Consider the following 254,519-nt stretch of genomic DNA (forward strand, 5'->3'; position numbering starts at 1 on the left):
GCCAATAGAAAAAGGACAAAGCACAAACTCACTCCAAATAAACCACCGAACACACATCAGAGTGAAATTATTTCTGGTGCGTTGCTAACTGGGCCTTGCTACAAACAACTGACACAAAGGCTCTCATTGCCAGCCTCCAGCTCCAGCCCCGCCAGCTAAACATTGCCTGATGTGTGATAGTTGAGGAGCTTTGCTGTTGGTTAAATAAATACAGGGTGGGCTTTTCAAACACATTCCATATTGGCCTAACTCCGAGCCCCTTGAAGTCAATGGGGCTTTTGAATGTCCCACCCTGAGTCCAAGATATTGCAAAAATGCCAGTGGGTACAATGGTGCAGGACAAACAGAGATGTGCTTGTATTAGCCAGGTGGCAGTGGAAATTAAGACATGCCCAACGGAACAGCAAATGACCCATTTAAGAGTTCTCTAGGTGAGGTAACTTCTTAGGGCGAATTCCAGAGTATCAAATGTAGATTAAATTTTAGTCAGCTTCCACTCTTTCAAAAGTGGCCCCTGCTTTAGAGCAGTGTTGAGTGTGTATGGTCTGGACTAACGCTAAGATTTATAATACTACTACTTTCTCCCAACTCTGTCTACTTAGACTACCAGCTCTCTGCCAGGACTGGCTCTTAGGACATGTATGTACAGCACCTATCTCAGTTGGGCTCTCTGGGTGCTACTTGATACAAATCACAAAATATAATTGAGGTGAGGGTGAGCTGTTCATGAAACCAGAGAAACCAACAAGGCATTAAAAAAATGCACCAAATCCTCAGCTAGCATTAATTGGTGCTGCTCCATTGAAGTCAACGCCCCTTCACACCAGCTGAGGATCTGCCCCTGTGTGTGTAACTTATTTCAAACAATCAATGAAATGTTTGGAAAAGTAATATTTTAGCTTTCCAAATAAATAAAATGTCCATGCCTTTCCACACAAAGCAAGACTCTAGTTCCTTTCAACAATGCAATTCCTTTATTGCCTAACTAATCCCTTCCTCAAAAAAGCCCAGGGAACTTAATTACAGCATTGTTTCACAATGAAATTTACAGAACATTCCATCAATTGACTTGGGTAATGAGGTGCACATGTTAACAATGACAATTACTTTTGTTTTTGGTCAATATCTTGATATCTTGTCCCGTTAAGTCATTTTTAATATTGACCTTTGCAGAAGTCAATATCTGTATGATGCAACTAGAAAAGCCATATAGGTCAGCATTCAAATGTATGGGCAGAGGATTATGGGGAATTCACATTAGGCCAGCCTGCACTATACAAAGCCCTTTGAAGAGCTGAAGAATTGAGGTATTCTAAAGCCCTTTCTCAAGACAGTAGTTGGCTTCAAGACTGGGCCTAAAATTTACTTGGAAAATATCATTGCTGATCCTGCAGATTCTAAACTCTTTTTTTTTTTTTTACAACTTAAACTTATTATTTTAGGGAGAGGTAGGGTGAGGAGCACACACAGTATTCAACCCAAAGGGATTGCATGGGGATCCAGCAGCCCTGAAGAGAGGAAACTACATTAAACAAAGCAAATCAGGGACATTGCATATTGGCCAATAGGTATGAGGAGTTGTAGTGCTTTCCCCATGAAGATGCTGATGTAATTGTCTTAAAGGAACAAAAGTACTCCGCACCCCCCACCATTTATTTCAGTGAAGGGTTTCCTCCAAAGCCCACTTATAGGCACAGTATGGGAACTAAAAACAAATATTTCTTTGGGACTGAGGGTGGAGGTCCCATGGCAGAGGAGTGGGAGACACCATCACTCTTGTACAATTCTAGCGTCACACGGTTCTTTTGAATTAAAGCATTCAACGTCTTTTTTTTTCTTTTTCTTTTAAAAATGGCAAACTTCCCTGCAATTTTTCCCCATTGTTTTCTTCCTTTACACCCAACACTGAGATTTGGGAGGTCACTCCTGATAAACTTGATACAATAATCTATTTGAACAAATTCTTTCAGGGGAAAGAAGCCACAGCCTTGATCTAACTTTCAAGTAGTCCTTAACATTTTATTTCTATAGCCATAAATAAATACCTCCATAGAAACAAGAAACTATGCGTATGTCTACGTGGCAGCTGGGAGCATGCCTTCCTGCCTGGGGAGATAAACATGCTAGCTCAAGCAGAGCTAGTGTGCTAAAAATAGCAGTAAGGATGTTACCTGAGCAGCAGCCGCCTCTATTAGTTGCCCAAGCACAAGTCCATCCAAGTTCTTGGGTCTGTACTCAGGTGGGTAACCCATGCCGCTGTCCATGCTGCAAAGTCCACACTGCTATTTGTAAGGTGCTAGCTCCACGTACTCTAAGGGCAGGTCTTCACTACGGGGGGGGGTCGATTTAAGATACACAAATTCAGCTACGCGAATAGCATAGCTGAATTCGACGTATCCGAGCCGACTTACCCCGCTGTGAGGACGGCGGCAAAATCGACCTCTGCGGCTCCCTGTCGACGGCGCTTACTCCCACCTCCGCTGGTGCAGTAAGAGCGTCGATTCGGGGATCGATTGTCGCGTCCCGACGAGACGCGATAATTCGATCCCCGAGAGATCGATTTCTACCCGCCGATTCAGGCGGGTAGTGTAGACCTAGCTTAGCATGTGTTGTTGATATGGTCAGGAAAGAGGGGTGAGCAGGGAGACAATAACAAACAACAGGAAGGAAATTCTCCTCGTGATCTAGTTTTCAGCAAAGAGCAGACTGTGACGGAGCAGGGAGTGGGGCGGATTTGACCTGGGAATGTTGCAGGGGAGTTACATTGGGGATGGGGGACTTCCCTTGAAGGAAGATCCCTGAGCTGTAACCTGAGCCAGGAGGGGGGTGGGAGAAGTGACACCTTCTGGCTGGAAGACTGGACAAAGAAGAGGGGGAGCTGGGGGGAGGGGGGAGAGAGCTGCTGGAGGAGTTTTTAGTTTCAGTTTTTGGGCTGGGTGGTGGAACGCAGGGAACCCCAAGGCTGGAGTCTAAGCTCCCTGCCCCCCAGAAGGACTTGACTGAGGGGTCCTGGCTGTACCTACAAGCCCTGTTTTAGACTGTGTTCCTACTGTCCAATAAACCTTTCGTTTTACTGGCTGGCTGAGAGTCACGGTGAATCCCAGGAAGAGGGGTGCAGGGCCCTGACGTCCCTCCACTCCGTGACACAGACCACATAATTTTTGTTTTGCATATTTCTTGTTAGCTGAAATTATTTTCTGTGGTGGGTTCCTGTCTCAGCAGGTAAGGGAGACTGTAAAAAATGGAGGATGGAACAAACAACATTTAGTACTTTAGGTTTTCAAATTGTCCTTAATGTTATGCTGGGGTTGGGTGAAAACCTTTTTGAAACTGGTGGGTTTCACTGCCACCCTTCACCTGGGGTAAATATAAAAAGCAATTAAGCTCCTTTATGGAACAGATACTTGAAGCAATAGGAGTCCCTGCTCAAACCTCAGACCCCGTACATGAATCTGAGCTCTGTGAGCAGAGGGATTTCACTGGGGGAGATATGCAAATGTAGGGCTGGGTATTGTTGGATAGCGTGTGTGTGAGAGAGGAGCAGAAAACACCACAGAAGCACACAGAGGAGGCAGCAAGAAAGCACCAGAGAAACAACTGGAGCATAATCCTGAATAAAGCTGAGAGAGCTTTGGGCTAAGGGCTGGCTGGAAAGGGGCATGGGACTGTGAGCAAAGAAACTGTCTCCTACTGTGTGCAGGGAAACAGGACTTTTGGTACATTCTTTATAAACAAACAGGATGGCATCAAAGAAATACCTGACTCAGGTCGTCCACTTTTCCCCCTAAAGGAAACAAGGAAATGCACAAGATCACAAATCACTTGAGTTAAAAGGATGACAAAATTAAACAAATCACAATACGTCTGGTAGGCAAGCAAGCATCACCATCATTTTACAGATGGGGAAACTGTGGCACAGAGGCCTTGTCTACACTGGGGGGGGGGAATCGATCTAAGTTACGCAACTTCAGCTACGTGAATAACATAGCTGAAGTCGATGTACTTAGATCGACTTACCGTAGTGTCTTCATTGCGGTAAGTTGACTGCTGCCGCTCTCCTGTCGACTCTGCCTGCTGGCCGAGTTGGAGTACAGGAGTCGACGGGAGAGCACACGGGGCTCAATTTATCGCGTCTAGACTAGACGCGATAAATTGATCCCCACTGGATCGATCGCTGCCCACCAATCCGGCGGGTAGCGTAGACATACCCCAAGAGACTAAGACCCACATTTTCAGAAGCTGACGCTGATTCTGGATGGATCCATTGAGCCTGATTTTAAGAAGAGGCAAGTCCCCACAACTCCAGATGAAGTCACAGGGAGCTGCAGGTGCTTAACAAAAGTCAGGGTATGGATTTCTCAAGTACAGCACCGAATATCAGTAGCTGCTTTTGCCTACGTGCTTTGCCCAAGGACATAGGAAGTCAAAGACAGAGTCAGGTGCAGAGGTCAGGTATTTTAGCTCCCAATCTTATGTTCGGTCCTCTAGACCATGATGCCTCGCAGGTGGCAATTCATTGACAGTATCAGCCCTCTCACTCCAGCCCTATCAGCTAAGCCATAAAGTATCTATTGCAGTCCCACAATTTAAAACAAAACATTTTGAAATAACATTGTCATGGGCTCTGTTGTGATTATAATGGTTTAAATCCAGATCTCTGACCATCTAATGACCTCTGGCATAGGTGCAGCTGCGATCATTTCACTGACGGTGCTGAACTCTGGTCAGTGCAGAGTGACACACATTTAGGACCGAATCCCACTCGCCTTCTTCGCGTGAGTCGCCGTGTTGACTTTGGTGAGATGCCTGGTGTGAGCCACGAGAGCAGGAGTGAGGCATGGTGAACTTAAATCACTGCATGGTTTTATTGGGGGGAGCGAGGACTCAATCTTTCAGACAAGATCTGTGTGCCATTTGAGTCCCTTTAAAGACACATTAGGGTCACTGATCTTCCTTCCATGGCTGGCCAAGCTATTTAGCAGTAAGCTGCTAAGGAGCTCATGCTTATGCTGAAGAATTGTCTTCCTCGCTTCAATACTTTACTTTGCCTCTCACTTCAGAAGCTCAAAAATGTGTCCCCATCAGCTGAAAGATGGATGTGTTTTGATAAACCATGGATCTGGAGCCTGGTTGGTAGTACTTGCCTCCCCCTCCTCTATCCCACAGTGCACCAGTGGCCTTGTAATGTCTCTCAGAACCCCAGCTTCTGGGAGCTGGGCCAGGAAATGTAGGGTAAGTACTCAGAGGGCATTGTCACTGAAGTCTAGGGTGACCAGACAGCAAGTATGAAAAATCGGGACGGGGGTGGGGGTAATAGGCGCCTATATAACACTAAGCCCCAAATATCGAGACTGTCCCTAAAAAATCGGGACATCTGGTCACCCTACGAAGTCCTTTATACATCCAGGAGAGCAAATGCAGAGCAAACCTGCAAGAGCACAGAACACGACTCAGCTTTGTCAGAGTGGATGCTATTAACTGTTTGTGCTCAGCTGGGTGCAATACCAGTGGCTCAGGTGGGGATGGTTTGGTTCTCTCGCATAGGCACAAGTGCTGCATCCTCAGTTAACTGCTTGCTACAGCTGTAATAAGTGATACTCACAGCATTATGGAAGCCTGCCAACCTGCTTCATTGCTGTATTCTTTCTCATAGCCAGAGCCAGAGCCAGCAGCCTGGCAAAGAGCAATGCAGTTAATTTCACACAGCTCCCAGCTCTCAGGCTGGGAAGATCTGCTGTATTTAAACTCCAACATTTTACTCTGTGCTCTTTGGCTCCCTGATACTGCGCCTGCCCCAACTTTTCTGTATCTGGAGGCACAAAATGGATAAGTGACTTTCACAAGGTCACACAGCCAGGGACCAGCAGAGGTGGGAAGAGAACTCTGCTCTTAGCTCCAGAAATATTGCTCTGCCCTTTCTGCTTTGAGGAAAGAAAGGACACATTTAAAGCCAAACAGGCTGTGTTTGGGAGGGTCCAATCTGAGCTATTTGTAACCTCTCTTTGGCCTTTTCTACAACCGGAAACTGAGTCAGCACTGGTGTGGCTGCACGATTGTTACCAATGGGGTAAGCCCTCGTGCGGGCCTTTTTATCCTGTCATTTACACCTGAGTAGGATTGTTTGACATTGACTGCCCCGCTCCTTTGTCAGGTTGTTAGGTCCGATATCAACACCTGCACAGTCTGTGCTACAGCTGGAACATCTGGACCAGAGCTGAAACAGGCTTCTACATTTTCCCACTCTGGTCAAGGCCAAAAGGAGGGAACAGACTGAGTGGCAATGTTTTCAGCCCGCCAACCCCAGCCAGTTGGCTTTAAAATCTTCTTTAAAATGCTTACAAATTCTCATCCCTCTCTGCTACACATTCTGCAGCTGTTCCGTCCAGCCAGTGGGAGGTGTGTGAAAAGCAGTGTGTGTTGACTCTGCCTATCTGCACTGCACTGCTCCCTAGCATCCCTGCCATGCTGGGGAGCAGGAAACAAAGGGGCATTTAGGAATTTAGTACTCCCTGGCTGGAATATTACAAGTTAAACACTAAGAACAACACACTAATCCCAACACTGCCAAACCATTTGCTGGGTTGTTTGGAACAGTAAAATAGTGTCCAGTTGTGAGACATTGGTGCCACTTCTGTGGCTGTAAATAAACGGGACTACAATTTAATGACATGGACCAGAATGTCCCAAGTGCAAGCAGGCTAAGGAAACCATGCCTCGCCTTTGGTATAATTTTTCTTGTTTTCACAGATCTAGAATGCCAGGTGTAAGACGATTCCCTCTCCACACAAAGCTGGAGATACATAATACACAAACATTCAGAGCTGGAATCACCATGTCTTGGTTCACGATGACACCATCTGCTAACAATCATCATCATTTCCTTCACAGTTTGGTTTGACTAGTTCCAATTGCTTTTCCTTTTGACCCAGCTGCTCTTCTAGCCCTCCTTTCTGCATTAACTGGGGGTTCTCCTGCTGAATCAGGGGAATCAAATACTTCCATATAAGGGCCCAATCCAATGGGGGTTGAGGATGGTTCAGACCTCACAGAATTGGGCCCTAAATCCTTAGATTGACTGTAATGCTTGCCTCTGTAACTGATCGACTGAATGGGCTGAGTGATTGGGGGCATGGGTCCAACCTTCATTGCTTTTCCTTTGTTTGGATACCTGCTGATTTAAAAAAAAGCTGGGGTGGGGCATTTGAGCCAACACTGGATGTAGGGGGAATATTGGGGGGGGTAAAGCATGGCTAGGGAGTTATAGGGTATCACAGCATTTTTACTTTTTAAATCTGCACCCCGTTCATATAGACTCACAGATATTGCTGTAACTTTGTATTAATGAAAATTCAATGTAAGCATCCTCCTCATAAACCTGCCCCCCCCATCATTCCAATTAATCACCTAGTAAAAAAAAGAGGCTGAGTTGTAACTGACCAGTTAAGTCATTCCTGTTAAATGTATTTAAATGAAAATATGAAATACTAAAGCAAGAATTATCCAGTCATACTCAGGTTTCCACAGCAGTGGCAGCCTCTCTCCTATTCAGTACAAACCAGTTGCTTGCATTAAATGAAGCTCTTTTCAATCTGGTTTCAAATGAATTCTAAAGTTGCAATCACTGATCATACCTACCTGCCAATCTTTCAGAAGGATATTAAGACTGACATCCTCAGGAAAGCAGAGGTCTGGAATGCCAGCCACACCACTTTTACCTGTCAGAAGAACATGAGACAGAGCCTGAGGTCTTTGTTAGCTTTTCATGATTTCAAGGTAATTGGTTATTTGAAAAAGAGATTTCTTGTACTGAAATACAAAAGGAGAGGGGAGGTCAGGAAGTTATATATCGAGTTAGTACCATTAAAACCATCGACAATCATATGCATGCCTTTGTCTCTTTTCTCCTGTTAAAGCCCAGGCTGTGCAACACCTAAACTAATCAATTTGCCAAGCAGATGATATGCTTGGCTGAAACATAAAAGGTGAAACCTTTGGTGAGGAAATGACCAGAAAATTAATGCTTGTATTATAACAGTACCTTGAGGCTTCCACTGAGATCAGGACTTGTTGGGCTAGCTGCTGTGCAGATATCTAGTAAAAAGATAATCCCTAGGCCAAAGCACTTACAACTGAAATAGGCAAAGGGAGAGAGAAAGGAAGTATATTTACCTCCACTTTACACATGGGAGCACAGAGAGCTGAAATGACTTGTCTAAGGCTATACAGGTAGTCTGTGGCACACTTTCTCTCCAAAAGCTGTTGTTCAGTCTTATTCTTTTCCTAAATACTGCTGATCTGGTGACTATCCTAACTGAAAGGATGTAGCACTATATAGATGTTCATTATCAGGCTAAAAAAAACATCAGATGTGATCATTTTCCTTAGCTGTGTTACAACCACCTGGATTATTTACATTGAAATACTTTGGGGGGAGGTTGAAAGAAAAAAAACCTCCCCACACAGTAAGTTTTCATTCTGTGTCTAGCTTTTTCACTTCACAGCTTGCACAGTGAAACTAGACCATGGGTGTGGCTACACAGCAACTAGACACCTGCGGCTGGCCCATGCTCGCCGACTCAGGCTTGCAGGGCTCGGGCTGTGGGGCTATTTCATAGACTTCCAGGCTCAGCTGGAGCCTGAGCTCTAGGACCCTGTGGGATCGGAGGGTCCCAGAGCTCAGGCTCCAGCCCGAGTTGGCTGGCACAGACCAGCTGCAGGTTTTTCTTTGTAGGAAGAAGCCTGGGTGGCTTCTCTTTTTCATTTCTAGTCAGCTGTAGTTTTGCACCTTCTGATTCTACTGCAAGACCTGTAGACCAGGATTTGGCTGTGTCTGGGTTTCCAGCACTGCAGGGAATGTTTAAAATTTTAAAAGTCATTGACACTTAAGAAATCGTTTCTATTCATATAACAGTTGGTAACATTTTTCTTTAAACAAAACTGACATTTGCAGCCTAAAGCCAAGGCTTGAAAAAGTAACCAAGGAGTTGGGTGCCTCAAACCAAACTTGCAAGGGCCTGACTTTCAGAGGGCACAGAACCTGCCCACTAAAAATTAGGCCCTGGTCTATGGAAGACAGACACCTTCTTTCCAAGACCTACAGTGGATAATGCTTAAGTAGAACTAGGAAGGAGTCTTAGCTCTGCAAAGTAGCCCTTGATTAATCTCTACTTTAATCCCTAGGTTTTCTAATTTTAGACATCAAATGGGATTAAAGTGCTGTAATGGATCCCAAAGTTACTCTTCCTATGTTACACCTTGGGGCAGGCAGACTGGATTACTACATGCTACATGGTTAGGCAGTTGGTGTGCCCTGACTGCTGCTTATCACACTAATCATAATTGTCGCCCAGTTACCTTGAGCTCCCTGTTTGTTATATCTAGCTGTTGTCTCTCATTTTATACTTAGATTGTAAACTGTTTGAGGCAAATACCACCTTATATGTGTATTCAGCGCCTAGCACAATAGGGCCCTGATCTGATTGGGGCATCTACGGTCTATCCTAATACAAACAAATAATAATACACTCCCCTCTCTTTCCCACTGTGCTGTGTATAATTGATTAACACAATGTCTTCTTCCACATGTCAAGATGCTGTACATTATAGCAGAGGCTGGTTGCTTGTCATGGCTAAAAATGGGAAAAATCATTGCTTTGTCATGTCAAAAATGTAAATGAATCACTTTTGCTCACCACCACCTCAACTATGTTAATTTTTTAAATGTAAAAATATATTAAACACGACATTCGTTCAAATAGAAAAAATCCACAATGCACAAAATAAGAATCAGATTCTAACAGCAATGATATTCTGACCTGTTTAAATAAAGCTGGTTATCTAATACCTAATGAAATATATGGTTTTGTAGATCTATTCGTTGGTAAAATGTAGGAAGGCAACATTTGTGTCATTTACATTCAGTTCACATTTGAGAGTGTCTTCGCAACCAAAACAACTAGACACTCGCTTTTAAAACAAAACTGGAATCTGAAGGAGTTCTGCAGAGGAGCATTGAGCATCTGTGACTTTTTATAAAAATTGTGGAAGCCATGGCAGCAAGACTAGTGACCAGCCTTAATTATGGCCAGTATTGGATCAGGATCGCTTCGCTCACCCCTGAAATGCTGCCAGCTCGGTGCAATATTATCATTTCCCCGCCCCCATCTGATATTAAAATTAGTTTGTGTCATTTTGCACAGTTAAAACTGAGCTGGGCTCCTTCCACTCTGAGCTAAAAGCATGTTAGAACCTGGGATGATTTAGTTGGGGATTGGTCCTGCTTTGAGCAGGGGGTTGGACTAGATGACCTCCTGAGGTCCCTTCCAACCCTGATAGTCTATGATTCTATGATTCATACCAAAACCTCAGCTGTGGATCTGACCTTCATATTTACATTCAGTCCAGCTGAGGAGAGCAAGAGGGGGAAGATGGCTGGAAGGCTACAGATACACTTGGAGCTGGGGTGGCAATTCCCAGCTCACGCAGAGGTACTCGCGCTAGGTCTCATGGGGCTAGTGTGCTAGAAATAGCAGAGTGGCTGAAGTAGCATGGGCAGCGGCGACACGGGTCAGCCACCCCAAGTATACAACCACAGGTCCAGGCGGGTTTGTACTCGAGGCGGTTAGCCCATGTCGGCACTTGCTGTGGCCTTTGCTACTATGGCTATGCACTATTTTTAGTGCGCTAGCTCAGTGAGAGCAAGTACAAGTATATCTATGCGAGCTAGGAATCACACCCCCAGCTTGTTGTGTAGATTTAGCCTAGCCAGCTTTCTACCCCCTCACTCCTGGGCTGGGCAGGGACCAGAACAACTGCTGCTCAAAATTACATTGGCTGCAACAGTCCCATAGGAACCACTGTGCCAGCTAAAGATATGGCAGATTGCCATGTGCTTCACTGCTCCTCTGGTATATTCTTGTCTCACCTCCCCTATGAGCTCCCTCCATCAGCTCTATGCCACCCAAATCTTCACTCTGGGGCAATCCGTAGCTGACCCTTTAGGGCAGCTTTTTGGCTGTTCTGTGCTGCCTCAGTAGCACAAAGCAGCTTGAGCCAGAGCCAGGAATCTGTCCTCACATCTTAATAATAAGGGTGCAAACAAAACCCTGGAGTTCAACATTCCTCAAATTGGGATGAGGCTTGGAGGGGCCATGGGGGGGGGGGGGGGCTTTCAAACCCCGGATCTGATTTTGAACTTTCTGGCATTGCCAATTCTTATGATTTTATTGTAAGTCTTGCAATAGTTGGCATTTGTCTTAAAATTTCAGGTCCTGGCACTATGCAATTATGAGAGACCCCCAGCTTTCATTACAAAAAGTTTCTAGACCTCATTATTGTAGAGAAAAGTTTGAAAATGTGAGGTAAGTCATCCTAAAGGCCCAGAAATCAGGAGAAAAAGAACCCAAAATACATATTTAGATCTCATGATATTTGAGCCAATCTCATGATCTTTGCTTGTCATTGGCAATACGGACTTTCCCCAGTGTTTGTATTCTGTCTTCAGATTTGGTCCATTATCCAATTTGAGTCCAGGTCTTTACAATACTCACTTCAGAAAATAAAGATAGAAGAGCACAATGTTTCAGTGAGACTGTTGTTTGAAAAAAGCATGGTTAGTACTTTTTTAAGTGACAAGACTGACAAGACTGTACTTGTGCCTTACATCTGTTATTTTCCTACAGAAAAGGGACAGCACAGGCTATGTGTCAGTGCAAGTTTCCCCATCCTATTCTTCCAATGGACTTAAACCCGCCTTTGGGGCACAAGAGTATTCAGCCACCATGTTTATTTATATCTCAACTCCTCTTCTAAGACTGAGGGCAACTATGGTGGACATTGGGAAGATTCTGTAATGTAGACGATACTCCTGTGACACTGGCAGACCAGGTGCCAACTCATGCCGAAGCCCCATGTCAATTCATTTGTGTAGTAGTATAGATCAAAGTAATTGTTAAATGGATAAGAGAGACTTTGGTGTTTAAACTTCATGAAAATTAATGGGATGTTCCTTACATTGTTTTCACTTACCTGTATCCTGTTAAAATGTAACAGCAAACATTTATATTGTAAATACCCCTGTAACTAAATAACCCACCAAACAGAAAGAAGCCTTGTGGAATGCAAATTAAGAACTCAAACAGAAAAGTGCTAATTTCAAAGCAAGTGGTCATTGTGATGATCGGAGGTCAAAGACTCTAAATGCATTCCTCACTCTCTGTCCTCAAAGGAAAAGCCCACGTGGGTAGTGACACTGTCAGCTTGTTTTCTGTGAGAAGAATCTGTAAGAATGGATTCAAGGAAAGATGCTTCATCTCTGGACTGTTTGGATTCTAACAGGGCAGAATAACTGAATGATAAGACAGAGCTCCCCAGAGTTATTCTAGATAGCCCTGAGAGACTTTTGGGAAACTGGCAGTTTATTACATCACTGCTACCATTTGGAATTATAGACTTTGACTCACCCATACATATTTTTTACTTGCTTTAACCTCTCAATAACTCTCACTTCCTTTTCTTAGCTAATAAACCTTTAGTTAGTTTACTATAGAATTGGCTACCAGTGTTGTCTTTGGTGTGAGATCCAGAGGCCAGTTGATCTGGGGTAAGTGCCTGGTCTCTTGCGACTGGGAGCAACCTGATGTGGTGTGATTTTTGGTTTCAGTCTTTTTATCACAAAGTCCAGTTTGTCTGGGTGGCAAGATAGACTGGAGAGTCTAAGGGGACTGTCTATGGCTCCATGGTAAGACTGGTACAGTGATCTGGGACTTAACATTTGTCACTGGCTTGGTGAAATCTAATTATAGAGCCCACCACAAGCTTGGGGTGTCTGCCTGGTTTTTTGACAGTCTGCCCTGAGGTAGGCACTCACGGTCATGAGCCATTCCAGTGTGACAACTCCACTGGGAACAGGACTGAGATCATCAAACAGGATTGAAACAGACATCATTAGATAATGACATTTGATCACTAGTACTGATCTGGGCTGGATTTAAATCAGTGATCTACAGGTAAGAGGTTCCATTATCTCATTTTCCTCAGCATTCAGTACCATCAAGTTACCATTATTCTGTTCATCAAGAAATCATCTCTGTACGAAATAAGCGTTACGGGCAAGGCAAGTTTGACTGTTTTCTTTTCTTAGTCACTACATTCAAAGAAACACACTGTGCCAAGGCAAAGAGCTATCGAGATCAAAGGGAAAATAAAATTAACAAACAGTGGCAGTTGGTAACGCAAGCACCTAAATTTCCTGTCTGTGCCTTGACAAAGGCACAGATTGAGTCATGTTTCCTGACATATTAATAAAAGGGTTTAGCATGAAGGACAGAGGGGCCTAGAGGTGTTTGCTCTTACACAGAAAGAAAACACATCAGCACCTTGGATTCTATAGAATTCTCTAGCCCCCGCCCCCTTCCTCGTTGCTTATTTAAGAGCTTTATTTTTTAAATGAAAGAAAGTTTACATAGTGAGGCAGCCAGTAAAAAGGCAGCGTGCCAGCTCCCTGCTTGTTAGCAGCGCTATAAAGGTACTAGTTTGAAATGATCGTCCACTTCCTTCTAATATTCCTAGCTTGATTGCTAGCAAATAGGCCATTTTAATAAAGGCTCATGCCACATGGCCCTATTGACAGGGAGCAAGGGAAAGAAGAACACAGTAAACAAGTTAGCTCTATCTCCCAGATAAATTAGCTAGATAAAATGTGCATTTACCTTATGCTAGACAGGAAAACAGCATTTACCTACCGTTAATTTAGGACATCACCCTATTGTTAAAAGCCATGGCCTGACTATGGTCTTAACTAGCTGGAAAGATTAAACTAGCAAAATACTCCAAAGGACTGATTACAAGTTGCCCATTTCCTAATATACATTTCTGTCGTGTTTTCTGTCAGTTCTTGAAGCTAGATCAGGGGTTCTCAAACTTCATTGCATCGTGACCCCCTTCTGACAACAAAAATTACTACACGACCCCAGGAGGGGCCTGCTCGAGTCCCGCTGCCCGGACTGTAGTATCTGAGAACCACCTCAGAGTCATGAATAGATTTTATACTCACAACACCCCTGCAGAGTAGGGAAGTATTTTCCTCATCTGCAAAAGTTGGATCTGAGGCACAGGGAAGAGTGTGTGATTTATTCAAGGTCACACAGTGAGTCTGTGACAAGCAGGAAGTGAACCCAGGTCTCCTGAGTCCAGCCCAGTGCCCTCTCAGCTAGATCAGCTGTCCTACATAAGTACATAAGAACGGCCATACACAGCCAGACCAATGGTCCATCTAGCCCAGTATCCTGTCTTCCCACAGTGGCCAATGCCAGGTGCCCCAGAGGGAATGAACAGAACAGGTAATCATCAAGTGATCCATTCCCTGTCATCCACAGCTTCGGGCAAACAGAGGCTAGGGACACCATCCGCCCATCCTGGCTAGTAACCATTAATGGACCGATCCTTCATGAACTTTATCTAGTTCTTTTTTGAACCCTGTTATAGTCTTGGTAAGATCCCTCTGCCACATCTCAGGTGATCCTTTGTTCCTATAGGGAAAGTTTCAGAGCTGTGTACTGAGCGCACTTTCTGTTGCGAAGCAAAAAACACTGATCTGAATGCAACCGTGAGTCTCATTCTTTTTGTGAAGGACTCATCATAGTTAGTTCCAGATAAGACCTATGATTAAGTCCACCCACATTCAATGACAACTATACTGCCTATGGCAAGCCAACATATCAAGTATTACACAGACGTGACACTAGCTCAGACAGGAGAGACCCAGGGACATATACCCCTTAACCTCACAGTCCCTAGGCTCAGACCGGGAAACCAAACTAAACAATACCGGGGTTATTTTTAAATGACATGGCATTTGTTGCCTGAGTATAAACAAGAGTTGCTATAACCTCTATTTCATGATTTTGTTTTTATGAAGTAGACTTTCAAAACAAAGGTTTGTGTGATGGAGAAGAGCTAAACTTGGATTTAAAATACGAGGGTCTGATGTTCAAAAGAGCTCAGCAAGCAACATCATCTCCCGTTTAAGCACTTAAATAGATGACCAGATTTCCAGAATTGTTCAGAACCCAACACCTGCAAGATCTGGCTTCTACTAAGGGCAACCCTCACAAAGGACAAGGAAGTAGTATGCAGAGTAAGGTATATTCAAAAGTATATCCTCAGCTTGAGGACTGGGAATTTACACATGCAACTCTTCACATCATGAAATCAGAGCACAACCTGTATTGTGGAGGCATTTGGCATACAGTGCATTAGCCAATCAGGTCCAACATAGAGAGGTAGACTACAATACTTGTAGATGTTTACATTTATATTTTCTCATGGCTTTGTCTGAAAGATTTCAGAACAAAATTATTTAGAAATATAAACTAATATTTTTGCACTGCTACTGACCTAGAATAATTATCAATGAAATACCAAATACACAAGATTGCTATATTTCTTGGCTCATCTAGAATGACACCACATGATAAAAATTGGAATTGTGCCCTTATGCTACAAGTGTTTAGGTTAAAGACAAATTACTATGAAGTCTTTTAAGTTAAAGCAAGATGGCTCTGTTGGATAGAATCAGTGTAGGAATATTGGCCCACATTAGCCCTGGGTAAACTATGGTTTTAAACGGAGTTGGTAGTAGCATGAGCAATAGGCCCAACGCATATGACCAAAAAAATGAGATCATAAGAAAGAAGAGAAGTTGTGTTAAACTTGTAGTGACCTTCAAAGTACCAGTGTTATCTTGTTTAAGGTTTGGGCAGAAGTAATAGAAATAAAAGATGATTAATTATCAGGTACAGTAAATAATTGGCTATATAAATTTGTTCAATGTATTGTAAAAAACTGCTTCATCTGGCCTTTGCTAAGTTCCAATAATTGTTCGTTAAAGGGTATAAAAAGTAAACTCTTAAAGGATTCATTGTTAATACCTGCCTGACCAAGTTGGAGCCAACCAATATGGGTTTAAGCACCCCTGGGTTTAGCCCTTTCATAATATTTTGAATCAAATTCTTATAAATGTTTTGTTCCTGTTTGGATGTAGTAAATTGCATATTGTTTAGGCTTTTTTTAGACACGTTTAAAGCAATTGCAGAAATACCATTCAGCCCTTAGATTTAATAAAGGAATTTATGGTTAAATTTGTGTTGTGGTTGTCTCCTGTATTAATAATAATAATTCCAACAGAGGGAATGTATTACATCGTGGCATTTTACTTATATTTCCAGAATGCACTGAGAGATCAATGCATGCCCTGATTCTTGGACTGCTGAATCATTCATGTGATAATCAAGTTAGAGACTGAAAAAATATTTTTGGAAAATATACTACCACTGTGATCTGGTTTTAACCTTTGTAGAACAATTCTGAAGTGACAAAACACAGAGTTCATTTCAGCATCAGATCTGATTACTAAAACCACATGGATCATTCAAGTATAAGGTCTTAGACATAACATACTGGAAAGATGCTAAGTTAATGAAGCAACATTGTTATTACTTGTGTTGAGCCAATTACTGATCTATGAAAATGATCCATTATTAATTAAAAGGGCAAATACTTACTCAGGGAAAATGGCACCAACATACTTCAGTTGTAAGATCTCTGGGGCAGGGACTGTCTTTAAATTGTATCTGTGTATAATGCCTAGTACAATCCATGACTGGGGCTTCTAGGCATTAGTCAATTCAAATAAATAGTGTGATCATTTAAGGAAACAGGACTTCATAAACTATGCTCCTTTAATAAACCCACAATGCTATTTCATTGTTCATCAGCTGCAGCAATAAAATAAAATAATTAAGCTCACACTTTGTTGCCATTGAATGAAAATTCACATCCATCTTTGGGTATGTCTTCAGAGCAGAGTTGACCTGGGCTCTTACCTGGATATGAGCCAAACCCCCTGCTTCCTCCAATTGAATACACACACACAAACCTTTTACCTGAGTTTATATGTGCTTTGAACTCAGGCTTGCTTACCCAGATGGGGGTATAGGTTAGAGCCCAGCTTTCATTTTAAGCCAAGCTCTAACCTACCCTCTTCGCAGTGTGGACACAGGCTGTAAACCCAGGCTACTGAAGAGGTTCTGATAGTCCTCCAATGTCTTCCCACAATTCCTTCGAAGCCCTATTTTCCTGCCCTTCCACCTACTCCTTTCCTCTGCATAGGAAATCACCTACAAGTTTATATACACCTGGTCAGCCTTTAAATTCCACATGGCCTGCTTCATTTCTTCATAGCATGCAAAGAGGGGAGTAGGCAGATGTCAATTCAGCACACAGAGAGAATAAAAAACACCCTGAAGATCCCAGACTGCAATGGCAAGCCTGGTAGCTCGCTATCAACCTGCCCCTACTCTGATGAGTTTGGCCAGGTTCTCAGCACTGCCCCAAGCGCAGAACCCACTGCTGGGCTGCACAGGCTTTGGAGAGTGAAACGAGTTATTACTTGACCAGGGGAAAAAGGGCTGGAGAAGTCTGAACAGACTCCAAGGGCAGAGGAAGAGGAAGAGCGTGAACAGAGTCCTCTGGGGGACATTCCCAGGACTTGTTTGGGAGGAGCCCAGGGAACTGGGATTGGAGGAAGCTGTGTCACACCAGGCTGGTAAGATGCCAGTGCCATCTGTTATTGTTAAGAGGGATGGGTTTGCTGGTTTATGACCAATCTAATTATTGTTAGGGGATATGTTATATGCAGTGAGGTGGGTTTTGTTTCAGTTGAGAGCAAAAGCAATGCCATTTCCCTACTCCCCCTTCTTTCCCTCCCCAGACATGTGAGATCACAGATGGATTCCGAGCAGGGGGAAAAATGTAAACATGCAACTACTACTTTCATCAGATTTACAGACAAAAAGCTCTATATAAGAGCTAGGTATTATTGTTATATACCATAGTGAGGATCCCATCCTCCTCAGATTTTAATTCCTACTGTACAACTGGAGGCTGTATAAAGACCAGAGCACTTCAAAAGTTTCTCGGTTCTGCTGGTCCACTGCCTGTTTGCTGTGGGTGGAATCGCAAAGGGGGGGGGGGGGGCTTCAAAGGCAAATCTATTGCAAGCAAGTTTCTGCATCCCAGTTCAGCAGCCTCTTCACATTCATCTGAATTTTAGTGATGTTTGGGAACTTTTCATAGAAGAAAAACTCAAGGTGGTCTGTGAGACTCCTGGGCAGGGCAAACTTTCCACAACCTCTCTCCACCCTATACTAGACATCTCCAGTCATTAATTTTCTGATCAGCCACCATAGGAAAAAATATCTCCTTGGCATAGATAGAGGGCCTTCTATCAGAGACCTTGAAAAGTTGTGCCCTCTTCCAATCTGGAATCTCCAGCAAATTTACATCTTCCAATGCCACTACTGTCTGAAAGTGTCAGGACCATCACGGGTAAAATCGTCCGTGGTCTGTGCCATCCTCCCTCCAGGACACAAACATTGCTTGAATTTTTTGAAAATAAAATAAATATGAAAATATTTGCCATTGTCTTGGTGGGCTGAGGACCTGGGATGCAGCTGCTTCTGAGCAGGAAAATGTAGGGAGATGGAATAAAGGCACACCAAGGAGACAGATGTATTGACTCGTGGCCTTGATGTGATACACCACATTAAAAGGGAGGAACTTCTCTTCCTGCCCCTTACCCCCCCAGACAAACATATAAGAGCTTTCTTTGCCTTTGCAGAGCCTTCCACCTCAGCTGAAGTAAGGCACATTCCCAGACCCCTTGGGCAAGAACCCTGAATGAGCAGGGGGAAAGAAGGAAGGCTCAGGGATGACCTGCCCCAGGACATGTACGGAGACTTTGCCTACAGGTCAGCATAGGAGAGGGAGCAGCAAGTGGTGACAGAGTACGTCAAGAATTACAGGGCGATGAGGGAGCAGGACTGTCAACAGCAGAGGGAACTGTTTGAGCAGCTACTTAGCATGGTGGCCAACAGGCAGCAGATACAAACAACAGCGCCTGCCCCTGTGCAGGCTTCCCTGGTACATCAATCTCCCCTGGACTCATCTCCCTGCTACCACATTTTGCAGCCACAGGAGAATTCTGGCTGTGCAATGAGCCAACTGCTGCACGGGGTGGTGGAAGTGTGTATGGGGAGATGTACCCTGTTCAATCAATGCCAGCACATCCACCAGGGAAGGATAAGAGGTACATTGGCAATGTGCAATTCATTTTTCTATGACATTGCGCCAATGGGCTTTATTGTCTGCTCCATTTACAGCTCAATATAGATTTTGACTGCACATTGCACTTTGCATAATGCAGTGGCAGCTGGGCTGCTTGTGTTGTTTTTAATAAAATATTTGGCTGCACAATCAATCAATGTGTGTGTGTTTGGGAAACAATAAAGCAACAGGAAGTTCAAACCAAAGCTTTTAATAAAGTGAGATTAACACTAGATAAACTGATATGTATAATTGATAGGCATAGTACAGCTGAATCCTATAACACCACATTAGCGCATTTTCACAGGCACTTTCCCTTGTAATACACACAGATGTGGGCACGCAAGGCATCCCATTCTTCCCTCACTGTCCCAGACCTGGCCCCAGTCATCAGAGGTGTGCTTTCCAGTTGCTAATACTGGGTCTGTAAACTGACACTGTATTTGACCCACTCTTGGTGAAAATTCTCCACCCTGTTCTCATATATGGTGTGCAATGCTGAGCATGCCACAGTAACATGAATGGCATTATGTACATGGCATCCAAATGAGTTTGTAGGCAATACCCTCTCACCTTCAGTCCACCAAATGCACATTCTACCATCACCTTCCAACTGCTCTAGGTATAATTAAACATCTGAGATTTCTGAGACAGGGCAGTATAGGGTATGCTGGGGGTCCTCTAAAATAACAGGGAGTCCAGACACCCCATTGATATCTATATTGGGAGGAATTAAAGTCGCTCACTGTCCAAATATGCAAATGACAGATCTCCAGCATATCTTGGCATCATGTACCCTGTTGGTGCATCCCACACTGGTATTCATGAGCCTTCCTCCATGGTTGACCAAGGCCTGCATAATGAATGAGGAGTATCCTTTCTATTTGACATATTCACGTGCACCTTGTGGAGGGCCGGCAAGGGATAGTGTGTTCCATCAATGACACCATTGCAGTTTGGGAATCTCATTCTCTCAAAGGCAGCAATTATTCCGGTGACATAAGCAGTCTTCACCACCTGTGGGGTAAACCAGAGCAGTAAGCGCTTCATAAACTCCACCACTGCAGCACCAACGGTTAACTTGCCAACACCAAACTGGTTAGCTACTGATCCGTAGCAGGCTGGGGTAGCTAGCTCCCAGATGACTGTAGCTACATGCTTGTGGACTGGTATGGCCACCCTCGTTCACATGTCCTGGTGCTGAAGGGACAGGCAAGCTCCTCACACAGCTTCATGAAGGTGTCCTTCATGACATGTGGACATTCTGGAGCCACTGCTGCCATCCCAAATGTGCATAACTATGTAGTCCCACTCTGTGCTTGTGGTCCTGTTCCAGAACCACTGGTCAGCAAAAGGGGATTCCACAGCTATTAACATGCATCAGCTGTCTCCATTCCACCATGTCTGCAGGCAGCCTGCTATATCTCCTCAGCAAAGCATGCCACTGCCTCTTCAGAGTGATAAGCCAACGCTGAAATGTCCGTTGTCACAGCTTCAGGGTAACTGCACCTGTATTCCCCCCGTGGTCCCTTGAGGGCACCCTCTTAAGGATTCTGGCTCCCAGACATCACCTCTTTTGCATGGAGACCTGTGTGTCTCCTGCTCCTGACTGGGGTTTTAAGGCTGCACAGCTCCCTGCCTTACAGTGAGATATCCCTAGCAAGCCAGTCTGCCTAAAAGCCAGTGCCTGCACTTTGCTTTCTCCCTCTGAGGGCTATAAACAGTGTATTGCCAGCAGTTACAAGCTATCACAGAGCACTCGCTAAGCAAGGACATTTATTCTTAAGATAAAAGCATTACAGAGAAAACATATAAAAACCAATACAAGTCCCTATAAGCATGCTAAAAGTTTACCAGAGGTCACCTATTTGTATTATGGGGCCTTTGTAGGCTACAGTCTTTCCCAATCCTTCCACAAGGCTGGTGCCCCCTTTGAACAGAAGGTCCAGTCTACTTGCTGGATCAGAAAGGACCCTAGTCAGTTTAAACCCAGCCTTTTTATGCCAGCAACCCTTTCTTTGTGGTACCTCTCTGGAGCTGTTAACAACTTGAGTGATTTACCTTAATCACCCCCCCCCCCCCCCCCACACACACACACACTGTTCTTAGTTTCTGAAGATGCTAAAGCAGGGGCGGGCAAACTTTTTGGCCTGAGGGCCACATCCGGTTTCCAAAATTGTATGGAGGGCCAGTTAGGGGAGGCTATGCCTGGCCCCGCCCCCTATCTGAACCCTCCTGCTTCTTGCCCCCTGACAGCCCCCCGGGACTCCTGCCCCATCCAAACCCCCCTGCTCCCTGCCCCCTTACCGCGCTGCCTGGAGTACCAGTGGCTGGCGGCGCTACAGCCATGCCGCCCAGAGCACCAGGACAGGCAGCCGTGCGCCCAGCGGAGCCAGCCACGCCACCGCGCAGCACAGAGCACCAGGTCAGGCCCCGGCTCTGCAACTGCGCTGCCCGGCAAGACCTTGCAGCCCCACCGCCCAGAGCATTGCGCTGGCGGCGCAGCGAGCTGAAGCTGTGGGGGAGGGGGAACAGCAGGGGAGGGGCCGGGGGCTAGCTTCCCGGGGCAGGAGCTCAGGGGCCAGGCAGGAGGGGCCCGCGGGCCGTAGTTTGCCCACCTCTGTGCTAAAGCAACCCTCTCCTCCTGGAGTGGCATACAATCCCTGGGCCACAGTGATGCATAAACCATGCATAACCTTAATGCAGAATATTCCCCTAAAGATACCGCATGTGATTGCAATTTCTTTCACATCCTCCACTGCATCTCATGCTCTGCCTTCTCCTGCTGTTCCCAAAATGCTGGGATTGATCCATGCCTTGCGACAGACTGGAACACAGGTCGCAGAAGGTCATATTTAAATAGCTACATCAATGGCCTGATTTTCAAAAGTGCCAACTACCTCGTCAATAGTCAATAGGAGTTGCAGGTGCTCAAGAGTTTTGAAAATCAGACCTCTTATTTGAATATCTATATATGGATTGAAGAGTTTAACATCAGGTATCCATTTTGGAAAATCTTCCTCTACGTATCTTTCACTTACTGATAGATACAAACAGGCAATTTGGGGTGTGTCTTGGCTTTTTTGTTTAGTGTGTAATTTATCTTTAAACATCACTGTGTGATCAAGTGGGGAAATACTAATTCCTGTTGTTTGTTTCATCTCCTGTTTCAGTGGGGAGGAGAGGAAGAAAGACTGCTGATTCCCAGCAGCAATGGTAAATCGCAGAGGCTATCTGGTGCAATTCCACACTGCTTGCCAGGGTATGATACAATAATGATGGTATACTCCCTGGGGGGATATCCCGAGACACCTGTTAGTTTTGCCAGAAAAGCTGGCATTTCCTGTCTCTCTTCCAGCAGACTATGTTTTCTAATTACAAATTATACACTAATTGGGAATCATTATACTCGGTAACCACAGAAGACAGGAACACAAATGCTCACAACAAGCTTCTTCATTTTCTAAATAGGGCACTTTAGGATTTAATTATCCCTTTGAAGTGGCACATAAATAGTAATCTATAGGGTAGAGTTATCCAAGTTGCACAGAAATCTAATTTTAAGGTGATATTTTCTTTTTCTTGATGGAATATTGAATAATAGGTCACATTCTGATATCAGCTATATTCATAAAGCAGGAGAAATTGTTAATTTCACTGGAGTTACTCTGGATTTAACCCTTGGCATAACAGACACCGAATTGGCTCAATTTTCCTTCCCACCTCCCTCCATTTTGATGCTTTTTTTTCAGTCCCTGTGTCCCACTGGAGATCTGTACTAAATGCCTGTTTGGGTGGCAAGAGCAGGATGGAAGTCTTACTAGCTCCCCGGCTGCAAAACTCAAACCAAAATCCAGCCAAAAATCTGTCAGTTTGGGGGGTCAGCTGAACCCATTTAGGGGACATAATGGAATCCAGAATGCTATTAATACCATGCACCACTTTGTCTTGAATGAACTTGGCTCTAAACAAAGAGTTTACTAGATCAATTTGATTTTAAGCCACCAAGTAGCATTTTCAGCAAATTATGTGAGAATTTACCTTCTGTTGAATAAGAATTAAATTTTAAGACAGAAATAAAATTGTAGGTGATAACGTTTGAGATTTATACACGAAGCAATTGTTTCTACGTCCTTTTCCTTGATTAAAGAAACTTAAATCACAACATAAAAGATCCTGCCTTTTCTATTATCAGACTTCTAATTAAAAGCTCCCCTATTCACACATGAGATTTTCCCATTCAGAATTTGAACCACTTGAGCAGCAGTCTGTTAACGATTACAAACATGACAAACTTTTTTTCCTCACAGTTTTGTCCAACCATCAACTGACTTATAAATATGCCCATGATTAGAACTGGTCAAAATTTGTGTAAAAAAAAAAAAAAAATAGGGGTTGGTCAAAAATAATTTTCTTCATTTAAATGTTCATTTTCAACAAAAATATTTGTTTTTGTCGAAGCAATTCAAAAACCGATTTTAAAAATGTTTTTTAAAACAAAAACTTGAATTTTTTCCAAGAACATTTTTTCCTGACCAGCTCTAATGACATTATCAGCTATCATTTGTGTGACCCCAGCCTTATAAGGTTTTCCTTCATTGCATTACTAATAAGACACTGTTCAAGCCAGTCTTCTCCTCCTTTAATAACAATAGCTGGTACTTCCACAGTCCTTTTCATCCACAGATCTTATATCGCTTTCCAAAAGTGACCCTGTGCAAACTTTTGAAAATGTAACCCCGAAAGAGCACATCTACTTTCCTTTCGTGCATTGTACCGAACCCCGAAGTCACACCTGTGCAGCCTTAGCCATCCTCCTCAAACTGTTCCATTTGTGTCTTGGATCTATCCTTTGGGACGTCATTCCCTATCTCCATCTGAAGGCTGAAAGACTGATTGTAGAAAGCAGCCATGACCACCAACAGCTCAACTGCTTATTCCAGGACCACTTATTCTCTGAGCCCTAAACATTTGAATTCAAGTGATATTTACAGAAGTTGATACATTTTCATATGGTCAATAAATTTTTTTGCCCCAGTACGTCATATCATGTTTCTTTGAGAGAGATGTAATGACTGCAATTAACAATTGCAACAGATTCTGACTGCTGATTAAAAAAAACAGTATGTGTCTGTTTTTTTCTTTAATTCCTCCTTTCTGCTGCTATTGTTAAAAATACCCTCAGATATCTTTATACTATCTCTCCACCAACATTTTTGTCACATTTTTTAACTTGATATACATGAACAGACCACAAAAAGTGCTCTTTAGCCAGAGATACAAGGACACTGAGTCATGTGTCCTTAGGTATCTAAAAGGGCGTCATAAGGAGGAGGGAGAAAACTTGTTCACCTTAGTCTCTAAGGATAGAACAAGAAGCAATGGGCTTAAACTGCAGCAAGGGAGGTCTAGGTTGGACATTAGGAAAAAGTTCCTGTCAGGGTGGTTAAACACTGGAATAAATTGCCTAGGGAGGTTGTGGAATCTCCATCTCTGGAGATATTTAAGAGTAGGTTAGATAAATGTCTATCAGGGATGGTCTAGACAGTATTTGGTCCTGCCATGAGGGCAGGGGACTGGACTCGATGACCTCTCGAGGTCCCTTCCAGTCCTAGAATCTATGAATGTGGCACCAGTGGTAATTTACAGGCAGACAAAGCATTTCAAATGCCAGTTCTCTGTATTTGCAGAGTCCTTTTTAAAAAAAATTACCCTTGAATTTTTGTCTCTCAAGCCTTTTATCTGACTTGTTTAAGGCACGTTTCAGACTAGGTAGCAGCTGATCCTTTAGGAGGGAACACGGGAAGCAAACAAACCTGATACCAATGGTAAAGCAACAGCTGCTGCAGCCACCCAGATAAGCAATGAATATACTAATTATTTTGTAAATCTGGATTTTCCCCACTGATTAGTTGATATTTGAAGAGTTATTCAAAGAAACCACTTCCTTTGTACTCAGTGTCTTAATGCACATATAGCTGGTCTCATGTATTACAGTGACATACTGCAAATCAAGATGTTAGCAAATCAAGGCTGCAAGGGAGGAGACATTGTTAGAACACTAGGGCCCATGACTAGCACAGGATGCCATATCAGGTAGAAAAATTAATATTCACACAAAGCCTGTATTCACATAGGCCTAAATTCAGTTCTCAGCACACAGCCCAAATAACTGGGCTATGCTTTAAGCACAATTCAGTCCGGGAGGAAGGGATCCTTCCCTCTCTACGTTACAGACCTCAGGGTAGAAGGGGACTCCACTGTTACTGCTGCTCACACACTCTGCAGGGTAATGACTGGTGAATCCATTTAGTCATGAATTCACCGGCCTGTCCCTAGCCCCAAACTCACGCTCTGTGCTGCAAGGCTTGGAGACTTAGATCCTCGTAACTCCACTCCCACATTAGCTCCTCTGCAGTCAGAGCCCTTCATGCCCACAAGCTGAGGCGGCAAGCTTTTGTCACACATCATCTCTTTACGTAGGCCACAATTTTCAAACTTTTGGTGCCTGAAATTAGGCTCTTAAATCCATATTGGCCTAAGTGTCCTGATTTTCAGAGGTGCTGAGCACTTACAACTCCTCTTCACATCCCACAGAAGTTGTGATTGCTCAGCAGGCCACTTATTTAGGTGCCCAAATATGGATTTAGGAACCTAGCTTTCCCGTGCACTGGCACAATGCTGTAGGGGAACAAAAGAAACACAACGAGGAAGTCTATAAAACTTTTTGGGGTCCACTTTGACAGTGACCCTTAATTTTTCATTTGTATATGCAACCAGCTTTGGAATGGACAGCTGCTTTCCAAAGATTTCCATATTCTTTAATATACACTCCAAAGATGGTTTAAAGTGACTGTAAATGGTTTTATGTAGAATATAATGTAAACTTAACATGAAAAGAAAAAAAAAAGACATATTAGAAGAGGAAATAGAGCATTTGGTTTCCTAATACCAAGCACACTTGGTAGTCTTAATTCTGCACAATGAATAATCCCTTGTCTCTAGAACATTTCCCACCCACTGCCTACATGCTTCCAGGCTTTTGCACAGAATGATAAGATTAATTTGCAACTTTTTATTTTTAAATCAAGTCTGATCCTCCCTGGATTGTCCTCTTGTGCTGGCTGCTGCCCCCTTTCTCACCAGCAGGAGAGATGTATTTGAAAGGAAGAATTATTAGGAAGATAAAGATAGCAACTGAAGCTGAAAGGAGGGATATTGTTACGTATCACTGGAAAAAGTCAGTTCAGCAACAAAAAGACCAGTTGCTATTTTGACCAGATACATGCGACTATGTCTATATATTGTAGGGGAGGATTAAAGCATATGGCCCTGAGTCTGCATCAGGATCCACTACCATGGATCCCTGTTCCCATGTGGAATCACACTGAAGTCAAAGAGACTACGCATGGGTCATTGATAGTTAGGGTGACCATATTTCACTATGCTGAATATGGGACACTTGGTAAAATTACTCATATTAAGGGAGTTCAACAGCAATCAATCAGAACTTTTTTTTTTTTTTTTTTTTAAACTATGCAGTACAAACATTCAAATTAACATCAAGCTGACTGAGCCCACGTTAAAAAGATATACTGTGTAATTGGATTCTTTTTATTTACCTTATCTTTAAGGGTTTAGGGTTCACACAGGGAGAGGTGACACACACACCCCTACTCCCGCCCCCACACAGAGGGAGAGGTGAGACGCTCCTGTACAACTCTCTCACATGGGGGTGGGGGGCGACTGACAGACCCCACCCTCCCAGCGTTCTTCACACTCCATGCCTGGCGGGGCCCCTGGGATAGACCTGCCTCTCCCCGTACCTGGCACCGCGTCTTCCCGAGGCAACACCTGGGCAGGGGGCACACAAGGTCACATACTTTCCCTCCCCAGATTTCTGCCAGGGTTCACACCAGAACGTGGTCAGCAGCAGCCTTTTAGCACTGTGTGGGAGGGAAAGGACGGGAGCCGCTTTCAGCCACAGGTAAGGAGGTGGGGGGTGGGGGAGGAGGTATGACCTGGCCTGTGTCTTTGCAGAGCTCATCTCTTACTTCCCCCTTGCCTGTGACTGGAAGCAGCTTGTCCCTTTCAGCCCACGGTGTCGAAAGGCAGCTAACACCTCCAGGCTGCTGCTGGCCACCGACATAACCCAGCTGCCTCCTGTCCCCCCCGTCATCGGCCACCTGACTCCCCCACTCACCGCTGCTGGTCGGATGGCTGGCCAGCAGCCAGACCTGCCAGTACTGGGGGGGGGGGGGAAGGGGGGCAGGAAGAGAGACAGAAAATACGGGACAATTTGCCTGTTTTTAAGAAAAAGTCAGGACACCTTCAGGAGGGCTTAAATATGGGACTGTCCCTATCTGGTCACCCTAGTGATAGTGGATTCTAATGCAGGGTTAGGGTCTAGGAGCCTGATCAGATGACCTCTGCAGACAATTGGAGTCTTTCTATCCAGTTCAATGAATGTTAGATCGGGCGCAGATCATGTAACGTTTCTGGCATAAGAATTTGAGATTTGCTGAATAATGTAAGGGGTTAAAAAAGTATGCTAGAGTATAAGGATATAAATACTGCTGTGGTGATCTTTCTAAACAACATAGAATAAAAGAATATACAAATGCCCCAGCACAAATCATAGGAATAAAAGGAGAGAATGGCAGGGGGAGACGGGGGGGGGGGAGGGGGAGAGGAGGACGGGGTCCCTGGCTGGTGTAATCCATCATCTTCAATGAACCTATGACAATTTCCACCTGCTGAGGATCTGTTCCTTAGACTTAATACACAGGGGGCAGACAAATGGGGTTCTTGAAATAGATGTTGAGATTTTGCAGTTTGTAACAGAGAATCTTACCCGCTAACAGCTAGAGGCCTGGGGCCAGCCAACCCTGGTTACTCAGGAAGCACACCTAAGCAGTGATTCCACTATAAAGAGCAGGAAGAAGCTGCAGAGTCTGGGGGAGATGCTCAGGGAGAGACAACCAAAGGTAAACTGGAGGAAGAGACTTCAGCAGAGGCCTGGCAAGTCAGGGAATGGCTGCCGGGAGCAAGCAGACTCCAGCAGGGAACCCCAAGGCATTGGGGTGGGGTGAGGGAAATTGAAAAAGACTACAGCGGCTACTAGGAGCAAATGAGCTCCAGGCAGGGAGGTTTAGGGAGACCCCTGGAGGGAAGACTGAGAGCATGGAATGATGGGGATTTCAGTACTTTATTACAATAATGAAATCGTTTCCAAATAAAGTCCAACCCTAAGGTGGGGTGTTGCTGAACTAGAGAAAACCTTGCATATGGAGTCCTTAAGAGGCCCTGAAAAAGGGAAACAAGCAGACTGCTGCAGAGCAACCTCTGGCCACCAGAAGGCGCATGGGGAGGGGGGGTGGCTGGCTCATTACACAGATTTACAAATTTTACAGAAAAAAAAACCACTTGCAAAATCATGTTATGTATTTAAACACCCCTTAGCTGATCTCCTTTCATCCCAATAGGCTGTTTCCAGGAGTTCGTGGTAGCTGTAATAACACCATTGAGATGGTGCCAGCCAGGACTTATCACGTTTAGTCTGTGTTCATTCCATTTGAACAATCACCAGAGTAGGCGTATCTGACAAATTTCCTTAATTGTTTTTTCATTACTCAGTCTTGAGTAATAAATGAAGGATTAATAAATGGAGGATGCCACAATCTAATGCAAGAACAAATTACAGTGGGTTTGATTTTGGGGTTATTGTTTTTATCATCATTACCTGATGCGGTTGCTTGGTGATAAATCTCCTAAGTGATTATGTATGGGGGAGTTTCTGAAATCATGTCTGGCTATACATTTGTAAAAAAAATATTGTTTTAATTTGGTTAACAACTGCCTAGAATTTCAGATAGAAACTACATAAATTTAAGATTTGCTAAGACACCTTATGTGTAATGAGAGAGAGAGATGTACAGAATAAAAAGCAACGGCATAGCTAATTATACAAAGTGCAAAAGCAAATGGCATTTTTCAAGCAGCTGAATACATCTTTTCTGTCTGAATTAATTATGAATTAAGAGTAAAAGTTCTCCTGTGCACAATTAAAAATTCCACATTTCAGCATATCAGGGAAGATACATTTCTGTTGTGCTAAATGGACAAAGCTAAGACGAATGCATAATATTTTATTTTTAGAAGGTATTTACAAAGAGATATTGCACCAGTTGTCAGTTCTGCAGTATTTTAACAGATTAAAGAAAAAACTAACCTATATTAACAAAATTAAAAATGAATACAAAAGAAAAACAGGAAGAATAAAGTTTATTTAATTTGCTAAGTACAATTAGTTTCCCTGATTATAGCCCATGTCCAGTATTATCTAGAGTATGTACCATATACAGCTGTAATCTTAGAAATCCTTGTATCTCTATACAGGTGTGAATCTTATATTGTACAGGAACCATCAGAAAATGTATGTAAAATGTAAAGGCTATGCTTAGCTTAACAACTGCCTTTGCCCTGGAAAATGCTGCTGTTTTAAGTAAATTGAAGAAGCTATGTAGTAATATTTGTCCAATAATTTAAGTTTTAAAAAGTAGCGATAAAACAGGCATGATGGTTGTCCTTCTTCCATAGATAATGCCAGGAATGTGATTTCCCCCATATTTCAGTACTAATCATTTTAAATACACTCAGTCCAAAATATAGTGAGCACTAGCATAAAGTATGTCTCAGTCTATTTGCCAGTTGGACCATCATGGTGCATTTCTGGGGTGTAGGTAAGCAGAACAATCATGACCCAGAGGTGAAGCAATGCCTGGCAAAAGAAAAGCAGGAGTTAGCACACAACGCTGACTACCATCCATCATTTACAACAGCTGTAATTCTGAATGTAAACAGAAGCAGCTAATTTTGTAGACCTGCTTTGGCTAAATGCCTTTCATGAAACATTTGTTTAAGGGTTCCTTCCATTTTATTCCATTGCACCTCGCAAAGGAAATCTATTCTGATTTGCACAGTGAAGCATTGTGCCAGATTCCAATGCAAAAAGCATTTTATAGCAAATTATGAAAAACTTACTAAAAAATTACAGTTAGCATGTCTGAGTGTCCTGCTAGGCATTGACCATCTCTGATAAAAAAAAGAATTACATTACAGATAGCCCCATATAGGGCTAATTCACAATAATGATTGAGATCCAGCTTAGAAAGTGGTTTCAGAACCATATTAATTAGTAAAATTCTCAACTGTTTCAGTATGAAGCTTTTTGTTCACCTATTAAACAGTACAATGGCAGTGTTACATTAGAAGGGAAGAGAGAAGGGGGAATTAAAGTGGCCAAATACCATCTATCACTCAAAAAATGGGAGAGGTGGTGGTACAGAAAAGTGTGGTTACCTTTAATTTTGTCAAGTGTGTGTATTTGGCTGCTTTGTCTCCCTGGAGAGTGGCAACCCTATTCACCCAGTGATTTATTTTAAAAGCAACATTACGCTTTCTCAAGCAAGGCATTTTCACTCCATATGAAATATGGAGTTAGAGTACTGAAATCTGAAATCTTTAAAGCAATAACACACTGCAGCTGGGCTTACTTACATAACTACTGATCACATCAACTGACAGAGACATCAACCCTCTAGTGGCACTGGGAGAAATTCCACTGACAATCATGCAAGATGTGAAGAACAAACTTCCCTTCTATAGCCCAAGATTAGATAAAAATCATGCTCACTACTTTTATAGCTACAGTATTTGAAAAGAATGATTAATCAATCACTGGGCTGAGGTAAAACGTTATTAAAACATCACTTTCCCAAGTTATTTTAATGGAAGCCAGTCAGTCATAGAAATGTGCCATACTTTCAATATGAAACTACAAAATTACAACCAGTATTAGTTACACAGAAATGTAAAAATTTTAAAGCCACTACGAATTCAAGGCATGACTGTACATATATTGTCAAGCTATAGGACTCAAGAACCCATGTTCCATAAGCAGTCTTTATAGTCTACTATAAAATACAACAAATAGTCAAAACTAATTAGATACCCTTTTTCTTTTATACACTATTGAATGCCTTTCAGATGAAGGCAGATACTATATAAAACTGACTATAAAAAATTCTGCACAACAATGTACTCACCATATAAATGATTACAAATACCCTTGCTATGGGATACCGTCTTAAAAAGATTCCCAGTCGAATGCTGTGAAAGTATAATACACATGTTAGAACAGAAAAATATTCCTGTTCCTTTACCCTGACCCCCACAAAATTGTAAACATCAACTGGTATTATACATATAGTTTTCCACATTTCTGCCTTTTGAATTTTACTACTTATTCACAACAGCTATTGGATTGAGAGAAAATAGTCTTTAGTCACAACACAAAATTGTACATACTTTTCTGACCATAAAAAAGCCAGTCCCCTTGTTGCTATAAGTATATCACATTAGGCCTGGTCAGAAACAAAGGCTAGGGCTTTCAAAGAATCCTAAAGTAGTTAGACACCCAACTCCCATTGACTTACAATGAGATCTAGTTGACTAACTCATTTAAGTTCTTTTGAAAATCTTAGTGAAAGAGGTCTGTGTCATTCTTACACTTAGTTATACGTGAGAAACAGACTGGCCTGTATAATTCTAGTACTAATGCAACATGAAGTATACCGTATCAGTACTTTGCATCATGGCCTCGTAATCTGCTTTAATAAAATAAAAATACGCTAGTAGGAAAGTGACAAATACTAATACAGAAATAATGTTTCAATCACAGTGTCACATACAACAGGCCACTCATCAAGGAAGCACTGGTATTTATAATCTTAATATTAAAATCACTCTAGAGGTGCAAAGCATATCCAATTTAGGCATCCTGATTTTCAAGGGTTTGAAACTATTACTCCCAACTGAAATTTGACTTAAGCTTAAGCTCCAGAGAAGACCCTTTTTTTGGAAAGGCTAAGATAAGAAAGATAAGATAGCTCCTGAGACAAGAGACCAGAATGAGTTGGTTGGTGGTTCCAAAGCATTTCTGACTCATTCTAGGCACATATTTTGAGGACACTTGGTTCATAGCATGGATTTATTCTTTGATACTTTAAAAAAAGATTTTAAAAAGGATTCGAGAAAGGAAACACACTGAAAAACTAGCTAATAATTTATAACAACTACTTTTTATGCCCTTATTGCTGATCCATGACACACTGTAATATGTTACAGTAAAACTAACACACTGGGCACATTTCATGATCAGGCAGAATGTTCCTGGTCTAAGTAACTTAGAAACATAACAGTGATAAAGCTCTGATGCAGAGGATTTCTCTGCCAAAGACTCAGAAGGAGAAAAGAAGAGGAGAATTAATAGTGGCTGTGATGTTGGAAGACCAGGTGCCAGCTCTAGCCAAGGCTGTAGGCATCAGCTGAGCACTGACAAATTCATAGCTGGAAGCTCACATTAGTATGGTTCAAGATGGGTGTTAGACTTGTAAGAATGTGATTAGTCTCTATAAAATACTTGTAAGTTTCTGCATGCATCAATCTCACTTGTAATGTCTGCACCTCATATTTCAAAGTAAAATATAAGTTTGCTTTATAAATCTAAAAGGGCCTGCTCTGAATTTGTAAATCTAGGCAGGAAGAGTGGTCCCCCCACCCATCAAGAAGGACTATAAAAACTAAATGGCAATTGTAGAAACAAACAAACAAACAAACAAACAAACAAACAAACAAACAAACAAACAAACAAACAAACAAACAAACAAACAAACAAACAAACAAACAAACAAACAAACAAACAAACAAACACTTTGTTGCTTGCCCCATCCACCCATGAAGAAATTACGTGCAGGAGCACTCATCCCCTTTGGTTTGAACTCTAGGGGAAGGGCATATAAAGATTATCACAAGAAGAAACAGTTATCTCTTTGCTGTTTGGACTCTCACAAGGGCTGGAGCAAAGAAACAAAAACAGAGATCCCCAGGGTCAACCTGGGCTAGCCCTAAAAGACATTCAGTAGATGGATTACATCATCTATCATCTTTTGGAACCACAGACTAACTCATTTCTTTTCTTAGTTAATAAATCTTTAGTTAGTATACGATAAGACTGGCAACCAGCATTGTCTTTGGTATGATATCTAAGGTAAGTGACTGGTCTCTTGAGATTGGGAGCAACCTGAATATATTGTGATCTTTGGTATATGGCAACCAACCATCACTATGTCCAGCTTGCCTGTGTGGCAAGATACACTGGAATGCCCCAGGGGACGGTCTCTCTATGGTAAGACTGCTATAGTGATTCAGGAGTTCACACTTGATACTTGGTTGGGGAAACCTAATCATAGAACATACCACCAGTTTGGGATGTCTGCCCTGCTTTCTGACAGTTTGCCCTGCAGTTGCACTCAGTTGTGAACTACAGACAGCATGACAATGGTAAAAGTTAATTTTTATATATGCAAGATAACTGCAATGTCCAATAAAACCCAATGGGTTCTTGTACCATGTACCCAACTGTTAACATAATTTGTGGTGGCACAAGAATATTCTCATCACAAGATATCATGATGGGAATAAAGTGAATGGGAATTAACCATGTCAATATTTAATATGAATTTGTACCATACTAAAATGTATGGGTGTGTTTTTATACAATTAAAAACAATTCAAAATAAAAGGTGTACTGAGGAGGAAGACTGTATAAGGAACTAGCCCAAGAAGAGAAACATTCCTTTATGATTTATGTACTCTTACCTAAACTGGTCTATACTACTGGCAGCTTTGCGAACTCTTCCATACATTCCTGCCACGTTAGCATCTACATCACTAAAAAGGACAGGAACACTTCGCATGCGAGTACCTATTTAAAAAACAAACAAACAAAAACATATCTAAGTAGGCTAAAGATGCCTTCCCAGGTAACGTATTTGTCTATATAGTGTCTACATAGAGTTTAATCATTAATTTTGCCTTTTTGAAATGTTCAAGATTTTCAGCGCACAAGGGAAAACAAATCAGATTAATCACTGTATATTTAAAGGCCACGACTGTTTTGAGAGGAATTGTTGGATAAGATTTTGTAAAAAATGCATCTGAGAAAGATTATTATATTTCTGTATCTACTAAATAAGCATTTTAGTATTCAGTTCAGATGTTTTATACTCCAAAATAATTTCTTTGCTTCATTATAATTTCTTAAATATATACTGCATTGATTTTCTTATTTGCTGTACTTTTATCACAAAGTAACACTTGTCATACAATAGCTGTATCTGACAGCATTTCTGATATAAATTCCTATTTTTCAGGGTTTTATAATATGAAAAAAGCTGACCCAGGTTAAAATTTTCATAGACTTTCAGACCAGGATACATCTAAGTGTGACTGAACAAAATTGGCTTATTTTAATTTAGCTTTATAAGAGCAGAAAAACTGAATGTATTATTTCAGATTTTATTGTTCTCCTGACAAAGGGAGTTTAAAAGAAAGACATTTCACAGGCAAATAACTGGGCAGGCATTTTACATCAAAGTTCAAGGAATGGGTGTATTTTGTTTTTAAAGTTAACACAATTACTTTTTTCATAGAGCTGAATCAAAGTAAGGTATCAAAGCAAAATCCAATAGCAGCTGAAGTTTCTCAGACATCTGAGATATGATACTACTCAAAGCAACCAAGCTAATCTCCGTGAAGAAGACACATTTGTAGGCTACTTTCTCACAGATTTCCAAGGAAAACAGAATGAGGGCAAACTGAGTTTAACCAAATGGAAGACAGTGCATTCAAGCTGTCTCAGCGACATCCACTTAAGTTAGATCATCTCATAATGGAACAGCTATTCTAACCCCCACCTTCCAAAAAACCATAACCACCCTCCCCCCCCCAAAAAAACCCCACCCAAACAAAAAACCCCACCCAAACAAAAAACCCAACCCAAACAACTAGATCCCTTCCATAAAAAAAATTATTACAGGACACATATGCAAGTAATATTTAAACCCACAAAAACAAAGTAATTCATAGGTGAAATTGCACTGCTGGTTGCACTGGCAGATGTCATGGTACACTGATTTTAAAATAACATACTTGTTATAATATTAATCACAATGGGGACAATTAAGAATGAAGTTTTGCTTTATTAAATTCACTTAAAATTGCCTACACATGGAACAGCAGTCTTTATTTGGCTATTTTCGACTGTACTAGTTATAATTGGAAAGATCAACTCAAACTCCTTATTTACTACATTGTTCTTAAACACAGAGATGTTTAAGGAAATTAATGGGGAATATAAGAGTCCTTAGTTAAGCTGAGCACACACACATTTTTAAATATGATCCTTCCATGTTTACCTTCACCACTGTCAATTCCTGCCATATTAATCGTAGGTCCATTAGTACTACTGCCTTGGATAGTCTTAAGCTGTTGCTCAAGGCGTTCCAGTTGATAGACGAGGGAGTTTTTCTCTGTGCTGAGACTCTCCAACATGGTCTGCTTCTGAATCAGAGTCTCTGTCAGCTGATGAAGCCGATTTTCCAGCTCTGACTGACTACTGCTGCTCAAAGCCTTGTTTGTGAGCTGAAAAAGAAAAGTCAGTGCAAAATCTAAGCCAGAAGATGATACATTATAAAAATTAAAACTAGATTTTGAAATAGTTCAACTCCTAAGTCCTATGAGAGAGAGGCTGATGCAAGAAGTGGGATGCCTCAGGATTTTAATGATGCAACAGCTATTACTACTATCATCATTAACAAATGTAAAGGAGAGAAATGTGATTGTAGAAGCATTATGCCTTGATAATTGCTGTCACTAGGAAGCTCCTGGCAAGTATGTATGAATATAGTGCTACCCCCATGTGAACATTGCCATACAATAGTGAATTTGCACCTAACAACAAATCCTAGCCCGAAAGAACTTGTAGTCTACTGGCTTGTGTAGGAATGCATTACTGATCGGCCCATGGCCATTAAACCGGCAAGTTTCACAGAACAGAGGGAAGTGAGGGAACTTGATGCCAGTTAATTGGGAGGCTGTTACATGCCTAAGGAGCAGCATTAAACGCGGCATGAAACTGGACATAAGTGAAGGAAAATTAGAGAGAGGTGAGGCACATGGGCACTGGATAAGAACAGCAGAGGGAGAAGGACGAAACTAAGGGCTTGTCTATCCATATAGCATTGCAGCGGCATAGCTGCACCGACGCAGCGCTTAGTGAAGATGCTCCTACGCCGATGGGAGAGCTTATCCCATTGGCAGAGTTAATCCACCTCCCCAAGAGGCGGTAGCTATGTCAACGGGAGAAGTCCTCCTGTCCACATAGCGCTGTCTACACCAGGAATTCAGTGAGTATTTTCCACGCCCCTGAGCAACAGTGATACTAACATAAGCCTGTAGTGTAGACCAAGCCTAAGGCAATATGGTCCATAGGGTCCAATTTGCAGAGATTTTTTTAAAGTAAGTAAGAGACACTTGAAGTGGATCTTTCTTAAGTGATTCTGTTTTATAGTTTCTATCCAGGTTCTAACTGGATTCAGTGCACAATTCAAAGCATGTCTTGAATCTCATGCATGAGACAACTGCCATGTTGATGGTGGTGCAGACAACACTTTGACCTCTACCTGGCCTGTACTGACTTAAACACTCAAGACTCATCCTGTAAACTGTGCATAATTATGGAAACTTAGCTAAGTTTGGTTGTTCAGGAAAAAAATCAGCCAGCCTATGTGCCAAATTCATAGTTGTATGCTCGGGAGAGTACTTGCTGATGGCTTAATCCTCTCAGTGTGAACTACAGTGTTGAAAAAGAATGTATGTCTTTTCTCTCTCTTCTCCTTGAAGATGAAATATGTGGCCTCCAAAAAGGTGAGCATCAGATTTCTCACATCAGGCAAGCTCTACCAGACAGGCTTGATTTCAACAAAGTCTTGGCAGACAAATGTGATCTGACAGTTTACACTCAAGAGGCTCTCCAAGTTATGTTTGATAGAGTTGCAGTGAAAAACAATGGACTTATGTTCACCTTACAAAGACAAGGTTACATGCCAGTTATCACCAGGGACACAGAAAATTAAAACCATCAGCATCAGTATACTGAAGTCATTTAATTCCTTGAGAGAACATTTTGTCTATTAAATATTGACCAGCATCAAGAAACTGTGCATCCTTTGGAATACTAAAGCCAAGTATAGCACCTATGTAGAATCAAAATAGGTGTTAAATTGAAGATCTTACTCCTGCTTCAGTATGCAAAGGCCTGAATATACTGACATTGACCCAATCATCTAACTTGCTGTAAGTTGAATCTTAGCCACCTGTGGTTGTCATACATTTTAAGTGGTAGTACAGAATCTACAGTGAGATACCAGAGTGATCATGGACTATTGGCATTCAGGCAATGCAAATACAAATCAGCTGCACTGGGAAGGGCATGGTACACATGGACAATACATACATTCTGAAGTAAATTTTGTATAGTGAAGTAGTACCAGGAAAGCAAGCCCCATTGGGTTCAAAGAAAAATATATCAAGACAATTTTCAAGTCCTTTGACATCCAATATGTACAGCGAGTAGTGTTTAACACTAGACTGTCATTTTTTCCTGTAATAGTCTACATTGCATTGTGCGGCCTTGTATATAATTTGCATGAAATGAAACAAATGTTACATTAACAGGATCCAGCTCAGAAATTCATACTACCCATACAATCACCAATACCTTTCTTTGTCGTTTCATAGGAGAGAATGTATGGATTCAGTACCTGGTTCTCTAGTTATCATGTGCACATACAGGGCCTTATCAGACAATACAGCCCTTTGTTTTTGAAGACCGGCATTTTAAAATTGTTGGTTTCAGAGTAGCAGCCGTGTTAGTCTGTATCCGCAAAAATAACAGGAGTACTTGTGGCACCTTAGAGACTAACAAATTTATAATTTGTTAGTCTCTAAGGTGCCACAAGTACTCCTGTTATTTTAAAATTGTGTTCGCTTTTGATATTTACTGCGAAGTTAATTTTCAGTGTAGAGTAGATTTTCTTAAAACCTAATATACTCTGTTTCATTATTGGAATCTGAATTATTGATTATTAAAAGGATGAACGCAAGCACCAAAGTTTATCAAATGGAATCTAACGGTTTCATTTTAACAGCTTTACAACCAGATGAAAAACAGAGTTTTACTCAACCAAAAGCGTAAGCTAAAACAAAGAAGGTAGTTTAGTGTTTTTAATGACTTAACAGCATTAAATATTCTTAAATGCAAATAAGTTACCTGATTTCTGAGTTTTTGAATTTCTTCCTCTCTGTCTTTTATTCTGCTTTGCAAGGTATTCTTTGTCCGATACAATTCTTCCTCATTGTAATGGAGTTCCTATCAAATTAATTGCAATCAGTTACAAAACAAAGTATTAGTAGACAGCCTTTGGAAAGTATTTTGGGTGACATTTTAGCCACTATTTGAGGCTTTACACTAAAGCAGAGGGTTGTACTTTGCCCTGAAAAAACGTACCGTCTAATGAGACAACATAGCGAAGGAAGGGATTTAGCCAAGAGCAACTGATTGAGTGGTGAAGATTACCATAGATCTTGTTAGTACCATGATTTTTGAACAGCGCTTTTAAATTCCCATTTGAAGATTTAACATGTTTACTGGGATGTTTTTAAAATCTGTCTTACTTTAGTCATTTACTGTTAGAGCAGCACATAACCATACTCTCCCTTCAAATCACTGAGTACACAAAGCAGAAGAAAAAAATCCTTATCTTACTGATCCTCCACCAGTCTTCAATATCAAAAGCCTAAACAGCAAATACTTTAAAGAAACAAACAATCTCCGTATATAAAATGCCACAGTTATATATGATACTACAACTATCTTAGTGTGGCACTCTGTGCTCCAAAGCAGTACCCCGGCACCCCCATATTTACCATGGTGATATAATTATATGTTTTGTATAAAGTGTAACTTGTGAGATATCATTTTAAAAGGCTTGATCTGTTGAACTTTAATATCCTGTTGGATTGTATGGGCTATCATTGTACTTGGAGTTATGAAGTTTTGCTACTCGCGTGTTACAGAAATATGTTGTGAGGTTGGGAACACCCACGACCAGCCTTTCAGGTGCAACAATGGAGGAGCCAGATGCGCTAATAGCCCATTAAAGGGAATACACACAAGGACTGCCCCAGGAACCTATACAATGGAGACTTCTCAGTGACAGCATGTAGACAATGGAGATTCCTTGACACATGTCACAACCATAGATGTTTCCAGCAAGCTGGAATAAACTATAAAGGAGGGGAAGTGACATCATCACTTGGCCTCTCTCCCCCCAGAATTCAACACCTGGAAACACGTCTGGAGAACGAAGACTGAATTGGGGAGGTGGTTCCAGACTGGAAAAAAGAATCCTGTGTATTCAGGAATGAAAACATCAGGGTGAGACACTGCTTGGGTCAAATCCTGTCTAGTTTATAAAACTCAGATTGTGATTTTACTTTTATTTCTTGGGTAACCAACTTTGATATGTACACTTATTACTTATAAACACTTAAAATCTAGCTGTAGTTAATAAATCTGTCTCATGTTTTACCTAGAACAGTGTGTTTTGGTTGAAGTGCTTGGGAAATCTGCTCAGGAACAAAAGCTGGTGCATGTCCTCTCCACACTGAGGGAGGGGTGGACTGGGTTATAAACTTACAATGGTCAGGCTTCTGACCAGGGCAAGATGGTACAGCCCTGGGGTCGTAGTCTGGGGAGCTGGGAGAACTGGCTGGAGCCTTTCTATTGTTAATTCATGAGTGGCTAGGAGAAGCATTCATGTAACACTGCTGGGTGAGTCCCTGCCTGTGGATGTCTGTGTAAGTGCAGTATCTTGAGAGGTTTGCAGCTTGTCACAACATCAAGTGTGAGAGGGAGCCCCGGTTGGTAAGCCAGAGGGCTCAGCCGTACCCCACTTCCAGGTTACAACCTGGGGAACCCATCACACTTAGTACCAGATTTACCTATAATTTGGGTATTATAATAACTCATTATGTCCCTAAAACGGAAATTTCAGTTTGTTAAATGAATATAAAAGAAAATTACTGTAATTTTCACTCCACCTCTGTCTTTCTTGATATAGCACTGCCTTAGAATATATCCCACACTCGTAAGGACAGAGGTAACAGGATATACTCTACCATCTGCTTTGGTATAATAAACATTATTTAGCCATCCATCTAGAGCAGACTTGAACTTTTGAATTTTAATTAGTTCAAGCTAGCATCTAATTAAAATGTAACTTCTAAAAGGACAGATAATCCTACAAAATAAATTGTTCCTAGCACTATGGTACATTCTCCAGCCTTCATTATTTTCTCTCTTAACAGTGGCAACTTATTTACAACAATAAATATTTCTATCAAGATATAAGACACTGGTCTGTGTTCAACTGAATGATGAGCCTAATAGTACTAGTCATTAACAACATGCCCTATTATGCCATAATTTAAAGCAGAGAACCCCTCACAGAAATCACTGTGGAGTTTTGCTTGAAGTCTAATGGCATAATATGGCCCAATGCTCTCAGAACCCTTTATTAGCAGCATACACTAAGCAGTCTGGGAGTAACAATATTTGGACAATGGATTTCAAAAATGTCTGCATAAGTAGGCACATTTTCAAACTACTACAGGCTAATGTAATCAAGACTTCCTTAAGTCCTTTGCATGAATTAGGCAAAAAAAGTCGTACCCCATTTTTAAGTGTTTTAATGTTGATATTTAAATAATGTTTAAACCATCTCACTGGAAATGCAAAATATGAAAGGAGCAAACAGATGTTACACTTACTTTCTTACACAGAATACACCATTTACCTATGCAGTAAATACGCTGTCATTTCGACTATATTCCTATGTCTAAAACTTAAGCTATTTTATCTTTTGTTGTTATAAACATTTACAACAGCTATATGTGTGGCACTCCTGGATAATACAGGGTGTTTTTGCACACAAATCTGTTGGATCTCCCTAAAACAAACCACAAAAGATTGAAAAGACAGCTTCAAAATTGTGCCTGGTGTTCTTGTACTTGATGCTTTTGATAACTACACCTGCTTTATTCTTTTCTGAAAAATAAAATCTTAGAGAAAAATAAGTTTGTAATTCAAACTTTTACCAAAACTAGGATCTGGGATTGTCAGGCTTTTTGTTTTATAAATCTTCCTTCACAATTCCAAGAAATACAATGAATGCACATAAGTTGTAGATTCTGAAGGCAAGTCCTGTAATTTCTATGTTACTTGTTTAAAACACATCAATATGCACATCTTACAGAAAAGTGCAGAATGCATATTCTGACTATGCAGAACAAAAAGTCAAAACATACAAATACTGGGAGACTGTCATAACTTTTAGTAAAATGTTTATCATTTTAACAATTTTACCATCTACATTCATAATATTTACTCCTTCTGAAAAGACTGATGTGAAGAGTCAAGACTAGCCTCCATCATATCTCCTATCAATGTACTTCAACTTGACAGCAAGATAAGTCTAAAGGACTACTTGAACAGGAAACTATGCTTGAGTAATAATCTGGAATCATTGCTAGTTTATTACCAAAAATATTTATTCAACAGTGCTAAACAACATAATCTTAGTTCATGTTTACAAAAACAGCTGGAAAAAAGGAGGTAGCTGATTAGCAGGGATCCTAGTTTCCCATGATTTAAAAAAAATAAAATAAAATTCTCCGATAAAAAATCCTATAAAAATCCACATTTTTCTGTGACTGAAATGAAACACCCTAGCCTAGATAGATAGATTGAACACAATGTTTTATTGATATACAGTAGAACCCGGTTTACCTGAGTCTCCATTATCCGGCTCTCCATATTAACCAAACCACCAGCCGCCCGGGAGCTGACCACCAAAGTCCCATCGCTGTCAGTCCCAGGTGGCTGGTGGTTTGGTTAACATGGAGAGCCGAATAATGGAGACTTGGATATATGGGGTTCTCCTGTATATGTTTTTATTTTTTCACAAAATGTAAAAAACTAGAGATTCTCTGTAAAAACGCAAATTCTGTGTTTTTCCAAGGCAAACGGCTCTATGGGATCCCTGCTGATTAGACACTGAAGGCTTTAAGATAATACATGTATTCAGGACAATGGAATAAACTGAGCAGCATTGCTCCATCAGACTCATTTTAAAGAAAACACAATATGGAACTAGCCAGGCAAGACCCTGGCAAAACTACCAGTGAAGTCAGAGGAAGGCAACAGGAATGTCATAACTTCTCAGAGAGCTGACAGCCCCCAAGCTTTCACTGTTGCAATGGGCAACATCTTGATATACCTTGACATTCTGTGATGACTTACTACTTACAGAACATATTTATATGCAAGTAGGAAAGTATTTAAATATTAGGAAAAATAAATAGAAAAAAGTTCATTTGTTCATGTATTCCATTATACCACTAGATGTCAGTCTTCCACCAGTATACCCAAATTATCTTAAATTTTAAACTATATATCATTTAAACTACATATACATACGTTATATTTTATAAATCTTACAAAACCAAAATACTTGTGTTGAAAAACAATTAAGGCTGTTATGTAATTACATTGTTACTTATTACATCATTTACAAAATTCAAGCATTTAAAAGCTGAGAAATGAACAGTTGCAGACATCATAATTTATACTGCTCAGATTATGAGAACTGTAACAATCTTAAAGTATTAAATGTGAATGAAGTACATTATTTTATCTTGCTTCCAATATGTAAACATGTTCTTTTAAATAATATTGTTAAATGGGAAATATCAATTTATTTATGTATTTCATAACACTAATTTTTAGTAAAACTATGTATATATAGACTTGCATCTCAGGCTGATGAATGTGTGTATTATAGAAGTGCTCAGGTTTTGTTCACTTTGCAAACGGGTTGTAATCTATTTCAATTTTGAGTTTACTAATGCAAAATATTGTGTTGGAGCTAAGCTTATTGTGTTACGATGAAATATATATTGCTTTATATTTTATAAGAATAATGTGTTGTTTAATTATATGGGCAATATTTATTATTTTCTTCATAATTCTTTTCCTTTGCATTAGGCACCTGTAAATGATGCAATATGCATGCTTACCTAGGTTCCCTGTAAGCTTCGTGGCCGTGCAACAGGCTATTTAGGGCCCCGCAGGTGCCCAAGCCTGGCCCCGCCCCAGCTGCCGCGGCTGGGGAGAGGAGCCCCTCCCCTGGCCCAGCCCTGACAGAGCTGCTGCGGCTAGGGAGAGGAGCCTTTCCCCTGGCCCAGCCCCACCAGACGTGCCGTGGCCAGGGGAAAGGCATCTCTTCCCCACCCCACCCCAATCCCACGTGCTGCTGCGGGGAGAGCGAGTTGTGGAGAGAGCAAGTTGCAGGAACTCCTCACCCCCGCCATAGCCCCGGGGCAGCTGCATCCCAAACCCCTCATCCCCGTCACCACCCCAGAGCCCACACCCCCAGCCAGAGCGCTCACACCCCAACCCTAGGCCCCCTCCCGCACCCCAATCCCCTCATCCCTGGCCCTACCCCAGAGCCTGCACCCCCCAGCCAGAGCCCTCACTGCCCCCGCACGCCAACCCTCTGCTCCAGCCCTGAGCCCCCTCCCACACTCGGAATTCCTAGGCCCTACCCTGCCACATGAATTTTGTTATGAGCACCAATATGGAGGTAATGTGTCACACATCATCTCCATATTGACGCACATAACAAAATTCATTCCACACATGGGTGGGAAAAATTAGAGGGAAACACTGATGCTTACACCTAAATTTGCCAAAATGAATGCTCAACACAACCTACCATCACTCTGAACAATGGCAAAAAAAATTACTGTAATGTCACAGCAGAGATTATACTCCTGGTCTCTCTGTTTCACAGCCAATGTCTAATGTACACAGCGCCTCTCTAACAACCCACTGAAGTTCTCCGCACAGTAGTTATCTCATCAGAAAAATGTCACTAACAATGCTTTGCACTTAGCTTGTGCTTTCTCATCTGCAGAACCCAAAGCACTTTACAAAAAGGGGTAAATGTTATTAGCCTCATTTTACATTTCGCCTTAAATATAGACATTTGAGAAGACTGCATATAAAGCCCAATTCGGTTTCCAACTTCCTGTGTAAACTTGGGTAAGCCACAAACTGTCTAGTCCATTCACACCTGCTGCAAACAGACCCTTCAAATTCCTTCTAGGTCCGGGGGCGGGAGGGTGAGCGAAAAAAAGGGGGAAAAATACCCTTTGATAGGGTATAAAAGGAATAGTTTTATCAGATCCTGTGGTTTCATTTCACTTTTGAACGGTAGGCCAGATCAGTTCAGAGTTTGATGATGCAAATATTTGTCATCACCATGATTTTATTTTTTTGGCTGCTGGCTTCAAAGAAAATCATGTATTGATCTTTCAAATACAAATTTTACTATTCCTTCCCTTAAAAACTGCCTCTTGCACAAGTCATTGTCAAAATCTATCTAACTTTCAAGTCTGCTATGTAGAGTAGTTTCATTAGAGATATGGAGGGATCCAAAGAAACATTAGGTGTTTTGCAAACATTTTAAAGGAACACTCTGGACTTATTTTCAAGAGTACTTACTCAGATTAATCCATTTTTCAGAAAACATTCTAATTGTCAATGAGACTTAACTCAGACTACAAAAGCATGAGGATCTCTCTTCTGTTTGGAGTTAAAGTGAGATAGAAATCAATCTTGTAATGGGACTGTAGTTGCAACCTTAACTATAGGTTTCAGAGTAGCAGCCGTGTTAGTCTGTATCCGCAAAAAGAACAGGAGTACTTATGGCACCTTAGAGACTAACAAATTTATTTGAGCATAAGCTTTCGTGGGCTACAGCTCAATGAGCTTATGCTCAAATAAATTTGTTAGTCCCTAAGGAACCTTAACTATGAAGAGGCAGCCCCCTTTCCGTTATAAAGAATGTTCTTGCAGAACTAGAACTGGAATCCTGTCTCTCTAGCTCTAAAACCACCAATCTCTTATAACTAGAGCTGAAGAAAGAGCTCTGAGAGCAGCCAACTATAGAAATATCCTTATATCCTTTCTAAATTGCAGCCAGCCAATAGAGGGCAACATGCTCACACACACAGGCCCTAATCCTGTAATCAGTTACTCCAATCAGACCCCTGTATAGTTGTGATGGGGTGTACCAGACCCCTGACACTCCTGCTGGAGGCCTCATGGGCCTACCACACCCCGCCCCAGAAAAGGAGCAGTAGAGGGAGTCCTTCAGGCTGCCTAGAGTAGCTGTGGGGAAGCAAACAGAGTCCGGCAGGCTCATATAAAAAGGAGCTGCTGGACAGAGCAGATCAGTCACTGGCTGGAGCCAGAGATGCAAGGATGGTGCTCCTGGCTACAGGACCTGCAGAGCTGGATACAGCGGCTGCTGGCAGGGACTAGGGGAGCAAGGAAGATGCTCCTGGCTGACTGCAGGGACTCAAGCAAGACTTCAGCCCTGAACTAAGGGTGAAGGTAAAGGTGAAAGGGCTGCGGGGAAGTGGCCTAGGGAACAGTAGCTGCACAGTTAAAAGGGACACAGCAGGGTTCCTTGGTTTTTGTAGGGTTCCTGGGTTGGGACCCGGAGTAGTGGGCCAAAGCACTTGTCAGGGGTCCCTCCCCACTCTGAACTCTAGGGTACAGACATGGGGACCCACATTGAAGACCCCATAAGCTTATTTCTACCAGCTTAGGTTAAAAACTCCCCAAGGCACAAATTCTCCCTTTTACTTTGGATTATGTAAACGCTCCCACCACCAAGTGATTAGACAAAACTTAGGGAAAGGACCACTTGGAGTTCCTACTCCCTCCTAATATCCCCCCAAGCCCTACACCCCTTTTCCTGGGGAGGCTTGAGAATAAACAAGATGAGCACAGACCAACCTTGGGTTTTTTTAGGACATTAAAAAAAACCATATTCTTAAAAAAATAGAACTTTATTAGAAAGAAAAAAGGTAAAAGAAGCACCTCTGTAAAATTAGAATGGAAGATAATCTCACAGGGCAATCAGATTCAAAACACAGAGGATTTCCCTCTGGGCAAAACTTTCAAGTTACAAAAAGAAAACCAGGAATACACCTCCCTCTCAGCACAGAGAAAAATCACAAGCCAAAATAAAAGTAAGCTAACGCATTCTCTTGCTAGTACTTACTAATTCTAATGGAGTTGGATTGCTTGCTTTCTTGATCTGTCTCCGGCAAGCACACAGAACAGACAGACAAAAGTCGTCCCCCCCCATATTTGAAAGTATCTTGTCCCCTTATTGGTCCTTTGGGTCAGGTACCAGCCAGGTACTTGAGCTTCTTAACCCTTTACAGGTAAGAGGACTTTGTGCCTCTGGCCAGGAGGGACTTTATAGTACTGTATACAGAAAGGTGGTTACCCTTCCCTTTATATTTATGACAGCCCTGAAGAAGGGGAGTTTACACAGGCCCAGGGAGCAGACTGAAGACTCTGAAGAGGGTCAGCATTTGTGGCCTTTGATAAACCCTCAGAAAGGGACAGAACAGAGAGCGACTCAGCTGGAGTCAGTTGGGGTTCCCCAGGAGACAAAAAGTCTCTAAAGAGCACTGCTCCATCCCAGAGCAGGGACCGTTTGAAAAGGACAATTTGAAAGCTAGCCTAGACAGGAGCTAAGCACTAAGCCCAGAGAGAGAGCTAAAGATACTAATACTGTGATAGGCCCTGTTGGACTTGTACCCTAAAAGGAGTTTGTTTTGTTGTACACCTACGGACTGTGTGTGACATGGCCGGAGGGCTGAGTCATAGAAAACCTGCTTGAGAAGTTAAATGCCCAACAGGGGTTGCCGTAAATGGCACCGCTAGAGACAGAATGCAGGCAGATGCACACCCGATGGGAGGCACTCATGTGAGGTGAGTGGCCCCATCACAATGGTTCCATTAACTTGAGCTGAACTCCCTGAAGGCAGAACAATATATTTGTGCAGATCAGATTGCAGGAAGCACAATGCCCAATTCTGTACCCACTGAAATCAGTGGCAAATAATTCCTACTGAAATCACTGGGCCTAAAACTAGTAACACCACAAATCATCAATGCTGTTTAATTACAAACTAATTTCTTCAAATACAGCTGATACATGACAAATGACTGACAAATTCTCTTCAAACTTTACAGAAGCATTCTCCTTTGAGCCTTCATAGTAACTCTGGCAACTCTAAGCCAAAATGCTTTTCAAAGCCATGGTTGTATAGGGCCTAGAATAACATTTCTCAGCTCTCTGTAATTCTTTACCTGCTTTTGCCGTTCCAGTTCAGCCTCCACTTCTTGTTTGGCCATTTTGTGGGTTGTTATCTGTTCTTGGAGGTCTTGAAGTTGTTCTTTTGCTGACTCAGCTTCACTTACCTGCTGAGCCTCCATATCCTAAAAATAATATAAATGTTATTGTTCCAGTAACATCAAGCCACACAGCTATCACTGTAGTAATAGCAAAAACTACTCCCGCGGAGTGGAACTTAAAATGGCTTTAGCCACTTTTTCCCCCCTCTCATTGCTTTCAAGAAAAAAGAGCCTCGGTATAAATGACCAAATAGTAATAAAAAATGTTTTAAAGTGTGTATGTAAATATGCGCGTCTTTTTTTTTTTTTAATATTTAGGTACCTCCAACCGACAACCTCCTTTCTCATCCTGTCTACAGGTTGAAGCCTCACCAGGTAAACTTGTACATCGTTGCAGGGAGCAGGGCTAACCACAGACAACGCGTTCCTGCTAACACTGTGTGTGTGCGGGGGGGGCACTTCGGAACAACTCAAGTCACGCACCCCCCAACCTCCCCCCAGCAGCACTCCCCCTTCTGGAAAGCAGCCCCCCTGCTCTCCCAGGAAAGCAGCAACCACTCCATGCAGCTCCCAGCTGTTCCTCTGCCTCTCCCGGAAGAGTTAAAGCAGTGGTGACTCAGAGCAGCTCCCAGCTGTTCTTCCACTCCTGCCTATGCCTCTCCCTGACCAGCACAGCCCCCCGGCTCAGCTGCTCCGCAGGGAGAGGGGCCCAGCCAGCTGTACCATGTGAACAAGTAATCGGGGGGGGGGGGGGAGGCATGTGACCCTGCATGCCCGCCCCTGCGTTGCCTCTGAGGCCAACTAAGGGAACAGTGGTTGCCCAGAGACTACAACTACTGTGAAGATCAACAGTCCTAAGGAAGCTTAGAAGAACAAAAAGGCACACCCTTCACTTGCCAAAGAAATATCTATGACAGTTTTTTGGGCAGAAATACCATCTTTCAATGGGGGCGAGGACAGACAGTAATAGGGGCAACACCTATGTCCTCTCTCCCCTCATGCCCTCAGACACCTTATTACCTCTACCCTAGGAACTGGAGTGGTCAAGGAGAATGGAGAGAAACTGGAGTATCAATGACAAAGCATTTGTCTCACCCCCAAGAGATTTTTAAAAAAAAATACTAATAAATAAATGTTAAAAGCAGCATAATAGTTGTTCCAACCGTAACAAGGTGTCTTGAATACCATTATAGTGGTATTAATAGAAGCAACACGAAGGCCACTGTAATCCCACATACTTACGTGGTTAACTACAAGGACTGCATATAAAGATATCTACCTGTAGCTCTGTTCTCAGCTGCTGTATCTGCCCCATTAATTTCTGTATTTCCTCCTTCTGTGTTTCTTTCTCATGTCTCAGTTCTTCTAATTCCATGGTGCTTGCAGTAAGGCTATCCAGCCCTTCAATGCCAGAGCCTTCTTTTAGGCTGTTTATCAACTTTTCTTTAGACTGAAAGATTAAAAATGCTTTTGTATTAATAAAGATGCTATTAAATTCTACCCTTAAATACATATGCTCCACTCCCCCGAGTATATAAGATCCATGCTTGAATCTCTCAGCAAGACTTGGCTCTAAAATTTCAGGCATGAAACTAAAATTAAAAACTACATCTAACATTTTTGTAATATATATATTACACACACACACACACACCCCTAGGTACTGAACCTGCAATTTGATCCATGTGAGTGAACCCTTACACCTGCATGGAATCCACAGACTGTAGCATTGCTCCGCATCAGCGCAGTGGTCCACCCACAGACTTTATAATATGAGGGGGCAAGGAGTCCAGGAGACCTGGCTGTATTTTAAAGAAGCCTTATTGAGGGCGCAGGAACAAACCATCATGATGGTGCAGAAAGAATAGCAAGTATGGCAGATGACCACCTTGGCTTAACAGAGAAATCTTCGGTGAGCTTAAACACAAAAAGGAAGCTTACAAGAAGTGGCAACTTGAACAGATGACTAGGGAGGAGTATAAAAATATTGCTTGAACATGCAGGGGTGTAATCAGGAAGGCCAACGCACAATTGGATCTGCAGCTAGCAAGGGATGTGAAAGGTAACAAGAAAGGTTTCTACAGGTATGTTAGCAACAAGAAAGTGGTCAGGGAAACTGTGGGACCCTTACTGAATGGAGGAGGCAACCTAGTGACAGATGATGTGGAAAAAGCTGAAGTACTCAATGCTTTTTTTGCCTCTGTCTTTACAGACAAGGTCAGCTCCCAGACTGCTGCACTGGGCAGTACTGTATGGGGAGGAGGTGAGCAGCCCTCAATGGTGAAAGAACAGGGTAACGACTATTTAGAAAAGCTGGACATGCACAAATACATGGGGCCAGATGCAATGCATCCGAGGGTGCTGAGGGAGTCGGCTGATGTGATTGCAGAGCCATTGGTCGTTATCTTTGAAAACTCGTGGCAATCGGGGGAGGTCCCAGACGATTTGGAAAAAAAAAAAAAGACAAATGTAGTGCCCATCTTTTAAAAAGGGAAGAAGGAGAAGCCGGGGAGCTAGAGACTGGTCAGCCTCACCTCAGTCCCCGGAAAAATCATGGAGCAGGTCCTCAAGGAATCCATTTTGAAGCACTTGAAGGAGAGTAAGGTGATCAGGAACCGTCAACATGGACTCATCCAGGGCAAGTCATGCCTGACCAACCTGATTGCTTTCTATGATGAGATAACTGGCTCTGTAGATATGGGGAAGATATGGGGAAAGTGGTGGATGTGATATATCTTGACTTTAGCAAAGCCTTTGATATGGTCTCCCACAGTATTCTTGCCAGCAAGTTAAAAAAGTATGGATTGGATGAATGGACTATAAGGTGGATAGAAAGCTGGTTAGATCATCGGGCTCAATGGGTAGTGATCAATGGCTCGATGTCTAGTTGGCAACCGGTATCAAGCAGAGTGCCCCAGGGGTTGGTCCTGGGTCCGGTTTTGTTCAACATCTTCATTAATGATCTGGATGATCGGATGGATTGCACTCTCAGCAAGTTCGCAGATGACACTAAGCTGTGGGGAGAGGTAAATACGCTGGAGAGTAGGAATAGGGTCCAGAGTGACCTAGACAAATTGGAGAACTGGGCCAAAAGAAATCTGATGAGGTTCAACAAGGACAAGTGCAGAGTCCTGCACTTAGGACGGAAGAATCCCATGCACTGCTTCAAGCTGGGGACCGACTGTCTAAGTGGCAGTTCTGAAGAAAAGGACCTGGGGATTACAGTGGACGAGAAGCTGGCTATGAGTCAACAGTGTGCCCTTGGTGCCAAGAAGGCTAACGGCATATTGGGCTGCATTAGTAGGAGCACTGCCAGCAGATCGAGGGAAGTGATTATTCCCCTCTATTCGGCACTGGTGAGGCCACATCTGGAGTACTGCGTCCAGTTTTGGGCCCCCCACTACAGAAAGGATGTGGACAAATTGGAGACAGTCCAGCAGAGGGCAACGAAAATGATTAGGGGGCTGGGGCACATGTTTTACAAAGAGAAGCTGAGGGAACTGGGCTTATTTAGGTCTCGTCTGCACTGTGGGGGAGGGGTGTCCATGTAAGATACGCAACTTCAGCTATGGAATTGCGTAGCTGAAGTCAACGTATCTTATTTCGACTTACCTCCCGTCCTCACGGCACGGGATCGACGGCCGCGGCTCCCCCGTCGACTCCACTACCGCCACTCGCCCTGGTGGAGTTCCGGAGTCGACGGGAGCGCGTTCGGGAATCGATATATCGCGTCTAGATGAGACGCGATATATCGATCCCCGATAGATCGATCGCTACCCGCCGATCCGGCGGGTAGTCTGGACGTACCCTTAGTCTGCAGAAGAGAAGAGTGAGGGGGGATTTGATAGCAGCCCTCAACTACCTGAAGGGGGGGTTCCAAAGAGGATGGAGCTAGGCTGTCCTCAGTGGTACCAGATGACAGAACAAGGAGCAGTGGTCTCAAGTTGCAGTGGGGGAGGTCTAGGTTGGATATTAGGAAAAACTATTTCACTAGGAGGGTGGTGAAGCACTGGAATGGGTTACCGAGGGAGGTAGTGGAATCTCCATCCTTAGAGGTTTTTAAGGTCTGGCTTGATGAAGCCCTGTTTGGGATGATTTAGTTGGTGTTGGTCCTACTTTGAGCAGGGGGTTGGACTAGATGACCTCCTGAGGTCTCTTCCAACCCTAATCTTCCATGATTCTATTGCAGGATCAGGATTTTAATTTGCATGTCAATTATCTAACTCAGTCTTTAGCGGCATGGGATTCTATTAAATGTAATTCTATCATCCTGTATTTTAACATCTATTGCACCATTATAATATACTGTTAATATAAAGAGTCCAAAGGCAAATATATCACTGATCAGATGTAGAAAACATAAATGGAACAAAATTAAACATGATGACCCATTCCAATGATTCATTGCTCCATTCCATTTTAAAATCATGTGTCAATGTTTTTGCATTAACCTGGATTTCTTCTCAGTTATTTATACTCAGAAGGGAGTTGCATTCTTACCTGGAGTATGCGAGTAGCTTTTTGTTTGTAGTCCACCAATTCCTGTTTAACAGACTCCAAATTGTTTTTAGTTACTTTGACTTGCTGCTGAAGCTCCTCCACTCTCCTCTTCTCATCCACATATTTTCGTTCTGCTGCAGTAACTGCTTCTGCCAAGTTCTGCCGCTCAACTTCCATTTTACTAAGGCGAGCAGCAAACTCATTCTATTAGTGGCAAAAAAAGTTTAAACAATTAATACAATCCCAACTTTCAGTTAGCAAAAAAGAGGTTTCAACGCTGACTATATAAGAAACAAGACATTCACTCCCTCCAGGTTAAAATCTTCTTCAGTACTTTTTATTCAGACAAAACTCACACTAAATTCAATGGAGTGCTAAATCCTAGAAAGCAGCCAGATCTAATTCATTAAACAACAGATATTTTCTTTACTGAGTAAAGAAAATTCATCCTATTATTTAAGCCATATGACTGACAAAATGAGCAAATTGCCCCTTGAAAAGACACAGTCCACTTGGGATTTAGACCAATGTTCCCTCTAATTTTTACTCCCCAGGGAATTCTGCGCCACGTGCACGTGCAGAATTTATGTCCCCCGCAGATTTCTTTGCTTCCCTGCAGAAAAATGACTTTCTGACGGGGAAGCAAAGGGAAGCCACAAGAGCTGTCATCCCAGGAGTATGTTTCGGGTGCCCAGGGCAGCCGGCAGAGAAGTAAATCACTGTGGGGCAGGAGGCGGGACTAGGGAAGACCTAGCTGGTGGCTCCTACCCTGCACTAGGCACAGCTGCTAGTTCTGGCTGGGCTGGGGAAGACGGGACTTCCTCTTCCCCTGCACAGCATCCGGGGCCACGTCAGACCCACCCCCAGATTTCTCCCTGGCTGTAGGAAGCTCTTAAAACTCTCCCCTCCTTCCCCGCCGCACTTCCTGCACCCATTGCACCTCAGTTGCGGGGGGGGGGGGGGAAAGGGGGGGGAAATCACTGTATAGGGAGCTGCTCCCACATCCATCCAACCCCCATGCATCCATACCCAGACCCTCCTGCCAAGCCTCACCCCCTGGCACCCAGAACCGCCCCCCCAGATGAGCCCCACTCCCCCTGCACCTAGACCATCCTGATGAGCCACCCGCACATGGATCCCCACCCTACCAAGAACCAACCAGCTGCATCTGGATCCCCGCCCCACTGAGCCCCACTCCCCCAGCATCTGGACCTCCCCCAATGAGCCCCCCACACCAAGACCCCCTGTCGAGTCCTATCCTCGCCAAACCTAGACCTGCCCCCCACTGAGACCCAACCACCTTCACCTGGACCCCCCTGCAGAGTCCCATTACCATTGCACCCAGAACCCCCCAACAAGCCCCTGTGCATCCAGATCCCCCACTGAACCGCCCGCACCCAGATTGCCCCACACCGAACCCCCTCAACCCACACCTGGATCCCCCCACACTAAGCCCCTCCACACTTGGATCCTGCAATGCTGAGCTTGCCTGCCCACACCTGCCTGGTGCATCTGGCATGGAGGGGCAGGGCCCTGGGGTGTTTATGGGGCAGGCCCTGTCCTTGCGCTGTGTCAGGGTTGGGTGCAGCCTCATCACTGAGTCCGTGTCCCGGGGGGAGCTGCACAGTGATATCCCACCTCTGTGCAGCCAGTGGCCTGTGCTCCCCAACATAGGCACTGACTTCTAATGGTGCCGGTGGGTGCTTGACCCCCCCCCCGCCCTGACTCCACCCCTGCCCCGCCCCCTCCCACCCCCATTCCAACCCCTTCCCCAAAGTCCCCGTCCCAACTCTGCCCCCTCCCTGCCCCTATTCAACTCCTTCCCCAAATCCCCGCCCCAGCCCCGCCTCTTCCCCCGAGTGCGCCATGTTCCCGCTCCTCCCCCACCCTCCTGGAGCTTGCTATAGCATAGCTGTTTGGCGGCAGCAAGCGCTGGGAGGTAGGTGGAGGAGCGGGGACGCAGAACGCTCAGAGGAGGCGAGGTGGGGAGCTTGGCTGCTGGTGGGTGCACAGCACCCACTAATTTTTCCCCATGGGTGCTCCAGCCCCGGAGCACCCACGGAATCAGCGCCTATGCTCCCCAATGCCATGCTGGAGCCTCCACATTTATTTGAAGAATAAAATTTGCAGAATTTTGCAGAAATTTAAAATATTGTGTGCAGAATTTTTAATTTTTTGTCACAGAATGCCCTCAGAAGTAAATCACCTCCATATAGGTGCACATAACAAAATTCATGTGACAGGGGTGGGGCTCAGGGATTTGGAGTGTGGGAGTGAGGGCTCCGGCAGGAGCTGCAGGCTCTGAGCTGGGGCTGATGGGCTCAGGGCTGGGGCAGAGGGTTGGAGTGCGGGGGGGGGAGGGGAGGGGAGGGAAGAGGCTCCAGCTGGGGCTGCGGCGGGCTCTGGGGTGGGGCCAGGGATGAGGGGTTTAGGGTGCAGGCTGCTCCAGGCTATGGCAGGGAAAGAGGACTCCCCTCAGCTCTGTCTCTCTGCAACAGCACCTGGGCAGGGGGCGGGGAGGGAAAGGGAAGGAAGAAGAAGAGGTGCCTCTCCCCATTTTGGCAGCTCCAGGGCTGGGGCCGCAGGATGGGCGCCTCTCCCCAGGCAGGTCTGGGGGAAGAGTGTTTCTCCCCGCCTCTCCCTGCCACAGCAGCTCTGGGGTTGGGGCTGCGGGACAGGCCCTCTTCCCCGGCCGTGGCTGGGCGCCTCTTCCCCAGCCGTGGCTGGGCCGGATTGGGGTGCCTCTCCCCTGGCCACAGCAGGTTTTAACATTTTCTTGTTGTAGAGTGAACACCCAAAAAGCATACTAATTTGGGAGAATCAGAAAAAAAATGCATCGATGGATTCCATTGTCCAAATTAAGTGCAGTTAAGTAATAAGCAAAAAGTATAAACTATGGAAAGTAAACAAGATTAAAACTAGTTCAGTAATCTATTAGCAACATGAGTTCACAAACCTATTTAAAGCGGAGTTTTATGTTTAAACACTAACAAAGTCTGGTAAAAACAGAACTACAATAAAAGTGGTCAATAGTTTCTGGACTGTATCACCACTGAATCTGGAAAATAAAATTTAAAAAAGCTAAATAAATTAGTGTACAATGGACACCTACTTCATCAGAGGCCAGATCCTGCTAAGTACTCAGAACCCTTAACTCCAGGCAAAGTCAATGGGAGTTGAGGGCACTTAGCACCTCGGATTTCAGGAACCCAAAAGCAGAATCTGACACTCCACCTCCGTTTTCACATCTAACCTGCATCTGTTTGTAACTTTCTTGTTCTCGCTTCAATGCGGAGTCTGCATCATGTAGCCTCTCCTGCACAGTTTGAAGGGCTTGATTCTGCAGGCTGCTCCCTTCGCTGTGGTCTTGTATTATTCTAAAAGAGTATTACAGAATGTCATTGAAAAGTAAGCATATATACTATGCTTTCAAGGTAGAAACAATAAGGTGATTTTTTCACTCTCTTATGTCAGACAGTGCTAATTAAATGATTTGCCTGGTTTTCACTTTGCAATGTTTTTCTTTTCTAATGCAGAAAAAATTCTACAAATATATTTTCTTAAACACTAGTTCAGAACACAGGTAGAATAGTAAGAATAAAACCTACAGCTCATCTAAAAGTAAGAGTACCCCACATATTCTGTCGCCTAAATTCTACTTCTAACTTGAAGAGTTTTACTGTTAGGTTTGATTTTTTTTTTTTTTTTTAAATAAAGGAGCAAGTATTCAACTGACTACTGAACACTCAATGTGGACACAAACAGGAAAGTTCTTACACTTGTAGGCAAACATTTTATTTGCCCTTTTGGCCAAATATAGTCCTTATCAATGTGAGATCTCAAATTTCAGACTTCTCTCTCAAATATTAGAATTACACAAATGGTTTATATAAAACGCATTTGAACAATTATATCAATTCAGTCACAAACAGACACCGACACAAGCAAGTGGCAATTAATCTTATTTAGGACTCTGACCTGTTCCCACTGAAGTCAATGGCACGCTTATGCTAAGTATAAGGATATCTGAATCAAGCCTTAAATAATACTTACATTTTTTCTAACTAAAATTCTCAAATCTAGATATACAGACGCTCCCCGACTTATGCAAGCATTCCATTCCGGAACGCCTTGCATAAGTCGAATTTTACGTAAGTAGGGGGCGTCTATCTGACAATTACGCAAAAAAAAAAAAAAAAACCCGCTTATGGAACTTTTTCCGTAAGTGTGGGTTTGCGTAAGTCGGATTTGCGTAAACCAGGGAACGTTTGCATAGGAAAGTGATAACAATTGTCATTTTGACTACTGGAAACACCAATCTTTATAGCTTGAATTCTCCAACCTATTACTATTGTTTGGAATGGGTTTTAAAGTACCGTGATTTTTCACTCTGTAATGCTTCCAGGGCTTCTGTCCGAGTACTCAGTAGTTGATCAGCTTCTTGCAACCGCACTTTCAGCACGGCCAGTTGGGAATCCTTGGCAGAAACAGCTTCTGTAAGATCATCAACCTGAGCTTGAAGTTCTCGAACCACCCTATCACTCTTTGAATGGTCAACATTCCATTTTTCTACCCTTGTTCTGGCATTCTTTAATTCTACAAAAAAGAAAAAGGATATATATGCATATATACAATAAAATCTGCTGCCTCAAGAAAAAATAAATAGTATTAGATGCCACATGGTTAGAATGCCGCTTGTGTCACAATCCATACAAGAAAAAATTAAGTGCAACCAGTTCAGTTTATATAACATTGAAAAAAGTGAGAGCTGACTCAAACACTAGAGCAGATTCTCTTAATTCAAGCTGTTGAAGCACAAAATAAAACTTTAAAAGGCACAACTACTAGAGTCAGTGTTAAGATGGTATCTTTGAGATTGTACTGTTTGGTTTTTTTTAAACTGAACACCACATTAGTTTTAACCTTTACTCAAAATTATTAGGTTAAAATTCATATGCAGTACTGTTTAAAAAAAAGATTTCCCTAACCTGTGGTATTATCAGCTTTGATTAGTTAAACAATATTACAAATTTAATTGGCTTTTTACTAGATTTTGCATTTCAATTAGCTTAGGCAAGGAACATATAGACTAGTCAATTTGACTTTTTTATTGTTATTTTCTAGACTGTTTCACTTTCTGGGCATCATATATTTGCATAATACATGCCGTAATGTTTGGGTTTCAAATATTGCAGGGGATTGTTATTCCCTTTAAAAAAAAAAAAAAAAAGTCAGACATTTTTTAAAAATGTGTAAACATTTCTAATAGCAGTAGCCTTTCCTAAACCTTGTTTTTACACAATCTAAATTTTGGGTCTAATTAACTTGATTGTGTCCCTTTAATCACCACTCATTTTGTTGTTGTTGTCGAATGACTACTCCTCCCAACTATAGCAAGTAAATTTTTTTTTGTTCCAGATGGTTTCAGTGAAGGCCATGTTACCCACCATATGAGAACATCTTTGTCTTAAATTCATTAGGAGCTAATGAGCTTAAGGTGGATAGCTCAAAGATACTTTTCATTCTCTCCAGCTTAGTACTCATTTAGATGGTCAGGAATCACTATGCTTAACAAACCACATCTACAGATTTAACTAGAAGTACTTGAATCTGAACACAAGTCACTGATGGAGAGGCAGTACTAGTTTCTATTTTACTAGAATCTCAAAACCAGTTAATATTTTGAAATATAAGCTTCCAAACTAGACTACCTTCCTGTGTTTCTTTGGATCTCTGAATTAATGAAGCCATTTCTTGATTTAAAGACTGAACCTCATTCCGAAGCAGTTGATTCTCTAGGCGAAGATTGGACAGTTCGTGCGATTTGCAATCATCATTAGCTGAAAGGCTGGGATTAGTTGCTGTATTTAGTGATGAATCTTTTGTAACATCCACTTGTGTATCCAATCCAGAATCAGAGCCGTCAGGCGTTTCTATACAAAGAAATCTGAGTTAAATCAAGTATGTTTGTTTTACTGTGAGTAGCCATACAATGATATCTCTCTCTCTCTATATATATATAAATATAAATATAAAATAGACATTTCACCATTAAAGTGGATCACTGAATAGCTACTCACAATAAATAGACCTATATAGTACCATATTCTAGTTACATAGTATAATGCAGATGATTTGTACAGTGTAGCGAGAACAGCCACAGATGGCATAACGTTTAGCAATTGGTTATAACAAAAAGTCATATCGGGTGGGAAAATGTTAACATTTTCATGACTATGCTGCAGAAAACTTCAGAGAGTTATAGAATACACTGTACATACAGTCAGCAAGTGGTGTGTTATTTTTAATATAAATGTCCAAGTTCACACTGGCTGTCTGTCTGTTATGACTTAATATTCTAAAGATACACATACTTGTACATATTTCCAAAGTAAAATTTTTCATCTTGGAGTTCTGATGTCATGTATAAGCCATTCAAATTTCATTCTTATGAATTATATTGCCAACAGCAAGCCTCAAAAATCTAATCCAAACACAGATGGGTGCAGTGTATTCACTTTATATAAGATAGCCTATTAAGGTTACTTCAATTATACCCATCTCCTCACCAACTTCTTTACTAACCACCTGGCCTCAAAGTATTTAATCAATCTATTTTTGGGGGAGCCACTTTTCACCAAAGAAATGTTTACTATAAAAACCACTGGAAATTACAATGATTTGAAGCACTGTAGTAGGCTGTGGAATATTTCCTTTATTCTTGCCTCATATCATACTTCCATAAGAGGTTTTGTAATACTATTCAAAAGTTCCTTGTAATTTTCATGTATCTAGAAGTCCTAACTGCATATAAATTCCCTGAATTATGGGAACTAAGTAGCAATTCTCTTTTATAGAATGGATGCTGATAGAAAGAACACTCTAAACTAACAGCTGACAGTGCTCTGACCAAGTCACCAGAAAACACACACCCGGGATTTGGATTCCTAATAGGGGGTTACTGAAGTCTTATAGAACGTTCTTGATGCCAATGAGCATATATTATAGGGCCTTAGCTTTAAAGCCTTGCATTGGTGTCAATATGAAACAGTATGACATGCAGGGAGAGTAAAGAAACAGCTGTTCCACCCATGTTAATTTTACTTCAGATTCAGTGTATCCACCATGGATAACTGGATGAAAACCAGTGAATGCAGACTGAAGTCAATACAAAGCAAGGGTGTCCATTTGAATCCAGTGTTTTAAACTGTCATCATACTCTTTACTTCACCTTGTGCTCACCAACAAGCCTGCTCCACCTTCAACAGTCCACATCACACAGTGCCCTAGGGAGATGGGGTGGGCCATTAATTCTGAATACTGACACACCAAGAAAACAGCACCATAAATCCAAGCAAGATTTGTTCAATACTTCTTGAATCCCCTGCCCTAGAGTTAAAACGTTCTAAGTGCCATTCCCTTCCTTTTAGTTTATACAGTCTTCACATAACCAGACACTGTGTGACAATACATTTATTTTTGTCAATAATTATAAAATGCACAAATAGCCTATCTCCATTTTACAACTAGCTCCCACAAAAATTATGGACTCTCTTTTATGTCAGGTGCACTAAGAGACATACTTAACTAAAAAGACCAATGATTGGCTTATAATGTGACCTATAATCAGGTTACCATGTGACATGAATCTACAGTTAATACATCTTGAATTAGCTGTGATTAATCATTAAAGAGTTATAAGAACTCTTAACTATAAACATATCCAAATTTTGAGAAGTAGCTCTCCCCTTATTATAGTTTCTAAGTTTTTTTTTTCCACCAACTTCAATACAATAAGTGAACAGAATAGGTTTGATTTAATAATACTAATACATGCACTTACAGTACTTTAAATAGTCAATGAACTGTGCTGATATCAACTAAGTAATCTCGTGAGGCAGTGCATGTATTATACCCATTTTACATATGGAGAAATGGAGGGAAATAGGTAAGGTTATTCCAAGGCCACCCAGTGAATCAATAGAAGTGCTGGGGTTAGAATTAAGAGGTTCTTGACTCCCAACCATGTTATTGTTACTCTAGAACACCTTTCCCTCATATTAGAATCTATTTCATTTACTGTCAGTAAATTTGTTTCCCTTCACATAACATGGTTTTAAATATACCTATGTTCAATAAATAGTTCTAGTTAGCTACCATGGCTTCGACTCCTCATGGAACTGTCTTCAATAGTTTTTACATTTTGTGTACTTGTAGGCACAGAACTAATGCTTGAAGTCCGAGAGTGATTCTGAAGAACAACTGTCTTGCTCTTCTCCTTTTTAGGGTCCATCCGTCCATTAGTTCCTTTCTCAGAACTATTGAGAAAATCAAACAAAAGCTCATCATCAGGTTCAGACTTTTTCCTTCTCACAAACTGGGAAGAAGGTCTGGGTGTGGAAACACTTTCTGCTGGAGAAGAGGCCTCTGAAGACATCTTGGATGCGGCTTTGACATTTGCAGTTCCAGCTAGGATTGTAGCTTTCTGGTGTTTAATATTTTCAGCTGCTGAGGAGATATAGGTTGCTTTAGATGATGTCTGATATTTCAATTCTCCGGTTTGCTGGTGCAGTTCAGGATATTCCCTGGCAGACTCCAAATCCGTATTATCATATATTACGTTCCCTGTACCATCTTTTTTGCTCAAAGCTGATGCAGCTCCTTGATCGACTCTGTTGAGAAGGTCCTCTGCCTTTCCAGCAAGATCAGCAAACCAAGACATAATGGATGTCTATTGACAAAATCTACAGAATTGAACTCCAAAAGCGTGAGCTGCAAAAAGATACAAAATGGTTACAGATCAAATATATGTTGATGAACTGATGCATTTGGTTTATCTTTGTTGTGAACTATGGTTATGTTAATAGTTTTGTCCTTGTTTCATCCATTAACATGCCATATTACTGGAAGGACTCCAAATCAGATGTTCTTACAGGAGAATGTAGAGTAGGGGTAGTCAATTATTTTTTGTCAGGGTCCAAATTTCTTAGTCAATGTATAGTTAAGGTCCAGACTCCAGAGAAAATAATTAAATAATTATAATTCATAGATTCATAGATCCTAGGACTGGAAGGGACGTCGAGAGGTCATTGAGTCCAGTCCCCTGCCCTCATGGCAGGACCAAATACGGTCTAGACCATCCCTGATAGACATTTATCTAACCTACTCTTAAATATCTCCAGAGATGGAGATTCCACAACCTCCCTAGGCAATTTATTCCAGTGTTTAACCACCCAATAATAAGTAAATAAAAAGATTTTGGGGTCCATTCAAGTGACTACCCGTACTGTAGAGGAATGAGTTTTAGCTACTAAACCAGCATAGTCATTCAGGGCATCAACACCTGATAGCAGCTGTGGCAACCCCTATAATTATAAAATGATGGTCTGCTTGCAGCAGATTAAAGGAAAACAAACTGGGATGGAGAGGGAAATAGGAAGTAATGCTGATAACCACAGATGGGTAGTAGAAAAAGAAGTTTCTTTGACCATTGACATACAGACCTCTCCAGAGGGACTTTCAGGAACTCCTCCCCCAACACAAATAGTTTGCTTTAAAACTCCTAATCTTGTGGACAGTGTGGACCCCTTTAACTATGTTGGAGGGAAGGGCTCATATGGGCACTAAGGACCAGGCTTTTAAAGGCGAGAAGGTCAGTTGGGGTTAGGCACCCATATACCTTTGCCAGTCGGGTCCTGAGGGGCCCGTAGGCTGCCAGCGATGACACACTGTGCCTGTGTTCGCGGGGGGGAGCCGGGCCCCATACGAGCCCACAGCCCTGCCTGGACCCTGGAGGAGACACTGGCGCCAGCCGTGCGGACACCAGTGACGGGGCCGGGGACAGAAGGGTCGGCAGCGGCAGCACAAAACGGGGGGAGGGAGCAGGCGGCTCAGAATGAGGAGTCGCCCTTAACCCCCACCCACCAAGCCCTTCCCGTCCCCAAAACCCCTCCGCCTCTCCCGCGCTAGTAGGCCCCAGCTCAGCCCCGGCCTCACCTTGTCCCGGCGCCCGCCCTGCCTCCGCGGGAGCACCCGGCCGGCAGCTGGGCGAGGGATGCGGGGGATAAATCGGCGGCGGAGACCGCAGCGGCTACACAGAGGCCGCAGGCCGGACATGGCAGCTCAGCTCCATCTTCCGGGAGACGTGGCCACCAAGCGGGTGGACGCAGGGACCCAGCGCACCACCGGCCAGGCCGCCGGATGCGCAGGCGCGCTCAGAACCAGCCCCGAGAGGGACGGAAGCTCGGAGCGAGGCCACGTCCCCCACCGCCGGGAGAGGAGGGGCAGGGAGGGAGCAAGGCCACGCCCCTTGCCACGAGCTCCCGCCAGTCCCAGAGAGGAGGGGCAGGGAGTGAGCAAGAGGCCCCGTAGCTTTCCTGGCGGGAGGGGCGGAGTTAGAGCGGTGCCGCACACTTTGTCAGCCACAGTGTCTCGCGCCGCCTAGGGTCACGCTGCGAGGCGAGGGCGAGGCCGAGGCCTGCTCACTTCAACCTTTCCTCCGCTGCCCCTCATCCCTGATCTCCCTCCGCGTGACCCCGCCTTCGGCTCTCTCACAGGCCCCTCCCACTCGTTTGAGGGCAACGGGTCTAACGCCAACAACCCCTCTTACAGCCCCCCTCCCTTCTTGTTCCTCCTCACAGCCGCGAGGCGTGAAGCGGAGCAGGGAGCAGCCTCTAGAGGGCGCTGTGAGCTCACACAGAAACGAGCCACCCCAGCTGGCCAGGCCAGGCCCGAAACCTGCTTTTGGCCCCTGCTCTGTCCTGAAGTTGCAAACTTCCAGCCAGGGGGTTATAGCTACAGCTGCTCAACGAGAGCAGCTTCATGCTCGCCCCACCTCACATTCCTCTCCCCCTCCATCCAGTGGGAACAGCTTATCTGGGGTACTGCCAGGGGTCCCACCTCCTCAGCACCTGCGCGCTTCCCAGTCTTTCACCTGGTTCTCCCCAGGCTGCTCCTGAGTGGCAGGGCAGACCTGTAGCCCCAGTTGTACAGATGGGGAACCATAGGTGTAATTTGACTTCTATGTGAGGGTAAGAATAGGCATAGGTCTAATTTTTGGATTTACCAATTGTTGTGGTACTTAAATTACAGTGTACTTGAAATCACAAGTACAGTTTATGTCCATTATTTAATCACCCTTCATTTTTTGTTGTAACTTAATTATTTGCCATGTTTACCAGCTACCACTTAAAAATCAACATTAGCGTAAAAACAAATTCTTGAATAAACAGAACCCAGCACTTTCATGTAACTGAAGCATGTCTCCCAGGTTTTAGAGATACGTAAATATGCAATGCACACATTGAACAAATCCATCGCTAAAGCCTGTCCCCTTTGCTCATCTGCCTAAGCACATTCCACTCACATTTAACCTTCCCTGTTCACTCTGCCACTCACCTGGGCTTGACACAGTCAATGCTGTACACTGCACAGACACTTGGTCAGATCTTATGTTCACTTGCTACATGTTACCAGTGGTGATTAGAATGTGGCCCCCATGTCTAGATGCCTGTGTTTCTGGGGCAAGTCTCTTATTTTATAGGCTGTTAAAACTGAAATGAGCCCAAGCTAGAGCTCTGCTGTGAGGGAGAGGGTCAGGAGCTGCTCTTCTGCCCTCCCTTTAGGCAGCCCATGTGGGGAAACAAACCTGGACACACAGAGCACCTGGCATTGTTGCTCGCCCCCTCATCCCCTGAACATTCCTCTGTGCCCCCCTAGGGAGTTGGGGGGAAGCAGCAACACCAGGTGCTCTGTGTGTCCAAGTCAGTTTCCCCGGCTGTGCTGTGCTGTGCAGTATCATCAGGAGGTGCTCTCCTGCACCTCCCCTTACACAGCCCAGATGGGGAAACTGACCTAGCCGCATGTCACCGCTTGCCCCTGCAAACATTCCTCTGCGGGGAGGAACCAGGGCCAAATAGAAGGGAGAAATCTAGGTGCTCCCCCTCCATGCATCATCTCTGCAACATATCCAGTTTGGGGAGTGGGGGGCAATGCCCTCCAATGCCCCCCCATCTCTGCCCATGTGGGGAACAGGCACCAAGAGGCTAAGTATTTTGCCCAAAGTCGTACAGGACACCTGGAAGAGCAGAGAATTGAACTTGTGTTTCCTAAATCTTAGGTTGCTATCTAACCATGGGACCATCCTTCATTCCCATTGCCAGTACGTGCTCTTCTGCAACCGCAGCAGTTCCCAAAATACATTTCCTCCCCGGCCCCCTTCTTTGAAAAGGACACAAATTACTTCCCCCCATATTTAGCCATCTATTACTTGTACTTTAGTGTAGTCCACCTGCTAGGGTTGCCAACTTTATAATCACACAATCACACACTGGGGCAGGGGGTTGGGGTTGGGGTGTGGGAGGGGGTGAGGGCTCCAGCTGGGGGTGTGGGCTTTGGTGTGGGGCCAGGGATGAGGGGTTTGGGGTGCAAGAGGGGACTCTGGGCTAGGGCAGGGGGCTGGGGTGTGGGAGAGTGCGGGGTCTGGGCGGCGCTTACCCCGGCTCTGAGGAAGCAGCCATCAGGTCTCTGCAGCCTCTAGGCGCATGGACGGTCAGGCGGCTCTGCACTGTGCGCGCTGCCTTCACGTCCGCAGGCACCGCCCCCCGCAGATCCAATTGGTCATGGTTCCCAGCCAATGGGAGCTGCGGAGCCGGCGGTGGGGGCGGGGGCAGTGTGCGGAGTCTGCCTGGCCCCCCCCAGTGCCTAGGGGCTGCTGGGACATAACAGACGCATCTGGGAGCCGCGCGGAGCCAGGGCAGATAGGGAGCCTACCTTAGCCCCGGGCCCCTGCTGCACCGCCAACTGGACTTTTAATGGCCTGGTCAGCGGTGCCAAACGGAGCCGCCAGGGTCCCTTTTCGACCAGGCATTCCGGTCGAAAATTGGACACCAGGCAACCCTACCACCTGCAATGAACATTATAAGGCCTTTCAACCAGATTCCACTGTTTCCACATTTCAAGCAGGCTCTGAGCATCTCAACAAAATGGTTGAGAGCAAAAAATGAACATGGGCAAAACATATTCCCTTAATCTTGGTCTCTGAAACAGACACACTGTTACAGCTGAAACTTCGCTAAAAAGCAACAGCAGCCTTAGGCAAACACCTGTCATGGAAAATTCCAGAACTAAACTGTTTAAATTTGGTAAAATTATAAGCAATGGCAACAAGGGTCTTATAATGGAAAGTATGCCCCGACACTTATCTATAGGCATTGCTACCTGCACCAGCTGTACAATACATGTTCTAAAGTACGTACAGCTGACTAGTTTGGTTGATGAATATGGGTGTGTTTTTAGATAAGGGAGTTACTTTTTCACTGCTGAAAGCATCAACACACCCCTCAACCAGCGATATATGTTAATAATTCTTTATGGTATGCAATGAAGGCCATAGTGCATTGTAACAGCACAAAAGAGCAAACTGGACTATCATTGAACAGTGGGAAATTAACAGGTTTTAACCTTTAAGATTAGCAGAAGATTTAAAGATGAAAACCATTTTATTGGCTTTTTAAGCAGGGAGGAGCATGGTAGTTTGTAGTGAATGTAGAGTCCCATTTGGCACATAATATTGGAGCTCCACGTTATATTCCTCTTAGCCTTTGATTTTATCCCCTATAGCAATAATAATATAATTGGACCAACACTAGGCTGTGCCCTATATAGAAAAGTAAGGCAAGATCCCTGCAAGGTATCTATTTAAAACTGAAGAAGAGCTCTGTGTAAGCTTGTCTCTATCACCAACAGAAGTTGGTCCACTAAAAGATATTACCTCACCCACCTTGTCTATCCCTGTCACTTGAGCTACTGTACTGACTAGTAAGCTCTGCAGGGAGGAACCAGGGCCAAATAGAAGGGAGAAATCTAGGCACTCCCCGTCCATGCATCATCTCTGCAACATATCCAGTTTGGGAACCAAACTGAGTACTAAGGCTTTCTAGGATCAGGCCCTAATGTTACCAAACTCATAATCTGACAAACATTCTTGGTATTTATAGTTTGTTCATAGTTATAGTTATTTTTCAAATGATTCAGTTCTTTTTCCTCTACATATATGGCATGATGGAAAAATGATTGTAAATGAATTAATGGATTACAGTTTCAAATGTCTATGGGGTTTTATAAATGAGAGCTAATAGTATTTTTAAAATGAAAAATGTTTAAGTAGTTTGATGGTTTTGTTTAAGCTCCCTCAACTTAATGTAACTTCTGTCTTCTGATGGCAGGAGAAGCTCAAACCTTTCAGTCTGTCTGAAGGATCGAAAAATTCTTCATGATGTATAAAAAGAATGGAAAGATCTGACTATTGAGGAACCAAATTGTAGTATTATATTACGTACCAATACAAGAGATTCTTTAAGATAATACTTTTAAAGGGCCTGTCATTTCATACAAAGTTAGAGGCAGGACAGGGGACAGAGCTGCCAAATTTCTGGTTTTGTCTTTGTGATTGTACTAGGCCCAAGAAGCAGTTTTTGATTAGAGCACAAAGTTATATCTCACTTGTAATATCTGTCTTCAATATTTAAGCCCCTTCATTTTCAGTTAAACCGATTTTTACTGAACATTTCCCAGGTTTTACAAAAAGTATTATTCAGGTTTTTCCGATTTTCACCCTACTTTTGTACCATTCAAAGATATAAAAATAACTTGTTTTATTAGGAAAATACAATACACTGCATGAGATATATGTATTACGATAACACATTAGTCTATGTGTGTATATGCAAAGCTGCCGGTTGAAGTAAGGCTATGTATTAATCTAGAAGATACATACAATGAACAAATAGACACACACGGAAGCTCTGAAGTGCGTGCACATCAGAACGTACTGATAAAACTCACACACACTATGTACACATTTCAAGCTGTTAGCAGATAACGATTTAAAGATTTGACACACTAAAATGGGAGGAAAATTAAAATCTGTGTCAGAATACGTCTCAGAACACAAGGAAGTATTCAAAAGTTTAAAAAAACAAAAACAGGAAAAAAGGATGAAGTTGAGTGTATGCGCTGAAAATGGTGTGGCCCAATTATTAAATGTAAATATTTATAGGCTAATAGTTTACAATAGTAAACCGTTTATTCAAATGAAAAGTTTTATTTTGGGATTAGAGATGTATTGTTTTCTTAAACTCAGTGGTGGCATTGTGTTTTGAGTTCTGTTTTAGTTCTGCAGCAAACCACATAAATGAACAGAATTCAAAGCACTAATCTACTGAATACTTTTTTGCCCTGTCTTTCCATCCACCAAAATAGACCCTGATATTTACCCAGAGAAATCAGTAGTTTTTTGCACTGATTTTCACTTGTTTTTGTTGTTGTGGTAATAAACTCTGATAAATTCCAGGGGAAAAAATTAAATAAAATAAAAACTGAAAACGAAGGGCCCTATCCTTAGTATAATATTTGAGCAGGTGTAGTGTGAGCCTCTGTGACTATGTGAATCACCATCCAGGAAGAGGGACATTAATTATTGTGAAGAGCTGCTCTTCTACAAAAATTGTTACGTGCTTCCTGAAAAAGGAGACTCAGCGATATCAGATGGGCTGTGGTTGGATTTTGCAACTGGAAATGCCTTATGTCTTGCTTGAGAAACCATCACATCAGCAAGAGGACTAAAGACTTACTGCTGTTCTGCTGACCTCCCTGTGAAGATGAGTCATGCAAGTGGTCTCTTCCCATCAGCTGAGGCTTCAGCTCAGAGCACATGGCATGAGAGGAATAAAAACCTCAAACCAAAGTTTTAAAAAGTCCTTTGAAGTTCATAACACTTCCCAAGATTTACCTCAGTTATTTCTCCAACCAAGTTATATACAGTAAAAGCTGTTTTATCCGACATGTTGGGGGAATAGGGGGTGCCAGTAAGTGAAAAATGCTGGTTAACTAAGAGGGAGGGAGTTCGGATGCAGGAGGGGGTGTGGAGCTGCAGGTTGGGGCGCGAGATGGGGTGGCTCTGGGAGGGAGTTTGGGTGCGGGAGGGGGCTTGGGGCAGCGGGTTGTGGTGCGGGAGGGGATGCGGGGTGTCAGAATCGGGGGGCGCTCTCCTCAGGCAGCTCCCTACAAGTGGCGACCTGTCCCAGCTGCTCTTAGACAGAGGCGTGGCAGGCAGCTCCACGCGCTGCCCCTGCTCCGCCCCGAGCACTAGCTCCGTAGCTCCCATTGGCTGGGAACAGCGCCCAATGGGAGCTGTGGGGACGGTGTCTGCAGGCGGAGGCAATGCGCAGAGCCGACTGCCGCGTCTCTGCCTAGGAGCAGCCAGGCCAGGTCGCCACTTGCAGGGAGCCGCCCGAGCTGAGAGCCTCCGAGATCCAACACCCTGTACCCCAACCCGCTGCCTCGAGCCCCCTCCTGCACCCAAACTCCCTCCCAGAGCCAGCGCTCCACACCCCCTCCCGCACGACAATCCCGTCGGCCCCAGTCGGGACCCGGTGGAGAGGGCGGGCCCGGGTCCCCCACAACCTCACCCCCGAACTGTGAGGAATCCTAGGGACTCTGGCCACTAGGCCACGCTACCCTGCTTGCGAGGGGGATTATATGGACTCTGGCTGCTAGGCTGCGCTACCTTGCTTGCGAGGGGAATTGTATGGACCCTGGCCACTAGGCCGCACTATCTCGCCAAACAGGAGTGATTGTGTGGAAGGGGGCCATTAGGCCACAACTGGCCGCCCACAGAGAGGCGGGCGCAGAAACTTGAGAATGGCGAGTGCCGACACCCCATCCTACCCCTGCCACAAAGGGGCACTGTGGTGCCAGGCCCACCACACCTCCTCTATGAACTTTCTCAGCATGTTTCACAAATATTAGTGACTTTTATCTTCACAACACCCTTGTGAGACTAGGTGGTATTATCCCCATATTACAGATGAAGAATTGAGGCACAAAGAGCAATTGCAGGGAAAGTCCTGCCCAGCCTCTGAAATTCCAGGTTGGAACATGCTCAGTCAAACTGTAGGGATGGTCCGTACTCAGTCCAGTCAGCATGTAGGATCTGTGTTGTGATGGAGCATGCTCAGGGCAGATGAAATCTTCTGGTAATTAAACTGCCAAACTTAGTCTACTGAGCATGTGCAAACTAAATTTTTGGAGTCTCACAGCATGAACAAATTTGGATGTCTTTTCATAGGGAGGGCAAAAGGCATGTTCCTAACTCTAGGACAATCACCTTGCCAAATTTCAAGTTACTGCTCCAAAGCGTGAAGGCGCTAGAGTTCTCAATGAAATGGTTATAAGAATTTGTTTTAACATGGGCAAAAATGTGTTTTTCCCCTATTTTGTTCTCAGAAATGACTGAACTATTTTATCTGGAAGTTTCTAAAAAACATTCAACCTGAGGCAGACACCTAGCATGGAAAATCTTAAATGAAATGACTAAAAGCTTGGCGAAGTTATAAGCAACTGAATACATGGAGAGTGTAGGGGAACTCTAGCTACATTACAGTTAAATGACTGCTCAAGGTGCAAGGCAGCAGTGACTCTGACCCTGAGACTATCCTTCCTCCAGCCCTTAGATTATTAAATATGGGGATTGTTAGCTGAAATGTGGCCGTGGATAGAGTGGCAATCTCTCAGATTGCCAGGTGCAAAATGTAGAGCTTTAAAAATATTTAAGACACTGACTAGCCAGGGTGGAAAACACCTGTGTCACAAGACTCCCCCAAAGCCATACCTCCTACAGTTTCAAGCACTAAAACAGTTGTGTAATGTCTCCTATGTACTTTATTTAATTGTAACATGGTGGAAATCAACAATATATTTAAAAGTATAACCTTGTGTTGCTATTGCTACATCTTCTTTCCTTTCCTATCATCATTCCTAATTCATTCTTCTCCTTCCTGTAATATATGACAAAACTTTTCCTGCTAGTATCTTCAGTGCTTATTTCCTCTTTCCATTTTCTCTCCTTCTCTGTCAGAGAATTACAATACTGATGTATTATTCACACAAACTGGTAACAGTGCCTGCCATTCTAAATGCTGATAGAGAGAAAAGTTAGGGGACAAAAACTGATGAATGATGTGTTAAAAAAAAAAAGGGAAAAAATCTCAAAATGAAGAGTGCATTTATTTTGTCAGACATCAGAAGACTCGGGTTGAAATGATAGCTGAGGATTTGGATATTTCACCCACACCCAAGCATATGCATGGTTTCTTTGTGGTGCATTTGTTGGAAAGAGCTTAAGACTGCTCACAGTAATGCTCTGAGGATAAGTAATAATGCTGTCTACCTACAGGATACAGCTTAATGTAAAACTACATGGAATTAAACAAATAGCATCTATCTAGATTCTTATAGAGTGCTCATTAAAGATGGTCGAAAAAAAGGATGAATTGTTTCGTGAACATTTTCACAAAAAACCTGTCCTCTTTCAATCACAATTTTCAAATTTTGAATTTTGTTTTACCACTTTTAGTGCTCATCTCCATTGTACCTCAGCACCTTTCAAAATAATGAATTTAAGATATTTCTTTTTTCCCCTTTCCCTGTCAACAGGGATCAATTTCTCTTTCTTTTGATTGTGATATAGTGGGAAAGCAGGCTCAAAGAAATGGGGTTTACATTCTGTTCTGAATATGCTGATGTCTGTAATTATGTGGATATCTTCCAAGAATGAGTTCCAAATCTATGGCCACTCACCAAGAAAGTTCTATCTCTGCAAACATGAATCTCTCACTCTAGAGGGTGACAGCACTATTGTTCCATTGGAATGCAACTGTCATGGATAGTCACAATCACACAGGGTGAGACAGTCCCTCAGGTTACTTGTATCAATCCTATGAAAGCTTTGACAGAAGGACAGAAAAATTGACTTTGACCCAGTTTTTCACAGGATGTTAGTAAGAAAGCTGAGTGCTTTTGGTGATCTGTGGCTATGTATACATAGTACACCTCTTGTGACAGAGTATATGTAAGCGGGGGAATGGTCCCGCTATTGTGGGGAACTTTCCTGGCTTCTGCACTACCCCGGTGAAGTGGGCTAACGAAAGGATCCGAGTCCTCGCTCCCACTTCCTTTACCCAGAGGCCTCCCTGCCCTTGAGGACTCCCCTTCCACTCTCCTGTCTGGCAGAGTCCTCGTAAACCCCGACAAGGCTGGGCCCAGGATTCCTGGGGGGCTTGACCCCCAACCCTGCTGTGGTCACCTAGGACAGGGGCTAGGGTGTCCCCACTCCGGGGTACTCTCTTTGCACTGGGCACCTCCCTGACCCACTGATCATTTTATACAATTTAAAGCAAATACAAGTTATTTAATTAACAATTACTTTTAAAAAAGAATAAGGAAAAATGGAAAAGGTTAAAGGAAACACATCACCCTGCTCTGAGGCAGGGAATATCACAAGCAGTGTCTCTGGAACGTCAGGGCAGTTCACAGTCTGTTCCTTGTAGGTCCCGGGCCTCCTTCTCAGGCCCTGGCTGTGCTGCAGAGACGCTGTGGGTTGGACACTTGCTCTGGCGGTGGCCACACGCTCTCAGGCTCTAGGTGGCAGGACCCTTTTTCCCAGCGTCGCCCCTGCCCTGTCAGGGTTACGATCCCCCTCCAAGTCTGGCCTGCAAGGCCTCTTGGCTGAGGTATCTCCCTGCGCTGGGCCCACTGCCAGGGTCCCCCTCACTCTCCCCAGCTGCTCACCGCACCCAGCTCCGGACTGCTCCAGCCCCAGCTCCAGCTCCACTCTGCCTCAGCACGGCTGCTGCTGCTGCTCTGCCTCCAGCTCCCTGGGCTGCTTCTCTGGCCCCTCTGGCTCTGGTTGCTGCAGCTCTCCTCCCAGGGCAGGTCTGCTCTGCAGGCTGCTTCTGTAACTCTGCTTTGGGGCTGCAGCTCTGCTCCCAGCAACTTAGCTCAGGCCCCTGCTCTCTCCTGGCTGTGCTCTGGCTTTGGGGCTGCAGCTCTGCTCCCAGCAACTTAGCTCAGGCCCCTCTCTGTCCTGGCTGTGCTCTGGCTTTGGGGCTGCAGCTCTGGCCCCTCTGGATCTGGCACGGTTCTGCTCTCCAGCTCAGCTTGGGCCCCTGCTTTCTCCTTAGCTCGGCCCCACTCAGTCTGACCCAGGCAATTCCAGCTCACACGGAGGACGGGACCTCCCTGGCCTCCTGACCCTCTGATTAGCCTGCCCGCCCTGTCAATCAGGCTGATCTGGAGCATTGGCCTCTCCCCATTGTTCCTGGGGACTGTCAGTCTCAGGCTCCTGATTTGCCATCGACCCTTCCCCTTTTAGTACTGGGAGCAAGCCAATCAAAACACCCCCACTGAATGTTAGTAAGGGGGCAACAGTCCCCTTACATATAGGGTATGCGTAGCTACACACCACAGTGAAAAGCAGGCTGTGTCCACATTGCGGTGTGTAGCTACATGCCCCACAGTGATTTACCTCTCTGCCAGCTGGGCACCAGAAACATATTGCTGGGGAGGGTCACATGACCACTCTTGTAGCTTTCCTTTGCTTCCCCGTCAAAGTCATTTTTCTGCGGGGAAGCAAAGAAATCTGTGGGGGACAAAAATTCTGCTCATGCGCAGTGGCGCAGAATTCTCCCAGGTGTAATTAAAGTTAACAGCATATTTGTTTAAATAGTTACATACAATTTAAGTGTGAGAACCCAGGAGCTGAGGTGCTTTCAGTATCAGAAGATTCTGTACTCATGGGAAATTTGGAACTAAAAAATCCAGCAGAGCTTGTTATAGGATGAGTGTGACTTAGGGACTTTCCCCCCTACGTTTGCTTTCACAACCTGTATTTGTTTTAGACACCACAACAAAAGAGGCAGGACATTCATTACCTTCTGTCTCATATAAAGATAGTCCAGTGGTTAGGGCATTAGCCTGGGAACTCAGCGATATAGATTCAATTTCCTTCTCTACCACAGATTTTTGTGTGACCTGGGGCACGTCACTTAGTCTCTTTGTGCTGCAATTCTCCTTCCAGTGTGTTTGCAATGATAAATATATTAAAAGATTGTGAGCACCCAGACATTACAGTAATGGGGGCCACACAAGTACCTTAGATAGATGTATCCATCTGCCACTAGCATATGGAGGGATGTTTGGGTAAGCTAATTAGTAGAGGTGGGCCATAATCAGAACCTCAAACCTGAATCCTTTAGAATGTATTTCTGTCACTGAAATCAGCACGTGTCTGAATACAGGAGGAGTTCTACTAAGTAAGGTGGTGCCACTTTTACACAGACATTTTTTTTTAGACCTACATTTTTAGACATGACTAGTGATTTGGGTTTCCTCCATTTTGGAGTGCTCAACCTGAGACATCCAAAAAAGGTCTGATTTTCAGAATTGCTGAGCACCTGCCTTCTGAGAAGCAGGTCCCCTTCATGTGTCTCAAGTTGGGTACCGAAAACAGGCTCTCAAAATCACAGGCTGCCTCTGGAAATTCAGGCCAAAGATTCCTCATCTACAAGCACTTCCCCCCTTTATGTTTATGTTGCCCCCAGCAATGCAAGATGTAACAGCTATGATTAACGTAGCGCTATCTTGAAACTATTGTATTTAATGTATGGTTATCTGTATGTTTGTGATATGGTTATCCCCTGGAAAGCATGAAAACTTTGAAGTCCATTATATTGCTACTCTGAAACCTGTCATTATATTAAGAAGGGCAAGATGATATGAGCCCATCAAATATCCACAGACTTTTGTATGTGGGTGTTCCTGGCTTATTGGGGAGCAGAGAGAGATTTGAGAAATGCAAAATCCCAAAGCCGGTTATGCAGATACCTAGCCTTTTGAAGTTTGACCTCGTGGGGAAAAAGGGCAGTGACTGGTTTTACCTGTTTTCAGGAGGCTGGAAGACAAAGCAAGTGTTTTGGTATAAAAGGCACAGTTTAACCTGACAGGGGGGAGGTCTTTTTGATTTAATGGATAGACCTGACCTTTTGTCCAAGAGGAAATTGCATCCTCCTGAAGGATTGGAAAGAATGGCACCTGCCAGAGTCTCCATAGGACTATTGGGGGGATACTGGTAAAGCAATTAGATCCTGTTGTTGCTGTATATGTTTTCTCTGTATGCTTTTGTCTTTAAATAAATGTACTCTGCTTTGAAAGGGCTGTTTGGTTCCTGGTAAATCAGTGTCACTGTCCTTGGAGAGAAGAAGACAAAGAGCAGGGATTGGACGTTTACCAAAGCTGCTTGGGGAGAATCAGAGTGAAGGCAAGGAGGCTGGAAGTCTAACCTCCTGGTTGGGGGGGGGGGGGTAGGACATGGGTCCCATCCCAGTGACAGGTGATAGCTAGAGGCTTGAGACGGCGTTCCTTGAACACACTTCGGAGAGTGTCAAAGGTGCAGTTACGCTGAAACTGTGACACAATAATCTGAAAAAGGGAATGAAGCATGAACTCCTTTAGCTCCCCAAGCTTGTTTAGCTTGCGTTGATCTCCCTGTGTCTGATTTTAACTCTGTAATTATTTCCTTCAGAACTATGGGAATGTTAGTGAAGTCCCTTCTTATTTTTTCTGCATAAAAATGGACTTTGTTTCTTTGAATAACTAAGATCATCCATTCCCTGGATAATTTTGCTGTAAAAATGTAACCAGAACTAGATCTTAAGTCTTTTCAAGGGTGCTGGATGTCCAAGGGGACCAGGATCATCCTGTCTGACCTCTGCATGGATTCGCAAGATAAGCAGTTTTGTATTTCTGCCACTTAGACCCATCTGCCAAAATCTTGTCTTGCTGATTTTATAAGGGCAGACTCACCACGTTGCTTCATTAACCATGTGATTTTTCTACCCTTCTCATATTGCATCTGGCTTTGCTTTCAGAGTTTCATTACCTCTTTTTATTTTGTTAATAAACACAAGTTATTGCAGGCCACTAACAAAGAGATGAGAACTCTGAAGGGCTCTCAAAACAAGTCAGGACAGACTAATGCAATGTGAATATTTCTGCAGCTCAGGCAGGGCCGGCTCTGGCTTTTTTGCCGCCCCAGGCAAAAAAGCCTCCGGCCGCCCCCTCCCCCCCCCCCCCGCGGGGGGGGGAGGGAGGGCGGCTGGAGCCCCGGGGGGAGGGCGGCAAGCCCCGGCGGGGGCTCCACTCTCCCCCCGGCGGCCGGGGGGAGGGCACCGGGGGGGAGGGCGGCTGGAGCCCCGGGGGGAGGGCGGCAAGCCCCGGCGGGGGCTCCACTCTCCCCCCGGCAGCCGGGGGGGAGGGTGGCGAGCCCCGGCGGGGGCTCCGCTCTCCCCCCGGCGGCCAGAGCGCCGGGGGCAGGGCGGCGAGAGGGCGGCGAGCCCCGGCTGGGGCTCGGCTCTCTCCCCAGCGGCCAGAGCGCCGGGGGCAGGGCGGCGAGAGGGCGGCGAGCCCCGGCTGGGGCTCGGCTCTCCCCCCGGCAGCCGGGGGAGGGCGGCCAGAGCGCCGGGGGGAGGGCGGCGAGCCCGGCTGTGGCCCCGCTCTCCCCGGGGGCCTGAGCGCCGCGCCGCGCCCCTCCAGGTGCCGCCCCAAGCACCAGCTTGGTTGCCTGGTGCCTGGAGCCGGCCCTGAGCTCAGGACTGGTTTTAGGCAATAATTTAGCCAACGCACCCAACTTAACAACACTGTGATCCTGCCAAGACAGAGTTTGTTGACTTCAGGGCAGGGTGAAAGGCATAGCCATTCACCTAAGCCCACTGCTTGTGGGTGGCTATGAAGGAAAACTTTCAAATTTTAAGGAGGAGTTGGGGTGGATAAGATATTGTCTTTAACCCCACCTATTTAGGCAATGTGTTGGTATTTTTGCTATGTAGATATGCAAATAGGCTTATGCAGTCAGCAGGGCTGGCTCTGGCTTTTTGGCCGCCCCAAGCAAAAAAAAACAAAAAAAAAAAAACCTGCGGCGCGGCCGGAGCGCGGGTGCAGGGGGACCGGCTGGGGGCAGGGGGAGGGAGCGGGCGGGAGAGAGAGAGAAGGGGGCGGCCAGGGCTACAGCAGGGGCGCTGCCACGCGGCCCCTCCTGCTGCGCCGCCTCCTGCCGCCTGCCACGAGGGCTCCTCTCCGGTCGGCGGGGAGGGAATGAAGAGGACTGCCCTGCAGGGCGCTCTGGTTCTCCGCGCCGCCGCCCCCTACAGGGCGGCCGGAGCGGAACAAAAAAAAAAAGCGGCCGTGCTGCCCTAGGATTGGGCAGAATGCCGCCTCGAACAATCTGCTGCCCCAAGCACCAGCTTGCTCAGCTGGTGCCTGGAGCCGGCCCTGGCAGTCAGTCACCTTCATGCTACCTTCAATTTTTTTGTCCTGTAATGACAGCAGAAACAAACCTATAGTCATTTTTAACAGTATAAAATTAGTTGCTGAATAGGCACATTAGTCTAGATTAGGTTAGGTAGAACTGCTATGGTCTGGGCTCTGAACTGTCCCAGGGGTCCTGTTATTGAATCAAATCAGAAAAGACTAATTTTAGTAGATAACGTGCTTTTTAAGCAGTGACATCAGCACAGTTACAATGGTCATAATTTTGTACCATTTTCCTGTTTGAAAATATTCAGTGACAATTTTCCCAACAAGTAAACAGGAAATATTTTTTTTATAGACAGTCCCTGTAGGGTTTAAAAGGTACAGTCTCTAGAAAATTTTCTTTATAGATTGGCAAACTCACTAACTTCATATGCTGCTTTTTCAATTCATTCTATTAATGGTGTAAGCTAAGCATTTGGTTCAGTAAGACCTATGTTTGATTTGTGGCTCATGTCAGTCTCCCCCAGACTGAGAGGCGTCATATAGATAATACCTGACCTATGGGAGGGTTGCTGAGGTAGAGCATACTTAACCTCAGGTTTGATATGGTTTTATAGCAGCCCTTCTAGTTGATTAAAAACAGCATTGATGGGTTCCCAATCCAGTTCTCCTTAGCTGTAAGGATAGTGAGTTGGTACCATAACTATGTGTATGTTAGAACATCTTCAAGGCTACACCAGAAATGTGGAAGACTTCTTTGGGGGAGAGGTGGCAAACTATGCCATTATCAGTCTCCAAAGCGTCATCCCAACCGTGCACTATAAAGCTGGGATGCAGAAGTGAGAATTCTGTTGGAATGATATTTGCAGAAAAGGAGAATTTCAGGTAAATTATATAAGCTTACCACACGACTGTGTACAATACCATACATGACAGTATAGGACTTTCCATCCTGTGTTTACTGAAACCTCATATGAAAGCTGCAGATAAGGGCTTTTTGGTTTTTAAGAGCAGATGCACGTTGTGAGTAATTCAGTTCTGTTTTGGTCAGCAGTTTCAGAGTTTTCTAGCCCATTAGTAATTCACAGTTCTCAGGTCTCCAATAATCTCTGGCAACATTGGTCTGGTGGACTGGAAATACACCCAAATGCACCAAGAGTTTGTCATGTGATGTCTGGGTGACAGCTGTGTTTGCTTTCCAGAACTGTCACAGCACAATTAGAATGTTTTATATGTATGATAGTCTTCCCCACTGACACACACACTCCTCTCTCTCTCTCTCTCCCCCCTCCCCCCTTTCTCAAAACAGAGTATTTTTCTCACCAACCTGCCAACAGATGCACCTGTTTCATTGCTCCCCTTCCACTAGGTGGTGGTGGTCATGCTAGATTGTTAGCTCTCTTCCCTATCCCTTGTCAGATCTTTTAATTATTACACTGCTGCCTAAACATAGCTAAACATATTTGGAGCAATTCTAGCAAGAGTCATATTTAAGTTTTTCATTCATCTTGGGCAAGGGTTTCAAAGATTTATTATTAATTATTATTATTATTCTCATGCACAAAACCATCAAACTTGTTTTCTGCTGCTGTCTAACCCATGGATACAGGATCATACAACTATGTTAGAATAGTTGAGGTTTGACTCTCAAATCTCTCCCTCTATTAACTTCAGTCTAATGTCTCCAGTGCTGTCTTGTGTATCTCATCCTGATTATCATGATTAGGGTGACAATATTTTCCCAAAGGGAAAATGGGACACCCCACGAGGCTGACCCAAGGCCCTGCCTCTAATCCCCCCCGGCAAGGGCTGGCCCAAGCTCCCCCCGTGGCCTGCCCGCACGGCACCAGCCTAAGACATGCCGCTCTCCCCCTCATGCGGGGCGAACCAATCCCCCCTGCTGCCTGCCCATGTGAGGCCAACCAGAGCCCTCTCCTTTCTCCCCCGTGTGCCCAGGGCCTGTTCCAGACGTCCTGCCGCCTGCCTATGTGGGGCTGGCCCAGCCCGAGCCACTGTCCTGAGCCCTCCCTCCCGCGCAGGGCTGGCATTGCCACTTGCCCCCCCCCCCGCCACATTCCAAACTGGACAAATGCCCAGTTTTGCCAAAAAAGTCGTGATGGCTGGGACAAGGCTTAAAAAAGGGACTGTCCTGGCCAAAATGGGACGTGTGGTCACACTAATCATAATGCCAGACATGGCAAAACTGCACACTCTCTTTCCTCTCAAATCCTCATCTCAGTGTCATCATTGACAATTCCATCATCTCTTTTACCAAGCTTGCACCTTCGGTGTGTAATTGGACTCTTCCTCTCTCCTTCTCCAAAAGTCAATCTATTGCCAAATCCTTCCATCTCCAAAATCTATCCTTTACCGCTCCATTCTTACCACAAAGTCCTGTCCATGCCTTAGTCCCTTCTTGCCTGGACTACACAAATCTCCTCCTCACTGGCATTCTTTATTCTCCCCTCACTCTCCTTTAGTCCCATGAAGACTTTGCTCTTAAGATTGATCTACCTCTCCTACACTCTACTGATGTTTCTCACTTAGCTTCCTCTCACCTGCTGCATCAGATCCAAGCATCTTGTTTTTCCCTTTAAGCTCTGCACAACCGCACCCCTTCTCTGCTCTCCTTTCTTCTTACTCCTTGCTCTACCTATGTCTGTCCCAAGCTTGCCTGCCTACTCAGACCTTTTATATCTTTCTCCCACTTTTGTCTTCTCACTGTCATTGCCAGGGTCATTACACTTGAAACCCTCTCGGTATCCAAACACCCACTCACTCCACCCAAGAAGCCTCTCAATGTTAACTCCATCAGAGAAAGAAGTGTATTTAATAAAAAAATCTGCACCACTTTGATCAGTGATATTATGCATCTGATCTAAGTGTATAAAGGTTAGGCTAAGCTCACTGGGGCAGAGGTCTTGCCTTTTATATTTTGCACATTGCTGAGCATCACATAACAAGAGTGTTTAACTATGTAGCTCAGGGGTAGGCAACCTATGGCACGATTTTCAGTGGCACTCACACTGCCCGGTTCCTGGCCACCAGTCCGGGGGGCTCTGCATTTTAATTTAATTTTAAATGAAGCTTCTTAAACATTTTAAAAACCTTATTTACTTTACATACAACAACAGTTTAGTTATATATTATAGACTTATAGAAAGAGACCTTCTAAAAACGTTAAAATGTATTACTGGCACACAAAACCTTAAATTAGAGTGAATAAATGAAGACTCGGCACACCACTTCTGAAAGGTTGCCGACCCCTGATGTAGCTATTAGCTCCATTGGAAGCAACACACCTAAATCTTGGCATGCTTACCTGGTGTAACTCAAGTACAACAGAGAAACAATATGAAAAAGACCCTTGGACTTGAAATTATTGGGTTAAGCAAGCACTCAACAGACACTAGAGCCAGAGGGTGTAGCTCAGGATACAAACCATAACCCTTGTAGTGCAAATTAAGCTCAAAATAACTTTTTTCTGTTAGAAAATAGTGTTGGAATTTGGCAGATCAGAGGGGTGACCTATGAGACACATTTAATCAATTTTAACAGTTTAGCCATAAAAGTTTGGGAGAAATGTGTCTGCTTGCCAAAGATATCAGCATCCAAAAAAGGATTATCTCTAACATTGGTTAACCACGACCTTTTAAACTCAAGATCAGGTGATCGGTTGAGACAGTTCAACCATACAGATTCCTCAGTTTTCTAACAAATTTCTGCCAAGGTCATAGCAGAATTATGTAATTAAAATTAGTTTTCTTGTATTCATGTTAATGGGTACTACCATGATCACAGATGGAGTCTGGAAAAAAAAGATAATATACCTTCTTGAAAAGGGGAAGCGTGAATTTAAAGGCTACTGTACTTCAAAGGGGAAAATGGGCTTGTGGTGTTTTATGCTTTTTATGATGCAAAAAATAATATGAGCTTTTTAAAGTGTTTTTTCCATTAGAAATTCAGGTCTTGTGTAATTTAGACTCTATTGGGACAAGAAACCTAGTGAATAGCTATTATAATCTGAGTGAAAGCTGAGCAATTGAGAAGGCAAGGGAATCTTATCCCTAATCTACATAGACCAGATCTACATTAGAATTTTTTGCTTGTATAACAATGTCCATTGGTGATGTGAATTTTGATGACATGTTTATACTGGCAAAAGGCCTAGTGTAGACAGTTATACTTCAAAAATGTGCTTTTTCTCATATAACTTATTTCGTTCGGGGAGCTGATATAAGCGATGCTGGCAAAAGCACATTTTTGCTGCTAGAAGTTGTCTACATTAGGACATTTGCCAGTATAGCTATATATATTTTTTGTAAAACTTTAAAGTTGAAAGTTTTCTGGTATTTTTTGTTTTAATTTCTTAACACTTATTTAATTGAAGTACTAATATTTTGGGAAAGAACTTCTTTGTTAAAGATTCAAAGCTGCAACCCTTACATTGACTCAGCTGACAAAGTTATAAGGTCTACAAACAGTTTTTGTACTAATTTAGCTATTTCAGTCTGGGATGTGATTTTATACTTGTTTTTAAACCGAAAAAGGGAAGGGTGAATTTAAAGGCTACTGTACTTCAAAAGGGAAAATGGGCTTGTGGTGGTTTATGCTTTTTATGATGCAAAAAAATATATATACTATGCTAAGGAAAATGGCATTTCCCTAAAATGTTCCTTAAAATAAAGTGTTGTCCCTCAATTTGCATGTGGTTTTCCCTTATTTCCACCCAACAACGATGGTCACCTCAGGGGTGGGCTGTAGCCTAGATCTTACCCAGGTTGCGTTCTCAGTGGGTCACAACCATCTCGTGCCAAACTGTGCCGATCCCTTATATTTCACACTGAACACCCCAGCACTACGACTCCCAGCATGCATTGCACCGAGGGCCGTTGGCTTTGCTGCCGGAGGCAGAGCACAGCATTCTGGGAAGTGTAGTGTCCATTTGGACGGCCTCGGGCTGCGCCTCTGCACTGACAGGATTGGCCGATGGCGCCGTCACTCACCCGTCTCCCCGCCCAGCTTGAGGCCGGCTGGCTCTATACAGTCCCCCAAGCCGTCAGCCGCAAATCACAGCAGCCGAGGTGCGTGTGAGGAGACAGGGGCAATTCCCGCCTAGTACCTGGTCTGGGTAAGATCCGGCCCCCTCCGGCCCGGAGGGAGGCAGCGCTGCCTGGGCGGGCGAAGGGAAAGCAGCCTGCGCCCTGGGCACGCGGGGCGGGGAGCGGGGGCAGAGCCGGGGGGGCTGGGCGGAGGGGAGCCCTTCTGGGGATCGGGGGGGAAGAAATGGCTGTAGGGATGGGGGCGGGGGATGAGGGACCTCGCCCTGCTGGGGGTCTGGGCACCAGCGGGCAGGGGCGCGCCGGGGATCCACCCTGTGCTGGGGTCCGGGGCACTGAACTGGGAAAGGGACAGAGCAAGGCTCTGGCCTGTCTGGTCATAGCAGCCCGCGGGGGGTAGTGGGTACAGGTGCGTTGTTGGCGGGAGGATGGGCTTTCCTCAGCTCTCTGTGGACCTGGACCACACAAATAGTAGGTAGGGGATGGGGGGGGGGGGGTAATGTCTCATTCCCACTAATACTGTACCAAGACCCCTTAAAATCAACAGGCTACAACTAGTAGTCGTTGACACACCAGCCCAGGAGTTTTATTCAAGTATATGAGGGGCAAAGAGTAATTCTGCTTGTTAATTCATGGGTGTCCATTTCAGTATCCAGCCTTTTTTAGTGGTAGTGGTGTAAAACAAACCCATGACACAAGAAGGCATAAGTTGTTTTAAGTAGAGAAACATTTGATCAGCTACAAAATCCAGGTGCAGTAGTTCATACTGAGATAAGGAAATGGTAAGCAGGAACTGAAAGAAAACTGCACCTGTGACTTTCTTAAGGAAACTTTTGCATGAGAGAGAGTTGTGGGGAAGTCACTTAGGAGCCTGTTCTAAGTGATCAGTATCATTAGTAATAATAAATTCATACATTTTATGAGCACCACTGACTGACTTAAAAACTAGATCCACTTGACGTCTATTTGTTTCCAATAGCACCCATAATGTGCTAGGCATTGAATAAACAAAGGAAGCCATAGTGCCTACGCAATCTAAAAGTAGATGCAAGTGTAGAGGAAAAATATACAAATAAAGTGGTCAAACTGAGGAATAGCTTCAGCTTGAGCATTTGTTTGTTGTTAAACATAAGGACCATCACCCATTGCACCTCAGTCTAGCCGTTATTACTCAGTTTCTCTTCTCACACTTAAAGTTGTTCATCAGCACATATGAATGTGGAGAGAGGTACTGGCTTTGAAGAGCAGCTCAGGAAAAGCATTCCATGCATAAAGGGAAGAGCGTAGAAGACAGTGTGAACATTTGTGGGAGAAGCTGTCTCTTACTGTCCGGCATGCACAGATTTGATCCTCCAGGACTGTGGTTCTTAACCAGGGGTACACATACCCCTGGGAATAGGCAGAGATCTTCCAGGGGCTATATCAACTCATCTAGATATTTGCCTAGTTTTATAACACGCTACATAAATGCATTAAGGAAGTCAGTACAAAGTAAAGTTTCATATAGACAATGACTTGTTTATACTTCTCTATATACTATACACTGAAATGTAAGTACAATATTTATATTCCAATTGATTTTATAATTATATGGCAAAAAATGAAAAAGTAAGCAATTTTTCAGTAATAGTGTGGATGAGACACTTTTTTGTATTTTTGTCTGATTTTGTAAGCAAGTAGTTTTTTTAAGTGAGGTGAAACTTGGGGGTACGCAAGACAAATCAGTCTCCTGAAAGGGGTACAGTAGTCTGGAAAGGTTGAGAGCCACTGCTCTAGGATAAGGTTTTCATTGGAACACTAGTCAAAAGAATTAAAAATTTCCTGTATAGATAATGGACTTTCCCCACACACTGCAGATAAAGTTGGAAATGCCCTACTGCACATAAATGCATTTATTTACAGTTGAGGTGGGCAGTATTAGCTTTATATGAAAATCTGTTAAACATTTATATTATAGTGCCCCAAACTCTAATCAGGGTTGGACTGAACACTGTAGAAGTACACAGTATGATACTGTTCCTCCCCTGAAAAGTCTAAAATATAAAATGGCAAGATAAATAGTAATAAACAATCAGAAAAATGTTAAAAGTACAAAGTTTTCTAGTTACTTATTTCCCCAAACCACCCTCCTCACTGTTCAGGTGTCATAACCAACTTGTTCTACCATGGCTGACCAAAGTGCCTATCTTTTACCCTGTTCACGCTCAAAGAAATAGTGGTCTTGTTTACAGGATGATGCATAACACATTATATAAATAATTTCTGCATTGATATTTGTACCTTCAGCTTGGAGTGCGATTTCATGATAAAAAAAAAACCTAACAGAATGTCCCTACATGTTAAGTATGTGAGTAGGTGGATTTAACAGCTGAACCGATTTCACTGAGACCTCGAAGTGTCATGTTACAACCTGGACTTCATAGGATCTTAAGAATAGGGCTAGTGGTTTGTCTCAGTCACAGGGAGGAGCTGCGGTCTCATTTTTGCTGGGAAATGGGGGCATATCACTGTTCCTGCTGCTGTAGGAACGGATGAGCTAGCACTGGGATAGCAGTTTGAAGCAATTTTAAACTTAAGGTTAATTGTTAAATTGCTTTACACAATTTTTATTGTAAAATAAAGGCTGTCTTGATTAAAATGTGGACTGGAATACTTTCTATTTACTGTAAATATGGCCTTTGCACATTTTCAATGACTGTACCATTTTTTGCATCAATGATCGCAACAAACCACTAATTCCAGTAATAATAAATGTATACATCAATCACTAGCGGATTTAGTAAAGCTTCATGCAGTAACTATTGATTTCTAACCCCTTCCTCTACTGCTTGCAAAATTTTATATTTTTAAAAGGGAATTAAAGTGGGAAAATCCCCACTGAATTATAGAAATTAGGAGATTTGCTACATGCTGATTTCAGTGTGAGCTATGGGTACTTGGCACTTCTGATCCAGCCACTTACCGTAGAACCTCGGCTACGAACACTAGAGTTACGAATTGACCGGTCAACCACACACCTCATTTCGAACTGGATGTATGCAACCAGACAGCAGCAGAGACAAACAAAAGCAAATACAGTACAGCACTGTGTTAAATGTAAACTACTAAAAAAAGGGAAAGTTTAAAAAAAATTGAGGTAAGGAAACTGTTTCTGTGCTTGTTTTATTTAAATTAAGATGGTCAAAAGCAGCATTGTTCTTCTGCATAGTAAAGTTTCAAAGCTGTAGTAAGTCAATGTTCAGTTGTAAACTTTTGAAAGACCCATAATGTTTTGTTCAGAGTTATGAACATTTCAGATTTACAAACAACCTCCATTCCTGAGATGTTTGTAACTGAGGTTCTACTGTATTTGGGTGCTTAACTTTAGATACCCAAATTTTGACATGTTGGCATTAGTCGCAGAATGAGTTTTATATGACTCGTGTGTTGGGCCTTCCCCCAGTTTTCCTGGGAAACTCAGCACCTAGATACTACAGTGATTAGCACTATGAAAATACCTTCCATTGGAATGGAATTGTGACTTGATTTTTAAACAAGGTGGCCAGTGGATAATGAGAAAAGCAGCTGAAGTGAAGCAAATTACAGTAAAATATTTCCTAGATGATTGGAATTTTGAACTGACAGCTCAATTAGCGTAGAATTTAATCAAAGAAATTAAAAGCTGTTTAGAAAAACTAGATTCCTCCAGATCCAGTGTTTACTCACTAAATTCATTTAAAGAAAGTCAATTACTTATTTCATTTATAGTAGCTCTGCTATAGAGGCTATAGTTTGCCATATTTCAGTTAATGCATTAATAGAGAACTAGTTAAGTACAGTAGAACCTCAGAGTTACAAACCTCAGGAATGGAGGTTCATACTCTGAAATGTTTGTAACTCAGAACAAAACATTATGGCTGTTCAAAAGTTTACAACTGAACATTGACTTAATACAGCATTGAAACTTTACTATGCAGAAGAACAGTGCTGCTTTTAATCATGCTAATTTAAATGAAACAAGCACTGAAACAGTTTCCTTACCTTGTCACTTTTTAAAAAACTTTCCCTTTTTTAGTAGTTTGTTTAACACAGTCCTGTATTGTACAGTATCTGCTTTTTTGTGCGTCTCTGCTGCTTGATTGCGTACTTCCAGTTCCAAATGAGGTGTGTGTGGTTGACCAGTTAGTTTGTAACTCTGGTTTTCGTAACTCTGGTGTTCTACTGTAGCTGTAAACAACTGCAATGTTTATCATTCTAAATATAGTGAAGACATCTTATAATCAGGTATTAAAATTGCTGTATCTAAGGTGACAATTTAAATCTAATTACCTAATCACCATCATCTGGGTCACCCAGCACATCATCTGATCTTTGTGTGAATTTTAAACTTTTCAGGATAGAGACCATTTCTTTATGTCTTCTATAACAAGACATACTGCACATAACATGTATTCCCAAGGTTCTACTTTATTACTAGACTGAAAATTGCAGTTCTGTGTCTTTTTTTTATTTAAAACAAATGAGGAACTTATTACAATTGTAATATGTTTATTGTGCACCTGTGAATCTTTGGTAATCAAACTAATTGAACAGGTTTCCTGTTGCAATTTGTGACCTGAAGGTATAGCATGTGACAAGGAATATTTTTTTTCCTCACATTACTGGTCTGGTGTCCTCTTTCAACACAGCACAGAACACTGTCTTTTTAATCTACCTAACACCTTTCCAACAGTCTAGGTTTGTCCTTCAGACAAACATTTTTTAAAAGTTAGAATCAAGCAGTGACTTCGGTATAGCAGCTTTCTTTGTTACCCATTTGCTGTTTGAGTTTGTTCTAAAAGGTATTCGGAAAACCCTGCAGATTTTTAGCATTTGTAAATTATTTTTTTGCAACTTGCTAGTATTGCTCTGTCTAGTTTAATTACTTTTTTCTGTTCTAAATTTAAAACAAAGTGACTAAATCATGAAACAGAACAAGAAAGACAAATAGGACTGATGAAAAGTAAACACTGCAAATGTTGTATAGAAATTAATCTCTATTTAAAAGTTAAGGTCTATTAGACATTGAGCTGATCTCCATTCTGCTTTGAGATCTTGAATATGCCAATGACACTGCCTTGTTGACTCAGTTTGGTGAATCACTACAGCTGATGGCCAATCTGGTTGAGCAAGAAGCAGCACACATTGGTCTGTTTATTAATCCAGATAAAATTAAGTTCCTGGCCATTACCATCAAGCAGACTGCAGCTCCAGATTACAACCAGCTCAGTATTAACCTGTCAGAGAGACGTTGAGCAGGTGGCAGCTTTTAAACATTTGGGCAGAGTTATAGATAGTGCTGCAGGGTGCTTGAAAGATGTAGACACATGTATAGCAGCAGCTGCTGCCATGTTTTGGGCCCTTCAACAGGCTCTGTGGTATGGTTGTGGCATCAAGCTTGCTGCAAAGCTGCAGATCTATAGAACCACTGTTATATAGACTATCGTGTGGAAGTGGAAGGTGGGCACTGAAGAAAGCCAAAAACCACTCCTTTGAAGTTTTTGATTCTCGTAATCTTTGTCAGCTGCTTCATATCAAATAGCAGGACAAGATCAGAAATGAGGTTATTTGAAGCAAAGCCCAGCAACTGCCACCATCAGCACTGGTTTGGTTTTGATGGTTTTCTTGGTATGGACACATTAGCATGAAGACCAACAAAATTCTGAAACATGTGTAGCAAGAAATACAACTATATGGCTGGTGATCATGTAGTCAGGAAAAGCTTTGGTGGTGTGACAAGATTGCCAGTGGTGGACAAATATTGAATAGATCATTTTAAGTACCTTGCCAGAGATTGGTTTGGGTGGTGCTCAATTTGCCAGGAGGCCATAACACTTTGGATTTGCCATATTGTTGATAGGAATAGGCATTATTTGGTTTCCTCAATATAATTTACAGTGAAAAATTAATTTACATGTCCTAAATCCCCAGTCTTTGGTATTTTTTCCCCTGTACATGCCTGCCCAAGGCAGGTTCTAGAATAGCAGGCCTGGGGCCATGTTGCCCTCTAGTTATCCATGTAACAGTTATAGCACAGGATGATTATCAGCTCTATCTGAAAGGGGACCAGCATTAGAATGGGAGTAGTTTAGTCTTCATTCCCATTCAACTCCTTGGCTTGTCTACTGAGACTAACTCATGCCAATTATAGTGATGGTTTTTGATATCTGTCTGTTAGAAACTGGACAAGAGATCCACCACCTCATTTCACATAGGCCGCTGAGCAAGGATCAGATGATATCTCAGTCACGATTGACATGACCTGGATTTGAACCAATGACCTACATCTATAGGAGAACTAAGTATTCTGTGAAAGGCTTAGTTTCTAATTTTTAATCCTCTCATCTATTTCCTCTCAGCAGTTTTCATAAACAAGAATCACTTACCTTGACTTATTAACATCATCTGGATGTTCTGCCTCAGTGAATAAATTAGGAAAAGTTTCCTTCAAAAAACAAATGCTGAGGTCTTAAGGATCTGTTAGCATGACATTTAACTGGTAGCATAGAATTAAACCCAAGTCGGTTAAATTTTAGGACTACCAGAGAGAGGAAGAGAGCCTGAGTATAGCTATAGTCCAAAAACCTCTGATCATGAAACCAGATTTGGCAGGGGATTGTAAGGCACCATGTAAATTTATGGTATTTCACAGATGAGTAAATATCTCTGCCTGGACCTCAGATCTGTTGTTCACAGCACAATTATGTACTTTGTGTGCATGCTGTAAACATGGCATCTCTCCAAGACAATGGCTGTTCTGTTAAGATTAGCTCTTAAATTATGATATGTCTGAAACTTCTGAAGGGAGTGGCAAAATGGACAATTTACAGTTTTTGTTGGTAGGCTAGTTTGTGTTCCTGTAGAATGCAATAGGTGTTAAAACTATAACCATCTAGTTATACAAACTTTGCTTGTTAGTTCCTTATATGCTGAAGGAAGCAAAATGTTTTTTTAGCTCATTAACAAAAGTTACTGCAATTGAATGAAGTAGCTAATAATTCAGTCTAATAAATCCTAAATAAATTTTAAGCATGCACTTCCACACGTTTGCCTGAAGTGGTTTAAGTCATGGAGAGACGAATCACAAGTGTTCTAGGATCTAACAAGCTTTAGGAAGAAGGCAAAATAGTAACACTTCTTTGGCTTTGATTCCCTCTTACCCCTATCTCTGTATTGGAATTTGTCAATACAAAGGTTACAAGCACTTCTGGTTAATAAGAAATGATCCGATGTGATCCCCTGCACTTTGTGTATGTCTGTCAGCCCATTAAAAGTTTTCCCTTCTCTTTTCAAAGGTATATTCTCTTTTGCTAAACTATTGACAGAATTATTGGTGGCCTGTAGAGCCAGTCTTGAAAAGGACTTGTGCTATGTGCCATTCACAAATGCTTCACCACCGCACACTGCAATTTCAGAAGTGATGTTGGCTACTTTGCTTTTTTGGGGTACTTTGGGTAGTCAGTGGGGCAGATGGTTTTGGTACAGAGAGGAACTGAAGCTGGTTTTGCCTAGTCAGTGATCTGGTAAAGGCATAATGGTGACATGCCCACTATCCAGTGTTAGTACAGACTACGGCTTGTGAGCTGGTGGTTTTGCTCCTCAGAAAGCAGTGCTGAAGCATACTGCCCCACCCTCACAACAACTTTATATATATCACAGTAATGTTTAGCTACCAAAAGTTGGTTTTGGTAACTGGATTATTGTAAAATGCTGTTTATTTAGGGTGGCTGGAGGGAAGCATCTCATCTTTTTTTATGTTACACCAAAGGTGAATGATTATTATGAAAGAAAATAATTTGATTATCTAAATAACATTAGATGCAGCAGACTTGCGCTTCTGTGGCAAAAAATTATAGAATTATTTTGGTTTAACATGACCTACGCTGTTTATAGCATACTGATTTGGTAGCACCTTACACCCACTTTGCACCAACATAAAGGATTACATGGTGCAGAGCAACTGAATTTCTCTTTCTCCCCCAAAACAGTAACACTACTTCCTTCTGCCTCTTCTAGCTGAGTCTTTTGGAAAGGGCTGTGAAGGGTGAATTGACACTTTGTGCCTGCATTGCTGCATAGCAGCTGTGATGCTGCTCCTTTCCCAGTTGTAAATTGAAGTTCTCCAAGCTCTTCTCCCCAAACAGGAAGTGGAATTGAAGTCTGCCTTTTTGGCTGGCACCACCACCAGGGATTGAAGTGGGGATTTCCAGAACCGACAGTATTTGACCTAAAGAGCCCATGCTCCTAGCTGGGGCTCATATGCTCCGTGGGGGGGCGGGGGGGAAGAGGACCTGGAACATACTCAGTGAATTACATAAGCAGGGACTGAAGAAACAACACATTTTTCATTCTATTTTATGAAAAGTCTGATGGGTTTTATTTCAGAAGATCTTTATCTGTAAAATTTGGTTGATAGTAAATACTCATTTCACATGTATGGTTCCTAACCAATTTACTAGCTATTGTAGAACAAAATATCCAAGTCTTTTGGCTTCATTTATTTTGGTCCATTTCAGATTAATTTGTATTCCTTCAAAGGCTTTTATTCTAGGTAATTGTATTTTCACTTCAATGTCTAACTAATAGGAACTGAGTCTCACCTGTATTGCGATGTGCTATATTTTTAAAATGCAGAAATTGCTGCTTTGGCTTTATTCTGCTGTCTTCTGACCTAGTCTTTCAAATTTATTCCTTAGTTTCTGGAGTTGTGGAGTAAAGAAAGAAAATGATTTTGAAAGCAATTGTATTGCTAGGCTGTATCTTGGGAATCAGCACATTTCCTCTCGAAGATCCTGAAGATGGAGGCAAGCACTGGATTGTCATTGTAGCAGGGTCAAATGGCTGGTACAATTACAGACACCAGGTAAGAATGACCTGTCCAGTTCATTATGACATTTTTAGGAGTGTTTCATGGAATATTATACAAATACCAGTCACTGTGCAATGTAGTTTCTTCAAATACTTGTCTCAAACTTAGTTAAATGCTTAAATGTCAGAAGTATTTACTGTGGTATGTAACTTATCACTTAAATTAGCTTCTGTACCAGATGACTGGAGGATAGGTAGTGTGACACCAATTTTTAAAATAGGCTCCAGAGGCAATCCTGGCAATTACAGGCCAGTAAGACTAACTTCAGTACCAGGCAAGTTAGTTGAAACTATAGTAAAGAACAGAATTATCAAACACAGATGAATATGATATGTTGGGGAAGAGTCAACATGGTTAAGACAGGAAACAAAGAGTAAGAATAAAAAGACAATTTTCAGAATGGAGAGAGGTAAATAGTGTCGGTCTCCAGGGATTTGTACTGGGACCAGTACTGTTCAACATTCATACATGATCTGGGAAAAGGAGTAAACAGTCAGGTGGCAAAATTTGAAGACTATACAAAATTACTTACGATAGTGAAGTTCAAAGCAGATTATGAAGAGTTACAAAGGGATGTCACCAAACTAGGTGACTGGGCAATAAAATGGCAGATAAAATTCACTGATAAATGCAAAGTAGCAGATTGGAAAACATCATCCAACTATACATACAAAATGATGGGATCTAAATTAGCTGTTATCACTCAACAGAGATGTTGGTGTCATTGCGGATAGTTCTCTGAAAACATCTGGTCAGTGTGAAGTGGCAGTCAAAAAGCTAACAGAATGTTGGGAACCATTAGGAAAGGGATAGATAATAAGACAGAAAATATCATAATGTCGCTATATAAATACATGGTGCACCCAAACTTTGAATACTGCGCACAGTTCTGGTTTTCCCATTTCAAAAAGATATATTGGAATTGGAAAAGGTACAGAGATGGTCAAAAGTGATTAAGGGTATGGAATATCTTCCATATGAGGAGACAGTAAAAAAAGACTATTCGGCTTGGAAAAGAGACAACTAAGGGGGAGGGAATATGCTAGAGGTCTATAAAATCATGAATGGTGTAGAGAAACTGAATAAAGAAAGTGTTATTTAGTCCTTCACATAACACAAGAACTAGGGGTCATCCAATGAAATAACTAGGCAGCAGGTTTAAAACAAACAAAAGGCAGTACTTCACACAACGCACAATCAACCTGTGGAATTTGTTATTGGGGGATGTTGTGAAGGCCAAAAGAATAACTGGGTTAAAAAAAGCTATATAAGTTCATGGAGGATAGGTCCATCAATGGCTATTAGCCAAGATTGGCCAGGGATGCAACCCCAGGCTCTGGGTGTCCCTAGCCTCTGAATGCCAGAAGCTGCATGCTGGGATGACAGGGGATGGATCACGTGATAATTGCCCTGTTCTATTCATTCCATCTGAAGCACCTGACATCGGCCACTATCAGAAGACCTGGGCTAGATGGACCATTGGTCTGACCCAGGATGGCCATTCTTATGTTCCTATGTAAGTGTTGAATTAGTCTGGGCACAAAAAAATTTCTGCATTCATCTCCCTTTCAGTTCCAGATTAACAGATGTTTCCTTTTGTCATGTATTTGTTTAATTTGGAATGTGTTTTTTTCTGAAACTAAGTAAAGTGCATAAATAAACTTTAGTAATCTAAAAGCCAATCTCTACTTGATCTTTCCTATTATCATTCTAACCCTCTAACAACTTTACACTGTTGCTTTTACTTTATTTTTATTTTCTTGCTCAGCCCTCTTCTTTCTTGACTTGACAAGCCAGAATAGCGTCCTCCTCTTTAATAAATAAATAAATGAAGGCTATTATCATCATCTTGTCTGATGTCTTCCTAGCAGGTCATAAAATTTCACTCAGCCATTACTGCATCAAATTAAATAACAGATGATTGAACTAGAGCAGGTTTTTCTGAAAGCCAATTCTGTATGCTCTTGTCCATTATGTTTCCTCAACTCTCACTTCCAACTATTTGGCGACTTCCCCCCCCCCCCCCCACCTTTTACATCCCTACCAGTAAAACATTCAGTTAAATCTCACACTGTATAGGTGTTCTGTTCAAGTACTTGGTCCTGGGACATCTAAGCTTAAGGGTTTTGAAGGCCTGCTTTAAGATATGCAGCAACAAAACCTCAAAACATAACTTCACCAGCTCCCTTACACACAACACTCTGGTGGGAGAACACTCATTTAAAAAGACGGAGGTAGGAATAACATTGTATTTAAAATCTTTAGGAAAACTTGTTCCTGTGCAAGCTCAGTAGCAGCTTTTAAAAGATAGCGATTGTTATCCAAATGGTAGGTTTTTTTTGCAGGCTAGAAAAAGGATTTCTATCAATAGACCCAAGTTCCCTGTAAGCTGTGCAGTGGCTCAGCAGCCTAGTTAGTGCCACACAGGTGCTTAGGGAACCCACCCAGGGACCTGCCAGTCTCATCACTTTTTAAGTGTATATCTTGGGAATCTTGTTATTTTAATCAACATGAAATGAAGCGAGAAGAAAATATCCTTCCATTAAAAAAAAATGGGAACCTCATTTAAAAAGTGCTATCAAGGTTAAGAAAATCAAAACAAAACCCTTTACAATTTCACAGCTTTCAATACTTATTGGAGACCTTCTTTATAATAGAATTGGTCTAGCCAACATACAGTAAAACCTGCTTTAATATCACCTTGAGAGACCAATCAAAACCAGTTGCCCAGTAGGCCTAACCTTTAACTAAAGGAACAAAATAGTACTTTGGACTACTATCACACCTTCCATCTCAGAGCATGATATAAATATTGTTTATGCTTCACAACATACCTTTGAGGTAAGTATTTGTTCCCCAGTTTCCAGATATAAACTGAAATATGGTGAAGGTTAAATGATTTGGCCAAGTCACGTGCTAGAGCCAGGAATAGAACTCAGGTCTTGACTCCCAATCCCATGCTTCCTCTCTTACTAGAAATCCTTGAAAATACTTTAAAGTGCTCACATATGACACTGAGTTGCTTGGTGGAGATAAAAGAAAGGGAATTCTAGAGCCACCCAGGAATGAGCTCAAAATTATTCCACAGGAAGGTGTGTCAAAGATAGTGTTGTGACAGACTATACTTGCAGATAGAATTTTTATCCTATTGACAGTAATTAATTCAGCTAGGTATTAAATCTTTTAAACAAATCCACTGCTCATTTGTCAGCTTTGTGTAACTTGGTTGCTATTTCTGGCAGAGAAATTGAAGAGGAATACATCACATCTTGTACCTGTTAATTAAATATTTCTGCACACAGTCCAGTATGTGCAAATTAAATTACAAGATGTGAATTGTCCTCAGCAGTATATCTGTTACTTAGCTTGTCTGCTTTCATTGCCTCACTGAATGCTATTCTTTGAAAGCTTGAGGTTTACTTCAATTGCTGCTAACTCAGTAAAGTATGATCACCCACAGCTTATTTTGTCAAGTAAGATACCAAGATTGCCTCGGACACCTGAGCTGTTAAACATGGGGTGGGGTGGGAGAAGCAGACAGTCCATTTACACTTCATGCAAGATGCAAATTTCAAGTAATGTACATTTATACATAATCTTGTATCCTGAATTATTTCAAACCATTTTGCATGCTATCTATATACAGCACCACTGAAATGCATCTTGTAGCCACCTGCAGCAACTCCACCCTAGCAACTTATTAGTGCACAACATGCTACAGAACAGTGGAGGTCTTGTGGGGGGAGGAAAGAACATTTTGATCAAGGACTCTGAAGCTAACCCTCCTCTTCTATAAAGTACCATGGGATTTTTTATATCCATGCTGAATGGATGAGACCTCACCTTTTAAAATATTATGTGAGATTCTATACACAAAATACTTCAGGGAACTCAGTTTCCATACTGTACCTTGTAAGGATGAAGGAATGAGTCATCCCTGGTAGGATATGAACCTATAGTTTCAAGTAATCTAAGGCCTTTTATATACTTGAGATTTGGTGTCACTGCACTGGTGCAAACCCCAAGTGTAAGCAAGGCAAGTGCAAATTGTTGCTTTCCTTATCTACACTAGGGATTTGCACCTTGAAGCTACAGTTTCTGGACATGATGACTGAATTGGAATTAGTTCCAAATAAAGCCAAGACTTAAGCTATTCATTTATTTTCATCTTTCATAAACAAATCATCTTGGCACCTTGACATTTTTATAAAACATACACAACCCAAAGTAATGAGCTTGTCCCTGCTGCAAAGTTAACTTTTGTCCCTCTACATACTCCCCTTACCTCAGGAATGTGGTGTTTTTAACTCAAGATAGTTGGCCTGTCAGGGGGTATAGAGTAAACCTTGAGTTAGCACAATTCAGCAGCTGCTAACGTGACTACTCTGCAATCCTCTAATGCCTTCCACAATTCTCCATGGGTGCCCAAAAAGGACAGACAAGTTCTCAGAGAGAGTGGCTCAATTTATAGCACTTGCACTCACATATGTGGCACTAATACTAATATCCCTGGTTTTTTTGCATCTTGTGTTGTGCAGTGTGACTGCTCTTGCTCAAGCTAGGCTAATGTCAGTTAATGGCTGTGAAGACACACCCAATAAAACAAACATGCAGTTGGCCTCACAACAACCCATCCTAAATGACAATATAATCCACTAGAGTATAAACAAATAAAGAACATGGATCAGCAGCGTAGCGGGGGTGCTTCCTGCCTGTCCTGGCATCACAAAGAGCACCGCACCCTGGAAGCGGCCAGCAGCAGGTCCAGCTTCTTCTAGGCGGAGGCATGCAAGCGGTCCGTGTGGCAGGCACCCCCCCCCCCCCCCACAGCTGGGAACCGGCCAATGGGGGTGCGGAGCCAGTGCTCGGGGCGGGGGCAGCGTGTGGAGCCCTGTGGTTCCCCCCCGTCTATGAGCCAGACCTGCTGCTGGCTGCTTCTGGGGCGCAGCATGGTGTCAGAACAGGTAGGGACTAGCCTGCCTTAGCCGGGCAGCACCATTAATGGGACTTTTAATGGCCCTGCTGACCAGAGCTGCCATGACCCAGTGCCTTACACTGGGTCGCGGCTTGCAGTTTGAAAACCACTGCTATAAGAGGTAGCAATAGAATCTGAGGTCTTTATCTCTGGGAAAACAGCTGAAGAAAACTAAGTGAAATCCTCCTCCAGGAAAATTCAAATGCTGAAGACAAAAATAAATGTACATAAAATATCTGAAATCTGTTGTCTTGGAATTTGCTAAAAATAACCAGTTTTGCACTTTTCCCCTACCATGCTTTCCAGCACTGTGTGCCATTTAAGGTGGAAAAGATATACATTGAGTAACATTCCCCCAACATGCCGGATAGAAAAGCTTTTACTGTATTAGGATCCCTACTGTAGACAGCTAGTTTTGCTGCTGGTGTCATTTTTAGCACCCTGTCATCTAACTTGCTAGGAACAAGTCTAATGGATGTGGTTATGAATGCTGTAATGGCAGCCTTGTCTACACTAGCGCTTCCAATGTTGCTAACACTGTTACAATTAAACCAATGTTAGCAACTGGGAAATCTTTCTAAAGTATCCGCAATACAGATCAGGCTATTGAACCAGTGAAGCACAGTTAGGGAGGTTAATGAAACAACAGCAGGTATTTTTAGAAATAGTTGACATTTTTAATAGATATTGGCTATAAGAATACTTCACTATCAGAGATGTTATAGCTCCTCATTTATTACTTCAGATCACTGCAATGTTCCTTTAATAGGACAAAAACCTAAAAATTTACTATAGTGGAGCCAGCAATTCTTACACATTCTTGAGAGATTTTGCAGCTTGATATTTGCAGAAAAAATACGCAGCCTGATACCAACACTAATGAAATATTACAGGCATGATAGAAGATGGGGGGGCATGCTGTATTTAGGGATTTTCTCAGATACTGGGGGAGAGTCTAAAGCTTCCATTTATAAAATGTTTTTGGTTTCCATCTCCATGATGAAGATGCAGCCATAGTGGAACCCATACACCATTAGCCATAGTAGCTCCAGCCAGCCCTCCTAGCACAAAGGTGGGAACTCCATCCCTCCTTATCCCCTACACAGGTGGTTTTGACTTTCAAGTTTAAATGAGACCATTTAAAAGCTATTGTCGTTAAACATGAACAGGGTAAGATCAGGTCTGCATTAGAAACTTTGCCAGTATGTGCTGAGTCTACCAGCTTCTATACAAGGAGCCCTTTACTGGTATAGCATATTGGCAAAGTGCTCCTATTGTGGATGCAGATTGCTGGCAAAGCTGTATAGTAAAACCACTCACCATGAACAAAACAAGCTGTATGGGTAAAATGAAGTTTTGTCCATCTCGCTGTGCCTATATGAGGGGCTTTTTACCAGCACAGCTATGCCAGTCAGGATCCACTGCCCCAGGCTGACACAGCTGTGCCAGCAAAAGCACCTAGTGTAGACCTGGCCATAGTAATGTCATCAGGGCTATGTGCAGAAATTTAACTTGACCCCTTTTGGTGGGGGGGGTACATGTTCTGTGCCTTCCCCTCGCCCCAGTCTTGGGAGGAGCCCGCTCTTCCTGTCCCCCTGGCTGGAGCTTGCTCACTTTGCCATTCAGAGCACTGGGCAGAGATCACATTGCGTCAACACCCACCGTGGGCCTTCGCAATGCTTTGTTTAAACAGTCGTATTCCCCTGGTCCGCACCAGTTCTAAGCTGCCAGCACTGGCTGAGGTAGAACACCGCCCCCGCCCCCATCTCCGTGGAGGGGGAGAGGCAAGCGACCCCGCCGCAGCTGGGGTGATCCACATGAAGGGCCCAGCTCGTGTCCAGAGTCGTCGCCATCCCCCGGGAGAGGGCAGCGCCTCATCCAACCGCGGCTCACGCCCAGCCCTGCTTTGCGCCTCAGCCCTCCTCTGGCCCTGGCAGGAGCTCGCTCTTCCCTCCCATCCCCTGCCCTGGCCCAGCAGGAGCTCGCTCTTCCTTCCCCGTCACCACGGCCCCGGGGCTGAGAGAAGCTCATTCTCCTATCCCTGCCACCGCTACCCCAGGGCTGGAGGAGTTTTGTGCACCTGACAATTATTGGGGGGCCCGTGCCACTGCTTCTTCCCCCACTTGTGCAGGCCCCTGAATGTCACTTAGGACTGAGACATTTCTAAATTGCCAAAAGCCCTATTCTCAATGCAGTTATACTGGCATGAATGCTTATTTTGCTTGCCAAACTGGACCAAGCTACACCTGCAAAAGCACTCTTGTCACTATAAGCTGCATCAATGCTAGCAGGCCTTTTTATCTGTATAGCCATACTGACAAGCCTTTTCAAATATAGACCTGGCCATGGGTGGTGGGTATTGTAGGCAGGGGAGGCCATGCCTCCCCAAACAGCCTAGCATGGCCCTACCCATGCTCCACCAGGCCCCCTCCTGCCTGCTGCTCCCTTCTGTGGCTGAGAGCTGGGGCCGGGAGGTTGGTGCCCATGGTGTGCAAGGCCATGCCATGCCATGCCACCTGTCCTCCCGGCACTGGGACCATGCTGGGGCTGGGGGCTCCCCGGCCGCGCTGCCTGCCCAGCGCTGGGGCCGGGGGCACTCTGGCCACGCTGCCCGCCTGCCCAGTGCTGGGGCGGTGTGCTCTGGGCTCTGGCAGGGGAGCAGAAGGGGCAGGGCCTCAGGCAGAGGAGGGAGGGGTCAGGGGCTAGCCTCCCCCTAGGGTGCGTTCGCTCGCCGCCCATGGACCTGGCCAAAATAACTAGCCACTTTTGAAAGTCTTGGCTATGCATGCCTTCTTGTTCCATTCTTTATGCAAATGCAGCTGAGGAAGAAATGAGGAAACCTAAAAGCTTAAGGTGCAGTGGAAAAACCCCAACCTCCTTCCAGGCAACACAGTGTGACAGCAATTTCTCTCTGAACAATGAGTAAACAAGTGAATTCAGTTGTCATTAAGAAGAATGTCTCCCACTGTTTTTAAAAAGTGCCTTAACTCCTACTGAGGCTAGGTCTACACTGCACAGTTAACCCAGAATTTTGAGGCCTAGATCAGCCTCACCCAGGTGTGAGCATCTCCACTGGAAACCATAGCTGAATTACTGTGTCCTCAGTGTTTCTGCACTCACCCGTGTGCTGGCAAAAGACTCTTAAGTAGACTTGGCCTTTGGGAGCCCAAAATGAGATGCTTTAAAGGGATCTGATTTTTAGAGACTGGATACTTATGAATTTTTGAATATCAGACTCCTTTAAAGTATGTTTGGGGACCCAAAAAATCACTACTCACTTGAAAACTTTGGCCTATTTTAGACAAAAATGGATGTTTTTTTAACAGTTTTTTGAAAGATCTGATTGGCAGCTTATTCACAAAAGATTCAGTCATCCTTTTTGTGGTGACTGTGAAATCTCCGAAGAGTTGGTCAGTGATTTACGTGTACCTTTATGTTGGGCTGCATCTAAGGGTATACCTATATGAAATATTTTTCCAGTTATACCAGTGTAATTACACCAGTATCTCTCTCATTATTCTGGAATAAGAGTGCTTTTTTGACATAGCTTGAACTGCTTCCAAAGTGACAAACTAAACCAGAAAAAGACCTTCTTTTACCAGAATAAAAGTAACCACATGGGGAGTTGTGGTGGTATGACAGTGGTTTAAATTCACACCCTATGTTGTGTGGGTGTGACTTCCCCATGTAGATAAGCCCTAAATGTACAGAGACAGCAGATGACAATAGTTAGGAAGCTGCATCAGTTATATTGTTTTATAGAAAAGAGCTAGTGTTTTGCACTGAGGTTTTACAGTGTTAACACCTGAATGGTTGGCATCACCCTTATTTCCACTGCGGTAAATAAGAACATAAGAACATAAGAAAGGCCGTACTGGGTCAGACCAAAGGTCCATCTAGCCCAGTATCTGTCTACCGACAGTGGCCAATGCCAGGTGCCCCAGAGGGAGTGAACCTAACAGGCAATGATCAAGTGAGTCCTGTGAAGAAAAAAAAAAAAGATAGAGTGTATTGGAAAGGGCATTGATGAGAAAATGAGTTGCTCTAGTCTGCTTTGAAAGTACATATAATTAAAAAAACCTACCAAAACAAACACTGCACACACAATCTCCCCCCCCGCCCCGGGGGGAGGGAAGGAGGAAGGGGGAGAGAACAAGTGAATTACAGGACAGATGTTAGTCACATTTCTTAAGGTACTTACTGGAAGGCCTTCAGATACTTAAATGATGAGGACTGTTTAAGAACAGATATAGAACAGAATAACGTGAAAAGGAGTTCCAGAGAGCAGATGCAAGAAATGTAAATGATAAAGTGTGGTGCTAACACCGAAAGGAGTAAAACAGTCACACAAACAACAAACATGGCTATGAGAACAGTGCAGGAGGATGTGTTTGGGGAAGATAAGTAAGCAAAATGAGATTTTAGACGTACCAAGCGGTAGTAATGGCACCAAAGTGCTGAGGAGGAGGTTGAAAAGTGCAGAGAAAAGATGCTGAAGCAATACTGGGGGAGGAAAAAGGGCCACAGTATGGAGGAGGGTATAACAGGAGCAACAAGTGGCAAATAATCTAGCTGAGGCTGCTGCCCTATCTAGATTAAAATGATGTAAAGCCTAGCCTACAGAAGTTTACCAGCATAGCTATGTCAGTTAGGACCAATATAGCTATACCAGTAACAGCTGTAGCCTAAATACAATTATACCGGTATACCTGTGCTTATACTAGCATAGCTTATGCCAATTCCACAACCTGGAATAAACTATACCAGTATAAACACTGTTTATATATATTATCAGTGAACTGATATAACTGAATCCACATGATAAGGTTTTGATGGTTTAATTATACAGGCAAAGCCTAATGTAGACAAGGCCTAAGACAGAATATGCAAATCCTCACTTTTTGCCTTTTAAATGTCCCCAAAATAGCCCCTCCTTTCTTCAACTGACCTCTATTCTGATTAGTAGCAGTAGTACTAGGAGCACATGGAGTCCCGATGAGGTGCCATTTATGCCTAGTGCTTTACAATCACAGGGTAAAAAGATATTTCCCCCAAAAGTTTTACCATCTAATTAAGTCAAGATGTAATAAGTGAGTGTAACAAGCAATAAGGAAAAGAAGAGAGAAGACAAAGGAAATTCATACTAACCAGTTTACAAAGGCTAGTTATGTCCACAATTGAATGGTTCTGAGTTGGTTAATATTTGTACATCAGAAGGTTTAATTGTCCCATCTATTTGGAGCTTGTTTTTACAGGGAAATGTACTATAATTGTACCACTATAGTTATATTGGTATAATTCCAAAATAAGAGTGCCTTTTTCTAGTTTAGTTTATGTCAGTATTGTGGTAGTTTAGTTATACTGGTATGGTTATGCTGATCGAGTTCCCTGTGAAGCTAAGCCCATAGCCATTTACTGTAGGCACCACAGAAGAAATCCTCCCCAAAGATCTACGTCAAGGTCAGAAGAGTGACTGCACAGATTAGTGCTTTCCAGTTCTCTTTTTCCCTAGCAAACCTCACACACGTCTGCTTCATATCTTACGTTTTTACCTTGATCTCTCCTATTCTTGTCTTGTCTGTTGTCAAGATCTGTGTTTAATGTAAACAGTTTGGGGCAGGGACTTGTGAAGTGCCATACAGATGTCTATGTTGAAATATAAATATTTAAGTTTACAGAGCTGGGAGGAAGAAAATCTAGTCTGATGTAACAGGAAATATAACTCCTTTAGTAAGGACGGTTAGATTTCCAAAGTAAATCATGTGAAGAGATTGTGTTACAGCAGATTTTTTTAAAAACATGGAATGTACCTCACCTTTTCCTGGAATCTTGCACAATTACCATCCCTTCTCTGTGTCAGACTAGACTATGAAGACAGGGCTTTTCCTATATTATTAACATTTCACTAGTTTAACTAAATTGATCTAATTAAACCAGGTCAAACCCCTAATGTGGACACTCCTAAACCAGTTTAATCTTTGCTTAGCATGTGCTAATAAATTACTGATTTAAGCTAAACCAATAAAAGTGAGGTTTAATCATGTTTCAGTGTCTACATCAGGAGTTTTCTCTGGTTTAATTGGATTGATTTAAATTAAATCTGTGCAACTTTTCTAATGTCGACTAGATCAGGGGTGGGCAAACTATGGCCTGCGGGCCGGATGCAGCTGCCAGCCGTTTTAATCCAGCCCTGAAACTCCCGCTGGGGAGCAGGGTCTGGGGATTGCCCGCCTCTGACGCTCCAGCCAGGGAGCAGGGTCGGGGGCCACTCCACATGGCTCCCGGAAGCAGCGGCATGGCCCCCCTCCAGCTCCTATGTGTAGGGGCAGCCAGGGGGCTCCACTCTGCACGCTGCCCCGGCCCCAAGCACCACCCCCGCAGCTCCCATTGGCGCTCCCTCCCCACCCCACTTGGGGGCTGGCCCAGGCCTCAGCCGCACCTGCCTGAATGTTCCTCCATGCCCTCCCCCAGTGGGGTGCCCCCCAGAGTTTGGGGACCTCTGATATAGACAAATAGATTTGGGCGGCACAAGGAAACAGTAAGACTCTATTGATAGGCAGTGGTCTCAGCTGCCGACCCATTGTCAAGTTTTTTGTAGGCATTATACCAAAGAGTTTTAAGGAGGAATTTGAAGGTGGATAATGAATTAGTTTTGAAGAGGTTTACAGGGGGCTTCTCCCAAGCATGGAGGGCAGCCTGGGAGAAACCACTAATGTGCTTGTTTGAAAGTTTAACAAGTGGGTGATGGAGGCTGGTATTACTAGCCTACCAAAGATAAGAATTGACATTTCAATTGCAAAGGAGAGATAATAGGTAGGGTGGGGATAGGCTGTGAAGGGCCTTGAAAGTGAATATAAACAGTTTATGTTTGCAATGGAGAAGAGGAAGCCAGTGGAGGGATGCAAAAAGAGGGATGACATGGTCAAAGTGGCAGGCTAGGAGAAAGCCATTAAGCCTTTGATGACAGCTGTGTGCTCAGGCTTTCCAGAGGCTCTCAATCCTTTATATTTACAACTAGTTACTGAAAGCCCATGCTGTTGCATGGGTGTCATTCAGAAAGTCGTGTGTGTAAAAAAAAAAAGCTGAAAATGGGGCCCTCGTTTCCCATACACTGTGTTGTAGTGAGAAATATTGCTGTTTGTACATGTTTCCCAAAGTCTGTGCACAGAGCTCGCCCTGGCTGGAGGCACAAGCATCTTTTTGCAACCCCCAGCTTCTCTGATCAGCTACCACATTCCACCTGCCACAGAACCTTCGGACTCCAACATTCCATCCTGTTCTCACAGCGACCAGTGATGATAGAATCTGGTGATATTCTGAACAGAAAGAGCTCTCAGCCATGATTATAACTGTTTTCATCCCTTCACACTGACTCAAGACATTTTAGGCTTCAGAGTGACAATTGTGAAATCCTGTTATTTAGATGAGGATGTTGGTCCGGAGTTTCTTTTAGACAAAAAGCCTATAAAGTGATTTTCTTTTGTTCCCAAAGATTAACAAGGACATTCTGCTCTATTTCAGGCTGATGTATGCCATGCTTACCAGATTGTACACCGAAATGGAATTCCAGATGAACAGATCATTGTCATGATGTATGATGACATTGCAGATAATGAGGAGTAAGTGAAGAACATGGCAAGAATATTAAACCATATAATGTATATTTTTTCTGTTCCATAGTTAGCAGTAGTACTTTGTGTGTATGTAGCACCTCAAAAAGAAGAATCCTAAGCATTTCACAGAATATGTACAGGGACCACTTCACCCATCACTGAAAGAAGTTCACTTTAGAATGTGTACCTTGCAAATTTCTAAATTTCAAGAGTAAGATTCTGATCTCAGTTATGGCAGTGTAAATTCAGAGCTCCTTGGTAACTTACTTTTGCATGTTGTGATACAAGTAAACAATCTGAATTTTTAATATACATAGTAAAAATTATCTGTTATGTAGTGCTTTACAGTACAGACATGCCTATATAGTGAGGTTTGGGGGGAGGGATACCTCAGTGGTTTGAGCATTGGCCTGCTAAACCCAGGGTTGTGAGTTCAATCCTTGAGGGGGCCATTTAGGGAACTGGGGTAAAAATCTGTCTGTCTGCTTTGAGCAGGGGGTTGGACTAGATGACCTCCTGAGGTCCCTTCCAATCCTGATATTCTGTGATTCTATCTTTAAGGGCCATTGTCAGCCTGTTTAATCCCCAAAGCATACTTTACATGAAAAAAGGAAATTCCCATGCATCGTCAGATTTGGTATCTTTGGCCATATTTGCCTTTATAATACAACCAGCTCTTACATTGCACTTTTCACCAGTAAATATTGAAATGCTGTACAAAGGAGGTCAGTATTTCTGTGCAGCTGCACCCAGTTTCAGTGATAGCCCTTCACTCTGGACTAATTTCAACACTCAGCTCTAACTTTTCTGGTTCCTAGAAGCTATGTGGGCACAGTGACAGCCACACCTTAGTCAGCTGCCTTAATTGATAAACTGAACTAGGTGACACTAGCTGGTTAATAATTTGCTATCAGTGACTGCAATTACACAGCACTGGCAACAGTTCAGGTGTCAAAAGAGAGTAAAGCTATTTAAAAGCAGAACCAGCAAGGGCTACTTCAAGCACCCAGGCTGAAAATCCAGGGATTATAGCCATCACGGACTATGTCCTGCACTCTCAGAACAATTTACCTGGTCTTGCCACTGGGTTCATGGGGCTTGAGCTGGGCATATGTAATTGATAAGGCACAAAGACCTCCACATGATCATTCAAAAATCAGTTTTAAAGAGTGATGCTTTTGTAAATAAATATGTACAAATATTTGGGCTTGATCTTGTCGACGTTTCATGACCTTTTAATATTTTTCTAGTTAATTTGTTGGCACTATATGGCATATGATTTATTCTTAATACGTGTGTCCAACTTAATTTTCAGAAATCCAACCAAAGGCATCGTCATCAATAGACCCAATGGCACAGATGTGTACAAGGGAGTGCCAAAGGACTATGTACAAGAGGTAGGACCGAAGTAATCTCTACTATTCACCAATATATATGAGATTTAACATTCCCTAGTGACCCAAGTAAATCTTTTTTCACCCCCCAGACTGTTAGATATTCCTGAATACATTTAGTATTAAGCCTCTGGTTCATACAAAGCACTGGAAGGTGTTCATCCAGTTGGATGGCTTGGCCAACCTTTCCTAACCAGGATGTAAACAGAGGGCATATTAAAGTGGAGCAGAAACTATAACAATAGACTATTCCATTATTTCTGCACCATGCTCAGAGTGAGGGGAGGGGAAATCTTACAATTAAAAAAAAAATCAATAACTCAATGTGTAAACATGCACTGATTAAATTTCACTGTAGATTTGATTAAACAATCACTCATTGAGTTTATGGCTCAGTAGCCCAATATCTGAGTAATTTACAAGTTGCCACTAAGAGTATGTCTACACTGCATACTCCTTACGGCGGCATATAGAGTATGTACACTGCATGCTCCCCTAGCATAGGTCTGAAGAGCAGTGTAGATGGTGAAGCACAAGTAGAGTAAAGACAAGCCTGAACTCTGTGGGTATATACCCTACGCAGCTCTACATGTCCAAGCAGTGCCTCCCATCTACATGGCTATTTTTAGCAGTGTAGTGTCCCTCTGTCTCCCTGCTGCCAGAGTCTTTCTGTGCCACAGGGGAAGGCTCCGGCATTGGAGAAGGGCTCTGGTGGGGGGAGGCAGCAGGGAAAGGCTCTAACAGCTCCCAGCAGCAGGGAGGGGCTCTGGCAGCTCCCTGCTGCCTCTCCCCTGCCAGAGCCTTTCCTTCCCACAGTGAAAGGCTCTGGCAGTGGGGAGCTGCCAAAGTCTTTCCCTTTTGCCTCCCCACTGCCGAAGCCTTTCACTGCTGTGTGTAGCTGCACACCACAGTGGACACAGCCTGCTTTTTACTGTGGCATGTAGCTACACATATCCTACACGCTGTCACCAGTGGTGTGCCGTGCAGACATACTTAAATTGGAGGTAGTCTCAGAGATCTGCGTATGCAACCATAAAGCCTGTTGCAAAGAGCTATAAAAACAGCACTTAAATTTTTCATACTGTCACCTGCGTTCTGGTCTTCTCTACGCTTCATTGAAAGTAATAAATAACTTTTCAAACAAAGACATTCCTAACTTTGTTAAAAAATAGTCACTTATTTTACTGAATCCTGCCAGTAGTTAGAGACTTCTACTGGATAAATAATATTGTTTGGCAAACGCGGCTTACATTTTGTACTTGTTTAATTGGAAATGAGAAGCAGTAGCCCTTTGGTATCAGGTTAAATGGCGAGAACTTTTTGACAGAGTGAAACCTACTTAAAGGGATTGAGAAAAATCAGTTGCTTAACAGAAGAGGATCAGAACTGTGCTTGACATAATAAATTCAGGATACTTTCAGCCAGTCTCCCATGACAGGAGATCACCTAATAAAAATGACGCGAAGTATAGGTTTCATTGTATTTTACATGTGCAATGACTGGAGCGTTTGCCTAGTTTCCCGCACTATGACTGTTGCCTGATTTCCAAGAGCAGCCACGATCTAACAAACTGCAGTGAGTGACCATCAAGATTAAGGCCTTGTCTACACCAGAAAGTTGTACTGGCATATGCCAAGGTGTAAATTTAAACAGATACAGTTATACCAATATAACTACGTACACGCTTATTTTGGAATATGTGTCCTTTTTCAGTTTAGCTTATGTTGCTTTGGAAAGGGGCTAAGCTAAACCAAAGAACCACTTTTATTCACACATGGAATGTGTATCTATATCATTTTATGTATACTGGTATAATTATACTGGTATAGCTAGTAAAACTTTCCTGTATAGACAAGCCCTTACGGGAAAAGAAAAATGCTGCATATGAAGATCAGTAATAATGGTTATCATAGGCACCAGCTCCCAAAGCCCACCCCAGCAGCATTCCTCTGCATTGTAAAACATTTGTTGGTTCTGTTGTACAGAACCTGTCTGTCTAGGTGAGTAGATAAAGTTGACTGTTACTGTATTTCATATTTAATTTTAAAACTCTCTTGATCTGTAGGATGTTACTCCAGAAAATTTCCTTGCTGTTCTGAGAGGTGATGCTGAAGCAATGAAGGGCATAGGATCAGGAAAAGTATTAAAAAGGTAACATAGAAGTTGTGTTCAAGATATGATAATTCAGATCATATGGGTGGACACTCATGTGCTGATATTGAGTAATGTTGGGATTTAAATGAAATCTTACTTATATTGTTGTCCAGACTGAGGATTAGCCAGACTGGTCAATGGCTATTCTACATCTTTGGAATTAGTAATGTGACAATTCTACTTTTTTAGCAATCTAGTATCAAAAAGTGTGTGTCTGTCTCAGATTGATACCAAATATAGTGTGGATTGAGATCTAGATATCCACAATAGAGAGCAACTTGGCTACTGCAGACAAGTTGGTGGAGAGAGAGGGGAATTTTGGCATTGGAATCAAGGAGAAAAGTTACAGAGCTGGACTGTATTTAAATTGGTCATTGCCACATAGCTGTAGTCACGTGGGGCTTCACCTACATAGCTCAGGCTTAAAATATTCAGTGTATAAATACAAGATTAGAAGTGCTGAGAAGGGCTCTGAGCTTTTATTAATGAATATATTGCTGTACTGCTGCAAAATTGCTAAACTGGAATGAGGCCTAAAAGGTGAACACAGCTAAACATTTCATTAGCCAAATTAAAAATTGCATTTAGGCCCATGGCTACTCATACACGGGCATTTTCAACCTGCGTCCCTCTCCCCCCCCTCCCCACATAGTTGTAAGGTAGTGGATGTGCAGGGGTCCCAACATCTATTGCTACTCAGTAAGAAGACAGTATTTAACCTTACTTGCATCCATGCATAGTTGTCATTTGCATGAATGGAACAACTTTCTGATCCCCGCGGCAGACTACACGAGGTCTTCTGAGATGAAGGCCTGTAAGTATCCAATACACAAAGAATTTCAGAACCAGACTAGTACAAACATAAATCTGGCAAAATAGCTAAATTTTAGCAGAATGGAGAAATAGTCGAATCCTAAGTTGGATAAATACAACCATACAATTCAGAGCAGGTTGGCCACATTGTCTTCCTTCACACAGTTACACTCATTAAGGGTCTTAACAACAAAGAAGAATCTTTAGAATCTCTTCCTATTATATTGCGATAACTTTTAGGTATGGAAAGTCCTGTGTTAACTATGTCTGGTACTGGCCTACAATATTCCAGATACATCAGGGGAAGATGAAAATCCATAATGCACCAGGTCCTATTGTGCATTACATACAGATGGGTTGTCTACGCTTGAAACGCTATAGCGGCCCAGCTGTAGCTGCACCACTGTAGCACTTCAGTGTAGACACTATTTATGCTGATGGGAAGGATTCTCCTATCGGTGTAGGTAATCCACCTTAATGGAGCATCAAGGATTAGAAGGCTAAAAATCCCAGATTTGAGTACATTGCATTCATAGAACACATTTAAAATGTACCAGTGTTTTCTGATATTTGCAGCATATATTTATGAAGCTGAAGTAGATTAACCCTGAAATTAAAAATAATCATGGAAATAGCTATTGATTCTCAGGTTTTATAAAACTATTTTACAAAAGCTTAATCTGAGACTAAAATGACCCAGAATGTTTATATTACAAGAATAAGACACTTAAATCCATTTACATTGCTAGTGTGAAAATTTTGAGCACTCTTAAAAGATACATAAAATCATACAATTGTAGGACTGGAAGGGACCTTGAGAGGTCTTCTAGTCCAGTCCCCTGCACTCATGGCAGGACTAAGTATTATCTAGGAAGACCATCCCTGATAGGTGTCTGTTTTGTTCAGTTTAGGATTCTGGCTTTCTATTTGCATTCCTTTTCTAGTCATTCATCTTTTCACATAAGTATCCAAAGTATAGTATGTAATTTTAAAAGGTGGTATAGATGAGACCACATCTTCTGATTTATCTTCACGAATACCAGCATGTCTCAATACTATAACAGGTTTTTATGTAAAGACTAAGCTGAAATGTTTAGAAAGTCAATTTTCTGAATTTCTCTTGGCAGTGGTCCCAAGGATCATGTGTTTGTTTATTTCACTGACCATGGAGCCCCTGGACTACTGGCTTTTCCTAATGGTGATGTAAGCATTTTATTTTTAACATTTTTAAAGTTACCATAAAAATAAATATTTCTAAATCTAAATTTCTTAACACACTATTTTTTTCTTGGAAAGGATATAAGAGGCCATGTTCTGATCTCCCAGTTTACATGAGATCGCAATCTGGGCCATGATATAAAATGGAATACTTAATGTTTGAAAGCTGAGGTCCAGACAGACTATTTATTCGTTGTGTGATTTTATTGCTCAGCTTTGCAGTGCATCATTCAGACTGTTGTGGGCATGATTATTCATCGTGCACACTGTAGTAAATATTGTAACCTCTGTTTCCCAGGGGGGCAAAACATTGGCGGTAAAAAGTATAACGCCTTCGTGTTAAATTTGGACTTGATGATCACAAACTACAGTAAATCACTTATTTAAGTAACAAAAGGGGTACAAGTGTGCATTAAATATTCAAGCAACTCTCTTATAAATATTTTCATTGTTGGAGTTTACATCTTCAAATAGTTAGAAGCAGTAATATATAAAAAATAGGAATCATTTATTCTAATGAAATGAGTTTCTTCTTTTATTTATTTTGCTGAATTAAGGTGGTATTAAAACAAGTGTTCTTATTTTACAGCTCCATGTAAAGGACTTGAACAAGACCATTTATTACATGTACCATAACAAAAAATACCAAAAGGTAAATAACAGTTTATCAGATGTTGTGAAATTAATAGAGGAACTAATGCAAAGGAAGCATCTTTGTGACATCTTTGGCTGCACTTCCTTCAATTGTTTAAACAATAAAATCATAGTTGTTAAAGAGGAAGATGATTCAAAGCCTGAAATTTAGATCGATTGCCCATCTAAACGGGATATATATTCCATTTTTGGATCGTCTTCAGTTGTTTACTTTCCAGTTGTAGCATGTGATTTATTTGGATCAATGTTGAAAGGTTTCATATCCTGATTTAGCAAAGTCCCGTGACTCCCATATATTTTGATCACCAGTAGAGTTGAAAAACACCCACTATCACTTCACCCCTGCCCCTGCTTCGGCTTATTGTGCTTTGTTCACCCTTGACCCAGTGTACTGTTACTGTAGGAAGCCTGTGTATATCTTGTGATTCACTGCTGGTTATTGTTACAAAATAACAAGTCAGCTGAGGATAAAGGGACACTTACAGAAACTAACATTTAAATTAAACAACCCAGCAATTCTTTTATCTAAGTGGTTTCTATTCCCATTTCAGTACAGGTGAAGTCACTTAGAGCAAAGAACACTAATTGGTATCTATAGCTGTTTGTTAGATTACCTTCTTAAATAAACTTTTTATTAATCATGTCAGAGTACTATAGTTGATTGTGTTTAGGTCTGTATAAGTGATGATGTCCCAAAAATACTGAGGCTACGGCCAACTCAGAATGGTATATTATTTCCAATAAAAAAAAGCTGACCAGCTAGTTGAATTCTGCTTGAATTAGCAAAAAGATCCATGTGAGATGTACATAGAAAAGCCATTAAGAAACCTTTTCAATGCAGTTTTCTTCACTTGTTTCAGTTGTTCAAAGCAGGAAGTGACCTAATTTGCCTTTATTTATGTGTAGGACTATGTATAGTGTGCTGTTTTAGGACCAGATTAATTACCGTTTGAAAGGAGTTGAAACTCTTCTCCAGCCCACTGTTTTTTCCTAACATGTCTCACTTATTCTACAGCTGGTGTTTTACATTGAAGCATGTGAATCCGGATCAATGATGAACCATTTGGCTGACGACATCAATGGTAAGTGATCAGTCAGCTTTTTGGCCTGGCGTTTCCCAGCTTGAAATGGTCAAAAGTTCTTGTGGCCAATGTGCTGCATATCCTTACTGGATCAGAAGTGTTGAGGGCAGTCCTGGGATTATTGTAGAGGGTTAGCAGAGTATCAGGACTATTGGGTTCTGTTATTAGCTCTGCCACCGACTTGAGACTTCATTTTTGACCACCTCTGTTCTCTTTAGCCATCTGCCAAATGGTGTGTTACTCACCTACCCTCAAAGGTGAGCTGCAAGGTTTAATTGATTATTGGTTAAGCATTTTAAGAATGTACCATGGAAAGAATTATGAAATGCAAACGGTTAAAAAGGCAATAAGTTTTGGTGTCCTACTTTTCACCAGATTCTAACTCTTTTCTGCCTGAAACAAAATGACTTGTATATACAAAGAAATAACTATTGTTATATTGATATCACAAATGCTACATTCAACTTTCTTCCTAGAACTCAAAAATTCCTGCAAACATACAAAATATGCCATGCTATGTCTTTAGCTACGGAGGCCTTTTGGGTGTGTGAATTTTTCAGAGCTAGGATTAGGCTTCCTATCCCGGTAATGGGATAACTTGCGGACTGTTTTGCACAGGTATCCCATTGTGTTAGAAAATACTTGACTGGTAATAGCACATTGTTGGATGGAGCTGTTATTCTAAAGTTTTTTTTACCTTAGTGTGCTCAATGAGTGTTAATAATGTACAGTATTACTCCAGTGGCAGTGTTTTCTGGAAAAGAGGAATTTCAGGGACATTAAATGAGTCAAGGTGGGTGAGGTCATATCTTTTAGTTTTAAACTGAAGCATGTGAATCTGAATCTGAAGAAGAGCTTTGTGTAGCTCAAAAGCTTGTCTCTCTCACCAACAGAAGTTGGTCCAATAAAAGATTAAACCTCACCCATTTTGTCTCTGTAATAACCTGGGACTGACATAGCTACAACAACACTGCATAGGGACATTCAATGTTATTCCAAATCAAATGTCAAATTAATACCAATTGTTAGCATGCAGAATAGGCAGTTCAGCTGTTCAGTTAAGAATCTATCCTTCTGTGACGTTGTGTAGTCTATATGGTTTTATAAAAATATGATAATGAGTGAATATAATGTAACTGGAATATGCTTCATGCAAAAGGCCTCTTGTAAGGTATCATTACAAAGCTTATCATCTACTGAGTGTGATCATCCTATTTGTATAAATGTACCACTCTTGTATCTGGGACAAAAATATGAAATATAACTCTGAGGGGCTATTGTAATTATGCAAAGTGTGGGCCATTAATGGTGGTTTGGAATCTTAATGGCTCCCATCAACCAGGACAATTGACTGGGGCTCTGTTTGCAAGCAAGCCTTCCTGTGAGTCAGGCTGGGAGGAATGAAGGCTTGGGGTCTTACAGGGACATGTGATCATGTCACATGAACTGGAATCCATCTTTAACCTGGTGCTTTTCCAGTGCGGGGGGGGGGGGGTGGCATCCCAGAGAGAGACAAAGGATTCCCGCCTTATGCAAAAGATATATAAAGGGGTGGAACAGAACAAAGGAGGAGAGAGCCATCATGAAGAATCCCCTAGCTACCACCTGAGCTGGAACAAGAGCAGTACCAGGGGAAAGAATTGTGCCCAGGCCTGAAAGATGTCCAGTCTGAGGAAAAAGCTTAGTGAAGCATCTGTGAGGGTGAGATTATCTGTATTCAGTTTGATTAGACATAGATTTGCGCATTTTATTTTATTTTACTTGGTGACTTACTTTGTTCTGTCTGTTACTACTTGGAACCACTTAAATCCTACTTTCTGTATTTAATAAAATCACTTTTTACTTATTAATTAACTCAGAGTATGTATTAATACCTGGGGGAGCAAACAACTGTGCATCTTTCTCTATCAGTGTTATAGAGGGCGAACAATTTATGAGTTTACCCTGCATAAGCTTTATACAGGGTAAAACGGATTTATTTGGGTTTAGACCCCATTGGGAGTTGGATGTCTGAGTGTTAAAGACAGGAACACTTCTGTTAGCTGCTTTCAGGTAAACCTGCAGCTTTGAGGTCAGTAATTCAGACCCTGGGTCTTTGTTGGAGCAGACGGGAGTGTCTGGCTCAGCAAGACAGGGTGCTGGAGTCCTGAGCTGGCAGGGAAAACAGGAGCAGAGGTAGTCTTGGCACATCAGGTGGCAGCTCCCAGGGGGTTACTGTGACTCAACCCGTCACACCTTCAACTAAGATAGTGTCTGTATTTGCAGCTTTTTGAATAGTAGCTTTTAATCAAAGCCCTCTTTCCCAAAACTGCATATTCTTCATTATATGCTCACAATACAACACACAGTTGGTAAAAGGAAAAGAGCTTTTCCAGTGGCACCAACAGCAACTGTGGACAAAGTATTAGCAGGCTGATTTTTTCAGTTCAAAGCACTGAAGTAAATGAATAAAATCCATGACATTCAGACAAGTGTAGCAGGCAGTTAAGTACCACTTAAATAAAGGCTGCTCTTCTATTTGTCTTACAGTTTATGCAACTACTGCTGCCAATCCTAGGGAGTCTTCTTATGCATGTTACTATGATGATAAGAGACAGACCTACCTAGGTGACTGGTACAGTGTCAACTGGATGGAAGATTCTGATGTGGTAAGTTACTTAGATCAGGTATTTGGTGCTTTAAATTTAAGACAATTATAAAGCTTTAAGCATTACAGTTTTTCTTTATACAAGTTTTATTTTATCCTTTAGGTTTTATTTAAGATTAAAAATTGTTTAAATTCTTAATCATTAGCAATGTGGAACTGGATGGCTTTTAAACTTAAATACTTTGCTGAAAAATTCAATATTTGTGCAAGTTGTTCATTTAGACATCTTTAAATTTAGTTCAGAAACTTAATTCCTCTTTGGTGGGTGTTGAAGTGGAAAAAATTAGAAACAGTCTAGCCACTAATTTTGAGTTCACTTAGTCTAAAGTTACTAATTTGGGGGCAACATCACTGCAAGTTTTTGAACATGAATCTCAAAGTGCAGTTACTGAACAGTGTATGCAAGCTTCCTTAATTATCCTTAAATATGAACAAAAGCTACTGCCATTCATTAAGAGTTGTTTTGAACCAAATTTACAGTAGTAATGAAACACTTTAGGGATTTTTACTGCAGTTTGAGAAGATGTCATAGAATCTCAATTTCACCCTAGTTTCCTAACTTTTCATTTAATTTCTTTTGAAGTGCTAATAGCCATTGCCCTGGTACTCACCTCCTGCTCAGGGGTAGCTAAGGCTCTTTTAAATTTTCCTTGCATTTTTACAACAGCCATATTTTGATATCTATAAACATATACATAAACATAAACATGGGGGGAGGGATAGCTCAGTGGTTTGAGCATTGGCCTACTAAACCCAGGGTTGTGAGTTCAATCCTTGAGGGGGCCACTTGGGGATCTGGGGCAAAATCAGTACTTGGTCCTGCTAGTGAAGGCAGGGGGCTGGACTCGATGACCTTTCAAGGTCCCTTCCAGTTCTAGGAGATGGGATATCTCCATTAATTATTATTATTATTATTTATTATTATACATTTCTTCATGCAGGAGGATCTGAAAAAAGAAACTCTCCACAAGCAATTTCTGATAGTAAAGAAACACACCAACACCAGCCATGTGATGCAATATGGAAACAAAGTGAGTATTCATTTAAGTGGTTTCCAGGTCAAGTCCTCCCCATATATTTTAATCCCTTCAAAATTGCTGTACCCTGGTGACGGGACAAATCCTCAGATTCTGAATATCTACCTGAAAAACTAAAGCCTGCTCAAAGCTAAAGAAGCAGAATTCAAGATCTGAATTTTGTAGCTCAGGCCTGTAGCCACTCATATCTAGAGCTGCAGGTATTCAGTCTCTGCATTTACCCTTCAGATTGGAAAGTGCAAGACAGGAACCAAGAAATTCTCATTTCTCGCTCTTTACCCCCATTGTCCACAGCAGCTCATCCTTCCTTCTACACTGTGAACTCTTACTCCTTCCTAATTCTCTACTCGCACCCTCAGAAGGGCCAGTAGCCATTTGCTGCTCCTCAGCCCCTCAACCTTTACGTGCATCTTGAGCAGAGAGTTTCATGCCAGCCTCCTGGCTACTCTTTTGTTCTCTGCTGTTGCTCCAGTCACAAGTGCCTTGAGGCCTGATGAAAAAGCAGGGCGTAGTGACCAGGCAAGCAGAATAGAATGGGCAATTCCCGGTCAGGTTTGCCTCCTGGCACCAGACCTCACCTGGCCCTCTTTTCCTACATGGATATAGCAAAAAGAAATGTGGTCTAAGGGCTAATGCAGGGAATGGGGCATGAGGACACAGTGTGCCACTGATTTAACCTCCCAATGCTTCACTTTACCCATCCATAAAAGGGCTGTACTAGACATATTGCCAGCATATTGTGAGCCTTAATAAATGATAATAAAATGCTTTGAGCTCTTTGGGTAGAAGGTGCCATAAACTGCCAAGTTATTCATAAACGCAATTGAAAGCATTCCATCCCATTGTTCAGTGTACTAATAAAATGATTTTCTGATGTGGTCTTCAATCTGTAAAATTCAGGCTGTTCAACCTGGTGGCCTTTTACCTTAGGGAACTTGAAGATTAGCTACTTTTAGGGCAACCTACTGCTTGTAAAACAATACTTACCTTCATATATCTTCCATAGCCAAGCAAGTTTAGAAAATTAACAAGCTTGTATGGCAACACAAAGGATGACTGTCTAGCAGAGATGTTTAACCTGTGTGTGTTTGTTTGCTTTCTAATTTGCAGAGCATCTCTTCTATGAAAGTGGTGCAGTTTCAGGGCATGGGAAAGAAATCCACTCCTATTTCACTGCCCCCAGTAGCACACTACGATCTCACTCCTAGTCCTGATGTGCCTCTTGAAATCATGAAACGGAAGCTGATGGCTACCAATGATATTTATGAGGCTAAGAAGATTGCAGGGGAGATGAAAACACATCTAGAGGTAAAGCTAAAAATTCTAACTACCGTTCATAAGGCCAAATTCAGTTCCATTATATGGATGTAAATCAAAAGTAACTCCAGTGAGACTAATGAAGTTACAGCAAATTGACCCCAATTCATGACAAAATGCATCTGCTATCGGTAACAGCCATCTGATATTTTTCTCCACAATTATTTAAACTTCTGAGATCTATGGACAAGGCATCTTCTGTTGGTAACTTACCAAATGGGAATATAAACATACAAAAACTAACCTACTAGATTTTACTGCCAGTGGTTCTACCACTAGGGGATATCCCCTTGCCCCCATAATTCTTGCACAAGAAAGCCATACTTCAGAATGACTGCCTACTTTAGCCTGAGATAAGACTTTCTCCAAAACCAAAGTCTCCCAAAACTCTCTAATATCATTATTGAAGAGCAAATACATTTTCCCAGAAGGCTGCTACAGCAAGTCTAGTCATGATTACTGTGCGTTTCCCCCCTTTTTGCAGGGAGAACTAATAGGTTAAATGAATGCTCTATTGGAAGCCGACAACCTGTAACCTTTCCGATTTCCCTTCTTATTTGTTCATGTTTTTTTAAGGGGCAGGCCCAAAAGGGACTGTAATTTCAATGGTATTTCTTTTAGAAAACGGAGTATTTTTAAAAGAGCCCAAGGTGTTGTTTTTTTTTGAAAGAAGGAAGTGGCATTCAGTTAATAGTCTGCAAGTTAGGGTCAGGAAAAGCACATTATAAGTTGTCTTTGCTTTGTGTGCAGGCTAACGAGATTATTCAGGAATCCATGCGAAAGATCATAGCCTTGGTAACAGAATCAAAGGAGCGAACTGAGCAAATTCTGTCAGATAGACTGACCATCAGTGACTATGACTGCTACCAGTCAGCAGTGAATCACTTCAAAGCCCACTGCTTCAACTGGCACTCTCCCTTGGTAAGTGTAACGTTCGCAAAAAACCCAATACATTTGTCAGTAGGACAAGCACAGCTGTCAAGGTGTTCTTCCAAAGTCAGTTTTTACCAAAAAGGAAAATTGGGATTATTATTAAATACAGCACCTAATGTACCGTATATACTCGTTCATAAGCCAAAATTTTAGTAAAAAAGGGAAGCACCAGAGAAGGGGGTCGGCTTATGAACGGGTATAGAGAGGGAGAGGTGGGACACAGCCCCTCCCCCAACAGAGGGAGCAAGGAGAGGCAGCACAGCCAGCAGATCCAGAAGGGAAGAGTCGGGGCCAGACTCTAGAGTCTCTCTGCTTCTGGCCACGCTCCTCTCCCCCCAGCCTCCAAAGCAGCTGCAGCTCCGGGGCTGGCAGGCTGCCCCCCAGAGCAGGCTGTGGCTGCACCACCCCGCCCGCTGGAGCACGCTGCGGCTGTGCCGCCCGGCCCAGCCCACCGGAGCAGGCTGCAGCCGCGCCGCCCGGTCTGGCCCACCGGAGCAGGCTGCAGCCGCGCCGCCCGGTCTGGCCCACCGGAGCAGGCTGCAGCTGCGCTGCCCACCTGGCGGAGCAGCTCCAGCCAGGTCAGAGACATCCTCCCCTGGCCCTCCCCAGATAAGGTGGGAAGGGATGGGATGGGGAGAGTGTGGGGGTCCCGGGCTAGGGGTGGGGTCATGTGGGGGGTGGTCACAGGGGTTACTTCTCTGACCCCCAGCTTCCCCCCCCCCAAAAAAAAATTTCCCACCAGTTGCTGTCCCAGCCCATCAGGGTAAGCAGCTGACGTGCCGGGACACTTTGTTTACTTAGGTTTACCTCTGTGCCTGCGGACGCTCGAGGTAAACAAACCATCTCGGCCTCCCAGCAGCTTATCCTGATGGCCCGGGAGCCAAAATTTGCTGACCCCTGAATTATAGGTTCGGCTTATGAACGGGTCATAAAAATTTTCCATTTTTACTTATCCATCTTGGGGGGGGGTCGGCTTATAAACGAACCGGCTTATGATTGAGTATATACAGTACATAATTCTATCCTAAAAAGAGATCCCCTTAACTGTATATTGTACACTACCTGTGACAGCCTACTAGATATTATTTGGTTCTTGTTGAGTTCACAGACTTAAGTTTTTTGAGCTTTACTACAAATAATTACTTTTGCTACAGTAGTATCTAAGAGTCTCAGTCAATGTACAGTGCCCCATTGTGCTAGGCACTGTACAAACAAGTAACAGAGAAACCAGTCCCTGTCTCAAAGAACTCACAATCTAGGTGTCACACAAGACATAGATGCAGAAAACAGACAAATGGGTGAGTTGAGAGGGCGAGGCAACCATAAAACAGAATTTAGTGGAAAAAGCAGAAGTCTCAAGTCATCACTTGTCTAATCTATGAAGCATTGACAGAGTGCTCAGCACTGTAGGTGAGACAAAAGCAGGTATGCTCTCTGCCTTAAGGAGCTTACAATCTAGAGAGACAATCCAACACAAGGGGAGGCCACATTGGTCTACATTAGAGTTGTGGTTTCATTGACATTGGTTAGAATTATGAGTCTTGCATAAGAAGGGAATCTGCAGTGAGATCTAAATAAAGGAGAGGGATATAAGGACATTGTATGGCTGCAGGTGTAATGAAAAGTGTGAGAGGGGGTAACTTTGGTCTGATATTAGAATATTCCAGCAAGGATAGAAATCATTGGTGTTAACAGCATCTACAAAGCTCTTTTACTTCTAGCTTAAATAAAGAGAGGCTGGGATTTGACATGGAAATGCTTAATGTTCTTTGTTCAATTGCAGTATGAGTATGCTCTGAGACAGCTGTATGCCTTGGTCAATGTTTGTGAAGGAGGATATCCTATTGACAGGTAATTCAGCTTGCAATATCAGCCTTATTTATTGCCTTATACTCCGCGCTGATGAGGTCTCAACTGGTGTTTTGTATCCAGTTCTGGGTGCCGCATTTCAGGAAGGATGCGGACAAATTGGAGAAAGTCCAGAAAGAGCAACAAAAATGATTAAAAGTCTAGAAAACATGACCTATGAGGGAAGATTCAAAAAATTGGGGTTGGTTAATCTGGAGAAGAGAAGACTGAGGGGGGACATGATAACAGTTTTCAAGTACATAAAAGGTTGTTACAAGGAGGGAGGTAAATTGTTCTCATTAACCTCTGAGGATACGACAAGAAGCAATGGGCTTAAATTGAAGCAAGGGCAGTTTAGGTTGGACATTAGGAAAAACTTCTTAACTGTCAGCTAGTTAAGCACTGGAATAAAGGTTGTGGAATCTCAGTCATTGCAGATTTTTAAGAGCAGGTTAGACAAACACGCGTCAGAGATGGTCTAGGTCAGTGTTTCTCAAATGCAGCCACCAGGGACTTTTCTGGCAGCCACAGCCTTCTGGGCTGTGATTGGGAGGTGGGGGGCAAAGTAGAGCCCTTTCCCCCTCCCAGTTGCTCCTGAATGCTGGGGTCAGCAGCAGGGGTTGGGCCCTGCCCCCCTCTGGAGTCACCTGGGGCACAACACTGGAGGAGCAGGCAGCAAGTGAGTTCCCCACCTTCCCATGGGTGGCGGGACTCAGGCTTTGGGCTTCAGCCCTGTGGTGGCAGGGCAGCAAGGTCTGTCCTTGGGACTTCAGGCTCCAGGCCTGGGCTCTGGCTGCGCAGTGGCAGGCTCCAGGCTCTGGCCACATGGCTTCAGGCTCTGTCCTTGGACCCCATCCTCCAGCCACGGGGCTTTGGGCTCCAGCCCCCTACTGCCTCTGCCAGCCCCATCTCCCCCAACCTTCTATCCATGGCTTAATCAGCCCTGGCAAGCCTGGGGACAAATTAAGTCTGCTGTGAAAAGTGATACTTGTATGTTTGTTAATATCACTTTTCACAACAGACTTACTAGCTAGCAATAAATAAATTACAATGATTTGGATGTGTATATGTGCATATTTATCTGGTTATCCTAAAGCTAATCAAGTATTTTAGGAAAAAGTGAGAGAGTGGCCACCAGCAAGAGTTGGTGGCCGCACTCTGAGGCCACCAAAAAATTTGTCCTGAGAACCCCTGGTTTGAGAACCCCCATGAGTGCAGGGGACTGGACTAGATGACCTCTTGAGGTCCCTTCCAGTGCTATGATTCTATGATAGTTTAAAAAGCAGAAGCTGATAATTTGTAAATGTCTCACTACCTATTAGCTGCATATTTTTTGCTTCTCTGCTCAGTCTATTTTATAAATAGTATTCATAAGGTACAGCTACACTGCACACTCCTTTCAGCAGTGTATAGAGTAAAAACACTACACGCCCCCTCGCACAGGTATAAACATCAGCAGAGATAGTGAGGCACTGCTTAGGCAAGTAAAGACACGCCTGAACCCTATGGGTATGAACGCTACACAGCTCTCTACTCCCCAAGCAGCACCTCCCCATCGACACTGCTATTTTTAGCATTGTAACAGTGCCTCCCCGCTACTGGAGTCTTTCCACACCACAGGGAAAAGCTCCAGAAGTGGGGAAAGGCTCTGGCAGCTTCCCGCTTCAGAGCCTTTCCCTGCTGTCTCCCTTCACCAGAGCCTTTCACTGACACACTGCAGTGTGGACGCGGCCTGTTTTTCACTGCGGTGTGTAGATACACATATCCTACACTGCCACAAGAGATGTGCAGTGTAGCCATAGCCTGAATCTTAAAGTGGCAAGACTGTTTTTGAAAAGTCTTTCATAACTAGTCTTTATTTACATTATGGATGCAGATACCCAATGAGTAGATACTAATTTCCATATTTAAAACTATCATATTAAATTAATCTAAATATGGTGACACTATGATGTATTTATAATTGTTGTTCTTGTCTGTTGCAGAATACAACTGGCCATGGACCATGTGTGCCTTGGATATTAATGAAAACAGCATTCCCGTTAATAATCCTTACTAAAAGCGATAGCCTTTTTTTGAAACTGTAATAATCAGGACTACAACTGCATGCAAAGAGAAGAGAAATGTCAACCACTATAGCAGTTTTAAATAACACAGTGGGAGCTGTGTTGGACAACACTGAACAGATTCAGCACTTAAAAGCCTCCCATTTGACATTATGGATTTTATTGCGTCCCTCTAGCCTTTCGGATATAACTGGTGTTCTACAAAATGCATTTGGGCAGAGTTAGTGTTATCCAGGCAGCATTTGAAATGGAAATGATTTGTTTCAAAGCCCAATGCAGGCTACAGTAGCATAATTTTTAAGAGTCTCCAGTTGAACACTACATGCAGTCTATTGGGGATCCTAACTTTATGATTAAAATTTGATCTTTAATTATTTTGCATTTGAAACTGTTGACGAATACTAATTAGCTTTAAAAAGTGGGGAGTTTATTATTAAGGAACTTATGTTTACAAGTTTGCAAACTGGTTGAAAAATGAAGAAGCCATAGTTTGTACATCAAGCTCTAAATCCTTAATGGTATAAAGAAATCAGTTGTACTTGAGAATTATCCAATTTGTAAATTGAATGGGCATCAAGTTGCACTGTTTCCCAAAGAATTTTAAAAAACTGTCTAATGCTGTAACTTTTAGCACCATTATGTAAGTGTTATGTACACACAAGTCTGCGAGAAATGGTACAGCACTTGGAATTATCTGTGAATAAAAAGAAAGTTGAATGTTCCATGGACCTTTAAGGCCTTATGCTGTTGTGTCTTAACAAAAAACTTGCTTCAAGGGTTAAGTAGAAGCTTGTACATTTTGTGTGACTGCCTGAAATGAACCTCCAAACTCTACACTTACAACCTGCTTAAAACATATACACTTTCCTCTCTTAAACAGCATCTCAAACACTTACTTGAAGAAGCCACTTCCTACTGAGATGTCTCAGTGAGTCATAAGCTGAGACAGCTGTATCAAATTATAAAGTGCTTTGTAATAGTTTAAAATTCCCCATACCTTTCTTCGCTGTTCTTCATGTCCAGAGTACTATGGGAGTACTTCTCAAAAGAATGCTATAGATTGGATTACCAAAGCTTCATTTGCTGTTTTTGGAAAGGGAATGGGCCTGGGGAAAAAAACTAGGCCATTGTTTGGGGTGTGGTATGGTTGGGAATTGTGGGTAGCCCTTCCTATAGGGGCAGGAGTTGCTTGAAATTCCATTTATATAGGGAGGAGCAAGCTAGAGGCATTGCTCCGCCCTCAGCTTTCAACCACCTCCTGAAGAAAGGGTATAAAAGACAAGTTCCAAAGCATGTTTTAAAACAGGTGATGACAGATGTAGGGTTTGCAAGAATTGCTTTCTGCCTCAGTGGACATGAAAGAAGAATTAAGCCTTCATTCTTGCCTAAACATCAGCTTTTTCCCCTACTTCTTGTTTCTTTTCAGTTGTGAAACTTTTACAGATGGTAAAAGTCTAAAAATAAAAATGAGACCACAGAATTGCAAAAGGCATGAAACATCACTATCAGCATTATGGCCCTGGGACTTAATAGCGTGAGAAGGAAAGAAGTGACATTTGAAGACCACACAAAATAAGCCCCCAATCCTGCAAGCTTTTACATGCTCACAGACCCATACGCTTGTCTGGAGTCCCACTGAAGGCAGTGGGGTCTAGCTGCATAGAATAGCTTGCAGGTAGGGGCGTGGTGAGACCAGCATATTGTGGTAAGCATCCAAATTCCCTTCAAAACAGCAGTGAAAACAAAAAGAACAGGAGTACTTGTGGCACCTTAGAGACTAACAAATTTATTAGAGCATAAGCTTTCGTGGGCTACAACCCACTTCTTCGGATGCATATAGAGTGAAACTATGCATCCGAAGAAGTGGGCTGTAGCCCACGAAAGCTTATGCTCTAATAAATTTGTTAGTCTCTAAGGTGCCACAAGTACTCCTGTTCTTTTTGCGGATACAGACTAACATGGCTGCTACTCTGAAACCAGTGAAAACAAAGACTCTTTCAAACAGCTGTTTGAATGTATACATCAAACTAGCCAAACATTTAAGACCTTTGGATGCCAGTCTTACACATTCAGTATATTTCATGGACCCCTGGAACCCGTCATTCATAGCTTTAGCTTTATTCTCCAGTGTTTCCCCTTTGTAAAGATACATTTTCTTTAAAGTATTCAAAAGAGTCTTTTAGTCTTCCAGATTTCCACTTTCAAGGTTTGTATGTTTCTTGAAAAGAGTCAGTAGGGTCAGGACCTTTAATGGTGTTTAGGTGCCTAATTCCCATTTATATCAATGGGAGTTAGACACCTAAACACTTTTGAGGCTCTGGGATCAGAGCTCCCCATTTCTCCCAGATAATAATATGGCATCTTCCATCTGAGGGTCTTAATGTGCTTTAAATAAGCCCCATAACAAATATGTATCATATGAAAAATGAGGCTAAGTGACCTGCCAAAGATTACACAGCACACGCTGCCTGGCTCAGCTTTCTTGCCTCTCAACTCTATTTTCACAACTATCCTATACCCAGGTGGGACTTGTGCCTGAGCAGACATTCCATGATTTGGCACTAATGCATTGGGGCAGTGTAGAGCTTCACTGCCCCAGGGGAGCAGAACCGGAATGACAAAGCATAAATTTTAGTTTCTTACCTCACATTCATAAACTTTTTTCTGCAAGAATAATTTCCAGAGTGCTATTTTCCATAACGTGGCTACTCATGGTGGTGTAGCACCCATTCCTAAGTAACTAGTATGGCATGGAAGAGAAGGCAAAAACTGTGGGAGATGCACCACACCCCACTGACTCACTGGATTCAGCTGAGTTCTCGCCCCAAAAGCACGCAAACCTGCTGATGTTGTTAGGCCTTTTCATAAGTCTTCTTTTTCTTAGCAGCAATTCAATTAAAAACCCTACCAAAAAAAAAAAACCTTCACTCATTTAAAACCAATGTAGGTTAGCAGACTCACCATTCTGCCTGACACTTAATCACCAGGGAAGGATCCACTTAGCACCAGCATGCCTATGCTAACCCAACAGTTCCCTGGTCACATGAGTGTGTTTTCAGAAACAAGTGTTAAAAAACTAGTTCAGGAGGGACCAAAGTTTGGCCAGTGAGCCATGGAGTTCTACAATGTGCACTGCAGTCATCCTCAAGTTTAATATGTGGCTACAGTTACTACATTTCCCAGGATGCAATGCTTCATCTGAACTTGGAAATGTGGCCACATACATATTAAAGTAAATTGGATGGTCCCTCTATACACATTTTGTGCAGTTCTCAGCTTTCTGTCAAGGTTTCTTGCCCTAAATTGGGCAGCGTTTACATTGCTTGAGTTTAAGCTTTATTTCTTGTATCTTATTAAAGCCATGCAAAGGGTGCCCTCTACGCCTTAGACCTAAGTTGGTTTCACCTCTTCCTCCTCTTATGTTAACAGATGCCTGTATGAAAGTCCAAGGCCACTATTTCGCAATTGTAGGGTCCAGGCATCAGGCTGTTTGTATGGGATCAACTTCACGACCTCCATTAAAAAGGGGCCCATAGGAAGTCATTTGCAGTGCACAACTTCTTTTACTGGCCCTAGAAAGGTTTCACAGTAGCAGCCGTGTTAGTCTGTATCCGCAAAAAGAACAGGAGTACTTGTGGCACCTTAGAGACTAACAAATTTATTAGAGCATAAGCTTTCGTGGGCTACAGCCCACTTCTTCAGATGCATAGAAAAGCTCTCTAAACAATGCCGCAGGTTCTGAGCACCATCTAATGGCACATTATGTTCTTTGATTCGTGTCCATCAGCTCAACAACAGTGGGGAGCAAATGAAGCCTGTTCCATTCTTCATTTGGTTTCTGTGGTTTACTATTCACCAAATGTTTGACCATGACTCCTTAGCTTGCACTTGTAGGGACAGATGTGCCCTTCACTAGTGGTTGCTGCCACTAGCTACCTCATGAGGGTTGGCATAGCAACTGAGGCAAGGTCCAGCGGTATGGTGCTGCAGTGCCCCTGCAGCTACTTGAAGCCACTTGTGAGCACTGAGTGAGTTGTTAGGCTCAGCCCATTTCAGGTGTGGCTGGGTACCATGCAGCCGTTGAACAACCCCCGCCCGCCCCCAATGTACCCCAGCACATTATCTAATAAATAACTATTTCCAGATATACAGATGCCTCTTGTGTAGAGCGCTCCTGTAACTGCGTGCACTTCCTTAATGCTAAGAAAGGCAAAAGAAACATTCATTTGGAGTCTGTGCATTTTTGCTCCGTAGATATTCACAGATGCCGTGTTATTGTTATCTCAGTCCAGATCAAGACGAGCTGAACTGAGTGTGTTTGTCAACCTAGGGTGCCCAAACCCTACAAACAGCCCCTTGTACAGTCCCATTTAAAGCCAGTGATTTGTAGGCCCTATTCAGCCTGTCTCTGAAAGCCAGATTCTGTCTGACTCGCATGTGGATGTACCATGGGGGGAAGAGCCTATGTGGTTTCAGTAAGGGCCAAGCAAATCTTCATCCCTTGTGCTCAGGGGAATTCAGGGGCTGAGTTGCCATGTCTCTGTCACCCCGCCAGGCACTGGCCAGAGGAGCTGTCCAGCTGCACATGGGGAGTAGGATGCACCTCACAAACTGGCATGCTAGCTGCTATGCAGGGTCTGCATCTCTGGGAGGCATTCTGAGCCCCCAGGGCAGTGCCAAGCCACTCCTGCCCCAATGCAGGGCAGTGCCTCAATGGCATTGCTGAGCCTAGTGCTAGCGTAGCTGCTTCCATCAATTGGCCAGTCTGGGCTAAATCGTGCAATGCTTACTCAGGGAAAAGGCCCAATGAGGACTGCAGCATGTGTATGATTATGGGTAATAACAGCCACAGTGCTAAGTCTTACTCTGGTTGTGGCGTATTTCTATTCTCTCTCTTTCCTGTGCAGGCAATAAGAATGGACAAGCAATTATTCTATGTATTCAAAATACAGCCTGTGGATTAATTTATGATCTGACTATCAGTAGAATGCCTTCCATTGCTTTCAATGGGCTTTGGATCAGGCCCTAAATGACCAGCATGTGTAATTGGGTTAGTAAATTATTGCCAGATTGTATTACTGGCTTCAATTAAGCGTGGCACTAAAGGCTTCCATGCATGGAAGGGTTACTTTAAAAAGCTGGGTGTTCTTACAGCCTTTGCTGTGCTCAGCAAGTTTCCCTTGTGCATTATTCCTGGCCTTGCAAGTAAATTATGTCCAAATAGTTTCACAATGTTTCTGTGGCAACTAACGCCTGAGGAGCACTTGGCTGGCTTACACAACTTCACTTGTTCATAGGGTAAAGTCCCCTGAAAGTCTATGACGCTCGGTCGATCTGCTGATCAATCATGTGAGGGCTAGTATTTGAGTCACTTAGTAATTGTGCCTTGACTAATCACATGATGGCACTGGGTCATCAGACCAGGAAGTTTCCTTCAGTTAAATTGTCAAGTAAGTTTCTTTTAGGTAAAAAGGAGAATTGTGAAAGACACTAAACAATAAATAAATAAATCATTTTAATCCAAACAGTTTCTTCCGTGTTTGCCATATTCAGTACCTGTAACTTCGGCCTCCAGCTGAGAAACAATGACTTCGGACTATCTTGCAGCATGGTGACAGGATGGCCCAAGACATGTGGGCCCAGCTCCTCAAAGGCACCTAATTTCTATTGAACTCACTGGGAGTTAGGCTCCTAGATACCTCTGAGGATCTGGGCTGTGTAGCCTTTCCCCTCCTGTTCGCTGGTTCATTTCTGACACAGGTCACTAATGACTAGATGTGCTGCTCATTGTAGTAGAAGATGTCTGTATCACAACTGACAGTCTCAGTAGAGAAGCCAATGGACATATGGCCATGTTCACTGAACTTCCCTCTAGCGCTGGCATTGCATCTCCAGCTAGGAAACTACCATCTCATTGGGTCTGGCAAGTCTTAACTGCTTCCTATTACTGCTGGTGCTGGCATCTGTTGAAGCTTTAAGCAACAACCCTGAGCTGGCGGTTATGCAAAGCTGTACTACCAACACAATGCCTCTGAGAGCTCCCGCCTGTGCATGGGAATCAAGGCTGTGCAGTGAATGCTCTCTAGTATGGCTGACCAGCTCTGCTTGCTGGGCGCAGTTAAAGAGTCCGACCACACCCTTCCTTGCTGCCTTTGGGGTGGCTGCAGTGCACAGAGTGTGGTGCTAGGGAATAGCCCCTGCAGTCAGGAAAGTGCAGGGCCTACGCGTGTGCCCAGTGGATGTAAGTGGGGGGGGGGGTCATATGCTCTATCCTCACTTGAGCACTCACAGTCACCTGCCACAATCTGGCTCTCTGTGGCTTGCCTTGAGAGAGGGGGAGACTGTGCGTTTCTTGAAATATATGATTTCATTTTTATGTTTCCATTTATTGGTGACTTAGGGCTTGTCTACCCTTGGAAATTTACTGAAATAGCCATTCCAGAAAAGTTATTTCAGCCTAAGACCTCATGTGGACACTCATTCTGGTATAACAGGCTTAAGCCACAAAGTGGATCCACTTTGTCAATTAAACTAATTTGGAAAATCTATTCCAGACTAACTATTTTGATAAATTTCCAAGTGTAGACAAGCCCTTAAGATGATTTACTCCACTGGAATGGGATCATACTGGCAGAGCTGTGGAATGTCAGGAATGGCACCCTCCAGGACTCAGAATAGACATTTTTCTCAGGATGAAAAATTCCAGAATTCAGGATAGATTGTTTTATTTGTGGAAGACCTCAGGTAGAGACCAAGGAGCCTGTATTTTGCCCTCAAAGAACTCCTCCCCGGGTCTTATTAGTATTTGCTTTAGTGTTGTTTTCATCATTTATATAGTGCCCCCCCAAGTGGCCAAGTGCTCTACATACATATAGGAGAGAAGCCCCTTCCAAAGCCCTGAGAGCCTAGAGACTGCGCCTACAAGCACTTATCCACCAGGTGTAGTAAGCCCTTACCACTGTGAATAGTCTCTTCAATTTCAATGGGAGATATGACACCTCTAAAAATCAAGCCACTGATTGACATGTCTGAATATGGATTTAAGGACAACATTTTAAAAATGACTCATGACATTGGGTTCCTCAATTCCGGGGAGCCCAACTTGCCCAACGTTAATGGAGGCCAGTTTTCAAAGGATGGGATGCTCAGCACTTTCTGTGTCTCAAGTTGGGTTACCAAAATCATTACTTAGCTTTGAAAAATCATGGCCTATGTGCTTAATTTTAGGTGCCCATGTTGTGCCCTGTGGACTGTGGCAGCTAAGTATTATCCTCCTTAATCTCAAGGTAGCTACGTTGAGTAGGAGGTAGTTTAATGCAGGTGGGATGGGTGGTTGTCTTTTTTCCATACGATTTATACAGATGAGGGTGTGTATGGCCATTAATAACGCTTTTAGAAAAGATAGGTGGCCCCCTCACCATACTCCATGCACTTGTGCTGTGTTGGGTGTCATTTGTCTGGCCACTGCTGATTATGTTTGAGCAGTGAAATAAATGACTCCAAGATCTACCAACGCTAAACAGCTTATAAAGTACTTTGGGGTCCTTCAGGATCAGAGGAGTTAGGGTATGTAAATTACTGTATGAGATTACAGCTGTTGTGCTAAAAGGAAACCATACCTTGCTGCCATTATTTCACCCAGCTTGGCAAACTATAGTGACTAAGAATTTATATATATATGCAAAATCCAGGGGTTGGGGCAGTAGCTTGTAACCGAGCCTATAGTCTGGAATAATGGTTGTGGAGGGCTATATTACAGCCCCATGGCATGCCCGCTGGTTGGAGGATGGATTTCCTTTCCCCAACCACTGCACAGGATGTGTACATAAAGCCGAATCACTCAGGCTTCATGTGGGTGTCCTGAATTTCCCCCTTCGAGCAGAGAAGAGGTTCCCTTCACCTGCCCCAGATGGAGAAATGCCCTTTTCACTCCCAATAAGGAGCTGCCAAGAGTTTTTTCCACCCCAAACTCCAGATGCCAAAGCTCAGCCGTGCCCTGTTCCCTGGGCTGTATTCCAAATAACACCACGTATGCAGCACCTTTGATCCTGAAGGATCCCAAGGCTCTTCCCACGGTGGAGGGTACCAGAAGTGGAGAGTGCCAGTCAATTGCACAACACAAGTGCATGTGTGCGGGGAGGGCGGGAAAATGAGTCAAAGACTTTGGGGCAAACCTCTCTCATAAATGCCCCTCTGCTATGTACATTGGCCAAACTGGACAGTCACTACGTAAAAGGATAAATGGACACAAGTCAGAAATCAGGAATGGCAATATACAAAAACCTGTAGGAGAACACTTCAACCTCCCTGGCCACACAATAGCAGATGTAAAGGTAGCCATCTTACAGCAAAAAAACAGGACCAGACTCCAAAGAGAGTCTGCTGAGCTTCAGTTCATTTGCAAATTTGACACCATCAGATCAGGATTAAACAAAGACTGTGAATGGCTTGCCAACTACAAAAGCAGTTTCTCCTCCCTTGGTGTTCACACCTCAACTGCTAGCAGAGGACCTCACCCTCCCTGATTGAACTAACCTCGTTATCTCCAGACTGATTCTTGCCTGCATATTTATACCTGCCTCTGGAAATTTCCATTACATGCGTCTGACAAAGTGGGTATTCACCCACGAAAGCTTATGCTCCAATACATCTGTTAGTCTTAAAGGTGCCACAAGACTCTCTGTTGCTCTCTCATAAAGAATCCCTCAGTGCTGCACATGATATATTTGAAGCCACAATATATTATTTACTCTTCCTAAATGTAATATCACTTTCTCCTGGCTACATGGACCCAAGACTAAATGCATTACAAGGTAACAGACTCGGTAATAATTTGTAATTTTTATGCTCGTTTGGTTGGTGACCAGTACAAAGGATCCATATATATTTATTTCACACACACAAATACATGCCAAACTACAGTACTAGTGAATATAGGGACATGGATTTCAAACCTCAGAGAGAATGACTGTATATTGTCATTGTTCAGTAATGAGGCTGAGACCCTTTAAAAAGTAATGTAATAAAAATGTAGTGGGACTTGTGGGCTCCAGCCCACCCCCCCAAAACACCGACCATTTCCTCCTTAATGCTAGCTGGATGTAGAAGTTGTGCTGTGTGAACACACTTACACAACCCCCTTTTCTAATCACAACAATGTGTTTTTCCTACTAAAGACAAATCAATCAAACTTGGCCTGTTTCTATAATCCTTGGGTTGGCTACTCCCACGGCACCGACAGTTACTCATATCCCGCGTGCATTAACATGAGTGGGAACTTTGGCTGAGTAAGGGCTGTGGGATCAGGCCCATGATGGATTAATATCTGTGATTAAGCCAAGGACTCCGATGTCCATTCTTCACTCAAGAAGCAGAAAGCTGGCTTGAGGTTTTGTGTGCTTTTGCATCAGGGCATTTTATGGAAAATTCAAGCCTGCAGTGAGATTTCATTGGCAGGTTCTGAGCCCTGGAGAATAGGAGTGGAGAAATCAAAAGGAACTTCAGTAAGTTCAGTCTGCAACAGCATGTATTTACTCCTGTAACAACCTGAAGATACAAAAACATCTGAGAAAATAACAGAAGCTTCCAGTACTGGCTGAAAAGGAAGTGGTATTTTTAAAAAACTTCTCTGACCTTGAGTCCTTTCACTGATCTATTTGAAATCAAACAGTTTTTTATAATGAACGTTGCCTTTTCCCTCAGTGTTTTTACACTATCAAGTTATCCACAAATAGGAAGTGATTTTACAACGATCACACATGGAAATAAATACATTTAACCAGACATTACTGTACAACAGATTTGATTAAGGCTATTGTACATCTAAAATGATGGTGACGGAGTCTCAGTCTTTAAGAGGAAAAAAATACATTGATGGAAGTGCATAAATTACGCAATTCAGTGAAATGTATACCACACAGAAAGGCTTCTTCACGCACATACAGTATTGGATTTCATGTTCTGTTATTACATGTATTTCAAAGGTCAGTACATATAGCATAACATACCAGGGTACAGATGGAGTTCTGCTGCATGATACAATTCTATGCTGCTGAACAAATCAATCATGATTCATAATTTATTCAAACAAGGCGAAATTCAGCCCTGTGCAGGGAATCAGCTCTAGGCACTCACACCACATAAGTTCTCAAAAATAGGGTTTAAGTTGTGCATAGGCCCTTTACAGGCCTTCTGCATCGGTGACTCTCACCTATATAACTTATAATGGGATAGATACTCACTCTTCTATAAAAACTCAGGAGCAACTGATTAAGCTCCATTGTCCACATCCGTTATGAGTTTGTTTGTTGCCATAGGGAGGTTTTGTGGTTTAATACTTCAAGTTTTCCAAAGTAGGAACATTCCTATGAATACTCTGTTTGCTTCTGCAAATGGATTCTGCTGAGAAATGCCCAATAGTGAGACAGCATCTACAACTACTACCATGTCCACCACTGCTAAAAGGCTGAGCTCCAACATGCTCCTGATGTCAGAAGATCTCATAAGATAAAGTGTCTCAGTCTTTCAAAGACTGCAGCATACACAATACAAGAGCAGTTCTGCCATTATAAAAAGTCTGGCTCTTTGATGACTGGAATCTGTGTCTCTTCCTTGCATAGCAGTTTATAAATAAAATGGAAATCTTTTTTGGGTTCGCTCTTCAGAAGATAGGATTTTATATGATGGGGTTGGGCATCGTCAGCAAGCTGCAGGCACTTGTCGTCAACGTGAACAAAGAGCCCATAGTTCTGGGGATCCGACACCTCAAACTTCTCAGCGCATTGTTGGCCTAGCTGCTGAGTTGTCGTGTCTATCCGCGAGGCCATCGTCCGTGTCTGGGCACCAGTCTCCAAAAAGGAGATGGAGATGAAATCCTGCAAAGAAAAATATAGATCTAGATATAACACTCAAGTTCAGGCAATAAGGATAGATTGGATACTAAAGAGGGGCCTGAGATGCCATGTTCAGAAAAGTTTGTATTAAGATTTTGGTTCAGACCCAGTTCTGGAGCATTTAGGGATTTTCATTAAGAAAACACACAACCAAGGAAATTCACTGTTAGCAGGGCCGGCTCCAGCTTTTTTGCCGCCCCAAGCGACGAAGAGAGAAAAAAAAAAAATGTGGCGGCCAGTCCTTCTCTCCGAGAGGGACTGAGGGACCTGCTGCCGAATTGCCGCTGAAGAGCCGGACGTGCCGCCCCTTTCCATTGGCCGCCCCAAGCACCTGCTTCCTGCGCTGTTGCCTGGAGCCGGCCCTGACTGTTAGACCCCGATCCCGCGAAGCGCTTAGCTTTAAACAAGTGATCCACCCCACTGAAGTCAGTGGGCCTGCTCACATGCTTAAAGTTAAGCACATGTAAGTATTTTGATGTTTTGGGGCCCTAGAGAGAATCTCCTGCTATGCAGAAGGTGCACGCTGAAATCGTTCCCACCCTCATCTGTGAGACATCATCCAGCAAGACAGGAAGCAAAGGAATGTGCCATCATCATGAGTAATCCACAAGCTTCTCCTCAAGACATCAAGCCTCACAACCAGATGTCTCACAGGGGAAAGAGAAGACTTGGCTCATGACAAACCTGTCAGGTAACAACGTGGTGTAGTGTCTTCACACTCTTGCTTCAGTAGGGTGGAAATAAATGAATGATTGCTGTGGTGGTAAATTCCATTCAGGTCCTAGCCTCAACAGTCAGGCCAAGAAAATGATGATTCCATACTTGGTTTCTCCCAGGGAAGAATCTTGCATCACAGTTCTAGTCAGTTCATAGCCCCAATGGGAAGCACAAGGTTCAACTTCATTCTCATGCACAAAGATTAAAAATTCCCCGCCCTTTGGTCAGAAAGTCCTCTGGTCTCCCAGCTCAAGTAGGAAAGCTGAGAAACGTGGGTTATTTTTTAAGATGACCTGGTGGAGGGCTCTGACTCTTGAAAAATGAGACTCAGCTCTGAAAAGAGACTGAGTAAAAACTTCTATAGAATTGCAAAGTATTCCTACTAACAGTTCATCTAGACCAGTGGTTCTCAACCCGTGGCCCAATCAGCACACAGCTGCGGCCCATGTGACATCCTCAGGGCCATACAGGTAGTATATATATTGTGTGGATGTGGCCCACATAACACATAAAGAGCAGAATGTGCAGCCCACAATGGTAAATAGGTTGAGAACCACTGATCTGGACCATTCCCCAGCCAGTAGCGGGCTCTTCTCTCCTGTACATTTTCCAGTGATTTGTCCAGCCTATCGTGAAATGGCTCAAGGGAAGGGTAATTTGGCCGAATGTCTAAAAGGCAGACAGCTCACAAACAGTGAAGTGTTTTTTCATGGACGTTCTCTTTGTGACAAAGGGAGCACTGGCTAACCCTGGCACTGCCAAAACCGTCCACAGCAACTTCTGTTCACTCTCCACTTCGACATTCATTGTTTAAGGGCTTCCTTGTAAATGGGTAGTAACTAATCAGGCCTCTCACTGAGAGAAATGATCTTTGCTGCCACCTTGTGGATGAAAATAAGGATTAATGTAAACTGTTTTAAAAATTCATTTTGTGCTTGGGGAAGGTGCTGGGTTGGCAGCATATTTATCCACTGACCAGGTGCAACACAGGGAGCAGCTACAGAAGCATTGACAGCCTCCCTGCTCGAGTGCCACACCTCTGACTTGGAAGGACATCTAGGGAGGAGAGGATAACCCAATCTCCCTGCCCCATTCTGTCCTTGGCTTCTCTGCCAAGACTGACAAGAGTGCTTATTAGTGTCAACTCTGAGAATGTTTTTTATAATGAGGATAGCTCTCCAAGTAGTCATTGGAGAGAGACAGCCATCTCATTAGTAACAATTGTCAGCCTCCATTGGCATAAACCCTATTCAAGCTGCTTCTTGAGATAACATCACAGTATGGGAACGCAGCAACCCTGGGTAGGCTAGTTACTTCCATCTTGTCCGTCTCCAGGACATCCCACAGTCTTTATTTACTCCTGAGGGCATTCTGCGCCAAAAAAATTAAAATTCTGCACCCCAAAAAAATAAATAAAATTCTGCGCACAATATTTTAAAATTCTGCAAATTTTATTTGTCAGATAAATGTGGAGGCTCCAGCATGGCATTGGGAAGCACAGGCCACTGTCTGCACAGAGGTGGGAGATCACTGTGCAGCTCCCCCCGGGACACGGACTCAGCAGTGAGGCTGCACCCAACCCTGACATAGTGCAAGGACAGGGCCTGCCCCAGAAACACCCCGTGGCCCTGCCCCTCTGTGCCAGGTGCACCAGGTGTGGGCAGGCAGGCTCAGCAAGGCAGGATCCAAGTGTGGAGGGGCTCAGTGTGAAGCAGGGCCGGCTCCAGGCACCAGGCAACCAAGCTGGTGCTTGGGGCGGCACCTGGAGGGGGGCGGCGCGGCGCTCGGGCCGCCGGGGAGAGCGGGGCCACAGCCGGGCTCGCCGCCCTCCCCCCGGCGCTCTGGCCGCCCTCCCCCCCCCGCTGCCAGGGGGAGAGCTGCGAGCCCCTACCGGGGCTCGCCGCCCTGCGCTCTGGCCGCCGGGGGGAGAGCCGAGCCCCCGCCGGGGCTCACCGCCCTGCCCCCGCCAGGGCTCGCCGCCCTGCCCCCGGCGCTCTGGCCGCCGGGGGGAGAGCCGAGCCCCCGCCGGGGCTCACCGCCCTGCCCCCGCCAGGGCTCGCCGCCCTGCCCCCGGCGCTCTGGCCGCCGCGGGGGGGAGAGCCGAGCCCCCGCCGGGGCTCGAAGCCCTCCTCCCAGGGCTCCGGCCGCCCTCCCCCCGGCGCCCTGCCCCCGGCCGCCGGAGGGAGAGCGGAGGCCCCCGCCGGGGCTCGCCGCCCTCCCCCCGGGGCTCCGGCCGCCCTCCCCCCGGCGGGAGAGCGGAGGCCCCCGCCGGGGCTCGCCGCCCTCCCCCCGGCTCCGCCCCCCCCGCGCCCTCCCCCCGGCTGCCGGGGGGAGAGCTGCGAGCCCCTGCCGGGGCTCGCCGCCCTGCGCTCTGGCCGCCGCGGGGAGAGCCGAGCCCCCGCCGGGGCTCGCCGCCCTGCCCCCGGCGCTCTGGCCGCCGGGGGGGATGCCCTCCTCCCAGGGCTCCGGCCGCCCTCGCCTCTGGCGCCCTCCCCCCGGCCGCCGGGGGGAGAGCGGAGCCCCCGCCGGGGCTCGCCGCCCTCCCCCCCGGCGCCCTGCCCCCGGCCGCCCGAGGGAGAGCGCGGGGCTCGCCGCCCTGCCCTCGGCGGGAGAGCGGAGGCCCCGCCGGGGCTCGCCGCCCCCCCCGGCTCCGCCCCCCCCCCCGCGGGGGGGGGGGGGGGGGCGGCCGGAGGCTTTTTTGCCTGGGGCGGCATAAAAGCCAGAGCCGGCCCTGGTGTGAAGGGATCCAGGTGTGGGTTGAGAGGGTTCTGTGTGGGGCAATCTGGGTGCGGGCGGCTCAGTGGGGGATCCGGGTGGGATCTGGATGCACAGGGGCTTGTTGGGGGGTTCTCGGTGCAAAAGTAATGGGACTCTGCAGGGGGGTCCAGGTGAAGGCAGTTGGGGCTCAGCAGGAGAGGTGTCTGGGTGTGGGAGGGATAGAGCTCGGCAGGGGGGTCTGGGTGTGGAGGGCTCAGTGGTGGGGATCCAGGTGCAACTGGTTGGGGCTCAGTAGGGTGGGGATCCAGGTGCAGGTGGCTCATCATGGTGGTCCAGGGGCAGGGGGAGTGGGGCTCATAGGGGGGCTTCTGGGTGCGGGGAGCTGAGGCTCGGCAGGAGGATCTGGGTATGAGGGGGTCTGGATGCACGGCGGTTGGGCAGATGGGGGAGCAGCTCCCTGTACAGGGATCCCTCCCCTTGAGGAGTGATGGGTGCAGGAAGCATGGGGGAGGGGGAGTTTGTAGAGCTTCCTACAGCCGGGGGAGAAATCTGGGGGTGGGTCTGACACAACCCCAGATGCTGTGCAGGGGAAGAGGAAGTCCCGTCCTCCCCAGCCCAACTGGGACTAGCAGCTGAGCCCAGCGCAGGGTAGGAGCCACCAGCTGGGTCTTCCCGCATCTCGCCCCCTGCCCCACAGTGGTTTACTTCTCTGCTGGCTGCCCTGGGCACCCGAAACATACTGCTGGGGAGGGTTGCATGACCGCTCTTGTAGCTTCCTTTTGCTTCCCCATCAGAAAGTCATTTTTCTGCAGGGAAGCAAAGAAATCTGTGGGGACATACATACATTCTGCACATGCGCAGTGGTGCAGAATTCCTCCAGGAGTAAATTTATTACACCACCCACACAAGCCAACTAGAGGAAGTGTTACATGGAGGTATTGTACTAGTGAGGGAAAAGAGGCCTATTAAATAGGGGGTGGAGTGGGCCTTTATTTTCAGTTACACCCTCTTGTACATCAGCTATTATATAACTGGCATTTATGTTCTCTATCCCATCTATTTCAAATAGATCCTTTCCAAACTGTGTTTATGGACACATTCTCCCATCAGTGTGTATATGTGGTTGTTGATAATGCTAATGGGAATCACACAACAGAATATATCCGTTAATCCAGAAGAATATATCCATTCAGATTTTCAGCTTGTCTTCAGAACTCAGACCATATTGCCCTGGGATTAACCCCATTGCCTCTGCCTGCCTGCCTACAGATTCTCCACTCTTTTTTCTTTTCCCTACCTTTAGTGCAGCCTCCTTGTAATTTCTTTGAATTCCATCATTACAATAGTAAACCCTTTGAGTTGCCCTAGGGGAATTCCTAGGAGTGACCTTTGATGTGGGGTGCTAGAGATCAGGATCTGGCCCACAGCTCAGATCCTGAATTAGGTCAACAGTGAAAAGGAGTTTTTTGGGTTTAAAAGCCGGCTTGGGTAACTTTATGATCAGTACTGATGTTCCTCAGGGGCAATGTCTGTTGTAATTCTGTGTATGTGTAATGTCTAATCAGAGCAACCTCCTGCTGTCCGGGCTCCTTACTTCTCCTCTCAACTTTGCCCAAAATTCTGCTGCAAAAATCAGCTTCCTCCTTTGATATTAAAACCAGGCCACGCCCCTGTTGGTATCCCCTCAATGGATTCCACTAGCCTTCGCATCAGCCTCACTATTAAGAGATTGTCGGACGCTGCTGTGACAAATATGGAAATTTCCTGACTTATCCCCAGGAGACGTCCATTGTATTCGATGAATGGTTCATGTATTATTGTGGGCCAGGACTGCATGTAACTTCTTGAGGGAGTTGCTGTGACAGATGTAAGACTTGGATAATCAAAGGACTATACTGAACAAACGATTTTTGGGACTGTACATATGAAGTGGATTTCCTGGGCTATATGTGGGGGAGGTGAATGCAAATCCCTCACCTTTGGTTATGAAAAAAAACCAGCCTTCTGAAGCTATGCCCTGAGATGGGAGGTGAGGGGGCATTGTCTGCTGATTACCTGTTACATGAGGCCAAGATCAAAGGCCCCAGCTGTATAGTGGAAAGACGGAGCTATTCATGAGGGTGCTAGTTCTGAGCTGAGACTGTTCTGAACTGTTCACCACAGAAAACACCCTTGGTGGGGTTTGAAGGACTGACTCCTACCAGAGCCCTTGTTTGCATTGGGGAGGATGGTGATCTCTGATAAGCTTATTAGCATGTGTGTAGGTTCTTTGATGGGGTTTAATATGTTTTGTCTGTAGTACTTTCACCTTCAGAGTAAAGGTGCTTGCTTAGAAAGATCTGCGTGGTAACCTGTGACTGCTGGCAATTACAGCTGTTCACAGCCTTTGAAGAGAAAGCAAAGCTGACCTGTCTAGGATGCCTGGCTTGCTGGGAATATCATACAGTATAGGCAGGAAACTGTGCAACCTGGAAAAATGCTGGTCAGGAGGGACAGAAACGTGGGTCTACGCACTGGAGAAATGACATCTGAGGAGTTGGGAGCCCAGACTGGCTGCCCTTGAGGGGCCATGGAGGGCAGGGACGGATTTACACCTTACACACCCTTAGGCACAGCATCTTGAGCGCCCCCCATCTGCCTACAGCTGACTTTCATGTTGCACACAGTCTTAGAGAGGTAAGGCGCCCCTAGAATGCCAGTGCTGATAGGTACATGCCTACTGTGCCTAACTGGAAATCTGGCCCTGATGGAGGGGGGATACAGATGCAGTTGCCCCAAACTGTGACAGCTGATATCGCTCTCTCTTAGTTCTTTATTTTCATTTCTTTCTGCTCCTCCTCTTCTTCCCCCTGCTCACACCTCCCACTTCTCACAGCTCCCTTTGTAGCTTTCTTCCATTCTGCACTTCCTTACTTCTTCCATGGTGCCCAGCACAGAATGTAAGCTCTTGGGGATAGAAACTTTGACTTCCTCTGTCCACAGTGCAGTGCCTAGCAAGCAGATGGCGTGCACTGAGTAATAGTATTACTAATCGCGGGGAATAATTGCTGCCCTGTGTGAAACCTGGTTTCCAGTTGGAATTTTCATCTGCTTCTCACACTATGAAAGCTGCACTCTCCACCACCCCCTTCTCCCAGAGCTGCTGACCTGCACAGACGAGCGGGATGCCCGGGCCTTGTTGAGCGTTCTCCGCCTCTCCCAGCGGTGAATGGAATCCTGCACTTCCATGCTCAGCTGCCGAGTTACTGTTATCTTATCATAGTTCTTGATGTGCTCCAGGGCTCCATAGGTGGTAGTTAAGTAATAGGAACCTACAAAAAGACAAGAAGGTCCCAAAACATCATCACACCTGAATCTACCATGACGTTGTCCTTCCCTCCTCCCTGCTTCTATGTTCATTCACCAGTTGTGAATTGTTTAAATCTGAGATTGTGAGCTCTGTGGGGCACGGATTGTCTTTACATTGGTTGTACAGCGGGGCCCTGACCTTTGTTTGGCATGCGTAGGTGTGACTGCACTAGAACTAATAAATAATGATCACAGGGCTCTTCATTCCATTCTGGTTGATGTAGCTGCAGATGCAACACATGCTACCTAACCTGCTCGTGTCACTTCCCTCACTCACAGCTGGGAAGGAGCAGTGACTGCAGGCTGGCACGCTGTGGGTTTTAATTGATATTTTAAAGTTAAACATAGAATTCATGTAAATTAATACAGCATCCTCTTTCATGGAGAAACCCAAATCACCAACCTTCCCTTAGATTGTAAACTCTTTGGGGCAGGGACTGTCCTTTCATTCAGCATTTGTACAGCGCCTAGCACTATGGGGGTCCTCGTCCATGATTGGGGCTCCTAGGTGCCATGGTAATACAACTAATAATAATGTACCTGCATACAACTGTGCAGGAATAAGTACCTAGAGTGGAATGAATCATTTATATTTTGGTTCCGTGGCCCAAATGAAAAACCAAAAAGTATTTCATTTTGGGTCAAACAGAACATTTTTCAACCTGAAACAAAATCTTTTTTTTTTTTTCATTTAATCTAGGGTTGGGTTTTTTTAACCTTTTTTGCCTTTTTAAATAAAGCTAGCAAAATGTTGAAATGAAACCTTGTTTCAAAATGAAAACATTAAATATTTTGTTTAAAAATGTTGGAATAAAACATTTTGACTTTTTGAAAAAAAAATTCTCTTTTCCAACTGCAACTATTCATCAAATTCAACCCAAATTTGCAACTAGTTTTAGTTGACCCCAAACTGCATTTTTCAGTGAATGTACTATTGGTTCAAAAAATTTCACCCAGTCTATTAGTAACTAACTAACTAAGAGAGGGAAAGGGTATAATATCTACCTATCCATTGACAATGAGCATATTGCAACCAATCCCGTCTACTGTGGAACTTCCTGAAGATCCTAGTGCTTGGAGCACTGGCAGTGATTCATAGATTCATAGATTCTAGGACTGGAAGGGACCTCGAGAGGTCATCGAGTCCAGTCCCCTGCCCGCATGGCAGGACAAAATACTGTCTAGACCATCCCTGATAGACATTTATCTAACCTACTCTTAAATATCTCCAGAGATGGAGATTCCACAACCTCCCTAGGCAATTTATTCCAGTGTTTAACCACCCTGACAGTGCTGGTCTCCAAGCGTATGGTACGCCCAGTGCACTACCAGACAAATTTCTAAAGGGTGGTGAGCCACAGCACCTGCAGCAGGGTCGGGTACAGCATTACTGGTAGGTGCTAGGGAGGCAGAAATCTCTAATGAAAGAGCAAGGACTAGAACCTAGACATTCTAATGTCTGGTTCTGAGCATTCACCACAAGGGGGTAATCATAACGCTCAGTCATCTAGTTTACTATTGAAATCAAACCAATTGTTTCCAGATTTGCCCAGTGTATCATTGTACAGCAGAGACAGGCTCAGGAAGCAATTTTCATATACAGACCAGGATCCTGTTTAGACTAAGGTAAAAGGTTGGGATTTGAGACCAGGTCAAACTGGTGTTCACTTTCTGATTTGAACTGGATGGAGCTGAAGTTTCGCGAGCTGTTCTTGAGAGATCCATGCTAGAATCAAAATTGTAGGGGCAGGTACGGGTCCAGGGATTTGAACCCAAATTCAAAGGGATTTGGATTTGAGGTCCTGAGTCTAACACAGGGGTGGCCAACCTGAGCCTGAGAAGGAACCAGAATTTACCAATGACCATTGCCAAAGAGCCACAGTAATATGTCAGCAGCCCCCCATCCACTACCCCCTCCAGCTCCCAGCATCTCCCACCCACCGGCAGTCCCACCAATCGCACCTCCCCCTCCTCCCCACGCCTCCTGCCCGCCGCAATCAGCTGTTTCGCAGTGCGCAGGAGGCTCTGGTGGGGAGGGGGGAGGAGTGAGGGTATGGCAGGCTTGGGGGAAGGGGGAGGGGTGGAGTGGTGGCAGGACCTGGGGCAGAGCAGGGGGTTGAGCAGTGAGCACCCCCCGGCACATTGGAAAGTTAGCATCTGTAGCTCCAGCCTCGGAGTCAGCGCCTATGCAAGGAGCCGCATGCACCTCCGGAGCCACAGGTTGGCAACCCCTGGTCTAACCCATTTCTAACTGGTATCTTTCACAGTTCTTGCTGGCTTCCAGGTTTGTCTTCTCATTCTTTATGAAAACAAATGAAAATACTAAAAGGCTGCAGATGACCAAAATGGCCACTAGATGGCAATTCTGCAACATACATATCCTCCCCCTTCTGTGTGCTCTGTGGGCTCTCTCTAGTGCTTCCTCTGATTGTTAATGAAACTCACAGTAATTATCAGGGCTGGCCAGACAAATGATGTTTAGAAAACACTTTACTTAAAACAATATTTTCAGAAACACACCAGTCTCCTAGCACAGGAGGCAAAGTAATTTAATTTTCCCTGTTCAGAGAGCTCTCCCCACTGCAGTGAATGTTACTCCACCCCCTTTGGACATCACTGGGTATTTATCACTCAGATAACATTGCCAAAGGGGTCAGCTGGGTTACACAAACATCCTGGGGGTTGACAATTAGGCATGATCAAAGACATACCAACCAATTAAAGCAAAGGGATCTTTTCTCATTAGAATAATTAAAAGCATTAGCAGAATGTATTACCAAAGTTTATTTTTAAATAGAGACAGTTAAGTTTCTAACACCTGGGCCAAGGTCTTCAAAACGTCTCTGCCTCTTACGTCTGTATTTAGTTAGCTAAATTAGTGGTTTGATTTTCAGTAAGGCTGAGCACCTGCAGCTCTAACTGAGGTCAGTGGGAGCTTCTGGGTGTTCAGCATTTTTGAAAATCTGCTGATATATTTAGAAACCTAACTTTGGGTCACACCGTTTTGAGGCATATGGGGGAAGCTTACACTACAGCTGCCTGACCCTAGCTAGAGCTCTTGATCTATTTCACAAACCCTACATGCATCCTGCAGAGAAGTACATCATCATTTCAAAAGGGAACATGTTTCCCCATGAGAGAAGGCGCTTTCTCACCCTCGCCCAGCTGCAGAGCAGGGTCCATGAGCTCCATCATATACTCCACATTCAGAAGCACCTCAGTCAGGTTGCTGCGGGCCAAGACGTACATGAGCACCGGGAGGAAATCATCTGCACCATAAGGCTTCCCTGCAACCAAGAGGAACACACCCAGGTATCAACAGGTTATCCAGAAAGGCGATGGTTCTGATACAGAAGTGCCAACTCCCCATTAAATGGCTCCTACGTGAACAATTTCCTTTGGGTTACATCAGCTAAAGGGTTCATAGCTCAAAAATGCCAATGAAAGAACACTGAAAAATTTAAAATTAAATAACAGTCAAACAAGCAAAAACACCCCCCAACACTAAACTTCAAGCACAAAATATCAGGTTGAAGACACAAAGAAGAACAAAGATTCTTTACCAACTAAAATCAAAATGTGTTAGTTATTATGAAACACAAATAAGAGAGAATTGTGGATTGACACAAAGGCTGAATTCTTCTCTCTTGAAGCTCAGTCTGTTGCTGTTCAAAAGTGCAGTACCTGTGGTCTGAGTTGCTCCCATCAGCAGAGTGGATTACAAACTTGTGTACCCTTTGGGTTCATCCTCATTCTATGTATCTGACTGTAGAACCAGGGGTTACAACAAAATATGAGACAGACATGGGGAATAGTGAAAGCAGTATATTGAAAGCGGTTCTTAGGGCTGGAATCCTGCTTTCCTGTTTCCTCAGGAGGTGACTATCGTACCGTGAGCACTAGATTACAATGGATGCCCCAAGGAAGCTGGGAGCCAAGGAGAAGTATTTCTGTATTCAGGGCATTAATATGTGAAAACAAAGAGCTTTTCTATAGTACTGGTGATCAAACCAGTTTGGAGACTTGGTTTGGAGACCAGTGGCAGAGCCAATAGCAGAGTGAGGCTGACTAGTGGCAGAGGCAAATATAGTGCCCATATTTAAAAAAAGAGAAGAAAGAGAACCCAGGGCACTACAGACCGGTCAGCCTCACTTCAGTCCCCAGCAAAATCATGGAGCAGGTCCTCAAGGAATCCATTTTGAAGCACTTCGAGGAGAGGAAGGTGATCAGGAACAGTCAACATGGATTCACCAAGGGCAAGTCATGCCTGACCAACCTGATTGCCTTCAATGATGAGATAACTGGCTCTGTGGATATGGGGAAAGCGGTGGATGTGATATACCTTGACTTTAGCAAAGCTTTTGATACGGTCTCCCACAGTATTCTTGCCAGCAAGTTTAAGTATGGATTGGATAAATGGACTATAAGATTGATAGAAAGCTGGCTAGATTGTTGGGCTCAATGGGTAGTGATCAGCGGCTCGATGGCTAGTTGGCAGCCGGTATCAAGCAGAATGCCCCAGGGGTTGGTCCTGGGTCCGGTTTTGTTCAACATCTTTATTAATGATCTGGATGATGGGATGAATTGCACCCTCAGCAAGTTCGCAGATGACACTAAGCTGGGGGAGAGGTAGATATGCTGGAGGGTAGGGATAGGGTCCAGAGTGACCTAGACAAATTGGAGGATTGGGCCAAAAGAAATCTGATGAGGTTCAACAAGGACAAGTGCAGAGTCCTGCACTTAGGAAGGAAGAATCCCATGCACTGCAACTGGCTGGAGACCGACTGGCTAAACAGCGGTTCTGCAGAAAAGGATCTGTGGATTACAGTGGATGAGAAGCTGGATATGAGTCAGCAGTGTGCCCTTGTTGCCAAGAAGGCCAATGGCATACTGGGTTGTATTAATAGGAGCATTGCCAGCAGATCGAGGGAAGTGATTATTCCCTTCTATTCGGCACTGGTGAGGCCACACTTGGAGTATTGTGACCAGTTTTGGTCCCCCCACTACAGACGGGATGTGGACAAATTGGAGAGAGTCCAGCGGAGGGCATCGAAAATTATTAGGGGGCTGGGGCACATGACTTACGAGGAGAGGCTGAGGGAACTGGGCTGATTTAGTCTGCAGAAGAGAAGAGTGAGGGGGGATTTGATGGATATTAGCCAGGATGGATAAGGAAGGGTGTCCCTAGCCTCTGTTTGTCAGAGGGTGGAGATGGATGGCACTTGAGCATTGCCTGTTGGGTTCACTCCCTCTGGGGCACCTGGCATTGGCCACTGTCGGTAGACAGGATACTGGGCTAGATGGACCTTTTGTCTGACCCAGTACGGTCATTCTTATGTTATGTTCTTATAGCAGCCTTCAACTACCTGAAGGGGGGTTCCAAAGAGGATGGAGCTAGGCTGTTCTCAGTGGAGGCAGATGACAGAAGAAGCAGCAATGGTCTCAAGTTGCAGTGGGGGAGGTCTAGGTTGGATATTAGGAAACACTATTTCACTAGGAGGGTGAAGAAGCACTGGAATGGGTTACCTAGGGAGGTGGTGGAATCTCCATCCTTAGAGGTTTTTAAGGCCTGGCTTGACAAAGCCCTGGCTGGGATGATTTAGTTGGTGTTGGTCTTGCTTTGAGCAGGGGATTGGACTAGATGACCTCTTGTGGTCTCTTCCAACCCATAAATTCTATGATTTTATGAATAGGCACCTTTCCCCGGCGTCTTTTAAGTATATGCACGGCATCTTTTCAAGCACACACTCATTCCCCCCACCCCAAATCCCCGGTTGCCCTTAGTTACAAAACCTGGCTCCACTGCTGTTGGAGATGTAGAATCCTGAACTACAGAACTACAATATTGTTATAGCCACAGCACCTTGGGATGAGCTCTCCTCAGAACTACTGAGCTAAGCAATGTCAGGCTGAGTAAATATTTGGATGGGATACCTCTAAGGTAAATGTACCTTCTACAGGAAGTAATACTGATGGGGGTGAGGATGGTCTTGTGCTTAAAGCATCCTTATAGACAGAGTGAGTCTGTGAAGTGATCCATATTTATGGTATGTAAATCTCTTTGGGATCCTTTCAAATGAAAGACACTATATGTAAACTCTTATCAAGTATAAATCATTACAGCTCAAAATAGGATCCAAGGAGAAGTTCCATCAGATGAACTATGAAGAACCTGAGGTCAGCATTTCTTATCTAGAAGCTGTTCATCTCATTTTGAATTGGCATGCTTTTTGTTCATAGTGTACAGTATATGCATGATAAGGTTGCTTCACAAGTCCATCTTTCAGGATACCCAGATATATACCATCTTCATAAACCAAGATCACTTTCAATCTCACTGTGATCATTCATGGTGCCTGCAATGTTCAGTCATTTTCTCTTTTATGCATCTATGTCAGGGATTGGCAACCTTTCAGGAGTGGTGTGCCGAGTCTTCATTTATTCACTCTAATTTAAGGTTTCATGTACCAGTAATACATTTTAACATTTTTAGAAGGTCTCTTTCTATAAGTCTATAGTATATAACTAAACTATTGTTGTATGTAAAGTAAATAAGGTTTATAAAATGTTTAAGAAGCTTCATTTAAAATTAAATTAAAACGCAGAGCCCCCCCAGACCGGTGGCCAGAACCCGGGCAGTGTGAGTGCCACTGAAAATCAGCTCGCGTGCCGAAGGCGGCTCGCGTGCAATAGGTTGCCTACCCCTGATCTATGTCATGTCTTGGCTTCATTGGTTTGGGATTGGCCACATATGTCTCACTCCTTAGCAGGGGCCGGCTCTAGGCACCAGCAAAACAAGCTGGTGCTTGGGGCGGCACATTTCTAGGGGCGGCATTCTGGCGCCGGCCATGCCGCCCCTAAAAATGTGCACCGGCCACCCTAGCTCACCTCCGTTGCTGCCGCTCGTGCGCCACAGCGCGCGAAACAGCTGATTCGCGCGCCGCTGCTCCCCCTCCCTCCCAGGTTTGAGAGCCTGGGCGGCAAGGTTTGAGAGCCTGGGAGGGAGGGGGAGATCCCGAGTGGCCACGGCGCGCGAAACAGCTGATTCGCGCGCCGCTGCTCACCCTCCCTCCCAGGTTTGAGAGCCTGGGAGGGAGGGGGAGACCCCGAGCAGCCGCGGCGCCCGCGCTGCTTCTCCCCCTCCCTCCCTCCCTCTTAGGCTTGAGAGCCTGGGGGGAGGAGGCAGGGCTGGGGATTTGGGGAAGGGGCGGAGTTGAGGCGGGGCCAGGGGTAGGGTAAGAAAAAAACGGGGAGGGCCAAAATTGTTTTTGCTTTGGGCGGCAAAAATCCTAGAGCCGGCCCTGCTCCTTAATCATTTGTCCGGACTCAACAAAAAAAAAAAAAATCTATCCCTGATGTAGCTTTGGTAAGTTACACCAAGGCTGATTTTGGCCCACATTCTAGATGTCCTTCCATGTAGGGAATAAATTCCTATTCCTCAACTGTTCCCACTGACTTGTTTCAAGTCTTTGCCATGAGTCAGCTTTCCTTATTTGTCATATATAGTTGACATAAGTTCTCCTTTGGCAGAGGAAGATCTTCTGCTGGAGTTTTAAACAAATACAAGCCTAGTTCTCGATAAAAAATGTGACTTTAAAATAAACCAGAAAATGTATCTAATGAGCAGACAGTCAGATGAGTTAAAACAGAGTGCCTGAGGCTGTAACTGTTATATTCACTTCTGAAGCCGTAAGTTAGACTAGTTTGTACAGAGTCAGCACATATGGTAGAAGGAATCTGCGGCTCTATTCAGTGAAAGTAGAATTAACACTTTCTGTTGTTTAAATGTGCAGTCAGTTAAATGATGTTGCAGGTCCTTAGCCAAACCATAAAAGGGTTTCATTGTTCGATTAGTGTCTGGCTGGATGTTTTATTCATACTGCTACTAAGGCTTATGTTTCTATGAAAGCTTGAGTTGGTTGGCAACACAGGGCCAAATTCATCACTGCCATAGATATTAATCTAATATGAATGTATTAATATTACTGCTATTAAAGTATTGTGCAGCTGGGAAAATTACTCAATGGAGACATTGAGGACTGGAAAAACCTCAAGGAGAAGGGCCTGGATTCTGATCTCACATACACCAGAATCAATTAGGAGTAATGCTATCAATGAAGTCACACTGTTGTAAAACCAATGTGAGGGAGCATACAATCAAGCCCCAAGGAACCTGCTGAGCTTCATTTTTTCTGCCCCTTCAAATGTTTTATTTAAGTTCTGAAGTAGCTGGTGGACAGAGCTAGACCAGCATGCCTGGAAACTCAAATTTTCTAGGGAGCCCTAGAAAGATACACTACTGCTGCAAGAGTGCAGCCTTCAACCTGTTGCCCCACATCTCAGCTGGAAGGACCACCCTTAGGAGGGAGAGGGTAAGTCAGTCTTTATGACTCTTCTGTGTCCTCTTCGCTGAGACGCCCAACATGGATATCTGTGATATGAACATTTGTCCACTAGGACCTGCACTCAGACCACCAACTTCTTTCAAAAAGCTCACCAATTGGCTCCCTGGTGGTGTTAACCTGCCATCCTGGGCTAGACTCAAATCAGGGACATGGAAGTGAATAGTTCTATGTACACTCCCCTGAGCCAGCTAGAGCTGACAGGGGATGATACTCTTCCAGGACTCTTACAGAATCTCTCCATTTCTGTTTTGTTGACTAAGCTGTTGACTATATTTACAACCGGGCTTTGAGTCAATTATTTTTCATTCCTATCCTATCTCATTTCCATAAGCTGATTTAGCAGCTTTGCTCACCAGTCCTTATTATAAACCTCTCTCAATTTTAAGATGTGATAGAAATATTATTTGAGAAAGACTTCTGCAGTTCCAGCTGTTTGCATGACTTAATTATTGGAATCTGACATCCACTTTTTTTTTTTGTTATTAATGAGCTCAAACTAGGGAGGTTTGTGGCATACGCTCACAATTTGCACATAATAGTTGACTTAATTTCAGTCTACCTCTAGGAATACAGGTCCCGATGGCTGAGCCTCCACAACTGCAGATGAAATCAGTGGGTGTTGTAAGCACTTGCTGTGAAGAAACATTGTCTAGGGGCTATGGCATTAGCCTTGGACTTAGAAAACCTGGGTTCAAGTCCTTGCTTTGCCACAAAGTTCTTGTTGGATCCTGGGCAAGTTACTCAGCCTCTCGGTGCCTCAGTATCCCCACTAGGGATAATAGTACTTCCCTACCTTGCAGAGGTGCTGTGAGGGACTTAGATACTACAGTAACAGGGGGCATATAAGTACTTAAGAAAACGCCATTGAAAATTGGGCTCATGATTTTTTTCCCCATCATATTACTGACTTACTACTTGATCCGGAAATTTCTCGGCACCTCGTGTGACGTGCTGAGCATCCTCATCTCCCAGCAAAGTCAATATTGCTTAGCACCTTGCAGGATCAGGCTCTTCTTACCCCAGGACAGACCAAAAAGATAAACTCCAATTCCGGTGAAACCCAGTGCATCTCCACTGATTTAAATGGAGCCACAGCAGCTTGTGGCAGTGCTGATTTGGCCCTCCCTCTAAAATGGGCTGATCTCAACCCTTGAGACGTTTGAAGGAGGATAGATCCAGATGTGTCGGAGCTCAGGCCCATCTCTACTCAACATGGGTGGGGTTTAGATCAAAGGATCAGGTCAGTTCTTTTTTACTGTAACTGGCTCGTCCAGCCTTATTGAAAACATCCATGTTTAGTTCGTATCTTTCACAGAAAAGCTCATTAACAACTTGCAGAATTACATCCTGCTGTCACCCCTCCCCCCTGTCCCAACTGCTGTCTCGAGTTCAAGGTGGAATTGTCCCACTCCAAATCAGACTTGTTTGCTTTTTTTCAATGACAGGAAACATTTGTTTCATAAACATTCATAAGAGGCTTAAAATAAGCCTTCTCCTCTGCCACAAACTCATCCTATTACACTCAAGGCAAAGTATTTGCAATATCAGCAGCTGGCTGCGCTGCAGCGCTTGAATGGAATTGGTATTAATTAAATGCATGGTTTAATGCGATTGGAATTCTGTCCGAGTTTCCATAAATAAATTAGGGCTCTGCTCTAACACATTCATGTATATGCCTCTTCAGTGGATCTTCTGTCCAGTAGGGCTGATAATCATCATAAGTAGGCTTGGAAGGATTCAATGTGGGTAAACTTTAATTTCATCGTACACACACAAAGTGATGAAAAAAATATTTCCATCAATAATAACTGTGATCTACTGCTAGGAAAAGTAAGGAAAATGCTCCTTATGAACTTCTTAGAGTTTGATTTAGGGATATTTACTTTGTATATTTTGACATGTGATGTTGACAATTTGTGTTTTAATGGTTATAAACTTTAACGTTTTGAATTTCAACATCTTCTGTCAAGAAACAATTATTGTTTGACCTCCACATCATTTCATGCGACTGAAAAGCTAAATAGATAAAAATTTAAAAATGCTTAAAAATAAACAATCGATATTATCCATCAAAAGATAAAAATCAAATTCTGCCAAGCCTAATCATAATATAGTAATAATACTTTGCACTTATATTGCATCAGCCAGCCATCCAATGCTTTCAAGGCATTTTGAAAACACTCACGAATGAAGTCTCACAACATTCTCCTAGGAATGAGGTGGAGGGGGGAGTCCCCAGGGCTGGGCTGGAGGGGTTGGCGAGTGAGTTCACCTCACTCTGACCCTGCAGCAGTAGCTCCTGCCCCATAGGGCTAGACCCGGCTTCCTGCTCTGGGTGTTGCAAGCCCCCTACCAGACTGGGATTAGGGTTGCAGTGCCAGGGGGATTGATGCCCCCTGGGCGGGGCAAGGAGGAGAAGGAGGAAGAGGACACTGGCCATCACCCCCTACGAATGTGGACCCTGAGTGGGTTGCAAAAAAAGACACAATGGAGTTGGTGGGTCCCCTTACTAAAATGTTTGGGGACCACTGCCTTAATTTACAGGTCAGAGGCATTGGGAACTGGGATTGTTTAGTCTGCAGAAGAGAAGAATGAGGGGGGATTTGATAGCTGCTTTCAACTACCTGAAAGGGGGTTCCAAAGAGGATGGATCTAGACTGTTCTCAGCGATAGCAGATGACAGAACAAGGAGTAATGGTCTCAAGTTGCAGTGGGGGAGGTTTAGGTTGGATATTAGGAAAAACTTTTTCACTAGGAGGGTGGTGAAGCACTGGAATGGGTTACCTAGGGAGGTGGTGGAATCTCCTTCCTTAGAGGTTTTTAAGGCCCGGCTTGACAAAGCCCTGGCTGGGATGATTTAGTTGGGAATTGGTCCTGCTTTGAGCAGGGGGTTGGACTAGATGACCTCCTGGGGTCCCTTCCAACCCTGATATTCTATGATTCTATGATCAATTCATATTGGCACTTTTAACCCAAAGCAGCAATTGTACCATATGAGATAAAGGATACTCTCCAATCCACCAGCTCTCATTAACAGTAGCCCTCATACAACATCTTCTGCCAGGCCTCTGTCCGCTACAAGGCAAAACTTATACATGGCATTATTCTCTCCCTGGTAAGCAACATGTGATAGTGAGCAACGTACAGGAGCATCTTGGATTCACTGTAAATAGATGCTAGAATCGCTTCAGCATAAACTGTTTATGCTGATGCCTCAAGTGCTTAAATCCTCTTTCAAATACACAAAGGCCTGGTCTACACTACGACTTTAATTCGGATTTAGCTGCTTTAATTCGAATTAACGCTTGACCCGTCCACACAACGAAGCCATTTAATTCGAATTAAAGAGCCCTTTAATTCGATTTCTGTACTCCTCCTCGACGAGAGGAGTAGCGTCAAAATCGGTATTGTTAATCCGAATTAAGGTTAGTGTGGCCGCAATTCGATGTTATTGGCAATTAGATGTTATTGGCTATCCACAATGCAACGCTCTGGAAATCGATGCTACTACGGTAGCTTGGACGCACACCACCGAATTAATGGTGCCTAGTGTGGCCGAATACATTCGAATTTATAAAATCGGTTTCCTAAATTCGAATTATATAAATTCGGATTAATCCTGTAGTGTAGACATACCCAAACAGTAGCTCAGCTATGCTACTCACGTTTATGCCTTGCTCAGTGATATCTGCCATTATCAACTGCAGAACCCTACGTAAAAAGTGAATGGACAGGGTGCAATTAATGTTCATCGGGTTGGTTGGTTTTACAGGGGACAAAAACAGGGAGAGGAAAGGTTTCTAATACAATATGACCATACTACACTCTTGTTCTGTTCAAGCTAAAAGTGCAGTATGTGTGAGTCATACTAAGCACAGAATCCTACAAATGAGGACTATTAAGTTCACCTAGTCCATCCCCCAAGCCAGTGCAGACTTGTTCCTTGAAGTATATGATCCAGTGCTTGTTCAGTCCAATTTTAGGTGACTCAAATGAGGAAGTGTCCACCACTTCCCCTCGGAGATTATTCCAGATGTGAATAGACCTAACCGTTAGAAAATTGTTCCTTTATTCCTTGGACCACCCTAAATGATTGCTCTCCCCAGCGTTGGCATTTCCATCTTTCATATACTTGCAGACTTAGTAGTCATCATCTGATTAATCTATACCACCTTATTTCTTTCAATATTTCTCTTTATACCAATCCCTGTAGCTCCTTAATCGTTGTTCTTCCTTCATTTCCCTCCTACGTACCAACAACTTTCAGGCACCAAAGTGCCTAGAACTGATCACAGTGCTCTAGTTGTGGTCTTACTAGTTCCTTATGGCGAAGGACTGTCATCTCTTTGCTCCATAGCACATTGCATGTTTCTGTCTCACTATCACCCCAGATCTGTATTGCATTTCATAGTCCTTATGAAAAGAGTTTGAGGCATTGAAGGCCTGATTTTGATCTTACAGCAAATCAGGCCCTTCATGTTTTGTTAGGGGAAAGGATCTGTGCTAGAAGAATGACACAGGGTAAAACAGAATGGGGAAGTTGCAAGCTTCTTCCAAGAACACAGGGCACATGTGATATGAGTGTTTTCCTGCTCTCATTATGTGCTGTGACAGACCCAGACCAGTGGGGTACAGGAGTCTGGTAGAGGGCAAATATACTGGTCACTGGATGAGTAGTTTTCTGTTCCCTGAGTGACCAGAGCAGGGGCTGTACTAGAGTAATCAGGAACCTAGAACCAGTTAAGGCAGGCAGGCTAATTAGGACACCTGGAGCCAATTAAGAAGAAGCTGCTAGAATCAATTAAAGCAGGCTAATCAGGGCACCTGGGTTTTAAAAAGGAGCTCAATTCAGCTTGTGGTGTGAGGAGCAAGAGGCGCAAGGAGCTGAGAGTGAGTGCTGCTGGAGGATTGAGGAGCACAAGCGTTATCAGACACCAGGAGGAAGGTCCCGTGGTGAGAATAAGGAAGGTGTTTGGAGGAGGCCATGGGGAAGTAGCCCATGGAGTTGTAGCTGTCATGCAGCTGTTACAGGAGGCACTATAGACAGCTGCAGTCCACAGGGCCCTGGGCTGGAACCCGGAGTAGAGGGCGGGCCCGGGTTCCCCCCAAACCTCCCAATTGACCTGGACTGTGGGTTCTTCCAGAGGGGAAGGTCTCTGGGCTGTTCCCCAACCCACATGGTGAATCTCTGAGGCAAGAAAATCCGCCAATAAGCGCAGGACCCACCAAGATAGAGGAGGAACTTTGTCACAGTGCCCATTATGTGCCTTGAAGGAGGCAGCCGGTGGTGTGTCTGCAAATGCTAGAGCAGACTTAACCAATTTGTAGAGTCCCTCATCAGGGGCTGGAATTGCTGTTTACATCCTACATCCAACTACAGCCACAACTAGAACTGGTATCCACGTCGTGCACTGACAGCAGCTCTGCTAAGGAGATCTGAGCTCCAGGCTACTCTTTGCAGCTCTTACAGCTTGTTGTGCCTTCCGGGATGAAGCTGACTTCCCCATCCTGCTTCAATTCCTTACACTGTGAGAGCTGGTGCTGCAGTTAACATGAAGGACTCTCTTCCCAGCCACCATGGACTCACCCAGTGTGAGTCATATTTTACATTATCCATTAGACTGTGGCACTGTTTGATTTGCTATTTTTAAAGTATAACCATGCAAAGTATGTGCCCGATACACAGCCTCAGCATTGCAAGAAGAGCAGGATTGCAATAGAGGCCAAAATCCGCTTTTCTGAGCCGTTTCCTGCACATTATTGTTACTTACATGATTGTTATTTTTGGATCGTAAGCTCTCCGAGGCAAGGTCCATCACCTACTAAATGTTTGTATGGCTGGTTGAGATTCCCAGGTGCTGCCACATTGAAATGTAATATTCATATTGCAGTAAAACCCAGAGGCCTCAATCAGGACTGCCACCCTGCTGCACTGGGCACTGTATAAACATATATATGAAGACATGGGGCTACCCATGGTTCCTACCCTGTAAAGCTTGCAGTCTAATCTGACCAGTGAGATGTGAAGGCGGGGGGAGGCAGAGGAATACAGTGATATACACATATATAGATGTGCAATTTGTAAAAAAAATTGATATAAATAGACCTAGCCATAATTAATTGGCTGATTTCTCACCAGCATGGTAGCAGAGGTGCATCTTGAGTAGGAATTTGGAGGAGGAGAGGGTAGTGGCCTGATGGATCAGTTCTGTGCATGAAGGTCAGAGTAAAAGGTGCCGAGATGCTTGTTCAGGAAGCTGACAAATGGGCAGAGAAGGCATGTGGGTGGAGTGGAGGAGGTGGGGAGGACATGATGAGACACAAGAGCAGACAAGTAAGGAGGGGCAGAATTGTGAAGGGCCTGGTAAATCAGAACAAGAAGCTTGACCTTGATGCGGTAAAACTAGGGGAGCCAATGGAGAGATTCAAGGAAGAGGGTGTGTGACGGGGTGTGTGTACCCCACATGGGTTCGGAATGGGCCTAAGAGGCCAATTGACATACAGAGCTGTGCCCAGAGAGTGGGACAGGCTTAACGGAGGATGAGGCCCAGCTGAGGAGGTGCTGGGAGAGGACTATAAACAGAAGAAGTTGAGAGCAAAAGGAGGCTGCAGATGGTGCGCAAGAAGCTCTGCAGTTACTCTCTGGGACTAGAGCAGGGCAGGATAGATAAAAATCAAGAGTATTTTTGAAATACTGGAGAGGGACGAGACTGGGAGGATCATGGAAGAAGCCAAAGGGGACAGTTGGTCCTGGGATCCTCTCCTGAATAGAAAAGTGTGGCAGGAGGCTAGGTGGGAGACAGCAGAGTGGAGCAGGCTCTAGTGGGAAGGCCTGACAAAACAGCAGGAACTGAATTTACAGGTAGAGAGCCCTGGAAGGCATCCGATGGAGGCATGAAAGGTCAAGCCAAAAAGGGCAGAAGGGGTTTTAAGCCTGTGCTTTTTAGTTTGGGATTTTGTTGAGGGATTCCAGGGAAGGTCCTGGAGTGCACCAGCCATGACAGAAGGGTGACCCTACAGAGGTTGCAGCAGGGAAGAAGGCCTCAGAAAGGCTGGGTAGGAAGAACCAAAGGAAGGCAGCAGCAAGGAGTTGTCACGGCTGGATTGTGGCGTCGTGGGCAGAACTGGGTTCCCCTACCAGCCACTGGTATGGTGGCATGAGGCTGGAGGAGGGGACAAGGATGACAGAGAGCCCTGGGAAAAGGGAGTGAAGACCACAGGCCCAGAATTGGGGCTGAAGACATGATACAAGGTCTTGGGCACTGATTTGTTGAACTTTTTATTACCCCAGAAGGGATGGACTTAAATCATGACCTGGCTGGTGAGCCGAGGCATAAGAAGGGGCAGACCAACAGAGGACCAGTGCGGCCATTGGCAAGAGGCACCAGAGGGGAGAGAACCAGTACACCATGCCAGGCCACAAGAAGTTGCTTCAGTGGTGAGTCCTCCCTCTTCACAGGGTGGTATGATGAAAGGAATGGGCAAGGAAGATGGATCTTGTCTTAGCTATTCCTTGTACTGGTCTGAAAATAGTGGATCAGAGCCATAGCTCCCTTGACTTCAAGTCAAGGGAGCTATTTCAATTTTCACCAGATGAGGATCTATCCCATTGTGTTTAAATTCTAAACATAGCAAGTAGGGCTTTGGGGAATTTAACTGCAGCAAACTTACTGTGCATTTTTATTGTGTATGTTCAAGTTAAATTTTTGACATCAGGTTAAAGCTCTCTAACAAGTCGCATATATGTGGGCTGAGCAACATTTTCTGCCAGGACACATCCCCCTACTTCCACCTCACACATTTGTCTTCCTTGCTTCAGCAGCGAGAAAGCTGGAGACTCTACATTTCTGCTCTGATTTTCTGTTGATTTTTATGAACAAATAAGGAATGGGGATTCACAGTTTTTAGAATTACTGCTGTGAATGTTGAAAGGGTCATGAAACTTCTAAGTCAGCCTGGGCTGACCTACATATAAACTGAAATCTCATCTTAAGAAACTGTGAATTCAGCATGGTTAAAACTGAGCCTCCTACCTTGGGCTTACACATTCCTATCTTACCATGCATATAGGGGTTCTATCCTGGTTTTGATTACAGCTCTGTGAAATTACCACAATCCAGCTGAAAAAAAAAACCACCCAAAAGTGCCCTGGCCTTGGGTTTTGATAGAGGTGAACCTCAGCTATTGGATTTGGTTCCGAACTTTCCCAGACTTCACAGGTGTGACGATTCAGAGTTCTGGTTTGAATTCCCCACTGCAAAGTATGGAGAGATATAATGTGTTCCTCTCTGGGCTCATCTCTAGTTTTAATGCAAACTTGAAACCCATCAAAACCCTCTTAATGAACTTGGGCTAATGTATGTGTGTGGATCAAAATCTTAAGAAATCGGCAGTTTTGCAGGGTTATGACACAATCAGGTGGACATTGGTACAATTGTGTTTTATCTTGAAATATTAGGTAGATTCTCAGAACTGACTTGTCCCTGAATTAGCACAAAGGAAACACCACCAGCTGGGGAAGTCACACCAGATAGTGTAATTAGTTACTGTTATTCTACAGTTACCATTCTTGTCACAGCTAGACTTCTGTCTTTTTGGCACAGGGAAAGGTTGGATTCGGACTCCATCTGCTCTGCAATTGGAAGAGATGGGAACTTACTGATTCAGTGATGAGCAAAAGGAGCTTAATGAAGTACAGATAATTATACAGGAAGCTGAGCACAGAGTGTACTCTTCCTATGTCAAGAATACTGCCTGGCCTTGAAGCTGGCCCAAAGAATGAGAGGGATTGGGTTCCTAGTCTCTGGGTGACTAGGAGGGATAAAGAGAATTCCCAGCACAGTGAAATCTGGTTCTGAACAGCCTAACGCACTTAGTTAAATTTATGACTAGAGCTGTTTGGGAATTTTCCACTGGAATGCTTTTTTGACAGAAAATGCAGTTTCTGCAAATTTTTTGCCAAAAAATGTTGAATTGCTGTTAGGAAAATCAAAACGAAATATTTTGTGTCAGGTTGGTTTCACCTGAATTGGAATACTTTGTTTTGTTGAACTAACTCCAAAATGCTTAGATTAGAACCAGTCCAAACATTAAACTTCCTTTCCCAATCAGCTCATTGCCTTATGGAAGTTGTAGTTTAGACCCCAACTCTCTTCTCTGGACTAGACTCCCTAGAGGATTATATCTGTTATAATGCAATGTGGATTTCCCTCTGACCTACTGTATGGCACATCATGGGAGCTACATGAATCTGGGTGCATCATGGGAGATATATTCCAGCCAGGGACCTAGCCCCTGGGGAGAATGGGGCCATCAGTCTTCAAAACTACAGCTCCCAGGAGGCAATGAGCTGAACTGGGAAATATAGCGTAAATGTTTTATAGAACTGATTTGAAAGTCCAGTTCAACAAACCAAAATGAAACACTTCAATTTCAGGAATGTCAAAATGTTGTATTTTGGTTTGATTTAAAAAATCTTAAAACAAAACATTTCAACATTTTCAAATCAAATATTTTCAAAATTTCCATTCTACGACAAATTTTGAATTTTTAACCTTTGAGGCAAAAACAAATGTTGAAATATCAGAATGGCCCGTGGGACAGAAATTCTGGATTTCGCATAGCTCTAGTTATATCTGAGAAGCAATGCACAAGAATCGCATGGAGATTATACCAGATATGTGGCACTTAGGGTTAACACTTTGGCCAGTCAATTAAAAATGTGTTTTTAAGACTAAAATGATGATGAATTGTCTTAATGTACAGTGCTGTGTACACCACCACCGTGTGTCCAAACATATTTTATTACATTTAAAGTCTGTCTTGATAGGACAGATACACTAGAGAAGTGCAATAAAGGCTTTCTAAGCCTACTGACGCAATCATGAAATAGTAACAAACAATATTAACACTTTGCACCTACACAATGTCCTGGGGGCACCCCCTGCACATTTCAGCCAAGGTTTTGGAAAGACAAAACCCAAGAGACTTTCCCCAAGGAACCCTTCTCAGGTTTCACACTTAGTCCAGTGCACTGTGGGACAGGACTTTGGGAGTTTAGGGAGAGCTATGTGAATACTTGTGACAATTTAGGAAATCTGTCTGGACAACTTAAGAATTCTGGTGGTTGTTATGAAATTATTCTGCAGTTGTTACTATGAAAAGTGATGTATCATGAATGTCTCTGTGTATCCACCATTGCTGACAAACCTTTCAACATGTACCTCCCAAACGAGGGACAATGGTGGGCTGCTAGTATGCAACAACTAGCTCTTTGGGACAATGGGTTTGCTTTTGCTGGGAGAAAATACTTCCTCCTCTTGTCTGAAAGGTGTGGGGAAGTGGAAAGAGTAACTTTCCCACGCAGGACAAAGAGACAGAGGTGACCAAACAGGAGGTTATAAAAGGACTCATGGAAGGGAAGTCTCACAGGAAACCACACAGGAAGTTTGGAAAGGAGAGAGGATGGGAACAGATCAACCAAGCTCAGAGTAGGCAAACTGGGGGAGAAGGTACCATGTTTCAGAACCCAAGTCAGGCACTGCAACAGAAGATCCCTGAATGGCACTAGAAGACCCTGATCCCAGCCCAAGGAATGGTCTGGAATTATGAGGAAACTGAGGCAGGGAAATGTATGCAGGGTTTATTATTTTTGTACAGATCTCTTTTTATGGGGGAAGTCTGAGGGATCAGCACTGCTTCCAGGGACTGGACATTGCACCACATAGAAGATCTGTACTCCAAGAGTGCGCCAAGAAGCCCTAAGACAGTGCCAGTGCCCAAGCTCCATCCAGATTCCAGAGGCTTAAAATACATGGAATCCAAAAGCTGGATCTCCTTACAGCAGACTCCTGAGGGCCAAGAGGAGGCACTTGAATGGACCCGTGACACTTGTGCAGGACAGACATGATGATCAATGAAGCTTATAGTTATGGACCTCATTATCAGTGCTTTGATTCAAAGAACATTGACTCACTTGGGGTACATCTTATAACATCTTCTATTTGAGCATCTCAGAGTACTTTGCAAACATTAACTGATTAAGTCTAAGCATACCTCCATGAAGGAGTTATAGTAAACATACTAGCCACCAAGTTCACTATCAAACCAAAATCTTTCCATGTAACTGCAACAAAAGCCTTTTTCCTTGGGTACCATAGCCATGAAAAAAGCAAAGCAGAGGTGGAGTGGACAGGGAGAGCAAATGTTTTAATAGACCTCTATTGTACCTGGGTTTCCCTGAGCCATGGAGTCATAGATGAGTTTGCAGGATTTCAGCAGTGTGCCAATCTTCTTCTCTGGGGAGTAGAACTTGTGCATGGTTGTAAACTTGTGAAGGATTTTTTCCAGCACAACAGTTTCGGGCACGCTGGTGGTGACACCCAGGTCAGTGGTGGTTGTGTTCTGTATGACCAACTGGTTCTCTTTCAGCAGCTGTAAGGATCCATCTTTGTTGTGGATTTCCCGTAAGTAGGAATCGATGGCATCTTTTAAAGGTTTCAGGACACATTTGTACAACGCTGACTCAACAATCACTTCTGCATAGGAAGGGGGAGAGGGGAATAAGAGAACATGGGATCCATGAAAAAAAATTAACTTAGTAGCACAGACGCATCCCTAGACCAACCTAGTGCAGCTCCCATGCAAGAACCTGGGCCATGTCATCAGCAAATTTAATGGGCAGTGTCAGTTACAAGTGGGGTGCATATAAATGCAGTTGGTAAAGTAGTGTCATTTGCATAAGGTTGGCATTCAGTAGGTGTGCCACAGGTAATTTACACACCAAAGGGGCAGACGTTGGTGGGGGAGGTGTAACTATACGCACCATAGGCCATGGGCAGGTTTGAACCAGAGCACAATATCAAAACATAGGCTAGGTCTACACTACAGGGGGGGTCGACCTAAGATACGCAACTTCAGCTACGTGAATAGCGTAGCTGAAGTTGTGTATTTTAGGTCGACTTACCTGGCTGTGAGGACGGCGGCGAGTCGACCGCTGCCGCGCCGCCGTCGACTCCACTTCCGCCTCTTGCCGCGGTGGATTTCCAGAGTCGACGGCAGAGCCATCGGGGATCGATTTTATCGCGTCTTCACTAGACGTGATAAGTCGATCCCCAATAGATTGATTGCTACCCACCGATCCGGCGGGTAGTGATGACATGCCCATAGACTTCTACCAGTTGAACTAAAGGAGTAACTCCATTAACCAGAAGCAGTCGTGTGACACACATTTTACAAGTGCATTACTATCCTGTAACAGGACAGCCAACTAAGGGGAAGTGTAAAGTAAAGCAGAACCCCACTTTCCCACACCGCTCTTGGTTGCTTTTCCTTTAATAACTCTGCTTTTCCAGACCCTTGTGTAGGTTACACTAGCTTACCGATATGTAGTAATTTACACCACATTTTACATCATCTGTGAATATGGCCCATGAAGCCTATTTCCTAACAATTGCTTAACATTCAACAGGAAAAAAAATAAAACCACCCAGACAACAGCAAGCTTGAGAAACTACGGGAAATTGCATTACACCGGTTGCCTACTACAGTAATATGGTTCAATGGCAATGCAGAACAGTGCAGCCGCTCAGACAGGGAGCAATGAAAACGTGGCAGTTATGTTTATGGACATGACGTGCAGCTCTTTTAAAGAATCTACTACAGGTTACAAGGGAGACAATTAATCTGTGTGCATGAGTGGCTAGTCTGGAGAAGAATCGGAGTCTGAAAATTTTTCCCATGGAAATCCCCACTGCCCTCAATAGAGCTATCCCTGGCCAAGTTTAACCTGTGAGGAGTCTGCTGACTTTGGGCCAAATCCTCCTCTCGCTGGTCTGAAGGAATAGAGCCCATCATCCAACCACGAGTTGGGGGAGGCATGGAAGAAGGGAGTTCTGTTTCTGCAGCATTGCATTTCCAGCCATAACAAACAGATTCCTCCTCTAAGTGAGCATTAACTTAGGCAGATAACTCTCCATGCTCTGAACCTCTCCCCGTCTCGAAGGATAGGGGTTCCAGGACAGTGACCAGTGGGGACCCTGCAGACAAAGGAACAGAGGAGTTCAGGTGGAGCTCTGAGGCAGGATAGAGGCCCAGAACCTCCACCGGATGGTCCTAGCCTCTGATGGAACTCAGGCGATGTGTGGGTTATTTAAGATGAAGCCTGTGACTGTTCTGAAGGTGATGGTGCTACATGTAAACCCCACTCACAGTGGAAAGAAGAAAACTCAGGCAGTGAAAACTTGCACCGTTTTCAGCTTCCTCTACAGGAATAACCTACAGTGGAGCCAGCATTTGGAGAATGGGAACTGTAGCCATACACCGGAACTCATGGAGTTCAGGGTTTGTCTTCATTTCTAAAAAAGCTGCGGCTTTTACTGCAGGGTAACTAATGCATGCAAGCTATCCTGATGTAAAAAACACAGTGAAAACCAGGCACTTTAGTTTTACCACAAGGTATTCTTGCTGAGTTCAACCTATGTCCTTGCCTGGGGTTGACCTCACAAAATTGATCTCATGGTAAAACTAACGTGCCTTGTCTTTAGTGTGTTTTTGAGATAGCTCATATGTGTTAATTACTCTGAGGTTAAAAAAAAAAAAAGGGAAAAAAACCTACATCTTTTTTAGCAGTGAAGACAAGCCCTCAGTCACCTTCTACTTTACGGTTGGGTTTTGGTCTGTTTATTCACTTCAAGGTCTGTCTTAACAATGCATATAATTGGCTGATGTTCACTGGTCTGCCTGCAACCCTGGATTTTATCTTTTGCAGCATCAATGCCTTGACATTTGGGGAAGTACAGGCTAGATGTCCAGAGAGAGAGAGAAGACAGGACTGCAGGACATGTCAGTCACCATTAATGGTATCAGGTCAAATGCCTTATGCAAGGAGGGATGGGTGTTTCCATTTTCCTTCATACAGGTGAATTCCTATGCCTGGGGGTACGGAATAAAGAGGTTCATGACCTGTCCAGATATGCAGATCAGGAGTGATTAAAAATCAAGATAACATTACAACATAGGTTCTTCTTAAAGCAATGCTCAAGTTCTCAGGGTGGCCAGCAGGCCTTCCACTAACTGCCACAGCACAGAAATAGGGTGTGTGATTTTGCATCTGCACATATTTGCATGAGATAAGGATTTTACAGCTCTTTGTACTGTTCCCACAAATAAACCCTAAACTACTGCACGTCTTTGTACAAAGGCCACTGGCACAATATTCTCCAGGGAATTTTAAATTAAAAACTGTATTGTTAACAGTTATTCCCCTTGAACAGAAGTTGTGATTGAGGTAAAAATGAGGCGAGTGCTGTATTTGGGGTTAGGGCTGCCAGTGCAGCTCCAGTGTTCTTACTAGTTGTGGCACATGGGGCAAGAATTCATGGCTTCTGCCTTTGGAAACAAACCATAACCTTGCCTTTCCCAGCGAATGTTCAGCTGCTAATACCTGAAATGGATGTCAGAGGTGGGGCAAAATTCTGCTTCCAGAGCTCCACTCTAATGTTTTACTTTGACTGGACCGTCTCAAGACATGGAGGTCCACAAAGAGCAGAACTTTGTAGCAGAGATCTGCTTCGTGGACCTGGTGGCTGCAGACAGAGCTTTTTGTGGAGCTTAGGAAAGATTATGCTTGTTCAGTTGAATCTCTATCTTAAAGCAATTTTGTTTGGGGTTTTTTTATTTGGTCTCCGGAGTTTTAATACTGCTACCCTGAATGCAGCCAATCCAAGAGCAGCTTTAGCCCACAGTATTTACATTTCATGAGGCATCTAACAATTTTATAAGGAAAAACTTTTCTCTGTGTCACCATTACCCCCAAACCTCTAGAAATCCACCCCATGAAAAGAGTAAAATGTGAGCATTACCTACTTCTTCTTCTTTATAAACTGATGGATCTATGAGAGATTTCAGCTCTGTACTTTGTATTAAATAACTCTTCAACTGAGTCATCATCATTCGAATTTCTTGTAGCATCTCTGTGCTGGAACTCTGTTTCGCCATCATCTCTAAACTGTACACTTTATAGTCCTGCACCAAATTGCCAAAGTAAGAATCCTTGTCCTGTGACAGCTCTACAATCTTCTTCTGCAGCTTTCTGTCAGCAGATAAGAAGACTGTGAAGACATTGGTTAGGCTTACAAAGGAGAGCCTCTGCTTGGCCTTGCCCAAGATTACAGAATGTGTCTTTTTAATGGCAGGGCTGCTCAGTTGCTCTAGGTCATCCTCCGTGCTGCTTGTGGAGTAAGAATCAGGCTCAGAAGCAGAGGTCTGAGCCAATGCATTGCTTCCTGGACAGTCCAGGGAGGTATGAGAACCTTGAAGTTCAGATGAGCTAACAGATTTACAGCTAGCATCTGATTCATCCTGAGTGTGTTGGCAGGTGGCATCACCTTCTGGCTGTGGGCTATCCGTGGATGAAGACTGTGCATTGTGTGTGTCTGGCTCTGCAATGTTTATTTGTTTCGAGTCGCAGGAGCTGGAAGCAGTCGGCAGCCGAGATAGCCTCTTCCTTCTTGGTGGTGGGACAGGGGGCATCTTTACGATTACCATGGGCTTCCTTTGTAGCTCAGTCAAGTTCTCTTTTTCTGCAGCTTTGGGCTTTGCTTCCTGGCACTCTGATGTGGCTCTCTCAGTAATGGCAACAAGCATTTTTACTGTCTTTGTGCACTGAGAATCATTGCTCTCTGTACGAACATCCCATTCTTCTTGTGTCTGTTCCTCTTTCAGCATTTCACATTTTCCAGGCTTACCAACACAGCTCTCTTCTGAAGCTCTTTCAGATGGCCGCCTCCTCGGAGGTATGGAGGGACGAGCACATTTCGGAGGGGCGGCTGATGATGGGTCACTGGATGAGTAGGGTTCTTTTCCCTTTTCTTCCTTACCTTTACTGCCCTCAATTTTCATTTCCTTAGTGCTCTTCCTCAGTTGCTGAAGAAGCAGCTGGTCCTCTTCACAGGCAGTCATGGAATCCTTAGATAGCTTTTCAGGTGGCTTCAGATCTTGACTGTGAGGAAGAGGAGGAGGTGGAGGGGGACGGTGAGGAGACCTCTTAGGATTTGGTGTGGTTGCACTACAGTGATCAGCGCTTGCACTGGAGCTCTTGTAAGGAGGTACATCCGGAGGAAGAGGATTGCTGCACTCCTCTATAAAAATAGGATTCACAAACCACAGCTTGTCATTTCCTATTGACAGCTCAATTTCACATGAACAGTGGTTTGTGCTACTTGCAAACTGCTGGCTAGACCTTAGATTATTCGTCTGGGCAGTTCTGAGGGCAGAGTCTTTCACAGGCTGGGAAATCCCCCCTCCTGTTCTTCTGTGGTTTAAAGAAGAGTCCCAGAAGCCTGTCAAAAAATAACAGAGTGAGACAATGCCCTGAGAGAACGTTCTCATGTCTGACAGGGTATGGGAAAACTACTTTGTATCAAAAGAAATGATGCAAACTTTGAACCCAAGTCCACACTGGACCCAACCCTCTTAGGGGTTCAAACTCAGATGCAGCTGGGGAAAAAACAGAAATTTCACTAGAAAACTGTTGACCGTCCAACTGTTAGAAGCTCATCCAAAGAGAACCATTGACCTGATGAGGTTTGTCCATTGCTAAGTCTGAGGGCAATAGATAACAAATATGAAGCAATTAAAATAAAGTCTGTATGCCCCCTACCATGGTCATTGTCCTCAAAATATACCAGTAACCTTAGATAACTAAGGAAGGAGGGGGCATGACAGGGATGGGTGGGCATGGTGGAGCCGAGTTTCCCTACTCCAGGGCAGAAGTTAGAGCAGACCACCTACTACTCTAATTCCATCATTGCCAAGCGGTCAAGACTCAGAGAGCTGGAGCATAGAATCAGATTGGATCAGACCCGTGTCCATACAGTCCGGTATCCTGACAGTGGCCAGCACCAGCTGTTTCGGGGAAAGTGTAAGAACCCTGCACACGTGGCATAATCTGCCCCATGCGTTTGGTTTTATCCTGGTCTCTAACAGTTGAAGACTGGCTAAACCCTGAAGCATGAAGGTTCCTATCCCTTCTGCAAGCTGTTGTTAGCATTATCTGTTATAACTCTGGGTATTCCTGTTATCCATAGAATGCCCGATCACTCTTTGAATCTTTCACTGAAACGGGCTCTCTGCCCAGCTCCACCACTGCAGCTCATGGCAGCGAAACAGAGTCTGGAGAATTCTGTGTATTGTTTTAAGGCATTAGACTGATGTATCAGACAACAGTTTAAATATTTCAGTGTCACCTACACCTGATTGGCAGAGAAGCCATTGTTTCAGATGCAAGTGACTTTGACACACTGAAAACCTGTCTTCAGTAAGTGTTTGTATACAAAAAAGGATTTAAGTGTTTTATAAGCATTTTTAGCATCAAATTTAACCTTTGATGGGATTCCCCTTCTCTCTGAGATAAATTCTCAGTCACCTGTATTAAAAGACCACTTAGCTGAAGAGACCACTTGTTTTTAGTCCTTTGTGTGATTGCTCAGTACAGGTTTCACTGTATTCCCTATAGGAAGTATTAGGAAGCACAGGGACTACTGCAAATCCCTTCTCTATTGATCTAAGGAAAAAAATGACACTTATTTGTAAGGGCACCCACTGTATGGCCTATGCACTCAGGAATCCCACACCCAACCCAAAGGCATGATAGGAAACACAGAGGTGGAGGATAGCTAGACACCAGAGCTAGTGCCAGGCTTAAGCAGTCTAAGCAATTGCTTAGGGCCCCAAGCAGTTCAAGGAGGCCCCCCTATTCACTTGCTATTATGTGTTGGGAGGGGGAGGGGCTAGCACTGCCTCTGCTATACACAGTAGATTAGAGTGGGGATCCATACATCTTATTTTACCCAGCCAGGACCCCTAACCATAGAACCGGTGCTCTTTGCACACTCCCAGTAGAAAAGGCACATCACTGCGTCAGCAAGGGAAGCCAACTGGCCATTCTAGGAATGGAAGCAATGGCCTGGGGTGCAGATCCTGCAAACACGGGCTATCAGACACAATGCTCATTCTGCCAGGAGAAGTCCCATTCATGTGACTGGAACTGCTCCCAGCAGCGGGTGCTATGCCTGCGGCAAGGCTTTCAGGCCTGTGCCCTCAGTGGTAAATTCTGAGGGCCAAAGCCTCCTCTCAGTTACACCAGCATAACCCCCTTAAGCTTCAGCTGAGGGTGGAACAGAAGAGCCTTTGGCCAGTAATCAGTGAAATACCTCTTGAGTTCATTTTGAGTTTCAGTATATGAGGGCCGGTTCACCAGGGAAGATAATGGAGCAAGTAATTAAGGAAATCATCTGTAAACACTTGGAAGGTGGTAAGGTGATAGGGAATAGCCAGCATGGATTTGTAAAGAACAAATCATGTCAAACTAATCTGATAGCTTTCTTTGATAGGATAACGAGTCTTGTGGATAAGGGAGAAGCGGTGGATGTGGTATACCTAGACTTTAGTAAGGCATTTGATACAGTCTCGCATGATATTCTTATCGATAAACTAGGCAAATACAACTTAGATGGGGCTACTATAAGGTGGGTGCATAACTGGCTGGATAACTGTACTCAGAAAGTAGTTATTAATGGTTCCCAATCCTGCTGGAAAGGTATAACGAGTGGGGTTCCGCAGGGGTCTGTTTTGGGACCGGTTCTGTTCAATATCTTCATCAACGACTTAGATATTGGCATAGAAAGTACGCTTATTACGTTTGCAGATGATACCAAACTGGGAGGGATTGCAACTGCTTTGGAGGATAGGGTCAAAATTCAAAATGATCTGGACAAATTGGAGAAATGGTCTGAGGTAAACAGGATGAAGTTTAATAAAGACAAATGCAAAGTGCTCCACTTAGGAAGGAACAATCAGTTTGGCAGAAAGGGATCTAGGGGTTATAGTGGACCACAAGCTAAATATGAGTCAACAGTGTGATGCTGTTGCAAAAAAAGCAAACGTGATTCTGGGATGTATTAACAGGTGTGTTGTGAGCAAGACACGAGAAGACATTCTTCCGCTCTACTCTGCGCTGGTTAGGCCTCAGCTGGAGTATTGTGTCCACCTCTGGGCACCGCATTTCAAGAAAAATGTGGAGAAATTGGAGAGGGTCCAGAGAAGAGCAACAAGAATGATTAAAGGTCTAGAGAATATGACCTATGAAGGAAGGCTGAAAGAATTGGGTTTGTTTAATTTGGAAAAGAGAAGACTGAGAGGGGACATGATAGCAGTTTTCAGGTATCTAAAAGGGTGTCATAAGGCAGTGGGAGAAAACTTGTTCATCTTAGCCTCTAAGGATAGAACAAGAATCAATGGGCTTAAACTGCAGCAAGGGAGGTTTAAGTTGGACATTAGGAAAAAGTTCCTGTCAGGGTGGTTAAACACTGGAATAAATTGCCTAGGGAGGTTGTGGAATCTCCATCTCTGGAGATATTTAAGAGTAGGTTAGATAAATGTCTATCAGGGATGGTCTAGACAGTATTTGGTCCTGCCATGAGGGCAGGGAACTGGACTCGACCTCTCGAGGTCCCTTCCAGTCCTAGAGTCTATGAATCTATGAAAAACCCCTGCCTTACCCCACTTTCACACCATAGTAACGCCTTTGATTTCACCTGAGGCAACTTCAGCCACCATCAGGCTCGCACACATGATGTAGCCGCACCAGTGCTAACAATGCAATTGTTCTTTCATTCCATTTGTCATGTGCTGCTCAAAACCCTCTGGTACCTCCCATCTGCAGCACTGTTTCTTACAGTGAAGCTTCTGGATGTCAGCTTATGGTCCCCTATAGAGACCCTCATGACCTACTGCGAACACAATCAAGCTACTGCTTTAGCCCATCAAGGACTGGGTTGGTGTCTGGGACAAATTTTGGTTTATAAGCATGTCACAGTACTTTCTTACTCAGGAAAGCTGACACTACAGTCACTTCATATTGTGATTTCCTACCATGGGAGAGATGCTGATGAACTGGACATGTCTGTCTTGAAATAAACACACATTGTCGGGGGGCAGTTGAACTGTTTGAGAACAAATTAAACTAACTGCAAGAACATGACCACGTTTGCTTTTTTTCATTTGGCATCACCTAGTGCAGGGGTCGTCAACCTGCGGCACATGGGCTGATTTTTAGTGATTTTTAGCCCTGCTCAGCCCACTGCCGGCCTGGATTACAGAACCCCAGACCGGCAGCAGGATGAGCCACTCAGCCCGCTGCCGGTCTGGAGTTCCGGCCGCCGGCCCCTTGCCAGCCGGGGTCCCGGCCGCCGGCCCTGCTCATCCCACTGCCGGCCTGGATTACAGAACCCCAGACGAACAGCAGGATGAGCCGCTCTGCCCGCTGCCGGTCTGGGGTTCCGTCTGCCACCCATGCTTCCGGTCTGGCACGCAAAACCTTTTACTGGCACGCAAAACCTTAAATTAATGAAGACTTGGCACACCACTTCCCAAAGGTTGCCGACCCCTGACCTAGTCTAATACCCTGCTTCCAAGAAAAGCAAATGGGGCACAGTTCTCTTTAAATTGTTTAACTCCGCTGCACGTCAGCAAATGCAGCACAGTGGAATTTGCTTAGCTAGGCAGCAGGATGGAGTTACAGCATCTTGTGGGTCGAGGAAGTGACAGGCACGTCATGGATCAGCCTATGAAAGGGGAAGCTGATGATTTTTCTCAGTAAATACACAGATGAGGCACTATGCAGAAAACCCAGAGCTAGGCACCCAGGCTGAATAGCCTGGGTACGCATTGGGCAGATGCTGGAGTTAAAATGGGAGAGGAATTCTTTTCCCAAAGTAACAGGGCTACACACAGCTGCCTCCTAGAAGCTGTTCCGGGGCAATAAATATTCCCTCCCATTGAAGAAAGAATAGGATGATCTGCTCCCACTCCTCTCTCCTGGCACATCCATAAACCTACATCTTCCCACCCACAGCCTGCTGCCAAGTGGGTCTGCATTGCACACAGGGGTAGGCTCCTCCTGTGCTGCCCTCCAATCCACCTCCCAACACATTTAGAAGGGCTGGGTTTTCCTCTGTCTTCTCAGTGATGCGTCAGTTAAAGGGGGATTCTTTTTTTGATGAATCCTCTTTTAAAACCACATTTCAGTGCTCTACACCTTATACTCTTTGACCTTTTGTGTAATAACCAGATCCTGAAAGGGGCAATCTAGCTTGCAGGGGGACATCTAATTTCTGTCCCATGAAAATACATAACACTTTTGGAGGAAGAGGAAACTGACAAACTTTCAAATACTGCCAGCTTTCCTTCTGGAAGAAAAAAAGTGGCTGCTACCTAGCACAATCTGTCTGTATAGATTAGATTTTGTTTTAAAAAGCAATAAACCCAATCCTAAATATTTCATCCTCTTTGACTTTGCTGAGATGTCATAGAGCTCTAAGGAGCTCTGGAGATTTAGCATCCCTTCTAGGCAACTGTATACTACAGGAAGTTCTTTGTCTTCAGAAACTTCACTGGGATCCAGTTCACAATTTCAGATGCCATCCCTCTATTGCAGGGGTCGGCAACCTTTCAGAAGTGCTGTGCCGAGTCTTCATTTATTCACTCTAATTTAAGGTTTCGTGTGCCAGTAACATATTTTAACATTTTTAGAAGGTGTTTTTCTATAAGTCTATAATATATAACTAAACTATTGTTTGTAAAGTAAATAAGGTTTTTAAAATGTTTAAGAAGCTTCATTTAAAATTAAATTAAAAGGCAGAGCCCCCCGGACCAGTGGCCAGGATCCAGGCAGTGTGAGTGCCACTGAAAATCAGCTTGTGTGCCGCCTTTGGCACGTGTGCTATAGGTTGCCTACCCCTGCTCTATTGCCATCATCACGGTGGAAAGAAGAGGACGAAAAAGATCTCAGCTTGCTTTTTTGAAAAGCAGCTACTAATTTTGGCTGCCTCTGTTTCTGGGGCCCCAATTTGAGACACTTTAAAGAGGCCTCATTTTCAGAAGCTGCTGAGTACCTGCCCTCTGAAAATCAGGGTCCTTACAATGTCTCAGGTTGGGCTCCCAAAAATTGCAGCTCCCAAAATCACAAGCCATTTTTGAAAATGTAGGTGAAATTTTATCTTTTGTTATAACGTTGAGCTGCAAAGTAGCATTTTCTGAACATTCAGTATTGGCTGGATACCCAGAGCCAAGGGCGTTTGGACAAAGGCAAAACTCAAAGCAATAATGGGGGATCCTGAAACTTGAGGGAACCTGCTGGCTAAATTAATCAAAGCTGATATGAATTGAAACTGGTGGGTTTTGCCCAGCCCTACTTGGAAATATAATACAGAATATCAAAAAACAGATGTGAAAACTCCCAAGTGATTCTATAGCATTAATGACAAATTAGGTCAATACAGATTTCAGGATATCTTGATTTCAGTTCCTTCCTTTGGATATTGTAATGGGAGACTATTAAAAATATTGTGTGCAGAATAAAGCATTCATATATATATTTATTTGACAGAAAGCACCAAGCTACATAATTTTTCTGCAACATTAGTTCATGCAGAAAAAACAATGGGAGGAACTATCTTGCTGAGTACAGTAACTGAGCAAACAAGGTTTACATCACTTCGTTAAACTTACCAGACACTGGCTTCACCATGGATATAAAAGAAGCTACAGGTGTAATCTCAAAGAAAAGTCAAAGCTCATCTGGTTCAAAGAGCAGAAGAAAAGTTGAACAGGAAACTAATGTTAGAGCTGGTTGTTAGATGCAACATTTGACTTAACTGGAGTGGGTTTAGTGGCAAGGAATCAGAGTGGCTTAGCCAGAGGCCCAGTTCAGTTAACAGAACACAGAACTTAGTGGGGAAACAAAATGAGCAAAGTGCATGTGTACAACTATTATCTAAGGCACTAAGATTTTGAACAATCATTTACAGCAAAAAGTAGAGATGGAAGAGTCATAAAAAAATCTGTGTTACGCTCTAGACCTAATTTTTTGGGTTGATCAGTTACCTGGAGAGCACCAAGTTCATGCACCTTAAATCCACCAAGGATCAACTCCAAGGCGAAGTAATGAAAGCAGGTCAGCTTTATACATCAATATAAATGAAGATGGTGCTTAATCAGCAAATTGGCACTGGTCTGATATCCTCCAAATGACATTATTTTTCAGAATGGCACCATTCAAGGTAGCAGTGGGTCACTAGTTTGGAGGTGGGTCAAGTAGTCAAAAAATACCTAATCTTCTGAAGACTCTGTCCCAGCTGAAGCTTGACCCAAGTAATCAAAAGCAGATAAACTCTACCACTTGGTGAGTGACCCATCCACAATGGTCATTGCATTTCCCATGAGTCCTGAGAGATTAATCCAAATGTAGAGGCTTTACAGCTCATAATTCTTTTTTTCCCCAGTCACTTAAGAACAGGGAAAAGATTGTGAGGTGATGAACTGCTGGAGTGTGAGGGTGTTTTTAGCTTTTCATTTGCCTGGATTGCCAGTTATTTTGAATATTTGCCCATTATGCTGAATGGCATTGATGCATGTTAGTTATGTTGGAGTGTCCTTTAGTGTGGATATTTCTACATTATACCCTGGGCACCTAAAAAAGGGCCTGGACAGGTGCCCTTTTTTAGTGTGTCTGTATAAAAGAAAAGAAAATCCATCTCCCCTGCATTTAGGCTTCTCTACCTGTTCTGAGAGCAGCACAAAGCGGTTGTACTGTGTCTCCTATCCACCAGCCATGACAATCCTTAACTGCTTTCAAGTTACCAGGTTCCCGTGAGCTTGTGTAAACCTCAAGCTGTTTCATAGAAGACTTACCTATCCCCAGGCTCGCAATGGTTTCGAGGTCTGCAAAGCTATTGGCCTCCAGTATTGCTTGGGGCAGCCTGAGTGTGAAGGGCAGCAAATCCCTGTGAAAATAAATAAAGCAAAAAACCCAACCATTAGGAACTCAGAGTTTTGCAGTTTGATTTTAGAGATCTGATTTGCTAGCAATTCTAGCTCTATTCTGACAGGTGTGGAGGGCCCTTAATGCCACTAAAGCAGCACAGCTGCACCAGTGCAATCCCCAAGCTCAGACAAGGAACGCTGCAAGATGCACTGGCTGAGATTACTCTGGTCTCAAGCAGATTCTCAGCCCCAGTGAGGCTGCTTTGGGCCAGGCTGATGGCTTCATCTCGGTTTCTTCCATGCTAAAGGAGGGATACGGATACCCACCCCCCGGGCCACTGTGAGGCTAAATGCTTGCAATGTTTGTAAAACACAAAGAGACCTTTGGATGGAAAGTGCTATGATAGAATCATAGTGTTACAAGGGACCGCAAGTCTAACCCCATATAGCACTTCAGTACTTAGACTGTAGGTTCTTTGGAGCAGGGACCATCTTTTTGTTCTGTATTTGTACAGTTCCTAGCACAGTGGGGGCCTGGCCCATTAGTAGGGGCTCCTAGGTGCTACTGCAGTATAAATAATAAAGAATAATAAGTATGTACAAAGTTATTAATTAATACTTATAATTAGAATTATCGTGGGGTAACAGACTTTACTCTATCACATTTCTCATCTCTTCCTACTCTGCCTCCCTCCTTTACATAAAATCAGAGCTTAACATATTTTAGATTCTAAATAGCAAGGTAGGATTATGGAGTAGGGTCTGGCTACACTGAGTGACGTGACAGTGAGCGACTGGTGAAGGATCAGCTGGGCAGTGGGAAACTGGCTGTTTTCATCAGTTGTCTATTCCCAGACTTTCTAACATTTGGGGTTTTGGAAGGTGTAGAATTTTTATAAGGAAAATGTGACGGGTGTTAGCTGGATTCCACTGAAATACACCTTCACTCTGAGTTCTATGGTAATGATGCTTTTGGGATTGCTACGAATTGTTTAGGTTTGCTCCTTGTCTAACAATAATTTGCTATGCTGTCTCTCCCTACTCCCCATCCTAACAAGGCCCTTCAAAGTCAATAATAAAATTAACAAGACAGTGAAGAGCTGGGTCTGGATGGCGTTATGTGTGAAAAAGCTTAGCTAACCTTTCTGCAAGCAGCAGGAAACCCTATTTAGAAAAACTAACCACATGACTGGATGGTCTCTATTTAAAAAAAACTGTATGACTTTGCAATTCTGAGAAGGTCCCGTGTGTTGGTAGATGAACCTACTGTGAACTGCCTTCCTCCTTACAAAAGGGTGTATATTTTGCTGACTGAAATGCACACACCGTGGCTTGCTAGGAGTGCTAGTGATGATAATGTAGTATTCAGGCCTGTATATTTGCCTGAGATAGAATTTTGGGTCTTGTTTGCCCATTTGACTTTTGATATTTTTATATTCTTACTAATATGTGTGAACAAAGAACAAAGACAGTGTGTGGTACATCTGCCCACAAGCAGATGGGGTGAGAAGAGATAAGAAATGGAGCTAAAGTGTTGCTGGGTAAAGTGGGAGTTTAATATATGAGTGCACACTTGAAGGACAATCCTGCCTCAACTCCTCTCCCGAGATAAGGTCATGCAACCAGTCGGGAGGGGCGAGGGGGATGAGGGAAAGGTATAAGAAACACTAAAAGCCAAAGAAATGCCTGTCCCTGACTGAAGCACAATCTCACTCCTTACCCCTCCTATGGGATACAAAAGAGGTGGTACTGAAGCCTCCAGACCCAAGACCCTCCAAAACGGAACATGACCATAAATTGTAAGGGATGGGACCAAGGGCGTGCACTACAGGTATAATTATGCCTGCTAAGGAAGGGAAAGGGGACACAGTGAAGGCTCTGCAGCATACAGAGCTATGGATATGCTTGCTTGATTAATCCCAATAAATATTGCATTGCCTGCACTTTGGACTTCTGGTCTTCTGCTTTCTGTCTGTGTGACAAGAACCAGGGGAGGGAGAAGGGAAAGCCCTTAACATGGCTATTATGTGCATCGCTGAGCACTTAATTGTGTAACTATTTTTAATAAACTGAGTTTATGTTTGGATCTCTTTGCATGGAAAAAATTTTGGTGTAAAAGAGGAACAAAGTGTGAGCCATTGGCCTTCTCTTATTCTGTTATTCGTATGGGTGTGGGGTATGTGGGAATTGGCTTCATTTTTTATTTAGGTAAATATTTGTTACTTGGAAAATACCAAGAAATGAAACCCCTAGAAAAAATCTATTTTATTCACTAGCCGGGCTGCCACCAAGTCACCCATTCACCTACAGATACTAATTTAGTGGTTCGAGGTAATTTAGCCACCATGCCAGAACAGACTTAGCTTTCTCCTGAGCAGAGGCTCTCAGCTATGATAAATTGTTTCCAATTATTTATAGATTACTATTTACTAGAGTCTGAGCAGAGGTCACACAACTCATCAGCACTCAGGAGCATATGCTGGACTCTTACAAACTCCCAGCACTGGAAGGCCAGTGCTTAATAGCCTTTGTTTTAATCTAGTGCTGTCAGAAAATTATTTCCCGTTTACCTTCTCTTATCTGAAAGCAATCTCTGAAATTAGTAGAAACATCAAGAGCATAGGTTACATTCAGTAATATCATTTATAAAAGGAACTAAGAGAAACATTTTCCTCTTTGTTGGGGATGTACATTTTTAGCTGCGATGGGTGTTACTAGATTTGCAACGCAGAAGTGAGCTGAGTTGTCTTTTTATTTTTTCCAGTGGATCATACGATTATAGACTCTGCACTAAGGCTGTTTACACCACTCTGGCAGTGTAAGTGTCCTTAAATGTACCTTACGGCACTTTTACACAGCCCAAGCAGTGTAAAGTAGCTTTAGGATAAATGAAAATCAGACCTCTCTTAAAATGTGAATAATCACTGTAAGGGTCACGTTCTTTGCACCAGGAATGACAGCATAGTGGATCACAAGCTAAATATGAGTCAACAGTTTAATGCTGTTGCAAAAAAAGCAAACATCATTCTGGGATGTATTAGCAGGACTATTGTAAGGAAGACACGAGAAGTAATTCTTCCGCTCTACTCCACGCTGATTAGGCCTCAACTGTATTGTGCCCAGTTCTGGGAAACACATTTCAGGAAAGATGTGGACAAATTGGAGAAAGTCCAGAGAAGAGCAATAAAAATGATTAAAGGTCTAGAAAACATGACCTATGAGAGAAGATTGAAAAAATTGGGTTTGTTTAGTCTGGAGAAGAGAAGACCGAGAGGGGACATAACAGTTTTCAAGTACATAACGGGTTGTTACGAGGAGGAGGGAGAAAAATTGTTCTTCTTAACCTCTGAGGATAGGACAAGAAGCAATGGGCTTAAATTGCAGCAAGGGTGGTTTAGGTTGGACACTAGGAAAAACTGTCAGGGTGGTTAAGCACTGGATTAAATTGCCTAGGTAGGTGGTGGAATCTCCATCATTGGGGATTTTTAAGAGCAGGTTGGACAAACACCTGTTAGGGATCGTCTAGACCAGGGGTGGGCAAACTTTTTGGCCTGAGGGCCACACTGGGGTTTCGAAACTGTATGGAGGGCCGGGTAGGGAAGGCTGTGCCTCCCCAAACAGCCTGGCCCCCACCCCCTATCCGCCCCTCCCACTTCCCCCTCCCCGAGTCCCCGACCCATCCAACACCCCTGCTCCTTGTCCCCTGACTGCCCCCTCCTGGGACCTCCCATCCCTAACCACCCCCCCTGGACTCCACCTCCTATCCAACCCCCCTGCTCCCTGTACCCTGACTGTCCCCTGGCGGCTCGGCGAGCTGAGGCTGTGGGGGAGGGGGCAGCAGGGGAGGGGCCGGGGGTTAGCCTCCCTGCCGGGAGCTGAAGGGCTGGGCAGAGGGTGCCACGGGCCGGATGTGGCCCGTGGGACACAGTTTGCCCACCTCTGGTCTAGATAATACTTAGTCCTGTCTTGAGTGCAGGGGACTGAACTAGATGACCTCTCGAGGTTCCTTCCAATTCTATGATTTAAGTCGAATTTAAAACTCAACTACATAAAGTAGGAGTAGGATGCTCAGATTGTCACAGCGATATGGTTGGCATAAAAGTATAGATTAGATTAGACTGGATTACTATAGATGCATAGGCTAGGTTACCCAGGGATTCCATCAGAGAGGGCCTGGACCTGCTGAAATGGACAAGATGTCACAACAAGTCTTTTCCAGCTCTAGCGTCTACACAGTATATTTTGAATTTCTCTCTCTAAATAAATGCCTGCTGTTAACTCTTCTCTCTTGCGATATTTTTTTGTTTAATGCTGGTGAATTAATAGAATCATAGAATATCAGGTTGGAAGGGACCTCAGGAGGTCATCTAGTCCAACCCATGCTCAAAGCAGGACCAACCCCAACTAAATCAATAAAAATAACCCAGGTAACATTGAGACTTCTATCTCCATCTGGATTAGATTCAGATTCCTCTAAAGTGGAAGGAGTAGTTTATTAGTCCAAACTTCCAGCATGGAATATCTAAACCAAAGTCTGTCCTCAGGCTTGCAGAATTTAATCTCAGGTCCTGTCTGCTCTATATATACATTAATGATTCCATGGCACTTTTTGTAACAGTAGGTTAACCGTGACACCTTTCACCAAAAATTCCCTTGTCCAACTACTGTGCAGCATGCTATGGACCAGCTGTGGGCCCAAGTCCTACAGAATTTAGACAAAACTTCCAGGGAATCATAGAATCATAGAATATCAGGGTTGGAAGGGACCTCAGGAGGTCATCTAGTCCAACCCCCTGCTCAAAGCAGGACCAATCCCCAACTAAATCATCCCAGCCAGGGCTTTGTCAAGCCTGACCTTAAAAACCTCTAAGGAAGGAGATTGCACCACCTCCCTAGGTAACCCATTCCAGTGCTTCACCACCCTCCTAGTGAAAAAGTTTTCCCCAGTATCCAACCTAAACCTCCCCCACTGCAACTTGAGACCATTACTCCTTGTTCTGTCATCTGCTACCACTGAGAACAGTCTAGATCCATCCTCTTTGGAACCCCCTTTCAGGTAGTTGAAAGCAGCTATCAAATCCCCCCTCATTCTTCTCTTCTGCAGACTAAACAATCCCAGTTCCCTCAGCCTCTCCTCATAAGTCATGTGCTCCAGACACCTCATCATTTTTGTTGCCCTCCGCTGGACTCTTTCCAATTTTTCCACATCCTTCTTGTAATGTGGGGCCCAAAACTTGACACAGTACTCCAGATGAGGCCTCACCAATGTTGAATAGAGGGGAATGATCACGTCCCTCGATCTGCTGGCAATGCCCCTACTTATACAGCCCAAAATGCCATTAGCCTTCTTGGCAACAAGGGCACACTGTTGACTCCTATCCAGCTTCTCGTCCACTGTAACCCCTAGGTCCTTTTCTGCAGAACTGCTGCCTAGCCATTCGGTCCCTAGTCTGTAGCAGTGCATGGAATTTTTCCGTCCTAAGTGCAGGACTCTGCACTTGTCCTTGTTGAACCTCATCAGATTTCTTTTGGCCCAATCCTCTAATTTGTCTAGGTCACTCTGGACCCTATCCCTACCCTCCAGCATATCTACCACTCCTCCCAGTTTAGTGTCATATGCAAACTTGCTGAGGGTGCAGTCCACGCCATCCTCCAGATCATTAATGAAGATATTGAACAAAACCGACCGCAGGACCAATTCTTGGGGCACTCCGCTTGATACCGGCTGCCAACTAGACATGAAGCCATTGATCACTACCCATTGAGCCCGACGATCTAGCAAGCTTTCTATCCACCTTATAGTCCATTCATCCAGCCCATAATTCTCTAACTTGCTGGCAAGAATACTGTGGGAGACCGTATCAAAAGCTTTGCTAAAGTCAACACATCCACTGCTTTCCCCTCATCCACAGAGGCAGTTATCTCATCATAGAAGGCAATTAGATTAGTCAGGCATGACTTGCCCTTGGTGAATCCATGCTGACTGTTCCTGATCACTTTCCTCGCCTCTAAGTGCTTCAGAATTGATTCCTTGAAGACCTGCTCCATGATTTTTCCAGGGACTGAGGTGAGACTGACTGGCCCCGGATCCTCCTTTTTCCCCTTTTTAAAGATGGGCACTACATTAGCCTTTTTCCAGTCATCCGGGACCTCCCCGGATCGCCACGAGTTTTCAAAGATAATGGCCAATGGCTCTGCAATCACATCCGCCAACTCCTTTAGCAGCCTCGGATGCAGTGCATCCAGCCCCATGGACTTGTGCTCGTCCAGGTTTTCTAAATAGTCCCAAACCACTTCTTTCTCCACAGAGGGCTGGTCACCTCCTCCCCATGCTGTGCTGCCCAGTGCAGAAGTCTGGGAGCTGACCTTGTTCGTGAAGACAGAGGCAAAAAAAGCATTGAGTACATTAGCTTTTTCCACATTCTCTGTCACTAGGTTGCCTCCTTCATTCAGTAAGGGGCCCACACTTTCCTTGACTTTCTTCTTGTTGCTAACATACCTGAAGAAACCCTTCTTGTTACTCTTAACATCCCTTGCTAGCTGCAACTCCAAGTGTGATTTGGCCTTCCTGATTTCACTCCTGCATGCCTGAGCAATATTTTTATACTCCTCCCTGGTCATTTGTCCAATCTTCCACTTCTTGTAAGCTTCTTTTTTGTGTTTAAGATCAGCAAGGATTTCACTGTTAAGCCAAGCTGGTCGCCTGCCATATTTACTATTCTTTCTACACATCAGGATGGTTTATTCCTGAAACCACAATAAGGATTCTTTAAAATACAGCCAGCTCTCCTGGACTCCTTTCCCCCTCATGTTATTCTCCCAGGGGATCCTGCCCACCAGTTCCCTGAGGGAATCAAAGTCTGCTTTTCTGAAGTCCAGGGTCCGTATTCTGCTACTTTCCTTTCTTCCTTGTGTCAGGATCCTGAACTCGACCATCTCATGGTCACTGCCTTCCAGGTTCCCATCCACTTATGCTTCCCCTACTAATTCTTCCCGGTTTGTAAGCAGCAGGTCAAGAAAAGCTCTGCCCCTAGTTGGTTCCTCCAGCACTTGCACCAGGAAATTGTCCACTACACTTTCCAAAAACTTCCTGGATTGTCTGTGAAGTCAATGGGAGTTATGTTTGTAATGACTAAGGACAGCTCTGTAGGGCCTGGTCCACACTACCCCCCCACTTCGGACTAAGGTACGCAAATTCAGCTATGTTAATAACGTAGCTGAATTCGAAGTACCTTAGTCCGAACTTACCGCGGGTCCAGACGCTGCAGGCAGGCTCCCCCGTCGATGCAGCGTACTCCTCTCGCTGAGCTGGAGTACCGGCGTCGACGGCGAGCACTTCCGGGATCGAGCCGGGATTGATTTATCGCGTCTAGACAAGACGCGATAAATCGATCCCAGAACATCGATTGCCTGCCGTCGGACCCGGAGGTAAGTGTAAACGTACCCTAGGAATAACTAGAGTCTGAAAGCCAAAAGTGTAGCAGAGCTTTTAGAGATGGGAACACAGTGTGTGAGCATCCTATCCCTAAACACCGGGGAAGTTTGGATGTGGTCTCAGACCTGGACCTGAATCTTGTGACTGGGCCTCTCTGCATAATGGTCTGAACTCCAAAATCTGGGGAAGTATGAATTTAAATCTGGGCCAGAACTTCACAATGTGGGCCAATCTCAAATTAATTTTCAATGACAATATTCTCACCCCGTCATCCCATCTTCCTCTTTTAAAAGGAGGAAGAACAAAAGAACAATGTTTGCATTTCTAAGGCCAAATATTGCTCTTTGTGCTACCGATGTGAATCACTGAAGTCAATGGAGTTACCCTGACAACAAAACCTTCCCCCCTGCTCTGCAATTGAAGCTGTGCACATAAGGAAAGCAGAAAGATCATTTAAGAATTGGTTACTTTGCATGGTCTTAAATATGACATTAGTTCACACAGGAAACTTCCATTTATAGACCAAGCTGTCCTTCCTTCAGTTCTATGCAAGCCCTCATGTCAAATATAGAACCACCACCACAAGAGCAAAAACCAGTTCAGGCCATGGTTTTACCCCCAGCCAGGCATGAACCAATCCCTCTATGAACTCAAGGAGTCCAACTTACCTACTGACACAGTAGAACGCTACCAGTTTGAAGATGTCCTCAAACACTAGAACAGATCCTTCCAGGTACAGTACTGATGAGAAAAAAGAAAAGTATTCAGTGACTGCTCTCACTGAGCCCTGTGGGGAAAAAGTTGGATGGGTTTGACGCTCACTCATCTGAGGGTAAGTGGTTTCCTAGCCATCATTTGGGTTAGTACAAATGGCAGAGAACTGGCTTCAGATGGCATATTGCAAAAAGATTTTTCAGGGAAGCAGAAGAGGGATGATGACCCAGCATAACTTAATATTAGTTAATTTAGAGGAAGTCGATGTATTATGATTATAATAGAAACAGTGGGATGAAAAAATAGATCACAGCCAAACACACTTTGTTCTAGTTAAATCTGTCACTGACAGATGGAAGTTTTGGAACATATATGTGGCTGTTCTCATTTGCATGTTTCTCTCCCCACATCTACATGTGTGTTTGTCTGGATGGGAAAAGCATTTTGAAGTTAAAAATGCAAATAATTATTTTTCTGCTGTATGTGTGTCTCATAGGGTTGCCAGGAGTCTGGTTTTCGATGGGAACGCCTGGTCAAAAAGGGACCCTGTCGGCTCTGGTCAGGATTGCTGACTGGGCCGTTAAAAGTCCAGTCGACGGTGCAGCGGGGTTAAGGCAGGCTCTCTGCCTGCCCTGGCTCCACATGGCTCCTCCTAGTGGCCGGCATGTCCCTGCGGCCCCTAGGCGGAGGGACAATCAGGGAAGCTCTGTCCCGAGCGCCAGCTCCACAGCGCCCATTGGCCACCTGCGGGCACGGGCAGCGCGTACCATGCATAGCCAGCTGGCTGCCCCTGCGCCTAGGAGCTGGATGTGACGGCTGCTTCCAGGAGCCGCGCGGAGCCAGGGCAGACAGGGAGCCTGCCTTAGCCCCACTGCGCTGCAGATCAGAAGCCACCTGAGGTAAGTGCCGCCTGGCTGGGGCCTGCATCCCGAACCCCCTCCCACGCCCCTGCCCAGGTCAGAACCCCCTCCTGGACCCTGCACCCCACACCCCCTCCTGCACCCTAACTCCCTGCCCCAGCCCTGAGCCCCCTCCCACACCCAAACTCCCTCCTGGAGCCCGCACCCCAACCTTCTCCCGCACCCCAACCCCTGCCCCATCCCAGTGAAAGTGAGTGAGGGTGGGGGAGAGTGAGCGACAGAGGGAGGGGGGATGGAGCAAGTGAGGGCAGGGCCTCAGGGAAGGGGCAGGGCAGGGGCGGAGCAAGGGTGTTCAGTTTTGTGTGATTACAAAGTTGGCAACCGTAGTGTGTCAGTATATTTCTACCTTTCTGTATATGCCTTTCTCTGTGTATTTTACAATGGGAGAGATTTGTTTTTAATGATTAAAGAGAGTATACATTTTTGTTGCAAAGATTCTTTAAGGCTTCCTCCATCACAGAAATATATACTAGAGTGTTTTGCAGTAATAGTGCAAAATACTTACGTCATTGCAGAGGTTTTGGCCATTACCATGTAACAATACAAACAATAATGGCCAAAACCTCTGTATCAACTATATATATTTATATCCATCTTGGGCTACCAGTAAATGCTATGGCCACTGCATAGGTGCTGGAACTAGGGGTGCCGGGGTGCAGCTGCACCCCCTGGCTTGAAGTGGTTTCCATCATACACAGGGTTTACAGGGGGTTCAATGGCACTCAGCATCCCCACTATACATAGATTAATGCTACAATCTTACAAATAGTGTGTGTGTGTGTGTGTGTGTGTGTGTGTGTGTGTGTGTGTGTGTGTGTGTGTGTGAGAGAGAGAGAGAGAGAGAGAGAGAGAGAGAACCCATAGCATTTAGTGATAATTTAAAATAGATTATTATATTATAGGATGTCAATGCACCCAGATTATTGAATTTTAGAGGCTTAATAGTGAGCTTTTGATTCATATAATTCAGTGCAATTTGGATACATAACGCATTGAATACAGTTCAGACAGGGCAGCCTAATCAGTTTTAGAACAGTCTTAGATGGCAATCTTTTGTTTGATTGTCTGATTCAGAATTTCCTTCCATAATAGCAAAGTGACACCTGGAGCACCAACATATTTATAACAGCCCAGCAGTAGAGAAATATTGCCACTTTTACCATAGCATCACCTACTAAAAGTATTTAGAATGAATCTTCCTTTTCCTCTCCACTATGAATAGCAGTATATTACAGTGCATGCAGGATTATGCAGATTTGGAATGCCTTGGCTAATGTTGAATAGAAGGTAAAATTTCCATTTTGGGATTCTCTGATGTCAAGTGACATTCTAACTAGCTGCTCCCCACCTGTCCTTGCGTGTTATTGTTCTGTAAAACAATGGAACACCTACACAGTACGCCATTTTTTCATTGAACTACTTGGGCTTCATTCTTCTTTTATGTGCACTAGTGTAAATCAAGAATAATTCCACTGAAAGTAATGGGTGAAATCCTGGGCCCATTGAAATCAATGGGAGTTTTGCTATTGGTTTCATGGGGGCCAGGATTTCACCCAATGGAGTTAGATTGGTGTTAAACCTGTGTAAGCAAGATCGGATTCAGATGTCTTCACCCTCCGTGGAGGTTCACGGTTACCAGGATTGCAAAAGGCACCATGGATGCAATGTTTCAATGCACTGAATGCATTTGGGATGATCATTTCTCTTATAAATTAGAGATGTCCAAATTGTAACACAGATCTCAAAACCCATTTTCCACTCCCTGAATTTCTGGGGGGATGTTCTTAAGTTTTAGGATACAGCGAAAATCATTCAAAAAACCCCAAGCTGTATGCTTAACATATTTAATCTGAAATTCTGCCACGGCTCACCTATATAGATTCATCTTGGGGGAGCTGCGGAAAAGAAACAGGATAAGGGTGAAATCCTGACCCAACTGAAGTCAATGGGACTTTAGCCATTGACTTCAACTGGGGCCTGGATTTCACCCTGGATCTTCAGCTGCGGACAAGATACAGTCAGGGCTTGTCTCCACAGGGAGTCAGTGTATGGTATTAGGTGTTAATCTACAGCGCACTAGCCTGCCATGCACTAACATGCTACGTGGACCCTGCTACCATCCACTGAAAGTTCCCTAGTGCGTTTTGATGTACTCCCATTTCAAACTGTAGTACGTCAAAGTGCACTGCTTTGTGTGCATGCTAGCAGGGTCCACACAGCCAGTTAGTGCGTAGTGAGGCGATTGTTGTACGTTCACACCCTGATTTGCTGTGGAGAGAAGCCCTTAGTGCAGCAGAGGTGTAGACATAAGTGACTCTAAACTTCTGATCTTGGGGCTGGCCGCAGTCTGGTCCGGTCCCTGGCATAATTTAAAAGAGCATCAGGGTTACTCTAAATTATATCCTCTCCAAGGGCCATTCTGGCAGTCAGGGAATCGCTGGGTTTATGGACACCTTGCTCCCTGGGAGGGTGTGGCACAGAGCCATTACACTAATTACACCATACAAGGATTACCAGGGAACCCTTAGGGAGCTGGTTAAATCCAGCCCAGCTGTTTGTTCAGTATTAGCTGAGTCTTCACTAGGAGGGTTGTCAGTATTTCTATATTGCTATAGCTATACCAGCAAACCCTGTCCAGTGTGGACAAGGCTGTTGACATTTAAAATGACCTAACTACTGTCTGTTGGTACAAGAAGGGAGTCAACTGTTTAAACTTTGACCCTTAGTTCTTATGCTGTATAGTTAACACAGAATAAAAATGTATGGAATTTGCAGTTTCCGATTTTTTTTTTTAATTTACTAAACACCAGTTTTTCTCTCTCACTTTGTGAACAATTTAAGGGTATGTCTTCACTACCCGCCGTATCGGCGGGTAGCAATCGATTTATCCGGGATCGATATATCGCGTCGCGTTAAGACGCGATATATCGATCCCCGAACGCGCTCACCGTCGACTCCGGAACTCCACCAGAGCGAGCGGTGGTAGCACAGTTGACGAGGGAGCCGCAGCCGTTGATCCCGCGCCGTGTGGACCCCAGGTAATTCGATCTAAGATACTTCGACTTCAGCTACCCTATTCGCGTAGCTGAAGTTGCGTATCTTAGATCGATCCTCCCCCCCCCCCCCCAGTGTAGACCAGCCCTAATTCTCTGGTTCTAACACATGGCGCCATGAAACACTTTACAGAGAGAATCAATCATAAGCTAAATAGAAAAGGGAAAATTTCAGTGAGATTTTGAAGGAAGCAATTTGGTATATTGAAGGGTGGGTTCAATGAAGCCACTCAAGTGAAAAGCCAAACTTTCCAACAGTATATGGGAGGGGAGAATCTGCTTTGAAAGGGTGAAGATGGGTAGAGGAGTCAATCAAAAGAGTGATGTTTCTAGCTTAAAGGGCCACCCTCACAGCATACTGCCTCACAGCATGAAAGAAATTCTTGATGTTAAGGTACTGGAATGGGAATCAGAAATTCTAAGTTCTATTCCCAGCTCAGTCACCAACATCTTGGGCAAATCACTTAAATTCTATGTGCCTCAGTTTCCTCATTATACTTCATGCAATGCAAGTACCTAGTGTAGACTTGTGTGAGTCTTAATTCATTAATATTTGTTAAGCTCTTTGAAATCCTTAGAGCAAGCACTGTACAAGTGCAAAGTATTATATATAATATGTTCCTGTTCAGTCACTAAAACAAGGGCACTGCTTTGGGGTGCTGATTAAAAGTAGCAGTGTTAGAAACACTGAATCCTTTGGGTTATGGTTAAGGCAGTTTGCAGATCAGTGTAAGGCAGCATTACCCTAGAACATCATGCCTTGCCTATAACGATTAAACAGAGATTTTGCATCATTCTTCCTGCGAATGAAAATCAAGCAAAAAAAGCCAGAGTGGGGATTAAAGAACAAAGCAGTGTGGCCATCTTTCCAGCAGGTGTTTCCCACAATCGTACTGGTTTAAAGCCTAGTGTAAAAATCAGGAAAATCTTTTTTTAAAATTTTTCAAAGAGAAATCCAGTTGACAGAAAAGAAAAACAGCCATTGATAAGCAATAGTATGTTTACATAGAAGCCACATAGAAAGCGACAGATTGTCACCTCAGGAAAAATGTATGCACAAGGGTTTCAGGTTTAAAATGGGAAGCACATTAAAGAGATGTTAAACACAGTTCAAGTATAGATGGTGAGATTTTATGCTCCCCGTGCATTTTCGTACTATACAGAACAGTACTGGTGAACCTGAAGGAGAGCTTCAAGAGACTTCAGCTTCCTGCTATTATTTTTAACAATATCCCACTCAGCTGTTTGTTGCCATTGTTGCCTAAGCTTCCAGTCGATGCACACAGCTCAGCTGAATCTTCTGAATGGGAACCCCTTAAAATTACCAGAATTTCCAGCGTTGGGGATGTGGGAATAGCAGAGAACCTATCCTCACCACAACCAGTCTGACAAAAGGTGGAAATCAGTCTATGGTACCAAACTACACGTCAACTGAAAAGTGGTCTGCTTCCAGTGTCACTCAAACATGGCTTATGGGACAGAAAATAATACTGTCCACTTATAAAACACCCTACATGTGAGGCCCTCAAAGTTTGACAACAATAACTTAGCCTGGCAACACCCCTGGAGCTAGTAAGCATTATTATTACAGATGGAGAAAATGAGACAAAGAGGTTAAGTGGCTTGCCCACACCAATCCCATGGCAGAGTCAGGGACATAGTCTCTAAGGCTTTGTCGACACTGGCAGCAGCATATAGGGTATGTGTAGCTACACATCACAGTGAAAGTCCGTCTGTGTTCACACTACGGTGTGTTGTTATATGTGGCAGTAAAAGACTCCAGCAGGGGGGAGGCAGAGGGGAAAGGCTCTTGCAGTGGGGAGCTGCTGGAGCCTTTCCCTGCTGTCCTCCCTACCAGAGCCTTTCTCCACTGCTGGAGACTTTGACTGCTAAAAATAGCACTGTAGCTTGGGGAGGCACTGCTTAGGCATGTACACACCCTAAGGTTCTGGTATGTCTTTACTCTCCTAAGCAGTGCCCACCGTCTACACTGCTATCCATACAGTGTACGCACTCTCTACACCACTATAAGTGTAGACATCAATCACCTACTCTGTCCCCTAGATCACACTCCCTCCCTTCAGACAATTGAGCGCTTCGTCCCAGGCAGCAGTATACGTGTAGTTCACTTGTTCCTGATAACGAGGAGCACTTTTAGCAACACAGGAATTGCCAGATCAGACTTGTGTTCCACTTAATCCAACCTCTTGTCTCCAGCAGTGGCCAGTACCAGTATTTCAGAGCACGGTGCAGGAAACCCCTTCATGGGATAACCTTATCATTGGGGAATTTCGACCTAGCTCCAGTTAGGCCGTTGGCATCTGCGTATAATCTGACATAGGATAAATATCCCTTGTAAATTTCTATCTTGACATTAGTGAAGATGTAGGTGTTCTTATTCATAGCAATGGCTAATCCTTTTTTTTTTTTAATCCTGCTAAGCTTTAGGCCTTTCCATGGCCCAGCCCTCAGGCTTTCTGCGACCTCCACTCACTGCCCCCTGCCTCTCTCTGTGTGTCTGATCCCCTCCACCCTCTAGGTGTCACTTCCCTTTCCAGTTCACTAAGCATCACAGATCTCCCTACTGGGTGGCTACGGAACAAAGGTCTGGTCTACACCTAAAACTTAAGTTGACATAACTACATCATTCAGGGGTGTGAAAAATGCACATCCCTGAGAAACATAGTTAAAGTGGCCTAAGCCTCAATATAGACACCACTAGGTCGACATAAGAATTCTTCCATCAGCCAAGCTACCACTTCTTGAGGGGGCTGGCTTTACTACAGAGATGGAATAACCCCTTCTGTCATTGTAACAAGTGTGTATGCTACAGCAGCACAGCTGCCACTGTGCCGCAGTAGCACTTACAGTGTAGACATACCCTCTTTCCTCCCAGAATCACCTGAATTTTTCAACTTAATATATTCTATGGCATGTACCCAGGAATAAGCAGCAGGTTTATTACAGTATATTAACAGCCAGTTACAGGTTTTACACTTGTCTTCACTGGCACTGGGCAAATAATTGATTTTCGGTTTGCTGGCAATTCCAAAATACAATTTGGGGGTTGAACAAAACATTCTGATTTTTTGGGCTAAATTCACAAGGAGACTTAGGTAGCATTCACAAAACTGAGGATGTGCCCTCCTTACATCCAGGGCACTTCCCTGGGATGTGGGAGACCCAGGTTTCAATCCCCACTCTGGGGCAGGGAGGGACTCAGACAGAGGTAAGGGGGCAAAGGCTGGGGGTGGGCACGGGGCCAGGAAGTGGAGTCCTGAGCTTAGGGTCCCGGGCGCAGGGCCAAGCCCCAGCGCAGAGGCCCAGGCACACTGGCTGGGGAGCAGGGCTGGCTGCTGGGATCCAAGCCCTGGACTTGGGGGGTAAAGGCCTGGGTGCAGGGCCAGCAGCCCCCTGTAAAATCTGGGGGTGCTGCATCACCCCCCTCGCCCCTAGTTCCCGCGCCTATGGCCTGAGGGTTAGAGCACTCATCCGAAAGGGGGAACAGCTGAATTCAATGCCCTGCTACAAAGTCGGGACTTGAAACTAGGTCTTGTACGTGAGTGCCCCAACCACTGGATTATTGGGTATAAAAGGCAACAGTAGCACCACCTCCTCCTTAGTTTTGTGAATGAAGCCTACGTTTCTTGTGAATCTAGCCCCCAAAATTGAAATGTTTTGTGTCAGAAATTTCCCCCCCTTTTTTCTCCCAACCCAAAAAAATTAACCAGAATTGTCCCAAATTTGTAAATTGTTTCAGTCAACTCAAATCTGCATTTTTTTGGTGAAGAACATATTCACACCCATTTTTCTCCAACTCTAGTCTTCATGTTCCATATTTATCCAGTAGAATCAGGTATCTAAAAGGGTGTCATAAGGAGGAGGGAGAAAACTTGTTCACCTTAGCCTCTAAGGATAGAACAAGAATCAATGGGCTTAAACTGCAGCAAGGGAGGTTTAGGTTGGACATTAGGAAAAAGTTCCTAACTGTCAGGGTGGTTAAACATTGGAATAAACTGCCTAGGGAGGTTGTGGAATCTCCATCTCTGGAGATATTTAAGAGTAGGTTAGATAAATGTCTATCAGGGATGGTCTAGACAGTATTTGGTCCTGCCATGAGGGCAGGGGACTGGACTTGATGACCTCTCGAGGTCCCTTCCAGTCCTAGAATCTATGAATCTATGAAACTATGAATTCTTTCAGTCCAGACCCATTTGATAATTTGGATTTCCTTCTTCTCCCATAAATTGATAGGTCAAATTCATTCTAAGCAGATAGTCACCAAAAATTATATATTTGGGTTTCTTTTTCTTTGCCTTTTGGTTTCTCAGCCTTTAGGGAACTCTCAGGTCACATTTTCAAGCTTTTCACTGCAAACCTGAGGAGGAGTTGCCAACTTTCTGATTGCAGAAAACTGAACACCCTTGCCCCGCCCCTTCTCCAAGGCCCCGCCCCCACTCACTCCAACCCTCCTCCCTCTCTCGCTCTTCCCCACCCTCACACATTTTCACTGGGTTGGGGCAAGGGGTAGGGGTGCGGAAGGAGGTGAGGGCTCCGGCTGAGGGTGTGGACTCTGGGGTGGGCTGGGGATGAGGGGGTTGGGGTGCAGTAGGGGGTGTGGGGTTCAGGCTCCAGGAGAGAGTTTGGGTGTGGGAGGGGGCTCAGGGCTGGGGCAGGGGGTTGGGGTGTGGGAGGGGGTGAAGACTCCGGCTAGGGGTACAGGCTCTGGGGTAGGGCCAGGGATGAGAGGTTTGGGGTGCAGGAGGGGATGTGGGCTCTGGGCAGTGCTTACCTTAGGCGGCTCCCAGAAGTGGTCAGCATGTCCCTGGGGTTCCTGGCCACTGGGAGCTGTGGAGCCAGTACTCAGGGGGCTCGGAACCTCCCTGGCCACCCCTGCACCTAGGGGCTGCAGGGACATGCCGGCCGCCTCTGGGAGCTACGCGGAGCCAGGGCAGGCAGGGAGCCTGCCTTAGCCTCCCTGCGCCGCCGACCAGACTTTTAATGGTGCGGTCAGCAGTGCTGACTGGAGCCAGCAGAGTCCCTTTTCGACCGGGCGTTCCGGTCAAAAACCGGACAACTGGCAACCCTAACCTGAGGGTTAGGGACTTACTTATTTTAAAAAAAATTAAAGCTAAGATTTCATGTAATTTATTGATTCCATCAGCTGGTGCTTTAAGAAAAAGACATCACACGACTCATGATAAAATTGCAAGAGCTGGCAATCCTGCTAGACAAATATTCACATTACAAAGATCATCAGCTCAAGTGGCCACTCAGTGATTAAATTAGTACTGTGTGAAACAGGATTACAATAATGCACTCTAGGGAACTTTTAGTGCATGCCTGCAGGGCCCACACGGGCCAGTTAATGCACAACACGCTAGTGCACACTAGAATTTACACCCCTGTGGTGCAGGCTAATACACTATGTGGACAAGCCCTAAGGGGTGAATGGGCCATGGATACTGAAGTATTCCTTCACTCTTACCAGAGGCCTATCTTCTTCAGAGTGTGAGGAGGTCAGTCTCCAGGGCTGCTATAGATCCAGAATAACTCTTAGGGTTGCCAACTTTCTAATCACACAAAACCAAACACTCCTGCCCTGCTCCTTCCCTGAGGCCCCGCCCCTGTCCCATCTCTTCTCTGAGGCCCCGCCCCTGCTCGCTCCCTCCCCCCTCCCTCCGTCGTTCGCTCTCCCCCACCCTCACTCACTTTCATTGGGCTAGGGCAGGGGATTGGGGTGCAGGAGGGGTGTGAAGGCTCCGGCTGGGGGTGCGGGCTCTGAGGTGGGGCTGGGGTTGAGGAGTTTGGGGTGCAGGAGAGGACTCTGGGCTGGGGCAGGGGGTTGGGGTGTGGGGGATCTGGGCTGGGGGTGCAGGCTTCAGGTGGGGCCAGAAATGAGGGGTTCAGGGTGTGAGAGAGGGCTCTGGGCTGGGGCGGGGGGGGGTGTAGGTGTGTGTGTGTGAGGACTCTGGCTGGGGATGCAGACTCTGTGGTGGGGCCAGGGATGAGGGGTTTGGCATGCAGAAGGGGGCTCCGGGCTGGGAGAGAGGGTTGGGGTGTTGGGATGGGGGTTGCAGGGTGCAGACTCCAGGCAGGAGTTTGGGTGTGGGGGGGGGACTACGGGCTGGGGCAGAGGGTCGGGCTGCAGGAGAGGGTTTGGGATGTGGGCTCCCAGCAGCGCTTACCACGGCTCCCAGGAAGTGGCCACAAGTCCCTGCAGCCCCTAGGCGCATGGGCGGCCAGGGAGGCTCTGTGCACTGACCTCACGCCTGCAGGCGCTGCCCCCGCAGCTCCCATCAGTCACGGTTTCCAGCCAGTGGGAGCTGTGGAGCCAGCCCTTGGGGTCAGGGAAGCACGCAGAGCCTCCCTAGCTGCCCATGCGTCTAGGAGCTGCAGGGACCTGGTGGCTGCTTCCGGGAGCCGCACAGAGCCAGGGGAGACAGGGAGCCTGCCTTAGCCCCAGGCCCCTGCTGTGCTGCCGACCGGACTTTTAACGGCCTGGTCGGCGATGCCAACCGGAGCCGCCAGGGTCTCTTTTCGACCAGGCGTTCCAGTCGAAAACCGGATGCCTGGCAACCCTAATAACACTATATGCACTAGAAAAAAAGGTAAACAAAGTAAATCAGAGGGATCTGCCATTGATTACCATGGTGACATTTAGTTTTTCTACTGGTGCAAACAAAGTACAGCAGACAATTCCACTAGAAGTGGCTTGTGGAAATTTGAGCCAATGCAGAACATCTAACAATGTACATATTTATTTTAATTCATATTCAGTCTGCTCTCTCTTCCCCTGCCCTGCTCAGTGCCCATTATGAACCCTGGCACACCCTGTGCAAGGGTGGGGGAAATGGAGACTCAGCCTCTGAGGCAGTTGAGCCCCATATCCATGTGGCTGGGATGTGACTGTATGCACAGGGCCTTCACCTCTCACTGATTAGGGGATATGATCACAGCTGTCGTTTTTACTTATATCTGAGTTTACAGGCAATATACAGAGCCCCCTCTCCCCCTCAGGTGTGTCTATCCCACCCCATTGCATGTCTGTGTGTAAAATATGCAGACTTTTTTTTAAAACTGCTAGCTGTTGGCCAATGTTACTTACACGCTACAGAGCAGTGGTTCTCAACCAGGCTGTGTGTACTCTGGGGGTACGCACAGGTCTTCCAGGGGGTACATCAACTCATCTAGATATTTGCTTAATTTTACAACAGGCTACACAAAAAGCACTAGTGAAGTCGGTACAAACTAAAATTTCATACAGACAATGACTTGTTTATACTGCTCTATATACTATACACTGAAATGTAAGTACAATATTTATATTCCAGTTGATGTATTTTATAAGTATATGGCAAAAATGAGAAAGTAAGCAATTTTCAGTAATAGTGTACTGTGACACTTTTGTATTGTTATGTCTGATTTTGTGAGCAAGTAGGTTTTAAGTGAGGTGTAACTTGGGGGTACGCGAGACAAATCAGATTCCTGAAAGGGGTACAGTCGTCTGGAAAGGTTGAGAGCCATTGCTACAGAGCAACTCACAGTACATGCACAGCCACCATTAGTTCATCTTAAACTTTCCTCATATCACTCAGTTCAAATGACAGCAGTCCATAATCACAGTGTTTTCTTTTCATTGATGCTTGGAAAGGAGGAGTCAGGAAACAGCTGAAACAACTTGGTAGTTGGTTTAAGTTAGCTGGCTGTGATGCATTAGAAAGCATATCCGCTTGAAACAGTGCAGCTAAGGAAATCAGTTGCAGAAGCTCAGCTGTTGGACCAGCTTCCCTGCTCCACTGTTCTTTGTCTCTTCCTTTTGCCTAACTGATCCCCACCCTTCTGAACTTCCTTATTCCAGGAGCTCCTTTGGCTACGTGAATTGTTGTTTTGACTCATCAGTGCTGCTTGCTTTCACAGCTGCTTTTAGTAGTAATACCCATCTGCTGGTGGGAACAAGTACATGAGCCTAAACTAGAGATGGGTCCAGAGTGGAGTGGTCCAAAGTTTGAGCTCTGAAATCCCATCCTTCCTCCTCGACTTCTGGAGAAGTTGGAATCTGGATCTAGCTCTTAACTTCATCAATGGGGCCCATCTCTATGATAGGCCAAATAAGGTGATCAGTGCTGGATACAAAACTCTGATTGGTCTGACCAGGACCTGTGCTTTGATACTGGATTGCTTTGTCAACATCTTTGCTATTATTTCTGCAAGTTTTGGGACAATAGTCAGTGATTGCTCCTAAATTTCTTCTGAGGGCAGTAATTTTCAGCTCCTTTCCTATCAAGGTGTATTATGTATCCTTTTCGGCTTTGCTGCAGAACTGTTTTGTGTGCACTGAAGTACAATTGCTGTCTATAAGCCAAGGTACTAGCATAACCTACTATATGGATACACACAGCATACTATAAGCCAAGGTACCGTGCACCATAACCTACAGCATTGTGTCTCATTACAAATAATACCACGTTTGGATAATCTGGGATATCTTATTTCCATTTATAATATCAACGTTGTTTGTTTTTGTTAAATTTGTTTAAGAATTTCAATTATGCTCAAATCCAACCCAGGTGTAATCTCACTGAAGTCAATGGAGTTACATCAGGCATTATTTTGGCTTAAACCTCAGAATTTTTCTTACCAAAGCAGTAATTAAAAAAAAAAAAAAGTCCCCATTGCTGAAGTCCTAACTCAGTCTTACACACAGTAAATTAGTGGGCCAAATATACCTTTAGAGTAAACTCACTGATGTTAATAGCTGTGCCAGTACTTAACTATCCTTATAGTTACAAACTTTTTCCTAATATTTGACCTAAATCTCCCTTGCTGTAGATTAAGCCCATTACTTCTTGTTCTACCCTCAGTGGACATACAGAACAATTGATCACCATCCTCTTTATAACAGCCCAACCACCACGTTACATGTACTTTGGAAGGAGGATGGTTGGGTTTTATTCATTAGTGTGACTTCCAGGGGGTTGCTTAGGTGAGTAAGTATTACATGATCAGGCCCACAGTTCTTGTTCAGACCACATCCAATGGGCCATCTGCATTATGTGTTTGGAGCTCTTTGGTGTGATTTTATGAGTTGAATACACATTTTAGGCTGGGTTATCTTTCCACTGGGCCCTACCTCTCTGTCTGGGGATTCTCTTTTAAAGGGGGCAGCCTGGGTCAGTGATCAGCTGCTAGAGCTCTGCCAATGAGCAAAGTTGGGGGCAGGAGAGGAAATACCTGGGGTACAGAACCTGATCAGAGGTACAGGGACTCTGTGGAGAAGATCTTTGTCTCCAGGTGATCACTTGCCAGGATTTGTGGGTTGGCCCTGTGGTCTGTTCCAGAGAGGGGCAAACCCTGCCTCCCAACAGAATGACAGGACACAAACCTCCATCAAGAAAATTAAAACAACCTAGTGGAGATTCCCTATTCTGTACCCCCTTTCCCAAGGATTTTATTGCAGTAGGGAGTGAGAGGGCCCAATATTGTTTGTAAAGCACTGTCCTCCTCAAGGTACTTGGGACACTGTAGAGAACATCCTCATCAGAGCAACGTGGAATACACATTATAGCAATAAAGTAAAAGACCAGTCTCAAAAATACAGAAAATAAACACAATCAGGGAGGATTCAAATACAAATAATGGGAGATTTGGGTGCATCTGTCTGAGTGGAGGAGAAGGTGCTAAAGAAAACACCTTAGGAAGAGAAAGATTTCATGTGTGAGGCGGAAGCTGCTGATCTAGATTTCAAGGGGAGAGTGATTTTCACAGCCTAGGGGACACCACCACAAAGACTCCAGCACCTGTCACTCTAAACACCCGAATGTGAGGTCCCTAGAGCGGATGGTGCCAGAGTACAGATACCTTTGAAGACAAGACTCAGTAAGGAGTTCGCAATACATCCAGGGCCAACTCAGTTAAAGCCTTAAAAAAAAAAAAAAACCCAGCACCTATTTAAAGTCAGTCTCAAGAACTCATGGCCAAACCTGCAACCCTCAGTCCTATGAGCAGTCCGGAAGTCAATGGGACTAATTACATGAGTCAGGGTTGCAGAATGAGGCCTAGGAACCTAGACTAATAAACCAATACCCATGCTGAAGCCCTGATGCTCATAGTACTTTAACTTGCCATATTTAGATGTCTCATACTCTAAAATCCCCCTCAGCACTGGTTTATTTGCCAGCTTAATTCTCTAATGGTTTTATCAAAAATGATCTGTTCTTCCTTATTCTGTAGGTGAGGTGAGTTACTTCTCTTATTCACCCCTTGCTCTGCGCATTTGGAAAGGACTCACATCCTCTCTTTTGTCAAGAGGAAGGGAAAACACAATTGTTATATGGTACACATTAAAAATTCACATGTATTTGCAGAACTACAGAAAGAAACTAAGCTTGAATCAGACATTTTATGAAACTGGATTTTAGGAATGAAAATATTGAATAATTCACATAATTTCTCAGTATTAAGCAGGAAACGTAACATATATGGTGCTCGAGGAGTGCTGTATAAAAGACATCTCCCTCTCTCACTTTTATAATCATAAAGAAGATTTATAGATGTTAATAGATAAAGGGCCATAGATGGCATTCAAGAATATGCTATGAAACTCTAATTCTACACAAGACCGAGGAGTGGGAAGATCCTGGGAGTGTTGTTGGTACACAATTATCCAAATATCACTTTCCTTTATTTCATTATGACTGTAGATCCAAAGAGCAGCTAGGAGTCACCATGATTAACTCAAGGGTTTGTGATGTGCAGTGGGGGGTGGGGGGGCAGCTAAACGAGGCCTCAATTTAGGACGCTCAGAGGAACTAGAAAGGGACTTTTCAAAGTCAAAGGATGGAAACCCCCTGTGATGCTGGCAGACAGTAGGTGTCAGCTTAGCACTGACAAATTCATAGCTGGAAACTAGACCAGCTCACCTGGACATTCATATTGTTCAAGATAGGTGTTAGAAGAATGCGTTTAATGTTTAGACTCTATGGAAAGCTTGTAAGTTGCTACATGCATTAATTTAACTTGTAATGTCTGTATCCCATGCTATAAGGTGATTTGTAAGTATTGCTTTATAATTGTAAAAATGCCTGCTCTGAACCTGTGAACCCAGACAGGAGGAATGGTCCACTGCCCATCAGGGAGGACTATCAAAAACTAAATGGGCCATTGTGGAACATCACAATACAAAGACTTGGTTAATGGCCCTCTCACACCCATGAAGATGCTACTTGCAAAAAAGTCCATCCATCAGCTTGAATGCTGGAACAAGGGACTAAAACAGGGGCACAAGAAAATTTTCCTCTCTTTTTGCTGTTTGGATGCTCACAGGGCTGGAGCTAAGAAACTGAAGAAGAGATCCCCAGGGTCAACCTGGTTTAGCCCTAAAAGACATTCAGAATTGACAGACTACTACAATGCTGTCATCTTTTAAAAGTATATATATTGTCTGCTTTAAGCTGTAAATAACTCTCTCATTTCCTTTTCCTAGTTAATAAATCCTTAGTTAGCTTACTATAGGATTGGCTACAAGCATTGTCTTTGGTATGAGATCTGAAATACAAATTGATGTGGGGTAAGTGACTGGTGTCTTGGGACTGTCGGTAACCTGAATCTTTTGTGATCTTTGGTTTATGGCAACCAACTAGCACTAAGTCCAGCTTGCCTGGGTGCCAAGACAGACTGGAATGCCCAAGAGGACTGTTTCTGACTCCATGGTAAGACTGTTATAGTGCTTCAGGAGTTCACACTTGTTACTGGGTTGGTGAAATCTAATCACAGAACACACCACCAGTTTGGGATGTCTGCCCTGCTTATTGGCAGTCTGCCCTGAGGCTGGCACTCACAGTTGTGATCCACTCCAGACAGCATGACACCCCCATCCAGGTTTCAGCTTGTATGGCAGTTCCTTGTAGGGCAGCTCTAACTATAGATCGGGCAGATTGTGCCAGGATTCAGTTGGTATATTATAATAATAAGAGTACTCTGCACTTTGCATCTTCAATGCACATTCCCAAGCTAGGCAATTTCTTTTGTCTTTGGTCATTCAGCACCGACGTCAGCAAATGTCCCAACCCTAATGCTTACATTGCTTACAGAGTTCCAAGGAAAAAAGAAATGCACTTTAGAAAAGTAAAAGAGAATATGAATTATCACAATACTAATCACAAAACCCCAGCAACTGTATTTAATCCACTTAAAGTCTTCTGACAACATGAGATTCTTTGCTAAAATAAATATCTTTCAAAGAATAAAACCTCCAAGAAGGAGATACTGTTGTCCAAAAAGACATAAATCAGAGCAGATGTATTAGGTTTTTCCAATTCTCCTGTCTTCTCATGTAGCATCGTACAAAGGATACAATCCTTTAGCTTGTATTAATAAGAATTAATTTGTATTCCTCTAGATTCAACAAGGTGGGCAACTTACCCTAAATGAAGAAGAAATCAAAAGCATGACCCTTAGAGCTTGCTCTAGTCTGTTGCTGTCAAACTTGCTAAGTATGAAGAACTGACAAGGTATCTAGGACACATCACTGACAGAACTCAGGGCTAAAAATAATGTGAAGAACCATGATAGGAATCTGACTTCTGCATGACTATGTGGTGCCATTTCTCATACTCCAGAATGGGAACTAAGTTTCAATTCTACCACTCCATGAATTGTGCCACTTCTATAAGTATGGTGTGCATTTATTTAATTTTTTTCTGTAAATGACAGGAAGCTTATTTCTGTTTGAGCCCCAGACTATACATGTGTTATACATGAATTATAAACTGGGAGGTGGTAATTTGGAGAAACGCTACCCTAAATCCTTCATTTTCTTAGCGTTCCTGGGGCCAGATCCTCAGCTGGAGTAAAGCAATATAACCAATGGAGTGACAGTGAATTAAGTCAGCTGAGAATGGGGCCCATAGTTCTATTGATAGTGCACTAAGATAGCAAATTAAAATAATAGCTAAGGCATTATATAGTGATTTTTAATAAGAGCATTTCATTTTACCTTTATTCACAGGAACCAGAGATTTTATAGTGCAGAGTACAAGCTGAACAAGTGCAGCATCTGGATCTGATGTTGTGATAATGCCAGTGTTCCAGAATGGAACTTGCTAACAGCTCCAAAGAATAACTGGTAGTATCAAAAAACAATAGCTCGCCAAGAAAAATCTAAATGATATGTTAACTTACAATAAAGAACAGAGCTTTTCTCTTCAAATCCTGCAGTTATTCCTTAAAGTTCTCATATTATTTTCTTTATTAATAATGCATAGATGTTGTTATAGATAGTTTAATAATTCTTAAATTGTTCAAGGTGATTTCACACACTCTGTGCCATGATATACCATTATGCACACACATATTCAAGACTGGATGCCTTTCGGGAAGATAGACCTTATCAAAACCAAGTTACTGGGTTCAATACAGGACTAACAATGAAATTCTCTGGCCTGTGATATACAGGAAATCAGACTGGATGACCTAAAGGTCCCTTCTGGCCTTAAATTCTATGATTCCATTAATCTAGGAATATTCCTGTGCCCTCGCTGTTTGATAATCCAGACAGTCAAACAAATATATGATACAAAAATAAACCCAGTAGCTGTGAGGGAAAAGAAACAGCTTGTGATGCTGGTTATAGAAATTAATATCAAGCATTTCAGGATGAATCCAAGAGTAAAATGTAATCCCCATTCTGGCTGGCTATGTAGCAGGGCTGGGTATACTGTTTTAACCCCTCTGCCAATGGCGTCAGCAGCAGCAAGGGCCACGTATTTATTTTACGGACCTCCCCACCCCCACGGCCGGATTAACTTTTTGTGGGCCCGGCGCCAAACATATTTATGGACCCCCTGGGGAATAAAGGGGCCTGGGGCAAGAGCACAGTGGGCAGGGTGGATTTGATTTAAATCACTAGTCAGGAAGACTCGATTTAATCATAGATTTCTACATAAAAGTGCATTCTTGTTGGTTGTTATAACCTTAATACATATTCTTCACAACTCAGAGATAGATGTAGGTTTCATTTTTAGAAGGTACACACTATACATTTTTAAACAGTGATTTATTTCGAAAACTTTTCAGATTAGTTTTACAGCTATATCAGAAAATGAATGATTGTTTGGTTATTTCATTTACCAAAGATAATTGAAGCAGATATTTTTGAAGTCATTGGGAGGTGAACTATCTCCAGTTCAACAGGTTAATCATTAATATTTGGAGGATTTTCTTGCCAGGCTGTATTAGGAGGAGAGCATCACCGGACAGATATTTAAATTGTTTTATTTTACTAAAACAATGTTAAGTATTCTGGATATTTTTCTTCATAGAATCATAGAATATCAAGGTTGGAAGGGACCTCAGGAGGTCATCTAGTCCAACCCCCTGCTCAAAGCAGGACCAATTCCCAACTAAATCATCCCAGCCAGGGCTTTGTCAAGCCTGTTGAAAGCAGCTATCAAATCCCCCCTCATTCTTCTCCTCTGCAGACTAAACAATCCCAGTTCCCTCAGCCTCTCCTCATAAGTCATGTGCTCCAGCCCCCTAATCATTTTTGTTGCCCTCCGCTGGACTCTTTCCAATTTTTCCACATCCTTCTTGTAGTGTGGGGCCCAAAACTGGACACAGTACTCCAGATGAGGCCTCACCAATGTCAAATAGAGGGGAACGATCACGTCCCTCGATCTGCTGGCAATGCCCCTACTTATACAGCCCAGAATGCCGTTAGCCTTCTTGGCAACAAGGGCACACTGTGGACTCATATCCAGCTTCTCGTCCACCGTAACCCCTAGGTCCTTTTCTGCAGAACTGCTTCCTAGCCATTCGGTCCCTAGTCTGTAACAGTGCATGGGATTCTTCCGTCCTAAGTGCAGGACTCTGCACTTGTCCTTGTTGAACCTCATCAGGTTTCTTTTGGCCCAATCCTCTAATTTATCTAGGTCCCTCTGTATCCTGTCCCTACCCTCCAGCGTATCTACCACTCCTCCCAGTTTAGTGTCATCTGCAAACTTGCTGAGAGTGCAGTCCATGCCATCCTCCAGATCATTAATTTGCTTCAACAGCAAATATAATATTTTAACAAAAATGCATATGTCCCTCGCTTCTCACATTTATCTCCAGACTTCTTCTCCTTGTCCAGATCTATTCCGCCGCCAACAATCTTCTAGTCATTGAACTTTCTGAAACTTTTCACTTTTAGAGAAAGGTAAGGGATTGACTCTGTGTACACAAATTTGCAGAGGGACAATAGAGTTGAGGTCTGTTATTTCTCACCTCTATATATTTTTTATTTATTTAAAATCATTTTTGCTGTTAACAAGCATGTTACCTCTGGAGACACAAATCCACAGTTTGAGAACTGCAAAACTCAGCATCTCTGATGGTATCTTCTAGACTGAGCACTGAGTCCCATTGGGTAGATAGAAAGATGAACCTAAATAATCTATACAGAAACCTTTGGAACTCCATAAGATTGGGTCCCTAATCCATGACCTATTAGAACTCATTTACAAAACTTTTCTTAAACATTACACGAATATATTTTCTCATACTATAGAATTAGAATGTATAATCCCTATTCCATGATGAGATATAATGTATCTTAATTAAAACTATCTTTAGATAGGTTTTTCCCTCAAAAATCCAATTTAAATAAAAAAAAAATCCGATTTTTTTTTAAAGACATTGATTTTTATCTATCCTGACAGAGGGGCATTGTGTGGGGGAAGGATTGGTCCCCAGCTGGAGCGAGGCAGGGGCCGGGGCAAGATAAGCACAGTGGGGCACGGGGGGGGAGGATTAGTCCCTGCTGACAGGAGCAAGCCAGGGGCCGGGGGCAAAAGCACAGCAGGGCGGGAGCTAGGGTTGGTCCCTGGAGCAAGGGAGGGGCTGGGGGTAAACTGCAAGTGCAGCAGGGCTGGGGAGGGGGTAAACATAAAATGGGTACCTACCTTCTCCCTGGTTCTAGCCCATTCTCTTCGTCTCTCTCTGCACTGAGCTGAGGGTGGGGGTGCAAGGTCTGGGAGGGAATTAGGGTGTAGAAGCAGGCTGGGAGTTGGGGTGCAGGGTCTGGCCAGATGCTAGGGTTAGGGAGGGGGCTCAGGGTTGGGGCAGGAGATTGGGGTGTGGAGCGCTTACCTGGGGCAGCTCCCATTTGGTGTGAGGGGTGCAGGTGGGAATGTGGGGGGGTGCAGGAGCTCCCGTTTGGTGCTCAGGATGGGGGTGGGGATGTGTGGGGGATGCAGGAGTCAGGGCTGGGGCCATTGGGGTGTGGGGGGGTGCAGGAGTCAGGGCAGAGGGCTGGGGTAGTGGGGGTGCTCCCAGCCTCCTGCCCTGAGCGGCTCACGGCAGGGGACTGGAGGGGGTATGCCCTGATTCCACCCTCTTCCCCAAGGCCTCGCCCCCGCCTCTTCTCCGCCTCCTCACCCTCCCTCACATGGGCGAACAGCTGTTCGGTGGCAGGGGAAGCGCTGGGAGGGGGAGGGGCAGGAACGCAGCACGCTCCAGGGAAGAGGCGGGGGAGCGGGGAACTTGGCTGCCAGCGGAGCCTGCCCTGCTGCAGCAGGAGCTGGCAGGACCAAGCTTCGGCCCGCTGCCCCCGCAGGAGAGAGCGGTGGGCGGAGAAGCGCAGGCCGGGCTGAGCCTTTTGGAGTGTGGGCCCGGCGCCATGGTAAATCCGGTACTGCCCACCCCTCCCGTAACCTGGGAACCTATAACCACTCTGGGCATATTTGCTAGGCAAATCTGTACTCATGACACGAGCATAGAGGTTTAAACAAACAAACTGTATGGGGGGGAGGGAAAGGCCAGGTTGAATGGTGACAAATATTTACAATTTACCACCACCATTTACCTCAGGGGGCATAAGTCACAGTCCCAGGCACTTGGACCCTGACTGGTCGATGCAGTTTGTTCTATCTCCCAGCCTCCCACTCTCAGTTCATAGGTCCCCAACTTCCTCACTCACAGTTTGTGGTTCCAAGAGTCCAGGAAAATCAGGCTCCCAGTTTTGTAGATCGCTCTGGGGCTCTGCCACCTGTCCTGCTATATTGATTTCAGCAGCTAGGACTGGGGGGGCCTTGCCAGAATCCACTAGGCTGACATAGACTATTGCTCTGAATTCCTCTGCATGTAACTGCTCTCATGCTGCTGCTCAGTCTGCTGCTCTCCTGTTAGAAGCTGTGGCCTGTGGTGAGTCCAACTGCTGCTTTGCTCTGCCTGAGGCTCAGGTGATTAAAACCGCTGCTGGTCTCTCACTTCTGCTTGCCATTGGCTAGAAAACTGGAACTTCTGGTGAGCTCGGCTTACATTCGGCCACAACATCTCTTAGCTCAGATTTTTAAATACAAGGGGATCAAGGGTCTTAAAAACTTATAGAAGTCCCTACCACCCAGACAGAGATTCCCAGCAATACACCATTTCTCTCTCCTTGCCCTCGGGCTCCGTCCAGGCCTCTTACCCCACCTCGACAAACATCAGTTTTCATCAGGGTGACCCCATGCCCAGTCATTGTCCAGGCTTTGCCTGATGAGTTCCCAACAGGATAATCTCAAAAATATGGGCCCCTTGAACAAAACTTTGTCAAATTATACCCCAGTGTCCCCAAACTACCCATAGTTAATATGTAAATGAGGTACTGCCTCGCTGAGTCGACTCCCCTTGCTCTCCAGTAGATGCCATCTAGAGCTCACTCACTTAGTTACCTCCCTTCTCATGTAGGCTTGAGGCCACAGGACTTACACTGTGGAACCGAATGTGTGAATGTTCATCATTTTAATAAAAAAAATATGAACTTTCTTTCATGGACCCTTCTTCTGTGAATAGCTTATCAAAGAAATTATTTGCAAACATCTTTTGGAAAGCAAAAATGTCTTGCAATACAGGTGTGAATTTCAATGCTTAATTTGTAAAGAGGGAAGTGCCAGGGCCCACAAAATGGTATCCTTCACACAGTGTGACCTTGCATGCACCATACGTGTGAGGTCACACTGCATGGAGGATGCCATTTTGTTCTACAAATTGGCATCCTCTGCATAGCGTGACCTTGCACACACTGTACATGCAAGATCATGCCTTGCACCACTGACAGAAGAGGTGCCTGGACTGCCGCCCAGCATGAAAAGAGGTGCCGGGGCTGAGACAAGGCACAAATTAAGCTCTGGTGACTTTTTGCTCACACAAAAGTCTGCACCGGACATGTGCCTTTTGGAGTCTCTTTGGTTTCCCCTTTCTTGCTTATAAAAAGTTCAGTCATCCAATCAGGGAACAGAAACAACACTATGCTCTTTTGGGGACCAATCATATACTGTGAATACTGAAGAGCTGAAGACACAGTCAAAACAAACAATTCAGGAACAACCAATAGGTCAAAATATTTGTACAAAGTGTTTGAATAAGAAATGAATAAAGAATAAATTAGCAAAAATCAAAGTCTGTTGGCAGCTAATTCAAGAGCAGAAATAAAGACTAAATTAATCGAATAGATTGATTCTCCATTGCCTTGCACATTCTATCACTACTCACACCTGTGTAAATGTTTCCATTCTCATTTGCCTGAATAAAATGCTACCCTTCTAACATGGTAGCATTTTACACCACCCTGTGCACAGGTACAAATGATGACACATGGTACAGATCAGTGGAGAATTGGGCCAATTGGTCACAATGAATCTGAACAAATTTTCCTGGAGGAGCCAAGATCTACCGTTCCTCCAACTGTGGCAGGATCTTCTTCATTGCAAGCACATTTGTGTACATACTTTGCAGTCAAAAGAAGAGCCCATCTGATGGTCAGAGCAAGAGATAAAAGGCTTGAGAAAACTTACATGATTTTTCTTCTTTAATGTTGTACTCCTGCACATCAGAAGCCGCATTCTGGGCTGGGAAGTGGACCAAGAGTACCATGTTGTTCATGTTACCATCTCTCCTAACTAGGAATATCTAAAGCAGAGGAAAAGAAGTAGGAGTTTGTAAACTTAATGTTAGGCATCTGAGAATGAGATTCTTTCCAGTAACCAGAGAAAGGTCTTTTTCAATTCACATCTAACACATTTCATTCTAGTTTCACTCCAGTATGTCAAACCTTTCATGAAAAAGATAACTACTACTAAAGGGATATTTTCTCTGGGTGAAATTCAGCCGTGCAGTAGGGACTAGCAGAATCCCAATGCACCACTGATATCCCACTTAACCTGAAGGTAAAGCTGCACAACTTCTCACAATTTGCCAAGTGACAACCCCTGATGCAACTGCCCTAAGTGATGGTGAATTTGCCCCAGTACATCCTCACTCAAGTTTCTAGCACGAGTATAGAATAGGGGCCACCTAGACCTTTATAGCAAAAAGGATTAAAATAGCCATAAGTTGATCTTATAGCAAATGACTAACTTTTGGTCCTGAGTGGCTCAAAGCAGTGAGTGTGTTGGACTAGCACAAGAGCAAGTTTAATCAAGAAGAGAAAGGGCTTTCTGGCTGAGTCAGTCCCTTCTCTGTGCATTGTAAGCACTGTGTGCTTTCCTCAGTGTGTTTCTAATCAGACTTCAATGTCAAATATGTATCTAACTTGTAGCTTGAAATCCTAGGGGCAAAGACTCTTTGTCGTCACCTCTTCCTAAAAGCACCTTTAGGTAAGAGAGTCAAGGTATTTATAAAAGTGATTTCAAAGATTTAGCTAATTCTAGAACCACGGTATTAACATTATAGGGGAGAAGTGTGATTCTGAAAAATGATTAAATAATTGCAGTGCACTGGAACTACACCAGGAAAGCTTTGATTTCGCGGGAAGAGGAACCGAGAGGAGCTTGTCTAGAAGCCAAGTGGCAATGTGGTGTGCTGCCAAAGGGGGAACTGAGTGTAGGTCCTGAGCACGGCGGGTTTGCTAATGCACAAACCCTCAGGTCCTAGGGTTAGGAGCATCTCACGTCACATTCAAACAACCACTCTGACCACAGCTTGAAGCAGTTTTGCTAAGATGGGGAGTGAGCAGGAGCGCCGCCAGCTTTTCCGTCGCCCCGAAATGCCACCCCCCCCACAGAGGCGGCGGAAGGTCCCGCCGCGGAAATACCGCCGCGATCGCTGCCCCCCAAATCGCAGTGCCCTAGGCGACCGCCTAGGTCGCCTAATGGGTTGCGCCGGCCCTGGGAGTGAGTGTCCTCGGCCGTATCTTGTGTGGCTCTCCGTTCAGTTCAATACAACAGAGAGCCTGATAAGGTCTTCTGCTCTCTGATGTGAAATTCAGTCCTTCAGCACTTCATATTTACACTGGATCAGACTCAGTGAAAGGGCAGCCCGACCCGATGCCATGGTGGTGAACAGGATATAAATGGCTAGCTAGGCAGACAGGCAGGTGTCAGAGACAGTTGTGAGCATCCTGCACCTTCCCATGTACGGGGAGGGAGGTAAATCATTTAATCTCTTCATGCTTCAGCTCCCCAAGCTGATAACTCTAACCTACTTCACTGGGCTGTTGTGAGAATTAATGTATGTTTGACCCCCGAGATCACTGAGTTATCGATTAACACTTGATCAATTTTGGTTCAAATTCAGATTAACAAGGTGAGAAGTGAAACCTGGAAACTGGTCTGTTCTCTTTTCTAATCAGGAAGGCTTGTTGCCATGGTTCCAAAGGTTAAATTTGGGCCGTGTCTGTTGAAACGGGTACTTAGCTGCACAGGCTTCCTAAGCTTGCAGTTAACTTGTTCCCAATTTGCAGGGTGGGAGCCTATTATGTAAATAAGTCTTTCCAGATTGTGCCTCTGGGGTGTTGGAGAGCTGCTCCATCCTAAAATGAGCTCCAGGAGCAGGCAGAGCATGTGCCACCCCAGTTCTCTGACATTAAACTAGTGTATGTCCACTGCACCCCCTTCTGCAGGATACAGCATCAGCACATGCTCCGCTCTGCTGCTGGCCAGCTGTTCTCCCCTGGGAGGCACACCTCTGTGCAGGTTCCTCTCCTGGCTACCTATTGCAGAGGGGGAGGGATCATGCCTGTGGAAAAGGTGGGGTGGGGGAGCAGAAGCAGGATTTGCCCCTGAATGTCCTTCAGAGATACTGCCCATCCCTGGATGTCTTGGAGAGCTTTAAAGATGTTAAAGTTGTGGCAGCTGGATGCCATTGCGAGAACCAGCAAATGGCAGAGGAGACGTTGGTTTCTAACTTGGCACAAGCTGGATTTCGTCCCTGAACGCTGATTCAGAGAACGAAAAAGCGACATCCACTGCCACCCTCCCAACGAGAGCATGTGAATTGCCTGGGCACTCTGCAGTCCGCACAGCCTATTCCCACCTTTCCTTCAGCTAAAGGTGGTCTTTTCATTTCCTCAGGAACTGGTGTAAACACACACTATGGCTTCTATTGCTAGCAAGAGATTAAAGAAGGAAAAGGGGGAGGCAAGCTCTTAGCCAGACTGCCATTTTCTAATGCTCTGTCCAGGGAGGCTACATGAGCCTGAGGGAGAACTCACCAGCTAGTGCGCTAACAGGGCCGGCTTTAGGCCAATTCAACCAATTCCCCTGAATCGGGCCCCGTCCCTAAGAGGGCCCCGCGCCCAAGCCCTGGTACGGTGTACCGGCAAGAGCCAGTGTGCTGTACCCGGGTGGTCCGGCTTCACCGGGGGCAATTTAAAGGGCCTGGGGCTCCCAGGGGCTGGAGCCCCAGGCCCTTTAAATTGCCACCAGAGCCCCACTGCTGGAGCCCTGGGGTCGGGCTGCGGGGCTCTGGGAGCTATTTAAAAAGTCTGGGGCTCCCGTTGCTTCTACCGCCCCAGCCCTTTAAATAGCCGCTGGAGCCCCGCCGCTTCCCCAGGGTTCCCGTGGCTATTTAAAGGGCCGGGGCGGTGGAAGCAGGGGAGCCCCGGGCCCTTTAAATAGCCCCCGAGCCCCAGGCTGCTGCTGCGACCCTGGTGGGGGAGGGAGGTGGAGGGGACACTTACTGTACAGGGTGGGCTGTACCTGCACCCTCTGCCCGCACCAGCCCCGCACCCCCTGCCCTGCCCGCAGCCAGCCCGTCTCCAGACAGCCCCACATCCCCTGCCCTGCCCGCAGCCAGCCCCACACCCCCTGCCCGCAGCCAGCCCATCTCCAGCCAGCCCTGCACCCCCTGCCCTGCCCACAGCAAGCCCCGCACTCCCTGCCCTGCCCGCACCCCCTGCCCTGCTGCTGCCCACAGCCAGGCCCTGCCGCACCCCCTGCCCACAGCCAGGCCCTGCCGCACCCCCGGTCCTGTCTCCAGCCAACCCCTGCCGCACTCCCCTGCGGCCCTGCCTGAAGCCAGCCAACCCCTGCCGCACCCCTCTGCGGCCCTGCCCGAAGCCAGCCAGCCCCACACACACCCCAGCCCGCACCAGCCCTGCACCCCCTGCCCTGCCTGTAGCCAGCCCCACACCCCTGCCCTGTCTCCAGCCAGCCCCTGCCGCACCCCCTGCCTGAAGCCAGCCCGTCCTGCACTCCTCTGTCTCCAGCCCTGCCAACCCCTGCCGCACCCCCCTGCGGCCCTGCCTGAAGCCAGACAGCCCACCCCACACACTCCTGTCTCCAGCCAGCCCCGCACCCCTTGCCCTGCCTGCAGCCAGACCCTACCTCCAGTCAGCCCCATGTCCAGTGGTGCCCTGCAGTTCCCAGGGCAGTAACCCTGCACACCTGCTTCAATGAGGGGGGCAGGGAGCAGCTGGGACCCTAGGGTGACCAGACATGTGCACACCCTAGGGTGACCAGACAGCAAGTGTGAAAAATCGGGACAGGGGATGGGGGGAGTAATAGGATCCTATATAAGAAAAAGACCCCAAAATCGGGACTGTCCCTATAAAATCGGGACATCTGGTCACCCTAGCACACCCCCAGGGAGTGGCAGGGACCCACACATGTGAAACGGAGCTCATTTCTAGTTCAGGCCCATCTTTTAAAAAAAGAACTTTAGGTAGGGTTAACATACATCCGTATTTTCCCCGACATGTCATACCGGACAAAAAAGAACATTTTTGGTTCTTAAAAATTCCTCCCAGGAAAATACGGATGTATGGTAACCCTATTGGTACAAAAAAATAAAAATAAAAAATACTGTGGCACATCCCTTAAATCAGAACTTTTTATAGGGAACCGGTTGCTAAGAAATAAAAGGCTTTTTTTATTTTACATGTTTTTTTAGTCATCCCTGACGGGGCGCCGCCGAAAATGTTCAAATTGGGCCCCGCACTTCCTAAAGCCAGCTCTGTGCGCTAACCCCCCTCCACCCAACAGCATCAGGAATTCCAGACCTTTTCTTCAGGGTTCAGTGTTATCTCTCTAAATTAAAACCATGAAACACAGGTTCATCATACAGACCAGGTCCTTTCCTCAGGGCCAGGGACTCCTGCAGTCTTACTCTTCAGGCCCCCTGCCTGGGAGCTAAGAAGAGTCTCTCTACTCCCTTCTGCCGAAGTTTTCCTCCAGTCGACTGGCTTCCAGACTTCCTAGCCTGCAACTCAAGCTGCCCTTTATATGTATCTCAGCAGACCTGGGTCTGAGTCATCTAGTTTCTACCATGTGTCCCTGGGACTTACTCCCTTCATCTGGGGAGATGGTCTGAGCCTTGCACAGGCTTTAGTCTAACCCAGATACAGCCTTTACTGTAAAAACCTCCCTTATCACAAACACCAGGCCCACATTTTTTGATCAGGCCTCCTCATGCATGAGAATTTAATTTAAAAAAACCCTCAACAACTCAGCAACATTTCAAGGCTCATGACACGATCAGACCGAACAGACTCTTTCTCCAATAAGCCCAATTCTGCTATGCTTACTTATACTGAGTAGTCACACTGAGCTCAGTGACACTATTCAGATGGCAATATGCAACTAAATAGGAGTACAGGCAGCAGGCCCAGGCTCACTCTGTGTCATCTGTGCTCACCTAACCCCTTCCTGGGATTTGGCTTTATTGGTAAGCCAAAGAACAATGAAACCATAACACTCAGCCTAAAATGTCTCCTTCAGCTTGGCTGTGCTTCAGGTTTCCCTGCAGCAGCATCTCTACCCCAAATCCTAGCCTCATTCCAGTTTTCATTTAGTTATTTTAGTCTCTTTGGTTTGCACAGGATCGTTACCTTCCCTTAGAACACCAGCCAGTGAATGAAGAGAAGTGGGAGCAGGCCACTTTTTAGTCGAGGGGAAAATTGGGCTTATCCACCCTACTTCCTCCTAATCACGTCCCAATTCTTTATGACATATAAAGAATTCCTGAGAGCTTTCCCCCCACAGACTAAGCAATACAAAAAGCATTTTATATCTTGCTTTGTTTACATTAGAAATTCCGTTCTTGTCTACTTTGGGTCATCTATGGATGACCGAAGAGGTACTATAATGACATCACAGTACCAAGGATGTGAAATCTGAGCAACTGTATCAAAACTTTTAAGAACACTACATGTTTTGTTTGTTATTTTTGTCAACGCTTCTCTATCTCAAACACCTGACATGCGCTTGGGAGAAAATATTTCTTTCTTAAAGCTCCAAACCCTATATCTTGTCAATGAAGGGCTGAAAGAGCTGCCACTAGTTCTCATGTCCTCCTACAAGGAAGAAAAGGCTTGATTTTGCTGGTTTTCCTAAGGTACAAAAATCAACAAGCAAAATTGACACCCAAAGAAGCAAACTAGGGGCATGAACACACGTTTGTTGTTGTTCACCTTTAAGATTTCACTTTTTAAGGAAGCTACAAGTCAGAGATATTAGAAAAATACTGCATCAGACTACAGAGTGTGTATGGAGATATCTGAAAGCACAACAAGCAGGGCTATGAAACAAATAGGAAAACTGTTCCCAGACACCAACTGCTAACTAAATCAAAGGTATAAGCCTTCTCTTTCACACACACCACCACTCTAGAGAAAATGGAAATGTCTATCCCACGAACATAAGACTAGCCAACAACCATGGGCAAAGGAAACAAAGACCAAAAACTGCTAAATATGTTTGCTTTCACATGAAAAAAACAAAACACATCACAGCTATCCATCTCCCCTGAGGAGCAGGAAATATGGTTGTCTGAACTGAAATTGTTTTGGACAAATGTAAACTTACCCCTGCTGTTTCTTTGCTGAGTATCTCTCCAGCCCTGTCCTGATTCATGCTCAGCTGAAGCCAGACTGGGCACGTTTTGATGAGTTTATCAAGGACACAGATGCCAGGCGCTGGAAGGCAGTTTTGCAGAGGGATGGACTGAGATGGCCGCGTCTCATCATTGTCTTCTTCACCAGGATCTGTGACAGGACTGAGACAACACAAGTTTAAGCAGAAGTGAAGAGCAACAGTTTGTTGTGAAGAAGTGTAAACACACACACACACACACACACACACACACACAACACTATATGACTGGCATCAGACTAGAGATTATTATTATTTAACAGTTCTATTGTGTGCCTACAAGTCAACTAAGTCAGAGCCCTATTGTGCTAGGCACTGGCACAAACATACAGGAAACGACAGTTCCTGCCCGAAATAAGATTAGCTTGAGCTATAAATTCACCTCTGGGGTTCCAGCCACATTAGACATTGGTGGGTATTCTGCTCTGGGGGCTGGTGGTATTTGGACTTACCCTGCTCCCATCCTCCCAGTGCTGGCACCTAAAGAACAAGATGGAGGCACATTGTCAGCGGCTGGGGAGAAGCTAGCACTGCCCCATGCTGTACCTCTGTGGATCCAAGATTTCAGTCTCCAGGGGCCCAGTTCACCAGCTGAAGGATCTGAGTGACGCCCTTGACTTTAAAACGAGGTATTTGTCCTCTATACTGGAAGAATAGGAGCCCCAAGGCTATCAAATCACCTTTAAGGAATGCCAAATACACTTCACTATACTGTATTTTTAAAGAGAGCAAGGGACCCCGACAGCTCATGCCACCAGAATGCCTCAGGGTCAGCCTGCATCTGTATCCTTCTCAGGATTTCTGGCATCATACAGTAGCTTTAATGATTAGCACCCAACCCAAGCCCAGCTAAAGGAGTACATCACCTGTAAGACATAGTGAGTTAGAAAGGTCTGATTTTAGCCGGAAAGCCTTGTTTCTGTACCTTAGGTCCTCTCAGATACTTGACCTAAGCAAAAATTGAGACCTGTAACACTGAGATTTCTCCCCTTCTGTAATTACATTTCTCTGCCGATGCTAGGAGCAGGTGGGACAGTATTTGCAAAGTTTGACATTTGAAATCCCACCCCTGCACATGCTGGTGACAGGGTTCAGCGAGCACACACCACAGCCACAGTGTAGCCTGGGTGGAGGTGTGTGGGGTGGGGATGCTCCCCACCTTTGGTTAACACCATGGCAACAAACAGCCTGAGAGAAGGGGGTGGTGTGCTTAGGAGCGCAGGCCCTTTGAGGAGCTGGGCCTCAGTGCTTTTTGTGCACAGTTTAATTTATGTCAGAGTAACTTATTTACAAAGTTTCCTCACCAAGAGTGAACTGAAAAAGAGGTCAATCCTAAAAAGCTTACTCAACAAGCTAGAGTGGGTCAGCTCAGATCACCAGAGACTGCAAGACTGGACCCAAAGAGCACCAGCGGAACGCCTCTCTCACATGCTACTAAACCAGAGAGCTGAAGTGAGTGGCTGCAATGTGTATGTGTGAGCACTAGAGGGAGCTCAGGGACTAGAAAGACAAGGGGCCTGATTCTTCCCTCTTTTGTGTGACAGCTACAATCTTAAACAACATTGGGGATGTAACTGGAAAACTCCGGAGCTTTAAAAATAAATAAATACCCCCCCCCCCCCACACACACACACACACACCTATGAGTAGCTACAGCTTGAGCAGAAGAGACTCACACTCCACGAATCAGCCACTGTGCACTGCTCAGTGCACACTGAGCAGTGAACTCCACTTGCACCTTGTGTGGTCATTTACACCTGGGTAAAGGCAATGTAACGTATTAGCCAATGAGAATTCTTCACTCAAGTACACCAATAGTGTCATCTCACACCTAGTTTGCACTGGTGTAAAGACTACACAAGGTGCACGGCAGGGAAGAGCCAGGCCCAAGATGTTTGCAGCGCTTACATTGATATCAGAAGCCACTGGAAAGGGAACATTTGTCAAGTGAGAAAGTAAAGACAGAAACTGTGTCAGTCCTCGTCACCCTTCAGGTGGCAGCTGTTAGTTTTATAATAGCGACCTCCACTTTGTGCACCTTTGTTGAGACTGCTGAGAAGTGGGGGAATGCGGTGTGAGGGGCAGTGCTGGGGAGAGGGTGCAATCGCTACTTCTCATTAGCTTTCGTTATTTCTGGCTGCTTATTTTTAGCCCGATAGAAACCGTGAAAATAGTGAAGTGGATGCATTGTTAAGAACGAGGCTCTGATTCTAAATAGGGGGCTGGAAGGAGGAGGAAGAGAGAAAGGTTACTCCTATTTGCTATTATCTTACTGCAGTCAGATTACCACCCTGAAGCAAAGGTTGATTCCGGCCCCTGACCCCAATCCAGCAAAGAATTTACACACATGCTCAACTTCGAAGTAAATGGGACTACCCATGTGCTTAAAGTTAAACACATGCTTAAGTGCTTTGCTGGATCAAAGCCTGTATTCATAAGCAGTGTTGCCTAAAGGATAGAGTCCTGGAGTGGGCCTCAAAGACGTGGCTTCAAATCCTCGCTCTGTCACTGGCCTGCTGATGATTTTGGGTAAGTCACCGCACCTCTGTGCCTCAGTTTCTCTACCTATAATGATACTAACCTCCTTTGTAAATCACTTTGAGACCTACTGGTGAAAAGCACTAGGTTTTATCATCATTCCCACCACTGGCCCCTCTGTATTTGTTTATTTTTAAAAGATCACTTTGTTTTTACCAAAAAATAAAAATAAAAATCACATGGTTCTGGGAAATTTCTATTTCTTTTAGTATGAATTTCATCCTTTTGATTTGAGAGCTGAAATTAACCTGGCTCTATTTTTCTCTTGGTTTGGTATTACTTAAGAAAAAGGGAAAATACAGCTCTTAGTATCTAGGGCACATTGTAAAGTAGGTCACATTTCAGACCTGAACTAGTTGAATGTCTCCTGTTAAAGGCACTAAGTCAATGCAGCACACTTGGCCCCCGAATTCAGGTTTTGTCAAAGCAACCTTTTACAAAGCCTAAACATTGCTACATTGTGGTAGTGCAGGAGAACCTGATATTGATCAGTCCATTTTCATTATCCAAGCACAGAGAAACACAAGACAAACAGCACAGATAGGGATAAGTGAAAGACTTACACATTTTCAATTTGAATATAAAATTATTTGTCACACAGATGAGGAAATTCTTTTTAAAACTGCAGAATTTTTTAATTCTGATTTGTACTTCTGCTTAAAGGACACTGTCTGATTAAGCACCAGCAGATGATGCTTAATCAGACAGTGTCCTTTAAGCAGAAGTACAAAGGATCCATTAAAAAAAAAGAATTAAAAAGCTGTGGCAAATTAATACAATTAATCTTATATTTCCTCCCCTCCTTTTTTTTCTCTGCAACAACTAGTATCAAAATATCCCCATGTTAATTTAGTCATGAAGATACCAGCCAAGGAAACACATGGGAGATGATGATAATTAGTGGAAGAAAGGAAGTCAGAAGAAGCAAAATATGTGGATTAAAAATCAGACAAACAAGCCTGGAATCCTGAACCCTGCTAATAAAAAGTGAAAACTGATGTGAAAAGAGGGCAATGTTCATTGTTATCTGTGTTGTGGAAGGGCCAGATTTTCAAAGATATTCAGGGGCCTAAAGATTCAGATTGGCACCTACTGGGATTTTCAAAAGGGTCCACCTCCTTAGGTACCTAAATCCCTTTGAAAATCTAGCCCATTGCTCTCCAAGGCCTCATTCTGGCCTTGTAAAAACAGATGGATAGGCACAACGCCCCAGTCCTTTAATCTGTAGCATACAGGCAGTCTGCTGCTATGCCTGTGCGTGTCCCACTGACTTCAGTGGAACGCCTCGCAGCTGTGTTAGCCCACCCGTCTGCTACATACTGCAGGATCAGGGCCTGATTTAATGGTCAGTGGCATATATATAAAGGTGAGGGTAAGTGTGAAGCAGCATATTGCAGGGACTGGTGTTTTTATATGTAGTGTTCACGACTAGTGATCCAGCATAGCACACATCATGTTAATGACATCCAGAGAAGTTACTAAACTGAGAGGAAATGCAAATACCAGCAGGGCCAGAAGACAGACAAAGCAGCCTGGAGTCGGAGATTAGAAACCCAGGCAGAATTCATTGTGGAAGAATGCAAGTTTAACACATGGAAACTGAAAGCAGTTCAATGAGAGAGGAGAATGTGGAAAACAGCACTGCTGGGAGAAACCTGATGGCAAGAGTGAACTGCAAATTAGACATGAGCTTGCAATGCACTAGGACACCAGAAAAGATAAATGCAATTTGTAGCTGCATATGCGCAGAGTCATCACATTGTGGGATAGGAATTGGGCAGGTCTCTCTCTGTACAGTTCCAATACAATTCAATTGGGAATATTGCACCTTATTACCAGAGAGGTAATGTCAAATTGCAGGGAGATCTGAGAAGAACAGAACAGATTAGGGGCCTGAAGGGGCTGATTGATGAGTAAAAATAAAAGAGCTGAACATGCATAGCTTGGCTCAGTTACAGCCAGTCTATAGGCAGTGGAAGCAAGAAGGATGGTTTAGAGTGGTAAAGGGGGGTGCAAAGAGGAGCAAATAATGGGGAAAATTAAGAAAGGGACATAGGGGAAACTTCCTGCCCATGAGATCTATTAGATCAGGGGTGGACAAACTTTTTGGCCCAAGGGCCACATCGGGGTTGCAAAACTGTATGGAGGGCCGGTAGGAAAAGCTGTGCCTTCCCAAACAGCCTGGCCCCTGCCCCCTATCTGCGCCTTCCCACTTCCCGCACCCTGACTGCCTCCCTCAGAACCCCCGACCCATCCAACCCCCCCTGCTCCCTGTCCCCTGACTGCCCCAACTCCTATCCACACCCCCACCCCCTGACAGGCCCCCCAGGACTCCCACACTTATCCAACCCCCCCGAACCTCCGCCCCATCCAACCCCCCCGCTCCCTGTCCCCTGACTGCCCCCCGGGATCACCCGCCCTTTATCCAACCCCCTGGCCCCGGCCCCCTTACCATGCCGCTCAGAGCAGCATGTCTGGCAGCCACGCCGCCCGGCCAGAGCCAGACAAGCTGCCGCGCTGCCCTGCAGGAGCACGCAGCCCCGCTGCCCAGAGCGCTGCCTGCACGGCGGCATAGCTGTGGGGGAAGGGGGACAGTGGGGGAGGGGGCTAGCCTCCCCGGTCGGGAGATTAAGGGCCGGACAGGACGGTCCCCACGGGCCGCATGTGGCCCGCGGGCTGTAGTTTGCCCACCTCTGTATTAGACTGTGGAATAACCTCCCCAGGGAAGGGCTAGGAGCCCCATTGCTTGAGCCTCTGAAAGCTAAACATTTTAAATTCTAGAAAGCACTGTAGAGTCAAATCCTGCATTGGCAGAGGGCTGGAGTGGGTGACATAACAGCTCTTTTCCAGCTCTAATTGCTGGGACCCCCATGCCATGCTAGTCAATACGGTACACAGTAGCAACACTTGACTTCTTCTCTGCGTGCAGCAGTCACAAGACCTAGATGCCAGGCTGTGGAAGGGCTTAACCCAGCCATTTAACAGCAGACTCCACAGGTAGCTGCGCAGAGCAGGGAGAGGAAAAAGCAGTGAACACCTTCAGAATTCCCTTTGCTCTGCCAAGTGTAAGGAGCCATGCAGCCTGCCACAGTGAGCCGTCGCTTGCTCGGCCCTCACACACAGCAGATGATTTTTATCCCCAGCCTTTCTGAAGTGACATCCTGCCCCCCCCCCCAGCTCCGCAGAGATATTTGTTTGGCCCAACAGGGACTTTTTGTTCTTTGCAATGTAAATGTGAAAAGCCAGCCCTGGAGCTGCCTGCACCACATCTCTGTATTGAGTTCTTACTGCAAATCAGGATTAAATCCCCTCGCCCCTCTGCTGCGTTGAATTCAAGCAGCTTGCTGGGAACACATACCAATGAATATGCACTGTAACATGGATTAGTTAATTGCATAATAATTACACTAAAACACCATGTCTTCTTTGGCAGGATTGCATGGTAGCTCTGTTGGAAATAGCATGGTAATTTGCTTTGTCTCATGGTAACAGTGTAATAAATACATGTCACCACTGCAACTCATTTCTTTACCATTAAGGAGCCAAATTTACAACCTATACGACCTCACTGAAGTCAAAGGCATTGACAAGGGCAGTGAGCCGGTCAGCCCAGTGCAGACTTGGGTCCTGGTCTTCAGTTGTGTAAAAATAATGCAAAACTCATGGCTGTCTAGGACTTTAGGGCTGTCACTTGTAATATACACCAAGACCAGCTAGAGCAAAGAAAGAGAGTGTATGTTGTCTGGCTGCAGAAGCACAGATCTTTATCACTTGATCTGAATGAGAACCTGTCAATGGTTAGCTGTATAGGGTCCATGACACACAGCCGAGCTATTCCAATTCCAGCCAGGAGAGGGCAGTAGTATACACTCACACTAACCAGTTAACTACAGCACTAAATGAACTTCAGTTTTGTTCATTAGCCAGCACCAGTTATACTGAGAAGACTCATCAGATCTTAAGAATGGACACAAGTCAAAAAAAGTCCTATATAGTATTTTGTCAGTTTGTCTTGATTTTGGATTTTTGAAATAAGCTGTTTGTCAGAATTGATTAACTGATTTGTTCCTTTTATAATAAATTATCGCATCTACATTTCTCTTGAATCTTACATTACATTACATCTAGAGAGAGAGAGAGAGAAACACAAGAGTTTTGCTATGCTTTCCTTGTCCTAGAAGAAAATGATGCTCAGACAGATTTAGAATTGGTGTAAGAGCAGGCATCAGTCAGCCAACATGCTACTGAGAAAGACAGAGGCAACAGCTGTCAAACATCACTTGTAAGGATGAGAACAGATTACCAAAAGCATCAAATACCAGGAGACTGCAAATGAGGACAAGCCAGCTTGTGGCGGAAGCACACAAGTCTGGGTGAGATCGTCAAACGCTGTAATATTATCTTCAAGGAGTATCAGATCCAACACAGGGAGAAAGCTAAGACCTTATGGAGCCGATGTTACAGCACTGTTGGAATTAGATGGAGAATGATGGTAATTACAAACCTAGGGAGAGAGTACAGTTGTAAGCAAGGGGCTGAGTGGGGATGACACGAGGAGGGTGCTTTATCTGTAACCCATGCAAAGGCTGGCAGAGAATGAGAACGTATACATTTGTGGCATACCTCACCGCCAACCACGTTAAAACAAATTTGAGTCCTGACCTTCACCTTGACCATCATAGAAGCTAACTACTGCACCCTATGTTTCTTTATAACTAGCTTCATGTCACATGATAGTAAGTGGAGTTGTGCAAATAACAGATTTTTTTTTTTTTTTTGGTTTGTTTGTTCACTGACAATTCTGAAAAGTAAAAAAAATTCTGTAGGGTTGATCCAAAAAACCTATTTTTAAAAAACTTGTTTGACAAATTTAAAAGTAAAAGAGATTTGGTTCAAATGAAACTTTTCATTCGGGTCAAAATGAAGTGTTTCTTATTCAATTTTCATAAAATTGGAGGAAATTTCAAAATGAAAAGTAGTAGTTTTGAATCCAAAAATTGAAACATTTAGTTTAGAAAATGTCAGAACAAAATGTTTTGGCTGTCTCATAGTTTTTAGAGGGATTTTAACATGAACAATTCAGCAAAATCAACTCAATTGCAAGAAATGTTTTGGTGTCACCAAAACTGCATTTTTTTTGGCCAAAACATTTCTCCTAGCTTTAATCGTAAATTCCAGTCCTAGACCTCAAAATAATGATTAATCGGGATTGTGGTAAACTACAGTAGAAGAGGTGACAGACTAGGGTTACATTAGATGGGCCCTGTCACAGGGCTCACTACTCACACTAGGGTGGCACCCCCTTTAGGCAATTCTGGGGATTGGCTCTGCCCAGTTCAGCACCCCCTTTCTTCTCTTCCACCATCCGCAGCTCACTTCCTGCTCACACAGTTACAGCATAGCTGCTTTGCAACTTGTCCCTCCAACCAGGTCACATTGTGAGTCACATTCTGGGGGGGCGGGTAAGGGGAGGGCAGGGTGATGTCCTCCAAAGTCTTTCTGCTCGAGCGGCATCCGGCACTCCTCACACCCACTGCCCTAACCCTGTCACTCCTGCAGTGACTCAGGCAGTCTTCTAGTTCACTGCCCATGCAGTACCTCTCTGCAGTGGTTGGTAGGGGAACCCAGACCCACCCTCTTCTCTGAGTTCCAGCCCAGGGTTTTTACCAAGCAGTCAAGGTCTGCAGCTTCCCTGACTTTACTGCTGTCACCCCTGGACTACTTCCTACCTTACTTCCATTCATTCTAGTCAAACCCATCTCTCCTAGGGCCTACTAGGTCTCAGGATTGCTAGCCCTCGTTCCCTCAGGAAGGGAATGACTGCCACTCTCCATGCTGCAGCTGTTGCCAGTCTTTTGGCTTTATGTAAGCCCTGCCTGTTCCCTCCCACATGAATTTGCTTCCAATTAGTGGCCTCCTCCTAGGCTAAATCTCTCCCTTAGATTGGACCCATCTGGCCTAATTCAGCTTTCTGAGGGCCAATGTGGGGAGTACACTCCATCACAGGCCCATACTGCAAAGTGTGGATCTGGAGCCAAACTTCCTCAAAAGGTTGAGGGTGTTTGGATCTGCGAGTTGGTTCAGCCTATTATAGAAATAAGGGCAAATTGCAAAGTTTAGGTCTAGATCTGAACTTTCCCTAAGTTTGGGGCTAATGGATCCAGGGTTTGGAGTGAGGCATGGCTGCTCTTATAGGATTAATAGCCCTAGACTGCTCTGCACCACTTGAATCTCTCCACACAGGTCTATAAATACCTACACAGGGAACACAAATTTGATAACAGAGAACTTTTCAGTCTAGCAGACAAAGGTATAAGATCCACTGGCTGGAAGTTGAAACTAGACAAATGTAGAGTAGAACAGTGCGGGTAACTAACCATTGGGACAATTTACCAAGTGCCATGCTGGATTCCCTGGAGATTTTTTAAAACAAGATTAAGGAAAAAATCCAAAAATATGGGCTAGTTCAAATAGGAATTAATTAAGGGAAATCCTGTTGCCTGTATAATACAAGGTATCAAACTACATGATCGCAATGGTCCCTTTTGGCCTAGCAATCTATGAATCTGTTCACAGATGATCTTGTGCAGAGTACAAACATCTCAGTATAATTATTGGTATGGAGCAGGGGTGGGCCATGAATGCTCACAAAATTGGGGGTTGGGATAAGGGCTCCGGCTGGGGGAGAGGGCTCTGGGGTGCGGCCAGAAATGAGGAGTTCAGGGTGCGGGAGGGGGCTCCAGGGTGGGGTTGGGGGCTCTAGGGTAGGGCTGAGGATGAGGGGTTGGGGGTGCAGGAGGGTGCTCTGGGCTGGGACCGAGGGATTCAGGGGTGGGGTAGGGTGTTGGGGCACAGGAGAGGGTCAGGGGTGCAGGCTCTGAGGTGCGCTTACCTCAAGCAGCTCCCAGAAGCAGCAATATGTCCCCCTCCGGCTCCTATGTGGAGGTGCAGCCAGGCAGCTCTGCACGCTGCCCCGGCCGCAGGCGCCACCCCTGCAGTTCCCATTGGCTGTGGTTCCCGGCCAATAGGAGCTGCGGGGGTGGCACTTGGGGTGAGGGCAGCATGCAGAGCCCCCTGGCTGTCCCTATGCATAGGAGCTGGAAAGGGGACATGCTGCTGCTTTCGGGAGCCACGCAGAGCAAGGCAAGCCCCCGACCCCACTCCAAGGCTGGAGTGGGGCAAGCCCCGGAACCCGCTCCCCGGCGGTAGCTTGAGGGCCAGATTAAAACATCTGGAGGGCCGGATGCAGCCCCAGTCCGTAGTTTGCCCACCCCTGGTGTGGAGGCATTAAACCCAAACTGACCAGTCAGCACATGATTAGAAGAACATAAAGGTTGCAGAGTGAAGGACTCAGCAGAAGGGGGGGAAAAAAGGCAGGAAATGCTATAGTTAAGGTTGCTCACCTAACATTAAATCAACTCCCTTGTATATATCAGTGCACAAAGGCTTTAATTACATGATCACATATTGCTTTTTTCATGCTAGACCCAAGAGAAGTGGTGAAAAGGGCAGGGAAAGGATATACCCTCAGTTATCAGAGACCATGTCAAGCACTAGTGGATAAACATCCATTCATTTAAAAATAAAGTTTCTTCTTGGATCTCAATGCAAGAGTTGATTGGGAGGGAAAGAAAATGGGTGATCAAAGAAGCTGCTGGATAGGGTAGGGGACAAAGGGTTCCTGCCCCATAGGCTCTCTGAGAATTACAGGAAAGAACTGAAAATAAAATTGGATAAGAAGGATAGTAATGGGCTCCAACCTCATTTCACTGGATACTCCCAGGGAGGGAAGTCCATCCTCTGAACAATCAATCAGTCTTTCCTTGTAAAAAATGTGCACTACTTGATATACCTTTTCCAGGTACACATGATTTAGGAAGTAGCTTAGTGGTTCTCATGTACATTGTGGTGTATGGACAACTAATGGTCAGCACAGCACTTCCTCTCACTTACTGGTTTCCTCTGTCCCACCTCATGCTTTCACTTGGGTAACTAGTTTGTTTTGGCATTAGTCTAACTGAGAAATGCTTTACAGCAGAGCCCTTCTCTATTTATTTTGATCTGTAAAGCACCATGGCACTATGAAAATGATAGAATAGTAACATTTACAATACATGTTCCAGCAGCCAAAGAGTGAATAATATGTAAATGAATCTTCTCTTAAATGCTGATTCTTTAAAGGTTCCCTCGCCTTTATTTCTGTATCGCCTACATGCTATTAATTCAGCTAGGGTCTTTGTTCTCCATTTTTGTTCTGTTCTTTGAAGCCCTCTTTTGAAGCATATTGCCCTGAATACCAGCGATCAGCTCCCTGAGACAGTTCTCTTCGGTAGTTTTCAGGCTAGAAACTCTTCACTTCTGAGAGCTCATCAGTGGCCCATATGGAATAAGCTGGTGGTCGTCCATTTCTCAGCAGATAAGTGCTCATCTCATGAAAACCCACCACCGGTGCCAGCACTCACAGGCGGAGCTTTCAGCAGAGATGGCAAAGAACAAATAGGCCATGGAGCCTGAATTACTCTCTCACCCTAACAGCGGTCCCTCTGGGGCCGTGAATTGAGGCACACTGGTGAGGGTGATATAAGGAGGGTTTCACTGTCATTGACTGTGCTGTATCTGGTCTGAGGACAAATGGAAGGCTTCAGTCTCTGGGACTGTGACCCTGGCACCTAATAATAAAATACCATATCCTAATTTTAATGGAAACCTACGTAATAGTATTTCACAGGTCCGAGCATCTTCCATACAAGGATCTCAAAGCACATTACAAACGTTAATTGTTAACCTCCTTCTACACATGGGTTAAGAAAGACACAAAGATGAATTCCAACGTTTTCCACTCAGGATGCCCAAAGCTAGGCACCTTGATCCATATACAGGCACCTAACTAATTCTCATGATTTTTCAAATGTGCTGAGCACCCACAATTCCCATTGAAATTAATTAAGATTTTGGGTGCTCAGCACCTCTGAAAAATCAGGCCACATAATAAATATGGATGTAGGTTCCTAACAGAGCCATGCTGGAAAAAACAAAGAATCCCATCCTGACACCCTGCCTCAGGTTGCATAGCATCTTATTTCACAAATAGTTCCATGGACTTCACTGGGACCACTCATGAAGTAAGGTGCTATTCAGTGGGACTAAGGATGTTGATAAATTGTGGAAGGTTCACAGAAGAGCCATGAGAATGATTAAAGATTAAAAAACATGCCTTATAATGATAGGATCAAAGGGCTCAATCTATTTAGCTTAGCAAAGAGAAGGTTAAGGGTGACTTATTACAGCCTATAAGTATCTACATGGGGAACAAACGTTTAATAAAGGTCTCTTCAATCTAGTAGAGAGGTATAACATGGCCCAATGGCTGGAAATTGAAGCTGGACAAAATCAGACTGGAAATAAGGCACACATTTTTCGTAGTGAGGGTAATTAACCATTGGAACAATTTACTTAGGGTTGTGGTGGATTGTCAATCATTGACAATTTTAAAATCAAGATTGGATGTTTGTCTAAAAGATATAGTCCAGGAATTATTTTGGGGAAGGTCTCTGGCCTGTGTTATACAGGAGGTCAAACTAGATAATCACAATGGTCCCTTCTGGACTTGGAATTTAGGAATTACATTTTAACAGAAGGGGCTCTGGCCTTCCACATTTATATTCCTGTCCTAATTAGATCCCAAGTAGAAACAGGTTTGTTGGGTTTAGTTAGTTCCCTATTGAGATTCTCCGCATCAACAAAACGTCCATTTTAGTGGCAAGTCAAGATTAAGCCGTGCATTAGCAGACTTTTGTACAAGAGGAAGCTTGCTCAGCTCTTGCCAATATCATGCCTAGCTACAGTCAGTACTGTTAGCACCTTGCTTCTGTGCACACTAAATTCACCCAAACATTTAGAAGTATTGTCTTTTAATGTTAGTTCAGTTACTTCTGTTCAGGTCAAATTTAGTCCAGAATTTAGGTTTTGAAAGCAAACTTTTTCCAAAACCTAAAACCTATAGCAATTTGGAATTTCAAAGTTGTTTCTATTTTTTTGAAGGGTTCAAAACAGCACAGTTGTGTCTTATTTTTTCAAAAAGGTTCACAATTTTTTTTCAGAAAACAAAAAAAAAAATATATCAAAATTTCCTATCTTTTTTCTTCCTTTTGTGTTACTCTGTCCCATACAATAAAGGATGTCTGAGATGGTTTTCTTCTTTATTGCATTCCTCTTTCCTTCTGTTTTTCTCTTTTACTATTATATAACTTTTCAAAAATTCCTCAACTTTGGAATAGTTACAAAGTGACAAAAGGAAACTTTGTAACTCTGTTCTGTAACTTTTCCAAAGTTGAGGAATTTTTGAAAAGTTAGAGTGGAAAACACAGCAAAAGAAAGGGGAAAAAAACCCCAAACCTAGACATCATCCATTTTCTTGCATTCGGTGGGGGGGGGGGGGGGGGGGAAGAGTCTAATATTTCAAACAATTTTCTATTTTTGAGAAACAAAAATTTCAATTTGAAACAAATATTTTCATTGATTCATTTAGAAATTCCCAGTCAAAATACTGAAAGTTAGTCCAACTTGATACATGCCTATATATATATATTTTTTTTTAAACAAAATCTTTTTACAATCAACTGTTGACCAGCTCGAATTGCAGCACTATGCTAGTGCATCCAAACCAGAGAGTGAAAGTGACTGGTCTATGGTCATTGTTCAAACTAAGAGAAATGCAAAATGTAAACACAAAGCACAACTAATGAGAAGTAAAATGAGATTTAAAAAAATATATTATGAAAATGGAAAAAACAAAGTATTATTAACCACCGTAGGCAAAAGAAATTGAATGCGTTTTTAACCAGATAGTGTCCCTATCAATTATTTATGTAGCCCACTCAATAGCTCTGGCCCGTTTGACTGGGGATTGAGTAGAAATCTCTGTCCATAACACTGGCCATTCAGTCACAGTTGGAGTGGTCTTCACCTAAAACTGCTTGACATGCTTTGAAATCAACAAAGCAAACTTGTCCATCCTTTGCCCTGCTGGTAGCTTTCCAAATACTCCCTAATGTGCTGCTTCATGGCACGAGGAAGTTCAGAAAACCTGCTTTAGTTCCCCCTTCTTAAAAAAAACACCAGGTAACTACTTACAAGAATTCCCTTCCTACACATTTTTTTTCTGGTTGCTATGGTACAAAAATACTGTATCCTTGTGTGCCTTGTTCATAAACAATTGGAAATGGAATTACGCTGCAAACAGACCTGCGGAGCCCTCATTTTAGGAAGATTTGCTTTTTGGTTCCCTTGAACTGATGGGAAAAGAACCATCGTCAGGGCCTGATCCTAAGGCTATGCCTCTGGCGCTGTGTAGTAGAGTACATACACTGTGCGCTACCCTTAGCTCAGATATAAATAGCAGTATAGAGGGTGTGGCACTACTTAGGAGAATAAAGAAACACCTGAACCCAGTGGGTATGTCCTCTACATGCCCAAGCAGTGCTATTTAAGCAATGTACTGTCCCACTGTCTCCATCCTGATGAAGAGAAATGTTCAGGGAGCAGGGAAAGGCTCTGGCAGTAGGGAGCTGCCAGAGCCTTTCCCTGTTGCCTCCCTAGTGCCTGAGCCTTTCACTGCCACATGTAGCTACTCACTGCAGCATGGACGCAGCCTGATTGTCACTGTGGCATGTAGCTACGCATACCCTATACGCTGCCACCAGTGTAGACAAGGCCTCAGTTACACTTCGGTCCCTTTACACCACTCTGGCAGTGTAAAGGCATCTTCAAGTAGGCATAAAAGTTATGCTTACACACAGTTAAAGCCCCTTTAGCCTGCCAGTGTTGAAATGGGGCCTTAATGTAACAGAATCAGGCACTCAGTTTCCAGCTGATAAAGGGCCCCATTCTGCTATCCTTACTCCTGCTGAGTAGTTCCCCTGAAATGAGAGACTACTCAGAGTGAAGTGCTGTACTGCTTAACTGAGGAGTGGCCAACTGGGCCCTACATTTGCTCTCAAATGAGTAAGAATAGTTATGTACAGCTCACAATATAGACATTCCAGTCCAGTGAATCTTCTACAGAGTTTACATGACTCCATTCCAGTGAAGCTTAAAATACATTCCACATTTTAAGAACCGAGGACCTAATTCTACTTAGATATGTTGACTTTAACAGTTTAGCTTAAACTCTTTGCAAAACAACATAAGCTAACCCCCCCCCCAAAAAAAAAAACCTACCCCAGCCACTTATACCCTTATAAATAGGGTGTAAATTTACAGCACAATAGTTATACCAGTGTAACTCCCTGTGTGGGTTCTCTTATTCTAGTGTAACAATTGTGTTTCAAATTCACACTGTACCTTACCCTGATATAACTGCCTTTGCAGACAAGCCCTTAGTTGATTTCAGTGGAGATGCTCTGTACTGATGCCGTTGTAACAGAGAGTAAAATTTGGCCATATGTACTGTAAGAGCCAGATGGAGTTGTATGCAAGCAGGAAATCACCTGTGGCTGCTTAAAGTCCAAGAGTTTAACACCTCTACCACCACATAGAGTAAGGGGATGTCACACAGTTATATCCATGCATCGCTAAACCACAGCTTACTTATAGTTGGGACCCTTGTACGTGGCAGACTGAGGCATACATGTCACATCTTAGGAACCTGTAACTGTAGGGTTTTTTTTGGCCAGACCCATGTTAACAATCACTGGGGGACACCACTGAAACAAGGTTGATTTGAAGAATCTTTATTAACTCACCACATTTTTTGCAACGGTTCCCAATTAGAAGAAAAATACTCTGCACCTATCCAGCCCTTCTTCATTTTCAAAGTAAGCTACAAAAAAGTTACCTTAGCATTTCAAAGAGCTGCACAAAAGTGAATGTTCGTGACACTGGTGGTTTCACATGAAAAATGATCAGCAGTTAATTAAACACATAATAAATATGCTTCTGAACACATGGATAGAGCATGAGGCAATTAGTAAAAGCAACTAGCCCAAGAGAGATCAGAACTCCACTGAGGATCCCTTCACTATGCCTTCATTAAATGTGAAGGAAGAGAAGTCCATGTCCCTCTGTCTAGGTTTTTTTATCCTCACAAACTACATAATGCATCCCACGAGTTAATGATTAGGAGCAAACTGAAGCTCACTGCCAGACCCAGTGCAGTTCAAATTGCAGCCACCCTAAATAATACATTTAGTTTCTGGACAAGAAGAAAAGTGGCCCAAATCGAAGCTATTTCAGAGCCGAGTAAGCACGAGGAGCTCAGCATGTTGAGTGGTTTTTGTTTTTTCTTGAGCATCTTGAGTGACAGATTCCTTGGAGATGACTTAAAAAACAAAACAAAAAAAAAACCCCACACATTTTTGGTAGCTAGAATGAAATGCTGGGCCAGCTCACAGGCTGCAACTTAGCCAAATGTGCCTATGTCACTAGGGACGTTGTCTGCATAGGAGATTGATAGAGATTTGCAAAACAATATTGCAGGTAGCCAGCAAAGCTGGGAGGCTGCCAGCCTTTTGGTGTTTGCTCTTGCTTGGTTAAGTTTCCCCAAGCAGCTCTTTGCTTAACCTGATTCACAGATAACCTAATTCTCAGATAGCTGCATTGCAGCAACTGCCTCATACTTTATGAAACACAGTTTACTGTATTAAAAAAAATATATATGTGCAGCATTTGGAGAGCCAACTATTTGTTCTTCAGAGCAGGTGTACCCCAGGATATAGGGGACAGCGCATCTCTGGCTGCAGGTGTTGCTGTAGCACTGATTTGGAGAGCAGTCTCCCAGCTGTAAGTCTGAGTGAGGTGGCTCCCCCAATGTGATCACAGTCCAAAAGAAAGGAAAAGGCAAACAAATTAATCCTGCAGTCCACAAGACAGCCTGGGCTGTGCCAGACCAAAGGTAAATAGTCTCTAAAGGGGGCTGGGTCCCCAACCCCCTGAGAAGCCCAGGCTCAGTACCCTGGACACTAATGAAAAGCAAAGCTAAGTAAAGCAAAGATGGTCCCTCTACCTCTCTGGAGAGTCCAGCTGGCAGAGGCTCAGCACCAGCTTTTTGTGCAAGCAGCCCCATCTCTATAAGGCACAGCCCTCTGTGTTCTAGCTCTGCTTCTATTTAAGTGCTACCCTGTAGGGGCCTTGGATCCTCCCTTTTAAGGAGCCACCCCTCTCTAGGTGCCACAGGCCTCACAGGTGTGCTGGGTTGGGGCTGATTGTGTGCAGAGGAGCTTTTTAACGCCTCCCTGACCAGGGTGGGCACCTGCCCCACCACATACCCCACTATCTAAGATGGAACTTGGGCTCCCCCCCCCAGCTAGAGTCATAGACTTTAAAGTCAGAAAAGATCATTATGATTGTCTAGTCTGACCTCCTGCACAACGCAGGCCACAGAATCTCAGAATCACCCACCCACTCCTGTAATAAACCCCTAACCTATGTCTGAGCTATTGCAGTCCTCAAATCATGGTTTAAAGACTTCAGGGTGCAGAGACTGGATTCCCCCACTTCCCATGAAAAGAAGTCCACATTGCTGTGTTTTGCTCCAGCATGATGTTCTATCTTAACATTATAGGATTGGAGAGCTAAGTACCACTGCATAGCATGGGTGTGTGTCTCTTTCTTTTTTTGAGCTGCTGGAGGGAGATGTGACCCCTAATGAGGGAAAAGGGGTTACCAAGTAAATAATGTCTAAGAGACTCATGGCCCATTTGATGGCTAGTGCCTCTTTTTCAATCACAGAGTGGGCCTTCTCCCTGGGGAACAGCTTCCTACTCAGGTTCAGGACTGGGTGCTCCTCACCATTCACCTCCTGTGACAGTACAGCAGCAAGGCCTACATCTGAGGCATCTGTCTGTAAAATGAACTCTTTTGAGAAATCCAGATTGAACAGGACTGGCTCCTGGTAAAACCAGTTTTTCACAGTGTTGGAGGCCTTTTCACAGTTGTTGTTCCAGTGGATCTTCTTTGGACTCCTACCTTTTATTAGGTCTGTTGGAGGGGCCGTGATACTAGTGAAACCAGAGAGAAATTGCCTGTAATAGCCAGCTAGCCCAAGGAAGTGTCTTACCTGTTTCTTTGTTTGAGCAATGGGACATACTGCCAATGCCAGCACTTTGCTATCGAGCAGCCTAAATGGACCGCTTCCTGCACTATAACCCAGATAAGTAACTTCTTTATTTGCTAGTTTGCATTTGGCCAGATTGGCTGTGAGACCCACTTCAGCCAGGGACTGGAGAAAGACTCCAGGTGGTCGCTGTACATAACGATATCATCCAAATATGTAGCAGCATATTGCTGATGAGGCCTGAGTATCTTGTCCACTAAACGTTGAAATATTCCAGGTTCTTTGTGTAAGCAGAAGGGCATTGTCTGGAAGTGGAAGGGTATTGAGAAGGTTGTTTTTTCTTGCAATGTGTTTTACAAGGGGATGTGCCAATACCATGGCAGGCCCTACCTGTTCCAAAAGCTCATCTACTTGTGGCATCGGGTATCCATCAAAAGTCAAAATCACATTAACTTTTCAGAAGTCTATGTATCGGATTTTGGGACAAGCATGATGGGACTTGGCGAGTCACTTTGGAACTCCTCGACTACCCTCGATCCAGTGTAGCCTGCATCTACTCCCAAACAGTTTCCCACATCTTCTGTGATAAGCGCCAGGGGGGGGTCTCTCTATATCACTAACCCAGGACTGTCTTGCTGTGGCAGTATATCAGCTGGGCCTGGCCTGGTGCAGAGGAACTACATTGGAGAAGGCCTCAACAAGGGGTAAAACCTGAGCTCTTTGCTCAGACAGGAGTTCGGCACCCATCTGCACCTGTGCTGGCCTTGGGGAAATGGGTACTTGGAGCCCTGGTTCTGGCAGGTAAAGAGCTATTAATATCCCCACTCTGATTTTCCAATGCTTAAGCAGGTTCCCATGTTAAAGCCTAGGTTCTTTCTGCCTCCCAGGCAGGTGGATCTTGTAGTCCATGAGGCCAACCTGACAAACCCATTCAAAAGGTCCTTGCCATCTGGCTAGCAACTCAGGTTCTGTGCTGGGAAGCAATCATAGTGTCCCCGGTTTGGAAGGGCTGTAGACATTCACCTGGCTGTATGTTTGTTCTTGTGCCTGCTGGGCTCTCAACAGATTTTCAAGAGCAAAAGCTCCTGGCTTCTTGCGGCGCTCCCTGAGTTAGATAACATCCTGGGCCATGTTGGATACCTTGGGTCCTGCTCTTGCAGCCCTCCCATAGTAGGGCTAATATTAATTGAGGCTGTCTCCCAAATAATAGTTCAAAGGGGGATAATCCAATGGAAGCTTGTGCTGTCTCCTTTATAGTAAACAAAAGAGGAGGGAGTAACTGGTCCCAATGCTTGGGACAAGAAGCCCCAATTTGTTTTTTTAACATCTCCTTCATGGTTTTGTTGAATCTCTCAACTAACCGTCCAGCTGGAATGACAGATGGAGGTTTTTAGCGACTTGATTTTCAGTAGGGAGCATAGCTCCTGCATCACCTGGGATCAGTGGTGAGCTGGAGCCGGTTCGCACCGGTTCGCAAGAACCGGTTGTTAAATTTAGAAACCGGTGTAGAACCGGTTGTTAAAGGGGCTGGCGGGTGGGCAAACTCCTGTCCGCGGGCCACATCCGGCCTGCGGGACCGTCCTGTCCGGCCCGCCTGAGCTCCCAGCTGGGGAGGCTCCCCCGGCCCCTCCCCCGCTCCCCACCCCCTCACAGAGCCCCAGTGCGCCGCGCCGCCGGCGCCAGCGCTCTGGGCAGTTCTTCAGCTCCCGCCGCTTTGAGCAGTATGGTAAGGGGGCCGGGGCTGGGAGGAGGGGTTGGATAAGGGGCAGAGAGCAGTTGGAGGGGGCGGAGGTTCTGGGGGGGCGGTCAGGGGACGAGGAATGGGGGGGGTTGGGTAGGCGTGGGAATTCCGGGGGTCTGTCGGGGTGGTGGTGGATGGGGTCGGGGCAGTCAGGGGACAGGGAGCGAGGTGAGTTGGGTAGGGGGTGCAGTCCTGGGGGGCAGTTAGGGTGGGGGGTCTCGGGAGGGGGTGGTCAGGGGACAAGGAGCGGGGAGGTTGATGGGTTGCGGGTTCTGAGCGGGGCAGTCGGGGGCAGGAAGTGGGTTGGGGTCGGATGAGGGGGGAGGGTGGGGCTTGTACTGACCGCGCGGTTCCCTACTGGGTCTTCGGCAACACTTCGGCGGCGGAGGGGGTGGGGGTGTCTTCACTCGCTCTGGGTGAAGGACCCGCCGCCGAAATGCCGCCGAAAACCCGGAGCGAGTGAAGGCCCCCCCCTGCCGCCGAAGTGCTGCTGAGGACCTGTTAGGGAATGGGTTATTAGGATTTTGGGAGCTCATCACTGCCTGGGATGTAAAGTTGGTTCTCTGCCCCACCAGTATTTCTCAGGGGATCCCTAATGGAGATAACAGTTCCACGAGTTCTGGGGTGACTGCTTCATTTTGTAGAGTGCAGTGGGATGGCCTCTGGGTACCGTGTGGCATAGCCTACAATCACAAGACTGTATTGGTATCCCACCTCACTTTTCTCCAGGGGATCCACCATATCCATCCCAATTGGTTCGAAGGGAGTTTCGATTTGGGGAAGTGGCATTGAGGGAGCCTTGGGGTGGTTAATTGGCACTCAGGACAAGAGGCAAATTATTCTTCTGACCTCCAAGGGGAAGCCCAGCCAGTCAGAGTGAGCCAACACTTGGGACAAGCTATTCTCCCAGTCTAAGGGATGTCAAGTGTTAGCGGGTATATCCAGGGTACCAGTGATTGATGCAGTATAGGCATTCTCCCAGGAGTATAAGGTGGGGTGCTGTCTCATGTGTTGGGGTTGTATCACCTCATCATTCCCAGCAGCAATTTAATCGTAGGCCCAGCTCACCTTTTGTTCGCGGACAAAATCTGTCATGAGTCAGAGCTTCTAAACCTGGCAATGGCAATTCCCAAGTGACCAATCCCATCTGTGACCTGGATGGTCACCTGGGGACCTCAAACTCGCCTCAAAGGGGTTCCCAAGTTCTCTTAACCTGGCTAGTCCTCCAGTCTCAGACCTGCCCCAGGCACTGGGACTGGGTCAGCGGGCCCGGTCTCCAGTTTTCCTACTCACAGATAATCTCCCGAAAGTAACGCCCCTTCTGACCAATAATAAACAAGATAGCCAATATGGAAGACAGAGCTACCAGAGGGCAGTTAAATGTAGTCATCAGCTATGATGGGCCTTCACATCCCCATGAGTGCACTGGAGGGAAATTGTCTCACCTAGAGTTCCTTCTGCCTGACCAAGGGAGTCTGCACCAAGATCTGACTACATCCAACAGACCTAGTGCTTTCACCCCATTGGTTCATATGGGGATTGTTATTTTGAGGAGTCCTTTCTTCCGTGCTTTGCTCTCTCTTCTCCACACTTTGGCGTATTTGCAGTTCATAAGGGAGTATTCTCTTCAGATGTGTCCTGGTTGCCCACACGAGAAACAGGTCACCATGTTATGGTCTGGGCCCATTCTCTCATCTAAGGATGGGATTGCCTGTTGGAGGGGTCGGCATCTAAGTCCATATCACCCCCTCTTGGTAGCAGGGCTGGGGGCCAACCGCTCTGGTTAGGTTTCATCTGGGCCCTTCCCAGCCTGTTGCTGTGACTTGCCCACAGCCGCGATGGTTATCCTAATTGCCAGGAGGCTGAAGACGAGGATACTTGTCCCTGACCAGCAGAGGGTGTTCTCCCCTGACTGGATTTCACATCAGGCCAGGTCAGTGTCTTAAGTCCAGGTTTTCCGCTTTCCGCTGTGCTTTGCCCAGACACAAATACATTCTGTGTTTAGCAAAGATGCCAAAAGACCGGGAAAGACACATTGATATACATCTAAACAAGCTACATTCCCTAGTACTGCCCGGCTTGCATGAGGGTCTTTAATAGAAAGCCCATTTAGGAAAATGTGACTAGCACAATCAGCTATGCAGCGCTCACATCTGCTGTTCTCTTCCTGCTCAAGTAATCATTTTCATTCACAGAAAGATCTGACTTATACTATTTTTGGTACTGACCAAAGCAGAGCAAATCCCTTTAAGTGCTACCTTCACCATGTGGAATCTTTAAGGAAACGCCAACTCCCTCTATCCCCAACTCAGAGTTCATATTGATTTAAAGACCGAGCGTCTGGGGTGAGTTGGAATTGTTTAGGTAACTCAGAAAGGTAGCAGATGGACAGAAAAAATGCACTAGTGGCTACAACAGTAACCACATCTGGTGAAGCTTGAAGCTTTGCTACATTTCCAGAGCTTAGACCGTGCAGTTTGCTTGACCACAGCTGCTTGCACTGCTGTTTTGTGACAAAAAAATAAAACCCACATTTTTACTTCACAGTGGAAAATACCAGATTAAAGGGCGTTCTCTTTATAAAGTGAGCACAGTACATACTGGGCCTGATTCTAACCTCACCTCTACCCATGTAACTCCCCTGACTTCAGCAGAGTTACTCTGGATTTGAACTGGTGTAAGGCTCCAATTCAGTGAGGCAGTTATAAATGGGCAGGTGCATAACTGTTCTGCTGAATCAGGGTCTAAGTGAGGGAAGGATCCGGCCCATTGGTTTCAAGTGTTCTCAGGTTTTTTTTATGTAGCATCCGTGCTGCCTAGCACAAGGCTGTGAGGGGAGAAAGGAGGGAAATTAGGCTCTATGCAGAAATTAGAGGATGGCAGTAAGTGCCTTCCTTAGCAACTCAGGTATGGCTACGCTGCACTAAAACATCTCTGGCTGGCCCATGTCAACTGACTCAGGCTCATGGGGCTCTGGCTTTGAGGCTATAAAATTGCAGTGTAGACATCTGGACTCAGACTGAGCATCTACACTGCGATTTTATAGCCCCACAGCCTGAGCACTATGAGCTAGTCAGCTGATATGAATCATAGAATATGGGGGTTGGAAGGGACTGCAGGAGGTCACCTAGTCTAACCCCCTGCTCAAAGCAGGACCAATCCCCAAACAGATTTTTGCCCCAGATCCCTAAATGGCCCCCTCAAGGATTGAACTCATAACCCTGGGTTTAGGAGGCCAATGCTCAAACCACTGAGCTAGCCCTCCCCCAAACTTGGTATGTGCTACAGCACTGTTGGCTGTCTCTCTCACTGGCCAGTAGATTTCCCAACCATCTTTGCATGGTCTGTGTGTCACTGAGTACTATGGGGTGGTTTAACAGTGCAAAAGTTGAGCTTAAACTACCTACCCTCCCTCCTGAAGTTTCAACCATGAAAGTTGCAACTTGGCACAGCTGTCATAGGAAGATGCAATTGACGGCGTATGCATGTAGGGTCTGGATGGAGTTTGATGGACAAAATCTTGATTCCCCTGTCTAAAAAATAAATGCCACATGCTTTTGCCCCTATGTCTTTAATCAAACTTTCTTCTCTTCAGACTTGCACAGCATGCTATGTAACACTTGGTTGTTGCTCTCCACCCCAGAGGTGGCTGCATGTAAACCGTGCTGTGTTCTATGTTCATGCTGTGCTTTGGGATCCTGCAGGATGCAAAGTGCTCTATAAATGCACATCATTATTCTTACAGAATTAGGCCCTTAATCTATTTTTGTCTATGGCCACCTCTGTTTTAAAAGGCTATTAACTCAAAGACCTCTTACTTCTTTTGTCTTTATTTCAGGGTCTATAAAATTACTTCAGGTTTCAGAGTAGCAGCCGTGTTAGTCTGTATCCGCAAAAAGAACAGGAGTACTTGTGGCACCTTAGAGACTAACAAATTTATTAGAGCATACGCTTTCATTACTTCACTAGTTTATAAAAGCTAGTTTCCTAACACTTCCTGTTCAGAGTCACAGTGTATTGCTGTTTTTGCTGAAATTTCAGCTGTGAGAGGGGCTAAATCTGTACTTTAGTCTACTACTGCACATCCCCTCACTCTCTGTCCATCCCTTCATCATTCATACAGGTGCTCAAAGCTCTGGGAAACTGAAGACACTTTGATCCTCCTTGCTCGGGAGCTAGACTCCTGATCCAGGCCTGCAGAATTCACAAGAACAGAACGTCCATACTGGGTCTGACCCATGGTCCATCTAGCCCAATATCCTGTCTTCCGATAATGGCCGGTGCCAGATGCTTCAGAGGGAATGAACAGAACAGGGAATTATTGAGTGATCCATCCCCTGTCATCCAGTCCTAGCTTCTGGCAAAGTGCACTGAAGTCAATGGGAGTCATTCCACTAACTTTCATGGGCTTTCTGCCATGCCCTATAAGTTCCAGTAGCACAGCTGCTTCCTCATCAGCACTCTAAGGGGGTTAGTACGCTTTGGTTTGGCAAATCCAACATATTAAGTCCCCCAATTACCAGCTGTGCCTCAAATTTTAATAGAGACATGTTCTCATATGTCCAGCTGCGTTAAAAGGCAATCTGGACATCAGCAGCTGAACGTCTTTTACATGTTAAAATACATGATAAAGGAGGCTCAAATCCCTTTCAAACCAAACATATTGGCCAAAAACTACCCAGGAAGGAAAAAACTGCTTGCTGTCCAAAACACCCCTCCAGCTTGCAGGAAAGAAATTGAGAAAACAAATGGCGGTGTCTTGATCTCACCACCTTTACATTAAACCTCCTTGTGAAGGGGTGTCTACACGCCACAAGACCTGAATGGACATCAGACCAGTCAAGGGCTATTCCCCAGCTGTGGTCACAAGGAGGCGCCAAGCAGTGAGTAGTGAGCCCCCTGTCAAATTGGTGGGAAATGGAGGCTGATGATCCCTCCAATACAAGTGGAGTGGGAGAGGCCGTAGTAGAGAAGAAGCAAAGGGACAATGGAGCTACTGTGTGCGGAGGCCTTCTTTGCTGAAGGCAAATATGCCCTCCCCAGGTGGACCCCAGAGTTACTGCTCTCGCTGAAGGGGGCCAATAAACAGCAGAGCGGGATCCAGACCCTACGCAGAGACAATGGGAGGAACAGGTGTACTTACAGGGTTAGTTGGTGAAGTTGGCAGAGGAGCAGGAATATTTATTCAGGATCCTGCAGGACATGCAGGACATGAGCAGGGGCCATAGGGATCAGGGGTGGAAAGGAAGTTCTAGGCCAGGAGGCCAGAAGTTCGGCAAAGGCAATGTTACGTCTTAGAAGAGAGTGCCCCTGCCAGTAGAGAGATAAGAAGTCCTACCCTAAAGGAGGGAATGCAGGAAAATCCAGGGCATACAACCTGTTGAGATAGCAGGAGTGTGTGCGTGTGGGGGTGAAGGCCAGCATCTGTTTTTCCTGTGGGGAGTGAGGACATGTGAAGGGGCATTGCCATTACAAACAACAGAACTGTAGCCCAGGGAAGGGCAGGGTCCCAACTAAGAGCCAGAAGAAAGGGTTAGTGGACTATCATGCACTTTTGATGACCTCACTTACATTCTCCCCACTGATCCATCTGCACCAGGACTTAGTTTAACATTCCAAATCCCAGAGCAGATTCAAAGAGCTGCCTTTTCTTTTTAACTAGCCTGCCAGAGAAATAGTTCCTTCTGTTCCCCACATCCAGAATTCCTCCTCTCTCCACTTCCAAAATTACATTGGTCCAAAGTAGGGCTGTCAAATGATTAAATAAAAATCACAATTAATTGTGAGATTAAAATATAGTCATGATTAATTGCAGTTTTAATTGCACTATTAAACAATAGCAGAATACCAATTATTATTTGTATTATTTATTATAAATTTATTATAAATATTTTGGATGTTTTTCTACAATTTTCAAATATATTGATTTCAATTTCAGCACAGAATACAAAGTGTACAGTGCTCACTTATTTTTTATTACAAATGTTTGCACTGTAAAAAAAATAGTTTTTCAATTCACCTCATACAAGTACTGTAGTGCAATCTCTTTATCGTGAAAGTGCAATTTAAAAATGTAGAATTTTTTTTAAACATAACTGCACTCAAAAACAAAACAATGTCAAACTTTAGCGCCTACAAGTCCACTCAGTCCTACTTCTTGTTCAGCCAATTGCTAAGATAAACAAGTTTGTTTACATTTACAGGCGATAATGCTGCTCGCTTCTTATTTACAAGGTTACCTGAAAGTGAGAGCAGGTGGGTTCTGCTTGATAACCATCCAAATCAGTGCGGACTGACACACCTTCATTTTCATCATCTGAGTTAGATGCCACCAACAGAAGGCTGATTTTCTTTTTTTGGTGCTTGGGGTTCTGTAGTTTCTGCACTGGAGTGTTGCTCTTTTAATACTTCTGACAGCATGTTCCACACCTTGTCCCTCTCAGATTTTGGAAGACACTTCAGATTTGTAAACCTTGGGTCAAGTGCTGTAGCTATCTTTAGAAATCTTATATTGGTACCTTCTTTGCGTTTTGCCAAATCTGCAGTGAAAGTGTTCTTAAATCGAACAACATATGCTGGGTCGTCATCCAAGACTGCCATAACATGAAATATATGGCAGAATGCAGTAAAACCATGGAGCAGGAGACATACAATTCTCCCCCAAGGAGTTCAGTCAAATTAATGCATTATTTTTTTAATGAGCATAATCAGCATGGAAGTATGTCCTCTGGAATGGTGGTCGAAACATGAAAGGGCATACAAATGTTTAGCATATCTGGCACATAAATATCTTGCAACACTGGCTATAATAGTGCCATGAAAACACCTGTTTAGAACTGCAATTAATCGTGACTATTTTTTTAAATCTAGTTAATTTGGTTTACGCTAACTGCGTGAGTTAACTGCGATTAATTGACAGCCCTAGTCCAAAGCTGAGGTTGGACAATATTTAGTTTTCGTTTCAGGTTCAGGGTTAAGGTCCAATAACTCACCATTCTCTAGAAATCTAAATGGGAAATTTTGTGCCATTGGAAAGTGGAAATTCCCTACTTTCCAATGGGAAGTCTTCAGATATTAAGGCCTTAAAAGAGAGACATCTTGATGTATATATTTCAGGTAATTTTTAAGAGATCTTTATGGGTCCCTCAAAAACTTTATGATTGGATTCTGGGAAACTAAGTCACCTGGCTTTACTAGTCGAGGGATACAAAAAAAAGTTTCTATATAATAGGTAAAAACTATATAAAATAGATTTTCTGTAAAATACATGGCATGTATCAATACAAAATGCACAATGGAATGATGAGTAATGCACACTGATGAGTAATGCAGCCATGTCAAACTCATGCTGATAAAAGCTTTATGTCACACTACACCACTAAAGATTCCACATACATGTAATATCAGTATATGTACACAAACATACACACACCTTATTTCACCCACCGTTGCGTGACTTCTGGGTGGAACACAAAAACTGTTAAACAACACCCAGCAATTTAGGCCAGGAAATGAAGAATGCTATATTTAGTTAATTCGGCAGTGGAAATTTCAATAAGCAGAACATTATTAGTTGAACTAGAATGTGCGCAGGCAGCCCAGGTTAATGCCCCCCAATTTTATGAACAGAAATATTGGGCCCTCAGGAGCCACGCAGGAGCTCAGTTCTGTTTGTCTTCTCAAAGACAGACCTTCTAGTCTCACAGTGTCCCCTAGTACCATGCTGAGGCATGGCTTCAACACTGAGTCAGAGGCAGGACTCCCTCCAGCATCACCTCCCAAATACTGACCAGAGACAGCCCTGCTTAGCTTGTGACAGCTGATTGGGAAGATCACAAGCTGCAGTGGCATAGGTGCAGGTATGCTTTGTGTTTATCTAAAATGTACTTAATGAGGCATTTCCTGTCCAAACTCTTAACTCATCCACCGCAGGTTTATTTCAATATCATCTCTTCTTTCCACTTTTATAGCAATCTTCTAAGTTTGGTCTTACCTACAAACATGTAAGTCACTGTGGTGGTACTTTCTTTCCTGTAAGTCAGTGGTGGGCAACCTGCAGGGACATGCTAGCCACGCACGGCCCATCAGGGTAATCCACTGGCGGGACGCAAGACAGTTTGTTTACATTGACCGTCCGCAGGCACAGCCGCCCGCAGCTCCCTGTGGCCACGGTTCTCCGTTCCTGGCCAATGGGAGCTGCGGGAAGCAGCAGCCAGCACATCTTTGCAAGTTGCCCACCACTGCTATAAGTCATTTACAATCAGAATGGAAAACATTAATCTAGGCACTGCTTGCTTGCCCCCTTTCTCCACCATGACTTATAACATTTTACCATAGCAATTTATCTATAACCATCTGACCAGTTCCTTCCTTCTCATTCCGAGAAGATGCATCACATGTGGTAGTTGGATACTTGAGTACTAGCTTACTAAGTGGAACTTTGGGCCTGGTCCAAAGCTCATTGGAGTTAATAGGAATCTTTCCATGGACTTCAGTGAGCTTTGGATCAGGACTGAGGACTGTTGAGGGTTTTTTAAAATACATATTACTTCTGTTTTTTTAGTGCTGGTGAGATGTGTCAAACTGATAGTCCTAGAGATTCGATCTTTGTTTAATTATACAACCACACAGCACAGGCAGCACCATTGCTGGCTTTTCCAGTCCTCCTTTGCAACGTGTCTCAATTTGACCTGATGAGACAATCCTTCTAAAAGTTATAGCTCAAACAGAAATTATGGCCTTGATGCAGAAATTACTGGGTGAGGTTCTTTGGCTGTGTTATGCAGCAAGTCAGATTAGATGATCATAATGGTCCCTTCTGACCTTAAAATCTATGAAACTATGAAGGTAATTCAGTTTCCAGATCATTCAGTTCTTGGCCACATGGGTACAAAGTTAGTTCCAGTTGTGATGGTGTGTTTTGTGCCAGGGCCAATTGTCACTAAGAAATGGACTGAGACCATCAATTCATTTCACACAGAAAATTGAGTCACTGGAGAACTAAGCTGGATGCAGATTGGTGACCCATAAGTGAAAACCTCCATAACTCATTCCAAGTCCCCATCCATCTATTTTCCTAAATGACTATTTAATATGCAAGTACTGCACATTATGTTTCTAACTTAGCTCTTGTCTGCTGTCTTCATTATCTCCTCCAGAAATTTGCCAGATGTTGGAGTCAAAGCATGTAACTTTTTATGAAACCATGCTCCCTAGTTTTGATCAGCTCACATTTCTCCAGATGTTTTGTGATCTCATCACTTGTTAATTTTCCTAGGAACTTGCCTGACTCTAGGTCAGACTTACTGGTGTATAATTTCCTGGTTCTTCCTGTATCCCTTTCTTAAAGACTTTGATTAGGTTGGTTGCTATGCAGCTCCTAGTTACCCTTTTCCCCACACATCTCTCTAAGGACCTATTAATCCATTCTCTAGACCAGTAATCCCTTCAGCATCTCTCTCACATTTCTAAAGTGTAATCTGGAAAAATGTCTATATTTACTGATTTAGATTACACAGGGCTGATTCTGATGCCATTTCTAGGGACTGATACTTTGTAAATTGCAAGTGCACTTATGTGTGTTCCATATTCATACAGATACTATAAATGTAAACAGAAATTCTGCATATGACTGGCCTACTATAGATTTAGCCAGCCACCTGCAGACTCATGTATTGCATTGGTATATGCAATTAAGAAGATTGTTTGGTCAATTGCACATGCATTTCTTTATGCACAGAATTTTAAAAATCAGTTCCCTATCCTTCACCAGAAACTTTTCTTCCATCATCTTAAAGTTGTTTGTGAAAAATGTAAAATGCAGCTTTTTAATATTTTCCATAAACATTTTGTGATTTCTATGCTCTATTCCATGTGGTTATAATAGGAAGTCAGTTGGGCACCTCACATACAAGTTCTTAATTCTGTAGTGTATCAGGCAAGAGGCCGCAAATTATATATTATAAATATCACATTACAGGTCTTCAGGAATTGTGTGACAAATCAGAAGAGTTAGTGATACCAGGAATTTCCTAATATGGAAGTTACTGTCTGCAAGTCGGGATTTATTGATAAGAAGGGGAGACTGTAAGTGGGGGAAAAAGTAAAATCAAATGTGTTCCTAATAAATCTAACCAATGCTAGTATCTGAACAAGATAGGGGAACACATACACTTTGCATTATCCCTGAAAGCAGCTTTATTACGCTCCAAATCACTGTTCTATGATATATTTACTTCCCCTTGAAACTCTAAACTGAAAGCAAATCTCTCTGCTATGCAAACATGTGGATCCTTTCAGCTGAGCTGAGAAAGAGATAAAGAGCCTAATTCATTTCATTTCTCAATAGCTGGCACCTTAACTGTCATGGATGCAGGAAATATCTACAAAGTGCATATTTATTCCTTTACAACAGCATCTAATACGTTGCCCTTTTGGGTCCCCACTGATCATGTGAATAACCGGTCTATTTGATTGGTATCTTGTCCCTTGTTGTTTAGCATTAAGTTGACCGAAGTAATGTGAAAAGTGCAATCTGGAACGGAAACAAACCTTGCTCATATAAATTGGGTAAACGTTTTAATATTGCAAAGGCAAGATACAAAGGTTAAAGAAAAATCATTCAACCAGCTCTAAGGGCCAGACTGTGGAGCCCTTGCTCACTTAGTGATCACTTCCCTACATGAATAAATCTACCAGTTTAAGTGGGAGTAAAAGTGTTCATCCATGTGAATAAAAATTGCATAATCCAGCCTTAAGTATCTGGAGCCTGGATATACCCACAATGCTTAAAATCACAGTGCTATTTCAAGCGGGGAGTTCCCCAAAACCTCCTCTCCACATGTACACACATCTTTGTATCCCACAAATCCACTGGTTTCAGAGTAGCAGCCGTGTTAGTCTGTATCCGCAAAAATAACAGGAGTACTTGTGGCACCTTAGAGACTAACAAATTTATTAGAGCATAAGCTTTCGTGGGCTACAACCCACTTCTTCGGATGCATACAAATCCACTGTTGGTGAACATTAAGGGCAGTTCCCCGGGCTGCAGTGGTTTTCCCCCTTGCTCCTCCGGTCACACAATGGAACAAGACTCTGCTGTTTGAGAATGCAAACGTATTTGTATCCCTTCCTTGGCTCTCTCTATCCCGATTCGTCTACCACCCCCATCACCAGGATATCCGGGAGCCTTTAGCGATGGGAAATATTAAAGGAGTGTGTCAGACCGATAAGAGGCACTCACAATACCTGGGACGTTATGTTTTTCCACTTGGGTAACCAGAGGGTTCCGCAATTATGTCATTTCCCCCTGATTGTTTTGCATAGGAAACAGGAATGCCCAGCTTCAGCGTGGACTTTTCAATCTAGCTGATACTTGGGTGGCTGCCAATCAGCCCTTGAAATTGGACTTCTTCCAAATCCGAAGACCAGCTTGCTCCCTCGCTCCCTCCTCTTAGGGCTTGATCCTGCCAGGTGCAGAGCCAGTGAAGCACTTAAGCATTGTCCTAACTTTACGCATGCCGGAGGCAGTGGACTGCTCAGGTGCTTACGGTTAAGTGCGCACTAAAACGCAAAGGTGGATCAGAGCCAGAGTGACCGGCGTGTTGCAGAATTGGGCCCTTATTCATTTTTTTTCAACATTTCAGTGAAATCAAAACAAGTCTCCTGGAAAAGTTTTGCCATGTTTGCAAAAGCCCCTAACTCCCTTGGTACCCACTTTTTAAGCGACAACCGCGCTCTGCTCCCCCTCGTTCTTCGCTCCCCAAATACCTGCATTGTCTGCTCACATACGGTCCTCGAGTTTGTTTTACAGAGGCACCTAGTAGCTACAGGAAGTGCAATGCGATGGTGTGACCCCAGCTGATAACTGCACGTACTGCCTCTGAAGGGAGCAGCGAGCCCTTTGTTCAAAAAAAGCAGCGAGCGAAGCAAAATTCTTATTCAAAACTTGCCGTCGCTAAAGTTTCAAGACTTACCCCGCGCGACCCCGGGCTCCCTCAGCTTCTGCCGATGTTGTCATCATTACAGCAAACTTTGCGAGACTTTCTGTTTCAGAATGGCGTTAGAGCTCCTTTGTAAAGCCAACAATCCTTTCCCATCCCCGGGCAAAGCCTCCGCATCCTTATGGCTTAGTCTCAGGAAGATGGTATGTCGTGCCGGGCTGGGGGAGGTGATTTAATATCGGTTTCTGCCCAGTAGTACCAGGGGGACAGTGGACTAAGAAGTACTGAAGTGAGAAAAAACTGCTTTTAGCCTCTTCTTGTTACTTCCTGTATTTATACGAACGGGGGATTTCAGGAAGAGGCAGTCCTTGGTGGTCAAGGGGGGGGGGGGTGTCTGTGGTTATTTTTTTTTTTATAAAGCCATTTTTAGTAGTGAATTTTGGCTCAGAATATGAGAAAGAAGGGCCCGGGATTATTAATCCCTGCCATGGGGGAAATCAGTTTTGCAGACCTACAGGTATATCAGGAGCAGCAGAGCACTTTGTAAAGGATTTTATAAGGCAATGCAAGGGCAGTAAGTCTCCGTCTGCAAATTCCTATAGCGGGTGTATTTGTATTGAGTGAGTAACTGGAACCAGATGGAGTCTGGAAACCTTTATATTTACACAGGACCTGAGGGAAAGAGGCGTCTAAGACTGGAGAAGTTCAGCTTTTCAACGAGGTCGCCACTGAGTGCAAAGGGTAATGAAGGGATGTTAATATTACAGTGAAGCTACTAAGAGAACTACTGTCTGTGACATAAAAGCGCTATTCTGAGAGGATATTTGACGTGGAATTACTCATCAAGTGGATTATAACCCAGTTACAGTAGCAGTGCTTGCTTGCAGTATCTGAAGCACTGGAAATGTATTGAGCATAGAAGCGCTGTGTGTACGCCTTAGGGACTGGCAGGTATGCAGATATTCAGATCTGGATGGTATTCCTGTTAGTCAGTAAATATTCCAGTTCAGGAAAATGTATAATGGAAATAATTGGGTTGAAATGGGAGCTATGCTGGGCAGGGAGCTGAGGGGAGCAGCAGCATAAGAGACAGAGAAGAGCAAAGGTTACTTTTCCTCTCTTATGCTTGGGATGAGTGTCCCAGGTCTTGAGGAGGTAGTCGGTGTAGTGACAGAGAAAAGCAAGCTGGTTGTGCACAGCAGGCCACAGCAGCAAATGGTAATAACTAGCTGTCATTGGTGTCTTGGCATCCGGGCAACTATTTAGGTTTCAGTATAGACTATTGGCCCAGTTCTGCACCCTTTGAAGTCCATAAGAGTTTTGACATTAACTGCAATGACAGCAGAATCAGGCCTGGTGGGATTGGTAGGGTAATAGATTTTTAAGGTCAGAGGGGACCATTTGACCATCTCTTTTGACTTCTTTCATAACGCAAACCAAAGAATTTCACCCAATAATTTCTGCATCAAGCCCATAAATTCCGTTTGAGTTATAGCATTTCTTTTAGAAAGATATCCAGTCTTGATTTAAAGACTTTGACTGATGGAGAATCCACCACCTTTGTCGCTAAATTGTTCTAATGGTTAATTACCCACCCTGTTAAAAATTTGTACCTTTTTTCTAATCTGAATTTGTCTAGCTTCAGCTTCTGGCCACTGGAGAGCATTATGCCTTTTTCTGCTAGATTACAGAGCTGTTTGCTATCAGAAAACTCCTCCCCATGTAGGTAATTGTAGACCAGAGGTTCCCAAAGTGGGCGATACTGCCCCCTGGGGGGCGCTGGAACGATCCAGGGGGGCAGTAGTAGCCTCGGGTGCAATTGGGGGGCGTTGAATAAAAATAAGGGGGCGGTGGAAGCATAAAGAAAGAAGAGAATATAAGAAAATTTTGAAAAACCATTCGTACATGTTTCATCTGTTGTGTAACATAGAGTTAAAGTTGTAGTGATTACTTTATTTTCCAAATAAATTCACAGATTATAACCGATCAGGTGTCAAGTCCGCCAACAGCTCTTAACAAGCAAGTGTTGGCAGGCGAGCATGTCGCGCATTGTCGGGAAGTCCAGCATGCATCGGCAGGAATATGTGCGTGTAATGACTTGTTTACAATACGATACTATAAATAGGCGACATGTATGAAATCTAATTTAGATTGTTTCTGAATTGTGTAAAAAGCAGTTAACAATAGTGCAATAAGTATTTAAAATTTTTTATTCATATTTGATACCTTCGATCTTTACGGATTACGGATCACATACAAAGCAAATTGTATTATTGTTGTTTCAATAAAACAGCAATTTACACATGAGTATCTTTATACATTTTCTTACATATCTACCGTACGTTTCTGTGTCTCTAGTGCTTACTAATAATAAAATCGTAGCAGGCTTGTGTTGGTACAGTATTCGCTGTATACTGTGTCATTCATCGTCAACATTTAGTTGCCAAAAACCTGAGTGAACGCCTACATAGGTCATTACATTATGTCATTAAAGCAACCAACAAAATCAGAAGCAATTCATTGAATGACAGATTGTTTGGACAACTTTGTATTGAAAACGATGAAGAATTCAATCGCTTGCTGCTTCATACAGAAGTTCATTGGCTATCAAAAGGTGCCTGTTTGGATCGGTTTTATAAACTCTTTGACTCAGTGCTAGAGTTCCTAGAAAACAAAGATGATGCTTTACGAGCCAACTTGATTGATCCCAAAACTGACACAGCTTATTTGACAGACTTGTTTAATAAATTTAATGAAACAAATTTACAGCTTCAAGGCGATGAGCTGAATTTAATCAAAACAAAAACTGTTATTTCCGTGTTTGTGGCAAAACTTCTTCTGTACAAACGAAATTTAGGACGAGGAGAATTCAGCCAGTTTCCAAATTTATCAACGGTAGAAAAACACGATGAAGACTTGCTTACCTATTGTCAGCACTTGGAGGCTCTCCATTCTGACTTCAATCAACGATTTGAAGATATTCTTAAAAGGAACAGACCCGATTGGGTTTTGGACCCATTTTCAAGTACAAACACAGAAGAATCTCCAAAATTACAAGAAGAACTGATAGAAGTAACAACAAATGAGGAACTGAAATTGAAATTCAAAGACGGCTACCGACAGTTCTGGCTGCAAAAGCAGATACCTACACTTTATCCTGGATTATGGGCTATAGTACAAACGTTTTTAAATGCATTTCCTTCATCATATTTAGTGGAACGTGGGTTCAGTGCGGTCACAAATCTGTCAACTAAAAAAAGAAACCGACTGCAAATAGCTAATCGCGGTGATTTAAGAATGCTGCTGACAAAAATAGAGCCGAACATTAATAAATTGATAGCAGCGCACCAGGTTCATCCTTCTCATTAGGATTATTTTTAATGTTATTCGTAATTTTTATTTTAATATTATCCTTCGTTATCTTAATTTTCTGTGTGTAATGCGAATGTTACTATGGTTGATTTTAATAAATAATTTTATAATTTCAAGCTTCAAGGTGTCTTATTTACAACAACATCTTTCTTTACTATATTGTAGGACGTAGGTAGAAATATAGATATATAAAAGAATGCGAATTTGTCACTGCATCTTTCTGTTTGTTCACTTAAAGAAGGTAGATTTCCAGGGGGGCGCTGAGTAATTTTTTTTCTGAAAAGGGGGCGGTAGGCCAAATAAGTTTGGGAACCTCTGTTGTAGACCATGATCCAGTCACCTCCTATAATTCTCTTGGATAAAACTAAACAAATTGAGCTCCTATAGTCTGACATTGGAAAGCATGTTTTCCAGATCTTGAATCAGTCTTGTAGCTTTTCTGGGCCCTTTCCTTGATTGTGAAGGTTGGAGCAAAGCAGTGCAAGTTATGTTCACAGGGGTTCGAGTGAAACTTTGCCCCAGTTTTGTTTCACCAAGCTGGCACCATTCGAGTTTCACTTTGGGTTCTGGATTTGAACAAACTCATAAATGCATCACAAAAAACTCAGCCCAAACCGCTGGATTCCACCTGCCCACTGGCCAAACTCTGGAATGACCTTGGGCTCTTTCAGAATTCAGCCTCACTTTTCAGCAGCTGGGAGCTGAGTTTCAGGTTCCATTCAATGAACAGGCTCCCAGAGCCCCTTGTTAAACTCTTACACCAATGTGAAGGGGGCTCAGATGTTTCCTTGCCTCTCACACAGTTCATAATCTTGTCTCACATGCCATACATAAAGGCTTGGAGAGACTTTTGAAGAACAAATATTTTTGCCCAGGGAAGGCAACAGAATTCACCACGTGTCAGGAACATCCAAACATGTTGCTTAAGGGAGCGCAAACCCCAAGACTAGAACGCCTTAAACATGTTTTTTTTTAAATTGAAAAAAAATATTTTGGCATTGTTTCTGTTTTACAGGGTTTGAAATGGAGCCATTGTTTGTTTTTCACAAACTTTCTGGTGACATTTTTAATATAAAAAAAATATACATGATTGTTAAGTAAGTGAAAATTTTGATATCCATTTTGAAAATGATTTCAATAAAAAGATCACAAAAAATAACAAAAGGTCTTTTTTTTCAAAATATTTCATTTTTGAAAAAAAGGCAAATGTTTAATAACAATTTTTTTCAAAAATATCTTTTTACCAGCTATACCCAACAATATGCTAGGGGTGCAATCTGGCTGTGCACTATGGCATCGAGCCCTGGAAGTGAAAAGGTTATACTAAAGCTAGAAGACAAAGCAATATCCAGATATTACAAACCCTGGTTCTCTTGTGAAAAAGAGATGGATCCAAGCCACTCAGCATTTAGATCCAGATCTGAATTTCCCCAAAGCTTGGGGGTGTGCAGATTTGGTGTTTTAGTCAAGCCCACATCTTGCCTAAAAACGGACGCAAGTTCAAGATGGTGGATGGATTCTTGTTTCCCCGCAAACTAGTCCACACATCCTCGTTTAAAAACACAACGTTTTGCCATACATATGAGGTTTTTTTAATGCAGCTGAGTTAGGTTTTAAATAGCTTTTTGGGGATAGCACTTAAGCACAATAAGCGCATTTACTGCATTAGATGCTTTCAATGTATGTGCAGATTACATGACAATTATATTTTCCATACATGTACACACTGTCGCATCATCAATATCATGTGTGCTAAAAAAGGATGAAGAAACCGTCAAGCCTATTGTGTCTCTTTACAGCATGGGCCCTTCGTAGCACATAATGGGCCAGCATTCAAACTGCTGGCAGAATAGATGAATGGGACTTTCCTGCATTCAGGTATTGATTTCTTTTAAACAATGGTACGTTTGAAAACCAACCTGTTCATTTCCCCTGTTAAAGAGACGTCACAAAAAGAGACAAAAGCAAAGAAATTCAAAGCTCTCCTTCCTTTCCCTTTCACCTTGCCTCCTTTGCCCTGCTCACCAGGCCATGCAGCACGTGCTGTGTGCCTCGGAGCTGCTCCCCTGGCAGAGAACTGGCTTGTTGCAGTCTCCGTGAGAGAAGATTACTGCTGAACTCCTGCCATTCTGAGCACATTCACAATTTAAAGTTTTTCTTTTGTTCCTTCAACACTGTAATTTGTCAGACTAAGGCTGCCTTAATCAGATATGCTCTTGGTTAATGCAAAATGGCTGCAGGTTTATTGAGCGCTGAGGGTAGGGACTGTCAATCAAATTTAAAAAAAGGGGGCCCCAGAAACTGCAGAGTTCTAGAAGGTTTGGGGGCTGGAGGGAGACCAACCACTGCACCCTAAGGGGAAGTAACAAACTGTTCCCTCTTGTTCTGAGGCAGAGCACCCAGCATAAGGCATATCAGGATAGTCTCTCCTTTACAACAGACAGCCCATCCAACTCCCATATTATTGAAAACAGTACACCAAAGAGCACAGCTTTCCCTTGTAGAACATGGTCAGCATGATTGCTACCATTCTCTTAACAGGGCTAATGAATGCATGTCATTCCCTCCACCATGTTCTCTCTCTCCCTGGTTATCTATGTTCCTCCCATCTTCTCTTCCATTGGTCTTCAGTGATCTCATCACTTGCCTTTGAGATAGCCACTATAACAAAGGTGAGTAAAGTCAAACAGAAGGCAGGTCCTTCCTGGGTCATCTCGTTTTTTGCAAGAACTCTTTCCAGGTTCCTGCAGTGTGTGGCCTTCTCCATCACCCATTTAGTTTCTTGCACTAGAGTATTCAGTTCTTCACCCTGAAAATACATCCTGGAGACCAAAGAAAATGGGAATATTCTGGGATGCATTTCCAAAAGGACCATGTGTAGAGGCTCCCTCACAAACTACTGGTATGGTTGCTGCTGCTGTGATTCCAGTTTCTGTCTCCTCCATCTGCTTTTGCTTCTGCTATCTCCATGTGTCAATTGTTTCAACTTCCTCTGCTGCTGCTGTTGCCTGATAATCTAGGCAGAGCCCAGCAACACGGTTAGGATTGGAGATGTTTTATCATTTCCTCTGCTTATTTGCAAGTCACATTTACAAGCAGGAGCGTTCTTTGATCACAGATAAAGCTAGTGATGAAAAAAATAGATGGAATAAAGGCATTCAGCGGTCCAATGTTGATGTCAGAAAGGCACCTTTCATGGCATGTAAAGGACACCCAGCAAAACCCAAGTGAAACCACCCAACTAGAGACACTGGTGTAATTAAATTGTAAATAAATTACCTAGCAAGGCTTTAGATAAAGCTTAGAACAAACTCTTAACATCTCATTTCTTTTTTGGAATGTGATAGTTTCTCTTACTTACAGGCTAGATTGCAACATGGACTCTGCACCCAGCTTAGACCCTGATATGGGCTATCCAGGTCTTGGGTTAGGGTGCATAGGAGTAAGTGGGGCCAGGGCCACCGAGAGTGGGTTCGGGCCCGTTGAAAAATTTTTTTCGGGCCCCCCAGCAAGGGCGGACTGGCTAAACAGGGCCGACGAGGGGGGGGGGGGGGAGGGAAGCCAGGCCCGGAATTTTTTCAGGCCCCCCAGCAAGGGCGGACTGGCTGAACAGGGCCGATGGGGGGGGGGGAAGCCGGGGAAGCCGGGCCCCGGGCCCCCTTCCGGACCGCCGGGCCCTGGTAATTTGTACCAGCTTCCCCCCACCCCTCGTCAGCCCTGAGTGGGGCTACTCACCTGCTACCTCCCTTGCTGGAGGAGGGAGAGGTGGGGAATGGGTTTGTGGGCCTTGAATTCCAATCCGTCATGGCATGGCAAAAGTATAGGTCAGTGTGACCCAGTGACCCCTTAGTACCTATTGGCAGAGGGCACAGGGGGTGCATAGGGTTTTACAGGTATCCCGTGAAGTCTCTACTGAGAGCCAATAGCCCACTGGTTGTCACTGTAATGATCTTAGGGTTCGCTCAACAACAAACCAGCAAATGAGACAGGAATAAAACTTTTATTAAAACAAACTAAAGAGCTGTGGTGAACAGCTGTACACAGCTACACTGGGTTCTCAACCCCAGCTTCCGGGGCTCATCTCTAAATTCCTATATTCATAATACTGTCCCTTATGAGGGAGCGTCTCTAAATTATAATCTTCCACAAACATATCTCTACAGTCACAATCATTGCAAAATGTGTGTACGGATAATATTTAAGGGGTTATGTATCTATACTGATAATTATGTTCTCAAGGTCTTGGAGTTAAGGCAGATCACCAGCAGGTGACATACTTTGGAGATGTTGCTTTCAGGCAGAAGGTAATGGATGCCTATCTCCCTGTCTGGCTATTTGCATACTGTGTATTGAATCCCTCACAATGCATGCATACTTGCATACAGGGGCGGCTCCAGGCACCAGCACAGCAAGTGCGTGCCTGGAGCGGCAAGCCACGGGGTGGCGGCGTGCCAGTCGCTGTGAGGGCGGCAGTCAGGCAGCCTTCGGCGGCGTGCCTGCAGGAGGTCCGCCGGTCCCGCGGCTTCGGCGGCAATTCTGCGGCGGGTATGCCGAAGGTGCGGGACCGGCAGATCACCCGCAGAAACGCCGCTGAATCCGCGTGCCCAGTGGACTGCCTGCAGGCGTGCCGCCGAAGGCCGCCTGACTGCCGTGCTTGGGGCGGCAAAAAACATAGACCCGCCCCTGCTTGCATATCGAGTCACACACAAAAGAAGAGATTGCAAAATCTATAAGAGAGGAAATCTACCGGAATAAACAAACAGTGTGTGTGTGTGTGTGTGTGTCCTGTTTATGAATGCAGACAAAGAATTGTTCTGGTATATCTTGGATTGCAAATTAACACACTGGGTCCTTCACTGAGGAGGCAAACTGACAGCATGTTTGCTTGTCTAATGAAAGGGGAGTCCGAGCCAGCCTGACTGTAAAGTGCTTCAATCTTATTAATTATGTCTAGGTTCTAGAATGAGTTTATATGTAACCATTTGTTTCCAATACTTCTACTTGTTGCTACTTGAATCTCTGTGGGCGCTAAATTTAGGCTTGGTCTACGCTACTAATTTATATCCTATAACTACGTCACTCAGGAGTGTGAAAAACCCACATCCCTGAGCAACATAGTTATACCCACCTAACCCTGGCTTCTCTTGTCAACATAGCAACCACCTCTCGGGGAGGTGGAGTACCCATGCCGATGGGAGAAGCTCTCCTGTTGGCATAGGTAGTGTTTTCAGTAAGCGCTATAGCAATGCAGCGGCAGCAGTGCTGTGCTGTGCGTGTAGACAAGCCCTTAAATATGTTTACAGTGAAATCAAGTATAAATGCTGCGTGTTATGGAGCAGTGATCTGAGGTGCAACTGGTAAGCTGGGGTGTGCTGTTTTTTCGAAGCAGCGGATCTGTGAATACCGTCAGTGTCCAGTGGACCAGGGACTAGACACTCCAGGGAGCTGCTCAGAGGGCTTCAGGTTTGGGGTGTGCTAATAACTAACCTGTAAAGTAAGTAGGGTTGCCAACTTTCCAATTGCTAAAAACCAAACATCTTTGCTCTGCCACATCCCCTGCGGCCCTGCTCCCCGCTCACTCCTCTTCAGCCCCCCTCGCTCACTCCCTCCTCTCCTGGGACTCACCTGCTGCCGGGAGAGCCAATCTGGGAGGAGTTGACGCAGAGCTTGCCCACCTGCACAATCAGGAACCAGTGAGGTGTGTGGGCGATCAGTCCCCAAAGCAAGGGGCTGGGGCACAGCAGGACGCGGCGGGGTTGATCTCTGGCTCAAGGGAGTGGGAAGGGGTCAGTGCCCATAGCAAGGGGACAGGGCAGGGAGGGGTTGGTCCCTGTAGCGAAGGTCAGGGCAATCGGGGCATAGCAGAGGCTGGTCTCTGGAGCGAGGGGCCAGGGCCAGGTCAATCTGGGCATGGCTGGGGCTGGTCCCCAGAGCAACACTCCAGGGCGAGGACGGGTTGGTCCCCATAGTGAGGGGCCAGGGCTGGAGCAGAAGGGGGGGCAGGCAGAATCTCCCCCGCCCCCAGGGCGGCAGCACCTCCTACCTTTTGGAGCCTGGTCCAGAAGCCAGCTATTGCTCTGTCAGGCATCAGAAGCTCCTCCACGTGGCTCCAGCTGCAGCTGCTGCTCTTCCCGCCCCCCCAGTGGCAGAGGCTGGTTACTGCGGTGGACCAGACCAGCCAGGTTCCCTTTTCGACCGGACGTTCTGGTCGGAAAATGGACACCTGGCAATCCTAAAAGTAACAGAAGGGGCTTGAGGGACGTGTTTGCATTGCCCGTAGCTGGTGGAGTTGGGGACTGACCCACAGCAGGCACAGACATGGCCTCCTCATGCCAAGGGCAGCTGACAGCGAGGTGCCTCACAACTCTGGGTTCCCCCTGGAAGCGTCACAGCCAGCAGTACATTACTCCCCCCGGAGCCAGAGGAAGCAGGGGAGGTAATGCGACTCAGGTGTTTCCCTGGCTATAGTTCCTCCTGGGGTGATGTAGCTTATACACCTCTGGGCTGTGCTTTACATCATAGTACAGTCCAGTGAAAGGAAAGGTGTTTCAGAATTACTGTAGCCCAAACTGTGATACATTTACTCCATGGAAAGCCCCTCTGAAGTCAATAGGTGAAAATCTTGACTCCACTGAAGTCGATGGAAGTTTTGCCATTGATTTTGATGGAGCCAGGATTTCACCCAATGCAGAGTGAGGTGCCACCAAATATAAGGAAAGGTATCATATTCCAGTCCTCTGTTTTTAGATTTTTGACAGTTGTCATGATGGTGTTTCACTTATTTTCATACCGTGTGTTCCAGAGAACAGGAGAGCAACACTCAAGGTGTTCTTATGCATTTTATTGACAGTGTACATGTTGATATATAGTACATTACAATACTGACTGCTAGGTTCTTTATAAATGTATAGTTCATTTTAACTATCTTTTAAAATTTTCACAATAAAAATAATCAAATACCATGCCAACATTTTGTAACATTTTGTAACAAATTATCACATTAATTCCATTTGATTTTCATGACATACATCTCTGTACAAAGGACCCCATATCACAGTGCATAAGGTCACAGTCATTGAAAAAATAAATAACGTGATAAATAGATTTGTGCTATTTACAGTTTACAAAGTTGTCACTTTGATTTCAAACTGAGCAGCTCAAGAAACGTGTCATAGTATTAAAGAGGTACCGCACCTCTGCAGGGTGCATTGTAAATGCCTGCAAGTGTGAAATAAAGGGAAATTTAACAGGATCAGAACTGATTTCATGGTATATCTACATTGCAGTCACAGGGTGTGATTGCAGCTCATGCAGACACACCCAAGCTAGCATTAATCTAGCTAGTTCAGTGAAGTGCAGTGAAGCCAGGGGGCAGCGCATGCTTCAGCATGGGCTATCCAAGCCCACCCAGAACCGTGGGTAAGTGACAGAGAGCTAGCCTCCACTGAAGTGTGCACTGGTGCATTTTCATTGCTCCAGTACGTGAGCTAGCTAGATTAAAGCTAGCTCATGTGTATCTACAGGAACTGAAACCACACCCCATGACTGCACTGTAGACGTACCTTCAGTGTTCACAAATGATGCCAAAGAGTTTCTGGCAACAGAGAAGACAGTGGGAGCCAAATTATGCCCTTGGATACACTGGTGTAACCCTGAACTAACTCCCTGGACATTACAGTAGTTTCACATGTGTAAATCCAGAGTAAGTGAGGGCAGGAATTTGGTCAGAGCTTTGTTGCACAATTTGAGCCATTTTGAACATAACTGCTGCCATGTTAGCAGGTTTATTTCTTTGCATGCAGAAATAGTATATGAATAATGGGTACAATCTTGCTGCAACAATCCTCTGAAAAGACGAGGCTCAGGGGATAGATTTTTTGGAGGCTTCCTGTCTGATTCTGATACATTCTGATATCTTTACATACACTTACTATACATCAACCTCCACATTTGCCTTTCAAGTTTACCAAGATCATCTCAAAGATCAACAGACCTAAGATTGCATACATTCTTTGTGCAGAAATAAAAAGAAACATGATTAATTACTTACCAGCAATCGCCTTTAAGGTAATATGAAAACGACACTAGTTTACCATTTGTTTCTTTCAGACAGTATTATTATTATTTGCATTTCGGAAGTATGGTAAGATGCAGAACATGTGGTACATGAATTGCCATGTTCATCACCCATTTGAGCGAGTGTAGCGGGTGCTACACATACCACCAGTTTCGATGCACAGATGTGCAGGACCTTACTGTTTTCCCTGGGAAAAAGCTTCAGGACTCCACACATTGGTGCACTGTGTTCTGCCATGGGTACTATGATGAGGCCAGTACAGTAAAAGCTACTGGAAACAGATAAATGCAGGTTCAAGATGCCCCCATTGGAAAGTTTTTTAGTATGTGCATATTTTGCTCTAGATAACTATTTTAGCAGTGGTAGGTTAGAAATTATAATGTACACTTTGGCTTATTTGAATGGCAATTTTTCTTTTCTTTTCAAATGGAGCACTGATCACTTGGGTACACAGTTTTTCAAAAAAGCTGGAAACTGGTTTTGGTGCAGGACTGTTGGAACTAAATTCCTTAGGAAGCCTGCAGTTAGCTAACATCAATCCTGCCACCCTGCACATTTAGAACAAGTTAGAGCTCCAGTTTAAGGAAATGAAAAGGACAATATATATTAAGTACTCATGTACAAATTTTTAAATTTCTTTTTAGTGTCTGAACACATGTAAGTGAAGGATATTAAGCCTGCTACTACAGAATTTTATGTCTCAAGGTGCTGGATTATTTAATAGCACAATTCTTTGGTTTCACCTGGGTATACATTTCATTCAGTGTTTGCCTTAAACTACACAAGAAGCTCAGAGGTTTTCCTTGCCAGGCAGTGCTTATAAACTCCACTGAGAACACCTACCCAGGTTACAAATACATGACATACCATTTCAATCAACCTAGGAATGAGCCTTGCGATGGAAAATGACAAAACTAACAGGTGAGAAACTTGTGCAACTAGAACAAAACATGTGAAGAAGAAATTGAAACAAGTGCATGAATTTTAAGCACATTCTCAAAGGAATTCAGTGATAGGAATGGAAATTCTGTATAATTAGAGTGTAAAAATAACACTAGGAAAAATGTGGTGTTTTCTCTTAAATATGAACATGATCCTTAATAAATAAAACCCAAACCAATAAAACTATATATAAATAAATAAAATAAAATTGGCACACTAATAATGACTGAGCTGAGAGGAAAATGGCCACTCTGCTGTACATGGGGGAAGACTCACGTGTTCTTCCAGGCTGGATTGCAATCAAAGAGCAGCGCTCAGATCATCAAATAGTCACAATCAGCCTAAAGCTAGCTTTTAAGTTTAGGTTAAACAATTCAGGGCCTGATCCAGGTAATACTCCCAGTAAAATCAGTGGGAGCTTGGGATGCAGATTCCCACTGCAGAAACAGGCCCTAAGTTACAAAATTTTATAACCTAAACACTACAGTATATGTGTGAATTCCTAGCCCTACTGAAGTCAAGGACAAAACGCCCATTGATTTCACTGGGGCAGTTCATCCTATGACATGTCATTGTGCTACTTTGAAGGAGTTGTAGCGGAAAGGAACTGTTCTGCAGTCAACAGGTCCTCAGTCTGCTTTCCTTCCCTTTTCATTGATAGTTTACTGTATTTGGGGGGGTAACTCCTTTCATTACAGCCTGCTCCACTGAAGACAAATGACTTTTCATGTATTGTAGATTGTGAAACATTTAGAAAGGTGCACAATTTGTCATGAGTTTTAAAAACAAGGGGGAGAGAGCAAGTTCTGTCATTTACAGCAATGTAAATCCACAGTGACTTCTGCAGTGTAACAGTAGATTCTGGCCCAAGCTTTTTGTTTCAGGGAGTCTACAAAATATGAGATGGAAAGGAAATGAAAGTGATACGAAGCCCAGAGACCAGGAGCTGTTGTTTATTTAGGCCCAATTCAGCAAGGCACTTAAACACTTGCTTAACTTTAAGCACGTGACCAGTTTTGTTGAAGTCAAGCTTTGCTGGATTGAGAATATTTTTTTCTGGAGTAGTACCATTTTTCAATGCTATTTTCTTGGCAACTTTTGTATCACATTAACAGTTTCCCCTCTCACATCCACCAGTTTTCTTTTCACTCATGCACTAAACATTAGCTATATTATGCAAAAACACAACAAATTCCAGACTCCGCTAGCTAACTCTCTGCCATGATTAATAGAACAAACAGATTCAGATTTTTACATACACAATGTGAACAGATGTGATTTATAATTTTGCCAATTTCAGGGAGGCAAACATGAATCCCTGCTTTTGTTTTTTACTGGAAAGCTCCCAAATGTGTCATGTTTTTCAGACCATATGAGTGATTTTTTTTACATTCAGAAGGCACAAGTATAATATTATTGGTATGATATATATCATCTTGAAGATATTTAGACAGTATAAAACAAGCGGCTCCTGACCATTAAAACAATTTTTCTCAGGCCGCTCAGTTTATCTGCATGGCTTGGATTATATTGATTTCTTTCTTTATTTTTGTATACGGATAAAGTGTATAGAGAGAAATCTTCAGAGCAAGCTAATTTACATGACAATTTTTCATCAAGGCCCTGATACAGCGCATAATACTTCTTTGGCAAAGTATATATCCCTGCTCACCTGGTCCCGTTAGACGAGACTTTTATCAATAATTATTTCTGGAAACCATGGTAGGTTATCTGTAATTTTATAAATGCTAGACATGAGGCTGAGCCCTGGGGTTCAGAGTCAGAATTGATTCAGAATCCAAATATCCTCCAAATTGAAGGGTGGAAGAAATAAGTCAGTATTCTGGTTGGGCCCATTATAGAGATGGGACCAACCTATGAAATTTGGGACGAACGTTTTGTTTTGGGACAATCTCTGGTTAGGACAAAATATAACAGATAGCTGTAGAATGGGTTAACTCAACCATGATAACAGCATCCTTTTAGGCAGCGTAATTCTAATCCATATTAACACACCCAATAATTCCATGCCTGGCTGCGCAGTGTGTTTAGGACTGGCTGCCAGGTAACCAGCACAAGATCTTTAGTCTTTTGAGGCTTGCTTGGCTCTGAAATATCCAGATCCAATCTGTTTTTCTGTCTTTGATCCCATAAATGTGTAAAATGGTGTAACTTGTTGCTGCACAAATCGCTGATGCCTCAGCTGATCACTAGGGGCTAGATTGTAACTTGGCCCATGCTCCTGTAGTTTAGGAATCCCCATTATGCCCCACCATGGGCTACCTAGGAGTTGGGTCTGAATATGAGAGGGTGCTGTGAGCTTGCTACTTCCCACTACCCACCCAGCAGTAAGTAGGTGGGGAGTGAATGGAGCCTTGACTCTGCTCTCCCATGCCAGCCAGCCCATACCAGCCAATATAAGGGGCATAATAAATTACTACCAGAACAGGACAATTATCCTCCTGGAATGGAAGGAAGAAAACGGGGCAGGAGCTGTATCCTGGAGGCACAATCTAGCCCTGGCTTACAGCCTTTCTACAAAAAAAAAAAAAAAAAAAAAAAGAGGGGGGAGGGATAGCTCAGTGGTTTGAGCATTGGGCTGCTAAACCCAGGGTTGTGAGTTCAATCCTTGAGGGGGCCACTTAGGGATCTGGGGCAAAATCAGTACTTGGTCCTGCTAGTGAAGGCAGAGGGCTGGACTCAATGACCTTTCAGGGTCCCTTCCAGTTCTAGGAGATAGGTATATCTCCATATATTATATTATAAGTATAACACAGGTGTGCATGGATTCTACCTCTTTCCATGTTAAACCACAGTGAAGGTATTTTAAATGCCATTACATTTGCATCCCAGTGACTTACACATACTGGTCACACTTGCCTATTTGATAAAGCCTCTTAATCAAATGCCATTTGTTGCCATCTTTAGGATTGGTGAGTTCAACCACTTGAGTGAGGGGGAAAACTCAAAAACTTAGCTTGGTTACTAATACTGACATTTGTAACAAAGAACAGTAAGACAAATAACAGATATGTTGCCCTTTTTCTTTAGGACTGTGTTGAAAGGATCCTATTCCTATTAAAATTCAACAGCAAAATACATTCATTAATTGGTACCCCCATACACATCAAAAAATAGCCTTAATTATAACACATTGCCTGGGGTAATTAAGGTTGTGCATGCAACTTTGCTTTGAAAGGAATTATTGGTCACATATTAGTCAGATAAATTTAATATATGTAAAGGAACCTCTCTAATCAATTTTATTTCCTAACGATTTAAAGTATTTTTGTTGACAAATAATGGGCATCTTGATATATAATCTTAAGTGCAAAATATTAATGCATTTAAAATGCATCAAATCTTTAGTAATCTGATAGATGTTTTGCTATATAAACATTAAAAAAATAAAAAATAAATCTATGTACAAAGTTAATTGTGCTTCTTTAGAAACCTTATATGTTTTGTTCATATACAACTTTAAAATACATTTTAGAGTTAAGTAGCAGTTTCAAAATATATTAAATTCTTTTGATGAATCTTCTTTGTAACTCCACTTCAAACTGTGACATTACACAGTTTTGGTAATGTTACTCATTATTCTGGACCAGATTCTGTTCTCAGTTATGTCCAGGAAAATTCAGAGTTACTGTTTTAATCTAGATTTATACAGGTGCAAAGAAAATCAAAATCTGGTTCTGTGCGGTTAAAATAATTTGGCTCTAAAATAAGACATGCTTTAAAACTTCCTGCATACAATCTGATCAAGGAGATAGTTCCCATGACAGACTTGTTCTTGTTAGAGTTATTTATTATCTACACTACTTAGTGTTGGGTACCCATCTCTATTAAGTTTGTGGTTACAAACAAAAACAAAACAAAATGGAGAAGATGCAGCAGCTT

General features: G+C 44.2%; 4 protein-coding genes across 5 annotated transcripts; 2 read left to right on the forward strand and 2 right to left on the reverse strand.

The window, feature by feature from the left end:
- Positions 1–29,462: 29,462 nt before the first annotated feature.
- Positions 29,463–62,177, reverse strand: GOLGA5 (golgin A5). The gene is made up of 13 exons (XM_065403278.1): positions 61,970–62,177; positions 60,131–60,745; positions 57,685–57,906; positions 56,350–56,569; positions 55,227–55,350; positions 51,974–52,177; positions 48,753–48,923; positions 47,429–47,557; positions 38,399–38,497; positions 35,484–35,709; positions 33,886–33,991; positions 31,272–31,335; positions 29,463–29,944 (listed from the first exon to the last, which is right to left on the reverse strand). Exons 2-13 carry the CDS (start codon positions 60,693–60,695, stop codon positions 29,864–29,866), a joined length of 2,211 nt encoding a protein of 736 aa, XP_065259350.1. The 5' UTR covers positions 60,696–60,745; positions 61,970–62,177; the 3' UTR covers positions 29,463–29,863.
- Positions 62,178–81,125: 18,948 nt separating this feature from the next.
- On the forward strand, positions 81,126–120,542 carry LGMN (legumain). 2 transcript variants are annotated; one of them, XM_065402728.1, is made up of 14 exons: positions 81,126–81,204; positions 89,895–90,061; positions 102,564–102,661; positions 103,971–104,052; positions 106,115–106,200; positions 108,144–108,219; positions 108,824–108,886; positions 109,904–109,970; positions 112,500–112,618; positions 113,559–113,648; positions 114,765–114,962; positions 115,722–115,892; positions 117,688–117,755; positions 119,738–120,542. In XM_065402728.1, exons 2-14 carry the CDS (start codon positions 89,924–89,926, stop codon positions 119,775–119,777), a joined length of 1,296 nt encoding a protein of 431 aa, XP_065258800.1. In that variant the 5' UTR covers positions 81,126–81,204; positions 89,895–89,923; the 3' UTR covers positions 119,778–120,542. The 2 variants fall into 2 exon arrangements, with proteins under 2 accessions (XP_065258800.1, XP_065258799.1); XM_065402727.1 differs by having other exon boundaries at positions 81,139–81,251.
- A 9,841-nt stretch (positions 120,543–130,383) lies between these two features.
- Positions 130,384–207,415, reverse strand: RIN3 (Ras and Rab interactor 3). The gene is made up of 10 exons (XM_065402629.1): positions 207,405–207,415; positions 206,887–207,076; positions 200,659–200,773; positions 177,825–177,897; positions 169,650–169,741; positions 160,760–162,238; positions 157,127–157,435; positions 140,649–140,780; positions 137,293–137,456; positions 130,384–130,692 (listed from the first exon to the last, which is right to left on the reverse strand). Exons 1-10 carry the CDS (start codon positions 207,413–207,415, stop codon positions 130,384–130,386), a joined length of 2,874 nt encoding a protein of 957 aa, XP_065258701.1.
- A 20,706-nt stretch (positions 207,416–228,121) lies between these two features.
- LOC135877241 (protein FAM200A-like) lies at positions 228,122–241,594 on the forward strand. Its single transcript, XM_065402630.1, has 2 exons — positions 228,122–228,216; positions 240,697–241,594. The coding sequence occupies exons 1-2, from the start codon at positions 228,122–228,124 to the stop codon at positions 241,592–241,594; spliced, it is 993 nt and encodes a 330-aa protein (XP_065258702.1).
- Positions 241,595–254,519: the final 12,925 nt, after the last annotated feature.

The sequence above is a fragment of the Emys orbicularis genome, chromosome 4, assembly GCF_028017835.1.
Source record: "Emys orbicularis isolate rEmyOrb1 chromosome 4, rEmyOrb1.hap1, whole genome shotgun sequence".
NCBI classification, from domain to species: domain Eukaryota; kingdom Metazoa; phylum Chordata; order Testudines; family Emydidae; genus Emys; species Emys orbicularis.

Bases quoted from the DNA above. Each gene is read 5' to 3' on its own strand.
- GOLGA5 (XM_065403278.1), bottom strand. From the start codon at position 60,695: ATGTCTTGGTTTGCTGATCTTGCTGGAAAGGCAGAGGACCTTCTCAAC. The intron at 48,924-51,973 runs GTAAGAATGCAA...TTAATCTTTCAG, and splicing joins AAGCTACTCGCATACTCCAG to TCTAAAGAAAAGTTGATAAA. The intron at 29,945-31,271 runs GTGAGTACATTG...TTCTTTTGCCAG, and splicing joins TATTTGTAATCATTTATATG to GCATTGCTTCACCTCTGGGT.
- LGMN (XM_065402728.1), top strand. From the start codon at position 89,924: ATGATTTTGAAAGCAATTGTATTGCTAGGCTGTATCTTGGGAATCAGC. The intron at 102,662-103,970 runs GTAAGTGAAGAA...CTTAATTTTCAG, and splicing joins GACATTGCAGATAATGAGGA to AAATCCAACCAAAGGCATCG. The intron at 109,971-112,499 runs GTAAGTGATCAG...TTTGTCTTACAG, and splicing joins TTTGGCTGACGACATCAATG to TTTATGCAACTACTGCTGCC.
- RIN3 (XM_065402629.1), bottom strand. The intron at 200,774-206,886 runs GTAAGTTTACAT...CCTCTGCTTTAG, and splicing joins TCAGCAAAGAAACAGCAGGG to ATATTCCTAGTTAGGAGAGA. The intron at 157,436-160,759 runs GTAATGCTCACA...CTTCCTATGCAG, and splicing joins TTATAAAGAAGAAGAAGTAG to AAGTGATTGTTGAGTCAGCG.
- LOC135877241 (XM_065402630.1), top strand. From the start codon at position 228,122: ATGGTTATCCTAATTGCCAGGAGGCTGAAGACGAGGATACTTGTCCCT. The intron at 228,217-240,696 runs GTCAGTGTCTTA...ACGCCTACATAG, and splicing joins TGGATTTCACATCAGGCCAG to GTCATTACATTATGTCATTA.